This window comes from Schistosoma haematobium, chromosome ZW (genome assembly GCF_000699445.3).
Source record: "Schistosoma haematobium chromosome ZW, whole genome shotgun sequence".
Taxonomy (NCBI): domain Eukaryota; kingdom Metazoa; phylum Platyhelminthes; class Trematoda; order Strigeidida; family Schistosomatidae; genus Schistosoma; species Schistosoma haematobium.
Genome location: NC_067195.1, coordinates 23,845,008 through 24,074,645, shown reverse-complemented (window position 1 = coordinate 24,074,645; position 229,638 = coordinate 23,845,008). Strand labels below are relative to the sequence as shown.

At 32.7% G+C, this 229,638-nt stretch overlaps 5 protein-coding genes across 9 annotated transcripts; 2 read left to right on the top strand and 3 right to left on the bottom strand.

The window, feature by feature from the left end:
- Window positions 1–46,693: 46,693 nt before the first annotated feature.
- On the bottom strand, window positions 46,694–63,217 carry MS3_00003074 (uncharacterized protein). The gene is made up of 5 exons (XM_035731950.2): window positions 62,945–63,217; window positions 62,828–62,909; window positions 62,554–62,789; window positions 52,598–53,710; window positions 46,694–49,472 (listed from the first exon to the last, which is right to left on the bottom strand). Exons 3-5 carry the CDS (start codon window positions 62,650–62,652, stop codon window positions 47,865–47,867), a joined length of 2,820 nt encoding a protein of 939 aa, XP_035589516.2. The 5' UTR covers window positions 62,653–62,789; window positions 62,828–62,909; window positions 62,945–63,217; the 3' UTR covers window positions 46,694–47,864.
- Window positions 63,218–69,397: 6,180 nt separating this feature from the next.
- Window positions 69,398–86,937, top strand: MS3_00003073 (uncharacterized protein). 2 transcript variants are annotated; one of them, XM_012942099.3, is made up of 9 exons: window positions 69,398–69,531; window positions 69,897–70,022; window positions 70,644–70,766; window positions 72,074–72,194; window positions 77,001–77,288; window positions 78,040–78,137; window positions 79,316–79,669; window positions 84,772–85,111; window positions 86,527–86,937. In XM_012942099.3, exons 2-9 carry the CDS (start codon window positions 69,928–69,930, stop codon window positions 86,734–86,736), a joined length of 1,629 nt encoding a protein of 542 aa, XP_012797553.1. In that variant the 5' UTR covers window positions 69,398–69,531; window positions 69,897–69,927; the 3' UTR covers window positions 86,737–86,937. The 2 variants fall into 2 exon arrangements, with proteins under 2 accessions (XP_012797553.1, XP_051070774.1); XM_051210755.1 differs by lacking the exon at window positions 86,527–86,937 and having other exon boundaries at window positions 69,398–70,022; window positions 72,074–78,137; window positions 84,772–84,881; window positions 84,931–85,111.
- On the bottom strand, window positions 79,680–94,405 carry DNAJB4 (DnaJ sub B member 4). The gene is made up of 4 exons (XM_012942100.2): window positions 93,696–94,405; window positions 93,411–93,659; window positions 86,318–91,100; window positions 79,680–83,158 (listed from the first exon to the last, which is right to left on the bottom strand). The coding sequence occupies exons 1-3, from the start codon at window positions 93,852–93,854 to the stop codon at window positions 90,501–90,503; spliced, it is 1,008 nt and encodes a 335-aa protein (XP_012797554.1). The 5' UTR covers window positions 93,855–94,405; the 3' UTR covers window positions 79,680–83,158; window positions 86,318–90,500.
- Window positions 94,406–104,942: 10,537 nt separating this feature from the next.
- On the top strand, window positions 104,943–198,151 carry ASNSD1_1 (Asparagine synthetase domain-containing protein 1; the record flags this gene model as incomplete). 3 transcript variants are annotated; one of them, XM_035731949.2, is made up of 12 exons in its annotated part: window positions 104,943–105,078; window positions 107,445–107,834; window positions 107,874–108,038; window positions 108,677–109,101; window positions 111,090–111,170; window positions 113,247–113,367; window positions 124,991–125,025; window positions 133,866–134,013; window positions 137,036–137,103; window positions 166,243–166,326; window positions 184,695–184,785; window positions 196,387–196,590. In XM_035731949.2, the coding sequence occupies exons 1-12, from the start codon at window positions 105,031–105,033 to the stop codon at window positions 196,588–196,590; spliced, it is 1,860 nt and encodes a 619-aa protein (XP_035589515.2). In that variant the 5' UTR covers window positions 104,943–105,030. The 3 variants fall into 3 exon arrangements, with proteins under 3 accessions (XP_035589515.2, XP_051070771.1, XP_051070772.1); XM_051210752.1 differs by lacking the exon at window positions 104,943–105,078 and having other exon boundaries at window positions 107,035–107,834; window positions 107,874–111,170; window positions 196,387–198,151; XM_051210753.1 differs by lacking the exons at window positions 104,943–105,078; window positions 108,677–109,101; window positions 124,991–125,025; ... (3 more) ...; window positions 184,695–184,785; window positions 196,387–196,590 and having other exon boundaries at window positions 107,035–107,834; window positions 113,247–113,807.
- Window positions 125,843–156,912, bottom strand: MS3_00003071 (uncharacterized protein; the record flags this gene model as incomplete). 2 transcript variants are annotated; one of them, XM_012942102.3, is made up of 4 exons in its annotated part: window positions 125,843–125,877; window positions 130,654–131,449; window positions 140,857–142,880; window positions 156,520–156,626. In XM_012942102.3, 2 exons carry the CDS (start codon window positions 156,624–156,626, stop codon window positions 141,077–141,079), a joined length of 1,911 nt encoding a protein of 636 aa, XP_012797556.2. In that variant the 3' UTR covers window positions 125,843–125,877; window positions 130,654–131,449; window positions 140,857–141,076. The 2 variants fall into 2 exon arrangements, with proteins under 2 accessions (XP_012797556.2, XP_051070773.1); XM_051210754.1 differs by lacking the exon at window positions 125,843–125,877 and having other exon boundaries at window positions 130,035–131,449; window positions 140,857–140,945; window positions 142,439–142,880; window positions 156,520–156,912.
- Window positions 198,152–229,638: the final 31,487 nt, after the last annotated feature.

The window sequence follows — 229,638 nt, the reverse complement described above, 5'->3', positions numbered from 1 at the left end:
AGAAAGGAATCACAAGAAGACAGCAATTAACAACAGCCGAACACGATCAGAGGAAGTCAAGACACAAGCTGAGTACACAGGAGCAAACAAGCAAGTTAAGAGGAGTATTAGAGCCGACAAGAAGAAATACGTGGAAGAACTAGCAACGACGGCAGAAAAAGCTTCAAGCGAAGGAAATATGATACAGCGAAGAAACTAGCAGGAAGATATAGTAAACCAGAGAGAGCGATCAAGGACAAAGAAGGCAAGACAATCATTGATACTCAAGGAGAGAGAAACAGATGGGTAGAATACATCGAGGAACTGTTAATTAGGCAAGCCCCATTGAATCTGTCGGACATCGAAGCAGAATCCACAGACTTCTCTATAGATCTCACTCCACCAACGACGGAAGAAATCAGGATGGTCATCAGACAAATCAAGAGAGGGCAAGCAGCAGGACCTGACAGTACGGCACCTGAAGCACTGAAGTCACGCGTAGGAGAAACTGCAAACATGCTCCACGTTCTATTCAGGAAGTGTCGGATGAAGGATAAGGGCCACTGACAGACTGGAAAGAGGAACATCTCATCAAGACACGAAAGAAAGGAGATCTGAGCAAATGTGACAACTACAGAGGCACCACACTACTGCCAGTACCCGGAAAAGTTTTTAACACAGTGTTACTAAACCGGATGAAAGACTCAGTGGACGCCCAACTTCGGGATCAACAGACTGGATTCCGTAAGGATCGGTCGTGCAAAGACCAAATTGCGACGATACGGATCATCGTCGAACAATCAGTTCAGTGGAACTCGTCACTATAAATCAACTTCATTGACTATGAGGAGGTTCTTAGCAGTATAGATGAGAGGTCCTTATGGAGACTTCATCGACATTATTGTATACCAGAGGAGATTGTCAACATCATCCAGAATTCATACGACGGACTAAACTGCAAAGTCGTGAATGGAGAACAGCTGACAGATGCATTCCAAGTAAGAACCGTAGTCAGACAAGGCTGTCTACTCTCTCCCTTCCTCTTTTTTCTGCTGGTCGATTAGATTATGAAGACCTCAACATCTGAGGGAAAGCACAGAATACAGTAGACAGCTCAAAACCAATTAGACGATTTGGACTTCGCACGTGGCTTATTCCTCCTATCCTATTTAGTGGCCCGTGTATCTGACTCCCTCTTAGATTGTATGGATGTTTGTTATCGCCTTTTCTCTTATATCATCGTCGACTTAAATCGCGTCATCCAATAACGGAATTAAATAAGTCGAATAACGAGAATTGACTTGAGAATACATATCTTTCGTACATGAAGCGAATGAAACATAGCAAAGCAAAAATGACACGTATGGAAGATGGCTGGGAAGCCAACTCCATTTCAAGCCGGGCATTACTCAATATTTATAGGCAGACAAAATAAACTACAGACATGTGATGAGTCATGGGACATGAAGTGTACACACATATACGCTCATATGAAAACAGTCAAGGCTAATAAGCGAATAATTAACAAGGTCAAAACATGACTCAAGTAGAATGAATAGAATGGAATGTCCGGAAACTAGAATAAGATATATTATGGGCTAAAACTAATGACTAACACTACACTCATACACAAGAACAAATGCAGATGAAGACAAATAGTGTAGCAGCAGCCTCTGCCTCAGTAGGCCTCAACATACACAAAGGAAAAAGCAAGATACTTAAATGCAACACTGAGAACACCAACCAAATCACACTTGATGGCGAAACTCTGGAAGATGTGGAAACACATACTGGGCAGCATCATCGATGAACGAGAAGGATTCGATGCATAAATAAAGGTAGGGATTGGCAAATCAGAGGCAGCATTCCTACAGTTGAATAACATATGTAACCCAAAACAACTGTCAACCAATATGAAAGTCAGAATCTTCAATACGAACGTCAAGACGGTTCTGCTGTACGGAGTTGAAACTGCAACCATCATCAAAAAGCTGCAAGCATTTATAAATAGTTGTCTACGCAAGATACTCAACATCCATTGGCCGGATACCATGGGAGAGAACAAACCAACTTCCAGCTGAAGAGGAAATTAGAAAAATACGATGGGAATGGATAGGACATACATTAGGTAAATCATCAAATTGCATCACGAGGCAAGCCCTGACTTGGAATCCTGAAGGGAGGCGGAAAAGAGGAAGGCCAAAGAACACATTTCGTCGAGAAATAAAAGCAGATATGGAAAGGATGAATAACAACTGGAAGGAGCTGGAAAGGATTGCCCAGGACAGAGTTGGATGGAGAGTGCTGGTGGGCGACCTATGCTCCCCCACGAGGAGTAAAAGGTGTAGGTAATTTCTAGGGTCAGTCTTATCCAACTCCTTATTTTATGAGAGGGCAGGATCACCGCAGATGTTGATTGTGTTAGGGAGGCATCAAGATGCCGTTGTAGGGCCAGTGAAATGTCACTGAGCCCTAGCCAAATCATCCGGCAGTTGGAACACTGAATGTCGAACAGATCATCGCTCCCTGCCAAGGTCAAGTACAACCAACGCGCATCAGTTAGTCGTATACCATGGACTGGCCCATGCGGCAGTGGTCTCACTTTCGCTTGTATCTACTTTAACTAATATATTTCTGTAATAACGTCCACTGTGTTGTACAGTCTTCAAAGCATCTATGGTACCTTGGTACGTCAATGGGGTAGTCCACGTAAGGTGCTGACTATGAGGTGTGACTTCGACATTAGCTAGTTTGTCACATAATTCACGTCTAACTCGAGTAGGCCTCCAATCATTTCGACATAGATCATCTACGTTGATGATTTACACTGTCGTACTTGGATCTTAGGTCGCCATTTTCATGTTTTTCCAACCGACCTCCCTGTCATGGTGGAGCATAAAAGAGCAGATTTTCCAGCTTATATAATTTGACTGAGTCATCACGATTGATAAACCCGATTATCACGTCAAATTAGCAACTACGGTTGTGATAAAAGTTAGATACAAAAATCTGGAAATTTATTTCATAGACCTTTGAACAGATTAACTTTTTACTGTAAGTTGAGGATGTTAATGTAAAAGAAAATATTTAAACCATTTAATATTAGCATAATTGTTGAACTAAAAATATATTCACTCATACTATCAGTTGATATACTATTGTGTTCAGTAAATATGTGAACTAAGCCATCAAATTTCCAGTGAAACATGAGAAAACAGATTTTATCAAACTAATCAAACGTTTCATTAGGAATTGTAAAGACTGCAAACTCAGGACCATCGTCAACCTTCTATATTGATAAAATATCGAGTATATGCATACTTCAGTGTCTTCAAATTATAATTAACTAACAAGAAGATGGTTAGTGAACTGGATTTCGGGAAATCGTGCATGCGTATAGTCCTAGCATAGTATATTGGGTTCAAAATCTTCAAGAGGCGATCAATTGGAGTTTGATTTTTGTGGACTTTTGTGTGTGTTTTGAACGATGAAGTCGGTGGTCGTACGTGTATATTTTAGAAAGGATAAGAATGATGTATCGTAGGTTTCATATGGCGTTCACAGCTTTTTACATTTATCAGACAAATCACCTTCATCAATGTTACTTTCTTAATGATAATTTGTACTTTGAAATAAATAACTGTAACTGTTTCACCGTTTCTTATCTTCTGTTGATGAACTGAGTGAAGCTAACTATAGTTATTTCTTTTTACACAAATGTTTAATTTTATAAAATCCTTCCACTTTCAAAGAAATATGTTCTTAATATTTTTTCAGTTAGTTTAATATAACTGTTTATTATAGTTCAAGCCCATACTAAAATTTAATGCAACATAAAATTATTATTATCAGCTTTATTCAATATTATATTTTTGGTACTATATAGATTTCTCAGCGTAAAGTATTTCAACAAGTTTCCGTTTCTTTCTTCTTGGTCGGTCCTGGCGATAAATATTGAGTGATCGCCAGTTAGATGTTAGCAGTTCACTAAATGAACATCTGAATATTGTGCATTCTTTCCGTTGTATATTGCCAGCAACCACATTGTCTCTTATTGAGTTTTTTGTAACTTTGACAACGAAAGGTTGTACACTTTTCCGAAACGCAGCAGAATAGGTTATGCGATTAATAAACATAGTGATATATTAAAACAAACAAAAATAGATAACTTGTTGAAATATCTAGATGGCAGGAACAGGTAGCCCAGATGATCAAGCAGGCCGCCCTTGCCAAATCTCACATCTTTCTTCGTCAAGACTTATTTATTCAAGTTACTATTACGATAGACAGTGAAAGTTATATGAGCATTGGATATTGATTATTGTCTGGTAAGTATTGCTAACTATTCAGTCATACTACTTATAGAATATATTAGTGTGGTTTTTTTTACTGAAATTTTATATTTGTAAACCATATTTTTTCCCCCATATAACTAACGTGGATGCGCAAGTCCGAGTTCAAATGAATTATTTCATTGGTAACCTGAAAAAGCCATCGACCTCCAAGTATTTCTGTTTCAAACGACTATCTTTTTACTTTAATTATCTTGTATTTCCGAAGGCATGTTATTTACTTAAAACAACTAGTTTGCTTACGAGTTTCTATCAAAAATACCAAATATGATAATGATAATTGGTTTCGAACAAAAATTCCCTCTGTTTTCCTAATTGATGTTGGTATCTTAATATAAACCGTTGCTTTTTAATGTATTATGCAAACACTCCCACCGGTTATCTATTTCGCATTCAGCTATTTTGACTGAATCTGTTGGGCTACATTGTTTTCAGTGATATTTTAGTTAGGTGTATACGATTATTTACTTGAATTCGATAAAATTCTTCAGTAACGTTAGTCTCATCTAAATTTTAACTTTCCTTAAAGGACCATATAAACCTATACCAGTTTGTTTACTACCATTGGAGAAATACTTTGATTGTCGGAGTTGTCTTATATCATAAAATAGGGAATAGAGGAAATAGAGAGTAACCTATCCCCTTCTATTAATAACGTTAGCTAAACATTCGAATAATCGTACTTTATGTATCCTAGCTTCTTTCTATTTTGATCATTTTGAATTTTATGAATTCAAGCAAAAACAATCTTTTGTGAGTAGTTTTACCCAGTCTCTCTAAGTGTCGAACTGTAAGCCTTAGCACTGGGTTCAAAATGGAACAGAATAATTTAATGAAATCATAAGATCTTTACGACTTTATTGGAAATATGTCAGATATTACTCATCTTAATTTAGGCTCTTCTGTTTCGTTACTATCAAAAAAGATTCCGATCGGAATTATTATATGGGGGGATACCTGTTTTTTATATTTATCAACATTAGTCAATTTCTGTATATTACATATTCTTATATATTGTTTCTCCTTACGTGGGATATTGGAAACTCTTAGTGGGGATAGCCGTGTGTCTCTAAACTATATAGTGAATGGAGTTGTTAGTAAACACTTTTAACTTTGAGAAATACTAGGAAGTGTCATTTTACAAAATAGAAACAATCCTCTTTATTCCCAACATTATACTGTTTGCTGTCTGGCAAAATAAGATAAAAATCCATTCGAATCTATCCACGTAGAGAAAGTACGAAAATCCTACATTGCCTTGTTCAGCAAAAATACTATGGAACGAAAAAATTCTAGGAAAACAACTGACTAACAAATTCCTAAGTCTAGAAATTTAATGTAAAGAGCATAAAATAAAAGTCACTTCGTGGTTAAAATTACCTCTCTAGCGTTGGCACAACCTAGAGCGGTTGTGGTGGTATGCATTTTGTATTTGAATAGCATGAGGTGATACTCACACACTAATTCTTCGATGGTAGGTTCCAAGGGTTGATGACTCGATGTGAAAACCTCTATACCACGGGTATTTTATTCATTCATTGCTTTCGAACTCGCCTGTTATTTCCTCTGAGTTATCCTGATCTAGTAGGGAGGAATAGAGGGTATGTCGAGTTCAAAATCATTTTCAAGTATTTCATATATCAAAATCAGATCATCTCTTGGTCTAAGGTAAAATAGGTTGGATGGGTTTAACTTCATAAATCACCCTATTTGTTGTAAACTACGGAATTCCACAAGTATACAGGTACCTGTCCTCTACATTTTTGGATATCCCTGACAATTAGCAAGCAGTTGGTTCAGAGTGTGCGAACGTTTTATGTTATTATTCATAGGAGATTGATGATGCGAAACCCTAAAGAAGGATACTTCCCGAACTTCTAGTATGAGGCTGCCTAGTTAATATGGTCGGAAATAGCACACACCTTTAAACAGTACAAAATCCCTCCGTAATCAACTTATAGGATAAAATCATGTTATAAGGAGCATACAGTAGATAGCGTCATAATAAATGATTCCATGAGTGGTTTTTATTACAGTGTAGTTGCTTAACGTGACTATCTGGTTGAAAAGTATATCCATTATAAATTCAGTTCTTCCCTAACAGATTAGATAATGAGCGTTTTCAGGAATATGTATAAGCAGTTAGTATGATCCCATCGACTTGGACTCATTAAAAATTGCCATCTTACTCTGTAACGAAGTATCATTGCCACTTGGTCAAAGTTTATCAAGCACTTCCTACTGAGGGAAACAACATTTTTGTGATTACCGAAGTGTTTTTGTATTGTCCTAATTTGTTGTTTAATTACCTTATTTCCAACTTCGTTACAGCTATTTACTTCGAATACTGTTAGTCAGGGAGTTTAGTTACTTAAATAATTTATAAGTAGTGTAATCATTCCTCAATAAATAGTTCATTGTTTTCACCGCAACCCGGTTTTGTGAAAATTCAGTCACTAAAGTCGTTGGTTTAAATAATACTGAAAGCTTTGCAATTTACAAGTCAGATTTGTTATTGAATACCGAAAAACTACATAAAACGATAATTCCACAATACTTATTGCTAAATAACTTATATACGATGAGGAGAAATTATATATGGAATCGGTATCATGCTTTCATTGTCTCTCCATAAAAACGACTAATTTCCATTTTTTTAATGGAAACTAGGTGAATAAAAATTGGCTGGAAATAAGTTTCTGAGTGTAAGAAGGTTAAATTTTCTGAGTACTGTGAAATTCAACAGGTTACTGAAGGTTCTTAATATCCCATCCTTTTGTGTACTAACCTGTACGTCTAACTGTTTCAGTTATTCAGAGTAATAAAATAAAAAAAGGAAATAATGAAACAACTTTTTATTGTATTAAACCTGCTGACGTAATTAAACTTGTCAGGTTTTTCCATACTGTCTTCTACAAAACTGAGAACAAAAATTTAGCAAAACGTAATAGGAGACACAAATGATCGATTTTATATAAATTGATAGTAATCAGAAATTTTAAAGCTTATTTATATCAGTGATTGGAACGGTTTTTGAGATTAGTTCTGCTTGAGGACCACCGTATTTATGAGTCTGTAACAAAGTTGTTTTGTTCTTGTTAAGAGCACATTCATCAGTGCACAACTTATCGTTTTAGTATAGATCAATCAACCACAAATCTCCCAACGCTTGAATGTATCATTCGATTATCTAACAGTTGTCTAGTTTTTTTTCTGAATTCATGTAGTTGAAGATGTGATATCGTTTCAAGTTGAGCATTATCATTAAATTTATTGACTTTCCTTGAAATATTCTTTCTATGTGAAATAACTCTGAACAGATATGGTCGTCAGTAACTTAAAAAAAATTGATTACAACCGCATATCATTAAAATTTTTAAAAAAATATTTCAGCTATAATACAAACTATATTAAATGAAATAAGAGAAATAGTTTTGTTTACTGACTACACCTTAATTTTCCTGTGAACTGTACAGTGAATAAATCTGGGTTTTTATCTACCAAATAAATGTAATTTCCATTTAATCTTAAGTGTGATTTAGTCGTTAGCTATTAAAACTGAAATTCATGTCTATCAGCACTACAGTAATGAATTATACTTTTAAATATTTATATTACAATATTACGGGAGGTAAAATGATTCGGGCAGATTTTTAAACGTGCCCTAGTATTAAATTACGGAAAGCAAAAAATTACTATATCTGGGACCTATTTTTAGCTAACACGGATTATTGAAAATTGAATAAAGCTGAGTATAGTTTAAGTATTTTTGTCTTACTGGTCATATTGCGCAGGCCGTTTGACGAGATTAAACAGGTTTATTTTCTATGGAGAATCAATCAGTGGGGAATTTATCCAAATTTACAAAGTGAAACCAACTAGAGAACTGTTGAAACCACTGTACAATTACTTTCATCAGGTATGAATCTTATTAACAGTATTTACCACGTTTAGCTCGGAGGTTCTTAGTATGACATTCATTATTGTCTGTCTTGAATTCTTATTTAGCTAAAGCATTGTTTAAATATCGATAGAAGTAATTTTTCAAGAAAATATCTAAAACTTTTACAAGAAGCCTTTTATTGTATTAAGGTTAACATATTTTTAGCGTTGCAAATATTTACAAACTGCTGCAGTTAAAAAAGATTAAAGTTATTTTTTTTCCCATTAGAAGTAGATGGCATATACTATACTGTCAATCCTTAAGGCTATTCAATACGTCTAAATTTTATTGTAATTGATGGAAAATGAATATCATGTATTGTTATCAGATTCATGTGTTACATAACTCAGGATCACAACCAGAGATGTTACCACGGACATATTAGCTTACCGTTAACTTCCTATAGTAATAAAATGTCTACATTAAATGAATTTTTTAGTAAATTAATTAATAGATATTTAATAATATAGGTATGCTAAATTCGGTAACTGATATATAAGATCACTTATTATTGTTAAAGGTATTAAGCAAAATGGATTTCAACATATTTTGAATTGCAAACGAGCTATTAGTCAAAGAGATTACTATGAGGTGTAATTCTAAAGCGATTAATCAGTTATGAGACATAATTTTAACAACAGTCCGCATCCATTATGCGTTCTATCTTGAGAGAAATAAGTTAGAATGTCATGGGTCTTGAATATTTCACCAGTTTAAGTGTTTATATCGAAGGGATGAAATCGTGTGTCTGTAATATGCTTTGTATGAACTTCCAGTGCTTCCAGATTTTCAATGGTATTCTCACTTAGATCCGTTCATGATTTTATTGTAATTCAACAATTTCCACAGCCTCATATTTGACAAATTACATATCTGTTGAACAATTTGATAAGTATACGGATTTAGTACCTTAGTGGTTAATGTTTTGGTGTTTAAAAGAATATGTATTTTGCTGAAGTCTCAGTAAGTAAATTAACACTGGGATCAGCTTCTTGTCAGTAAAAATTATTGACTATTGAACTCATTGAATGCTTCTTTATTTAAAGTATAAAATCAAATGATGAAAATATTTCAATTTTTTTTGTAACTATTGCTTCTCTATAATGACTAAACGTTAAATTATTCGTACACTAGTTTTTATTGTAAATTAGGAATAATCTAATGAATTTTTAAAATTGTAGATATACTAGGCATCTATATTTTGCAACCTGAAAATCTCCAATAGTGGATGATTTTGCTTTTGTTAAGGATAAAGCATACGATTCTTAGGATTTTTGATTGAATGTAATGATGTGATACAGTTTTAGTGAAATGCATTTTTGAGTGTAATACAACCTATTTGTTTTATCATAGGTGATACCTCAAAATTCTTCGGTGGTAGCTTAATATCGCGAAATCTAACAAAAAACTGTGTGGTTGTGAGATGGTGGAGAAGATTTGTAGCTCAGGTGGATGATTTTGGTAGAGTTTTGTTCTCTGAGCTGGATGGTTTAGTCGTGGAGCTTTCATCATTCTTCTAAACATCATCAACACAAACTTCAGATAGACTGTATTTTTTTCTTGAGATTGCTATGAATAGTTTGGTGAAATTAATAATTAATTCACAAAACCCAAATTATTAACTCTGAATAAACATTGACAAATGGATATAAGAAAACAGATGAGCAAAGTAATATGCCCATATGTAAAAAAATCTTAATACAAACAAGCACAACTAAATCTTAGTAAAAAAGTTAACTGACTGCAGGTTGTGATCAACATAGTTCAATCACAAGCTTGGAAAAACTAAAACTCAACTATCTATCTTGATTACAATCAGTCACATTATGTTTTTTTTTTAATTTTTAATCAGAGTGTTATATTCCCATCTGATTTCTTGATTTTCTAACTAAAATATCCTACTTTTGTATTAGAAATAATTAAGAAACATGGTGATATGTTTTTACGACGGTAATTTCATCAGGGTTTTTTTCAATTTTATTAGACGTACGTTTTCATTTAACATTCATTATCTTAAATAAGAAAATGAAGAAACCTGAAATTTTCATATGTGAAACTGTTGTAAAATCAACTGTATCATTAAAAAATAGGTAGATCTACATACTTTACATGTTTTCAATCATTAAAATTAAATGTCAGTTTACTTATTGTAAACTCTTTTCATTTCTTGTTATCCATGCATTGATTTCAATTGGTTGATTCCTCATTATCAATTACTTTTTTGGATGCCTTATTGTGGTCAAGTGAATTTATCAGGTATTGGCCCAAAAAAGAATCTAAAACGTGTTCATTTATACTGAAGACTGATCAACTGAATGAATCTGGTATTCACTAGATTGATTATGCTTTAGAATAACTAAGAAATTCTTATATTTGATGAAATAGAACTATCTAATCTATTATTAACTGAAACCAAAGACGTAAATAATAAGCTGACTATTGTACAACATGACATTCAATATGGTGATTATCACATCATTTGGAAATATGTTGCTAAAAAATTCTGTTTGAGGAGACTTTTTTTTATTAAGTATTAGACTTTCATTTCAATGATGAACTATGATGTATTGGTTTACGTTGTATAATATTTAAATTTAGATACTAAAAGATCTTGATCTGTTTCTCGTGTAATTGTCGTTTTCGAGTTATTATTAATGAATGTTTTCTCGATTTCCGGATATAAACACAGATTTAACGTTGTTTTTTTTTTAAATTCTGTTTAATGGAGAATAGTGAAACAAGATAAGGCAATTTTCGATGAATATTGATTTCTTTCATATTAATAATATTGATGTAGCGGTGTATATTGGTTTCTGAATGAAGTGGTTATGTCTGAAGTGACTAAGCAGTGAATTTTAACAACGCATTAGAAGACATTCTATGGAGGAATTCAGATTTACAATGAAGATCGATTGAAAATTTTCATTCTTATTTTGTAACTCTTCAAAATTATCAGCGAGAAAATTTTACAAACTCTGGGTAATTGTTATTTCTACGTTAATAGTTCATAATATTGACCTTGGTAATCAGCTATAACATAAACTGAATATTTAACCTGTTACTGATTGGAATATTTGTAAGTAAGGGGTATAGGAATAAACACACCATATTCTGTGTCACATCTACGGTAAGATGTAAATAGAGCTATTTGATCGTTGACTTACAGACAATACTTAGAATACACTAACAGTAAATAAGAACTTTCGTCTAAATTTGAACGAATAATTTCACAATATTTGGGCGCCGAGTTAATGTGAGTCATTAAAGAGGAAGAATGTATATGTAAAATCTCAGCAAAAGAATTTGAAGTAAATCTGGTCCAGGCTTTTTCAAGGAAAATATAATCAAACAACAAAATTATCGAATACACTAACTGTACACTCAAGAAATTTGATGACAAATAATTGTGTTTTCTATATTTCAATAACTGGCTGTTTCATAAAATTCAACTCATCTATATATCTTCACTTTTACGTTATTGCATATAATTATATATAAGACATATTTTTCTAGTTGAATTCATGAGTCAATTAAACCTAGCCCAGCATGGAAAACCTGGAAGCCCTGGACGGTCGTTTCGTTCTATTGTGGAACGCCTCAGCAGTGAGCATCCACGGTCCCACCTCGCGAGATCCGGACCCAGAACCCATTGGTCTCACGCGCTAGCGCTTAACCTCTAGACTCCAAGGCCGGCACTCAACGTGTTAATGTCTAACTTCTGTAGTAAAAGAAGGTTTTATTTATGACATTGTCTACTTGGTAAAATGATTATTTAATAATCACAATCAAGGGTAATAATGTAGACCCCTTAATATTAAACACAAAAGAATGAAATAATAAATCTTGGCGTACCGCCATTTAAATAAATACACACAACCACAGAAGCAGGCAACTGAGTTTTATGCATGTTCAAGAAATTTTATATAACCTGGTTACTGACATGCAAGAAGTAAATAATTATTTTATATAAAATATCTATCAACCATTCATTAATTTATAAAAATTCTCTGTCACTTATTTCAGATAATAAACAACATGATGTTAACTCAAAGTATAGAATAATTGAAGCAAACATTTTATTGTATATATTGCAACAAAAATAACCGACATTAATGTCATAATTATAATTACCACCTTGTTAATTATAATAGTTTAATCTTAATTCTATAAATTAAGTAGACATATAAACGATAAACAATCTAGTTTTGCTAATCCAATCATTCATATACATATCCATTGTAATTTCTATATGATAATCTTCATACACTGAGGTTAAGTCAAGTCTTTTGTTGTTTTTCTTAAAGTCTGCTACTGATATTTGATTTAAATAACCCAGCATGAAATATGTATCCATAGCTAATTACTACCTTGAAATGGTTGGTCTAATTATTTTAGTCTAGTTAGCCATCACAAACACATTGATATTCAGTAGTCTAAAATAACTGTAAATCAAACTGTGATCAATCTAACGACAATGTTTCGATCTTTCATCAATTAAGTATTTTAATGAAATAGATTAAATGATTACATAATTTATGAACAGGAATCAAACTGTATATTGAAATTTAATGCATATAAATATAGGAATGGATACTGGTATCGTCTTCCCCTGAAGCAATGAAAATTCAGCAATATTCAATTTGTTAATCAAAGTCACTTATTAACATTTCAATGTTTGTCTAACTTAGGTGGATTTACGATCTCAGTAACACTCAACAGTCATTATAAACCTCTTATATTGATTATTATCAAATCATCAATACGAACGTTGTATTTACTTATCGTATATTCAGATCAGTTTATTGATACTAAATTTTTATGAAAGGTAGACTAAGTTAAAGTCATCATATTCTTCTTTTGCTGAATCTATTCACATAGCATTAAATTAGTTGATATACGATGCAATCAAACATTTGTTGAGAATAGATATGTTGCCTGTTTTCCAACGTATTTTGTTTATCCTTGCGTTATGTTAGAATAGTGTTATATAAAGTCTTTAAAATCGGAGAGGGGTTTTGTGGATATTGTAGCAATTCAATTGACCCATGTCTTTAAAATCGTTTTTGAGCTCATCACAAATTATCAAAATATATGAGACCGAAAAAAAATGTAAAATTTATTTTCTATTAGACTTTAGTGGATATCTAATAATGCGATTCACTTTCAGTCGTTTATATAATCTATGTATACACAATTGAATAACATATATCAAGTAAAGTTCAACATAATCTTATTCTAAGAATATTGCATAGATTTAAATGGCGACATAAAATGTGTAGTATATTCTCAAATTACCATTAAAATTAGAATTCTAGTCAAAATTTATGAAGAGTTCATTTGTCCGATGCATAGATAGTTAAGGGAAATGTCTACTTTCGATTAAAAAAATAAAGAAATCATTCAATTTTTTGGTGAATAAAATGAGTTATTTCATTTATATATATTCACTGCATACTAGAATGTTAGTACAAGTTACTTACCATTTTATAAATCTAAAATGGATGCGCGCTGTTAAGGCGTTTCATACTAAGACGAAACAGCCATCCAGTGCTTCCAGGTTTTCATAGTGGTCTATTTTTAACTGAATCACGAATTCAACTATTGAATTATTAAAATATTTACTTACATTTCTACAACTCAATAATGTGAAATTCCTATGATGATCTATATTAGATTTTAGTGAATCATATCAGTCATTAATATATCTATAATGACAATTAATGTTTATTTGTAAAGTAATTACATTACAGATCTTTTATTTTGGAAACATCTGACGTACTAAACAATTGGTTGTCTACTTGAATTGAAGTCATCTGAAAAAAATCAGTTAAAAATTATAAAATTCTTTAGTCGTAGTTTACGTATTGCAATAGTGAGGTTAATAAAAGTGAAATTTCCCAAAGTAATGGAAATATTTTCAGATTGACACAATGCTTTACAGCCATACCATATAAGCTCTTTAACGACTGATTTTTGATATACGTAGGTAGGTGTTACTCTGAACTGATCAGATTGCAACTGTTGTCACATTTATAAATATGCGTGATGAGTGTATTCGGAGACGGAATATTTTCGGGCAACTATTTTTAATGATATACATTCACAGCAAAAGTCCATTGGTATTCCCTGCGGAAGCTACCCAACCGTTGAACAACTGAGTCCATTGCCGTTTTGAAGACATGAGTTATCGAATGATCAAAATTAAAGATCAAGTTACACAATTTGTCCTGAAGTGAATAAGCTGAAGATTGAAAACAACAAAGGTTATGAGGAATTGTTTTACGTAAGGAATATTTAATTTTCAGTTGACAGACATTAACAGACCTAATTATTTCCGTCTAACCATTTTTGGATAATACGAAAAAACCATTTCAATACTAATCTTACGACGTGTTCCCAATATGCTTTTCAGAGTAGACGAGAATAAACGTCTTCATCTCCGTTTATCAGGTTATAGAAGTTTGACTGTTTTTAGGACCATTCAGATAGTTGTCCAACCGTTGAATCTCAATATTATTCATTCCTATGTGTTCGTGCCCAAATACACTGGTACTTTGATAAACATAATACATTGCAATTCATTTTACGATTTTCCGATTGCATTTTTGGTGTGTCTCTCATATTCATCAATCATGAGTGATTATGACATACAACAACCAAGTTTATTTCTAAACAGTGAATTAATTACCCGTTAGACCGATCGGTCATAATTTGAATAGATAATATATAAGTGCTTAAGATGACCATAGATATTGCAGATGAGGAAAAAATAAAGTATTGAGATTGTGCCATGGATGTAGGTTGATAAAGAGGAACAGCTTTTCAGAGTTGTTTGACATTCAGTGTTTAGACAACATAAGGACTATGTTCAAAAACCCAAAAACATGAAGACTTTTATTAATGCTGCAATGTCGTCTATGGAAATTCAACGTTTTATTATAAGACTAAGGCATTTATCGTTAGAACAGTTTTGTGTGAAAATTGCAATTTACACTCACGATAATGTATAAGTTATTTCAGTTGAATTTCAAGACTGATTTTCAGGTTTTTTTAAGATTCAGTCCCAAGCATGAAAATGCCATTTTCATCCAACAGATAGTACTTTGATAGATCAGGTCATAAGCGAATTCATCTACCTTCTAGTGTCTAATCTAAAACAATCTATTGAATTGTTATTTAAATTTGATAGTTTAAACTAATTCTATTTATTTCTCATTTACTTTTTTATCAGTAGTCGAATAATATGGACACTTAATGCACGCAACTGCTTATCGTAATCAGAGAACATTATTGTTTATAAATTATTTAGAAGGAACATATAAAAAAAAGAACAGATAAATAACTGAGAAATTAAAATGAAACTATGACCTAGTTGTTCATTGAAATGGTTATTTATTTCTTCAGGTCTAAGTGTTATTATCTCACTTGTATTCATATATATATATATATATATATATATATATATATATAATAATTCGAATAGTAGACTGAAATATTTTCCTGCTGGCATTTCTTTCTTTGTGTGAATAATTTCATCCTTTACATGTGCATAAATGTAAATAAGTAAAACTGTATAAAGTTAGTTGTTTAACTGTATATGTTTCTGATTTCAAGCAGCAACAACAACAACAAAAAACAGAAACGAAATTCAGAAAGGCAACGAAAAATATACTCGAGAAAAAAATTGAGAAGGAAATTTAAAAAAAAAAATATTACTACTAATAATGATAATATTTGTAATAATAAAGAGTTTTAATTTTTAAATTGGGCGTTAACACATAAAGAGTTAATATTCATTGCATAAATAAACATTTTCAATTAAAAAGACAACAAATGATTGAGTGACTAAATAATCACCATCTTACCCTTCATTAATAACAAAAAATAAATAAATAAACCGTTGAAGTAAAAAGTAAATAGATACATATGTGCATGGAAAAAAAGGGGTAATCATCAGAAAATAGTTACATGTTTAATACAAAGAAAAATTGAATTAAAAACATAAAAGAATAGAGTGATTCATTTGGGATTTATTAAAAGCTATCTTTTTTTAAAAAAAAGAAACTAGTAAACATTTAGACAGTTTGTTTATGATTTTGAACTCTTTGTTCAATCGACTGATTTGTTTCATGTTCATCAATTGTTTATGTAGTCTACAGTAACGATGAATGGTGAAATTCTATCATATGGTTCTATGTCAGAATGTATATTAGAGATTCAATATGAGAATAAATCTCTGGAAGATGTTTAAACCTAGTCATGGAATGAAAAATAATTCATCTTAAATGTTTTGCGTTCAGTCAGTTTACCATATTGTTCATGTTCAACGCTGCTAATCACTATTCGTTCTTGAACCAAATTATTCAAGGAAGCTGGTTTATTTTCTGATAAAGAAAAGGGTTACTTTAATTAGATAGTTTTAACCGATCATCTTTAGTAACAATGATGTGTGGGACTAAAGAGATTCTGGATAAATCAAAACTAATTTGTTACAGAAGTTTTTTTCTAAATTGATCAATCTTTCAAAAACTAGAGAACGGAATACATGTTGTTAAGTGATACTTCTTCGAGAGTTAGAGCTGTCCATGTTTGATGAACTGTTAAGTAGTGAAAAAACTTACTTGTTTGATAAAGTTGCACCTACATGCATAAAAATGATCTCATCAGTTATTCTAAGAAATAAATATGACATTAGATAGTAAGACGATGTGTTATATCTTTTATTCGATAAACAAGATAACAGTTTGTAACTAATTAGTGATTAACATTCTACAACAAATTCAATAATATTAAAATATACCGGAAGGTATGTTTTTTTAGAAAACTTTTAGTATGCCGGGAAATGAATTATTTCAACGTTAGAAATATTATACAGTTACTATATCATAGCATCGGGCAATATTTTTAATGAAATGGCGTTTGCTCTTTGAGCTGTACATATAAACTGACGAGAACTCACCACCACAAAGCCAAAGGGTTATGATAAACAGGAAAGACAGACGAAGAATGAACAATAACAGATAGCGAATGGCTATCATCGAGCGTTTATGACGTCATAAAAATGAATGTCGACAAATTTGAAAAGAAAATAATTTTATCAGGTTATTGTTCGAAGGTGATCAAATTACAAAGAAAGTCAATCACTAACTGAGGGCAGCTATAAAAAGTGGATTTGTACAGGATAACTGGTTACAATATACACAATATGACCCTCAACAATGCAAATAAATGTTAATAATTATTTACCCCATATTACTTCCATGTACATGTACTCGACAAAATATGGATACTGAAAGACAGAAAAGCATCCATCTTTACACATTGTTGGGCTTATTCATAAGAACTAAATTCTTCATCAATCGACAGTTTCATTTTTTAGGCTTCATTTTTATTTCAAAAAGCTTGTTCTTTACTGATAAGCGATTCAATTCGAAAATTTTCAATTATTTAAAACTGACATTAGAAAGCAACGAAATACAGTGAATTCGTCGTGTCCTACAAAAATTATTCTTCTTAATTTATATAAATTTATGAAAGGAACTTAATACATGAACGGTGAATATTAATTTTTACATGTTTACTAAAAATAGACGTAACTTTTCTGATTTTTTTAGATTCCAATTCTTAGCGTAAACTTCACCGTACTGAACTATTTGGGTATCATATCAAAAAAACAAATGATAGTAAAACAATTGAAAGAATGAGATTGTACAACTTTAATATTTCTAAAGATCATTTAAATAAATTTTATAAGTCTTCCGCTCAAATAGTTAGAGCATTGGACTAAAATATGAGCATATTATTAGATATTAGACAAAATGATTAACATTCTTAACCTTCTTACAAAAGAATAGAAATTATCTGTATTGTTTAAACTGTTTACTCCATTCTATTTTCCAGGATAATTTGGTTTCTATCAGTCTGTAAAAATTCAACTTCGTATTAGTTAAAAGACATCTAACGGAATGGATTACACATATCATCCATTAGTTTGCAGTTTGATCGAGCTTAATACTGAAATGTGCTATAAACAGTAGTAGATGTCTATTTACCAGACCATACAGTAGGATAAATTTGCCAGCAATCAATAATTTCAACTAGTTATTATTGGAAACTAAATTGAATTTTCAAATGTGAACTATCCTATTCCAACTAGGTCGTCTGAAAGGGATCTCATTCTTAATAGCATTTTTAGCCTTTGTGCAAGATTGTACATAGGTAATTTCAAAGATTTAAAAACTATAATAAAACAGATTGCTAGTTCAATATGGTTTTGAATGATTCTTTAAATATCTTCGATTCGTAGTGAAAAATACCGTTCATATAATCATGAAATAATCTTCGTAAAGACTACTTGTTCAAATCATAATGACAATTGTCAAATGAATCTTTACATATCCTGTTCAATAACAGTATCAACAATAACCTCATTGGCGAAATATAACAAGATATTTCCTTAATATAAAATGTTAAGCTTAATTATTGTATCCCATAAACAATATAACATCCAATAATTACTTGTGCTTCAGTATCCATACATATAAACAATAAATTGTATGTGGATTATTTACTCACTTATTTTCTTATGGTTTCGTTTGTTTTTCTTAAAAACATATCACTGTCCCTATCTTTCTTCATCTCTCTCCCTCTCACTTTCAGTTTCCGGTAGAGTTTTATCCCCATCATAAACGTTTTTAAAACAAACAACAACACAAAAATACGGAATAGATAAATGAAATAATGGAGTAGCATAGGCTTAAGAAATGAATAAGATTTGAGCAAAGAAATTTAACTAGATAATAAAAAAAAACAAAAGAAATTATGACAAATCTTGTATATTTTTAAAGTTTTACTTATACCATACTATTAGTCAATAACTATACACTTAAATAGACTTGTATACGCAGAAAAACTTAGTCATCGGAAATCAAAATATTACCAATTTTTAAATTATAGATACATAGTTGTAAGGACATTGATGTGTTTGGAGGATTTCTGTCAGGTATTTCAGTTTCAGCTAGTTATTGATTTTTAGATAAACTTAAACAGTATAGTAAGGAAGTAATGAGATATAAATTTTTCCCAAAGGAAATGTAAAATATTTTGTGGGTATAAGAGTACGCCTATTGATGAGAATTATTAAAAAAAATTGGAGAATCTATCTTGCATAGTTTTGTTTATTGATCTTCTGATAGTGGTTAGTTGTGAAGTTCAGAATGATTGTCTTGAATTCATCGCCGTCCAATAACCTAGTACTGAAAATCCAATGCGACTAGAAATTATTACCTATCTTTAGGAACATCAGTAATTTATCTACAAGATTAGGGTATCATGATGTTAACCACTTAATTTCAGGCTTCTTGTTGCATTACTTGAAGGTCTCGAACTACATCTCATGCGTGGTTATTACTACTTCGTGGCTTCAAATTTACGAAGATATTTACTAAATAACTTTATTGATGTATAAACATTTTAAAATCTGTATAAAAACATTTTGTTGTGTTTTTGGATAAGAATTAAATATTGAGATAACAATAAAAGTTTTCAATATTATCTCATTACTTGATTAATACAGCAAAATTTTCATGGATACAGAATTCTATTAACTTGAAAATTATGCTAATTTTTCCGACATAGTATGTTAATATTAGTTATATTGCAATGCGTATATACGGTGATCTACTAATGTAAAGGAATTATAACTAATTTGAACTGATAGGACCATGAGTTTATACACTTGGCATCATTTTCAACAATACTTTCATGTACAGAGAAACACTAGGCAACTCATTTTACAAGAAAGAAAAAATTAATAACACTTTGTTTAATGTTTTCTTAATCAGTATATTCATTACATACAATTCTTTTTCGCTTTTCCTATAAAACTTAGCGACTAATAAACATATTTACTGCTGTTTGTAGGCTTAATAACTACTACATATCATTTCAAAATGTGTTTGAAAAAAAATATCTCTATGAATTTGAGGCAGTATAACAATTTATATTGCATACATTACATTTGCCCAAATAGATCACTAAGTAGTTGTTTGTACAACTTAGGGATATCATATCTAAATATTATGTGGGTGATTTAATTCCTAGTATTGTAAGGAGTTTAATCCTCCTTGTGATTGAGCACACAATTTAATAATGATCGCCAACTAGCACAAAGCTCGACCTAAAGATTTCAACTGTTAACCTTAAACTCCTCAGTTTATTATCAGAACTGGAGATGTATGTATCGTTAATTTCTAAAAACTGCATATTTATAGCTTATTTAGTTGGTCAAAAATTTAAAAAAAATATATATTTTAACTCAAAATATCGATGGTTCTAGGACTGATTTTAAGTAATTAGTTAACATTGCTTCGAAGTTTTAAGTGTAGTCACATCATCCGATCCATAAGCAGGACTATAAAATTATTATATGGGTGGCCACTAGATTCACTTCATTTTTGATTCAAGTTTTATTTACGCGAAATGTTTGAATATTACCATTATTGTATTAGTTAGTTATGACGTGTCATTCAGTTCTTATATAATATATTTGTGATTAATTTCGAGGTAAGTTTTGAACGTTCCAGTGAGAATTTAGAAATATTTAAAAGGATATAAGTATAATTTGTGAAATCGGATTATTGTTGTATTATATCACTAATCTATCTAATCTATAAATTCAGGCTATGTCAACTGATTCAGTAATCACAATGTAAAACACTAAAATCCTGAGAACGTTATTGGTTCGAACAACTAAATGGAGTCAACTGAGGATAAAACGGTTTTCCATTACCTTCCAGTTTATCATAGATCATTATTTAAAGTTAATTCATGACAGTATTTACCTCAGAAATTTTTTCACTACCATTTATACCGGAAGGGGTTTTGTGGAGATTGTAGTAATTTCAGTAATTGAGGTCATAAGTCAATTGAAGCTAGACCAACATGGAAAATCTGGGAGCACTGGATGATCGCTTCCTCCCATTGTGGGACTCCTCAGCAGTGCGCATCCACGACCTTGCCTCGCGAGATTCGAACCCGGGACCTATCAGTCTCGCACGCGAAGATTTAACCACGAGACCACAGAGCCTGCATCCAGTTTCGTGGATTAGTTGAAGTTAGACATTACCAGCAATGGATGCCAGCTCAGCAGACTAGTGGTTAAGTGTTTACGTGCGAGACTGATAGGTCCTGGGTTCGAATCTCACGAGGTAAGGTCATGGATGCGCACTCTTGAGGAGTCCCACAATGGGACGAAACGGCCGTCCAGTGCTCCCAGGCTTCCTATGTTGATCTAGCTTCAATTGACTCATGATCTCAACTACTGAAATTACTATTTATACAACAATTACCTTACAACTCTGTGTACCTTGAATACAGATCACATTTTATCTCGAATTTTTCTATTGAATCTTTTAAACACTATTTTCAAACCTTATAAACCATTAAATAAATTAGAATTTCCCATTGAAACATACATTTTTAAGACAAAAAGATAATTTGTTAATAAACTAATGACATCAAATTGTACATAAATAATATATGGGTAAAATATGCAAATGTACAATCTTTATATTTAGACAATATGATATGATATATATATATGCATAAGTATTTTTAGGTATATTATGCAAATTACATATATCCTATATCATGTTCAATGGAATCTATTAATAGAAATTCCTTTCGGTCATGATTAATATTGTTTTTATTTTCCTCAGTCATTTGACTATTAAATAATTCTGTGTATATTATTACGATGAATATGAACATTCATATTTACTTAGATATAAAATATAATGTAAGAATTATATGTGTTATATAGATTAGGAATGCTTGAAATAATAATAATATTAAAACTTGGTCCATGTAACCTTTATCATACGTACAATATTTATTACATAATCATTAGTCATTCACTTTCATTTTTAGTTATTACAGTATGTTACCTATGTTATCCACAATTTTACACACTAACATTATGTATGTTTAAAGGTGTAGCATAGTATTTGATGATATGAATGAAAACGTTATATTATATAGCGCTCATTTTATTAAATCTTCTACTCATTAACATCATAATCACCATCGTCATCTTTATTCTTATCTGAAATTTTGTATACAAATGCAAATTATTTGCCCTATTTTTAAACTGTTAATTAAAACAATAATTCTGTAATAAATTATTTCTGGCAAACAATTGATAAATACAAGAGTTATACTCGAAATGTTATGATATACAGACAAGGGAATATACTTAAACAATTGGAAAAATATCTAAAATATGAAGATAAACATGTTACTATGATTTAGAAATAACCAATAAAATACAATTTTAATGTAAACAAATATTAGGATGAATAGACTCTTAGTGTTTGTTCGCCATGTATTGAAATGTAAAGATAAGAATAAAACGTCAGTCAGTAGTTTCTGAGTTTTAAAAGTTGGAGTTCATAGTAAATCTAAAGATATCAGTAAAGAATGGTCAGAAAAGTGATGATAATCACAACAACAATAATAATCTCATTTTATTTTGTTTGGATCGTGCCATTGATGTTTAGGACGGCAATTGATGAATCTCTTATTAGCATATGTGCATCATGTGCGGACTGCCTTAATATTTCCTTAGTAATACTCTATTTACTTAACATTATGTTTATAAAAACACCTAAAATATGTATCAAAATTTATACAAAATTGAATACAATTTTTATGAGACAAGAAATCTATACAATACAGAATGAGTATTAGATTCAGGAGAATAGGATCTTGGTTGGGTCATCCCTAATAACCAGTTCGTTGCATACTGTATGTGCTAGATACAGTATGATGAAGGCTTTTTTCACTTTTGTTTGCGTTCACAGATTCGAATGTATCTGTGTCCTGTCCTGAAGGAAGATATACGAGAAAGACAACGTGAATATAATTGATGGTTTTTATCTGCTTAAATAACGCTTGCCGGTCTGTAAGGTTTCAAGTATTCACCAATAACCATATTTATGATGATATCAGAAGATTTACGTACACTTTAATATTTACCTTCAGCACTCTCAACAACACTTTATTATCTCTCAAAAATCCCGGATAAGAATAATGGAGAACAGTATAAAACATAGGATAATATATAAGAATTTGTAAGTCGTATAAGTGGCAAGTAATATAAAGAAACATGTGGCCTCTGTATAACAAGTCAGATGAAATATTTTTTCCAATATTAAACAAAACATGGGAAGAGAAAGAGATATCATAAGAAAATTATACATCAAGAAACGTGAAATTTGACATGTCATAGTACAGAGTGTCCATTAGTTCAAGTCATATTATTGCAGTAGTATTTAAGTGTTTCTCACTTATTGAGCAAAAACTAAAAGTTTGGTATACAGACGGAGCCAAGTTTAGACAATTGAAAATAGACCATCGTTCGGTGAGCTTCAAAGTAATTAGAAAAGTGAAAAATTAATATACATACATAAACAGGGTGCGTATACTTAACAAGTGTTTCTTTGTACAAGATAGCAAATCATGTAATACGATTTCTAGTATATTTCAAATTCAATTCCATTTATTCATTGTATACTACAGAGACAATCTATTTCAATGAATGAATCACATGAATTTCGGAACAAAATTCACTCTTGTGAAACTGTTCCTACTTTTATCTGAAAAGGGTTTTTATGGATATTATAGTAATTTAATAGTTGATTTCATGAGTCATTTAAAGCTAGACCACCATGGAAAATCTGAAAACACTCGATAGCCGTTTCATTACAGTATGGAACTCCTCAGCAGTGCCCATCCATGAAACTGCTCGCGAGATTCCAACCCATAACCTTCGATTTCCCACACGAGCACTTAACCTCTAAACCAATGAACCGGCATCCAACGGTGTTAATGTCTAAATTTATTTAAATAATGAATATTGTCTATAAACAAACAAACAAACAAAAAAATGAATTTGAGTTTTATTGTACAATGTCAATGTAAATCTAATCATTCATCTTTTCACATTTTTTGTCGCTTATAAACATGATCTGATCTTGTTCAATCTTTTTGTCTTTTTTTTTTAAACTGAATTAAAAAATGTCATTCGAATTGGATTCTATTAGTAATCATGTATACATATTCTATTTCTTATTGTTACATATACAAAATTGATTATAGTTTAATTTTTGCATAGATGTTTATTCCAGTTAAATTGAGTTAATTTTCTTATCTGAAAACTATAGTTGATTTTAATAAACTTTTTTCTTCGTTTTACGGAAGAAAAAAAAACGAGAAAAAAACACCATATCAGTTTTCTATTTATTAGTTGTTCTTTCTTTTTTGGAAAACAAAAAAGAAAAAAATTATGAAAAAAAGAACTTTTTTTAATCATACACAAATGAAGTTTAGAAACAAAATAATTTACAGATAAATTTTATATGAAAACAATGAATAGATATATGAATAAATTAACATAGAATTTAATCATAGAAATTATAAAGAAATTTCAATGTATGTATAAGTTGTATATACTATAATATCGTGATAGGGGTTGTGGAGATTATTAAATTTTTGATTGAGATCATAAGCCAATTGATGTTAGACCACCGTTGGAAACCTAGACGGCAGTTTCGTTCTATTATGGGACTTCTCTCTGGCAGTGCGCATCCACGATCCCGCCTCGTGGGATTCGAACCCAGGGTGTTCAGTCTCGCGCGCGAACTCTTAACCTACTGGATCACTGAGCTGTCCAGTGCTTCCAGGTTTCCAAAGGTGGTCTAACATCAGTTGGTTCATGATCTCAATCAATATACTATAATAGTTAGAAAATTGTATAGTTTCATTGTGGATTGAAGGAAATGCAATTCGTTCAACCTCTCATCCTTCCTTGGACCTAATTCCCTTTATTAGCATGGTTCGGGTTTTTTTCTTCACTTTTATTTGATTATTATTGATTTTTTTAAATTGTTGTCTTTTTCAATTTTAAACAGTAATCAGTTATTATTATTGATTAACAATTTTTGGTGATTATTATTCAGTTTTTATTATTATGACCATTCTGTTTGTTATTTTTCTTCATATCCGTCAACTGGACAATTATCTGACCTTTATATACTTTTCTTAACCCTTGATTATTACGTAACCTCATCAATTTATGATGCAATCTTTTCTATCCATCTATAGACAATATATTTTCCATATAACTATAAATACGAATGTACTGTTTAAGTAAATAATTTCGTCGAAAACAACATTTTCTTCTAGGATTTCTCTTTTCGAAAGCTCCAATATTTAATTCATCATAATATATAATATAAAAGTTAAAGAAACTAACTAATTTCAATTATGAACTCTTATCATTACTGTTGATATAAACAAATAACTTCAAACTTAGTGATGTAACAATGAAATGAATATTAAATACATTTTTATAGGCTTATAAATTCAGTTAATTTGTTCACATTTTTAAAATAAGTAAATATTTTAAATTCAGTAAAGTGAATGAACATAAAGGAAGATTTTATCAAATGACTCGAAAAACTTATCATTATGAAATAACAACATTCAGATTCACTTGATGTTGTTTCACTTGTATCTTCCCATTGTTGTTTAGGACTGCAATTGATCAGTCTCTTATTGGCATATGTGCATCCTGTTAGGATTGCCTCGATATAGCCTTAAGTCACAAGCTTTTTAAGCAAAGATGGATCATTTAGCTTTGTAATCATATTTAATTGACTTGATCAATATAATTTAATTAGTAATATTATAAAATAAATGGATTATTCTCCAGAAATTGACATTATCTTGGATATAGTTATTGACTGTTATATTGTTTGTAAACAAAATCTCCTTTTATTAAACTTATCATAATTAAACGTATTAAAAACAATAAACTATCTTTTTGGTGATTGATTTGAACACTACTGATTAAATGCTTACAGCTGATAAGCTGAAGTAAGCGTACTTACTTCAGGAGATATCTATAAGTTACTTTATTCTTGCATTGAAGTAATATTCAAGTGATATTTGTTTCTAAGTTAGAAATTCTCTTTAAATATTAATACAAAATCTCTGATCTTATTCTACTGTTATGTATAATAAATTTTCCTGTAGAATAAAAATTGTTTCAGAACAATAATGAACATGTTATAAAAGGAAAAAAAGCCTATTTAAAAATAATTTTAATTACTCTTTAAAAGAATTCATGAACATTGGGTGTGGTTCAAGCATCAAAAGGATAAAACAACAGTGGATTCACTTCAGCGAAATATTATTGCATAAGTTATTTACACTTAAGATAAGAGTGACTTTTTTATGCATCTCCACCTAAAGCCGATTATAACGGACAATTTTCTTTATCTGAATAATGTTGGTTTAGTGAAGATAAAATTTTTAAAAATTTAGAAACTAATTTTTGTACGTAAGTTTATGTGCTTAATTTTGCTCACCTCGAAGTTACCCAGATACATATATTCAAATTGATTGACTTCAAGATGGAAGGAAAATGATGGCTTTTTTTTTGGAAATTTTCTGAATTCTTAGATTTACAAATTACATGATTACATGGAGGTTCTAAAGAATTAGATGTAAGCTATAATGAACAGCCAGAACAAATACAGTCGTCTTGTTTTCTATGGTTTTCACTTTTTATTCACGTAATGTCAGTCAGTAGTAAACGATTACTTCCCACTATCAGTTGTTAAGAGAGCAGGATTACTGGTGTTTCTTCTGGATTAATAAATATCCATATCAAATAATCTTCTTTAACGCTTGCACAAAGAAAAGATTAAATTCACAAGTTAATACCTTTAATTGGTGAAGATATAGATCTTCACAAACTATCTAACTTAATAATAAATATTTATTCATAAGTGACTGGTTTCCTGGACAATGTCCAACATTCTAATGGAGAGCTATAACCTTTGGAATTCAACTATGGAAATGAGACATATAATACAGATGGTGTTTTGGAATGGCCATAGTACGACAAAAGTTCGTTGCCGTTGAAAATCTAAGCAGTGATTCACTGATCTAAACATATAGACTTTATTGTGAGATCTGAAAATCTAGAGTTAGATCTCTAACCGCTTCGTGAGTACTCATTTTTAAGGAGTATTAAATGGAAACTCAGCAGCTGATTTGGTTTCTTATTGAGACCACGGACTGATCCGAGTTAGACAACCATTAAAAGTCTGGAAGCACTGGGCAGTTATTTGATCTTATTATGATATTCCTCAGTAGTATTCATTTACGACCCTGTATCCACGGGTCGAACCCAGGACTTCCATTTTTAGCGTGAACTCCAAAATATTGAACCTGTACCCGATGGCGTACATATCTAACTTCAAATAATTCTAACTTAGATCATTCTGCGATCTCAATAAAATTCAACAATCTCCACAACCCCTATACTAATAATCACCGTGTGCTCACTAATGGCTAGGTACGAGGGGAAATCTAATAATGATTATCATAGCTCTTTAACCGATTCACTTTTTTTATTGATTTATCATTTAATGACGAAAACAAACTTCAAATTTAACGATTTCCACAAAGTTGCTCACATTATATCCAACAACAGCGTTGATATACAGTCAAAAATTAACTTGATTATGCTTTTATATTTTTTGTAACAGAAATTTGCCGACTTCTGTAAAATCAGTTATTTTTTAAAGAGAGAATCCTGAGATGATAAAGTACGCAGATATAGATTGCCCTGAAAAAACTTTGTGTGTTTACTTTTTAATAATAAATATATATCTCAAGAACACTTTTTTACTGCAACTGAAAGGTAAAAACGCAGTTGAGTGAAATACTACTCTGTTAATTTCAAAACAATCTAGCTAAAAGTAAATATGTTTCTATTAACGAAAGCTGTTAGTTGATTAGTAATTAATAAAGTAATAGTGTGTGACTGCGCTAGCTGAAGCCTGTTTAAGATTTTACACAATTATTTGTTAAGCTAAATAACTAGACGTTTTATCACAAAATACTGATTTCTATCTGGCAAAGATTACTGATCAAGGACTCTGAGACAGACGTGTTATATTAATCACCACCCTATACCATTGTTTACATGGAACTTTTCAAGTTTCTGTGCATCATCTGAATTCAGTTTTATATCTATCGTTTTCGAATTTATATCTTTTCGAAAAACGCTATCATTTTGTTGGTTAAAGATGCCGTCGATTTTGAGTGGTAGCAATACAAAACATAATCTTGTTCCCCTATTCTAGTTTCCTATATCATTTCCAACTAAACTTGATTGATTACGGTATATAAAAACATTATTAATAATATTACCAATGTGAATTTGGGCTGTTCAAAGCCTATATGAGGTATTGAGATATAACAAATTCATGATGTTCTCCAAATCTTGTTTTTCCTGTTTTAATTTAGTTTATCAAAGGATCAAGGTATGTGAAATTTTCGAAATGATCTTCCGGATTCCTACGTGTTAATCTTCGAAAAAATTATTTATCAATATGGGGGATTTCGGAGATTGCTGAGTACTGTTGGTATCACGATTGATCCAAGTTGAATAACCGTTGAAAACCAGGAAGCACTGAACAAGTGTCTCGTCGCACACTGGGACTCCCCAGGAATATGCACTGACGACGCCAGTAGGAATAGAACTCTGGACAATCACTTCATTTTGCATATCGTTCTCATCGTAGATTAAACTTGAGTATCCAGACCATTGGATTTAAGAGTCAGTGATCTGGCAATTTATGTTCACTTCTAGACTAGGTGGGTCTGTGTTTGATCCCATGTTGTTGAGTATGTGTATCACTGAGAACATTAAAACTGGAATTGATGGTCTGTTGATTTGAATTTAAACTCTTCAAATAGCTGATTCATATTTCTACTGATCAATGTACACATTTTCGTGCTTATATTGTACTGAAATTGTTGTGGAATATTAAATAAAGTTACTTTGTGTAAACATTACATATATTTTTCTTTTATTCTACAATTTTCGATAAACTCATATTGGATGTTGGTTATTCTATCAGTCGCTGAAAACAGAAACCACTCATTTAATACCTATGAACCTTTTTACCAACGAATAAACATATTTCATTGACTTATTCTAAGTCATATAAAAGTATTTTCATGAATTTCATTAATTATAACAACCACCTTCTGACAAAATATGATCTTGCTTCTTTGTTCTGAACCATAACCTTAAATTAACTTCGTCATCAAGCTTCTATCTGAGCATTATATACAACTACAAAAACCTTCATTCTTTTAAGTAGACTGATTCAGTTAGTTGCTACAATAAACAGCTGCTACTTATTTTACAAAATATCTAACTAAACATTTTCCCTATTTGTTTATTTTTAGAGAAAATGGAACGTAAAATGTTTGGAAATAACTAAAACTGAATTACTTAAAATAAATATATTCTTCCATAAACTGGTTAAACATTTAATAAAAATGAGACAGTTGAGTCATTCAAATATAAATAAATAATGAACAATATTGATGAGTTTAGTCCTTTAATAGTGAGTAGTAGAAACAAATGAAGAGAGAGAGAAAGAGGGAGCTTGGCAAAAACGGACAAAAAGCCAGTCTAATTGATTAACTATGATCAACAGTTGTTGAACTATATTGATGAGTTTCAATTAGGAAATGATGAGTATTTAACCAACAAATTTAAATGATAAATTATCAAAAGCTAAGGAGAATTTCTATTTTTCATGCCATGGTTGTATAATTCAAGTCCCATAAACAGTTATTAGTTTTCCAAATGGGGTTAATTTCACTAAACTGTTTTATTGGATAGTGATAATTTGATGATACTCAATAAATATAAACCTAATTGTTTCTATGTTGGAATTAAAACAGCTTTATTGTTTCGTATGATTATCCAATGTTTACTAAAACCGTAAGAAAGTAATGTAACATTAAGTATGTTAAATTTACATTACCTTAGATACATTTGCTGCCAATAACAAAAGATACTGTTTAAGATTTCAATGAATTCAAAATTATTGTCTAATTGTTATTCATTACCGATAACCTACAGAGTTTAACTGGTTTTATCATTTTGTATTAAATCTGTTTGAAACCAATTAAATGCCTGAAGTAGATGTTCTAATAACTAACATTTGGTCTTTCAATTAATGTCTTTATTGTCCCATGTTATAATTTTTAAAAAAATATTATTCAAGGAACCCTATTCTCATTAACTGAAATGATTATGTCAAAACTGTATACAGTTGCGAGGAAATTTCCTTCATGGATACGTATCATTAAACTGACCATTGAAAACTATGGGACACAGAACAATGATATCGTTCTAGCCTAGGACTGGTTTTCATTGTACATGTTTGCATACGACTAATTATGATAGAATAATTTGGACACTTTCATCCAGATATTCAAGCAGAACGATAACTATTTTAATCACTCATGTTCAATGTAAGCTGGTCGTTACACTGTAAATTACATTATTTGTCTAACTGTTCAGCTATCTATTTGTTTGGGAGTAGCTTTTGCTAAAATCACATTGAAATGAGTACCAACTTAGATCTATAAAATATTGGATAAACCTTTCTTTTAGTAGAACCTTTAACACTATTATTAACTAATTAGATGATATCTTCACAAGGATTTCTTAGATAATTCTGATGACATTGGTGATAAACGATTATTTATGATAAGTACTTATTAATGTTGTTCTCTAATTACTTACTACTGGGATAATAAATCACTCTTTCGCATTCGTCAGTCCTTGACCTGTTATTGTTTCATCAAGAAAATGATATCTAAGCTATTGTTATGAAATAATATAAATCCAGCCGTTCCTTAGATTCCCTTCAACTTAATACGACCTGTTATCAATAGCACTCATTATTAAAATCAAGTTTACATAATTTGTATCATAATATCAGTCTTTATTAGTGAGGATTAGTGAAAAGGCAATGATGATGGGTCATTTTATAAATAAAAGTATATTGACCTTTCAATTTTGACGTGCGTGGGTAAGCATAGAGATGAAAATATTGGCCCTAGCCGGTTTCGGCCTTCAACATTTGCTTTGTAAATTGCTAAACATGATTAGATATATAATGAAACATGAATATGACCTCTTTTTAATGCCTCAGAGGGTGAGTTATTTGATATAAGAAAACTAGTATATTAGTACTATACTGCTACAGTTCTGGGTTTTTGTTTTATTCAGATTTACAAAAAGAGAAAATGTATGATGTATTCATTTGGACTAACTTTAAAATTTACTTAATTCAGTGAATCTATATAACTTTATTGTTGATAGTATAAATTAGAAGATCAAGTATGATTCTAAATTAAAAAGCTACATCTCTTGAATACTTCTATATTTCGAAAACCTGAGTAATTTGAAAACCGATTTCAAAGCTGATTGTTTTAATCCTGAGGTTGTCTGTAAACTATGATTTGAAATAAATATCTTCATTTATGACATTTACACCATAATCTCCCAATCCAGATGAATATATTATTTATTCTCTTCATAACTCCATGAGATAAACAGTTAGACTTATTTCAACTGGCCAGACTGACTTCATTATACGGTCTATTTATTTCCATTGAAACATTTAAAAAGTAGAATGTCTGAGAATCACACTACGTCTATAATGATCTAACAATCTAGCTTTCTCTAACTTTATCAAAGCTTCGAATGACGTCACTTTATTTGTAAATAAACTCTCTCCTTATGTTATAAGTCAATAAACGATTTAATTCAATCAAAACTATACAATAAACATTAATTATGCAGTTGTTGAAATAAAAAATTTGTTCACTCAGTTTAATTTCCATATATTATGACAGACCACATGTAAATGGTCCTTAATAAATCATGTGATTTCCTCTAACTCTGTTAACCTACCAAGTAAACACAGTAAGGCCACAGAAAAAACAAAACCTCTTTATTTTCTTTTGGTTCTCTGTTTGTCTCCACACAACAATAACACATAATTAATAAACAAAATTACCAAATAAAATCAACCGGTTTACAATTTTAAGTCATACTACTCATAAAAAAAACGTGATGACTCATAGAAATTTTCCAAGTTTTCCTCTTGCTTTTTCAACCCACTGTTGTTTTCTTCCCTATTCTTACTGTCCAATATAATGCCATATATAGTACAATAGAACGAGAACCCATTTTTAAGTAGAGTAGCGAGGGATAGAGAGGAGTGGACGAAAATAATGCTCTTTAATGTTACTTTTTAATCTTAATGAAAAGGCAGTAAGATTCTAGTGGTGACCCATTTTCTACTCATGTTGAATTTTTGTTTTTTTTATTAAAAAATATATTCTATTATGTATCTATTTGTTTATTTATTATGATTTTTCATTAAGTCTATCATCAATATGGTGCGTGTATGTTTTTGAAAATAATTTGGGTAAAAAGAGAATTTGGGCGTGTCATTCATGTATGAATCGTCTATGCTGCTGCCCATCTAATTCATTTATTCTTTTATTCACTCATTTATTCATGTATTCATTAACCAGTTATTTAACTATTTCTAATAGTTATGCACTAGTTATCTATATGCTTACACTTTGAATACGTATATTAGAAAATTCTCCTCGTTGAATTTCATTTGTATTTGGAGGCTAATGCAAGTTTACATAAATATAAATTCCATGTAAACATAATTCTGTTGAAATGTTTTCTAGTAGACAAATATGTTTTGATAAAATTTATTTAACCTCATATTCCATTTGAGCACATAAGTTTTCTAAAGGGAAACATTCAAAATTAAAATTATTAAAAACAAAAACCTTATCTATAAATCATGGTGTTTTCGTATATACATGCATATAACATAAGCTTTAGCCACAAAACTTTTGCCAGACTCAAAACTGTTAATAGCGGGGAGAAGTGTACGGCTTCATATAAATAAATAGATAACGTTGGTAATATCAGCGTTTGGATCCGGTGACTTTAAAAAAATGTCATGTTCGCTGTGAGGTTAGAAGGTCGTGACTTCATACCAGTAAAATATCAATAGCGTGCACCTTCGAGGTAAACTAAGCTATTGCAATACAAATGTTCAGTGATATTTAGTTCGCAATAGTTCTGTAGTTAATCCCAGACTGTGGTGAAAACGTTTTAAAGTTTAATAAATCTACACAAACCACCTCTTTTTATATATATGCTCAACTATTTTCTTACCAGTCAAACAATCACGTTTATCCAGTCTATTAAAAAGTTTGGAAAAAAATAAGGTAACATGAGACAGAGTTGATAATCCCGTGAATGTTTTAATTATCTATAAATCAGTTTTCATTAAATATTGGTATTAACTACACTCGTATGAGTAACATAAATCAGCGGTCAAGTATAATGGAAATAACTAGGCCACCTACTCAGTATATTATCTAATAAATTCGCATTCTATTGTTTAAAGAAAACTAGACAAAACTGAATGGAATACAATATTCATCAAGCAAAATGTATGAGTTGCTTCACTTAATTTTGTGTTCATCAAGTCTATCGAATAAAAATAGTAAGGTAATAAACATTTTAACTTCTCATACTTATTAGCAGCAATCTTAAATGACAATGAGTTTACATGAATTAAAATAAATTCTCTGCTTGGTGATCGTCGATTTTCTCAACTAGAACTTTAATAACCAATGATAGATGGTGGTTAGCAGTGGAATCGAGGACGCATGTTTCGTCCTATTTGAGGTTCGTCAGCTGGATGTACTTGCATCTCCGCTTGTAATACTTGTAACCTAAGGCAATATCGAAGCATGGAGTAAATCTTATTTGCTTACGCCAGTTACTCCCAATGGAGCATAGACCGCCGATCAGCAATCTCCAACACACTCTGTTCTGGATCTTCCTTTCTAGTTCTATCCAATTCTTCATTCTTCTCATATCTGTCTCCATTTCTCGACGTAATGTGTTCTTTGGTCTTCCTCTTCTCCTTAGCCCTTCAGGATACCAAGTGAGCACTTACCTTGTGATGCAGTTGGTTGCTTTTCTCAATGTGTATCCTATCCACTTCCCGTGCTTCTTCCTGATTTCTTCCCACTCTGATATCTGGTTTGTTCTCTCCCACAATGGAGTAAATCTAACAAAATATAAGTGTTAAAATATAGTATAAATGAAAATAGTTTTTCTTATAGACTAACATCAACTGAATAATCGTTGTTAGCCATATAGTATTAAACAGACTCTTAATCTTGAATTGTATGAAATCTCAACAACTACTTATGGAAAATACGTATGAAATATTAATAATGCTTGTAAAACCACCTTGATAAAACTGGCCATCTTTCAGCAGCTACACCATTATCTACCTTTTTACGCATAATAAACTTACAATAATCTTTTGATTATCTTGATAAATACACTGTGATGAAAAATTAGGATTGCTTTGAGCTTTATCAACACTACAGTGGATGATTTCAGTGTCTAATAAAAACTTCTAACAAAAAACTATCGTGGATTGGTTGAATTTATACATTAAAACCGTTGGATACCGGCTCAGTGGTCTAATGGCTAAGCGCTCGCGTGCGTGACTGATAGGTCCTGGGTTCGAATCTCACGAGGCGTGGCCGTGGATGCGCACTGCTGAGGAGTCCCATATTTTGACGAAACGGCCGTCCAGTGCTTCCAGGTTTTCCATGATGGTCTAGCTTCAATTGACTCATGATTTCAACTATTGAAATGACTAAAATCTCCACAAAACTCCTTCTGATAAAAAACTTATAAATTTTTCCGAACTACTGACTTTTACAGTGAGATCGATATTAGTATGTAAGTTTTTAAGCTTTTTGTTTCAAAGAATAAGTGATTTTTCCATGATTACTTATATCATTTATGTGTTCATGTCTGTATGACAAGAACACTTAGATATGCATGCCAAAATACCATTCAAGTGTAATTTAAAGGTCTATAAAATTATGTCTTTAATAGTTTATTAGTGTCGTCAAAATGATGACCTGTTCACTTAAGCACAATGAATTATATAAACCACTTGTATAAAAAAAATTATACATTTCTGGGTTGTTTTTCTCATCAAAAATATATTAAATAATTACAGAATAACTTTTGACAGGCTACTTTTACTGTACAAGAGGAAAATGATTAAACATTCCTTTATCAAGTTTAATTATACTTGTCCGTATACGCATACACACAGTTACTATATTCACTGTTGATTAGATTGTATTTGTTTTGAAGAAATAAGCTCATATACAATTCAACATATATAAATATATACATTTACTCATACTGAGGACTGCTAGTGTATGTTTATATATAATTACATACAGAATATAATGTTATGTTATCCTGGTTAAAATATGTGGAAAAAACGAATCAGTGGATGGCTTATTGAAGTTTGAATTTAATATTAGAAAGTGAATAATAATGTAATTGGTTTTGGAAGTGTATGCAAAATTTTGTTGTCAAAATAGTCAAACATTTAATAAAGATGTATTCATCAGAAGATTGTGTAGTATACAGATTATTTAACTGAGTAAGCACATAGAAATCATTATTGGTTAAATCTCATGGGTGATTGATGAAATTATAGTCAAACAACAACTAGCTGGTTATACCATTTTAATTCTGGGTGTCAGTCGTCACTCATTAGAATAAATGCCATGAATTTACTTGTTTCACCAAAATATTTCAGCTAAACAACTTTTAGAATGCCATTCTCACCTCTATTAAGGGTAATAGTCTTAATGTTTCATACACATAGTTCCCTTTATTATCTTAAAGAGAGCAAGAACGAAGATTGGTGCAGAATAATATGAGTTCATTTTATTTCGTTAAGTTCTCATCAACTGCTTACAACCTATAGTATTTAAAATCAACGCTATTGCAGATATTGACATACTTATGCATAAGAGGGTGATTAAAGATGAATATATGTATCATGATGTAGCGAAGATCTTAATAGAGTTAATGTCATAAAAAATTTGCAGAACATGTTCTTTAACACAACAGAAGGCCGATAGGTATCCCTTTCATGTTGCCACCAACCGTGTATACAAATTTATATGTATCTGCCAAAGTAGTTTCATTAGTAGAACAGAAAGAAGGGCATACGTCAGATTCAAAGAGCATGTTCCGGAAAGTTTAAGGTCATATGGATTAAAAGCATTCATCAGTGCCATCTCAAGACATTTCCTTGACACAGGACATGGAGTCGATACACTGAAGTCCTTCAATGTGATTAACAAACAATCAAACTCTTATCTTTAAAAATTTGCGGAAGCTATAGCAATCAAACGTCTAAAACCAGTTCTATGTACCCAAAAAGAGGCAGTAATAAATCCTTCTGTACCCTTATAATATTACACCCCTTTTATTTATTACATCACTCATTATTTCAACTCCTTCTAAAGTTTAGTCAAATCATTGTCATTTTGTTTCAATTCATAACTGACTGATTTCAGTTCATATCTTTATTACCATTAATCTATTTTCAGTTGCTTCATTACATGATCATCAAATGTTTATTAACTCCATGAGTTATAATCACTATTTCAATGTTCTGGAACTTTCCCTCCAAACTTTATTTATTCGAAACAAAATTTTTTATGATCTTATTAATTCTGTTGAAATCTTCGCTACATCGAGATACACATATTCATCTTTAATCGGCCTCGTATGTATAAGTATGTCAGTATTTGTAATAACTAATTTTAAAAATAGTATAGGTTGTAAGCAGTTGATGAGAACCTAACGAAATAAAATGAATTTTCAGATGTTTTTGATTAAGAATTCATTCACAAATAACCACATCTTATTATACTATACTTTGATTTGCAGAAATGATTGATACTGATACTTATTTATACATTCTATATCACATTCCCTTGTGTATTCTTAATCATACAGCTGAAAAGAGGATTATGCTTTCTGTGAATATTTCTTACTGTTTCTTGTTGTTTGATTATATGGTTTTCCGAAGTCTTTTAACCTTACATAGGTTTCACCATAAAATGACATCAGCTGGAAAACCTTTGAGAACTAGGAGGATACCTACAGTTCTTTTGTTACAATATCAGGTTCATCACCAGTATATTCTGACTTGACCCCATACATAGGCATATGAGTCTCTCAGGCCTCGTAAACACGACGATACCCTAAGACTATTAAACAGTCATTTCATTTGCATCTTCAAATCTATCCAAGACTTGATCTAGCTTGGTCTTCATCTTATATCATCGATGAATTAGTATCTCATTCCCAGCTTGGTTGAATCCAGTGGATATGTCTTGCTAGTGTTCAGTTTTGCTCTGGAAACAAGGGCTTTCCTGAACCTATTATATCATAATAACATACTGTTACAGTCACAGTTTTTACTGATTAGTTTCCCGTGTATTGCCTGACTATCTGTTAGACTAAGATTTGTACACACCAACTGACCAATTATCGGTATCCTCTTTCATTTCTTATTTTTAATCCTGAACGAATAATAACGGTAGCTGAATGAGTGCATATACGTAATTAGATGTACAAGGTATATACAGTAGATATTATCACAAGTATCAAAAGAGCAGAGTAGTGCTATAATTGTTCTTAGTTTATTTACTTATGAAAAATGAATTAATTTCATTTCAAGGCAAACTATAGTTGTTTATTACGCCTAAAATTAATAATGTAATACGTTCCAATTACAAAAGTTGAATAAGACCAATAGTGAAACAAGATTAAGAAATCTCTCTAATTCCAATTTAAATTAAAATCCAGATCGATCAGACGATTGATTTTGAAATGGTTGATAACCTATTTTGCATATTATTCCACAATAAACACATATCTTGTACGTTATTGTAAATCAGTAGTTTGTCACATGATTAGGTTTTCTTCTAATATTAAGTAGTAAAACAACAGTATTCACTTAAAAACGCCGTGTATGTTTCTTTCTAGTTTCACAGTAGTCATAAAACCATAACAGTGAATAAGAACAAAACACATTAAAAAGTCCATCTAACTTTGGCGTTTCAGTTGACGGTTTCCGTAACAAAGTGGTTATAAGTTGATCGAAATTCAACAGTTAAACTGAGTAGTGAACTGCGATTTGTTTTTCCAAATAAGTAGATATAATTCTAAAATCTGATGTGGTTGTCAATAAATATGTCTAATGGATAATCTTGATTTGATAAGCTGAAGAACAACCTACGGTCATTTATATTGCAAGTGAAATATAATCATTTCTATCAATATTTTGTATTTAATAGTACTATTGTTCAATATAAAACGAAACAGTTTTCTGACCACTTGTTTTCTCATATTTGTTCAGTGTGAGAATTTGCATCAATACGACTTGGGTTTTGTGAATAATTATCATTCAGACAGATCATCACTGTCAGTTCAAGAAACTGACCGCATGATCCCCAGACAAATAATCTTTCCATCCGTCAAAATGATATCGAGTAGCATGAAAAATTGTGTAACTAATGTAAAGTTACAGTTGACCTTATCAAATCAAATGAAAGGTCATTGGTTAGAGTCCTCCTCAAAGCAATACTATTATTTCAAATTTAGTCATCAGTGCTATATCAAAAATGAGATTACATCTAGCTGGCTCCTACGTGAGGACAAACAATACGTGTAAATAGAGTAACCGTATAAATTAGACTTGGTCAATAGTTTTAGATATAAGGAGACTTCAGCTAAACCTGATGGGAAAATTTTATTTAGAACAGAAACTATTGTATTACCATTTAGTTTGTCTGATTACTACTTTTCCTTGTACATTACTCACGACAAAAATATTGTTATTGGACTCCAGTTTCATGAACCAATATTTTTATCAGTAAGAAACTGTAACACTTGATGAGTTACTTTTAAATACAAATTATAAGTAGCACTACTGAATGATGTGAGATGGAACTTCCGAAGAAATTTCACAGTTTTTCTCACAAGAATCGCACAACTATAAATTTCATTGAAATTGAAACCAGAATTCTAAACGTCCCGTAATCAGTATATGAAACTTATTGGTTGGGTTGGAATTCGGCGACTGATCTTTTCAATTTCAGTCAATTGGTGATAAATTGTGACCCATTATAAATCCCGACCTTATAATACTTAAGTTCGCATGATACTTTAGTTATATTGAATTCACGGGTTAGCTCAATGATTCTTCTGAGTTTAATCCAAAGCAACGATTGTATCACTGTTCATCACCAAATAGTTAAAGAATAAAATAAGAAATGTTACTATGGTTGTTAAATATTGTTAGTGGCAAAATTTATACCATCTGAAAATATGGCCGGCAAAAATTCATTTCCGCTAAACTGTAAAATTCAACAAACTCCATATACCTCTATACTAATGAGTATCAAGTGACTAGTCTTCAGAGGTAATTCTTGGATTTTGGGCAAAAAGCCATGACCAGTGGAGTTCAACCATTTCTGGTGTGATGTAGTTACTCCCCATTGAAATCGGAGGACAATTACACAATACCATGAATTGATTTTAATTAGACAATGAAAATCGCTGGACGCCAGTTCGGTGGTTTAAAGGTTAATCGCTCGTCAATAGACCTGAGTGTTCCAAGTTCGCTCCCCAGTGCAGTCGTGAGTCAACACTTCTCAGGAGTCCCATACTAAAGTAAAACAGCTGTCCAGGGCTTCCTGGTTATTAATGGTTGTCTAACTGAGGTAAACTAATGATGTAAACTTTAAAACCCAACAGTCTTCATAAACCCCATATACTACAATCAATTCAGGGTTTATTGTTTTATGTTCTAAAACCAGGTAATTAAAAACCACCCAGCAATGACATCAAAAAACCCTATAATGAAATATTCTCGGTTAAATATATAATTCTTACTAACAAATACATCCTAAGTTCATTGTAAACCATAAATGTTAGTTTTTTTTGCAACTATTTATACTAGTTAAACCCATATTAGATGACAAATATAGAATCACTAGGTAAAGGGGATCTAAATTATTTAATTCACCTTGAGAAGAAAATGATGTTCGTACATATTTATGTGCATGTCTGACAATTAGAACATAGATCACCAAGGTAACTGTCACTTTTCTTCTTTCAATAGAGTAAATTATCCTCTTCCACAAACATATTTTATATATGATCTGTTTATATTTCTTGAAATCAAAATTTCTCATTTTAAAAAATGAAATTATAAAATAACACTAAATCAAGTAATCACTTAACATTAAAAGTAAACAGCTGAATGTTTATGTCCATGTTTGTTGTTCTATTCAAAATACCATTTTCTTCCATTAATAACGTTATGATTGTTATTTGTAATTAGATAATTTTCTTACAGGGAAACTCTATCAACTTCACAGTTTGCTAGTGAAATCATCTGTGAAGAAAATTAGGTATATATGATGAATTATTCTTTAGTGTTAAGAGGTTGTCATTCTAAACTAGAAAAAATATATAAAAACAGAGTTTCATATAGTTATATGGTAAACAGAGGCACTGAAATGTCTCCAAATATTTCTGTTTTGATGGCAAACAGTAATGACTCATTGTTCTGTTTGCTTCACAGAAGGTAGGTTTTTATTAGTAAAAACAACTGTCTCTCTATGAACATGATATAGACAAGAAAGTTTCGTTCATCTGAAATCGTCGAACATAACCTCACTTAGAATCATATCTAAGATCTTCAGGTTCCGCAGTAAGTACTTTATCTTCATATCACTGAAACGAAGTTCGGTGGTGCGCGCTTTTTATCTTTAGCTGATTCTTAATACAGTACAATGATTGTTTAGTACAGCCGATGAGTAACTAACACACTTCCAACACAGTATGTACTAATATCTGCCTTCACAACCCCATTATTATGCCTACCTTTTTACATTATGAATTCTGTGTCTAAAATAAATATATTAAAAAGTTTTTACTTTACAAATGTCAAAACAGTTCTACTGTATGGGGCAGAAACTTGAAGAACTACGAAAGCAATCATCCAGAAGACACAAGTGTTTATTAACAGTTGTCTACGCAAAATACTTCGGATCCGTTGACCGGACACTGTCAGCAACAACCTACTGTGGGAGAGAACAAACCAGATATCAGAGTGGGAAGAAATCAGGAAGAAGCACGGGAAGTGGATAGGATACACATTGAGAAAAGCAACCAACTGCATCACAAGGTAAGTGCTCACTTGATATCCTGAAGGGCTAAGGAGAAGAGGAAGACCAAAGAACACATTACGTCGAGAAATGGAGACAGATATGAGAAGAATGAAGAATTGGATAGAACTAGAAAGGAAGATCCAGAACAGAGTGTGTTGGAGATTGCTGATCGGCGGTCTATGCTCCATTGGAAGTAACAGGAGTAAGTTAGTCAGTAAACATAACAATCAGATCGCTAATAATAGATGTCTTCCCAAAACAAAAGTTTCGATTTATATCTACCAGTGAATAGAAGGATGAATATAAACTAAAAACTAATCATATTAGTTTGAAATTTAACTTTATTTATAAAAACCCGATTTGGACAACCGATTATCAGTAATGGGTTCCACATTAAAGCACAAACTATCTTATATCCTCTTAAATTATCACGAAATCCCTACAAAAATATCTCTCATTTCATTTTGTCGCATTTCCAACGACAATAAAAAATCACTTGTTTCTACTAATACATTTAATATCAATATTGCACTAAATATCGCCTAGACATTGTTTATCCTTTGTTAGTATCAAATTATTGCTTTCTGATCACCAAATAAACTGCAGATCTATATCAAGAGAGAACACTCATGTATTACCTGCCTCACCAGTGGAATAACTAGCTGAAATCAACTGTTATCATTCGAGTATGAACTTAGATTTTATCCGTAATCACTTTACTAAAAACATAAAAATGCTGAATTATTTTATATGTTTAAGTTCAGATGATGATTTGTATATTCTAGATTATTAGAATCATTAAGAAAATAACGAATGTTTATCGCTTTGTCCACCTATTAATTAATGTTTTTATATACTCTTCGTTTAAATAATTAATATTGCCATCGTTAAGATCTCATATCTGACATTTAGCATTAAATTTTCAACAAAAACATCAAATGTTATGATGGAATAAACCATATTTTACTAAAGCAACTTCTGTCGAAGGGGAATGGGATATCTATATAAATAAGCTGTTGCGAAAACTGGTGAGAATAAACTCTACTCTCGCTTGCAATCATGACCTTGCACCTGGCAACCAACAAAAACGAAATGGGAATTATTATTTTCACTATCGTAATCTCTGATGGAGGATTTGTTTCGTTTTCTGTCTTTTTTTACTGACATGAATGAAAAATTTAAAGTTTTCCACAATGAAAATACCACTTTATCATGCTAAGGAAGTGTCAAGTGTAACACACTCAGTCATGATGGAATAAAAATTATAATAGCAAAAGTCATACCTCCTATCAATTTTATAATGAAAATTATTTCAAAATATCTACAATTGAGTGACTAAATAAAAGAAAATATAATCGTAATTACTGACTACGATAGATTAAGATAATTTTAAAATGTGAATTTTATCTCCAGCCCGCGAAAACTCACTGAACTGATATGCAATAGATTCATACAAAAATTAATTAAGGATACAAATAACATCAGAACAACTGTTAAATTTTCGATAAAAATAATTACTTTAAATTAGTTGTATACAGAAATGAAGTATACATCAATTTGATCAACAGAGTGAAATATATTTTGAATACTTTAAAAAACCTGATAAGTGTTTGGTTCGTCTTTAATGTATAAAGAATATTTTATTATAACCCTCATGAATGACGTTCGTTCAAATAGATTAACTGCATTTTGTCAGTTGTGCTTTTTAACCAGAAATAAAACGTTCTATCTTCTTGATATTTTAGTGTATATATGTTAAAAATTCAGCGAAGTTCGCTTCAATTATTTCAGCTATACACAAACAGTGTGACTGATTATGTTATTCTTCTATTAGTAAATGAATCAAATAATTTTTTATCGTATTACAGATATATGGCCGAAAAAACAACTCAAATACTGACAAATGTTCATGTGAAATCTAATGAGGTTTCAGTTTACAGAGAAAGTTTCTTAGCTTCATAGGTTTATGAAAATTTCTATTAGGGGAATATTGTTGTAGAGTTATTAATATTATTATATATACTTAATTCAACCTTGATTGTTTAACTAGTTTGAATTGCTAAAGCTTAACCACTCTACACCATCAATATATTATGATTTACAAATAGTTTGAGATTTCGATTTTCGCAGAGAAAACACTCAACAGATTATCAAAGTGGGTCATTACAGATCTTTTAATCAAGTTTCTACAGCAGTGAATTCTCGACACTCAGAAGTTTACAGTAATTTCTAACCAATGAAATTTATGGAACAAGTAGTTCCGAAAAAGAAGTCTTTTTAATTACAGCATATTACATACTAAAATCGGTCTTGAATTGAATCTATATCGCATTGTAGAAGTCTTTGTTGTTTTTAGTATAAAATCAGAATTGTATTTATAAAATTAATGTGTTAGATTCCCTACGTGAATGTTATCTAATACTCGTTATTACGATTTTTGATTAGCATGTCTTACCTTAAATAATAAGAAAAAATATCTCGCAAGAACATGAGTTAATAAATTATCTAGTGAAAAACGTTAAATCTCTAGTAATTTTATAACTAATAACAGAATTATATCACAGATAGTCACTTTGTTATTCGCATATACCAGAATGAGTAATTAAATGTAAGCACTCAAATTACATTATAAGTTCAGTCTGTTACTGAGATTCAACATAGTATGAAATATATATCTCAGGTAAAGGATTTATTCTATATTCATCTTACTTAAATGAGTCGTAAGCCTGATATTGCTGTTTTCGGAAAATCTATTCTTTGTGTACTACCACCTTTTGAGAGCATAACTAATAGATGATCAAGATGCATGCAAATTTATACAGCTGTATACACAAGGCTAAATAAAAATGTTAGACAGTACGCATGAATTACTTAACTCTTTTTACGTTCGACAAACAATTAGCGGAATATGAGTGATTGTGGCAAATAATACTTCAGAATCAATATCTGTACATGTATATACTTGTCTGACTATTGCTTTGTGGTATTATCATTAGCACGCTTTTCCTACAATAAAATACTATATACTTAAGAACTTATAATAATCTGGGTTATCCACATACTGAACCACTAAGAACTTGTGCTTTATCCAACCACACAGAGTGATCTTGCGTAGAATTATTGACTCAACACATGATTGGTCAGTATGCCGATCTTTAAATTGATCTCTAAGTTATAAACCACATTACGATGGAAATAGGCTTGCTGTCATTTGGATAACCCTCAGTCAATTAACGTTATCTTAGTATTTATTCAGAATTATGAGGTAAATATCACGTGGTTAACTGGTAACATATCTGTTCATATTTTCTATCTTAATTTGAAATTTTCTCAAAAGCCCAATAAGACCAATGTTTTTAATCAGCTGTATCTTTCTCCTTTTTTACTAAGCTATTTCGTAGAAAATATAAGTTTTTGAAAAATAATGTATTGGTCCTTGAGGTTTTGTTCATAGTTGTACAAACAGGTATCTTTATAGAAAATACTTTAAGACAAGGAGTTTTAAAGAATGGACACACATATACCCTAAGATAGCTTGAATGGTTGTTCTATTCTTGGATTCTCTGCATCCCCCCCTTTCTACAGTCAATCATATCTTGGCTTTATTAAACTTCATGGGCGTTGACTAGTAAGCTAAACATTGCAAATATGACCTTAATGACGTATATGAGCAAGCACACAAAATGAGGCCGCGTGACTAAATTATTTCATAGGATACCCTTATAGAAAATTCCATTTTACGAATACCAGCGACAAAAAATATTTATTTCATATTCCTTTACCTGCCCTGTAATGAAAAGTTTTTCTGATCATATACTTCGTTGTTGTGTACCTGGTTCTAATAAGGAAGTAATATAAAATTAACTAAAATTGATATTTATCACATGTCTTGGTTGTAAAACTCTCACGACTAATGGGAAATAAGATTATTACATAACTTAAGTTATTTTAAATAAATCCCTTACAATTGTTTTTCCTCGCATAATTTTTACAAATAGTCGTATCACAAATTTTCGTAAAATAAGGATTCGTTCAGTAAACTGATATCAGATATCTATCTTGTTAAAAACAGTTGACTGTTTGTATACGGATATGAAAGACTGACTACTTCAAGATTCCTTTGTTCGTTAAACGATAAAGTCTTTACAGCTATTGCTTTGTAAAGAACAAGCATTAGTTGAAAGTCAATTTGCATAGCACTAAGCATAATCAAATATATACATATTGCAATATATTTTGACCAAAATTCTTAGTACTCTGAATTCGCATTGCTTAATGAACACCATAGATAAGCCTTATTCCATTGGGACAATCTCTTTAAAGATTTTCTTCTTATACGATGAAGTTGACCACAAAACCTTGACTTTAGTACGCTTTTCCAATGAAACATGTCATTTCGACTAATTTCTTCATCTATACTGGAAACTTACTGAGTCGTTTTTATGCATAACAGCATAAAAATAACCTCCTGTTAGTGAAAAACAGGTGATGAGATGTTTTCAGAATTGTACAACTTCTTGCCATTTCCATCTTAATCTTCATTGTTTCAACCATGGCCAATTAGTTTGCTTTGAATTTTTTGAAATAGATCTCAGTATAATGTTTTGGCCTAAGGTTTACTTCTTGACAGAATAATTTCTAAATATTTTTGTTGAACAGCCTATTTTGAAGTTCATTATAAATTAAGTAATAGTAAACCCCTGTCTATGGAACTTCGTTAAAATGAAGCCTTTTTAAAACGGTGAAAGTATAACGTATGGAATGTAATCAATCACAAATTGCTTCTTAAGAACATGACCACTTTTCCGTATACATAATGCTCATTTGCAAATTGTGCCATTTTTAAAACGATTCCAGTTTTAATATATCTTAGTGTATCTTAATAATGGCTAATAAATAATAAGATTACAGAGCCAATGTTTCCTGATGTTTTATCAGTCGGAACATTTCTAATGCCATAAAATATCTGGCAGAAACCTTAAAGAACGTCAGCAACTTTTTATCAAATATTAGAATCAAATTACTGATTTCGGTATTCGGCAATCCTAGCATTGATTGTTTCCCAATAGTACTTAAAGAGAGTGAATCTTCTGTTCAAAATTTTTTCGCAAGTTTGTTAGTCACTAGAGAGAAATATTCACTGAGTACATTAATTAGAATTGATGTGCATACAGATTTTTATAAACTCACACTAAATAAGTCCGCAAGCTGTGATATTAGAAAGGAATACAGGGATAATCACCAAATATTGTAACCGTAGTCTGGACAGATATTAGTCGGAATAATTAGATGAAATGTACGTAACACCATAACACAGTAGAATTTGATTTCGAAATATGAAACAATTAATATTTATTATTAATATACTAATTATGCATAAACAAAGCATATATATAACACTCGTATAATAAAAACATTAATTAGAGATAAACTGAAATCAAAATGATATGTGTTGCAATTTTTATAAGGCAAAAATATGTAGTAAAAAAGGAATGATAAACGGAAGATATGTTTATGTATGGGTAGTATAGTTTCTTTTGTTTTATGATAGCTTTCAGTCTCTAATGAAGTGCTTCTTAGGTCTCACAGAAAAACAGTAAATCATTTATCACTGATAAAGCTAATATTTTTTTATTATTTTGCTGATTTCGTATTCATTCACATTTAATATCTCTGTTTAACTAAGATGTTTATATGATATGAAGAGTGGAAGTCAGAACAAAGCTCATATTTGAGGTATGAAAAGTCATGAAAATTCATGTAATGGACAATTTCAACACATTACAGAATATATATCATATATTTTGATATGTTTAAAAACTATCAGTATTTTATAAGCAATCACTGAAATCTTTACTAGTTTATTGTAAAATGTAAATAGCAAAAAGTCCCATTCACTTAACACGTTGATGAAACATAACAGTGGTACATGTATCAGATATTTTTCTTGTAGAGGTATACTGACTGTAAACGAATTTGACATTTTTGTGAATGGTAAGGTTTTACAAGAGGAAGACAATAAATTCCTAACTATATTAAACAAAAATCAACTGCCATAATAATAAATAAAAAACAAAACAAATTATAAGCAATAAAGTTACACGGACATATATACTATAGATGAATAAAAAAAGTTACATTTGTAGGCTAAAATTATAACAACATAGTTTTAACAGAAGCACCGTTCCCTATGAGAGTTTAAATCCATAGAAGTTTATCATACAATAGTTTTAATGATATTTTTCACATCCAGGTTAAAAATTAACGTTGTTCATTAAGTAAGCAGTAACAATAAATATACTAAATTGGAATAGAGTAAAAAGCATTCGAAAAAACTGAATTTATAAGAACTAGTTGAGTAATATGAATATACAAGAGAACAGTCAACTGTTGAAAGAACAGTACATATACTTACATAATTTTTTTATGTAACTTTTCCAAGTTATTTGTTTACATTTTATGGAAGAATGTGACAAACTCAGTCTTTTCTTCAATATTTAATCTCCCATTCATTCATTACACATTCTATCTACATTTTCGGTAAAATTTTCTTCAAACATATGAACGGATGATTCAGATAAAAACATCGTTAAACCTTTGGACGCACTAAATGTTTGCGTGTTGTTTAACCAATACGAATCATTTGTAATAAATTCTTGCATTGTATCATTTTCAGCTGCCAAATTTTCAGGCCATTGAGGTTGTTTCTGCTGATGGGCTTTATTGCATAGCAGACTGTCAGGTATATTACTGCGATTATCAGTAGTATTGCTAATCAGAGAATTATTCCATTCTTGTGATGGCAAATCAGAGGGATCAAGAAAATTGTCATTATTAAAGCTAGCTGTTAAATTAAAGTCAATATCCAATGGAATATGTTCATTATTTTCAACTAATTCATTTAATGAATCGAAATCTAGATCAACGGAGTCCAAACCAAGGTCTTCTAAGATGGAATTATTACTGTTGTTATTATCATCAGTTGAAGAGCGATTACTTGATGGATCAGTCGTTTGTTTAGAAATATTTATAAATAGATCCTGTTCATTTTTTTCTGCCTTAAATAAAAAGGAGGATGTGGTCAGGGAACATGAAGGTGGTAAAGTTGATGAAGTTGGTGATGATAAAGATATAGGTGACGAACGTAGTGTTGAATTTGAATGAATGCCTGATTCAAAACTTTCATTGCTAAATAAATTGAAAGACTCATCATTATGTTTATTGTCACTAAATAAACAGTCCAGATCACTATGATTGTCATCTGACAAGAATACTGACGCCCAAATAGGCAACTTTGATTTATCAGTCGTTGATGGTGTATTCATTATATTATTATCAGTTGTTTTAGATAAGAAGTAGGTTTTCTCAATAGAATCATTCATAACAAATTCCGATTCTACTGTTGACTGTGATGTTCTTAGACCATCACTATTATTATTATTATTATTATCATTATCATCATCACTATTATTATTATTATGTGGTGAACACTGATTTTCATAGGTATTATATGATGAAGAATGAAAGTTATCTGTTGAGCTACAATACAAATTAATATTATTCGAATGACAACGAAAGACTGGAACAGAAGAATTCGATAAAGATTCAGATAAAATGACAGTTTCTTCGTTATTGGTGGTAATGAAGTTAGAATTGTATTGGCACTGCGAATCGTTTACTGGTTGACAATATGTATTGTAATTGGGTAAACAATAATCCTTGTATAAATCACAAGACGATAAAGTATTACTCTTAACTAGTTCTGTCTTTCTCAACTCTGTATTTATGTAATCAGATGTCGTGTCTGCTAGACGGTTTTCAACTTTGTTTAGCGGTGGCCAATTATTATGGGAAGTTATGCTGTCATTTATGCAATTAATATCATCATTATCACTGTCTATAAAATTTAATAATGGACTTAGTCCATTTTTTTGTAAGTGATCACTACGATCCCATTGTGCCACTTTATCCTTATCATATTTTCTTTCCTTTCGTCTATTAGTAGTTTCTAATGTATTCCTATCGTTCCACTCATTTTCTTGTTTGCTATTTTCCAAGTCATTCATTGTGATTGGATGTGGACGAGGGAGTGACCAACGGGAATACCTTTGCCGTGGCTAACGAACAAAATTGATGTCAAAAAGAGGAGTTTTGTATCAACGAAAACCTGACACGTTTACATAAACAAACAAATATTTAAGAAATCATGAAACAAATATCAATGAAAAATATGTTTTAACAGTATATGATATTAACTATTACTTCATAATTTAGTTGCTTTTATATAAAAATCCTGTTTATAGGGGTTTACATCTTCCGTTTATTGCTGCTAAAGGTTGTAATTGGTCATTCTATGTTGGCATGTGTTCATATTGAGTGTATTATCTCAGTACCACCATTTAATCATGTTTTTTGGTTACCTGAAAATGTAAACTCTTACATATGAATTTCATACTTATTGTACAAGCTAGTATCTACGGGAGCTCAGGAACTGACTGGATGATACGTCGGCGTTTGAAGCAAAAGGTTGTGGTTTCGAATCCCACTGTGAATATCAACACTAAGATCCAGGTGCACTCAGTTGAAGAGTCCCACATGGGACGAAACACATATCCTGGACTCTGCTACCAGGCACTAGTGACATTTGTTAAGGGAATTACGTAGTCTCTGTTGTCGAGTTAACGAAATCAACAACACTATTTGAAGAAAAGTCTTATATCTCTAGTCGCTTGCAGTTATCTTCACCAATAGCAGTATACTTGAATGAGATATTATTTTTTGCCAAAGTATACTCAAAATCAAAAACTAGGTGATTTAACTATTTTGACAACATGGATTTTCCCGTTTTTAAATTTAAGGTAGTTCTAGATTTACAAAAATACTCAAGTATGACTATTGGTGCGGCTTACAGCAACTGTCGTCATCAAGTTTCCAAATATAGATTGAGAAATAAAAAAGTAGAATAATGGTAACACTCACGACAATTTTATGGTTTATAAACTGCCGACCAATATAAGATTGCTTTCGGGAATAAGCAAAAAGGAGAATGCAGATAAATTACAATAAAAAGGTAACTATTTTCATCCCATATGGAGAATAACGTCTCAGCCCCTATGCTTTATATATCAGTCAATATGCTCGAGATATAATCTCACTTTACGTTTCGTCTTATTTGGTACCCGTCAGCTGGATGTACCTGCATCTCAGAGTTGATGTTCAATCTGGAACTCGAACCCAGTACCGTTCACTTCAAACGCCATCGCGTTGTCCACTTAGCTACTGAGCCCTGATAGCCACGTGTGAATTAAGGCAATATCAGGGCAATACTCACAGGATGCACATATGCCAATAAGAGACTGACCAATTACAGTCCTAAACATCAATGGGTAGATTCAAGTAAACAATGACAAGTGAATTTAGAATCTCACCTTGTTAATCATACGTCCTACTTTTAAATAAGGAATCAAAGTATAACAAACTTATGAACAGCTTATGATGTACATATGAATTCCATGATTATATGTTAAGCTTTCGAATCAAGTGGTTACTAGGGATTTGGCTTCACAACACTAACTTGTTTAGCTTCTAACTCAAAAATTTAGCGCTTTGAAAACTTTATGAAGTGATGAAATAAGTAACACTATCTTCTAGTTCTAGAAAGTGAACTCACTATCAGGTTGTTCTAAAAATATCTACTTAACTCTTGGGTTGAATTACATTGTCAGTTTCGGACCTTTTTTATTGAAAAGTGACCGTTTCTCGAGATTATGTCTAAACACGCACTAGTGCTTTTGGTTATAATGAATCTTTCAGAACAGCAGATTTCGACAGAAATAACCTAGGTTTATTTTTATATTCACTGACAAGAATCAGCATTTGATAATAGTGTTAATGTTTTAATAAAAATGTGACTTTTTTGGGTTACGTGACTACATTAGTAAAGTGCTTGGTTAAAGTCTTTCAGATTTCTGCGTAATCTAGAATGAGATCACTGTCTACGCAGTTATCAATTCTAAATTCTTTGGTCATACTGCTTACTTCATATAGTCAATATCTGTCTGTTTACTATGTATGGCCTACCATACAAGCAATTCATTTATAAAGGAATAAATTGCGGACGAGTCGTATGAATAAAATGGACTTTATTCGGAATCAGATACAAAAACCGGAAAAATGTATGATATTTTACTATGGTTTTATTTTAGCCAGAATATTTTTCTTTTAAACAGGAAGAAATAACCGCCATAAGTTTACAACTTAATGGGAATAAATCAAATTATAAAAGATTCTCGAATAATAAATATATATATCCTCGAATAACCTTGAAATTGTCATATATTTGGTAGGAGTAACCAATTAGTTTTTCACAGCATACATCTATGATTGACTCTGTGATACAAACATTTAGGTAGATGGGCTCGATATTCTCCCCTCTGTTTATTCAGAAGGGAACAAAAATTACGAAAGGTTAGGTTGGGTGACTTTTTTATGCGTTCTTTTATTCATATAACCTTAAAAGTTTAGTGTGTCTGTTCAACTAACTAACACTACTGAGGTAAGAAATGAATTGGTTAATGTTTTTTTTCGAACTGTGTCATGGCTAGGTACGAATTATCGGTTAACTTTAGTAAATGCTCGAAATTCAATTGGTTAGTGAATTCTAACAAGAAAGACTAAAAAAACCACGCTTCATGAAACTGCTTAATTTTTTTATTTGAATTTCTATCATGCAAGGGGACATAATCCATCAACTAACAAATTTAATAAACTGTAATAAAAGAATAAGAAGTTCGTTGGGGAATAATTGCTAATATGCATAATGGTAATATCTGTCGTTGAATAAGAGCTTCGAAAGGTGTTAGATGTGCAGTGAAACTGATTTTTAACGAATATTTCATAATGTATTCTAGACAGTAAAACAAAACACTAAAATAATTAAGGAATAACACCGAAAACAGTCGGCCTAAACTAAGGGATGTTAGCTGGCTGTGAAGCATTATATCCTGTAGAGCAATATAGAGATTATAAGGATTTGTGTAATCATTTATGTAGTTATTTTCTTCAATGAGTCATAAAGAAACATCGAATAAATTGTTATTATATAATAATTGAAACTGACAAGAGTAAATTAATTTCTTATTACCACTGTCTTTTAGTATAACTAAGGAAAATTTGAATAAAACTTGAAGTTTCCATGTGTACAGTAAGACGTGGAATTTTTACATATACAGCAAGTACTTACCGGTAGCACTCGAGTAGGGAGTGCTTTCATTTCGTTTGATCCACACTGTTTGATAGTTTGTCTCGATTTTGATCTTTTAAAGCGTTCAGTAATAGAACTACGATTGTTGATTCGAGACTTATCCAGGCTAGCTTTGGATCGTGGTTTACAAGATGAATGATAATCTGACTGCTGATCCAACAAGTCAATATTATTATTGCGTAGTAGGGACTGACGTTTATAACTAAATGGATTCAGATTAGAATTATTATTCACTCGGGTTTTTCTGGCACATTCTGAGTGAAGATTTGGCGTGGTATGATTTGGATCATATACATTTAATTTGGGATGTATATTGAGTGATTTATTTATTGTATTTGTTGTTGAATGGGGATTTTCAGCCAAAGACTGAGAAATCTCATTGTCAGAAAAACCATCATCTGACTCAAATATAGCATTTTGTGCAATACTTTCTTGTAAGTGATTTTTAAACAGAGGACTTTTACGTCGATGACATGGTATTGCTTGTGTTAAATATGACTGTGATATATTAGCAGATAAAGAAAGAGGTGGTAAAGTTGATGAGTTGTTCAATTCAGAATGTATACTACGGTTCATAAAAAATGTATGAACTCCGTTTGGATATGTTGTATGTCCTGGTGTTATTGGAATCCTAGCAGACTGTAAATTCGCAGGTGAGCCAACAGAAGCGAATGACAATGGAGATGATGACAAGGAAGAGTTAGAAGATGGTGACAAAGCTGCAATTTGATGAGTTTTAGCTGGGTCATTTGAAGATTCAGAAATACAAATGTTTGCATTGAATGGTGAATTTGTAGTAGCATGATTGCCAATCGAAACAGACGGTGGAGATAGCATTAAATTTCTTGGCAATAGTGCTTGCTGACACTGATTTTGCTGTTGCATTTTACGTTGTTGTAGTAACATGGACCTTGGGATTGGAGGTGGAGGTCCTGGAGGAGGTGCAACCCGTCGACATTTGGCTAAATTAGCTTCAAGCCAATCAATATGTCTTGGATTCACTCTCCAAAAACCACCCTTCCCTCTTTCACCCTTATCACGAGGAACCTTCTCAAAACATTTGTTGAGTGAAAGGTTGTGACGCACAGAGTTCTTTGAAAGTTAAAATAAATATATGCGGTGTTTTTAATTAATATTCGTATCAAATTATAGCCATTAAATTCAATGGAAACGTATTCACTTTTATTTCATAAATATATTCTGAACTCTGACATTATTTTGATAGATGTTGTTAATCTTTTCCGTACTCTTTGCTGTAGCAATAACTACTGGACTAGTAAAGATTTCCTGTTACATTCACCTCATAATTTTTTATTTTTATTTTATCAGCAATCAAAACTATTTGGATGAAAACATTCTGACTAGTTTTCTGTATTGCTGGGAGACGTTATTCATTCATTCAAACTAGTTAGGTATGGAGTTTTATGAGATAGAGAACATATTACATATAGTCAGTCAGTCAGTAACAACGTAGAACTTCGTACGTGCGTACATCAGTTGCCATACCACATTAGCACACAGATGCAATTGTCTATTCAAATCCCGTAGTGGTAGAGGTAGTAAGAGTATAAGCAGTAATCGGAATGATTAGGGTTTGAAGATGCTCCAAGAATATTACTCACCGACCACAAAAGTTTGACTCATTAAATGGATAAAGGGAATTTTGTTACAAAGACAAAAGGACTGAAGACTGATAACAGTATAGGTAAGTCCCTACAAACTAGTGTACAAAACGCATTAGAACTAAATGTCTTAAATGCTTGGTACATGTTAATGTTGATATCCTTATAAATTTTCATTAAACATCGTCAAAGTGGCCGATACCATAAACTTTTCTGGTATCGCTTCAATTCTGAATAAAACAGGTAAACACACAGCCTTCTTTAATAATGAAAGTTCACAACAATGAATGAATTGAGTGTATATTATATTACGCACTAGATGCTCAGAAATTTAAGTAACGTTTAAAATCATCATCTGATCTACCTGATCTGGAAGTCTAAAGTGTTGTTTGTTTGAAATCATATCCAATAAGTAATTATGTACCAGTGCCACCAGATCACTGTTTCTTATATTAAAATAAGTAAGAAGGAAATAGTTTTGTGCCACACCCTACTTCAAAAACTAACGAGTTGAAGCCCATCGATCTCATTCTTACAATTCATTAATTAGTTTAAGTTAAAAGGGGATATTCTCTTACCAACTGATTACATCGAAATTATAGTCTTCTAACTTGTTAACCCGCATTATAGTCAGTGTCATAAAAGTATTTCAACCTGAAAAATGTTATAATTATCATCAAACTTATTAAGAGCAGAATGTAACCCATAGTCGGTTTATTAAATGTATGTGTGCAATATAATCCAAATAAATCTTGAAAGCCCTTATCACAGTTAGAATGTAAACTTCATTTTAAAATTATTTTGATGAAGCAAAAAATCTGTACCAAAAATAGGTGCGAAAACCAGAATCCTAACAGATCGATAAATACTGTCAAGTAATTAACTACTTCGAGAAAAATGCGGGTTTTTATACGAGATACCATATTTATGTAAAACAATAATGTTAATAATTGTTCAGTATTTATTTTATTTCGTCCGACAGATATGTAATCAACACTTTATTGATAGACTGTATACTGCTTTAGAATAAATAGACGGACCAGATTTTGTCTGGATTAGTCAAACTTATCGATTTTTGATTATTTGTAATTGTCTCTCTGTATTTTTCACTGACGATGAAATTTCATCACTCCCTTGAATTCTAGAGAATTAGTTATTTCTTTCTTGGAAATATGTCACCAAGTGATGAAGGATTATGCGTCGTAGATCAATAAAAAAGTCTTAATCTTAAACCTTTTGGGTTTTTTTGGAGTTCCAACTGAACGCCAATTCAGTGTAAGGTTCCGTTATGCATAGAAATATTAAGATGGCTACATTTATTGAGATAACAAAATTATATAAAAAGGGCATGGAGGGCTTTCATTTTTTTGGGCGAATCAATTTGCTTAAAATCTTGCCAACTACTCATAATTTGAAGTGAAATGTTAGGTTATTTTATGAGTGACAGTACGGCATGCACTGCCATATAATAACCACTGTTATTTACTTATTTTAAATCTTAGTAAATAATATTAGCCTACCAAATTTTACACTAATCCCTAAATGTTGTTCGAAAGTCTCAAGTACATATATTCTGTCATGTAGTTCCGGTTTTTCTTGAATATCAAACGTAACCATTGTAAGCAACCTCTTGATTTACTAATATTTCTCAGTTATATGATAAAACTATAACATTGTAAACACTAAATGTTTTATCACAAATTATCTATTTGTGTAGTGTTGCAATCCGTAAAATCAGAAGTTTTAAAAATAAGCTCAAGGTGATAGTTATTATGGTCATTTGTTTCAATTATTAGTTGCTACCTGTCTGGAAAATATTTTAAGTTTGAAAACAACCGAAATTTGCTGTTACAACAAAACATTTCACGCATAGCTAATTGCCATCACTTCTAAAACTCTTCAAAGTATGTGTAATTAATGCATAACCTTTTGAAAATTACAGGGTAACCAATGTATCCACACGAAATTTCATTTTAAACCAAGAGAAACAGTGTAAGAGATAATAACACAGAGAATTCGTAATTGAAATTAATTCCTAAATAATTTAACTGAATATAAAAAATAACAATAATACACCAAAAAATAGAGATACACAAAGAATTAACACTAGTTGTTGCTCTAGGAACAAATAAATTTGGCTAAATCCAATCTATTAAAGTGACCCAGACAACAGACCAAATGTGATTGTTTAGAATTCAAAAAAAGCTCAGCAGGAATTACATGACAGAGAAGTAGAATTTTTATATGAATAATTTAATTTTCCATATGAGTTGAAGCTTTGAAGTTTTAACTAGATTTCATTATTTTTTAATTCGATAACAGATGCATCAGTTAGACAAAGCTAAGTATTAATTATCTACATTCATTGCAATGGTGAAAATAGTATCGAGCAAAACTGATAACCAAAAGTTACCAGTGAGCTATATTACTAAATGATTTCTACAAAATTATTAAATATTCCACAATGTCAAAATGAAACATCTTTTATGATAAGATTATTACCGGTTTAAATAATAATAGTCTAGATATATGAGGATACTTATGGAATTTTCTTTTTTTTGAAATCCCACATACAGTACGAACATACATAAATGGTGCTGTACAAGAAAGTCTGAAAAGTTTTGACCGAATTTTCAAAATGTAATTGATATAAATAAGGAATAAGTAGGGACTAAATTACACCTGTAGTGATCAAAGAACTCAAGCGGGGGAGACCAGTCTATTTTTCAATGCAAAATTACAGAACATCTTTGTAAAACATGAAAACCTATACACTAAATACATCGTTTGCACATCTTCCATCACTTACAAACTTCATCGTTCCTTCATTACTGTTGTTATTAGAATTACTCTCTATTTACATTTCTGCTCACTTCAATTGAATCTTTTCAATCTTCTACTGGTGTGCATTTCACTTCCGACTGATGCAACGTACTACTTATATCTGTCAACATAAGTAGCAAACGCCACACACCTACATCTAATTCTGGTCTCCATCAGATTGCAAGCTGTGTCCGCTTGAAACTGTCCGGAAGACAAGTATTTGAAAAAAGGACATAATAATACTTGAGAACTAACGTCATACATTCATCTCAAAATCACTAGGTATAAATCATAACACAGATTGTCAAGCAATGATCTTTGCATTTTATGGAAATATCTAATAATTGTGTAAAACCACTTCGACTAAATTCACGGAATCATCAAACAATGTCTAAAATGACCTATTTTATATTCTAACATAATTTTTTGATACTAGCTAACATATAACTATCGGAATACGGTAACTATTATCTTAAGGAGATATCAAATTTACAAGATCAAATATCCATATGTATACATATATGTATGCTTTTTCATTTATTGAGTAAATGCAGTATGAAACTAGATAAATAATAACCCTTACTAAATGAACACTATATCCTTAAACTCAACAAACCTAAAAAGCATAACTTACCATGTAAAATTTGAATTGTGATCGATTTCAGTGTTAAGAAAGTGTGACACTTTTTGAAGGTATGATTTTTTCAGTCATTTTATGTATAAATTATTATAAAATAACTGTAATTTGTATCTGTTAGGAACTAATAAGAACAAAGAAACATAAGTGAAATAGTTCAGTCTACTTTTTATCATAGAACACGTGTGGAACAAGATAGAGTTTGTGACCGTTGATACTGAGATCCAATAGTCAATTATATGTATACAGTCATCAGGCTAAATAATATCATATAAAAGTATGTGGTAATAAAGCTATCTACCTGAACGGTGGAATAATCATAATTTAGTTTCCAATCATAATGAAAGCAGAAAATCTGTCTACAAATTGCTCACAAGCATAGAATAGCCAGTTATAAATTATGACGTTTTCTGGATGCTTTTGGTAATTAAATGAAATAAGATACAAATTTCTTGTTTAGTACCACGAAAACAAAGATACACTTATAAATAAAAAAGATCTGAATTATCAGTATGGAGATTTGTGGAGATTCTAGTATTTTCATAGTTGAATTCACGAGTCGACCACCAGCGAAAACACTACGATCTCCACAAATCCTCAAGCTGATAATATTCATGTGCTCACTAGTGACTAGCTTTGAGATGAATCATCTGGAGTTCTAGTGAGAAGCCGTAACCAGTGGAGTTCAATCCGTGTTGGGTGTAAGACATTTATCCACCTCAGATAACGGATGATGGGTTGCTCAAGACCACGAATCTATTGAAGTTAGACGTTGACGCCGTTAGATACCGGCTTGTTGGTCGGGAAGTTAAGCGTTTGAGCGTGAGACCGAAAGTCCTGGGTTCGAGTCCCACGTTCTGGATCGTGGATGCACACTGCCAAGAAGTCTCGTACTAGAACGAAATGGCTGTTCAGTGCTTCCAGGTTTTCAGTGGTGGTCTAGCTTAGATCGACTCGAAAATTTGACCGAGAAAATCTGGACAGAGTTTGACTAATATGTTGATAATATTTAAATATTTATTAGGAAGCAGGGGCTTTTTAATCCTTGTATAGCCAATTACTCCTTAGCTATGACATTACTATAGATAAAATCTGAAACTTTATGCATTCTCAAGGGTTAAGTTGACCTTTCAACCACCAAGATGTACTCAATTAGCTGGCATTTCAATGCTTTCTAAAATAAAGATTACTTAATAATGATAACAATAATCCACTTGATGAAACGTAGAAAGGTAAGTGAATGGAGTATAAGTTTCCAGATTACAATTCTAGCTCAGTTCGATTTGTTTTCAGAGTATAATATTATTGCGTTAAAACTACTAAATAAGATCTACGAATTTTAAAAAGGAATCATTAAAAATTGTGATAAATAACTGTCTAAATTTTGTGATTGATCGATTCATATATCGATGCACATTTTAGCACGCAAAAATAAATTGTTAGCTGTGAATTTAAATGTTTATATCTTCAGTAACCAATATTTGTTAGAAAAACAACGCAGCCACAAAACCCTGTCGTAATTTGCATGAATTAAGTATTCCACCACTCTTGAGAAGTATATTATTAACAAACATAAAGTAAAAGTTTGAGACAGAAACCTATTAAAATGTGAAACTTTTTAACATAATGGTGTTCTTAAGGGTGGAATTAAACAAGTACCAGAAGGCGATAAATGCTTCAAAATAAAAACACTGTTCTTAAACGACTATAAATTATTGGTCACATTTTCCCACTATTATTTAAACAAACCAACACTCATGAGAACAGTGCTAATCTACTCCAATATTCACTTATCACTACCATCAGTGACAGCATTAGATTTTCTGTTCGTGATCTCCTGATACACGTTAATCAAATTTTACGATTTGAGATCGTGAATGTTAAACATTGATACACATATCAAAGATCTTTAAGGGTTTTTTAAAAAGAAATCGCTCAATTTTTTAGTTAGCTGATAAAATTTGTTATATGTGATGTATAACTTGAAGTATAATGAAGATAAGTTGAAGCTCACCGTTCTTCTGTTAATACTAGCAGAAAATCTATATAAGATATGTAGGAAACTTAGCTTTGAAACCCATATGAATTCCTTGACACTAATATTTAGATGATTAAAATTCTGTCAGATATCATCTAAATAGAAATAAAGTGCAAACTTTAGATTCTCTTTCTGTGCATTCGGTTGATCGTTGAGCTGAACATACCAAAGTAGGATGCAAATTAAAAAGGGCTTAATAGAAAAAAGCACAAGAAATTTCTCATTAATGAACCACAATGATTTGCTTTTTGAAGCCAAGTCCATAGTCTTTGAAAGGTTGATTTATTACCTGAGTTACGTTCAAGATACAACATCAATAGCCCTGAAAATTTGTTCCTTCTAGAGGTCAATAGTCACATTTAAAACGGAAAAAATACTTACAAACGTTTGTTCTGTGTTTTTTTCGAGTCATCTGTAACATTTGGACAATAAAAATGCACCGGTTAATCAGATCAATAAGCGACATCAAAGGGATGGGAGAAGAAATTTAGTCTCATGATACTCAAAAATACAGAAATTGTTGTATAGAAAATTTAGTTGACTAATTACTCCAGTTGCCTTAAAAATAAGAACGAAAAGACTTAAGATTAACAGATTAGGTTCTGGTTTTACTAGTTCTTATGAGATTGCTAACATTATCATTTTAATAACACTAAACCATTCACTTCTAAGTGATATGGTCGTTTATTTTATCTGTCTTGCCCCTTTAACCAAAATATTTGGGCATTGAAGCAAATAGTCCGATCCACATATTACCACAGAAGTACTTTTTACTGTGTATACATTTTAAACCTTTAGTAAGGTAATAGAAAACCTGAAAAGTAGTTTAATGAAAAATCATCATGCCATCGAATATTTTTTATGTCAAGGAAAGTTTGTCGAGGAAAATCTTGAACTGCGAAATACGTTATTGATTAAGAAAGGGCTTATATAAATTTTTGGATGGGTCATTTAGTTAACTTTGGGAGATGTCGAAATCAGAACGTAAGGGTAACAGAAAAATTGACTTATTATGGGATACTCAGTAGCCTTTTACCTTTTGCTTACGAAATACACCTAAACCAACTATCGTTATTTTTTCAGGAACCCTGGAAATGATTTTGACAACTCACGTCCATTTTCGAAAATTAGGTAAACAGATCGTCAATATCAAAAACCTTCAAACATGTGTAAAGTTTTCACCTACCTTTCGTTTCCTAGGGCTTTTTTCCTAAATCATGTTTTTACAACAACCACTTATTATTCCGGAGGATAATTATAATTTTTGATTGTTTACCTAACAAAAAGTAAGTATATGGATGTTTTTTTATAGCTTGTTTGGTATTTTTCATCAAAGTCATTAAAGTATTGTTGTATCGTTTTATACTGGATTTTCACAGCACTTTAAGTTTCTTACCCCTCTCCCTACATTCATTACACTTTGAAATAAGCATGGGTATATATGAACATACGTCATTTTCAGAACTGGGCCAGAAAAAAATTAAGAATAAATTTCGTGTGCTTCACCAAAGCATGAGGTTTATATATTCTGGTAAGAAAGATTTTGAAAACAACGAAGCTCTATAAGTTAGCCAAAATTTAGTCCTAAATCTTTAAATGCAAGTGGATTGTTACAAATTTGAATGTTCAGCAGTTCTAACAAAAAGTACCCATGCATGTCCATTCTGGCCTACCTTTAACGGCTGGAATGATTCAAATAAACGTTTTTCAAAATTTAATACGACTTTCTGTCACGTGAATTGAGTATTCAAACTACATTACTATATACAACGTTGACGTCTTGCCTCTAATTTGGAGTAGAAGCATTAAAATAACAAATTGCAAAGGTAAACGTTCCACAAAGGTGTAAATAGGGATGAACTTTTCGCTGATGTGATTGCTAAAAAGAATTATAGATCAGTTCATGTCTGCGTACTTTCACACATCCCCTTTTCCATGTTGTAAAGAAACGTAAATAAAATGTTACTAAAGCTATTTTCAAAGAACCCTCTACATTCCAGGTGATACTGATATCCTCAACAAGTTTGCTCAGTTTTTGCTGGTTTACCACTAAAAAAATAATAACCAACTCATACATAAGTAAAAATAAATAGTTCGCGTCCAACCTAAGTTAGACTTTCAGTTATTGAAGCCTAAATGTTTAAAATACAACTCAGTAAGATTTAGTTACTGGAGGACAGTGTACTATTAATAGACGCAACACACTATCCATGAGATTATTAAAGCACTTAAAACAGTTATTTTCGATATTTTTGTATAAGCGTTCATTTATCAGTCAAATATACTTTTATACTACCCGTGACACTTTAAATTGGATCCCAATTAGAATACGAAACAAATACAACAAGAGAAATATTCTGTCCAAAAATTATTAGTTTCAAATCTTTTACTGAAGCATCATATCATTCGTATTTAATTCTATTTTTTATAATGAATCAGAAGACAGAACCTCATGAGACAACCTAAGTGAACAGTTGACTGCACATGTAATTTCCTTAACAGTGTAAAATAAAATAATTCCGACTAGTTTTTTAATGTACCATAATCAATGAGGTTCTATAAATTAATCCTACCCAAAAATCTATCAAATCAGAACCTTCATTTTGACTTTATGTATAAAATGACGAACTCGCTAGTTACTGTTGTTCTTAATTGTTTAGTAGAATGAAATTTGTATGAAAACAAATCATGAAGAGTAACCATACTCCACAATAATAATAAATACTCTATATCAAAAAAGCCAAATTGCAGGTACTGGTAATAATTACAGCATTTTGGGTTAGAATATGTATATGCAGTCCGAAATACTCCTTACCTGCCAGCTAGAATCTGTGTGGCGATAATATGCAAAGTTATTCATTATCCAACCATATATATCTGATAATGTGACTTTTGGTTTACCAAGTTCGCGCATTGCCAAGCAAATAAGTGTGGCATAAGAAAAAGGCGGCTTGCCAGTCCATTTCGTCCGATATTCTAGTCGTACTTGAGGATCTAACAAGCTACCTGTGATGGGTTGATTTCCGCTGCAGGAATATCTATTGTAATTATCTGTTAAACATAGAATTTGACTTTCATAAAAAACATACCATAGAGAGATAAACACACGTTAAATTCTTTTCCCTCAAAATGAGCAGTGGCTTCCGGATTCATTGAAACTGGATTAGCATCCTGACAAAGAAACTCAAATGAGAAAAAATTCTTACATATAACCAAGTTAAACTAGTTAAAGAGTCATCTGTTTGGTCAGAATTCGACAGTTTCTGCATCCAGTTTTTTCTCAGTTTTTCGGCTAATAACTTGAGGTTTTTACCATACAAGTCAAATGACTGAGGATGAATGTTTAATGACATGAATAACAATTCGTTGAGAAATGACAGACGTGAGAAAAGTATATCTGAGTCACAAAAAACAGAATCTCCGAAAAGTCTTCGACTAGTTGGAATATAAGTGTGATGACGCGTTCCAGGTCCTTGCTGGCTATAACGTTTATAAAGGTGGCGCGAAAGGTTAGAAAGCCTTCATATAAGGCGCTATTTCGAAGTTGCATCGACTATACTCTTAGTGATTTGAAATATTAAAACAAATGAATGAAATACTTACTCATAAAAATATGTTGCCGGACGAATTCACAAAATAAGTTAAGAAAAATGTCAATCATAGAACTCGTAACTTAAATCGTAGGATAAAGTTATCTTTCACGAATTTGTGTATAGAATGGACAAGTTAATATCACGTAACGGAACGATATTTCGGTATTTCAGTTGGAATTTACTCGAATGTAGAGTTTAGCAGACTATGACAGGAAAACGAGAAATCGGAAAACGTGTGAAATATTACATTCGCGACAGTCTAAATCACTTTTACAGTCTACACCATTCTTCTCAAGAAATGTTCTTTGTAATGTTAGTTCAGCCGGAGTGTACCGACTATTAACGTTTACTTGTCTTTTTAGGCGCTCAGTTTACCGTCTTTTATTGGCCCATTTAGGTTGGATCCTCTCTCGCTGCTTGTCTTTCGAGTTCCGTCGTGTAGATAACTTGGAACAATCAGCAGTTGTTCGCAAGAAACATATAATTATGTTTATTTGTACCGATTTTACTTGTGTTAATTAAATTGACTTCAGTTGTGCTTTTTTTGATTGCGAATTATAGTACATGTTCAGAACTAAAATATATATTGCCTTTTGAACAGTCTGGACGTGAGTTACGATGTTTCGATATTACCAAGATGTTTTCGGCTACACATTAACAACCAGGAGCGTGTCATATTTTTGAGACGAATATATGTTTTTAGTATAGCATTAATTCGGTTGAAGGTCCATTCAGTAAGTTAAGTCTTTTAAGCATAGCTTTAACCACTCTCCTGATTGTTTTTTGGTTGTGTCTACGCTACCTACTCAAAAGAAAAAAGCTCAACATCTACATTTCATATGGAATGAGATTTAAAGTAGCAAAGGAGACATAAACTTGATAGATCAGCGATTTATCGTTGTCTGATCGTTTGAAAATTAAAGAGACAGAAAATGATGGAACCAAATTGTCTGTTTATTGATTTCCTGAAAAGCATGGTGACGAATTTCCTCTAAACATAAAATGAAGCCAGTATAACTGTCTTTGGGTCGATTATACTATTGTCTGAAGGTCGTTTGACGCAGGTGGACATACGCATCTTGATGCACAACATTAATTCTTTCCAAATGCGTGGTTATTTTGGTCCTGAACAATATAATAATAAGGTATTCTAGAATAACAATGTTATGTGAGGCATGCCAATTTACAGGTAAGGAAGCACTAAGCTTCGAAACGTCTGAAGTAGTGAGACTGACAGGACTCACAAATGTGAACAAGGAAGAGCAGCAGTGATCACTTGAAATAAAATCCCCTTGAATACTATTGATAACATATATCATGAAAAGTAAATGTGTGGAATAGTTGGCTGCCCAATCAAATGCATGCGTAAAACCAGGATTTAGCGTCATGACCACTTGATCTCACATTCATCCGTCAAGAGGGTGACGTTGAGAAATTGAATATACTCCAGCGCTGTGCAGGGGTACCCATACCTTATCAGTTCTTGGTTCAAATATTGCAGAATATAACGTTTGGTAAGCGAGTGAAAAAGAAATTATGCACACTGTTTATACTAGAAAGTTACGAGAATCCTTATTAGGAAAGGGTTTAAGGGGTATCCTCAAAATATTTCTAGTGAATCATTAAACTATCTGTACTCTTTTGAATTTACACTAACCAAAATCTCTCCCCTATTTTCCAATGATAGGATTTTTACTCTTCCTCTGAAGGAAAACAATCTAGCCGGTACTTATGTCTCTTGAAACTGACGAGACAAATAATTATTTCGGAAATCCAGACAGAACTGCGATTTAGATGTCATTAAGCTCAGAAGAAAGTGTAGAGTAAAGTATGTTATGATACTCAATGAATCCCTACAAGGTTTATTCTCTAATATCGACCGAGGTGGATGTGACAAACAGGTATTTTATGTAGACGATGCTATACCATAGGAAGTAAGAAAAGTTAGAACCGTGGTGGACTAAAAGGAAAATTACCACAGTGATAGAAAGTGAACGAAGAGGAATTCATATTGCTTTATTATTATATGTTTCTTTCGAACAACTGCTGATTGTTCCAAGTTATCTACACGACGGAACTCGAAAGACAAGCAGCGAGAGAGGATCCAACCTAAATGGGCCAATAAAAGACGGTAAACTGAGCGCCTAAAAAGACAAGTAAACGTTAATAGTCGGTACACTCCGGCTGAACTAACATTACAAAGAACATTTCTTGAGAAGAATGGTGTAGACTGTAAAAGTGATTTAGACTGTCGCGAATGTAATATTTCACACGTTTTCCGATTTCTCGTTTTCCTGTCATAACCAATTCGTGAAAGATAAATTTATCCCACGATTTATGAATCTAATGATTGATTTAGACTTCAAGTGAACTACTTCACCAGGGTTGTTATAAGTATGTTGGTCTTGGTTTTGGACCGTCAGTAACTTCAGAAATGCTTCAGGTGTTGTTTGTATGTCTATGTTCAATTTCTATTAATAGAAAAACTTTGTACCTACCTCTCAACTCACACCTGAAACGGAAAACAGGGAGAAGAATCGCACGGAAATACCAGTTTTTCAACACTTAATGCCAGGCTCATTCGCATTCACAACACATTCTGTACATCACTTCCATGGATCCCAAAGCATTCATAAATATGAAGATGCCTTTCTGAAAGGGAAGGGTGCTAATTACATTCCCTAGTTCTTCCACTAGTTATTAGTGTCAAAGTGCCAACCAAGCAATAGCATAATGTACACACCTGAAATTCAAATGTTGGAAACTCATGCTCTCCAAAACACATATAAGTACAAATGCAAGCACACTATACATACACCCGAAATACGTGGATCTAATTAACTCCTGACTCTCGGATAATATACTTAAGTATATATGCTACGCTCTGTGTTTTCTGCCACAAGATATATTGGACCTCTACCGACCTGTTCTTCCCCCCAGATTTTCTTAGGGAAAGAATGGTATTGTTGCTGCTAACTTCCTATCTGTCCTGCGGTTTGTTCGGTTGTATCTGCGATGTATTCGACAAGTTTCTGCTTAACAGTTCCAATGCTCTTCCCAACTTGTTTTTTACCATAGCATATTCAGCATGTGACTTTGCTTTTTATACTTTTGCCCAGGTTTCTGTTGTCCGTCATCTTGTTTTTACTTTTCGCAATTTCTAAGGGACTTCATAGAGATCCATCCTTTATTCTTGTGCTTCTTTAAGCAAGACGGCTTCGACATTTTGGGTTTTTCGCATCTTTAATTGCCTTCCAGTTTTGCCTTGGAATTTTTTCTTCCTCTCCTAGTAAATCCTGTTGGTATTGAAGTTTGCTTCCAAGAGCTCTATTGAGGTTACTGAGCTTGTTAACACTAGATTATCAAAGTAGGTGATCTCTGTGGATGATTGTGGCATACTGGAGTTGAACGGGAATGATGTAATTTCTAGCTTATTTTGAAGCTGCACCTTTGGGTTAATACCTAAGTTAGATTACCCTTTCGTAATGTTTACGTTCCGAGACCACCTTGAGGACTGCGTAAGACAAACATATTGCTGAAGAAATGTACTAGTAAGACAAAAGAAATATAGTAAAACTACTACTGTATGGACTAGTTCATATCACTCAAGTGATCAACCCTTTTTATTCAAGACGTCCGATAGATTTTCCAATGACCAGTGACCCATAGTTTAACTCAGAAATGAGTAAGTCTGATGAGTAATTCGGCTGACTCAGTGACGTTCTGATGGCCCTACAACACGTGGAAGGAAGGCTGTGCTAAACTTTTGTAGTACTACTTGCCCACCTGACTGTTGTTTCTTTGGCTTCATTTTTATCCTGGACACTAGATAGCGATCTGGAGTTACATCAGTTCCTCGCTTAGCGATTACTTCTCTCATAGACTTTCTAAATATTTCGTCCACTTATGTGTGATTGGGTTGCTATTAGCTTCACTCGTCCCAAGAAGTGATAGGTTGCGTTTTCTTACTCCACCGTCTATCTGAAGGACCATTTTCGTCCGTCATATTTCTCGAATACTTCATGTTCGTGTGTGACTTGTAATATTTATTGTCAGAGGTGATTTCATCCTCATGAGCTTCGAATAATTTTGGCTCTCACTATGTGGTGTGATAACTCTTCTATATGAACTTGAACTTTTAGGGTAGAGTTCAAATGAATACAAGAATTTTTCCTGACTAGAATTTTTCCACTGAGGTAGGAAGAGACATACCTCCAATTGATTCTATAACAGGAATTACTCCAAACTAAACAGACAAAAAAATACTCGTTACTAACGGCTCCGATGTACTCAGATGACTTGACAACGTGGAGTTAATCCACAGCCCAACCGGCCAACATGGGGCGGTGAAGAAGTCAGGTTACGGGTTCTCGCTCATATGCTACATGTTACTTATCGGCAACTGACGGTATTTTTTCCGTCACACACCAATTTTCGTAATATTTGTGCTTGTTACACAGCTTTGATTTCAGTTAATAAATAGTTTGACGCAGTTGTTTCTCACTACCTGGATGAATGTTTGGTCAGCCTAACGTGATTGTTTATAACAATACAGACTGAAGTTAGTGAAATTCATCATTAATCCATTCAAAGATAGACCGTGGTCAGTTTTTCTAGGCAAAAGACCTTCGATATAGGCTCTTCCAATCACTGTGAAGCAGAATTCACCAAGTGTTGGTTTGTTCACCCACTAATTGGGAACATGAGCTGGGCTGACCGTCATGAGACAGGTTAGTTTTACCTTAATAATGAGTACATCAATGAAGTACAGTCTGTCCGTTGCTACGGTAATCCTGTTTAGTATGAGAGGAACCGCAGGTTCAGATAATTGGTATATCTACCTGGTCGAAAGGTCAATAGCGCGAAGCTACCATCTGAGGGATCAAGACCGAACACCTCTAAGTCTGAATGCCGTCCATATTTGCAAAGGTGCACATATCCGGAAAGCTCAGAGAAAATATGAAATGCAGTTAGCACAATCTGCAATCAAGCAGCCTAAGAGACTATTCTCGTACATAAATTAAAGAACAAGGATTAAGGATTGGATTCTCAACCCAATAAAGTAAGAGAGTGAATATGAAATGATAAAGGATATTGGGGTGATGTGAGTCATGACCTTAAGATCATGGCCCACTGCCTGGAGGTTGCAGCTACGGGGTTTGGAATCATATGAGCTATAAGATGAACATTCACCAAGTTAGATACTACAATGTTCACTACAGTATACACAACCTTAATGAGAACTAAGCTTGAAAACTGCGTTCGAGCTACAAGCCCCTGTTTAAAATGTGACTTGGATAACCTGGTAAAAATATAGAGGTCAGCTACCCATGCAATTCCAGAACTCAGATGTTTACCATAATAAGATCTCTTTACCCTGTCCTATCGCAGATTGGGAGGTGATCTGATTTTGATGTGTAGAATACTAAGAAATAACTTTGGATCTAAAATATCTTCCCTTTTTCCTCTCACTAAATCGCGACATCTGAGAGGACACAGCAGGCGAGTAGAAAAACCAAGAACAAACTAAATACCAGTGGCATACAGGCTTTTAACACCGAGTCATCAATTCTTGGAATCTGTTACCCGGAGAAGTAGTGCCGCACCTTCAATTGACTCATTCAATTGAAGACTAGACAATCACAGAAGCATGCTAGAAAAGGAATATTATAGGTCTTAGGCCTTCTGTACTTACTGCATAAATCGAACCCGAAAAATGGGCTCTAAGACCTTCCACATTTGATTCACTTTTCTAATGACGATGGTGATGAAGATGGCATTTGTTTATAGAATGTAAGTTGGAGCAACTCTGCGTTAAACACTTTTGAACATTATATAAGTTGCTTGTATACAACTATAGACAACACAGTCTATTATAAGTACCTGAAGTTTGTGCTGATGATGTCGTTCAGAAGAACGATGAAAGCTCCACGACCATTCAGCTCAGAGAACAAAACTTCATCAAAACCAACACTTTTAACTGAACTGACATATCATAAAACAAAGAAAGCTAAATTAGTGTTTTGGGATTTTACTGCGGCAAAAGACTACCTAATTATGAGAGCACTTAATATTCGTGCAACCCAACGGACACCCAACAAACCCACAGCAATTAAAATGGCCGCAACAGACTAACCTATTCAAGGTCGTCGTAACGAAACGGAGGGCGACTTTGAGTGAACCTGAGTTTTGCCGTCCCGGTTAGCATAGATGATTCAATCGTGCGACAGAATCCATGGCTTGATCAACCTCATTGGTTCGTTTATAGTCTCGCCAACAAAACCTTCAGGCCATTCTTCATGTATCTCGAGTTCAACAGTTCCCACTGTCCCAATTTTAGGGAAATGGAACCAAAACCCCTAAATTTCCCCAGAATCTCATTACATTTTGGGGAAATCGGCTTACATTTATTAATAAAACCACAAACCTTTTCACGATTTTGGAGAAATTTTGCGTTTTTCTCCAAAATTTCCCCTGAGTTTGGGGGTTTTCTCCTAAATTTCCCCTCATTTTTGCGCTTTTTCCCTAAATTTCCCCTTAATTTTGCGTTTTCCCTCCTTATTAGATACAGTATCAACAAAGTCTACACTCTTTGAATGTCTGTCAATCTATGGGATGATTCTGATTCAGAGGACAACCTGCCAGCTGAATGGGAACAAACTAGTCAGGGTAATTTCATTACGTACTACAAGTAAGTTGATTTACTTGGCGGATTCACCAAATATTTTGAAATAATTATTTCGAAGTCTTAAGACTTCCCGAAAGGCAATTGATTTGTGTCTTATAAAATGATATAGTAGTACTGTTATTACGATAAATGATTGGTATGTAAGGGGTTATTCACTATTCTACGATAAGAGCTAAAATGCTTACCATCGGAGTTAATCAAATTCAACTTTGTTATAAAATCTAAGTGTTGTTTCTCGTGTAGTGTATTTATGTAAAAACTTGCAGGGTCACTAAACTATCACTGGACAGCAATCAAACTAAATGTATCCCTCTCTACGTTAGAAAGTTGGTCACCGGCCTCTGAATTATTTTTACGAATCTTGTCTGTAAGCTAAATAAGTTTTAAAACTAAGCGAAAATATGAAGCGTAAAATGGTCGTTTCCTGTGGTTCTCTTAAATCTATCTACAATGAGTATGTTAACAAGAATACACTATTGGAAACAACTAATCGAGGTTAGGTTTACTTACTGAGGTTCATTATCGAAAGTTAAGCCATACACCAAGTATCAATACCTTACATATTTCATCATATTTAAAAAAAGCCAATGTAAACATTTAATCTAATTTGTTTATTTTGTGCAGCCGCTTGACTGGACTTTCGCAAAGGCCTCATCCAATTTCAGGCCATATTAAGCAATTACCACATGTGTTGCCCAAAGGTTGGTCTTCCTGCTCCGACAAATCTGGGAGAACAATTTATTTAAAGTAGGAATCTTTGCAGATGTTTTTTGAAGAGTAACCAACTTTTATTTGTAGCCAGACCAATTTTTCTTTATTTAGTAACTCGGATTTAAGTTTTATAAAACTAGTTGACCTAATTAATATATATGGGAAGAGTTGCATCCAGTATGATATAAAATGGTAGCTCCTTAGTTTCTTATACCTCTAAAGATGTGAACTGGAATAAGAACGAGCTTTATTGGTCTCGGTTGAATGTGTTAATTGTATATACCATTTTCTGTCTTTCGGTTTTCAAAATTTGTCCAGTTCTGTCTCTATTAGTTTTTATCTCATACTAACGCCTGAAACAAAATAATCGGCCGACAGTTTCTTTGTATGTAGGCATCTCTGATTGCAATGCTCTTATTTTTTTGACTAGCAGTTCTTTATAAAGCTGATTAAATAATCATTAGTCTTGGATACTAAGCGAAAGTAATTGTTTTCCGATCTCTATAGGTATTGGACAATACACCGAGAATAAAGCAAGGAAATGCAATAAATTTATTATAGTCTTCAAACATTGTCGTTTTTGTTTTTAGATGGGGATTTGTAGCTCATGAGGATGATTTTGGGTTACTATGCTTTCTTGTTCTATGTGGTTAAGTCGTGAAGTTCTAATCGTCTTTCTAGACAATGTAATCAGTACTGCTTCAGATGGAAGCGAGCCACTGAGATTTCTCCACAAGTGACTAACAACGTGTTTCGTTAAAATAGACTTTTCTCAACACTTGTCTCCACCTTTATTTTGATTGTCTTTTCAGTTAACATAATTCTTGACCTAGTGTCTGTTCATTATTTTTCCCATTTGATTGATAAACTGAATTCACTCCAACATATCTGTTGATTGGTAATTGGATTATGTCCTATGCTACGGAAGATTCTGTGGTCGTGATTTAACCGACCAGGATTCCAGAGCAGAGATACTTTGTGGCGTTCGACAGCTAGTTGCTGTTTATGGAGATGAAGATGAAAAAGCGGACCTCAGCCTAATCCTCTACTTCCCTTGTTTAGATACCTGTTGGCTACGTCGAATTAGTCAGGCAGTAAATATGTCTGGCTGGTCTAATTCTCCCTATGGACACATATCATTTTTGGCTTGTTTGATCTTTTTCAAACCATATATATATATATATATATATATATATATATATATATATATATATATATATATATATATATACTAATAATCGATAAGCTCACATAATCTAAGCATGAATTTCTTTTCACAAACTAAGTCATTACAATTAACGTACTATCCTTTTTGTCAACTCTTTTTTTTTTCTTTGAAAAAGTTTAGAAACTGGCTGTTCAACTTATTCCGATCCTCGACTTGCTGCTGCTCTTTTGACCCACTCTACAAAATCAATTAGAAGTACTCAATTTAAATTTGACAAATTTTCAAGTGTAAATGATGTAAGTTGGTTCTGTGAACAAGGTATGTAAACTCAGAGTGTAGACTCAGTCATAGTCATAAGGTAGAGCATGACATAAATTTGCGTTGGCTCAAGTTGCCATTTTACAATACCATAACGAGACAAGATTAAGATCATGAATAGAAAGGAGTCTAAACAATTGTATTAATAATAATTATAAGGACTAAACATTACAAATGTTATTCTAGAATGCTGAATGAAGAGCTATGGATGAAGAAATACTGGAACTCAAGATGTAGGGGAAGAATAAGAGTAAATGCATCTGCGCCACTGTGATCGATTCTGATTCATTCCACCTAGAAAACTTTAACCACGTAGTCTGTATTTACCAACATGGTTTAGAGCAACTGTGAAATCATAGGCTGACATCTCGTTTTAGGTTTGACGGTCCCTAGCTTTCATCTAACCTACACTTATACCAGCAAACATCTCATTTTGAAGTGGTCCATCATCACTCATACATAATACCTGTCAGTCAATGAAGAGTTACTATGCTGTCAACCGATTTGTCATTACCTAAAACCCTATGCCAAACCTCAGCATCACTTACTCGGTCGTTCCACTGTATGTGAACATTGCTTCAAAGAAAGCCATAATCAAAGACTTACGGCTTACACATATCTCAATTAGATCGTCTTCAGGCTTTACTCTAATATACATGAATATTTATACGAAAATTTTAAACCAATCAAGGCTTATTCAAGACTTATTCTATTTCATTGTGATTATTGACCCATATTGCCTTGATTGGTTTAAAATTTTCGTATAAATATTCATGTATATTAGAGTAAAGCCTGATGACGATCTAATTGAAAACAATTGTTCGCTTGTATGTGTTGTTCTAATTTTCACAATGGGAATCTTTAATGTTACACATATCTCTCATAAATAATGTTTCACATCTATATAGTAATACAAAGCGAAATGCTGCTCAATCTACGCTTTTCTTAACTTGGAGACAAGTACTTTATTTATTTGAACACAAACACTGGTACAAGGGGCATCAAGTACATATGCGCCACACAGTGAGGCCAGTAGTAGTTATTATGATTTTTATGAGGGCTGTGATACTTCCCAGGTGTCCAAACCGAAACAAATGGTTTTCTTAAGGAAACACACTTGGAGCCTTTGATCTGGAGGTCTAATACAAAAGGCAGCGGGGCAACGTCAGGAGATGCAGTCCCATGGTAGCCGGTGACCAACGATATGTTCATACGCCATTTGTTTCCTCAGGATCACGGAGCCCATATACGCCATCGGTTTGGAATCAGGGTTTTCCAACTCTCCTAGGTGGACTCTCCGTGTCCACCAACCCGGTTAAAGCACCAGACATTCGCTTTTCATCTTCTCAATTTCGTAAACAACACTCCCGTCACGAGGACGCAGTGAGCAGGACTTCCCTGGTAGTGGCTGTATACGTGTGGTTACGTGAAAGTATTTCGAGGAGTAGCAGACTTTCCCCACTCTCGGTCGTACCAGTGCGTCTGGGAGCATTTTACCTACGTCACAAGTAACACATATTAACATGGGCTTTCTGAATCCGTGCTGAGGTTTCGTCAGATACCAACCCTCTTGGGCTGATGAGACTCCCAAGGTAAGTGAAGTGGTCAACACACCTAACTACTTCACTGCCTTTGTTAGTTTGGGCGTTGATGTAGACCAGTCTTAAGGCAACATCGTAAACTTGCTTGCTTTGTTGTTCGAGGTGATCAGATGAATCTGAATTTGACCAGCATTTTTACGAAACAGAACCACCAGGTGTTTATTCCAAGTCGATAAACGAATCTCATCGTAGACCAAGTGAAAGGTTCGGTGAAGAAAGTGTTACTTGCGGGAGCACGTGTATGACAAAACTAAACGAGAATCGAGACAGTCGACATCCCCAACGGATACCACTTGATATTATCAATTCTGATAACAATTCGCCACAAGCTCCGACCATACCAATGGTGTTTGAATAGAGAGTCTTTGGTGCTCCTTTTAGTGCCAAGCATTGTCACCAAACCGCTCGGTCAGCGGAGTTGTGTGGTGTCTTAAGGTCAAGGATTACCACTAGAGAAGTGTAGTGCCAGTTGCCATGTCAACATAGCTTATCCTAGCTTCATTCACCTTCTCCACCGCGCATCAATCCATTTCATTTCTCTCCCTCCTCTTCGCTTCGTCTGATTGTGTACGAAATAACCGTATTCAAACCTCATTCTCGTATTTGACTCATTTAATTGCTTTATTCACTGACGCGATTTAAGTCTATGATTATATACGAGGGTCGGCGACATGTATATTTCAATTGCAATCATTCATACGATCATAACAGGATCCGATTGGTGTCAGATTAAGGGCCACTAAAAATTCTTAGTGGACTCAAACAGGACTGGATAAAGCGGTTTTCATTATTTAGGACAGCATTATTTTCGACTAAGTTTGTTGTGTCATGAAACAATGATGTTGGTTTGATAACCCCAGCTGAGTGTATATGGAAGAAGTTGAATGGAGTGAGGAAACGTTTAGTGTGGTTGGTATTATTTAGATATTTCTTCACTAACCAGTTGGTACACTTCTCATTAACAGATGTCGTCCTAAAACTTGTCGACTAATGGAATCGAATGCTGTTTCAAGTTTATGTAGTATGACTATGATTGGACGTCGGTAAGTATGTCTATGGTCGATACATTCACATTCAGGTTTGGAGCCGGCCTAGTTTTCTCAGGTTTGCTATTCCATAGCAGCAGCCTTTAACGAATATAGAGGCTTGTATCTAATTTCTCTATCAATCTAGCCGCTAAAATTTAACCACGACCTAGAAAGATCTACAGGGTTAATCTATAAAGTCCCACTTCTCCCCCCTCGTCTTAGATTAGCTGTAGCTTTTTCAAATTCAGTTATAAAGGGACTTATCTCAAACTCTCATTCTGGTTGTTTTGGAGTAGTAGGCAGCTGTAGTATAGTTGAATTGCTTTTTTGAAATGCCTCGCCATTCGTTTGAACTGAAAGTCGTGGTCTTCTCTTTTTCAAAGGTAGTTTCACTTGCACTTAACTTCTCAATACGTGTTTCTTTAGTAAGTCTGGAAAGTTGCCTAGTATTACCTGACACTACAGCCGTTTACATCTCTTCTGCTTAACTTTCCCACCACTACTCACGGTCATTGGGTAAACCCTTTTATGTTTACGTTTGAGTTTTGGTTGCTCTTCATTGTTCTTCAGGTCTGAAGGGATGGGTTTCCGAGTATTTATCTACTCAGTAGATGCAAATAAAACCCACTGGTCTTTCTTAACCTTTTGATTTGAATTGGTGGCGGATATCACTGCTTTTTTATAGCTGTTTACATATCATGACAAACTTCAGGATGAAGTTCAACTACTTGCTTTATTAATCCCTCTAAGAATTGGTACGTAAGGGATCTTCCTGTTATGAATTTTGTGTCCAGTAAAATGCGTAGAACATAGTCTGAGTCGAATCATATGCTCGAGAAGGGGTAACGGTCTTCCATCGAGCTTCTGGCAATGTCTGGTGACGATTTGGTCTAATTATGATCATGTTTGTATTGATGTTAGGGGTTGCTAAGTTAAATGGTGTCCTTTTCAGTGCTTAAAGTTTGTACGTTATAGGAATAACATGTTCGAAATTCATTGGGAAATACGGTCGCCGTTGTTTGACTTAGCCTATCACTTGAGTGTTAAAATAACCTGCTACGAGCGCCTGAAAGTCAGAACGCTTTCTGTAAACCTTATCTTTTGCTCTTCCCGAGATAAAGATTGATAAAGCAAACAAAAGAAATACTAGTTAATAAAGAAGAGGACTGGTTCTATGATAGATGATCTAGATTTATGTTTGAGTGTAAGTGGGGTTGTCACTTCCCGGTCCCCCACATAGTGGAAGGCTACTTCTTCGTGAGGTACTTGAAAAGGAAACTGAATTAGGGGTGGTCTTGACGACCTAGGAGCTTGGTTGCAATACCCAAGGGAGAACTGTTCAAAATGTACGGCGCGAAAACATCGAATTTTTGGGCATCAACTCCGTCTCCGTACTCTATCGAAATTTTTAAATAAACTGTCTCATTAATAGTCTAGTAGAATGACTGACTCTTCATTTATTTTTTCTTAGAATGACCTGACCGATCAAAAGTAACGTTTCCCCCCTGAGGTATCAGGACCGAAGAGAGATACCAAAGATCTTGTCCATATTTTTGACACTACCTACATATATTAAATAAGAACCAGTATTGTTGTAGTTAACTACGTAGTTCTAACTAAAAGTGACGAGTTATTGTAATGTTGGTTGGATTAATATAAGAATGAATATGATTTCAAGTCGACCAAACTAAACCAAGATACTAGACTGCAAACGCATAGTTCGGTCTATACCGCTTTGAAGAAGTGAAAAGCAATTATTAAAAATTATTGATAACTATCTAGAATTGATGGAATGGTGATTTGGCGTTCAACTAAGCGACTTTTGACCACGTTGTTGTCTGTCCTAGTCCTGCTGTAGCTACTTCAGTGTGGATACCCGGATGCTATCAATAGCAATCGCACAGAAATTGGTTCGAATTCAAGTACATAGACCTTTACTTGGCAAATTGGTTTCATGTGTTAATAAATTCACACTACAGTGACGTAATACTTGGTGTGAAATTGTACGAGAAAATAATAATTCTCACTCTATAACTTATACTTTAGGATTCGTTATCCAAATATAATAACAGTGAGTTTAGTATGAATATTTTTAAAAAATATTAATCGTTTTGTTTTCATGATAATTTGAGAATATTTTCTTCTGTTGTTGTAGATTTTATTAAATAAAGATCTCCGTGGGTTTTACGTTGTTGTAACAAATTCAGGCTGTGGTCTTGGTTTATCAATCGCAGTTCATCTCGTCCAGTATGGAGCTACTGTTATATGCGCTTGTACTAAATGTCCAGAAAATGCTATTGCTGTATTTGACAAAACAAAGGCATATTATGAAGGCAGTATCACTGTAGACTTAACTTTGAAGTCAGTTAATAAAGAATCAGGTCAACTGTATTGGATACCGTATAATCCTTTGGAATTACATAGCATCGTACAATCCGTTCGTGTGAGTTGTCAAATGGTCATTTATTCGATGAAAAATCTTCAGTCTTTCAAATATTCCGTATAGAGAAGGTCTAAGATGATAGACTTGTGTAGATAACAAAATGGTGAAGTAGTTATGACCATTTACGACACTAGCTACCAATGAAATTTCCTATCTTCGAGCTACAGGGGTGGCTTGTTTATAGAATACAGACACACTAAAATGAAACCTTTAGATGTAACATTTCTATACAGATTTTCTGGATATCCTTTACATCAATATTTTGATACTTTCTCATAATATTCATCTTTTAAATTCTGAAGTTAAGTTAAATTATTAGTTGTTTTTATGAAGATTTTTTACAATTTAAAAGTAACTTTTATGAATAATCGACATCAGTTAATAAAGAAATAAAAGTCATTGATCACTAAAAAGCCAGTTTGTTCTTTTGTCTGAATTCACGAGTCATTTCCTGAAGTTCTATGTAGAATTCATGAGCTATACGGTTAACTAAATTGAATTTAAAGTGGTAATTCATATTGTGTTGCAAACTAACCGACATGAAAACTATTCATTCAAAACTCATAGGGTCACATGTTCTTCGTAAGATCTAATGGTGTTGAATTCGAACATATATGGACTCATGGTGGCACACCACTCAGACAAAACAGCAGTTCATTTTTTACAGCAAATATTTGTTCATGGTAAAAATTACTCTCAGACTAAACTATATTTCACTTTTTTCAGTGAGATATTTTTCTTTAAACTGTAGATATTACAGTCATTGAACTGGCCTGTTCATGCGTGTATCATAACTGATGATTTGCTTCCTCCTTTCGCTGGATGGAATTTCTTTCAATCTTTTACAAGGTAACTGTTATTGTTGTTGTTAGTCTAAGTTTTATTGTGGTCCATATACTAGGTTTTCCGAACCATAGGATTTTCAATGTAAAACTATGTATCCGTAGCTCATATTAACGATATAATTTCAGCAAACATTTATAACACTATCATTTCCTCGTAGTTCACTGATGCACATTTCGGCAGTTTTTTCATGTTCTATATTATCGCTGAATAACTGACTGAAATATACTTAAACGTAATACAGAATCTGTACAGTAAAGATTAGCAGTAGCATTCATTTTTGTAGTTCGAAGAGACTGGTGTATATTATAATGGGTTAGTAGTCAGTTCTTTAAATTGCAGTAGTCTTGGTAATACACTTAATTAATTGCTAAAAATGTATTTTCATCGCTGATCTATGCTATACTAAAAGCTTTTTGCAGAAGAGATTTCAAATAAAATCTATTATTACAAAAAAATTTCATAAATACTTTACTGTATAGCCTGCCCCCAAATGCCCTGGTACGACCGAGAGTGGGGGAAGTCCGCTACTCCTCGAAATACTTTCACGTAACCACACGTATACAGCCACTACCAGGGAAGTCCTGCTCACTGCATCCTCGTGACGGGAGTGTTGTTTACGAAATTGAGAAGATGAAAAGCGAATGTCTGGTGCTTTAACCGGGTTGGTGGACACGGAGAGTCCACCTAGGAGAGTTGGAAAACCCTGATTCCAAACCGATGGCGTATATGGGCTCCGTGATCCTGAGGAAACAAATGGCGTATGAACATATCGTTGGTCACCGGCTACCATGGGACTGCATCTCCTGACGTTGCCCCGCTGCCTTTTGTATTAGACCTCCAGATCAAAGGCTCCAAGTGTGTTTCCTTAAGAAAACCATTTGTTTCGGTTTGGACACCTGGGAAGTATCACAGCCCTCATAAAAATCATAATAACTACTACTGGCCTCACTGTGTGGCGCATATGTACTTGATGCCCCTTGTACCAGTGTTTATGTGTCCAAATAAATAAATAAAAACTGTATAGCCTGGTAAGTAGTTATCGTTTCCTTTATTTTTTGAATAATCATTAGTTATTATGTCTAGTGAAGAAGGTTTATTTAGGTGGTTTTCATTTTAATCACACGGTTTTTAAAATAAACTTGCCTAATTCCTACTTCATTTTGTATTTACTTTGATTGTAGGATAGTGTCTTGTTTGCGTGAAATGATTCCGTCTAAAGTTTCATCCTGGTTTCAATCTATTTTTAAGTTTGTAACAAACTATGAAATACAAGTATTCAATTGGTTTGGGAAAAAGATAATTCCTGCATGGATTCCTGCTTATTCATGTGAGTGTTCTTCTAAACGTTTTCCGTATTTAACTTCTGACGGATTTGAAGTATCAATGCAATGCAATTATTTAGCTCCTGCCTTGTTTTTGGAACGATTGTTAAAAGCAAGATTTGATTCTTTACCTTCTCTTTCAACTACTTCGTCAGACAAAACATTTGACAGCTCAACTTTGCGTGTGGTGATAGTTTCATCAGAGATTCACAAGTAAGCTTCACTGTGAAATAGTTTATAGATGTTTAATAACAAATAACGCTCGAGTTATTGGTGAAAAGTTACAATAGAATAAGCTAACAATTGTTTACAGTAGCCTAGTTTTATATTTATATATCAGTGATCGTCCGTTACTGAACAGAAACCATGAAGACAATTACGAAATGCCACATTCATCAATAAAAGTTAAATCTTTTTGTATTTGTGGCTTACGTTATTTACATGATACCTGAGGTAGCATTCTTAGGTCTGGTCCTTCGAATTGGCAATAGTCTTTATTTCTTCACTCACGCAACAGCTCGTTTGTAATGAAAAATCTATCTTGTCTTAAAGAATTCAGATGGCCGACTGGTCTAACTTTTAATGCCGCTAACTAATATGGAGTCTAAAACCTTGTGTGCTATTCAAAATGTCCAACTTCAACAACCGTACATCGATGCAGATTGGACAACTGGTACGTTTGGCTATGTCTTGGGAAAGCCCTGAGATTGGTGTTCACTTTATGTTAGAGACCCGTACTCAGGACTCTAGCGAAGTACTTCAAATTTACTTCCCATCTGTCTATGCAAAAAGCTTATTTCACGTACGTTTATCCGGGGACCCTACGGCATCTCCATTTAGTGTGGCTGGTGTTGACGCTACATTAAGCTTCAGAAAAATGACGGAACTTATCCATCGGATCCCTGCTAAAATTCACTTTTGTACTGTTGGATTAACAAATTTTACCAAAAGGAGAAGAAACTTGTGTGAAAAACGATGTCTTTCCACAATTTTCGCCTACGCCTCGACTGATTGCATCCAGGAAGCAGTCAAGAATAATTTGTACTACCAGTTGAATGGTCTCAAGAAAGTATGTTCTGCAGATAAGGTAGTACTAGCAGGGTATCTGAATCCACAGATCGGGCGTCTGAGCACAGATAGAAGTCTCTTGAGTGGCCAATGGAAACACGTTGGTTTCACGTCAGATAACAGTTACTGTCTTCTAAAGCTTTGTGCAGACTAATAAATTTCTGGTCAACACCAACTTTCTGTACAGTCGTCGCCGACTTACTAGTTGGCGTCCTCCGTCTGCTTCTTAAGCCTAGATTAAGACCGATTACATCGCGGCCAGCTACCGCTGACATTATTTTTCACAAGACTGTGGTTTATTGTTGGAAAAACTATCTAGACTCTAATTATGTTTTGATTTATGCCTAGTTAGGTTTTTGTGGCCCTCGAACTTCCCATCCTAAACGGGTTGATGTAAGCGAATCATCTGTGGCCTCTGCTGCAACCAAAGGTCAAACTGAGCCTAGAATCAAGGCAAGCCGCTAGTCCATCAAAAAATATACATGAGCATTGGCTTCGCTTACATAACACCATGGAAATGGCGGGTTACATTTCTTATGACTTTTCTAAACGTCTTGTTTATAAGCACTGCGTTTACACAGGCTCGTTGGTTTACTCCGGCTAACTGTGCGTTCGACGATAAACGTAGATTCTTACTTAAGGAAATTGTGCAAAGTTTGTGAGAAACTTGGTGAGTGGATCGTGCTGACGGGTTAAAAGCAGCAGCTGGAACTGGTAACTATTGAAAGCACCATGAACTCGTACGAACCGCTGGCAGCAGGTAGTCTTGTGCGAGTGAAACAATATGTAAAGTTGATGGAACACCGATCAGTAACATACCGCAATGTCTTAGATGGTGAACGGAGTTCTCCAAAAAACAATATTGCTGGCATTGCATTTAGTGATAGCCAGGACGGTCCGTGCCAATGTGGGTCATGTTTGGTTCCATTGTGGTGTCAGTTTGGCTGTAAAATGTTGGGTTTTCAACGCTTTAGTAACAGCGATTTTGCTCCAGTTGTGTGAAACCTGGTCTCTATTCGATCATTATTGTCTTGAAGGATCACTTGCATCCACTGGCAACACTATGTTAGTGATGTTAAGATTCAGCAGTGACTAATTCAGTCACTGTCACCAACTTGAAACACTGGCCATGGTTACTTGTAGATTTTTTAGGATCGTCATCCCAACAGTTCCCACTTCGTGCAATTATTTCCAGGTGAGAAAAGAGGTTAGATGGTTAGATCATGACATGGAACTGTGATATGAAAGTTGTACAAGACTGGCACCTTTCATTTTAACACATCTCCTCCGTTGTGGTCCTAGAGATAGTGCAACTCCGGTTTTAAACGTTATCAGATATAATTCAGAATGCGAATCAATGGTGGCGATTCTGCTTTGGATTCCTTTTACATTCTTTATAAAAGTAAGAAAAACTACCTTACTTAAATGAATTCTTTCTAGTTGTTTTTTTGTCTGAACTGTTTTCCATGTCATACTACTACGGTCCACTTTTTATTTTTGATTATACTCAGCCTCCTTCCTCTTCTATTTCTTTAAAATTTCATTTCCTTATTTGTGTAGCATATACTTATTATGGTGCGCATTTGCATCAGTATTTATATGTTCTAAATAAATAATTGGAGTTTCTATTAGAAACTACTGTACGTAAATATATTTATTTTATGAACTAATATAATTTAATTTGCACGCTTATAATACTTCTGAGAACTGGCCTACATGTTGTGATAATTAGTTTCTTAGGCTTAACTAAGTGACCAGACACATGTGTCGTAACCGGGCTCGTATGATCGGGCCTTCTATCATGAAATTAGTTGTATTATTATTTAAGCTAGATCGGTTGTATAGGTCGGATGACCTTTCATTGACTAATGACTCAGTAACCTTCTTTTGAACAATAACTCAATGACAGTAAGATAACTACCGAGATCAGTACTTAACTCCTATTGTTCCAGGGTGCAGCTTCCCCCGCTCTTCTGTCCGATAAACAGAATGGAACGAAAGTACGACAGACAGATAAACTTGTTGTACAGTTTAGTTTGTAACTCAAAATTCGTGCGACTATACATACTAGTTGCTTGAATGCATAGCAGCATAAAAAGGAAAATACAATGTACGCAGGGCTACACCATAAGTGAAATAGATCTAATTAATAATTCTGTAGTAAACTCACAGTAACCTAAGGAAGGCACAACACAGTACAGTGGATTATGAACCCAACAAAAACGTAAAAGCATGAGAATATAAGAAAACAATGATTCAAGTGTCTAATACTTATCTGATAGAAAATATGCACTAATTCTCCATGTGTGTGTTCCCCTAAGACAACCATTTGTTTCGGTTTGGGCACCCGGGAAGTATTTCAGCCTTTATACAAATCGAATGATTTATGTGGTGCATATCTTTTTGGTGCTTCCTTGTACCAATGTTTGTGTTTAAATTTAAAAATAATTAGAACATAGGATGACATTAGGTCATAAATTGTTCCTAAATATCGAAAAGGAGATTATATGATGAAGTTAATGGATAATGAAGGAATAGTAAAATGAAAATAGTTTTTAGATGAAGGCTTGTTGTTCTTGTGACGAACATTAACAAAAAGCAATTGATTTCCGTAATAAAATTTGATCAATTAATCTGAAAAAGAGAAGTAATAGCAATTGATTATTGAGCACAGAAAATAAAAATAAGGTTGTGATTCACGGTACAATGAAAGCAAAAGTGGTGTTTAACTTTAAACTGGAGAAGTATGAACGTTTTTAGTTTGTATTCCCTTCGAGACACTTCTTTTGATTATGACTGACTTTGAAAAGTGTATCTGGTTGGGTAACGTGAATAGAGTTCACGAGGTGTTCTGTATATTATCTATTGATTGAACTTGAGTAGTGCTAGAAGGTGCGCTTCGAAAGATCTCGCTAGTATCTGATTATGTGTCTTAAGAGCACCTGTCGTGTACTTTGGGACCACTGAGTGAAGATTGGCAAGGTTAGGTATGCAGTACTAGGTAAATACGGGAAATCGATTGGTTTTGTAGTGAATCTTCACCAGCTGAGGTGGTTAGGACTTGTGTTATATATGCCCAACCACCTCCTACCTTGATAGGTATGTTGTCTGGTGTAGGAATAGGTTGCAAGAAAGCTAGGGGCGGCCATATCAAAACAGTACTGGTCTATTAGGTCAGCGACAAATGTGATGAACCGTGTTGGCAAGTGTTAACTACCTGCTTGGGGTCTACGTGATCATTGCTACTAGTGACTAGGTACTCTAAATAATATGACTCAAAAATTAATTCTATTTGCAATGGTTCGTCTTATTCCGTTGTTGATATTTGTGACTGGAATTCGATCATTTTTAGTCATCCTATGCGGATTGCCTTGATATAGCCATTACGACGCACGTTATTAAAGAATAGATGGAATGTGAATAGCGGTGGAATCCAGGACGCTTGTTTTGCCCTATTTGGGACTCATCAGTTTGGTGTACCCGGATCCCAGGTTTGATATTATATCCGTTGCATAAGTGACTGTCTGGACTCGGTAGCTTAGTGGATAACGCAATGGCGTTTGAAGCAAGCGGTACTAGATTCAAGTTTCGGAGTGAACATCAAATATGGGTTGCACGTACACTTAACTGACGAGTCCCAAATCAGACAGGATAAGCGTCCTGGATTCCGCTGCTAATCACATCCCGTATATTCTATGGCTCAAAATCGTTTGCATTCTTTCTTTAGATCCTGAGTTTATAAATTCACCATAATTCTATATTTCAATTATTTGTATTTTATTTCGGGTCGTATCTCCGGTGCATAATGTTTTCTATTACTACTAATACTGTTACTACCTCTACTACTCTGTGATTTGCCCTAACAGCTTCATACTACAGTACTAATGGTTTATGGCAACGCCGACCGATGTACCTGTATACGAGGTTGTATGTTGGGTTTGACTGACTGACTATTACCATTCTTTCGATTTTCCAAAGCATCAAGGTCACCCATAATCCCAAAAAATACCTACCCTTGTACATAATTTCGCGTTCGGAGTGCAGGTTCTCCTATGCTTCCCGATTTCTATTTTGGTATCAAGATTAAGAGACTTCTAGGGACTAGGGAGTCGGCGTCTAAACGTCCAGATACAATGTTTATCAGCCATTGCACATTTAATTATGTCTTAGTATCCATAACCTTGTTTGCCAGTCTGAACTCTATCATTTGACGTTTAATATTTTATTCAAATGAATTTATTTTTTAGAGAGAGTAATTTACAACACTGTATTAAGAAACTGAATATAACAAAGATGTTTCAGACAACCCCAACATTATTGCATGACAGTATGAGACAATATGCGAATTCCAAATTATGTATGTTATTATTTATTCGTGAATATCACCATCTTCTTCGTCGCTTTAGTGAAACAAGCACAACTTCATCCACTATACCTACAATATTTACTTGTACTGGATGTGATCCATTTAGTGTGTATTGCAGCAAACAGTTTTTAATGAATCTTTATCACTGGTCTATCAAAAATCCATTTCTTTTAGTACTACAAATAGTATACCTTTTATCAAGACCATTTGGTATGTCTTTGGTAAGTTGGAAACTTTTCATCTTCTAATTACTGTTTACTATTTAAGTAGTTAGCAGGAATAAATGCACATGTTAATTCACATGATTAATTAATATTATAAATTCTGTTCATGTTCATAGTTTAACATTTCCATTAATCTGTTTAAGTTGAATGACTGCAGTTTATGATACATCAAACGCATCGTCCATACATATGAGTGTTACGTACAAAATAATTCAGCTAGTAAAATTACCTACAACCCAGATTAAATCCTTGTACTTTACCCCATGTACGTACAGTTGAATTTTTTGTTAGCCCTCATTATAGACGATATGTGCAAAAATAAACACTTGGACTTCAAGGGACAGAAAATAATTATGTAGTTTTACGGACCCTAATTTGGGTTTCTTTGTCTATTTTAAAATGTCAAAATATTGAATTGGAAATCCCTGTAGCAGATATCAACTTGATTCTGTGATAAAAAAATTGACAAACAGTGAAAATCACCGAAGGGTTATTTCTAGGGGATAAAATATCTATGGGATAATTCTGCGAGCCCAACCTTCCAATTTGATATCTGAACAAATGTGTTTTTCAAATCGAGTAGGGACACTACATACATAACAAGCCAATGTCATGTTATAGATGAGACCTCTAAGTCAGGATAGAAAATTTACTACACACTCAACTATCAATGTACAATCTGATTCTTGATGTCCGAGCAACAAAAATAATTAAATAGGAAAAAACTGCTCAAGAAGCTTCGATTTCCGTATGTTTGTGTTTGAGAACCAAAGCGTTTCTCCAAAATGTCCAGAAGGGCCCTGAAAACTCTGGAAAATTTTTTATCCCATCAACGCTGGGTAGGAGTTTCTCAGAATAATCTAAAGTGGAAATTCACGTGTCACACTTCTTATCGGATGATTACCTATTCTGCTACTATGTTCAATGTAGTTCCGGAAGCTCAGGGCCATCTGAAATACCCTCAATTTTCTATATAAACAAGTTAACCTTGAAGTAAAACTTTTTTCACACTGCACGCCGTTTCTCTCGTGTTCACGTTGCTTATATTTAACCTGGGGTTTATAAGGAGAGCTTAGGAAACCGATTTAAGCGTTTGGTCGGAAATGTTAGTTTGAATAAGCAACACCGCTAGTGTGTATTTATGTATATACATAATCATTTAGCATAAATGAGGGCATAGACTTTGGCAAATAAATGGCTTACCTATTGTATATCATCGATGCTATAAATCGACTGACCATAACATTGACATGTGTATTTCCCTACATCTTATCCAGTTTTTTCGTTCTGCCACCATTTATTGTAATAATTGTATAGCATAAACAAAAAGCCCTGTAAAACCAGGAGTGCAAAAAAATATAACTAAAAAATATTTTGTTCTTTCGTCTTATCTTTGCGTATACTTTCGTTAGGATCAAGTGATTGCTAATCCTGTACTTTGTACTGTTCACAGAGTTGCAACTTTGCAACAATCGATAACTGCTCATTCTAAACTGATCCCATATTTTGATAAATGTCAACCTTCCACTACTTTATTAGATGATCTACCACTTTTTGAATTGGATTTTTTATCTAAAACTATATTTACCGATACCATGAGTATTTTTTGTAAATATGAATAATAAGAATGTAAATACGTAAAATCAAGACGACAACTTTTTTCTCTTTCATGTTCACGTTCTTCAATGTACCTTAACAACTTACGTTTGAAAGTCATTTGATTTTTGTTGTCGAATTCATCTTTCATTCCTTAAATTAAAACATGCATTGGTTAGTTTATCGTATGTATTGATCTTGAATTTATTCAAAGTTTTTAAAAACAACCTTTATTACTATAAACAGTGAGTGTTTGGGATAGTGATAAACTCAAGATACTACCGATTTATGGTGTATATGCACAAAAATGCCTAGAAAAATTGATGTTATGCAAAATGACAAGTAATTTGACCAATCAAACAAATGTTCATTTAATGTAACCAACGGGTATAAGTCATCGCGAAGTTGGTTTTAATCACCAGTAGTAGCATTTGACTCAATATTCAAAAGATATCAACCTAACCACAAGAAATTTGTTCCAAGTTCCCGTAAAATGACACAAAACGCCTCCCCAGTTCGCCTTAGCACTGGTTTTACAGCCGTTATCGTCTACCAATTAAAAATTGCATTCTAGTTCTACAAGTCAGCGCTTTCTACTTTTGAAGGGTTAAGGTCGTTTTCTTATATAGTGCTCTCTCATATCCAGTATCCTCATTCAATTATCCGTAAATTTGCGGTTATAGTTTACTGTTAAAATGGTGATTTCAAATTTGTCAGAGTTACAAAATCTAATTTACATTTGGCAAACTAAAACCGTCATTTTACTGGTGCATCGTTAGTGCTCAGTAACAACGTACCTAGCAGAATACTAATATTGCGTTGCGGCTATCACCCTAGTATTTATTCATGCTTGAAATCAGACGATATTAATACTACAGTGATAGAATTGAACGATTTTACGGAGTCCTAATTATTTCGAAGATTATTTTCGCAAAGGATATAAGTCCCTAGACTTTTGGAAAGCATCGAACACTGGACAGTCGTTCTTTGGTACTGCTCGACAAGTCACTCTTACTTTATGTGTATTCAAACCGATGACATTCGAATGTAGTGGAAACAGTGTTAGCATTAAATCGCCCATGATCGATGTCGACTTCTTAAATGTCTACAGCTAAATTTATTAAGTTAACTGGTATATTTCTCGACCACATAGGTACGATATTTTGATCGAAACGAAATAGTGAGTAAGCAAAACAAACCATTTTGTTGGTTTTCCTAAAATCAACCATTTATTCCAAATATTTAGCAGAAACCTTAGCTTCCCTATCGGTTGAATTTCTTAGTGACTAACTTAGCTGTTTTGTTTTCTATGATATTCCAGGAGTTACTGTTCTTTTTTTATTACTTTCATACTCCATCCAGTATTTTTTGAGTGAATAGAAAATCAAATATTAGGTTGTACTATTCTCAATTTTATAGATGAGGGATTTTGTTGAAGGATCTTTTCTTAGCCGTATGTTCGGACTAAAGTGACGTAAACGAGATTGTTGCGTACATATATAGTTGGTACCTCTTGGTTTAGAGTCCCCTAACTTGTATCTACTAACCATAAAAACCTTCACTAAATTCTTAAATTTCAGTGAGTCACTAATTTTATTTGAAGTTATGGTCTCAGGAATCGCATTTTCTGCGTATTTTATACTATCTTGGTCTATAGATTCAGATCCTAGAATCAAGATATTTAGTCTACAGACGGCTTCTGATTGTTATGAAATATTGTTGTCCTTGATAATTGCGTTGTACGTTATTGTGCGCTTTATTCTGATTACTAAGCAATATCTTCGTGGTTTTATTTCATACTCAAATAATATCCCATTCGTGACTGGTAAAGCATATTTGAACAGATCTAGAGATTGCTGGTGCGTACATTAGGTTCACTACAATAACAGCTACTATTTATCACAGTTGGTGTCACGATGGAGGACACTAATTCAAGAGGGAAAGTATTTTAGGATTAAATGGAACTAATTTTGGTTCCGAAAACGTACAACTTGCCATAAATACCTACGCTCAAGTGTTCGAAATCTCCATAACGGTACATTCGAATAAAACCAATAATCGAGGTGCGTGTTATTTGTTAAAAAGCCAAATTTAATAATGGCCTTGCAGAGCTTGTCACAGTATTAAAAGTAGGCTTTCAACTTGTTCGATCAGTTCATATCGAAATAAATCGTTTTAGAAAAACAAATGGCACAAATATACTCAATTTTACTGAATCAACGAGGAAGTTCTCAGTATCACGCTCTGTTTTCTCTATTAAAGAAGTGGCCATTAATTAGTTAAACTGGGTTACCGTATAATACTACAATCGTGTAACGTTAATGCCGGCTAAATTCCGTACTTATATTTGGGAAATGTTGTTTCGAAATTATTACAGCTCTAAGAACCCAGTATTTCAGTCACAATAGATGGTTGTGGTCAGATAAACGAATTTGTTACCGTTAAGATAATTTTGATCAGGAGTTAAAAATACTTCTACAGGTAACTGACCGAACAAATAAATGTAGATAATCTAAAAACGCCTTCCCAGCATTTTGTAGCTGAAAATGTAACCGACTTATTGTGTTGCAATCTACAACTACTAAACACATCTCTTTACAGTGTGATTCAACCTGAAATTCTGCTTTTGTTAATCTCGACGAAATCTTACATATCCTATCGGTTGTTCGGTCAGTGATTCTTGTCAATTAGGAACCAAACAAATATGACTTACAAGCTACCTAACACTTGTGATCGTGGAATTAGTAACACTTTTTCATTCGTTATCATTTTGCAATAATCTCGTGATTATCGTTAGCCAGCTTATTGTGTACCCGATCTTCACAGAACAAAAGTGATTCACCTTACCAGTTGAGTATGTCTAAATACCTCGTTATTAGTGAATCGCGTACATAAGGACTAATAAGATCTTGAGCATAAATATAGCTGACAGATTATAGACTACTCTTCCGTACAGTTTTTATCATTTACAGTTACTATCCGACTGTTTTCTATACTGTTTACTGATCATAAAGCCAGCACAACTTTTGATGCCATGTAGAATTTCGATGCTTTCTTGTTTATTTTGACCGGTCTAGTTGTAACAAGAGTGATCCTGCTATATGAGTGAGATCCATCTCAAAATCTGGGATTCAGAATTCGAGTTGAATCATAGATAGCAGCAGTATGTTAATGGTTTATACAACGCAAACTGAGCAGTGTAGGTCATTAGACCCTGCGTTTAGATAACTGACTAGCCACTCGGGGTAAAAGACCAAAAAACGTAAGAGCAAAAGCGATTTGCCTGAAGAGTTGAGAAAATGGCTATTTATTACGCTTGGAAACCGTCGCATATGGTGTAAGTTGTTTCTCTAGTAAACAAATGATGGCACTGCAAGTATACAGACAATTGGTGTCCTTATATGTGGTACAGGTCTTGCATGGGGAAACCAAAGTATTTTATTGCTACCAGAGACATAAATCTCTACCAATTGCTGCCAGCAAACGTCACAATGTAGCTGGAGAGTCTGTGGGGATATAAACACAAAACAATAAAACGTCGGTCTGAACCTTCGGGAAACTATTGTGTAGATTTACTTTCGAATACATGGTTCACGGATGCCTGTGAAATCCGACGTTCCAGTTAAAAATGTTCACCACCAGTCTTTATTCGATCTTACTTCACGTACAGGGAAGGCAAGATGGATTAGTAACTTTAGGAAAACTGATATATACATACTATGGCAGAAAAAAATTACAGCTTCTAAAATCAAGTTTTAGTTCACATCTTTTCAATAATTAACTTGCATGGTTAGTTGGGTAATATTGATGCTAACTGAGATTTCTGCGAATTTGATAGGTAATCTGGAAAAACGACCTGAAATTCAACTATCATATCGCCAAGGCGACTAGGTTCCTTCAAAAAGGGAAGACCTTGATGTGGAATACGTCTGGTTGTCCCAGGTTTGATAATTTCAGTGAGTTGGATGTTTATTTGTCCTTCATCGATTGTTGGTATTGAGATAGTACCCCCACAAAGAGCTTGTTTTAGGCTAATTTTAGCCACATAACGTACATCGCTACCTTCACGCTTGAAATGTTTGTGTGTTCGATCTTTAACAACGAAAACAACGTCGGCAGGAACATTGCCTTTAATACTCTCATCACCCTCCCGAGGGAACGTGATTTTTGTACCAGCTTTCCAACCTTTTTTAACTTCGATTTCAACCGTCTTTTCTTCCTGACGAGTGGTTTGTCTGTCTGGATTCAAACGAGCTCTCGTAATACGAATTTTCTTAGTCGTTCCATGAAGAACGTCTTGAAGCGAAACTGACAAGTCATGATAGATTGGAGGATCCTGTTGAGGTTTTCGACCACCTGTCGTGCTGACATTTCTAGTTTCAAAGAAACCCTAATGAAAAGACGTACGTAAAAAATGAAGCAATAGAATTTACAAGTCACTTAAAAATGTATGAGGACTTATAGATACGAGAAAGATGTTACCACTCCACGAGTCAAGGTTTTTCGGTCTGAGATCCAACCACTGGGTCGCGACTGTACGAGACTGTCAGGTTATTTGGTGAACAACTACCTGCACCGTGTCAACCACACCAAACATTCCCTCAGTTCACTCAACTTCGATACACACGCAGCTTAGGTTATCTAACCAACATCATTGTTTCATGACACAATTCACCATACTACATTCTAGTATTTCAGCAAAAATCCAAGTTGGAAATAGAATGCTGTCCCAAATAATGACAATCACTTTATCTAGTTCTGTTTGAGTCCACTAAGGATTCTCTCTAGCGGTAATCCTTGACCTTAAGACACCACACAACTCCGCTGACCGAGCGGTTTGGTGACAATGCTTGGCACTAAAAGGAGCACCAAAGACTCTCTATTCAAACACCATTGGTATGGTCGGAGCTTGTGGCGAATTGTCATCAGAATTGATAATATCAAGTGGTATCCGTTGGGGATGTCGACTGTCTCGATTCTCGTTTAGTTTTGTCATACACGTGCTCCCGCAAGTAACACTTTCTTCACCGAACCTTTCACTTGGTCTACGATGAGATTCGTTTATCGACTTGGAATAAACACCTGGTGGTTCTGTTTTGTAAAAATGCTGGTCAAATTCAGATTCATCTGATCACCTCGAACAACAAAGCAAGCAAGTTTACGATGTTGCCTTAAGACTGGTCTACATCAACGCCCAAACTAACAAAGGCAGTGAAGTAGTTAGGTGTGTTGAATACTTCGCTGACTTTAGAAGCTCGAGTGGTACTCGCGACCAGTGGCTGGAAACTTTTGGTGATCTGATTTAAGATCTGTGGTGTCTTAGATACATTTAGTCTTTGTCTTCCAGTCGATTTGAAAGTCTAATATGCCTTAAAACATACGTTTGCACTCCATATTTTAAAACCCCATTCTGAATATTTAGTTGTCATTATTATTGCTACAACGTTTTGACTTTTGTCAATCAACCTGCGTTAGTTTATGCATCCGGGCAGTATCACAGCCCTCACACAAATCAAATGAGATTTATGTGGAGCATATGTATCTGGTGCCTCCTTGTACCACCATCTATGTGTTCAAATAAATGAATAAAATAATAATTTTTGTCAATCAAGCTGGTAATCTCATTTTACTGTGCTAACATGGTTAGGCAACATAGGCCGACGCACATTTTCGCCAGATTATGCTGGTGACGCCTTAGTAGAGAATTGTTGTCGGCTTGAAAACAAGGAACAAAGCTTAGTAGTCACCCACTAAACCACTAGAGATTACTTATCGTTAGTTTATAACAAACGTGACAAGTCACTATCACTACTTTGGACAGTATGTCCAAAGATAAATCTCAGATCGATCGTTTCGAATAGTGCATACGAAGAGAGCGTCCATTATAACACTTTTGAGCTTATTTTGTCCCAAAGCATGTTTTGATTGTAATGAGGTTGTTGGTCGCATAAGTAATAACATATGAGCTTCAAATCATCGACCATAACGATAAAAACGCTTACCAAAAAGTATACCGTCAATGTGATTAGCATTGGTTAGAAATTTCATAGATTCCAGGTCTTATTTTTATATGCCAGATAATCTTGTGGATTCTTTAGTCACTTGTGCATAATCAACAGATCTTTAAATGCAATCATTCAACACAAAACTAGGGCAAATCCTGACAAATCACAATGTCAATGATTATACAAACAATTCCTTATCGTGCTAAATATCCTACATTGGTAGCATATAGATTAAACACCTCGATGGTTCATAAAAAACCGCAAGCCTTATGTATGAACGCTTTGAAACAAACAAATTGAAACTCAAATAATAGAACAAAATTAAATCCAATGTGACTGGATGGATCGTTCAGTTTTCCCAACTTTACTTAGCTGTCCAGTGAACAATGCAGACTGTTAATTATTCCCTAACTTAAATATTATACTACGGATTATGGCAACAAAATCTAGTCTTGTAACTTCGTTAATGGACAGCGAGCACAGTCTAAAGTTACTTAAAGGGTGTCTACTTTTCGTAGACAAAAGCTCGAACTGGCCTGAAAAGTATGTATTTCTATCTGTAACCCTGAGATGCTTGTTTCATTATCAATCTGAGAAATGAAAGGTTATAAAAATCATGGACTCAACATAAGTTTATACAATATAAACTAACGAAAATAAACGACAATATGTAGCTGAATGTAAGTGCAACTTACTCCAAAAGGTGTGCTACCAAAGAAATCATCGACGTTCATAGGCTCTCCTACGGTACTACGCCTACCTCCTGATGTGAAAAACCCCGAGAAAGGGTCATCCGTGCCGAAGAACATCCTAAATGTTTCTCGTGGGTCACCATGGAAAGTATAAGTGTAGCCTTGTCCACCTTCGCTCGAAGTGGGTCCACCCTTAAGTCCCTCCTCACCATATTTGTCATATATTTCCTTCTTCTTAGGATCGGATAAAACCTAATACGAGAAACTCATTGGGAAAAAAACACTTACGTCGTACGCTTCCGCAATCTCTTTGAACTTCTCCTCTGCGTTTGGAGACTTGTTCTTATCCGGATGATATTTAAGCGCTTGCTTTCTATAAGCTTTCTTTATTTCATCGTCATTTGCACCTTTAGATATACCAAGAATCTTGTAATAGTCCTTCCCCATCGTTGATGATTAGCGAAGTTTCTAAATTCCCAGTGACCTACGTAAAAGTAAGTATAAACAATTCGACCTCCGAACACTGAATGACAGATTAATTTATTTCCTTTGAGTCACTTATCCATAAATATCGATGAGCTTTCAATGAAGTCCACTAATCTCTTTTAATCTCTGTCTACTCAGAAGTTTATTTACTTGCATAGTTATGATTGACGCCCAACAAATCCTATCGTATACTCCGTTTATTTGGAGCAAAACTAATGACAACTTTTGTTCAGGAAACATTTTTGGCTCATTTCGTCTTTGTAGAACAGTGGTATTAAACTACATCCTTACATGAAGGAATACAAATATTCCCTTATTTAAAATATCATCAGGCGCAGCTAATTTGAGCGGTAAGTAAACCGCAAAAATAAATAGTTCTGTAAGTCGTTGACATCGGTGATGACCTCACCAGTTTTACTAGATGCAATGTCGCTGAGGGTACCTGGCCATGTATACGTACCAGATTGACATTGGTTACGCAGTTCCATTCATCCCTCGCAACAACAAGTCTCGTCAGATCAAACACTGATCGCCACAATGACTACCTACCAAATATATTTTCAAGCTCCTTCATTTCTGCCACTTTGTTTGATTGAGTTTGGAATCCTTCGGTTATAAGGGCGTTTTGGAGACAAGTGTTTTCAATCCTTGAATATCAGTGACATCTTCAAACGCTTAATGCTCCAGTGGAAAATTTCCTAACTTTGCATTTCTATGGGAAAATTAGCTGGTGTTAGCGACTCGGTCGTTTTTCTCCTACTTTTAGCCAGTGTTGTTCCGAATTATCATCTCAAGACTGAATGACTGAACAACAACCCAGTTCCAAATTATCCGGTATCTGAATTTGATAACCAGAGGCGTTAACATGGGCGTTGTGAATTTACATATTTTGAGTATAATCCCATTTGTCTCAGGACAGTAGAGTTCCTGAAACCAGATGCTTTTGTATTTTCAGCCATACATATGATTACCGGTACTCAAGAACATAAGATTAGACTGAAAAGGGATGAACTGAAGACAAGAATCAGCAAATGAATAAGGCGGAGAGGAAATTAAATGAAAATATGAAAGCTAATAAATAACTGAAGATAATGTGAGCCAAAACACGGTAGAGTAGGTTAATACTGTGAAACTAGGATTTACTGCAAGACTTGGTGGGAATAAAAACTTCATGATCCGAATGTGTGTATATATGTTCAACTGCAGTTACATGAAAAAACGATGGTCAATATTTAAATATTTAGTAGCCCAATATCCTTCTTAAACTTCCAGTTGGGAGATGTGTGGTTGTAGAATTGTGGACTGGTTCAATATTAGCACATTTATCCTTGCTACTATAATAATTGACCGAATCACAAGACTGCAGACTTGTCATAATGCAACTACCTGATCCATACGATCTTACATAGTAGTTCCATTATTCTTTACATTGACACTCCCGATCGTAACCATCAGAAATATGATATCCTGAACTTCTAGAAAACATATTTAGGTCGAAGATAGAGCAATGTATTTGATGCAAAAAGGCAAGAGGTTATATAGAGTGACCATGCTTACATAGCTCAGTCATGTCACTTCGATTAATTATCCCCACGTACATTATTACTGAACTTCTGTCTGAGATAAATTTTACATTTGAATTCTCACAGTTATCTTATATCCAGCTTTGAGGATCGTGTGGTTAGAGCCGTTAACACCACAGGGTCAAATGGACTGGGAGAGCACCTGGGCATTGGGGACTTGTGGTGTGAAAGGGTGAGATCATCTAAACGTTAGTTATTTGAGGATTACTAGATGTAGGCCCTCTGATGGGCGTCATACAAAATTACTTTATTGGGGTGACCTGGATGATACTGTATTTATCGCGTATATTGGAATGATTTTATCTGCTGTTGTCTTTATTCTACTAGAGTTTTAGTTGTTCGCTGACGTCGATCTTCATAAGGTTTGTCCATTGATCCTGTTACTCACCTTATTTCACATTTCTGAACGTGTTTCAAGAGATTCGTATGTACTCAAGGAAAACGGGAAAAACTCTGTGGGTTTTATATGCGCTTTTATGCATGCATAAATGTGCGTAGACAAAAATTCCGTTTATACATTTTTTGTTCTAAATCTGTTCTTTTCGCAGTAGCAATATGGACCTCCTTGTGGAGAATGTAATACGATGTAGTTAACTAAGTGAGACAGCCAAATTAGAACTACTGAACGAGTAGTGACATAAGCGTATGTTTATTTAATAATTTCAGCAAGTTCATTCACTGATAAAACAGTACTGTCAAAATGTCAATTACAACTGTCCACACAACAGTAATAAAAATAAAAGTCTTCATATGGTTGTTGGATATTCTCGCTGACTCTGGATTTCAATCGAAAACTGCAGTTCCCACACGACACAACCGTAAACGAGGTCACAATATGGTATGGCAGAAATGTTTACACCAGTGAACAAAGCAAATGGTCCAACAGCCCATCTCCTTTGGTAGTCCCTCTTCTCAACCTAAATATAACTGTTTCCTTGAGCCTCTTCCTTCACATACATGACCGGAAATAAAACTATTCAAGTATTTTGTACATTTTATACATAAATTTATCTTCACTTTGTGTCGGTGCCATCATCAACTTGTAGTGTCCTGATTTATCCGAGATTACAAGAACCTGACTGGTCAATCCAGAGGTTACACAAACCAGTCATTCTGAATTCCAAAAATTATAAGTTTCATGGTACCTAATATATCTGTCTGCTTTAACAACGGTCGTTAAGGACTTCTTTTGGTAATACCCAACTCTTCGCTTATACTGAAGAGTTAGATTGCTCCGATAAGCAATCGGTTTATCGGCCCCACTGGATATTTCTACGTGGAGAGCATTTTTTCCGCATTCACGGTGTAGATCGCCAACGTAGATGATCTAAGACTGCGGAAAATTTTTAGTTCAAACTCACCGTAAATTTCTAGCATTCGTATCCTCTGTTTGGCCATGGAACTCAACAATTGGGAATTAGGCAGGCAGTGGTAAAAAGAAGTAAAACATTCTAGTGGATAGTGGTTAAGCAGAATGATGGATTTATAGTCGACAGTCAACCTTGTCTCGCTTATACCAGTGGATAAGTTACAAACAGATGTGCGTTCGTGTTGCCTTGTGGCTATACTCACGAGTGGTTTATATTTTAACAGACATATTACACAGGAGCATTTACATGCTGGTAATGCTTGTTAAAGAACCACGATAGCCGATTATAAACGTAGTTGATTAGTTAGATCTATCGATTGGACTAATTATTTAGGTTTAAATGCTAATCAACATTGACATGAAGCAACGAAAGTTCACAGTAATAGATTGACATAGGCGATGATAAAAATGAAAAAGAATAAGTATAGAATGCAATAATAAAGATCATAGTGATAGGTTGCGATACTCGAAGTCTTGCTCACCAGTGTAGATCACCAACGTAGACGATCTATGTCGAAAATGATTGCAGGCCTACTCGAGTTAGACGTGAATGGTGTGACAAACTAGCTAACATCGAAGTCACACCTCATGGTCAGCACCTTACGTGGACTACCCCATTGACGTATCAAGGTACCATAGATGCTTTGAAGACTGTACAACACAGTGGACGTTATTACAGAAATATATTAGTTAGGGTAGATACAAGCGAAAGTAAGACCACTGCCGCATGGGCCTGTCCATGGCATATGATTAACTAATGCGCGTTGCTTGTACATGACCTTGGCAGGGAGCGATGATCTGTTCGACATTCAGTGATCCAACTGCCGGATGATTTGGCTAGGGCTCGGTGACATTTCACTGGCCCTACAATACTCCCCACCAGATTCAACGGCCGTTTGAATCGGTACCAAACATGTTGTGAGCAGTTGCGCGCCGGAGAGTGCCAAACGAATATTATAAATCCTCCAGGTATTGCTTATCTGTAAAAGAAATGGAAAGGAGGCGGCAGAAACTGGTCGGGAAACAGTGAGTCATAATATGTTAGTAGGACGTTGCTTAAACATAAATTGATTAACCATAGAAATAATGAAAAGAACAAAACGTTTTATTGTTCTATCAATTCGCGCTGAAATATATAGCCTTGACAAGTAATTCAGTTCCTCCGATGACGAACGTTAAGTCTGCCGCAAGAGTAGTGATGCTAAAGCGATAGTAGGATAAATGTATTATCAATCGATGTCCATGTTTGTACAGTCATTAATTTAGATTTGTAAGTCGGACAGTGTCGTTGACAGCTATTAATTAGTGTTCAATTCTAGTTATATCTATATCTAACAGACTAACCGTAAATACAGAAGTATAACCGTGAAGAGTGGTCGTGATTTCGTTGTGCGAATCTATTGACCAACTTGTAGTCAGAGTTTGAAAAGTCGATGACTGCTGTTACAGTCAGTAAGGTTCGAAGGCTACAAATCGACAACAAACGTGGCACGATGCAGTCTCTAAAAGATGATTAACGGTGAGTTCTGCGTGTTTGTTCGGTAAGTGAACATAAAAATATCGAAAAGAACATAAGAAACCAAGAGTGTCACTCTGGACTCATGTCAATGATACCCGTGAAAAACGCTGTCAGTGTTGGGATAGAGGCGACAATATCGTTTTCAGTTTGCAGGAGATTTGCTCGACTGCATAAACTGATGATTCGCGCGAATGATATTGTCGTCAGACCACTTACTGAACTGGACAAGTTTTAAATCGTCGAGTAGTTGAACGGCCGATTGATGTACCGAAATCCTCTGTTAGATAACAGCCACGAGGAAACAATACTTCATAAAATAAAGTACGACGCCGAAGTAGAATAACTACAATAGTTCGGATGTGTTACAATGTCAAGTCTAAATAACATCGTTCTTACGTATACTGACAGTTGCGCTGAACGTTCGTTTAGGTATTATTAGCGTAACAGTTGGATGTATGAATAAAAACATATACGAAAACTATGGTTGGGTTCGTGGAGAATTTTCGAGGACGTTTAGATATTTTCCATATTTTCATAATCGAATGATTTCAAACCCAGCCAAACCAAGAATCAGGGACAAAGGAGTTTGTCAGTAAAAAGATCACCGGTATGAAGTGTATCATTGGTTGCTATGAGGTAGAGAACCATTGGGCATGATGCAACAATATACTCAAGGACATCGTTTGACAGCCGACTCTGAATAAATATCATAAAGGCTGTTCAATTAATGAACAGTTGTGATGTTCTGTTTAGACTTCAGTGCAGTGCATCTAAGGCATGTTTAAGATAGTCAAGTGAATGGATTCTGTTAGAGCTGAACAGGATCAGTAGTTTCAATATGACTACTTGAACGAACCGAATCCTGATTAAATCTGCAGTTTCAAACAAGTTATCAACAATCTAGAACTGTGTGACTATGAAAGGAAAATTATGTCTACTTAGTTTTCAACATATTGCCATTTGTTCTCTGTTTTATTCGAATTAAGGATAGTGATAGTTATGTATTCTGCTTGTCAGATAGTGCACTTAACATGAGAATTCGCCAGCCACGAGAAGCATGCTGATACTGGATAGACAGAAAGACAGTAGACACTTGTGGATATGTTACTCTCAGGGTTTATTCTCATGTGGTATATAATCAGTTATCTCAATAATTTTGACCCTTCAAAACTTTGATCCACATTCCATTTTCCGTTCTATTATGTAGCATGCGCAGCAATAGCGCTTCCACCAGTACTTACAATATAACTACAAGGACGATTAGAAGAGGTGAAGGTCTAAATTCAGTGGTTAATAGTAGTTCAAAAATTTCCGTTCCTAGCAATAGGGTTCTAAGAAAGCTCAAAATGACACCAGTTAAATAACTTCATAGTAATATGTACTAGATGGATCACTAAACTCAGACACCAAAACTGAATCTCAAACCAAATAATTTGAACCACACTCTTTCCCGGGTTTCCTTTTCTGATAAGACTAATTAACACAAAAGGAGAAAATGGCGTACTAACTTGCAGTTTGTCCTGATTACTGGGTAGAAACAACACAAAAACAACCATTGTACAGCATGTTAGTTAGCGTTACAGATTTTGATCACAAGTTCTGCGGTAGCCGGGTTCGCTTCCGCCATGATGCCTTAGTACTCAAGCAGCACCATGGTTATGGTAAGCCACACCCGTTCGTGGTTCTGGTACGTTATCTGACAGTGTAGAAAAAATACACTAACGAATCTACAGAAGGAGAAACCCTAGACTCCACTGGAAGCAATCGTAACAACCCCCAAATGTGTATCGAGATCGTCGAACACAGGCTCAAATAAACACGCGACTATGGGTGCAACAACTCATAGACCAATGAAATTATCGTATGTTGCTAATACCTTTAAATCTGTTTACAATGAGGAGCAGAAAGTGGGCAGTGAGAAGGGAAGTGGGGAAAACAAAGCTCTCAAAACTCTAAAAATTGAAGACGAGGAACCTCCCTCACTATATTTAGTGTCCCGATGTCGGAGAGCAATTTATTAGAAAGTTTGTCAGCCATTTACAATGGCTGACATACAATGTTGGGGAAGGACTTTACTTTAGTCAGGCTTTGCCGCTTGTATAAGGGCCAAAACGTAGCAAAGGACAAGCTCTCTTAACTGGGGGCAACTTTGGATTTAGCACACGCTACAGAGGTTATCTCAGAGAACACTGTGTGAAGAACCCTCTCAGATCCAAGTTGGATACAAAAACAGCTGTAAATTCACCAGATAACCAATAACTAACCAACAAAGTAATTCACGGAGTTCTTGAGCTGGTAAATTATATTCGAACCGGATCTCACTAACGCAGTATACAATTCAGACATCGGCTATCACGTGGCGTAGGCCTTCGCACCATTACGACGATTAGTGCGTCAGGGCAACCTCGTCCGTCGTATTCCATGATCATTAAATCTTCGCGTCCGAAGGCTGTAAACTTCAGAAGTCGAGAGAACTTAACGGCGGTCATTCAGGCCTAGCGTATTTATAGTATTCTAATTATAGTATGAATTAGGAATTCCAGGATTAACGCAATTGAATTAAGAAGACACAGGCACCAACGAATGTATTATATTTAGAATTCGAAATCAAACATTCAACCAGTACAAAGGTATCATTAGTCCATTCAAACACCACATCCGCCACAGCTTAAATAGAAGTATAAGTGTTTGTAATCGGTTGTACGTCTTCTTGTTAAGTTCATCCTGAGTCTGTCCGACATTGTATAAGATAAAAGCTTTGTAGTATCTAGAAAGTGCTCATTAGTATTGGAATTAACAAACGAAATCGGAACAGACTCACCTAGAATTGTATACAATCAGCATATCGGTTTTGTACTGAAATCATTAATATCTAGAATATGAACCATAGATTTTTCAACCCTATCCTCCCCCACGAAATAATGTTGGATCTTTATATCCCCAAGTTATGAATAATGTGGCTTCATTTAAAACATATTTCTCACATTGTTTAGAGTAAACATTAGAACTGTTTTTGTGATAAGGGTAAACAGCAGTTGATATGAAATCATCCGAAATGTAATCAAACTCGAGGTCACTTAGTACTCGTGCTTCGCATTGAGCAGGCTTTTCACAAGGATCAAATGCATTATGAGGATAGGTAATATATGATATGACATCAGGATTTGATTCCTCTGAAATATTCTCATGAAATTCATTAGGACTGTCATTGCAGAGCGTAGGATCGTTAGAAAAATCAGCATCTATCCAAACCACATCAGGTTTCCGATCATGATTAGGTTCATTTAACATATTTTCCTCAATATTGCAAGTAATTTCATTAGAAATATGTGAATCATTAGGAAAAGTCATACCTGGTACAATAGCATGAGAATTCTGATAAATCGGTTGATTAGGAACTGTTGTCTCACAAGAATTCTGGATTTCATCTAACTCTGAACTGCCATATGACTCTGCACTGTTTTTTGAAATCGTTGATAAAGATAAATGATCATTAGAAACATCCGAATTATTGAAATTTAAATTACAAGATTTAGTACAGCTTGAAGCAAAATGGACATTAGCTTTGCATACTGACTGAATGTGTCCTACCTTACCACATTTAAAACATTTAGCATTACGAAATACACATGAATTGCGAGCATGAAACTTTCCACATGATAAACATTTACCAAACTTCATCTCACCTTTGTGATTTGCTTTGTAATTCGTCGTTGAAACACCTTTCATATTTACACGAGAATAGGAATCACTGTTAAATGAACGCAAGTTTGATTGACCCTGAGATTGTAGTTCATCACGACGACTAAGCAAAGTATTAGAAATCTTCATCGACTGGATATCAAGTTCATTGACTGCTTCGTAGTTAATACACGCAGTTCTAGCATCTTGAAAGGAACAGTTTGGCATTTTTAACAGCTCTCTTTCCAAACTCGGTATGTTAATTCCTGCAATTAATCGATCTCTCAGTTGCACATGAAGTTGATCACCGAAATTACACTTGGCAGCTTGTTTCTGTAATTCAAGGATGAATTCCCGAGCCTTTTGGTCATTTTGACGAATCATCTTATGAAACTTCGCCCTTTCACAGCATTCAAAACTGGTGCATTTTACATGACTTAATAATAGCACTTTAAGAGTTGCATAAGGGAGTGAGATAGGTTTTTCTGGATATGCTAAAGTTTTTAATAAGCTGTACGCTTCTCTCCTAATGAATATGAGGAAGTGTGCCACAATATTAACATCCTCATCATCTTCTTTGGTCATGCTCCAAATTTCGAACCTTTCCAAATAATCCTCAATAGCTTCAGGAGTTGAATGAATATCCAACTTTTCCATTGCAGGTTCCATCACGACGCCAATATAGTATTCTAATTATAGTATGAATTAGGAATTCCAGGATTAACGCAATTGAATTAAGAAGACACAGGCACCAACGAATGTATTATATTTAGAATTCGAAATCAAACATTCAACCAGTACAAAGGTATCATTAGACCATTCAAACACCACAATATTCCTGATAAGACCCCTCCAATCGCATCAGATGTCGTGGCGGCCGACCTTGGTTGGTAATGCAACAGCAGAGTAGCCCCATGGAGCATATCTTTGGGTCAGTAGATTTTATTCAGCAACTCACGGTACAGAACGCAAAGACCACTGTCCCTCTAGTGAAACGCGATATACAGACAAAAATCTCACACACTTTAAATAACAGTCTGCTTAAGACCCAGAAGACAGACGCTGCGGTAGTGGAGCATCATATGATGAGATAAATTATCAAGTGACCTTATAGCAACGTAAGAAGACTAAGGAGTAAATTAGGATCAATCCGAATTGTATGCTTTCAGTCAGATATGTGTTGTGAACGGGGAAATAAGAAGCCCAGACAACTACGAAAGCTATTTTCTTGGGACGTTATTTCATTTCATTCAAACCTTGTAAAACACTTATATTTATTTTTGTCCCTATTTTATTCTACATAACATGAGCTTTCGTTCTATGCAACATTCACTGCCATACCTTTTTTGTTCCGAAAATATTGTAATTTAAACATAATATTTTGCATCTTATTTTCTACCCTAATTCCCAGTTTCGGGCATAATTGTATTTTTCCAAATTATCGTACGTTGTGGTCAGGATATTCACTTATTTATTCATGTACATTTTTTCACTAATCCGAATTCAGAGAATTCAGTGTCCTAACTGTCTTGTCTTCTCTCACTTGCGTGCTTGCCAACTAATCAGGTTTTAGAATAGTTCTCTCTCTACCCCATCTCGAACTCACGCGTACTAAACTCAAGGTTAACCCGCTCAGCCTATCGCGCCAAGGTCATAATCTAGACTAGACAGATCAAGCTCAAGTCATGACGAAGTATCGACGGGGTAAAAGCGATTCAAGGTCATAACAATATGACTATCAAATTCTTAGCTGAAATGTGGCTTTCGTCATATCAGACACGAAGTGGAAAGGAGAAATACATTAACAGACACATTAAGTTTTAACAACACACAGTACCGAATTAGCTGAGGTGACAGAACCTTGCTGCCTCAATGAGAGCAGGACGGATTACATGATTGGAGGAATATACTGACTCCCAAAGGTTCTAACACCGCAAAAGGTGAGACAATACTGGGTATATTAAAGCTGTCACACCTGGTATCTGACCAAATAATACTAACCAAAGATTTCCATACTCCATGCCCGAAACTTAGAAAACAGGATACACCTCTACAGGGTGGTCTCATAAGCAGCTTACCACAGCCATTAAAAGTTCAGGAATGACTGAACATGTGGGTGGCGCCATGACATGAGGCAGAGATGGAAAATCCCCACGAGCATATTATCAGAACACCAACATCACTTTCCTCAATGCAACCCCCGAAAAATTGAATATCAAAAAGAAAATACTCAATTACGACCTCGATTGTTTCCACTTAAAGTTACCCTCCTTTTAAATGCCTTCTCAGCTGAAGTGACCACAACCCCATTAGTGGGCAGCTTCAAGAAGAGACTTGACAAACACTTACTTACCCTTAAATTACCATCACCCTATTGAACCACTTTTACCTGTGTCTTCCAATTTTTTACCTATTAGCAACTAATAGACTTATTTATCATTCTTGAAACAGTCTTCTCTTAGAACTGAAATAATCACTTTATTACTTTCACATTGTAGTCAAGCAACCTCTAACCTGGTGACGTGATGACTATTGGTACTCAGAAACTTCACTATTCTGAGAAAATCGTACTCGACCACACCACGGGATATTCAGATACACAAATAACTATCGAACTGACTAGAATTAGTGCAATCGAGTAACAAAACCGCCACCTATTTAAACCTCATCAAATATCTGGAGCCGTACCGAAACGACGAGAAGCAAGAGCCAAGAACTCAATCGGTTTATGCTAGCCCGTGGCGAAGACACTGAAGATACAATCTACTATTACTCTAGCTAATCCCTTAAGAAAATCATACAAAATCTCCAATGGAGATAGAAAAGTTGCGAATTTTCAGAAACCTGCAAAGATGGTTCAAGAAGTTTCTTGTTGGTCACTGATAAAAAAGTCGAAAGTTTAAAATAATATTTAGTTACGTCAGAGATGAATAATTTTGCTATGACCTTCAGGTCACTGAGAAGCAATATTTAGAAATTTGGCTCATGCTGAGTTTCGGTCTTTTCGTTTCCCACTGTTCAGAAAATTCTGAGGTATTTAAAAGTTAGCAAGTGGATCGAAATATTTTGAAAAGTTTACTCCATGTATATGTGAGGAGGAATTAGTACTTAGTAGCATTTTCATCAAGTAAAATTACGAATATTCATTAATGCTTTCAGTGTAAATTTTTCGGGGAAAGTTAACAATGTTGTTTAGCTGTCACTCATATGTAACTGTTGTTGAAAACTGTTCATGCAAAAAATGTTGATAAATTTTCCTCAAATAAACCACTATTTTGACTTGTCGAGTGCTCCAATAATATGGTTGCTCTGAGGTACTTAAGTCGAATTTCCTAAGTATATGGGTGGTAGTGAACTAGTCCATTAAGTTTTGCGAAAAGCTGGCTATTTAATGGGTTAATATTTGGGGAAGGTAAATAATTTAACGTTAACGCTGAAGAGGAGTATATAGTTTGATATTAATTTCGCGTAGTATACAAATTGCATTTATTTCTCAGGTTTCTATTTGCTTTGGTTTAAATACGTTTAAGCAATTGCTAAAGGATTACTTAGCCAAAAACAGATTTGATTCCGATCTTGCTTTTCATTGGGAGGAGTTCTGGCTCCTTCGAATGCTCATACATACATTTAATTGTCATTATTCTATTTTCTCTCGCGTTCTTCCTATGTTAGCCATCCTACTAAGGCTCACTAAAATCATATTACACTTGAAAAGTTTTTTAGTTACGTTTCTGCAGCTTGTCTCAGTAATCCGATCTCACTCAACTACCTTCAAACATTTTGACTTCTAAATACCTATCTAATTCGCTATCAGACTGTGTAGTTAAACTACTCATTAAGCTCCATTGAGTGTCTTGACTGTTCTACAACGTCAAGGTGCGACTGTTGACTTATAGTAACTTGTCAGAAAAACATTAGATCACACCAAAGATGACCTAAATTGGCATAAACATCTCTGGAATTCGGTATACGTAAATTGATCTCATCACCCAAGTCACCACCGGCACTTAGCCACTCGTATGCACACATTTCTCACCTGCTTCAAAATGGTCATTATTAAGAGAGTACAATCGTTTAATCGGTCCTACTTAACCCTGCTGCTTGAATAAAGCAATGGAGAGAGGTAGATGTATGCTCTCACTCTCCCTGAAGTATTTGTATATAGGATTTTCGAGATGTTAATAAACTTCTCAGGGACACCTCTTGAATAGACGATTCTGAGGTACATGTCTGTCCAACAGAATAAAGGCGGTCCTGATGTCAAGAAATGCAACGGTTGTTGGCCTGGAATAAGTATGGTGAGGCCCTAATATTCGGTGAGGGTGAAAATATGATCAATACATATACGTTCAGAACGAGAACCAACCTGCTCTTCGCGAGTCAACCTTTCCTAAGCGAAGTGTGGCGGAAGCCATAAATTTGGACGCAGTCTGAAGTAGAATTATCCCTCGATAGTTAATACATGGGTGACGCAAACTTTTCTAAAGATAGAGACAGCTATTGGCTCATTCCAGGGTGTCGGATCACTTTAATTCTTAAACCTTTGCAAACAACTCAGCCAGTTTAATATCCAGAAGGTCACCATCATTCTTTATTTATTTATGTGAACACAAATATTGGTACATATGCGCCACACAAGCCACTTAATTTGTGTGTGGGCCTTAGTACTGCCTAGGTGCCCAGACCGAGACAGGTGGTTTTACTAGGGGGCCACACCCAGAACCCTCGACCTAAAGGTATGATCCACAAAGCAGTGGAGCAACGTCAGATGCAGTCCCATGGTAGCCGGTGACCAGCAATTGGTTCGTACTCCATTTGTTCCCTCAGGATCCTGTAGCCTATGTTCACTATCGGTTTGAAATCAGGGTTTTTTTTAACTCCCTTAGGTGGATCCTCCATATTCATCAAACCGGTCAAAGCGCCGGACATTCGCTTTTCATCCTCTCAGTTTCGTATACAACACTCCCGTGAGTACGATTTCTCTGGCAGTGGTTGTATGCACGTGACCATGTGAGGGCATTTCGAGAGGGAGAGCAAACTCTCCCCACTGTTGGCCGTACCAGGGCATTAGGAGGCTCCGCCATCCTCAATATTACCCTTATTTTGTGAGGTGTTTTTGGTCCCTTATTATGATTGTATTTGTGTTTAAATAAATAAATATGTTAGCAGTAGATGAACATAAATCGGTAAGTAGTCTAGTCTTGTGTAAAATAGCTTGAGCTTACTTATCTTTTGGCCACGATTTTCAAAAGGTTGTTTGAAGGCACAAGTAGCTTTGGAAGTTATTAGTCCAATTTTTTTTTCGCATGAACGTATCCTTTTCTCATTTAATCAGGTTACAAATACACTTATTTGATGTCTACATCTTATCGTTACACTTCTCTGTCAAATTTATACAGGTCAGAGATCTGAATGCAGTCGAACTTCAAGATGTTTTAAACACTAATATTTCTTCAACGTTTTATCACACTATCGAAACAAGCTATTGGAAAGCTGCACGACTTTCCAGGGGATGGATTTCAATATTTAGTTCATTTTTTGCATTTAATGATCCATTTGCAAAAAATGCACATCAATTTCTAATTCAATCTAATACAGGATGCAACATCCTTTTCTGCTCCGGCCAAATACGCTCATCAAGCGATATAACTCTTGCAAAACACTTTGACTCTGAGAATATTAGTATTGGTCAGGTTCTACTAGATGCATTTTCTAAGGAAAAGAACGTAAATGCTGTTGTTAATTTAATCAATTCTTTGATTGGTTCTTTTGTACTTATATTTGTTAGCGTAAGTTATAATCAATACTTACCACTTAAAAACGTTTAGGTTGAATCACACAGGGTTTATTTCACTCGAGATCCATTCGGTCGTCATTCTCTTGTTGCCAGAAAGTTTTCAGGACTACCTAGTGAATTATTTTGTATCGATTCAGTTTCAAGTATTGTTATTCCAAGCCAGTCTTCTTTTCCGGAAATTAGTTTGGATTCCCTTGTAAGCTAATTTATTTATGTAACTGCTCAACAGTGGACTTTGCTACTTTAATGTTCTGTTTTCACTATTATCATATCTTCAATGTTTGTATTCATTTTTGAGTTTATTATTTTCCGTCCAATTTCCTAAAATAATAGATACTTTAAGTCTAAATCTCCAAATGTTCATCCAGCTTATTAACTGAAAGCGTAGTAGAAAACCTCACATATTTTTGTTTAAAAGTTCCCTAAGTTGCCTTAGAGCATTTAAATGAATGTGTGGAAAAAGTGATGACATAATTGTAAACGAAGCCAGCTTAGAAATGTTACAAACTGGCAGGTAGAATCGATGTTCTCACATCCTAATCAGTCCGGATTCATTTTTTATGAACTTCGCAAGACGATCTTCTTTTTTTGGATCGCCATAAGCTGAATAAATAGGCTTGCTTCTGATTTAGTTGATCAGCAATTACATATATTAGTCAACAGCTTTATTTCATTGTCCTTCAATGGATGAAATCTGCATTTAAGTATCTATGTGTATTCAGATACCAGATTGTTTTCTACCCTTTCTTTTTTGTCATGTGGTTATTTTTTTATTTTGCGATAAAATGATAACTAATTCATACTTTTCAATCAGTTGAAATAATTTTTATTTAGGAAAAAGATGCAAAGGATTGGTTTGAAATACCTGCTTGTGGAATATTTGTATCGAAAATCGTCTGTGACAATGGGAATGTTTTTCTCTCAGATATTAATCTATATCCTTGGTCTGAACAACATTTACTTCTGTGCCCTTCAAATATCCCATTTAAAGTTAATAGAGTTTTGAATGTAAATCAAACTCATTGTAATAGCCTTTCTACAAATATGTGTATACCCACAACTTTAAAAGAAGTACAACAAAAGTTTTTGGATTTATTATCTGCTGTTATACACGATTCAGTTAACTTTGACTTGCTATATGATACAAATTACTCTTTCAATGTATCTGATGTATTAGACGATAATCGGTCAGGTTCTTTATTCGGTTTACTGTTTAGTGGCGGTCTAGACTCATCTGTTATCGCAGCATTACTTGACAGGTCTGTCAGTTACACATCACTTTTTCATGTGGTATGTTTTTTCTCCCTAAATGGGAATTCATTTTCAAATTTGAAAAATTGCTAGTATTTGTTGCCACGACAATCCTTATAGTTTACATAAAGTGAAATAATTAAGAACTATTAGTGTAAAAAATTAAATAACGAAACAGCTACATCATATAAGAACCTGAAACTGTTAGTGTTACTCCACTCAATCATTTCTAATTCAATTGGCGCAGCAGGATATTGTTTACATTTTCGCTCACAAATCCGTCGACATTGAGTGAATTTCACAAGGTTTTAGGTTGTAAACATATTAAGCAAACTTATATTCAACCTCTTCAACTATCGAATTAAAGGCTTGAACCCTGCTTTACTGAATTCGGATTCGTTAACTGGATAGTATCACTATTCCTCATATAATAGTGTGACCCAGAGCTAATTATAGAAACTTATACTTGGTTATTAAATCTGTAGATAATTTGTGTGTGCAAAGTCATTGTGATTCATAAATTTTGAGAGTAAACGAGATGCCACTGATTAATAAAGATATTACTGGGTTGTATAAGTATTATCCCAAGTTTTGTTGTTAATTTTTCATTTTAATGAAAGTGATATGAAGACAAACCAGCGTAACGAATTTTTCTTTTGACGATCTCATCTACTGAAGCCTTACGATAATATTTTTGGCGATCTAATAAATATATTAATCTATTGGAAAATAGATTATCTTATTTTGTGCGAAACTTGACCTACCACAAAAATGGTTCAAAGGTCAAAGTACAAGAGTAGAATTTAAAAAAATTACGGGTCAGGAAGAAATGTGTGATGGTTGTTCACTTGACAAGTGTGAGAAAGAAATAAAGTGCGTGGTGATAATAGCGGCTGAATAGTGGTTACAAAAATTTGCGAGAACTATGAGAACTAACTAATTTGTAAAACGAAACAAGAGAAAAAGATGGAATAGATGCTAGGGGTGTAGTAAAATAAGAGATTACACTTGATTGTTTTGGACAGAGATTTTGTAAAGCCTCTAGGTTGGGCACATTTTTAGTTCGTACTCCCTTAGAGCTTATTCACTTGACTATGTAAATAATTTTGAAATGTAATTCTAGTGGGACGTGATCAGAATTTGTTAAGTGATGAGAGATATAGTCATACAGTTTCAGGAAATGATGTCGTCAGGAAGAAGTTTCCTTCACTGAATTATCTTTATCTCAGATTTTTAATTTTACTACTGATTTACTTGTTTAATGATGCTGAGTTCTTACAAAACGTAACATCCTAAAATCATCTTAATTTACTAGTATTTGGACTCTTGATTGTTTTGGAAATGTAGCCTTCTCAACGTATCATTAGTGTAACGAAATCTTAATTAAATATACTAATACTAGCAGGCTATGCTGTGGTGTTAATTCTAACGCAAACAGTTGAAAATACACTTTATCTTACTATGAAGTAAGATACGGTAACTTGAACCTATATACACATGTCTTAAGCTCTACGTTGTATATTACTGACTAACTGAAGATACAGACTTCGAATTCTGGAAATGCTTGTGGTTATATTCCCGATATGCTCCTTCTGAATTTAAACTGTAAATCGTGTACAGGCTACCTATAGCTACCCATTTAGACTATTAGTTCTCTTCTTTCATTTCTTTACTGCACTGATACAGATATTGAGTAAACTCAGATCTTTGATAATGGAAAGACACACCATTTACTCGTCAATTAATTTCAGTGATCATTTTGCAAAGCCTTACGTTCGATGAAATCAGACTAACTTTCACAAACACGTAAGTGTTTTATCTGTACCACGGGCTTATTAATTTGTGCTATCGAATTTAGCAACTTGTTGTTAGTCATTGTAGATAATTGTTTGGGCATCTGAAACTTTTTATGATTAATTATTTGGTTATCATGTTTCAGCGTATTAGGTTATTTTCTGCAAACAAGTGTACTCTGCATGTTGTTATTCCCCTGTAGATTTGTTCCTGATGACCAGTCCATCGATCTGATTAATGTCGCTTTCCAAAGGAGATGTACTGGTGTTTCTGTTAACAATAGGTCAGTTAATTTTCATGATGCATTCTTTCCAGTTTCATCTTCCCGACTTTGTTCAATTAGTTAGAGATGGTTTGCATCGCCAATCCATATCGCTTCATCAAAGGTTAATAAATCAATTTTGCGTAATCTTCAAGCAGTATGCTTTTACACTTAACTTGGTATCAGGCTGACATTTTGCCTTAAGCTAGTTAATATATATAAACTCTGCTTTGGTGTGCTGTTGTGTCGAGATGGTCTTCTGGCAATCGAAAGGAGATAATATCATTGTCACAATGTGCCGATGAATATGCTGTGGCATTACATTGCTAAGATATTTTTAAGAATAGTCAGCATCTCCGTTATTAATTCCTTGTGGCTATGTAAGTGAAGAATGTGAGAGCTGTACAACCCCTTTTATGTGTCTCTGTGAAGTCCCATATTTTAGAATCAAGTTATGAGAATCATTTGTATCCTTCAATTTTGATCCTGATGGTTTAATTCTGATATTCTGGAAAGGATTTTACAAGAACTGCATCTTAGTAATGTTAGTCTGTTGTCAAGAGGAAGACCGTTGACGTTGTGTGTGTGTGTGTGTGTATTAAACCTCTTTACAGTGAAATAATTTATGCACTGGCCAAATCGAAACTAGTCATTTGGTGATCCATATATTATAACGACTTTTCACCATCGAAGTGTGATGAATGTCTGCTAGACCAGGAGGCTTCTGTTCTATCATTTGCTTTTATTGATGAATCTTCGCTAATAGCCCAGATGTTTGTTTATCTGGGCAGTTGTGTGGTTCGTGATTGTAATGGGATGATAACGTGTGTTTAGGCAATCGTTGGCGATCTAGAAAGTATCATGATCTAGAAGAAAGGGATTCAGTAACTTGGTCAAATTTTACACATATCGTTACTGTGGCTTTTATACCACACATCACCAGTCGTTTCTGGAATTGACTGGAAAGAGTGAGGGTGGTCAGTTTAGAATATGGTGCTGTGAAACAGACAGTAACTGTGTTGGGTTAACAACGGTTGGCTAGTCGTAACTCCATTAATGGGGTCCTAGATATATAACCTAGTTGTTTAATATGTTATCATACATAGCTTAAAATAAAAGACAATGAAGATCCTCTCCCAGTTTTTGTTAGGTTTTTCTTAAGTAAGAAGATGATGTACCAAATAAATAAAACATATCTTAACTGCATTCCTGTTTGAATTTCATCCTTCAAAATTTTTCATTATTTTTCTTATTATCATTTAACTACTACCAGATCAACAGACTGTCACGAAACGAGTTTCACTTGTTGGCATTATAAACAACTGACATTAATGGGTTTTTTAATTAGTTCAGTCCATACAATGTAGTATGGAACGAAAGTTCCTATACCAAATCAAGACAGGATCATTGAAGGTATATTCTTGTAAGTACTTACAAACTTAAAAGTCTACTAAGAACTAGGTACGATAGTATACAAATCTGTGCGGAATTTAATGTATCTTAGTTGTACTTCGCATTGACTTTGTTCAGTGTGATATTTTTGTTCTTGTTATCAGTATATCATTTCGTTCCATTTGACGGATTCCTCTAAGCCTAACTGTACTAAGCTGTCTTCTGTGTTCAGAATAAATCAATGGGTATAACACATGATAAAATGTGTTTCACCTTTTTGTAACAAATATTTAGCATTTGAGTTATTTAAAACATTGTCAAATAAGCTAGTTCCTATAGGTCTAATATTTGGGACACATCATTCGTTTTCTTAAGATTCTGAAATAACTATTCTTCATTTATCTAGGAAGGAAGGCTTCCAGCGCCTAAATAAACACTGTGGATAATCATTTTCGTTTTAATAACCGATATTTAAGTGGTTTCATATAAGAATTCAGAGTGAATTTTTGAAAAGCAAAGTAGAAAAATGTCTTTCCTTTGAAAACAGCAGTTCAACAGAACTTCGTGGTTTGCAGTTACTATTCGGATGATGTAGTTTTGTGGTCCAATTTGTTTCCTCAACTAATAAGTAGTTTTCATATACGTACGTTGTAAAGCTTTTAGCTTCCACTTCAGTCTCATTTTTTCACCTTTCTTTATCATCAGTGATTGCTTGGACAAAGACTGTCTAATTTCCGCCGAGGAGGCCCCTGACAGACAAACTGCCCTGAAAAGTTATGAAGAGTTGTGCAAATTATCTGCCCGACGTAAATGGAATTTGATAAAAGTAAGTCTGTGTAACCATGTTTGGCCAATTGATTGTGAGACGTCATCTTCTTGTCTGTAATTTTCGTTTTTATCTTATACTACTCGCTATTGGTAAGTAGCTCGAGTATTTTTAGTTATTTCTGTCTTTCGTACAAGAACCACGGCTGACAGGCAGTTGGGACGACCTTCGTATCGCGTTTGTGGATTCTTCTATTTTGAATTTAGGATCCATCCGCTCCTGTTTATAGTGGAAATCTTCCTTATCTGTTCACTGCTATCTACATTTTAATCTACAGTAGTCTTATCTGACTTACGGATTCTCGAAAAGAGTGGACAATTCGTTTTTGATTGAATGTTCACGCCTTACTGAAGATGCTTCTGTTTTATAGCCTATAGGTCAATTTTATATCTTATGACATCCTTTTATGTATAAATAATATTTGGATATCGAGAACTCCCGTTTATAAGTTGTTATTATAGACCATTATTGAAGGAAAATATGATTCTTCGGATGTTGAGGCCTTGATCAAATAATTTTTATTTTATTTTTACATATCGTGAGCAATTATTTTAACTCTAAAAGTTCTTACTAATTCAAAAGTTAGAGACTGATAACTATTTTTAAAGTATTTACTGGGTTTTTATTTGTTTCCATCAATAAAGATCACTCAACATTCAGCATAGCATGTAAGTAATATTGCTGTGCATAGTTAATTGATCAGTTAAAAAAATGTATTTAGTGTATACAATTTAACAGTTGTCACTGTTTACCCTGTTCTCCTCTCTTGATATTACCTGTACAAAGTTAAACATTAAACGTCATTCCGTATGTTGAATTTTATTTAAAACTATACCGAATTAGAGACGACAAGATTCTCTAGTGTACAAACATTAAATGTGGTTCATAATTGAAATCATCTCTGAGTGTTTCTTCCTATACTACTTGAATAAATATATATAACTGAGACGTAATAAGTTTCTTAATTGTTTTTTCTCTTCAATTGTGATTATTTCACTCTTTCTGATCATTTATACGCACCTACATTTTTTTTCACTCTTTTGTAATATTGTTGTTGTTACATTTCATGTTCACATTGTATGAAATTCATGTTTTCATTATATAATAATCATAATCTGGTATATATAAGAATCGATATACGTGTGATAACGTGTTACAATAGTTTTATCTGCTTTTCGATTAATAATAATGGCAAGAACTGGAAATTTGGTTCAGTAGTATTTACTTTCGAGCTTTAACATGCAACTAAATGAGGTATAGCAAATTAAAAGTAATATAAGAAAGCCTTTTCGTAATATGATAATAACAAAGTTAAAAATTAGTCCATTTATGTTGTGCTTATCGAATTTAAATGTTTTGGCATGAATTCTTTTACCACTGGTTCCTGATATCTCATGAACAACAAATAAAATATCTTTCAACTCTCATACTTTTTAGACAACTGATTTAAAATGTTATACGTTGATATTACACTTTGGTTTGAACGCTTTAGAGAGCATGATGAATGAATGTTTAAAGACTATATACTTATATGCAACCTCTTATATATATGACTACCATTGAAGTAACTACTTTATGAATTTGGTGTTCATCTTGTTGTGCTAATGATGTATGGCAACTTGGACCGATGAATATATGTGCCTGGTTCTACGTTGTAACTGACTGACTGATCCCTGTTAGGTCCCGATAAACATAATGAATGGTAACTTCGGGATCCTTTTATGGACCAATCCCAAACGTATATTTTTATCGTATAATTGTTAAATAACTAGACTATTCATATTCATATTCCTCTTATTATAAACTTTATTTTGACCTATGAACCATTATTATACGTTTTACCATTCTTGAATTATGCCCTGTCTGTTAGACACTGCCTCCCACATTCAGAGCCACATTTGGCCAAATTTTGTACAAATGTTATTTTCTATTTTATGCTACGTTGTGGTCTGTTTGATTGGTATATAAACTCAGTATGTTTGGAATATAAGGATTCATATTGTAGAGGCTGAGACTGGTGTTCTGGACTTAACTGGCTGGGCTAGGCGAAAGGCAGGACCAATCAGGACTCAAGGCTGCTCGCGCGTCTTTTACGCGTCCTTGGTCCGATCGATAATTCTATGCTTCTGATTGGCGGCTTTGGGCTATAACAACCCCACTCCATACATACGAAATTGTTTTAATGTTTTCACTAATGAATTAATTTTCTTATTACTGATATTTCGCCAGCATTATATACTACCAGTATCCCATCAAAATAATCATTTTTAAGAAGACAAAAAAAAACACTAACTGGTGCAAAAGCTGGATTATAATTTTGACGTTATGACAAAGTTTCTAAAAATATTTTGGTTTGATCTTGTGGTATACGTGATTAATTGTCCAACTTTAGATGTAAATGTTGCACGGTAGTTTCCTCTGTGTTAAACAGTCTTTATGACTTGTTGATGAATGATTTTCCTGTTTTCTGTGTAAATAGAACTATTTGTTAGTTTATGGGTGTTTATTTGTTCAGATCTTATTTTCTCACTGGATATGGATTTGATTTTCAATTCTTTATCACTTGATACGCATGATAAGGAGCAGGTTTTACCTGACTCTCTGAGTTGTTTTGCTCACTGTTCTTTTTATAACTTGCCGCAAAATGCCCTGATACTTTCGAGAGTGTGGAGAGTATGCTTTCCCTCTTGAAATGCTCTCATATGGCCATGGGTTCATAGCCTCTACCAAAAAATTATACTCTTTGCCTTCATTCAGTGGCATGTTGTTTATGAAATTGAGAGAACGAAAAGCCAACGTTCAGTGCTTGGAATGGTTTGGTGGGTACGAGAACCCCACCTAGGAAAATTATACATCTTTGATTCCAAAATAATGATATGCATAGACTCTAGGATTTCGAGAGGATAAGTGGGATATGAACCTATTTATGGTCGTCAGCTGCCATGGGACACCGTTTATTAACGTTCATGCACCACTTAGTGGATTAGAAATTTAGGTCAAAGGCTGGCTAGTTGCCACCTAAGCAAACTATCTTTGGTTTGAACGCCCGGTTCGTATCCCAATTTACATGTGGCGCATATTACTTTTGATGCTTAGTCATCTCAGTTTATGAAAAGAACGGAAACACTCTTGTGATAACCAAAAAGAGTTTGATACAATGTCCAAAGTACTAACACTAATAATCACCTGATGCACAACTAGGACTCTTAAACAACAAACCTTAGAAAATTAGGACGGCTTCAGACGCAAAAGTGCATGTACTGTCGAAATATTCACCATTTGTCAGTTTTCGGGACTCAGACATACCTACTGACGTCCAACCATAATAGTATTTCTCAACCTTTAGGCAACATTCGTCTTAGTTTTTCAACATGTTGTATGGCAGTAGCTGTGTACCAAAACACTATTCGAAAATTGTGAAGCTCCTCTAATCTAACACTATTGGTCAAATCAGAACTTATGGTGAACTGTCATCTAAATTATCATCTTCAAGTTGTATTTGTCAAGATTGCTCACTCTCTGTCTTTTTGTTTAATTTCATTATCTTCCTAAAAACCACTCTTCTTTCACCTACCTTTTCATGGGTTGAACTCATTCCAGAAGTTTCACTTACTGACTTAGAATAATCTGGTGACGTTGTTCGGTTTTGGTGAAAAAGCTAACAGAATGTAGAATCTTCCGATTGCTTTGAACAATAATGCAAGCATGCTTGGGTCGCGCCCCCGTTCAAATGTAAATGTTGCTTCTGAACTAATCCGTTTCAGTGTTTGGACTAATAATAGGGAGTGAGTCAGTTGAATGCACTGAATTTTTCACTCATTATGGAAGTCCCATCAGCCCTGGAGGGTTTGTGTCTGACTAAAAATTAGTTGACTTTTGTCAGCTCAGAAATAATGACGCAGATACATTCATTCATTATCTCCTCTTAGGCCTTGGGTTCTAAAATTAACTTACACTTTTTGTTCTACATACCTTTTCTTTCTTATTGAATCTTTGTTTACTGTTCTCAAGTTTTTTTACTACCATTGATATTGTTACATCTACTATTCTGGGATTTGTATTGACGATTTCATCTTATTATGCTCATATGGCGTAGCAAATTTAACTAATCCACAAACGTTCCAGGTTCTATGTTGCTTATGACGGACCCACCTAAATTGTAATTTAGTATTCATATGAATGTGAGTGAAAGCTTAGTATTCGACAGACATAAAGGGTTTTGATTTTCGCATAATATTGTACCAATCAGCAAATGTTTTAGTTGAATTAATTAGTACTTAATATAAATCTGCCTATTAATTTAATCATATAAGAACAATTTGACCAATTCATTGTATCTTAAACCAGTTCTTTTGGATTCGGATAAATTTTTACAGAAATTAAACTGTTTCACCTTGATAAGTAGCTTCTAATTCGTTCTGTACATGAAAAGACCCTTTTTCATCATCTCTAAGACCATAATTCCGGCATTTTTATCTATATGTAATAGCATACTGTATACTTTTATAAGTTAGTTTTCTTACTTCCCCTTCCAAAGACTTATTATCTTTGTAATATTCCTGTGTTTATTAGTAGACTTCGTTTGTGTAATTACAAATTAAGACAGGTAACATTCGTTGGTTTTTCATTTATAGTTCGCACTCCAACTATTTGTAAAACTGTTTCAATATATATTCTGTCATTTCGAAAATATTTTAAAGTCATTCTCTTTTTGTAGATACTTTTAGTCATTTTTTGCTCACTCGATTGTCGTCCATAAAATCATTAGTTAAAAGTCACTACCACCTCCCTTGAATCGATAAGTCGAGTTGTCCCATCGGCAACTTACAACTCACATTATTGTGTCGAACTACTGAAGTGCATTGATTGATTGGGTTAGCGATAAGCATACCATATAAATGCGTGTGTGTGAGTGAGTTTATATCATACAGAATACTGATAATTAATATGCAAAATGGGTTTTTGTGTGTATTATACTATTTTTAAGACATTCTGTTTGTTTTATGCTACAACGCTAATTTGAAATATGATATAGTTATTGTTTCGTGCATGGATGGATTGATGAGTTTCAATTAAGGATATTACCACATTACAACCTAGAATCTATTATTAACTGCTTTTCGTCCAGAGTGAATCAAGTTGATATTATTATTATTGCTAAATCTTTACCATTATTAATTTTGTAAACAATATGCTATGAAATTAATGAGTAGATTGCTGGTCGTTCCATAATACTGATAATTATTCACGAAACCAAATTATTGACACTAGACCAACAGATAATACGAATGACCAGTAAACATTGTTCTGTATCAAAATAACACATGCATATTCCAAATCTTGATAGTAAACATGAATAAATCCTGTGTAAAACATAAGTGATTATAGGCTACGGGTATCTTATATCAATCACTCGTCAATGAAATTAAGAACTGTTTCATAAACTCAAATTTTGCCTCATTTCCAGACTAAATATTTCATCTTTGTGCACGTTTCAAATAAAAGCCATCATTACTAAGTTTTGTCATGTAGTTTGACGATATGAGATTCGCTCCAAAGTCACTATGTTTCACAAATTCCACCGCTACCCATGATGTATAAAGCCACAGGTTTCGGGCTATTAGTTATTAGATGACTTTCAGCAAAAATATCTTTCCATCTGTTTGGATAGAATTAATGTATAATCATACTGAATAAGAAAAAAATGATGTAAATAGAGTCGAATTTCCATTTAATTGTTTTTATTTTTGAAAAGCGTAAGATAATTGAATTTCGAAAGATTTCATAGGCTTCAGGTTCCAATTTCAGGTAATTGTTAATTTGAATATGTTTTCACTTATAGTTAGCTATTTTCCCGTCTGTTTTATTCAAATTAAGTTATGTTATACGAAACTTGCGGTTCATGTTATCAACACCAACCAGGGTAATTTACTAATGTCTATCACTGGTGTACTTTTACTGAAGAAAATTACGGTTATCAGACACAACATACACGTAAACCTGACTCCTATCAATGTGCCCTAAAATTGATTTTGTCTGTGTAGTTGTGGGTTCAATAGTTGGCAAACCTACTTCGTCTTTTAAAGTCATTTAATATCCATAACCCTTACAATAGAATGTCTGGCTCGTAGCTGAGTACTCAAACTTGTTCTGAATTACTAGGTTTCATCTTTATCCATCCTTAAACGTTGCTTATATTAGTCTATTACTCTGAATGGGAGTTATTCGGATGTGCACATGGGGAGGTCAAACCAAGACAACATCATTCCATTTAGACATTAATTGTTGAACTGAGAGATATAGGTAAATGAAGACTACTTGTTTGGGGTTTTTGTGATTATCATAATCAGTGGTTAAAGACCGAGTGATATGACTCAAAATTATCCTAAATGGAGCAGGTGCATTCACTCTTTGTCTTTATTTAAACTAATTTCTTGAATCACTTTGTATTTTTTATCCCATTAATCTGTATTTCCTATTAAAAAGAGTATCTTTGACACCCATTTTTTCCTTTGTTATTAATACTACTAGTATCTTTACTACTGTAGGGTTTTCGTCCTGACAATTTCATCTCGCTGTGCTAATAAAGTTTGATAATTTACACCAATGTGTTCATATCTCAGGTCCTACGTTGAGTATAACTGCATGAACATGTTATTATTTATATCCATACGCATTCATAAAGAAATGAAATTGCTCCACTAGTATGTTCATCCTTTTGCTCTTTCAGTTAGCTATGTAAAGCGAATCTTTCTAGATATATTCGATCGGTAAAGTGTTTGAACCCAGTTATTCTTTGACTAGCCGATATGAGGAGAAATTCGCATTCAGTGCAATTTGTTTTTATGAAATTTGTCGTATTGTATATCAGTGATCACGATAAAAAGACAAAGTGTTAGCATGCTAGTCATCAATAAGATTCGGTTCGATGGACGTATAACAGTTTACTTAGAGGCATTCACTAATACAAATCATCTATTGTTACTTAATTCATTTCAAATTAAATTATTGAGCGATTGGATGATAAATAACTCATTTATTCTTTTCATGATATTTCCTATCATTCGCTGCTTTACCGAAATTGTCTATCAAATAAAATCAGTGTTAATGTTGAGCTGTTAAGACTGTACTAAGCAGCATGTAGAAACAGTCTGCAAAATTCTACAGATCATTTACCTCTTAGTTCGTTTAATCTGTCGTAGTTTATCTCTGCTCATATGAGCACATATTTTTCTTGTGTATTATCTCTTAGAATTAGTTGGTTCTAACTCATATAATCCATTTTTTTCTTCCTTTGTTTGAATAAATCCCTAACGTTATTCCTAGGAATTGGACTCAGAATTTCTTCATAATGTACATCACTGCATTACATTTTGGAATTGAAAAACTTAAGGTTTCTTTTTTATGTAATTAAAATTTTTCTTAATTCATTTAAATCTATTCAGTGATTAGTCTGTCAACAACTGTGGATTTCGATTTCCAGAATAGTTTACTTTTGTTGTATGATTTGTGAAACTAGATTGTTGGTTAATCACATTTGTGTAAAAACATTATTCATTAGTTTTAATTTCGTTTTGAGTTTGAAGGATGTGTTGAATGTTTGTTAATTTTTGGACGTTCAAGGGTTGTACAATCATTGTCAATTAATATCACACTTTCATGTTATAACAACTTACAAGCTACTGACTACTTATGATCTCTTGCCAGTTTATTAGACCCTATAAATGATCTTTGCTTAGTTTGTAATTTATTCTTATGTTCGGCATAAATATTTTTCGCTGTTTTTTCTACTTTGTTTTCTTTTTAATGATTGTTGTTTATACTTATTTACGTAACAAATGAAGAAGTATACAAACAACTAAGGGAAAAACACAATGTTCATAGTGTTATTATTGCCTTTTGATATCACAGAAGGATATTTAGTGTATTTAATTAAGTTTTCGTTATTCAATCGTGTTTTCGTCCCTATGATTGTTGTCATTGTTGCTATTATTCTGTTAATGGCTTTCGTTGATGTTCTTTTCTTATATGTTCGACTTGTGTGGTTGTTTATTTATTTATCGTTTTTTTATTATATTAATTTATCTATTCTAATTAACTGGTAATTTACCACTTATATATTGGAAATTATGAATATTTTCTCTTATTATTCATATTATACAAAACTCGGCTTAAAATTATATCAGAAGGGTTTTTGTGGAGATTTTAGAAATTTCGCTGATTGAAATCATGAGTCAATTGAAGCTAGACCACCATGGAAAACCTGGAAGCACTGGACGGCCGTTTCGTCCTAGTATGGGACACCTCAGCAGTGCGCATCCACGATCCATGGTGGTTTAGTTCCAATTGACTCATGATTTCAATCAGTGAAGTTTTTAAAATTATATATTAAATTGTCAAAATAACGGTTTCCTAATTCTTTAGTTACTGTTTCAGTTTTTGAATCAATAAATTGGGTTTTAATACTATCCGTAACAGATCATGGTTTGATTTGATTGTAATAACACATTATTCTGTTGTTAGCAGATACACCTTTAAATCCTAGTTATTGATTGATACTGATATCATAAATAAATTCCATTTTGATAGATTTAATATTTAGATTAAATATGTGCTGAATTGAATTTTGTTTATTACTCTGCTTAGCTTTCAGTGATACAATAATCATCAATTGAAGTTTCAATGAAGCTGATGAATAATCTCGTCAAAAGGTTTCATTACCAAGGTTTGACTTATAATTTTGAGTAAATTCAGCATTGGGTAGATTGTTACAAATAAAATAATATATTTGTAATATCCCAATGAGTAGAAAAATTAGATTTCGTGACTCAGTGTGAACCACTTCTTCAGAGAATAAATAACCAATCGAAATAGGACAAACAAAAAGAACAAAAGCATGTAATTAACATCTTACAATTTAATAATTTTCCTATGAAGATTATTAGAAGTGTATTAAAACGAGACGTTTCACTGGTGAATAATAACTTGAATAAAATAACATGGATAGGTATTACAGTTTTAACATACCTATCCATGTTATTTCATTCAAGTTATTATTTACCAGTGAAACGTCTCGTTTTAATACACTTCTAATAATCTTCATAGGAAAATTATTAAATTGTAAGATGTTAATTACATGCTTTTGTTCTTTTTGTTTGTCCTATTTCGATTGGTTATTTATTCTCTGAAGAAGTGGTTCACACTGAGTCACGAAATCTAATTTTTCTACTCATTGGGATATTACAAATACATTATTTTGTTTATAATCTGATTGAAAGTTTCATTGCCAATAGACTCAGTTCACAGTTTATCCTTTCTTGAACTTGAGCTATTTTTAATCTGAGTTGGTAAATCGTATCTGAAAGTGCATATTGCATTTTTACTTTCTTTTTTTACCTGTTATCATTATGATTTTACATTCCCTAGACAAGTGTATGTCGAAAGATATCTTAAAATAATTTTTATTTTGCTATTGATAATTCTTTTAGAATCAAAACTGATTTTGTTTCATTGCTTTGTCCAAATGTATATTGTACGTTATTAGAAAAGTTGCTTTATCATCCTTTTACGTTTATGTGTTTTTTAAGAATTCATTGCCGAATTTATGGTGTTTTTTTCAATCCACTGTAGTTAACCGATTTTTGTCAGTCAAGGAGTATAATTAGTTTTCTCTTATTGAATGTGTCCCAGAGATATAATTTAATGAAGTTCTTATGAGTTTTATTTTCTTCCACATTTAGTCTGTGGTAGAATTTGACCTTTACATCTATCTGTTCAGTTTTAAATAGAATTGTAATGTATTCATAAACCATAGTACCATTCATTTATTAAAATTTTTGTTGTTCCCTATTTAGTAACATTTAATTAATTGAAAACCCAACATGATTCTTACGAACATCTTTAGACTCTTGTTTAGTGATTAGATAAAAAGTAGCTGCACTTGAAAATGTTGAATTTTTCACTTACTAATAAACCTATCCTTAACCGGTCGTGGATTCGCATTTACATTACTTCTCAAAATGATTTCAAACAAATGTTCAGTGTTCCTTGATATTCAATAATTGCTCAACTGGGATAAATTAATTCTAAATACATTATTCACATTGAACAAATATCTAAAATTCACTTAACTAAATAATGGAATACATGTTTGTTTACTAGAGATAAAAAACCTAGATATTGTTTAATGGATTGTGTTTATTTTCAAATATTGTATATATTTCAAAGATAATTTCAAAATGATACAGTTTTCTAGTGAATAAAGTGTTATCATCATCATTATCATAATTTAGGAGAGATATTCTTTACTAGATCTACTCTTTTTCATATTTTATAATCTACTTACAAAGATATAATTTTTGATCTGAATAATACATGGTAGAGGATGTCCAATTTTCAGAATTTACTTATTTTTGTGATAACAAATAATAATCATAATACATTAATGGCTTGTTTTTACTTTCCAAGATTTCATATTGTATAATTTAATCTCATTTTCTGTAAATGTCTCTGCAGTTATTTTTCTTTTCACTTTCTTCACTATATCATACACTATTTGTCTTCGTGCATTTCATACTGATTTATAAGTTTTATTCATGATGTGAATGGACTTGGATTAATCTACTTAGAAAAATGTTATATTTTATTTTATTTTTCATAGTCAGTTTGTTACAAAGTATCATTTAAAAATAGACTACTAATGAGCTAATGTTTGTAGTCTGTCTACGCTAATATATTGTTAGACGAATAATGTGCTGAATATCTTTGGTTCTTGAATAAACTGCCGACATGCTACAAATATTTGTAGATTGTTATTTGATTAGTAGCTACATGAGTTACTTATTAAAATTCTTTTTTTCTCTCTGAATTATTTCAACTGTTGGAGGTGAAACAGTTCGCTGTGGCAGATTTTCCGTCTTTCAGCTAATTATTATATAGTATTGTAAGAGTTTTTTGTTTTTTGGGTGTATAACTTTCATCTTTTATTATCACTGTGTTTTTCTGATACTGTTTATGGGAATCTCAGTGTTGATAATGACACCGTTGAGACAAGTTGACGTTACATCATTCAACAGTTGTTTTTCATTGTTAGTTATTCTCCCGTAACAATACTTATCCTCGTTTAGTTTTCGTTTTTTTAAGAATCATCGGAGGATTTGTGTTAGTATCTTACATTCATGTTCTGAATGTCTGAAGATTATTTTGAGCTGGCATTTTCACTTGATCATTCTTTACAATGTACATAATCTAAATTCCACTACATATTTTTTGCGGTATCTGTTTTTACTTGAAGTACACTGTAATCAGTTTTGTTAATAGCACTTAAGTTCTGAAGCCATAGTTGAATCCCAGTTAATTGGTAATGGTTAGTAAATTACTTAGGTCTTATGTTTAGAACCTTATTCATCTACCTGAATTAGATTTAGGGGATAGTATCATTAGATCTTATAAAAATAGTGCGCCTCACAGCTAAGCACACTAACCTGTATATGGTTACTCAATTGTATTATTTATTACTGATGAAACGTTTCGATTGTATAGGTAGTAGGTAATTTAATCTGACCAGTTATTTTTAATATTTATTTTAGGTTATCTCATTGTTATTTTGTTCTTCTATTTTTAGATTAATGTAAATGTCAGTGAGATTTCAGAGGCCAGGTTAGTTCATCAACATTATTTTTACTATTGTAACCATTAGTGTCACTAGTGATATTTGATGTAGCCTTTTTAAAAATTGTTTCCTTTCTGCTACATAATCTTATTGTCCATACATTTTTACTGTTATTATTATCGTTATTATCATTTTAAGTTTCTTTTTGTTGTTGAGCTAATAAAGCTCGTAGTACGTTTTAATTTGGTACATGACGAGAAAATGATGAAACTGCTGATTTGTAGTTTATATTCATGTTTCTATTCATATATGGCTCATTTATTTAATCAGTTATGTATCTATTGCTACTTGATGGTCTCATCACAGAATAGAAGGACTTCAGAATATACCTGCGATCGAACATCTATGATTAACATTTGCTCCTCACTACCAAATAATAGCAGCTGATCGCTGTACTATTTATTTACGGTTTGATAAACTGTCAGGTATTCCGTCAGAAGTATAACAAGTTCAGGTTAGCAAACACCAAACAGCTGTTTTGTATCGTTCTGGAGATTTTCGAGGTGGTCGAATCATCAAGGTTTTCAGAACTCCTCGATTATGTATTGCTTTGTTATAAAATACACGTTAAATCTCAAGACCAATAATATGAGGCATATAACGAATACCCTCGTTCCTCACATTAGTCAAACTATTTTCTATATTTGCCCGTAAAACGCGCCAGTGTTGTGATCAGCACATTTTGTGCTGGATATATGTTGGAAATTTGATTATTTTCTGCGTTTGATAATTTTCGCATAGAGTAGGCTTGCTTTTCGTTTAATCCTATTTTTGCACAAATCAATTTTGGGAATTCCGAACTTCAGTTTATGTGGCCGGGTATTATTACTAACCCTCACCTGAAAAGAAATAGATGAAAACCCAATACATTTATTCTTGGTTAATGATTTCATTGTTAGGTGGACGATAGCTATATTCTAGCAATTTATTTGATGTTTCTTCTACAGTAAAACGGTCACAGAAACAAAAGCTATATCGAGTTGTGCATATTAATTTCTACTTCTTTTTTAAATTCTCCCTTTAGTGTGTCTTTACTCCGTAAATTTACCTTAACTTTATCGACTCTGATACTTAAGTCTTAAATAAATATTTTTTCATAAAAGCTTACATTTATCTGACGTTTCTGCTAAACAATTTCTTAATATTGTATGATATATATGCTACATGGAGCTTTTATATATATTGTTACTTATATGTAACTTTTATTGTAAACCTGTTAATAGTTCCTTTGACTGGCAGTTATTTGATAAACATAACCTTTTTATTATAGTCTGATTCTATTATTGTTTTCCCTTTTTCTCCCTAACTTTAAAGCTGTAATCTAGGTGTGGATAGTGTGCATAACTTATTCTTCATACTCTTGTAATATAATCAGTATATTACCCAGATGAGAATTGAATTTGTTTACAGATACAGTATTATTATTATTATTATTATTATTATTATTATTATTATTATTATTGTTTACAGTGTATTTCTGTCACATTTTATCATATTCCATTTTGTCTCATTGTTTTGCTGGGTATCAAATCTGATTTTATAGATCATCACTATTGTAATTTTATTTGCAAAAGTTTTACTGAATAGTTCCTACACTGTTATTATTATTTGCGTTACTACTATCTTTGAGTGAAATCTTAAATATTAACTAATTTTTTATTTTAAATCATAAATTTATTCATTTATATTGTTAAATATTCATTGTTCGTCGACTCTATTCGATACTGAGAATTCATTTGCTCTTTTGTTTAACTGATACAATGCTATCATAATTAGATCGGGAACAGGGGAAATCTGGAATTTAATAAAAATTTCGGATGCTTTGAATGGTCGTTTTTATTGAATGATGCTGTCTATAGTATATAATTATGGTGTAAATATGCTCTTGAGTAACGTGAAGTGTTGAACCATGTTTCTCATCTAATTTTGCGAAACGACTGACAATAATGTAATCTTTGGGCTTTCATTTTTTAAATTCTTATTACTTGTATTCTAGCATAAGACACAGTTGATATAAAACTACCTAAGTTATCTGACTTAACATTATCATCTCTACTTTCTATATGATACTCAGAGATGTCAGTTTTTCATAATGTGTAGTAAGAATAATTATTACTTGAATTGGTTTCATCTGTCTTTACTAAATAATACTAATATTGTGGTGTGTGATACTTATATTGACATAAGTAGAATATGATGTTAGTCGTGAACAGAATGTCTGGCAGTAGAGAGACAAGAGGATCGAACAGTAAAGAATGGAAACAGTCTGCAATTTGTATGAAAATGCAAGAACAATGAAGTCTGAGTCATTTTGAGACAATTGATGGACATTTTGCAAATTAAGCATTTACTTTATGATTGTTAGATTTTATTAACAAGCTCTGTAATTTTGATAATAGTAATACTAATATTCTCTTTATTTATTACGATATATTTGATATGAGTAAAAAATTCTTACTTCAAAATGTGTAAAAAATTCCTCCTTTTACGCAGTAAACGGATATTCAATATATATATATATATATATATATATATATATATATATATCCATATATCCATAAATGTTTACAATCAGTCTTGTAACAACTAATATGCTTAATTTATGAGTTATTTAGTGTTTGCTATTCTTTTCTATGAAGGATGGAAGAGAATAAAAATATTCAGAAAGCTATGATGATACTTCTCAGTCGTTAAATTCGCGATAAAGTGAACATTTCATGGAAATGCGTAGGCACAAGCAGCTGACAGATCTAATTAGTTAATTGAAATAAGTGTAAAACGGGAAAATTTATGGTTATAAATTCATTTTTCTAAATACGTCCTAGAAGTTTGAGCAGATAGATGTATAAATTGTCTGTGGCTGAATATTAGATGTTAAGCAAGTTTAATTCATTGAATATCCACCCCTATATTTCATTTCATTCTGATAATACATAGTCTAATACTATTTGAGTATTACTCAGTCAGTCAAGCGTTAGGAAAAGGATCAGTAATACGCATTTATTTCCTGTGATAAAATATAATTATGTAACTTAATTATGCCTCATTATTTGTGCTTTTTTTCGTTGCATTATATTATCAATATGGTTTTTTTTCTTCAGCAGTATTTTCTTAAGAAAATTCTCATCTGTTTCAAACTGTTCGCATTTAATTTACATAAACCTTGTGAAGGCTCTTTACTCGAACACCAATAGTCGAGTCAGAGCATATGAAGAACTGTCATCTGCTTTTGCAACCTCAACAAGTGTCCGTCAAGGCTGTCCACTTTCTCCATTTTTATTTAACTTCATCATAGACCTACTGATGGAAATAACATTCTCGTCTACTGAATTCTCGGGTATTGACCTCCTTCCAGGAGGTCCACTTATCGACCTAGAATACGCAGATGACATAGTCCTGTTTGGTGAAGACGCTGATAAAATGCAGAGTCTTTTGGTAGGACTGAGCAACAATGCCAGAATGTTTGGAATGCGCTTCTCTCCCTCTAAATGCAAGTTGTTGCTTCAGGATTGGTCTGCGTCAACACCTGAACTAAAGATAGGGAGTTGACAACTTCACTTATCTTGGAAGCCTGATCAGCCCTAATGGGTTGGTGTCTGACGAAATCTCAGCACGGATTCGAAAAGCTCGCTTGGATTTTGCTAACTTACGTCACCTGTGGCGAAGGCGAGATATCCGTCTATCAACTAAGGGACGAGTATACTGCGCGGCAGTCCGTTCTGTTTTAATTTACGGCAGCGAAACATGGCCATTAAGAGTAGAAGACACTCGTAAGCTACTAGTATTTGACCACAGATGCCTTAGAAATATTGCTGGAGTCTGCTGAGGTTAGACGCAGGGTATTAGGAAATGATGATAAATCAGTTGATGAGGTTGTGAATCTTCATAGACTGAGATGGTTGGGCCACGTGTTACGTATGCCTGAACACCGATTACCACCACGCGTAATGTTGACTAGTGTTGGGGATGGTTGGAAGAAAGTTAGGGACGGTCAAACCAAAACTTGACATCAGTGCTTGAAGTCACTAACTTCTAGTCTTAACCATGTTGGTAGATGCAGACTACTTGGTTGAGGTCCGCGTGACTATCGTAACCAATGATTGGAGACTCTGGGTGACATTGTTTAGAATCGGTCACAATGGCGTAGGTGTATGCACTCTCTGTCTTCCCTTACACTATGAGGTTAAGATTGCTTTATATCTTTCTTTCTACCAACTAATCCTTTCTCCCTGTACTATATCCTTATATGCAATCTTTCTTTTATATATTACTACCATTGAAGTAACTACTTTATAAATTCGCTATTCATCTTGTTGTGCTAATGAGGTATGGCAACTTGTACCGATGAATATATGTGCCTGGTTCTACGTTGTAGCTGAGTGACTGACTCAATCAACTTCTCACTCCTTTTTTTCTTATCATAAAATCTGAATTGATTCATTACTGAAATTAAAATAGTTCACATTCTTTATGAATTTCATAATTTTGTCTTATTGTTGATACGTTTAATTTTCATGATTGTTATTGTTTATTGATCTAAGCAAATGAACACAAAGGTTCCGTTAATTCGTTCCTTTTAATGACTGTTATTTGATGCTCAATATCTACAGATTCTTGTAAAAAACTAAATAGCCCAGTCGTTTCTTTTATTGAAGGAATCAAACCTAGGTCAATGGGCCTCAACTTCGAACTTTTCCCCGCTTAATTCAGTCGTAGAATCTGAATAGTATCACTAAATTTCCTATATTAACAATAGGATTTAGAACTTTTTGTATACTAATCCTTGTTTTATTTACTTAAGTGGAAAGTTGTATAGTTGTGTTCGTTTTATTTCAGTCGCTTAAAAAAAATTAAAATGAGATTTCTACATAATTATTTAACGACACTTTGGTGATTTTAAAGACTGTTTTCATTTATATATATCAACTGATGATCCAATTAACATGAGGCAGACTTGTAAAAATATAAACTATTTACTTTCAACACAGATGTTTCCGATCTCTTTCAGTAGTTGTGAATGTACATTACTGTGTATTCTCAAACTGGAAATAAACAAATACTCCCATCGCTATTCGATTTTTTATTCTTCTCTAACTGATTTCATACTGTCTTGGAAGTTTTCTTTCTAGCTGAAATAATAATTTTTTCCTCTTGTTTAATTGTTCATTGTAAATCACATAGAAAATACAGAGTATATGTGTTATTTATGCTTATATATCATTATTGACCTTATTCACTTGTCGTTTTGCATTGAGGTGTTAACCTAACAGATTTTGTAGATAATATCAAAGTAATTAAAAAAAACATTCAATTATTTACTACTAAACATTAATGGTTTAAATTTGACTAGGTAGGTTTTATACAATTCTTAACGTTACATTGGTAATGTATGATGCTGAAAGATTAAGTCAGTTTTGAGGAATAATCCGTAATCATGTTATGTGAGGTTAGTTTCATTAGAATATCAGTTGATTGGAATCTTAAGATTACTGCATAGTATATTTCGATTAGATAGCTGTAATAACACTTTTACTACAATGACAAGATATACTGGATTTTATTTTAACTGAGAATCATAAATCGTTTACCAAAGAACCTTTTAAAAACGTACTGACCTTATTCAGTAATAATTTATAATTTTGAGTTGGTTAACAAACTGTCCCATGTTTATTTTATTTTGAGTTAAAGATTGTCTATGTTGCGACACTTCTTTATTTGTCTGTACATAAACCTTTCTTGTTTTAATTCAATATATTTGTTGTTAAAGTTGGTGATCTGTTTCTTTACCATCCAAATATGTAGTCTTATGAATATTTTACGGATATTTCTGCAAACAAATGATAAAAATAGTTTTGCATAGAGCTGCATCATCTATTCGCGAATAATGAAGATAAGAGATAAGTCAACTGTGAAGTTTATTGAGGGTCAACATTTGTGTGTATGTGATTTTCTTCACGGATCAACGTTAGCTGAGGAACCATTAAGAACCAGGGAGCACCGGACAACGGCTTTCAATTAGACATCCAATACTTCGCAGTAGATCGGATCTATAATTTTCAGGACAAAGGGAAGCGCTTAATTGCTAAATAACTTAGTTAATATTCAATAGTTCATATCCCTATTTAGCGGGATTTCCATCTTTTGAATGCATGAAGGTCCTTTTATCGGTCCCTGACTATGTCGTGGGTGGATATTTCAGAAAAATTCAGTGGTTCCTCAGTTTATATCAATGCATGATGTAAATCAACTTCAATCTATGTGAGAATTCTTTTAAGCTAAATGTATGGCTTTCATTAACAACACTAGTATCCTGTGAAAAACTTATATTTATACAACGAAAAATATATATGATTCTCAGTTAACTTCCCTGTTTCATATTTCATCCACGTATCTGCTAGTTGTCAATCTTATCTGTTTCAAAAAAGAAAAAATAACGATTGATACAATTATTCAGAAATGTAGGAAGATATTCGAAAATAATTTTAGTTCATTATGATAAATAATATTGATTCATTCAGTGCTATGCAATCGAACACACGAAGGGGACTGGATGAACTTTTCCCATGTATTTCTTCAATGGTATTTACTTCAAGTCGTATCAGTTTTATTTTCGCATAGGGAATCTGTCATTCAAATATCAATTATTCAAGTGAAAACAATAAAGAAAAACAGGAAATAAACAAATTGAATGCGACTATCCCTTTTAATTTCTTTGTGTTCAACTCTATGGTTGAAAATAATATTCAACTTTACGTATATATATATATATATATATATATATATATATATATATATATATATATATATATATATATTAGAATAAAGACCTGTTTACTTCTTTTTCTCGCCAAACTTAATTAGTAAATTTATCATTTTACATAAAAAAGAAAACTAGAATAGATGAATTGATCATGCCTTTAGTCATTCACTATGCAAGTGAATCCGAACAATCTAGATAAGTTTGCTATTATTTGTGTGTTTGTTTATTCTATTGTTAATTTTGGCAAATTATTTATTTTTAATTTGATATTCTCTCTTATTCTGACTTAGTTAATTATAATTTATTATATTTCTCTCTACATTATTGTGTTCATTTGGTTTTACTGAATTTTCTTAACCATCAGTAATTGCATTCAATAAATTTATTGCTGAGATGTTTATGTTTTTCATTTCTAAATTTGCTTTTCTTTTGAAAATAATTTAGATAATTGACAGTTTCAGTGAAATTTATTTATTAATTGATAAATTAGCTATTTCAGGAAACCTTATTTTTTGGTTTCGATCAAAATGTATAATTTCTATTTTAAATTATTCAAATACATGATATTAAGTATTGAATGTGGTTCTACTCAATTCTTCAACAACGTCTTTGTTTTAAAATTGAGAGATATAGTCATGTCTTAGTAGTAAAATTAGTTGATGAAATTAAGTAGTATATTTTGCTTAATCAACTATTACAATGGCTTTGAATAAATTGAACATTTATGTATTTTATATGAAGAAACATGACCACATTTTTACGTATTATTTTCAATTTCCAAAAGTGTATGTTTTAAGTGAAAAACAATTTTATTTTAAAATATAGTATTTAAACTGCATAGTAAAATATGAATTAGTTTCATAGTGTGTCATTAACTTGATTTCCATTTTAGGTTGTAAAGCTGGATAGATTGAATTTTCTTAACATTTGTAGTTAGTTTAGGTGAATCTCCTAGCCTGTTCACCAGAAGTTTTAACTTTCGAAGTTTGCTTCATTTCACTATAATGGTTGAGTTTTTTCAATGAACATAGAATAGAAATCCTACATGTGATTTGAGAGATACTGCTCAGGATCCTCTGCATAACTTTCAGAATACTCAACAAACCTGTTCTATTCTTGTGTGGACGATCAAATCATAAACTTCACTCAAGGAGGTGGGGAAAAGTGATTCAGTTCTATTGGCATCTTACACACTAGTTGGTTGATTCAAACTCATTTTATCTTTTAGTCAGAAGAGCTGTTGGAGTTCATATTTTTGAAGGTGAATAGTTATATTCCTTTTAATTCCATAAATTTCGTTTACTACTCACTATAGTATGATATTTCCTTACATTAAACCAGTGTTACACCTTATTTTCAGTTTTACACCAATTTTTACTACTCTTCTTGTTCATCTTGTGATATCTTTCACTATACATGCAGAGATAGGTTAGTAAGGTAATAGTATATTTAAACAAACTGTCCTTTATACATAACCCCAGATGACATGAATTGATTAATCGACGTTGTGTTAATGTTATTCTGTTACAAACTCGAATAAAATTTCATGTTTATTTCTCAACTGTATGCACATTTTTTTTTCCTTGAAACGTTGTTATCGTATTTGTTTTCTTCTAATTCTCTTTCCAATTCCTTCGTGGTGTATCTACTTTTTATAGTGAAAACTATCCAATTTTATTTCCAGCATCTATTTTATTTTAAGCGAAAAGGCATGGAACTTAAAATGATTTTTAGATATAAAAGTGTTAACATCTGAATTTTTCGTTGTTGTATTTCATTTCCTTCTACTATTGTGTTGTGTTGTGCTATATTTTTCTTTACATATATTATTTTTTTAATATCTTGATCTATCTGACAGTATTATCATTATATCGAATGTGAAGAAGTGCTAGCATTTTCAGTTTTTTTTATAACACAGAGTAAGTGAAGCATCATTCAAATGTTTAGGGTCTAGTGCTTGAATTTCAGAAACAATACTTACTGAACAGCTGTTCTACTAATATCTTCATATTATTTTAACGGATGATTTAATTTTCTTTAATACATTCTTTCTCCCATTTAATTTAGAGTTAAACATGTATGGCCATTACTGCTTCCAGAACATACAACTGTTTTAGATGATAGTCTAGGTTTAGCTCTTTGGTTTGCAGCCCGTGGAAAAGGTGTTTTACACAGTTCAAGTGAATTCGAAGAGAAATGCACTTCGTCAGCAAAGGTGTGTTTATTTTTTCGAAGATAAAAACGTTAATAATGTTTCAGTACTACAGTTTCTTCCTATCTAAATAATTTAACTAACTATATTGATATTTAAGGATAATTTTATTGAGTCGATTAAAACTTCTTTTTAAATCAAATGAACCTAAAGTTTGCGTGGCTAATTAGTCATTTCGGTTTCGTTTGAGTTTTTTTCTGGAATAATCGTTTACGTCTTTCTCACCTTCATAGCTAAACTCAATCAATCTGTTTACATACAGTTGTAGCTGAGACATCCGATTTACGATGACGTGTTAGGTCTAGGGTTTTTATACTGAACATTGACTTTTAAAAGGATAATAGTAATTTCTGCTCTGGAACCCAGCACTGAAACCTCATGTGTAGTTGAGCTTCCTGTCCAAGTGATCTGCGGTTTTTGAAATCATTTATCTCTATTACTTCGTAAACGCAAACTAGAACGAAACATATTCCCCCTCTTCTGTGGTTTGCTTGGTTATTTATAACTTTATATCGCAAAACCACTATTTTATTGCTTTTATTTATTTGTTTGTTATTATTACCTTAAGAAAGTTCCTATGTCCTGTTGACTCACAAAAATTCACAGCCTTACCGTAAATAAATGTTTTAATGGTTAATTATAAATCAAAACAGTTATCATTCGCTCGATAGTATTTTTTATCTCATTTACATGTACTACTTTTACACTTGTAAACAATTCTGTCATACATATATGTCTTGTAAAGATGGGTTAGTTGGAGCCCTAGGATTTTGGCAGCAAATTTTAGCTTATCTAAAATATTTAGTGAAAAGATGCTAAGATTTGTACAGATTTTTCAATTTCTTATTTTCTTCATCACTATCTGATTTTAACTTTGGTTATGATTTCAATGAATATTTCTACAATCTTTTGTTAGTTGTTTCCTAAATCTTTCTTGCTAATGATAACTACAGTATATTGGTTACAAGTTGACCTATTATCTATGACAAAGTAGTATTGTGCAATATTTACTGTCTTTAATATGGAGTCGATAAAAGCGGTGTTAAGAGTGATTATTTAGGTTTCTTTTGCATTATATTTTTGGTTTATATCTTGTCTTTTTTACTTGGCATATCATATAAGAGCAAATTGTGTGTAAACTAAAATAAAGGTTCTCACATATTTTCCTGCAATTATATTGTACTATGGTCAAAATGTTTAAAATAATGTCCATGTCGTTGCGTGAAATTCAGTTGTCACAAAAAATGAAATTGTTTCAATTGTATACCCAATGGGTTAGTGATGCCGCACTCGATACAAAGTAGGCAGGTTTGCGAGGGAGTTCTTCAGTTAAATTTATAACTATTGTTACCAATCAACTGTTATCATTGTCAGATTATCTGAGAACGAAGAAGTAAGTGGAAATTTTTAGTCTAACATTGTTTACAGTGATCATCTTATCGTGGTAAAACCACATTTATCTGTTTACCATATCACAATATTATTTTATATCTTTGTCATTCATCTTGCTAGTTCAAAGAATCTGTTGTATAGTAGTTTTCATTTTTGTTCAGTAACATTTTATCCTGTACCAGAAATTTCCGACTGGTTCATAATTAAGAAACGTCAATCAAATAATCTAAATTGCAAATGACTTGGATTCATTTCTATCGTAACTACAATAAATTTTAACATTTTATTAATCAATGTTCCTGTATTCCCAGAGTTACTTTTCTCTTAACTGTAGATCTGATCTACATCATCCGTATATTACACTACTGTGTATGAACATCTATATCATAAAAAAGCCTATTCATTATATAACATAAATTATATGAAATTAAAGTTTATTATTTAATTTTCTTAAAAACATATATCCTTAAATTATATCATAGTATTGTAACAATGAATTTTTCGACTCAGTTTCGTTTATATCCCGATAGTTTTCCGTTTTTGTAAAGTCTGAATTTCAAGTTTACTTTTCTATTAAAAATTATAAATTTTTTGTGGCCACACCACTTTTTCTTTTAGTCAAAATCGATTTAATCTAAATTATTTCAATCTAAAATTATTTTGCGATCTTTTGGTAACATGGTGAACGGAGTTACAGTTAATTAGCTTTGTGTTGGCTAGTCTGAATAGAATTTAGTGCACACGCTGTGTTTAATTCTGTCACATATATCGACTTAGCCGTTTGAAGCATGTCTTGTTTGAATGTGACCATTCTGAGTTCATCTTAGTGTTGTTGTGCTTGTCTCTGAGACGTCAGAAAATAAATTGAAGAATTAAAAATTGATTGTATTAAATTATGGATGTTTTTCTTCCAAAAACTATTCAATTATTTTACAGGTGTTATTTTTTAAATGTATTTTGTGAGAACAATTGAAATTCGTAATATTTTCTTTTTAACTTGACACATGAAATCCGAGACTTCAATTGAAGCATTAGCATAAACTTTTTAAGAACCACTGTGGTGCGTGCTACTTATATTGATATAAGTAGTATATTATGCGAGTCAGGAATGTAATGTCTGGCAGCAGAAGATGAGGGAAGATCAAGAAAGCAAGAGCGGGAATAGAATGCAATTTGTATGAAAATGAATGAACAATGAAGTCTGAGGCATTTTGAGACAATTGGTGGACATTTCGCAAATTAACGATTTAATATATAGTTCTCAGATTTTATTGAGATGCTCTCTAATTTTGTGTCAAATACATTCGGTTGTCCCCACCCGTGTTCTGTTCACTACATCACTATCTCAACTTAATTGAATTAATTTCACCACGTTAATTTATGTGTTGCAGGTTTGTTGCTATGTTCCATCCACTTGAGGTTGGTGAAGCCTCAATCGGTAAAACTCACAGGCTTATTTGAATCAAAAATCCACTTTCCGAGGCTCACGAACCCACTGTATTGACGTGGTTTTGTGAGAATCTCGTTGTTAATTAATTTTCTTTACACTTCGATTGATTTTAGGTCCTTATGATGATCACTTTAATCATTCATCGAAATAATTCTGAAGTGTTTTCCTTTGCTTGTTTTTTAGTTTCTGTTCCTCGGTTCTGGTATAGATGAACAATTAGCTGGTTATGCTCGTCATCTAACAACATATAAGTAAGATGCCTTATTTTTTTCCTTTAAAACTTTATGCACTGCATAAAATGTGCTTGATTCGATGGGGTTACTTATTTATTGAAATGGTATTATTAAAGCAATATAACCAATCAAATGATAATTTAAAACGTGTGGAATAATTATATAACCGATTTCCATAATAATGGGGATCTTAGAGATAACTAAAGTGTTGCTATCAATTTGAATTCATCTAGGATCTTTAAAATCCCAACAAAAATAACCCATTTATCGCCCACTGTAATGATTAATTTTAATGTATTTTTATTTCTATTCAAATAAAAAATTACTTTGAGGAAGTACTTGTAAAATGTGTAGTATAATGTGGAATAGTAGGTGTTTAGTGGTGATAGAGTTGTTACACACCATGTTTAGAGATAATAAGTTCAATGAAACAACTAAGTTACTAAAAATTTCTTGTCCATCAACTATTGATTTCACTATGTATTCACTAACTACTTCATTAAACAATTAAAAGCCGTTGTAGGTCAATAGTTGTAGAGGTTGTTGGGTTTCATCGAAATAATGAACCGATCGATAGAATATTATAATTGAAAACTTAGAAGTACTGGACGACCGTTTCGTCCCAGCATGGTCCACGTCATCAGTACTCAACCACAACCCCGCACACAGGACTTGAATCCAAAACATTCCGCTTCTCACGCGAACACCTAACCTTCAGAACACTAAGTGGCATCCAACGGTGTTAATGTCCAACCTCAATCATTTCACGACATTGCGCAATCATTTCCAATTGTTTTTTGTGGGTGACTGCCTTGCACGTGACATGTCTGAACTCTCAACAGAACTCCTGGAATTTCCTCTCAGGATATTATATCGCTAATACATGACTGCGTATCAGAGTGAAAATACATTAAAAGAACAGAAAGGAGAGTGCATGTGCGAATCTCTGAACAAGTTCTAAAAAAAGAGATTAAAAAAACGGAGGATCTCAACATTCAACTGACACTATACGTCTTGTCAACGTTTTAGCATCATTTTAAAAAGTCCACACGTTGAAAAATGCAACCCAACTACATTTTGTTTAAATTTTTACACCGAAAATTCACTGGTGAGCTGTGAACTTTCGGTGTAAATGTTTTTTCCTGTATATTCTTATATACAATCTTTTTTATATATTACTACCATTGAAGCAACTACTTCTATGAATTTAGTGTTAATCTTGTCGTGCTAATGAGGTATGGACGTATACATATATATGCCTTGTCCTATGCTTTAGCTGACTAACTGACTACTGTTTTCATTAGGATGATTGAGGAGCTTTTGTTAGCTCATCTGCCTATTTAATCCTTACGTCATCAAATTCTAAGTACTCTTGTTCCCATCGAGTGAATTATTATCCGCAATCTTCACATAATCTATGTATTCAGTATTCCGCCGCAAGAAAGTTTTCTTGGTTTCGTTTAACATTCTCTGCAAACTTTACTTGGGGAACCTGTGCATGAACAACCCCGTTAAAAAACTTTTGTAAAGTGGTTAGTTAATGGTTAGGTTGTGCGACTTCAAGGTCAGGCCAAAACACCTCTACACCCACTTCATTTTAGGTATCTAAATATTAATATTAGCCCTCACAGAGCGTGGGGCTCATACCCCAGTACATAATAAATAAATTATCATTACTAATATTATAACTATTAATAATAATGACTTTTTTAGTCATAAGCATTTTCGGTCATCAAATTTAATTAGGTATTACTGGCATATTTCACTCCATTGGATGGATTTTACCAATTCCAAGAAGGATTTAAGAAGTTGATAAGAGTTCACACATTACAATAAAATCCATATTGTTTTTCTGCCCTAATTGTTACTCCATTTTTGTTCTCAAATTTATATAGGGAATCTTTCTTAACAGTTTTATAGTATGTTAATATCAACTTACCTGTATATATATATATATATATATATATATATATATATATATATATATAAACTTGATTTAAAAATTATGATTTACGTATTGACCCAATTTACTCTTAATCATCTGGCTATGCATTTGTTTGTAGACCTTTTTTATTTAAGAATGAAGAACTGTCAAATAAATAAATGAATAGTGATAATTGGAAATACTACAGAGAGTAAGGTTATAAAAAGAATATCAAGTTTTCTCATCACCTACAGCATAATTTTGACCTTAAAACACATTTTGAATTTTTGTACATTATCTGTCAGTAGTGTATTACTGAATTTTCTCCAGAGTTGTACAGGGAGTGACTGAACTGAGGTCCGACACTACTAGTTGATGAAGTCATTGACTGTTGAGTTGTGTATAGATGAGAAACTTTTGTGGTTAAAAACTAGCGACAAATTGATTCAGTGATCTTATTTCCTTAAATGTTATGTCTAAAGATAAGCTGCAACGCAGTGGTATAAAGAACGTTTAACATATTCTATTCTCCTTAGCCCATATTTTTTTAATATGAGCCTGTTCAGTGTATTACTTCTTACTCTAGACAACAAGAGGATGGATTCAGTAGATTGGTTCATTGAGCTGTCATCCTCAAATATGTATCAGCATTTAATAAGCCTTACACAAAATGCTACAATTAAATCACAAATAGATAGTGTTATTTTCATTATTATTGGCTTTATATGTCAATATATATATGTTAAAATCATTAGCCGATCAGTTTTAGACCATCATTAAAAATCCAGAAGCACTGGACGGCCCCTTCGTTCTGGTAATGGGACTGCTCAACAGTGTGCGTTCACAACTCCGCACGCGGGACTTGAACCTAGATCCTTTAGTCTCGCACGACCGTTCGACCTCTAGACCACTAGGACGAAACGGCTTTCAAATGCGTGTGAACAACATCTACGCTGTGTTTTCAAGCTTATTATTTATGTATTGTCTCTTGATTTTATGCATGAGTAGTAGTGGTATAAAAATTAAGGCTCTTAAAGAGATTGTATTCAGCAGTATCTAAGATTCTATTACTCTTCTTACGTTTTACTGCTTTTATCTTGATTACATAAATGTTGAATTGTATCAATATGTGGGTTATAAATTTCAGTGCTTCGTTTTCGTGAAGTTTCGATTGTGGTTTTTTTTTTGGACTTTTCAATAAGTTTAAGCTTTTCTTATTAGTTTATAGATATCCTATATTTGTTATTTAGATATAGGATATATTATCCATTTCACTAAGATAACTTTTTAGACATGTCATTTTGCGACCGTAGACTACAAGTTACGATGGACTTCAAAATTATATCCAGAATGTGTGAACTTTCATACAGAAACCAAGCAAACCGTCAGCTAACTTACACACCAGCGATATGACTTGATCTGGTAATAGTCTGTTTTCCAGTCTACTTTGATTTTAATGTAGGTGGGGCTAAGCATACGTTGTATATATCTCAGCCACTACAGTTGGCATACATTTATAGAGTGATCAACGAGTCCACAAATTATATTACTCTTAGTTTTGTATGGAATTTTTAAAGTATTTCACTCCTGGGTTTTCTACGAATCAGACTGTTTCCTTTTTTCCCTTTGGTAATGGATTTTATGCAAACGAACAATATAATTTGAAGTTGTTACAGTAGTACATGAATTTGACCGTGATCGTTCTTATTATGTTTACCAGGTGTTTTCCTAATCTTCAATGAGTTGCACTGACTGAAGCATCTCATAAATGGAGTTATTCTTATCTTCAGTCTTTTTTAAATGAGAGAAAAGAACGTGTTTAAATCCACATGTTTATATTCACTTACCATCTACTTATTCGTCATCCTTGGATACATAAAAGTTAACAGATTCGCTGTTTCTTTGTATATGAAGTGTGGAACGTTCTTTTTTATGTCTGGAAAAAAATTAAGGAATTAAATTTGAATAATTTGGTGTTTTACTCTAACAATCGAATACATTCAGTTATAATCTATTAACTTGTGGTTTTCCTCTAAATTTAAGTCTTTTTAGTGGCAGTAATTCAAACTAGCCTCGATTGCTGTCGACAGTATTATTATTATCATTGTTTGTTAAAATCCCAGTATCAGAGTCAAGTTTATTATTTTTTATTACGACTATTTGGTTTAAATTGTCTTTGTTATTGAGATCAATATCTCCTTCAGCATAACTCACTGATCGAGCATCATTTAGTTGCTTACAACCAATTTTCGGTCTGTCAGTTTTCACTTTTGCTTTCGTATCATAATCTGAATTGGATCTAATGAAATGTGAAGGTCTCAAAAATTTGGAGGATGATGATGATGATAATAATAATGTTGACTTGTGTTTATCAAAGCAAGACGTATTAGTTAATGGTCTTTTTTGTAAATTCTGTTCCTCTATATAATTTTTCATATGTTTTTTATTGTCTGTACGACGTCGGCTAATTTCAAAGCATTTAAAGCATCCTTCAAATCTACTGTATTGTCTACGCATTATTACACGTATCGGTTCATTTAACCATCCATACAACAATGGATTGACACAGGCGGAACCCATTGCAAATAATTTTAATAAAAGATCAATAATTTTTATGTGTCTCCCCGGTATAATATTCATATTTGGTTTCATTAAGTCAATCGATGAATCCATTGTAAAATTTCCATTCATAATAGGTAGTGATTGATTCATTGTATACCATAGAAAGTCTTCACATGTTTTCAAACCAATAGAGTATTTCCATGTTTCATCCTCTTTGTGAGTTGCTTGTTGACTTGAATTGAATAATCGATTAAATTTTAATAAATCATATGTACTTGCTGATGGTAAATCATTTTCAACATTTAATAAAGCTTGTACTTCTAATAATAATGAGTATAAACACCATGGTGTCCAACAGACTGCAAAACAAACAACTGTTATTACTAATAAACTAGTTGTACGCTTTTTACGTTTTTCTGCTTCTTTACTAGCATTTAATTGACAAGGTCGTTGTTTTAATCGTCGATAGATAGCTAAATAAAATCCACCTGATGCACTTAAGGGTAATAGCACTAATATGACAAAAATGGATACAGAATAAGCAAATCGTAACTGTGGACTTGGCCATGATTCTACACAATAATGATATTCATTTAAACCTTCACTATTTACTTGTAATGCAACTGGTATTGAATTCAATGCACTAAATAATATGACAATAATAATCAGACCAAATGCTGCTTTCGGTGTTAATTGTGTTTTTAATGGATAAACAATAAGACGATATCTATCAAATGCAATTAATAAAATAGTTAGGCATGATATATACATTGGTATACCGAAACTACTAAATAATACTCGGCATAAATCTGTACTTGGTTTATGATTCTCTGTCATTTCATAATATAGTTGTATTGGCATACTCACTGAACACAAAAATATATCGGATACAGCTAAGCATAATACAAACAAATTTGTAATATTGTGCGATAATGTTTGTTTTCTAAATTTTATCAAGGCAAATATCAGAATTAAATTGAATGTTGCTCCGCATATTGTTAATAGAGTGTAAATACAAATTAGAAAATTACGCCAACTTGGTATGCGATGCGATGAATGCTCAGTTTTGCCTAGATCTGAAGAGAAATCAAATAATAATGGAGATTGTGATGTTTGATATTTCGGTTGATTTAATTGTAAAGATGTTGTCGGAAAAATATGTGCTTTAGATGTTGGCAATTGATCGGATTTTGAATGAGTTGGTGAATTCGATAAGTTGGCTTTATGATTGATTTCATCAATCCAATTATTTGTGAAAGTTTGATTCATATTTATAGTTGCACTATTCATCATAAGCATTGATGTGCACCTGAAACATTAAAAGAAATATAGATGTTCAGTTTTAACTTAATTTGAGTTCATGTAAATGTTAAACTGATTACAGTGTTGTCTATCCGTTCCCGTTAAATATGATCTACAAATAGAACTCGGTAAGTATATATGTATTTGTGAACTATGTGTGTGAAAGTAGTTTTTAAATGAAGAGAATGCAAAACAATTACCAGTTCATTACAGGAACATTTAGTCAAATAAAGACCCTTTCTTTAAAACAATCTACACAGTCAAAGGGATTGGATCAAAGGGAGGTGGAATCAAAAACTTATGCACTGCTGAGGCACTGGCGATCCACCAACTCATTCCAAGAATAGATTTACTATCCAGTATCTACTAAAAACCATTTTTATCTTTTATATTTTTCAAATGATCACAGAACACACAGCAATTTATTGGTATAGTTAGATTGATACAAAGTGAAGTTAGCAGTCAAAACTTAAGAGTGTGCTATTTGAGAAGATATGGTTCATAAATTATCTTGACCCAAACTTTATCGCGAAGTTTTTATTCGTGTAAAGAATAAAATACAGGCTCAGTGCATGGAGTTGTTTTTTTATATGCAGTTCATGGTAAACAAACATACGCTAAAAATGCTGGTATAAAACTATAAAGTCATATGGAATGTGGAATGATAGATTCCTAAATCCTTGTCATTGAAGGTATTTTGGGCAGTGTGTTTTCTAGTAGTGGTATTTTATAACACTGTAATCTTCAGTGTTGGTTGACAGCTGTTATTAGTGTTTATGTTTGTGGTGAGTTGAGAGACTCAATAATAAGTTCAACTTGTAAAAGATGGTGGACTGAGATTATTAAAGCAACCTTATAATTCATCTAATATAAGGTCAATTTTTATACTTTCTGCCTCCCATTTCACTTCCTTTTCATTATTCAGTATTGAATGAATAGACAAAGCGAAATAAAAATTATGATCTTATATTTATTTATGTTTCATTGTTGTTCAAACACTCATATACTCCACATTCGTTTCTGTTGTTCTCTCACCATCTCTCAATATTTCAAATCATGAATTTTTGCTTGCAAAAAACCAATAAGCGATCAAAAACTTAATTTTTCTTTCAATCGCATAGTAATAACACTCGTCATCGACTATGTTATAGAATATCAAAATGTAAATAAAGTGCCGTATTTTGCTCGTGATAACTCCTTGATTTTTCTCTTTCAAGAAATGTTTCGATATTTCATATTCCTTCTAATTTCCGGTCAATACATTTTCATCAGCTGTACAAGCATGTGCTTTTAAGTTGTTTGGTAATTTAGAAGGATGTATGAGAGGTGAGGATTAGGTTCCTCTTAATTACTAGATTGGATGTTCACCCATTCCACCTTACAAACTTCGTTTCTGGTCATCACGTACCATCATTATCATTCATACAAAAGCTATAACTTGTAGCTGAATTATGATCTAGGCACTAGAGTTACATTATATTCAGCAAAATATGAAGAGTATGAAAACTAGTATAATGTGATCATTCTTAGTTTGCCAAACCTTTTTATTTTGAAACATTTTTTCATGGAACCTGCCTTACTGTTAAATTTGTTACAGCTTTTTTGTTTCACTCTAATGCATCTACATACTTATTGTGGTATTCTGATTCTGGTTATTCAGTAACACGTTTACAGAGATCACTGATTACTGTTAACTAATATGTCTAGTACAGACTTGTATATTTGGCTTTTAGCTGAATTGTAAATGTGAGGTCTAGTAACACTATCTAATTGCCAAAATTAAATAGTTGGACAAGAGTTCGAACCTGTCACTTCGTGTCTCAAAGTCAAGTACCTTATCCACCGAACTACCGCTTGTAAATCACAGTAACCTACCGATGTTCTCCACAGGTTCAATACCACAAAATAGTAGTCAGTTTTGAGTCGAATTACCTAGTCAGAATTAAAGCCTTTTAAAATTTCAAAAGTAATAATACTCTGAAATTGAGGATTTCAAAAGGAGATCAAACTTTAGCTTCCACAAAATGATTGTAGCTCGAATCTCTTTTTTAAAAATTCGACTTGCTATTTGATTCAGATTTCTCATTAAGGCTACTACCGGAAACTAACTTTCAGGATGCAAAATTCAGTGAAACGCCTGTTAGTTAATTATTTCACATAAGCAAACTGTTATGTGAATACCTTGGAGAAATCTCTATCCTACAGACGCGTAGTACATATCCGAAAAAGACAGTATTATAATGTTGATCTTTGGTATTTTCTGTGTTTAGTAACGATGGGACATAAACATATAATGGCCTTATTTTATGCATCGCTGTCAATGATTTTGTAAGTTAAACGTGAATAGATAATACAATAAACTAAGTATTTTAATGAACATAAAGTATGCCGTTTTTGGCTACCAACATTAATTAATGTGAAACAACTTCATTTTTGTTTTCTGAAAATAGGTCTCATGTAAACTATCCAAAAATATTAATTTTTCACGTTATTTATGTGTGTATACGATGTCATTTGAAAAATTCAAGGTATCTTTTCTGGTTTAGTAAAGAGAGGTATATTACATTCCCCTTCTTTTAGGAAACTATATTTAAACCGTAGATAAGATTCAGTTCTTTCCATTACATACTTTGTTATTTGTAATCACTCTACTCCAGTAACACATAACTCTCTGTTTCAGTTTTACATTTTTGATCGGGAATATATCTCTCAAAAATTTAATCCCCCCGAATTTGTTTTCTCTACATACCTCCGAGAATAAAGCATTATTAATAAATTTTTCTTATTGACACATTTTTTTATTTTATTTAAAATGGTTAACAAACGTCAGTATTGATATTAACCGATTATGTCGGTTTAAAATTTTTTTTATTATACTTGAATCATCGTTTCATTAATTATTAGTGACGTTGTCTTTTCTTGTTTTTTTTTTTTGTGTATTTCTTTATTTTCATTCCAATATCACATACACATATGGATTCAACATCTTTTTAATTGTTCCTTTTTTAAGGCCTACTTTGAGTTGGTTTTCTTTTCAAAACAATTCGTTTATTTTATGTGTATTTATTTTTATTTTCAACTAAAAAAATTGCCTGTAGAAATAAATTTACTATCCTTTGTATTAATTGCTTGATAATGATTGTACAATGCAAATAGATTCAGTTAATTTGTCTTATATTTTTACGTAACACATTTGTTAGGTGTATTTTTATTGTCGTCGGCTTTTCATGTACTTATAGTGTGACGATTAGTTATGCTGCTTCGTGTTTCATTCCCGAATCTCATAATACCTACAGATTGATAGTTTTAAATGCCGTAGTTTGAGATCGATTCCCAGTTCAGATGTTTTTTAATGGAAGGCTCTCTTCATCGAAATATTTCTATCTCTTCTTTGGAGAAGAGAAAAACACAAAGAGACAGTACTAGATTCTGCTTATTTTTCATACCTTAACGATACATGCGAATTGATTGGACTGCACGGCATAATTATCCAGTCGTTTATGTTCACTAACAATAAGAAGGTTGATAAACAGCAGTCCTAATTACGAATGTTTTATATTTCCTATATAAGTTGTTTATGTTCACGAAAACAAATGACAATTTTATATCATTCATGTTATTATAAGTTGCAATTAATTTTGTTTTGTTATATGTTATTTTTTGCTTGTTTTTACCTTATTCATAAGTATGTTTATTTACCTTTTCAAGAATGATATATATTATGCATGAAGAAATAAACAGTTATCATTGATGTCATGAAATATATCGTTATATTTATTGGGGATCGTAGAGTGTTGAGTTTTTTTAGTTTACATCATGGACTGATCTTAGCTAGGCAAGTATTTAAAACTAGGAAGAACTGGACAGCTGTTTCGATCTACCATGAGACCACTTAGCAGTACTCATCCACGACCCTACCGAAAATTAAACTCAGGACATTTTTATCTCGCGATGACGCTTAACCTCTAGACCTCTCAGCCGGCATACACTAGTGTTCATATCTAACTTTAATTCATTCACCGTATTCCACTATCTGCAATCGATAACTATTTCTTACCGGGCATGTATTTATAGTAAAGGACTAGGTTTTGATAATACAATAGATCGAAAATACAATTATATAGGTATACCATAAAAGCACAAAGCTGTTATTATTCTCTGTACTATTTGAGCGTATGTACATTATTACTATCTTTTGCTTAATTACTGACTATATGCTTATATTTGAGCTATAAGAACTCAAGGTGTTTTTTGTTCTCACATCTTTTATGATAACAAATACTCATTTATAGTCTAGCTTAACATTTCTCAATGTGTTGTCTTCGAATATTACATTTCCACGATAACGATGATATTTTGTTACGATTTATGTATCTATCTGTCTTATTTATTTGTTTTTTATAGCCCCATTTTTCCCCAGCACCTTTATTTTGTTTGTCTAATTTATATCATGACATTTTTTCTTGTTTATTTGTTTGCTTTGTTTCTTCTTTCTATCTTCTCTGCTTCTCTCTCGCTAGTATTATTTTTCCTAACTAAATATGAATGAAGAAGAAGAACAAAGTACGCATATTAGATGATTTGATATCTTATTTCCGAAAAATAGAAGTTTGTATCTTGTTGATTGTTGTTTTACCTTAATAGTTTTTGAGAAAGGAGCAGAAAAATCCTACCATACACAATAACATTTGTGCTTTAGAAATATGTAAAATTAATAGACTTGTCAAAATGCTTCAACTGCTTTCAGTTTCTAACTACTAGTTCGAGTTAAACAGATTCAAAGTATTATATTAGTTGTGCCTTTTAAAATATATTCGTGAAAAATCTCCAAGACACCGAAGCCATTGTTTCAAGTTGGTGACAATGACTGAATTAGTCACTTTGCCGAATCTTAACATCACTAACATAGTGTTGCCACTGGATGTAAGTGATCCCTCAAGACAATAATGATCGAACAGTGAAAGTTGCTTAACATCTCGTAAAGACCAGGTTTCACACAACTGGAGCAAAATCACTGTCACTAAAGCGTTGAAAACCCAACATTTTACAGCCAAACTAACACCACAATGGAACCAAACATGACCCACATTGGCACGAACCGTTCTGGCTGTCACTAAATGTAGACTGATTTCATTTGTCACACTACAAACCAGATTTACGGACTATTACTAAACATTGTCACAAAGAGTCAGTGTATATGCTACACAGATCCATAATACTATTACCTATTTCCATCAGAACTGCTTCCGAAATGTCATTGATGGAAAAGTTGAAGTAAAGTAGTGCGATTAAACAACTTTACTTAACCTTATTATTGGGATGGAAAAATGAAGAGAGGGGATTATATGCCCTCATTCTGCTTTAAATACTTGTATACAGAGCCTTTAAGATGTTAACAAGCTGTCGAACTAGAACTTTTTTCAGTACACAATCCCAAAATGCAACTCTGTCCAACATATTGAAGGCATATGTGATATTAGGAAATTCAACTTATTTTGTTTGGAAATAATATTTTAATTAAGATATTTAAGTCGTATAACAATTAATTTACTGAAGTCATATATATAAGGACTACTTTTGTAGCATGAAATATCCTCATATTTCTCAAACATTAGTTGTTTTTATCAGAAGGGGTTTGTGGAGATTTTTAGAAATTTTCACAGATTGAAATCATGAGTCAGTTGAAGCTAGTTGTTTTTGTCAAAAATAGTATAAGTACACTACTAGTGTCCTTTCAACGGCTTTCATTCACTTACAAATAGAAAAATAAAACAATAGGAGCATTGATCACACAATTATTTATATATTACTGGTAATATATCCTTAAATTATGTCAGTTCATTAGAGTAAAGCAAGTTTCAATTCCGACATTATAGTTTATGTTTGTTTTAAAAAAAAAACAAGTTATTAAGATGAACAGATTGTCCTGAGTTAAATCTGGACACACACAGGTGCATACTATTTAAGTCTGATTATTAAACTTGACTGCATTGGTCAAGTTATTTGATGAAAATGAGGTTTTTTTCGTTGTATTATGCTAGTTCCATAGAGTAAGTGTTTTAGGTCAATTATGTGAGTCCATTAGTTCCAAAGAATACTTAAATGGCATGTAATGAACACTAAGCATCAATTATTTGCGTTGGAAAAGTAGTATAAAACTGTTAGTTTTTGTATAACATAACTAATGAACCACTGTTTCATTCTATTGTTAAATTCATTTGTTCCAAGTTTAATATTTTTCAAGTGTAATTGCATTTTGGATTTATCCTAAATAGTATAACTTACAATTTATGCAAAATCAGTCCTAGATAATTTAGTACTTTCATCGACGATGAATTGATTATTAACATTAGAAATCATCTTGCTATTCTAAAGAACCGATAAATAAGGATCTATTATACATGTTGGTATTTCTAATGATTGATTGTTCTGATTCAAATAGTTGAATAATTAGAACCTTTTTAAATGAAATTTAGGTATATAAATTGGAAATCTAAACTAGAGGTTAGGGGAAAATGGTTTCAACGTTGTTTTATTAAGTATAATCCATTTCGTACATAATAAACAATATAATAAATAAAGATTGTTGATGATTTACAAACTATGGGCTCATGTATTCCGATTTTAACCAGAAATTATAGTTCAAGGCCTAATGATGCCATCTGGCAGTTTGTGGATAATCCATAAGCTAAACTATTTAAAAGTCTGTTTACCTAATTTTTCTTATTTAGCTTCTAGGTAATCGTTTTTTTAAATCTTGATAATTCTGACCTACGGGATGTTTTTATCAAATTTTACAGGAAATTGTCACGGAAATTTCTCAAAATAATATATTGGACAATTTATTACCTTTCGTGTTGTTAAACTAATTATGTTCGTGTTTTCAGACCATTTTCTCTGATGGTTGTTTCATTTCAGGGTCATTTCTCTATTTTCATTTTATTGTATTCGATAGAATCCTTATTTTTAGGTCTTTTTTGTTCCCTTCATCGAATTGGGTACTGTTTACTGTCCTTTGTTCGACAACTGCTTTCAATGGTTTTTCGCGATCAGTCCATGTCATAAACTATGAAATTCAAGTATCTCTACAACCCTACTACTATTGGTGTATATTGTAGTACTTTTAACGACCTCTAGTTAAATTTTTGATCTATGTAAGACAAAAAAATAGTATGTCGTTACTTATATATGTCGTTTGTAAAAAATTAAATGTTTACATGGTTTTTATTGCTAATTTTTATCAGCCGGTTATCGATTATTAGTAGTCATGTTACAATGTTTATTTCCTAAGCAGATATGTGAATTACGATTGAGCATTATCATCGATATCACTTTATAAGTCAATTTGAAATTAACAAAGTTGATTTTAACTAAATATGAGGCAGTAACTTAAGTTTGGTTTATAAATTCGATTTGTACAGGTTTCTGATTGTCAGGAGTGACACATTCTAAACCATCTCATGATAACCATAAATTTTTAAAAGTTGTAAATGTAGGATAATTAGTTTACATTTTTTTTACCACATCTGTCTTAAGGAAATATTAAATTAAAATTTTCACCATTTTAATTGTTCCTTTTCTTATATTTACCGTGAATAAGAGTTATGTATATTTTATTTATTAAATGTAACATTCATTCACTAATTACAGTCATGCATCAAGTAATTTTTCATGTGAAATTTCATATTATGTAGCTACGAAATATTGTTTTTTTCTTGTATACCATAGCTGTTACTATGACAGTTTGACACATCCCATATTTGTAACGGTAATTAATAATGATAGTGACTAAAGCAGGTGTAATTTGCAATTACAGGGAAAAAGTAGATTAGTGGCAATAATTTTTCGGATAATTAATAGTAAAATGTCATGAAAATTTATTAACATCCTCATGAATAAGCATTATATATCTATTCTGAATTTATCATTTAGATCTCGTTATTTCATTTATACGTGATATTAATTTGTGAAATTGTGAAATAGCCTTGTTGTTGACAGAATGAAACTGATCAATTTAACGAAAAAATAGTTGAGAAAAAAAAAACAAATTGCTTACGGTAATACTGTTAATTAAATTTTTTACTAAGTAATTATCATTATTATTGAGATTCCTCACGATTGTTGTATTCTATGTAATTATTTGCAAGGAAGACGATGTGTTAGGACATAATGAATAGCTTTAAAGATTGGTTCATTAGAATTGTCCAATTGAGATCCGTGCAATTGAACTTCGAGAAGGTAGAGAACTTGTGGTTATGAAACTGATAGTTGTTTAGAAAAACAGTTAGTATTCCGTTAGCTTATAGAAAGACGACTGTCATCTCTATCTGTGAAAAGTGCCGGTGTAACCTATGCTACAAAAATACGTAAATAAATGAACTTTAAATTAAGTCCAACCATTGGCCTCTGTTATTTTTTCACGGATTGTTGTTTTCAACTCGTCGTGATCATCAACAAAAAGGGTAATGTTATTTCACTTTACGGGTTATGTTATCCCCCGAATGCCCTGATACAGCCGAATGTGATGAGGGTTAGCCCCCCACTCGAAACTCTCTCACATGGCAACGTGTAAACAGCCACTGTCAAGAAAGCTTTATTCAGTCCCTGCTCTTGGAGGGGGTGTTTACGAAATCGAGAGGACGAGGAGCGAATGTCCGACGCTTAAACTGGCTCGGTGTATATGAGGGATCCACCTAAAGGAGTTGTAAACCCTGATTCCAAACCAATGGTGCACGTGGGCTACAGGATCCTGAGGAAACAAATGATGTGTGAACCTATTGTTTGCCACCGGCTACCATGACACTGCATCTCCTCACGTCGCTTCACTGCTTTGTGGACTATACTTGTATATCAAAGTTTCAGGGTGTGGTCCACTAATAAAGCTACCTGCTTCGGTTTGGGCACCCGAGAAGTGTCCTAGCTCTTACACAAATCTTTTGGTTTGTGTGGCCCATATATATATTTGGTGCCTCCTTGTACCAATGTTTATGTGTTTAAATAAATAATAAACTTCACCAAACTTCTAACATATATTCAAAATTATCTTTTTGAATTTTACATTTATATATGTCAGTTATTCAAAACATTATTCGATAGAATGTTATTCTGTGAAGATTGTTTGAACGTTTCTTTTTTATGATTTCGGCAGTTACTACCACTATTGCGCAACTTCAACTCACTTTATTTAATCCAAATTATGCTTAAAAGATTATTTTTATTTCCATTATTTAGACCGTATTTTTATAATAGATTTCTACAAGGTCGATATCTCTGTGTTCATATTGATATTTGTTTAACTTTTGTTTAAAACATACCCTATTCTTTGGGTATTCAAATCCATTTTATTTTGCTGCACTACAATGAAGGTGATATTTGCATTAAGGACAATTCATTATCGTTCTATGATGGCTTATATTAGATAGAGTATGCGTGACTTTATAAAAGAACTACTAGTTGTATATATAGGCGATTTGTATCTGTTCAGAAAATATGCACTTATCTGGTTCAAAATTATTTCAGACTATTCTATAGATGTTCATATCCGATAAATTTATTTATTTAGCTTAATCGTAATTTGAAATTGTTTATTAGTTTACTGATACAGTTTTTTGCATCCTAACTTCAATAGTAAAGACGTAAAAGTGTAGAAAAAGGTGTGTTTCTTTTTCAAATATTTTTTTTATTCATAACCTTAATATATTTTCTTAATTCTCCTCAGCAGTTCACTATTTGAAATTAATGTTCATCGTGAACTGAGAATACACAGTGTTATTTAACATAAGGGGATAATAAATGGGTTTTTTTCTTGCTAGGAAAGTCTGTGACTTCGCAACAAGCATCAATCCAGAATTTTCAGGTTACCTAGCCGATTTGGTATTTATAAGCTACTTGGTCGCAATTCATCGTTTTGTGTTATTCAAATTCAGTCAGTTAATGTTACGCCATATATCAATTTTTTTGGTTTCAACAGTTTTGCATTTGATAAGAATCATTCCGAAAATTCTATGGATATATAGATCATTTGATGCTGGCTTAGCGGTTTCAAGGTTAAGCGATAGCCATGACACGTGAAGCTGTTTTGTACTAGGACATCTAGTAAATCTTGGTATTCCATGGTTGTCTAACTTGGGTCAATTGGTTATTTCAATAGAAAATCTTCAAAAATTCTAAGATCAATTTTTTTTCCCAAATTTCTTTCATTGGTGTGTTAACATTCATACGTCGCAAAATGTTGACGATTTACCGATCGATATTTTATTTATTTACCCTTCTTTGCTCCTTTCTGTCTTTCTCCTTTTATTCTCTATCTATTTTACACGACAATTGTGAAAGTTGGTTAAATTTTTTCTACAAATATATAATATTTGAAGAATTTCTGTTTCAAAACAAGTTAGTTTCTATCTTTATTCGATTAATAATGTACCAAAATATTGTTTATTTTTCTCCTTGTTTTATGGTGATAACCTGTTGTTAAATTGGATTGTTGAAGGGAACATGCAAGAGTAGCAGGGAATAACAGATCAAGTGTTTATATTACTTCAATTAAGTGATATACGCAATTAAGTGGATTTAAATATTTATTTTTCATCTCGTTTTTTGTCTCTATTGAACTATTGATTTACCGATTAAATCAATTTAAGTTTTCATAGAAGTTAAATACTAGTTTAATCGTTAAATGAAAAAAGTGATATGTATAAAACAGATCAAACTTTAATGTATCTGAATTTAAGATACACCTTTTGGTATGTGTTTCTGATATTTTCTAACAGCAAAGACTGAAATAAGTGGGACAAGTTTTAAACGAATAGTTATGGTGATTGAGTGACAAGTGCTTTAGTGGCTAAATGATTACTTCATATGTTATTCATCAACAACATTGTACTATTGATTTGTTCTAAGATATCTTGTAAGACCACCTAGTGTTGTCATTTTTTGATTTAATATTTAGTGGTATTTATAGTTCCTCAATATTCTGATTTGATTGTTATATCACGTTATGAGTTTTTCTTCTTTATTACCCCTGATGCCTAATTTCTATGAGTTACCACAAACTAATGATTAAAAAATCGAAGACGAATGATTAAATAAAATTGAATGAGTTACTACCGTCTTCTGTTATTTTTAACATTAATACTCTTTCAAAAACAAAAGTTGAGTGAAGAAAAACTATTCTTTTTAATTATCTATTCATCATGAATTCACGATAGTTGTATGAACTAGTGAGTTTCTTGTCAGGTTTTTAATGTAAATTTTCGATCCTGGCTCAGTAGTCTAAAGTTTAGGCATTTTCACGTTAGACCAAATGTTCTGGGTCCGATTACCGGATATAGGGTCGTCGATGCATACTGTCGTTGACGTCTATACTTGGATGTAACTGTCATCCAGTACTTCAGGTTTTCAATGATGCCCTGGTTTGTGATTTAAAGTATGTTAAATAATAGTCTGAGACTGATAGGTCCTGGGTTCGAATCTCGCGGGGGACGGGATCGTGGACGCGCGCTGCTGAGGAGTCACACTAGGACGAAACGGCCGTCCAGTGCTTCCAGGTTTTCCATGGTGGTCTAGCTTCAAATGACTCATGATTTCAACTATTGAAATTACTAAAATCTCCACAAATCCCCTTCTGAAAATAATAGTCATTTAATAAGTAGGTGATTAAAAGAAGTCGCATATTCGACTTTTACTAAATTCATAACAATTTTTTACCTATATTGAGTATGCGTTATTTTTGTCCGGCCGTATCTTTTAAAATAAACAGACTGAATATACCACCTTCTCTCGTAGAAGGTGTTTTCAATTGTAGTTTCTACTTAGTTGAATTGGTGCAATTCAATGCAATTACATTTGTAAAACCTATAAATATAGTCGAATTGGCATTTAATAGACAATTGCACACTTTACAAGTAACAACCGCTGTGAGATGTTTCTCGAGCTACCATGAGTAGACAAAAATGTTGCTGTTTGATCTTGTTTTTTCTAAGAAAATGTTTTTCGACTGCCTTTTCTGCTTATTATGTTTGTCATTATACACACTATATCTATGAAAAATTACTGTGTACGTGTTCCAAATGATAAATAGTTTTAAACCTAGCTTTTTACTGTCTTTATACTTAATTTTCCATGCTTCACGAATATATATATACTCTTTGAAGTCAGAAAGTTTTTAAAATGAGAAATAGCTTGGTGACCATTTGCGAATCTTAAAACACGTTGGTTATCAATTCCATTAATCGATGTCACTTATGTACAAACTGTAATATTAATGGAAGTTAGCATAATTATAAATAATTGAATAGTAGTTAGTATAATTTACATTTGTATGATTCCAAATAGCTGTTGTCGATTAAATGTAAGATACCTCTTAGTATGTTTTTACTTTTGAAATAATACACATTAACCACTATTTCTCCTACTTGTATCCAACATCTATACACTTTCTATTAAATATCACGAAGCCCACGAATGATTAATTCCTGTCGTAGAAAAAAAGTTGGGTAATCAATTATATTTAGCTAAAATACGATGCCTGGCCGTTTTTTAGTTTATTGTCACCATTGTCAGATCAATTCCTTTATCTGTAATGAAACATATTCGTGGAAGCTTTCTTTTTTATTGTAAACTAATGAAAAAATTTCTGACTTCCCCAAGTTGCACATTGCAGCCATAAGAAAATATTTTCTGTAGTCAGTATAGTTGGCAGAACTTATTATTATCATTAGGTTTTCTTTCAAAAAATTTTTTATGCCATGTATTTTAATGTTTCTTGTCTGTCTTTATTTTCATATCCGGGAAATCAAGTTACTTTATTTCGGAGCTATCATTTTTGTTTCAATGTTTTTTTCTTCTCCCATAAATCTTTACATTATTTTCATAAAGTATTGTTCGAATTTGTTTTCCCATGTAAAAACACTTGGAATTTTATCTTCTGTTTAGTTTTTAATTAACCTAAATTCAAAATGTCCACTTGAAATATAGATGATCATGAAAATACTAATATAGCCTTACAGTGATTGTTTATAAGCCATTACAATACACACACTTGTTACATAATCTACTTTTTATAAGTGCCGTAAGTATCCTGATCATAAAAAAATAAAATTATTTCATATTTAATTTTGCTTATTGTATGCTTTCACCAGTTTATAGGGAACTATTTACTACGATTTATATTTATATTATCCATGTGTAATTCCAAATGTTCTCTCTGATATTTTTGACGATACAGACAAACAAGTTAATAATATAAACATAATCAGACTGTTTGATCAGTGTACAAATTTTTAATAAATTATTTTATATTGTTCTGTGTACCATAAACATTTTTATTGTATCACATAGATAGTGAATATTTTTGATTGCCTGTTACAGTGAAAGAGAAAGTCGATGGGAAACACGGTGATATCAATAGCTAATTAATGGATAATCTAAATAGTGTTTGTTTTAGACTAAGAATTTCGACTAAATATTACATAGATATATTTTTGATGTAACCATTGCTTAAAAAATAAACGTCTTCAGTTCATGTTATATTTTGTCTTATATTAACTATTGATAATCAACTAACATGATTGATTAACCGAACTACGACTTATTACGTAACATGAAAAAAATTCAGACGTGAAAATTAACGAAATATTTCGACTTACAAATTAAGTAATTCTGTATACTTTTGTGACATAGTTAATAAACTGTCATAAGTGTTTCCATTGATTGTTGCTGTTGTCAAAGTTTCTACTGGCAACTGATTGTTCATTATTTAATTTTTTCACTTCTGTATCTTTCTATACTAGTGTTATCGTTTTTTTCCTTGATGAAGGATATGTTCTAATATATCACTAACTATATATGTATATATATAAATATTTTTATACATGTCTCAATTGAATCCCATCTTGGATACTTTATAAGAATGTTTATGTATTAAATGTGGTAAATATGTGTAGTATTCTATTTATCAATATTTCCCGATTTCACTCATGTAATTTTATTTGTTTTTTTTTCATATTTTAAACAGAAAACTGTTATGACTTCCAATTGCTTATTTATTTTCCTATAAATACGTGTGGTGTGTTTAAATACATTTTATTAAAAAAAATTCTTAATTTAGAAAACGGACATGCAGATTATTCCCCTCTTGTCCAACAGAATTTAAGTATTGTGTGCGGTCGTGTAGTTTTGCTTGTATAATTATACACTGACACATGTATTGATCACGTGTAACTCACCATGGTTTTATATGATTCAAAGATGGTAATAATTTTTTCGAGTCGAGAACTCAATATGTTGATTTCTTTTTTTTCTTTTATGGCAATACTTTTTTTTCTCTCAACCATATTCATTCACATCCCTTCTGGGACAGGTATCAACATACACACGCACTGTTACAATTGCTAATAACAGTTATCTAAAATATTTATTTATACAGTTTTCATATACTTCATTCTACATTAATAACTAACATGAGATAAGTGATTTTCGTCGTATAACATACTTGATCTTTTCACAATTCTTTTTTTTTTATCTTCGAGTCTATTTCCTCTCTTATCACTTTTCTTTCAAATCTGTTGATGTTTTTTTCCTGTAGTGCTGTTCTTGTGATGACTTGATAAGGAAAGAAAATGAAATCAACTTGCTTTAAGAAATAATTATTAATGGATTATATATATCTTTGCATATTTCACGGGTTTTTTATGATTTGTTCTTACTAAACATAATGCCTAGTTGCGAAATTCTATCTCATTAGGATTTCCTGTTTATAAATTTTTCGATAAATATTATATCTTATCGCATTATATTCAACTTGATATCTTTAAATCTAAAGTATCTTTCATTATTTCCTTTTTTACTTTGCTCTATAATAATTATTATATATTCTCCGTCATATTTAAATCTGTAGGACGAAAACCTTGACAGAGATTATTTAACAAAATTTTTAATAAAAATATAAGATAATTCAACTGAAAAATCGATTTATTTAAGCTTTAAGCCGGAGTTGTTTTGAATATATGTTAACGATCTATCTATCAACAAGATCCAGTTGAGTTATCATAGGGTTAAATCGGACTGCTGAGAAGTCCCAAATTACAACAACAGTTGATCAGTGATCTCTGGTTTGAAGTTGATTTCTAGTGGACTTCAGTTTATTCATGAATGATCTTTAAATCACAAATAATGTACATTAAATTGTTGTAGTTATTTATGCATAGAAACTGATTACATTTTTGAATATTGGTAATCTATGCAGTTACGCGCGCTATCTTGAAAGTTCGGAGATTTTCTCTTGAGGAGGTCTTGTTTATGCGGATGTGAATAAGTGTGAATAATCAAAGCCTTTTTTTTGTAAAATAGAATATTTTATCTTTATTCTACGGTCTCCTCTTATTCCTAAAATATAAGTTGATTAACAAATTGACGAGTGAGATTCGCATCCTAGATATGTATATAACGAGAAAAGTCCATCAAAATGAATAGTAACACATCACTACGAAAACACTTGAGTAATTGATTGTAACTGTGTATATGAGAGGATTTCTTTGCCGTAGTTTTAACGATATATTTTTCAATCTTATTTGTTCTATCTACATGAGTAAATGATAGTTGTCTTTAAATAAGAACTCATCCACTTTTTGTGTATTATTCCGAACACACTATTGAAAACTAACTAACGTAATGTATATCCATAAATTTATGTATAATTTTCTTCCAAGTGGTGTATTTGATAATTTAGACTGATATAAATATATGCCAGATGGTATTTCACCTATGAATGATTGAAGTAAATTCTAGTTGAAATAGATTCTATTTTAAGGGAGGGCAATGAGAATTTTTTCAATGATTGAATTCCCTTTCAATATTTCAGAAAAGTTTGATCAATGTTCCAATGGTAGAACTAAAAGTTACTTAATTGTAAACCAATATATAAACTCTTGTATTTGAATAGTATATATATACTGTAATTTAAGCATTTCTTTATTTTTTACATAAATTAACTTGTTTTCTTTTCAGGTGTTTATTTCAGCTATTATTGGTGTTATCCATTTAGTCAGATAAATTAATTACTATTGGGTTACTTGTTGCTTCTTTCTTAATTTTTATATGTTTATGTATAGATTCTCTCTCTTCCTGTGTTACTTTAAGGATTCTTTTTTGTTTTTAGACTATCTATCCACTAAAAACTAAATTATATTTCAGTTTAAATTTCAATCGAATAGGTTATTAGGTTTAATAAAAAAATGAATCTACTTTATAAGCTGTCCTATAGCTCAACTGATTTCAGTACATAACACCGGTTGTTAGTTAAGCCTTTCGAAGATACATCATTAACTTCCCTGCCTCACCTTCAGTTTCATTCATAGATATACTTGTGGCAGCATGTATGTAGAAAGGATGAAGGAAAGGAGTTCTACTAGTTTTTCTGAACCTATGTCTAAATGACACTAATGTCTTCGCAAATCCACTCGCGAGTCACTTGGTGGATAGTGGGTAGTATTCAAAAGATTTACGAGATAATAAAAAATATCGTACACCGTTTTGTGGAAGCGATGGCTATCAAACACTTCCGACTTTACTTCTGTTTGCAAGAAGACGACGCGATTAGGCTTTTCTCTACTGTGATAACTATGAGTGTAGTCAAACAATCTCTTTGTAATCCTTTAATCTGTTATAAAATCTTACTGATGCTCACATATTAATTTAATTTGGGTTTTAAGTCTATATTCTTTTCTTAAATTTGATTAATTCAAACTATCTTATCATTCCTCTATACCATATCATTACCATGAATATTATTGTGTAGATGTTGTTTCGTGATCTCTAGTCTCTATTCATTTCTCTCTTCAATGTATGACTAATAATAATCACCTTTATTTCATCTCTCTAATTGTAATTATACTAATCTTTTTAGAGCAGGGTGTTCTACAGTTTATCACTACATCTAATTAGCAAATTAAAAAGTGATTTTTGATGAACAGTTAGAACTGCTTTTACTTATCATACAAATAGTGTATTTTGATTTTCAGTCAGTTTTAAGGCCATGTTGCCATAACCACTTGATATTTAATTTGCTCGCAATCTGTTAAAAATTCAGTCGATCAATATGCATCTCTCTAGTTTCTTTTCTAAATAAGTACTTTTCAGTTCCTTCTTATTTATCTATGAAGTGAGATGTTTTGGCCGATAACCTACATCGATCATAACGAATATGTTTAAATTTGATAAGTTATGAAAAATTACTTGATACTGGTCATTTGTTAAGCCTCTGATTTATTGTGACCTGAATTGCAGTAAATAAGTTTCCATAATGGAGAATAAAGAGAGACATTTTTGGTGTCTTGATAAGTTTTTAGTCTAAAAATCCATGGATGATTTACAAATACTTCTAATATTCAATCATTGAAGTTTATCTCAATGAATATGTTTTCCACTTGAGGAAGAAGTTCTTGAATTGACTCGACAAAGTCACAATGTAGAGTGATAATTTTGCTATTCAGAAATTCGCCTTCCAAATATGTAGGTCACACATCCAGTTACTTCTGTTAAGAGATTTGAGCAGTTCTACTTTTTCAAACAGAAAACAATTTGACTTGAAACAATATTAACGCAAATGTGTACTTGATCATCAATTCGCATTAGTTTCTCCCATTACATCCTGTTTAAAATCACCTCTTCTCCATACTGATCAACTAAATTAATGTCAAACGTTTATTTTGTATTGTGGTGTCGATTACTATGTTAAGCCCACATAACTTTTTCTAGCTTCCGAACAAGCCAGTTTATTCATTCTTTTTGAGTCACATTTTGACCTTGTCAATTATTCGCTTATCAACTTTGACTGTTGTTATATGTGCGTATGTGTGTTCATTTCTTATTCTACTCATTATGTCTGTAACTTATTTTTGTTCGACCATAAATATATGGATTCACGCTTGATTAAATGGAGTTGGCTCACTCGCCTTCTCCACCGCGCGTCATTTCATTTTTCTTTCTTCACTCATTTGTCTGGATCAACGATTGTATGAAATATACGTATCCGAAATTCATTCTCGTATTTGACTTATTTAATTCCGTTATTCACTAACGCAAGTCGATAATCATATACGAGGATTGACGATATACGCATTTCAATAATAATGATTCGTATAATCTACCTGGAGTCAGATACAGGGCCACAAAAGTACGATGCACATTTTGTGAATAGCGTTTTAGGATTTGTTTGAATTCCGTAAAGCGCAAGTGTAAAAAAAAATATGCTAATTTCATTTTTATCATAAAATGTTTTCATGTTATTAATTAGTATTTATACTTTTAATGAGATTTAGAGAATAGCTACTTAATTTTTCTTGTATTTAGTATAATTGTAATTGTTTCAGTGGACGCTTTTTATATCAAATAATTAATTGTAATTTATAGACATCTGATTATAAAATTAATTATGATTAATGTCTGTTACAAATTCGGGACAAATAATCTGATTATAAGGTAGAAACTAAACAGAACACGAGATACTTATTAATACACTCTTTTGTGCATATATTACACTAATCCTTCGCGGTAAATACTGTTTGGCACCAATGAAAATAAAATAGTCATTTAATTGTCTTTTTGGTATATTTTTGATAGAAAAGCTTTTCATGCGCATTAATTATATTATGGTAAATAATAGAAATTGAATATGTGTCTTCACTATTTTTTTCTAATTACCTAAATCAAAAGCATTATTTTATTTTTATTGATAATTTCTGCGTGTCTCTTGTGAACTTTTTGCTGGGATTAGCGTGTACTTACTTTTTAATGTTTGTTGTTTTTCGCTGGAGAAATTGTGGTCTAGTTCAGCAATCTTTTTCAAGACTGATTTTTGTCTGTTTTTAGTGTACTAACTAGTTACAAATCTTTTTGTTTTTAAAGAAAAATTACAAACGACTCTTCTCTGTTCAAGTGTTCTCTTTATTGTACTGCAGTAACCTGATGGCCGATTTAAAAGTTCTTGGTACTAATTTGAAGTGTTTTCGATTCATATTATTTACTGTATTGTTTCAAATGAGATATATAAGGTCAATGGTTTTTTCAAGCTGAAAACTATCTTATTGGTAAATAAAGTTTCTATAAAGACTTTTTCTATCATATTGACCGTGATAAATGAGTGATAGTTATATTTCAAAGCGTGATGGGACGATTATATTTTTTAGATAAATTGTAGAGAACGTTCGTCCAATTGCATAATGTAACTTAAAATTGACCTTCAGAAATTGTGTTAAATATATGCAATCACCGTTGAAAACACTAATGGCGATTAATGGTGCCTTTTAGTTCTACAAAATCACTGAACTGACATAACACTTTCTGTAATCAAAAAGTAAAGTACCCGGTAATTACTGTTCAAAAATATGTATACTCATGCGTTAACGTATTCTTCACAGAAAAAAAGACACAGGATTGAAGAGTATATGAATAGGCTTTTTCATTCATTCAGTCAGTCAGCTGCAATGTAGGACTAGGCACATATATGCATCTGTCCAAGTTGCCACACCTTATTAGCACGACAAGATTATCACTAAATTCATAGAAGTAGTTACTCCAATGGTAGTAATATATAACAGATTGAATAAAAGGATATAATACAGGAAGAAAGAATTAGTTGGTAGAAAGAAACGTATAAAGCAATTTTAATTTCACGGTTTAGGGGAAGACGAAGATTGTATACACCTACACCAGTGTGACCGATTCTGAGCCATGTCACCCAGAGTCTCCAACCATTGGTTTTGATAGTCGCGTGGACCCTAATCAAATAGTCTGCATCTACCGAGATGGCTAAGACTAGAAGTTGGTGACTTCATGGACTGACGTCACGTTTTGGTTTGACCGCCCCTAACTTTCTTTGTAACTGACAAATGCACAGATATTTTGAAGGTGGAGGTTTGCCAACATGTCACATTTTATCTGAAAAGCAAATGACAATACTAATCATTGTCATCATTATAAAAAGTTTGAAATAATGTTCCCTTATTATTGGAATTATTTATTACTATTATCTTCACTATTTTATCTCATTATATATTTTGAATAATTAATAACACTTGATTGTTATTTCAGCTTAAGGAATTAAAGAGTAAATGACAAGAATTTAAGGTGGAGTAGTTTTGAGTTTCTTCTTTGGTTTGATGAACATTTCTGGTTTATTTTTTCCAACTGTTTAGATAGTCGGTGAAACAAAAGTGTAATTTACCTCTTCGTTTATTCTGATGTATAACTACACAAGTTATATATTATTGACTCATTCCCTTTCTAAAAATTTATTTATGTTTATCATTGTCCTGCTCTCTTTCTTTGAAGCATTCTTAGTTGGACATTCATCTTTATCAATCCTCATAATCGTGCAAAAAATGTTTACTGTTAGTTTTGTGAGTGTATAATATTTTTTGTTGACTACAGCTCATCACCGGGAAACGAAATTTTCTCAGTAGTTTCGTACAAGATATTTACACTTTAGTAATTACATATTTTAATTCAGATTTTAAGTAACTTTGAAATGGGATGCCATAATGTTTAGTATAACTAATGATTTGTACACCATGAGAATGTACAGATAACTTTTCATGATACGTATGAAATCATTATCTTTTAAAACAAAAACACTAGCATGAAAAACATACATAACTAACTTGCTTTTTTTAACAACTCAATCAAAATTGTAACTTGTTTACAATTTAAAAAGGAAAAAACAAATCATCTTATTTAATATAAAATCACTATCACAACTTTATTTATCAATCAATCAAGTTAAAAATGGGATTTGAAACAGAGGGAGCAAATGTTAATTATCTATCACATTTAAAATAAATAATAATAATAACTTCAGAATAAATTTTCAATATGACTATATCAGTACACAGTTTGATGGATTACTTATTCAAATTTTCCTTGGTTATTTCAGTCTCATTAGTTCATTTTCTTGTGTGTGTGTGTTTTAGTGGGTAAGTTTGCTATGTGATTATTTTTTTCATCGTTTTTGCAGCTGTCGAAGTGTTTGATAACTGAAGATAGAAGAACTATTAAGTACTTAACCTTGCAGTTGTTTCCATATGATGATCAAAATATTACTTTGATATGGTAAGAAATCCGATGGAATGGTTTTAAGTAACAACGTATTATCTCTTATTATAACAAATAGATTGTAGCTAGCTATGGAATTCAGGACTCGCGTTTTGGGACATTTATGAGCGTATATAAAGGTAATCTACAGAGGATGCACATATAGCAACAAAGACTGGTCAAAATTCGATTCTAAACACCAACATCAGAATAATTTATTATTTTCTATTATTCATTTCTTATTATACAATATTAGTTCGTTTTGTATACACTAATATTCCATTCTTATTTGATACTCATTTTTCTATACTTTATTGACTTTATATAGTACCGTCATATTTAAGATGCTTAACAGCTGTGAAATGACATACGGTTATTATTCATTTTTTATTACATCTAGATAGTCGATCCGACTGCCCCCTTTACGTATATCTAGTTTTGTAGTTCAAGACACAAATCGAAATAATCCAAGGAATTACTGATAATCAGAGAGTCCTAGTTTTCCGTTTCATCCTAATTTCATGTAACATCTACAGGTTCCGCAGGTAACACACTGAACCATAATCCAAGTCAGGTATAACGGTGACCACCATCCACTGTCATTGGTCTGCAACTACTTCATTCTTAAAGTTGAAATGCGGATCATAGTCAGTTGCTAGGATGAAGTTACTTATTTTAAAGTTTGATGACGCTTGACGATGTCAGACAACCTAATGTTGCTTTTTTACCACACTTTTTCATTTTCGGCGGTTTGAAATTCTCATAGAATATTCAGAAACAAAAAATATTTGTTTTCCATAACTTCGTCATCAGACTGTTGTTATGAATCCATAACTATTGTGTTACAAAGGCCAAATTAAGTCATTCCACTGAATTAGACAATATTGTGTGCTAAGAAGTAGTAAACCTTTGCATCTGTTACGTCGTAGATACTTCAGAATTGTGTCATCTGTGCATTAGAAACATTTTCGAAGGTTGTAAGGTGTCAAGTTATAGCCATTATTATAATAAAGTAAATCCTGTAAATAAAATGCATAGTAGGATAATTTTGTCTACTTGATGGATATACTGGTGATAATAACACCGTGTGAATATAATCTTTCATAAGGTAGATGTTATGATTAAGAAATTCACATGGATTGGGAAAGACGAGTGTTTAATATAAAAACGGAGCAGGGGATATATAAACGGAAATCGGGGAGGGGTTGAGGTGATTTACAATGTCCAATTTACATATATCATAATTCAATCCTGGATCAAGGTAATTACAAAGGTTGAACATATTTCTTTTGAATACCTAAGTTAGGTTTTCTAAAGTTGATTCTGATGGCTTCAGTTATGTGAAGTGGTCATATACATACATATTTATATATATTTTTTCATTCAGTTGATCATTTTCTTCATCAATTTACCTTTCAATGGTCTAATTTCAATTGTTGTTGGTATAAAATTAACATTTTAAATTTTCTTTTGTTGAAAATGATCTTCGTTTACGTTGTTAAAAAAATATTGATCTTTCTGTATCGAAGTTAATTTGAGTTAGGGTTTTCTGCTTTTTTATGGATAACAACAAGTTTCTTTAAATGGGGTATTTAATTTTGTTTTCGCAAACTCTATTAATTTAGAGATTTCCAAAGAATAAAACAAGGTCGATCCACTACAGTTATTCTTTTCTCCTTTGATTATTCTCATCAAAGTGAAATTATTCGAAGATTGTTAAACTGCAATCGAGAATTTAAAATATTTTAATAGTCCATTTCTGTGTTCGAAACGCTCAGGTCTTCAAACACACTGTGCCATTTTGAGTTATAGTTTATTTTAGTTAGAAGATTTGTTAAAACGTTTAGTCTGCAGGTATTATGAATGAAGCTAATCAAGTTAGTAGAGAAAATAAACTTAATTTTAGTATATATCAAAACTAAAAAAAGTGATTGAGTTAATGGTAATGGTAGTCGTTAGAATCGGATTTATTGAAAGACACCATCTGTCTCTACAGTGAGATATTTTTTAAAGCACTTTAGATGTGCAAACTGTATTGATGGTTATGAGTTTCATGAGAATAATGGGTCAATTTTTTTCGAGATACTATGAAGTCGAATGAAATATCCAGGTAATCGTCGTAGTCCTTTTAACCCTTTATTCAAACGGTATTGATTGAGAATAATTATGTACCACTTTTTAAAAAGAATTTTGATGTTTTTTGAATTCTGTTAACTATGAAGTAAACTATGTTTATTCACTCATATAAATTTATTTTACTGATCATGCTTTTTTCAAAATAGGAAATTCGGCCCAGAGGCACTACAAAACGAACTTTTAAAGGAAATACTTTTTATATCTAATCGTAACTTAGGAAGAGATGATCGGTAAGTCTGTTTTTATTGTTAGTCGAGTATCTGTTATGTTGTGTTTTCATGTTGTTGGGTTTTTTAGTTCACTGTTATTGTTTGATCGACTGATTAATTTCGAAAGGTACGTGAAACCTACTAAAATCTGGTAAACATTTATGTATTCGTTTGGTTTTTTTAAAGAAAGAACATTCGTTTGTTGATTTGAAAAGTCTTAAGATAAAACGAATGATCTAATTGTCCTCAAATTATTCTACTCGCTTTTATTTTTCATAAATATTGAAGGCTTAAATATCTATATTTTCTTACATAAAGTAAATTCAATCGTCAAGTTTTCAGGGATTATTAATCCTCTTTGTGCAATTTAGCTTTATTAATTAGATTTTATGAAATTGAATCTTTGGGATTTGTTCAAATACTAAATTTGTCTATTAATAGTGTAAAAATTATAGAGATGAAAACATTAACCACTTCACTACTGCACCGGTTTGTGAGGCTTTAAGGTATTGTTTGTTGATGTATGTACGTGAACTGCCGAATACTTCGAGTTGTCACCCTGTGTAACTCAACAGTAGGTTCACAAAAGTGTAAGGATAGATAGATAAGATCAGTCTTTACATTCACTAATACTGGTTACACGAAATAGCTATAGAGTTGTTTTGTTCTTTACAATACCCAACTTTGATTGATCCATATGTCTTACGTAACTTGACAAAAACATTATCCGAATTTTATGTTTTTGTACGATAGATATTATGTTTTAATGTTGGGAATAGTCCGTAATGGCATTATATATGTTTTCATGAAATATTAGCGAGTATTCAAACGGGATATATTGTGTTCTAATAATACTGAACAGCTCATTTTAGCACTAAATATGATACTCTTGTTTTCATGTATCACATTTCAAGGGAAGAATCTAACCGAATATTGTTTAATTTTTGTTGCCATTTGATTATGATCAAATTAGATAAGTTATTGTGAACAACCAGTGGCAAGATCTTTACTAACATTTCTCGCTAATTAGCTCATCTGTAAGCCGAATGTGTCTAACAGGCTAACATCAATTGAAGAGCACCACTCTTCAATCAGCAATAAAAACTGAGTAACATTGCTCTGGTCCCTACTCAATATGCGATTTTGATTTAAAGCAACCATTACATCTACCCGATATCATGTTAGAATAAGTGAGTGCCAAACTTTGTATCTGTTGCAATCATTTATTGGAAAGTGGTAGATGATTGCTCATATCCAACTCTTTTCGTGTATTCTTTGCTTTGTGTGTCTTTATGTGTTAATAATACTAATCTTAGTACATGAGGTTATAAAGGTGTTGATCAGCGGTTTAAATGTTACCATATAAAGTGCTTTTTCAAATCAAATATTTTGTCTTACCTGTTTTACTATATGATTTTAGTTAACATTTTTCACCAAATAATCGTTTCCACATTTGTAATCGTAAAAATTTGGTCAGTAAACAATGTGTGTGTGTGTGAGAGAGAGAGAGAGAGAGAAAGTCAAAGTGAAACAAATATATTATTTCTTCAGAAGTTTTTGACACCCTTTAATTATATTAATTTTTTTTCGTATATACACACCCAAACATAAATATATGTTCGTCTTGTTTTCTGGAAAAAGTGAACATTATGAAATCTAATGTATTGACTAGTATTACGTTTCCTGTCCTCATATAATTTGATTTTGAAGATTCTTTATGATATCGCTTTGAGTTTTATCATAAATTATGCTTTCTATCATACACTATTATTATCTATTAATTTCACGAAAGATAATAATATATTTGTAAAGTCCCAATGAGTAGAAAATTAGATTTCTGGCGTTTCGTAACTTGGTTTAAACCGCTTCATCAGGAAAGTAAAATTAACATCAAATTAAATTCACACAAATTTAAATAGTACAAAGGACACAAAGCATAATATTTTTAGCATAGTAAAAATTAAAATAGGTCTGATCATGTTAATATTGTTGTGACATTTCGGTCACAGTTATTTTTACTGTGTGAGACATGGCTGTTTGTAATTGTGCGTATGTTGGTAGGTATAAGAATTGTGATATTTGTAATATGGAAGTGTTCGGTTAGGAGCATTGATATGTTTTCTAATATTGTGAGATGTGGACAGGACTAATTGTGTAGATATTTTGATAAATAGATCCTTAGGCCTTTCTTTCTGTTAAGCGCAGCGGTGTTTGGGGAAATATGAAAGAGTTCATTCTGTCGCCTTTCTTCATAAGTGGAAAATCTTTTAAGGAGTATTTCGATACTATTAATATCTATTTGATCGTTGTACTGGTATTATCATTTTGATTTGCAGACTTTCTATTAATGCAGGGTTATTTGGAGGTCTTTTTGTGTAGTTCAGACGTTCTTTGGCACAAGTCATAACTTCACAAGAAGACTCTTCAATATAGAATGAATCACAGTCTGCACTTCTCAGTCTGTAGGCACACTTCTGTATCGAAGTATTAGGGATTTCATCGTTTATTTCAAGTTGAGTATTTCGAAGAAGGTTCGTTATTTTGTTGAATAGTTTAATCCTGTGCGATACAAGTATTCATTTGTTGTTCTACTATTGTAATATGAGAGATGTTTAATTGTTTTTGTCTGTACGAATAAACTTCAGTGTTAATCATTATAGTAAGAATAAGACATTTTACTCATAAGGAAAACTCGATTAACGCATTTGGAATAATTGAAATTAGTTCTATTTATTAAATACGGTGAGAAAACCACATATAGAAATGTAACGAGATAGGGGATTAAATGAATTAAATGTTTTTATGAAAGTTTTAATCGCTTTTCCTTTTTCTACCACTAAGAGAATTATGGAAATTCCATTATTTTTCATAAAAACCCACTAAATTCCCTCGATCGATAACTGAATAGAACTTTCCTCAGTGACAGATGTTAACCAGCTTTTTTATTGTCAACTGAATAAATATTTTAGTAGATTCCGATGTTTCAGCTCGATTGGAACTCATCATGAGAATCAATTATATTATGGGTTACAATGTAACATTAGCATCAGCAGGAAACCCTACTAATGGGCTTAAGCCCCATTATATCTCTTAAATTTCACCACTGTCACTTAGACTAGTAATGACAGTAGCATTTAATCTAATCAACAGAATACTATCTACTATGAAACCATGTAAATATGATTCGGACTTTTTATTCGCTGTCTTAACTGTGATTTACATTCCTTTATCCAGTTTTCTTCTTTATCATGCCCATTATCATTATAGTTTCTCTTTAGTTCGATTTCGCTTTTTGATTTCTAATTTCTGATCATGATTCATAGAGAGATGAAATCGAGTTGCGCAGATATCTTTGCCGTTTTGAATATATTGCTCTTTGTTAGACTATGCTCATTTACCTACACCTGTTACCCCTTGTTGAGGAGCATAGGCCGCCCGCCATCATTGTCCATCGAATTATGTCGTAGACAATCCTTCCCAGTCGTTTCCATCTGCTGTTCATCCTTTTGATGTCTGCTTTCAATTCTAGATTATACGTTTTTCCATAAATATCAATCATAAAGTTTACTGAATTCAGTTCAAATTATTTCTATTTGAAATATACACTTTAGTATTTATACAATTCATTCTTATCAACAACGCTGTCGTAAAACGGAATCTTTTATTTTGTATTCAAGTAATCGAAATCTGTCTCATTTTATTTTTGAATGATTCAGTTCCAATACTTGGTTACTCACGTGAGAGTTGATTGAAGGGAATTATAAACCGGTTCTGTTATAATTTTGTATGAGATAAACTTATACTCTATGAATGACGATATTTCTTTAGATTGTAATTTGAACGTTGTATGTAAAAATATAAATTATTATTCAGTATTTTGGTCGTATTGCAATATGTCTGAATAAGAATAGTAGTACAATACAGCAGTCACCTATCACTGACTTCGTTGTATGACATAGATTTTAAATAATTTGTACACTGAATCGTTAGTCTTGATGACTGTAAACTCAGTAGACTTGAGTATCAGATTAACGATAACTAGTCTGTTATCCGTGCCATAAAATTACACCATATCGTTGTATAATGTGAGCTACGCATTTTCTTATTAGTTCACCTTGTTTCTGTTTGTAGTTTCCTTTGGATTTACCATTTAATGAATATATAAATTGATCAAAGGACTTTGCGGTTTAGTTTTTAGATTTTTTTTCTGTCCTACAAAAATGAATATTTTTTCATATTTTAAAAGTCATTCTATGTAGAATCCCAAGGAACTGTATTGAGTTACACTAACATGATTTATACCACAATGATATTGAATTTTTTATTCTTTAAAAATGCACTACAAAAATGCAGTCATCAGGTTAATGTATATTTTGTGTGCTGAATTAGATAGTCTATAATGTACGTATGTGTATGGAGTTTAAAATGTGGTTGACATTAACACATTTTAACTATTTATATTCTATGTAATGAGTTGTGATAAAAACCCAAATGAATTGTATCTGTTTTCATTTAGATAACATTGATGACATAACGAAATACAAGTGTACAGTCGAAGGAAATCGATATACAACATTTACATGTTTAGACTTTTGACTATTACTTGTTTTAAACTGGAAAGAGTAATCATTTTTATAACTTTGATTTTATTTTTTAGGATTTTTTCAAACTGATGATTTCCTTTCAAACAAGTTGACATTTTTCTTCTGTCATAATGGCATATTTCCCTTTTTTCTTGATTTATATTACTAGACTATCGTATAGTGTACGTGGCGATCATACTAAGATTTGTGTGTACTAGATTTCTAAAACATATGAATTTTATTAGATCAGCGCTATCAGTAAAATATTGTACTCATCTTCCATCACTCTTTACACTAAAATGTCCTTGGTTCAACCTCATGAGGAATTGTGGATGTCGTTGCGTGTGAACAGTTTCAAACTTAGGTGTGACAACTATTCAGTGTTGATGGAATTCACAATGTAAATCTTCATTCATGTTACGTGATATTTTCCTGATAGATTCAACTACGTCCCATTAAATTTCGTTATTTGTACTCAGGTATGACACTGATCGACATTACAAGTATGGTTCGCTAAGCTCATTTTGGTAAATCATTCACAACAATGTTATTATATTGTGTATAATGACGTGCGAATTTGATATAGTTAACTACTATGGGAATGATTACCGATTTTATGCATCGATAATTAACAATGGACATAGACATAACCATTTCTATTCGCCTAGGCATTATTAGATGAAGTATTTCTTGTCTTCTCACTTACTGAACTGTGTAATCTTACGAACTTTGCTACTGAAAATAAGAAACTAGTGGGATATTCTAGAGTCAAATTAATATTTTTTTACAAACTGAGCTTAGGTGTACAGCTTAGTCTCACATCTTATTAAAAATGTTCATATGTAGATACTTTTAAAGATTAACTGTGTGTAAAGTCTAATTTTATGTGGTGATCCCAGTTTGCAAGCTTACATAACAAAGGTTTGTGCCAGTGGCATTAACAAGGTTTGACCTAATAATTTCAAATAAATTGAGCATTAGGTAGGTTGTTACTAGTAAAAGTAATATATTTGTAATATCCTAATGAGTAGAAAAATTAAGTTTTTAAATTTTTTTGAGTAACGTCTGAGCTCCAATCCACAATCCAGTGAAAAAACATTAAAAGATGTAGTCCCATGGTAGCCGGCGAACAACAATAGGTTGATACGCCATTTGTTCCCTTAGGATCCCGGAGCCAATGTGCACTATTGGTTTAGAATCAGGGTTTTACAACTCTCTTAGATGGACTTTCCATATCTACTAACCCAATTAGAGCTTTGGACATTCATCCTCTCAATTCCGTAAACAACACCCGTTCTGTGAGAAGTCAGTGAGTAGGATTTCCTTGACAATATCTGTATATGCTTGGTCATGTTGGAGCGTTTGGCGAGAGAGTGTACTCTTACCACCCTTGACCGTATCATATTCCCTGTCGTTTTCTTTATTGCTGTTTACAAATGACTGTAGAATAGTTTTTATCCTAATTCATAATCTGTTACATTTGCTTGAAGCTTCACTAAGTTTATGACAATTCTACTGCAGAAAATTCGAGTTGCGTATCGTGTATTGAAGCGTTTAAATTTATGTTTTGGGATTGATCTACTTAATTGTCTTTGTTTTATAGTAATTTGTGAAATAATGCATACAGTAAGTTTTAAAAGACTAATATTTGAACGAAGAATATTCTTTTCGATAAATTCTCTTCAAGTTCTACAGTTATATATCCAAATTAATAACCCCATAAATGGCCAGGTTTAGGGCAAAGTGTATCGTTTAAAGCATGTGAATTTAGGGTTGTCAAGCAAAATAATATAAAATTGTTGACGCTGATATGACTCATATGAATCAATCATTTATTGGGGGGATTAATAATGAAATTTAACCAATAATAATAATAATAATACAAAGATTTGTGAATAAAGATAATAGACAATTATATTTGACTACGAAAGGTCGTAAGTACATTAGTTAAATTAGGTCATTCAATAGCTGAGACTACTATTGATCAATCGGCCTTGAGGTTGGACAGGGGAGGAGAAACGGCCGTTTTTCGGATTATTAATTTGGATATATAATTATAGGACCTGAAGACAACTTATCAAAAACAATATTCTTCGTTCAAACATTAGCTTTTTAATATGATGAGGATCTTTATACAGTGAATTTTAAAAAAATTCATTTTTTTCTTTAGTTCGTTTGTTGATATTTGAGTAATTATAAAAATCAAAATATTGTTGAGGGACTGAATGGTTCAACTTTAGTTAGTGTGGAATATAATACCAATCTCTGTTCAGTTTTTTTTCAATGTTTAACAGTTTCATCGCCTAATCTAATCGACTTCATAGACCAATGCTTTTATTCACATTTTGAGAAATTCATCCTCAATATCGTCACCAGTAAAACACACTATTATTGTTGAATTACGTAGATTAGTATAGATTTTGTATACTTGAAAGACATTTCCCTTTTTTATTCATATATTAAAAGAAAAAAATAAAACTAACTAATTATACAGTATGATCAGCTGTTAATTTCATTTTATGGTTCAAATAACAAGTTATACCAATAATTTCGTTGTAGTTATCAAATAGGGTAAAACAAATAAACAAACAGGATTATTTGTTGTTGTTTTTTCCAAAGTTAACTATGAATATTTCCCAATCAGTGTGCTAAAAGTAATAGATCTTATTATCGTATGTTTTTGTTAGTTCATTTGTTTATTCCTAATTTTGACAGATATATATTTATATATATAGTGTTTATTTTATAATTCTTTCTACAGAGTATTGAAATCAATTGAACTGTCATTTTTTAAAATAAAATAAAAACATAACTTACTGGTGAGATTATTTATATTCACAACAACCTAACCTATCCACCTACCTACCTATTGTGTTTATATGTAGTTCCATTCATTGACGCACCACTGTGTGTGTATTTTCAAAAAATAACAACTTTTGTGCTGTTGTTTTAAACTTTTGTCATTGACCTGTCATTTGATAATTGGTTTTTTCTCTCCACCTTTTCCCTTATCTTTAATTCACTTTCTTGATTTATTTATTTGTTGGACTTCCAATTATTATTATTATTATTATTATTATTATTATTATTATTATTATTATTATTATTATTATTATTAAAGACTTATGTTATTAGTATTCATTTTATCCTGGTTTTTTTCCTTTTCGTTTTATTAGTAATATTATCACTACCTATTTCGCTTTTATGTTTACGCTCATAGTATGATTTAGAAAAGATTGAACTAAAGTTTGCTTTACTTCAGCCTAATTCATCTTACAGGAATCGGTTTTTATAAAGTAATGTTTGTTTAATGTTACTGTTGATATAGTTTAATAGATGTGATAAATCACTGTTTTACTTGTTTGACTCACTTTATCTTGTATGGTAAACATTGATTGTCAAAAATATTAAATGTGCTTGACAATTTAACCGTTGATTTTGCTTAAGTACAGTTACTGTGATTCATTTTTTTCTACAAATCAGATTTTTTGCGTTGTTTTTGGATGTTGATCTGTGATGTGTAGAAGTAAGATATATAATATTTGCAATATACGTTATGCAATATAATAAAAATGTAAAACAATTCAATAAGATTTTCAGTTATAAATCTATGCACCACTGATCAAACATTCTCCGTATTGGCCTACAATATCCCGCTACTATGGCGATTTCCACTCAACTGTCATCATATTGTGGAAATGATGAACAATAGTTATTTCTCAAAAGGTCTCTTTGATTAGTCTTTGCAAATGAACTCTCCATTCGAGTTCTTAACCTCTTCTAATAGCTCAAAACTGAATCTACGTGGCAGTTTGAACACAAGAGAAAAGGCGCTAAGACTGGTGATAAAAATAAAGCAAAATGATTTAAAAATACGGTCCATTTTAAATGACATATTTCCAGTTAATTTTGTATAGAATAAACTGAGTTATATAATTCAACATCTTACTGTGTGAACACATATTTACCATATCCTACAATTAGGCACCTATACTTCTTAAAACGTGAATACATGTCACATGCCCAAGTGTAAAAGAAATCAGTTTCATATGTCATTCGCATTTTAATTGATTAGGCTATTACTTGCCATATCACTCTTCTATTGAGTTTCAATGTAGCGATGTGACCAGTGTTTGTAATCAATCTAATAAGTGTTTTTCCCATTTCTATGGTTTAGTGATACATAACTTGTTTAGTTTACACTTAGATTGATGTATCTGGTCATGTATGCTTTTGTCATACTTCCCCTTCAATGCAACGTAACATTTCGAAGTGAAAATTTATAATATTAGAAACTCAAATTTCAGTATCTACACAGTAATAATAATCATTCTCTCTAATCTTTAATTTTCTTACATAATCTGTACTGAGAAGTTAAAACTAATAGTGTCATATATTATTTACAGTATACTGAATACAATTGTTGTATGCACTGTATCGAAATTACATGTTCTATCACTGACTTGTATATTTAAATATGACTGAAAAAGTAATATCTCATTTTCATCGCCTAACATTCCGTTTGATAGAAACAAATTATTCTTCAATAAGATGTAAACGGTTGTATAGTTTGTGATTTGTGTTGAAGGTCTCATTGGTATTCGGAAGCCTTTTGACAGTTGGTATTTGTAAAATTATTTATTATTTTATTTTATTTGAACACATAAATATTGGTGCAAGAGAGCGCCAATATATATGCGCCACACAAAACAATGAGAATTCGAAGAGAGAAAAAAAGGTAAGGAGCGTGAAAAAAAGCAGAACAATAACGAAGAGGTTGGTGTAAGGTAGTGTAGTAATAATAATAGTAATAATGAGGGAACGGAATGGTACAATCAGAAGAAATCTCTCAGTTAAGGGAGATACAACCACTTTTTATGAAGAAAGTAAAAGAAGGTTACAGCAGGATCGCCACTGGCTTCTATTCTGAGCCATATCTGATAACGTCTCTAGCCACTGTGTAGCATCATCTCTCGGACCCCAACCAGGGAGTCGTGAAGGACCGACAGAAGCCAGTCCTTTGCAGCTTTCTTTCATACCACGACACCATGTCATGCACTGACCACCTCTCCGCTTCTTCCAACCAGTCCCAGAGTCGGCAAATAATGCACGACGTGGAATTCTCTGGGACGACATTCGTAGAACATGTCCAAGCCACCGAAGTCGGTGTTTTAAGGTGGTGACATCGATTGCATTATCATCTCTGTGCCCGAACACACGATGCCGAACCTCTGCATTACTGACATGATGTTGCCACTGGATGTCAGCAATCCTTCAGAGACGTCGATGATCGAACACAGAGAGTCGTCTAATGTCCTCAACTCAGAGAGGCCAATTTGTAAAATAATACATTCTTATTGCTAAACTATTCAACTTAAAGCTTTATCTACGTTTTTTAACAGTAGTGCTGACCTTCCAGATTACACGTATTAAAAACGATATAAAGTTTATCATGGATTTTGCAGAAAGATTATATATATAAGTACGTCTTTTTAAAGAGGTTGATTAATTTCGACATGTAATTGTTTATAGACTAATCATTTCTGGCTAGTTTTGGGTAAATAAATGAACGGAACTTTTTATTCTTCATCTAGATATTTCTTTTCATGAATTGAAATCAACCAAAAAGCCCGACTGATCAAATAGCTATTTCTTTCTCAATATTTTTGACTAGTCCACTTCCTTAATTAGATGAAGTGTCAAAACGAGAGTATCTCTTTTTGTCGTGTTAGTACTGTGATCCTAGTTAATATTTACTCGTCTATTAGTCCGCATTTTCTGAATTAAAAGGACTCGTGGTTCTACTTCACTAATCGCTTTGAAATTCTGTCGAAATTTGTTACCATTATGAGTTTGTATAACTACACGTCATCACTTTTTTATTGTGGGTTAGACAAAACTGTACTGAATTATGACTTGGTGTTCCACAATAAGCCTATAAGAAGGGCAAAGCTTATTTGCCTCTTTAGAGACTGAAACTAGGACTTTCAGGTCAATATTACCGTAACCGAGATCACTCCGTAATGATTACCATCTACAGACCAAAATAATCTTGGTAATTCGTTTTATTTAAATTATTACATTAATGGAACAACCAAAAAACAAGTAAGTTGCTTTTTGTATCATTGAATGTGTATTCGTTTTCAAACTCCTTCATGTTTATTTACCCAGTACACATTTATTTATGTACTCGGTTTAGCGACACATTGTAAATGTTAGAGTTGTTGATAATATCCAACGCTTTATCCTGTGAGTCAGCTGTATAAATAACAAAAACCATGAAATAAACATCAAGTCACTTTTCTGTCGATTTATGGATTATTGAAAAGTGCAAATCAAATAAATGATGTCATATAGTTTATTAATTTTTGTATCCAGTTGGACTTATCATATGTACCTGTATTTGTACATTTTTATGATTAATGTAAATCATGACTAGTTTTATTTTCAATTCTTTCTAGTTTACATCTTCAGAGTTACTACAATTATGACATCATTCGTATATTATATATATATATATATGCTCAAGGTTTAAAGAAATTTTCATCACCACTGTAAATGATTTTTGGTTCTCAACTCTATTGTAATCTACACATTGAAAAAATATCCCTTTCTTCGTTCAAAGTCTTATTTTATTCTCTTACTTCGCCTTTACCTAATCAACATTACACTACTTACTTACTTACTTACTTACGCCTGTTACTCCTCGTGAAGGAGCATAGGCCGCTCACCAGCATTCTCCATCCAACTCTGTCCTGGGCAATCCTTTCTAGCTCCGTCCAGTTGTAATTCATCGTTTTCATATCTGCTTCTATTATCCGACGCAATGTGTTCTTTGGCCTTCCTCTTTTCCGCTTCCCTTCAGGATTCCAAGTTAGGGCTTGCCTCATGGTGCAGTTTGACGATTTGCGTAATGTATGTCCTATCCATTTCCATCTTCTTTTCCTAATTTCTTCTTCAGCTGGAAGTTGGTTTGTTCTCTCCCACAGAAGACTATTGCTGATGGTATCCGGCCAATGGATGTTGAGTATCTTGCATAGACAGTTATTTATAAATACTTGTACTTTCTTGATTGTGGTTGTTGTAGTTCTCCAAGTTTCAGCTCCATACAGTAGAACTGCCTTGACGTTCGTATTGAAGATCCTCACTTTGATATTGGTTGAAAGTTGTTTTGAGTTCCATATGTTCTTCAATTGTAGGAATGCAGCCCTTGCTTTGCCGATCCTCGCCTTTACGTCTGCATCGGATCCTCCTTGTTCATCGATGATGCTTCCCAGGTATGTGAAGGACTCTACATCTTCCAGAGTTTCGCCATCAAGTGTGATTGGATTACTGTTCTCCGCTTTGAATTTGAGGACCTTAGTTTTCCCTTCGTGTATGCTGAGGCCTACTGATGCAGAGACTGCTGCTACACTGGCTGTCTTCATCTGCATCTGTTCGTGTGTACATTACACTACTACTATTTCTATTGCCGCTACTACTACGTAACAACATCTAAAGCTTTTCATTGACATTAATCATTTTATTTGAGTATTAAAAAAATTTTTTGACGAAAATAACACATCAAATATTTTCCTGTATGTTTACTAGGTGTAGGTAAATATTGATGCGTATATTTTCGGGGTAAACGAATATCTAATTATAATAATTGTTAGACAAATAGAATTTTCTCATGTCCCAAACGATATTTTTTCAGTAACGTTAGGAAAAACGGTAACAAATCTATTATCTTTATTTCTACACTTCCTTTCAAATACTTCGTGTTTTTGATCGAGAGAAACACTTGAAGTTATTAGGACTGCTTTTCTCATGTATCCTCTCTCTCTGTCACTCTAAAAATTCAGATCAACATGTATGTGAATACAAATGGATAAAAATTGTTGAACACTTTTTTTTGTACAACAGCAATATTCATACCGTAAAAGATTCGTTACGCAGTCAGTCAACTACAATGTAGGACCAGGCACATATATGCATCGGTCTAAGTTGCCACAACTCACTAGCACGATACGATGATCACCAAATTCATAGAAGTAGTTACTCCGATTGTGGTAATATATAAAAGAAAGATTTCATATAAGGATATAACACATGAAGAAAGAATTAGTTGGTAGAAAGAAACGTATAAAGCAATTTTAATTTCACGGTTTAGGGGAAGACGAAGATTGTATACACCTACGCCATTGTGACCGATTCTGAGCCATGTCACCCAGAGTCTCCAACCATTGGTTTTGATAGTCGCGTGGACCCTAATCAAATAGTCTGCATCTACCGAGATGGCTAAGACTAGAAGTTGGTGACTTCAAGCACTGATGTCACGTTTTGGTTTGACCGTCCCTAACTTTCTTTCAACCATCCCCAACACTAGTCAGCATTACGTGTGGTGGTAATCGGTGTTCAGGCATACATAACACGTAGCCCAACCATCTCAGTCTATGAAGATTTACAACATCATCAACTGATTCACTATTATTCCATAATACCCGGCGTATAACCTCAGTATTACGTACTCGGTGAAATCAGCAGATACGAGCAATATTTCTAAGACATTTGTAATCAAATACTAGTAGTTTACTAGTATCTTGTACTCTGTATGGTTCCGCATCCGTAAATTAGAACAGAACAAACTGCGTCCACTGAGGCGCAAACAGATGAGTGCTCGTATTTGAATATGATCACAGTCTAAACATGTATTCCAGAACGAGTGACAGTCTTCTTTTGAGCATCTCCCACAATGACTGGTGGCAATATAGTCTATTCGAGTCCATCGTTGGCTATGAATGATCTACCTAGGGGGCTTGGGAAATCCTGATTCCAAACCAACGTTGTACATGGGCTTCAGGATCCTAAGGAAACAAATAGCGTATCAACCTATTGTTAGTCGCTGGCTACCATGGGACTGTATTTCCTTACATTGCTCCTCTGCCTTGTGGATTAGACCTTTATGTTGGACGTCCGGGGTGTGGTTCTTTAGGAAAACCACCTGCTTCGGTTTGGGCACCTGTGAAGTATCCTAGCACTCACACAAATCAAATGATTTATGTGGCGCATATCTATTTGATGTCTTCTTGTACCAATGCTTATGTGTTTAAATAAATAAATAAAATGAAACATCATTGGTTTGGTGCAGTCCGCCTCCATTTTAGACGCTGTCTCTCTTTATGCTTAAAATAAACAATTGTCTGAGCACAATTGCAGCAGACGATCACAATTATTTGTTAGCGGAACAGGAATACCAAAATACCCACTCAAATGTCTTTCTGATTGATTTGAGCTACCTACTTGGGCATTAAAGTCTTCTGCTACAAGTACTATGTCTGCGTGTTTAACTTTCTGAAGTTCAGAAAGCTTTCTCTAAAACTCATTATTCACTTCATCCGGGATGCAGTCAGTGGTAGCGTAGGCAGAAATGACGAAAAGGCAACGATATTGTTTCTATACTTCTGAGTTCTTACGGAGCCATTTAGCCGAAGGGCACATAGGCGACTATCAACAAGGATCCATTCTAAAAGTGCTTCTCCTTTCATATTTAGTGCAATGAGTACACCCTCCAGTCCATAGGAACTTGTCGTCGGGTCGCCAGATAAACGGAGAGTTTCCCGTTTAGGCGGGGTGAGGTCAAGTGAATGATCACACCAGGATCCTGTATGCATGTTTCAGAGACAATAATTTTCGTGTTAGCTCCGTACTTATTGGGACTTTATCTCCGGAGACGGAAATCTGTAGGATAAAGCGAGGTATGCATTTTTAAGGTCGACCTTTTCTAACCTCACCTTTCCTTGTGGGAAGTCAGCATCGCTGTTATGCTGTTTCTGAGACAATTTATTGCTGTCACACCTCTGTACTGTCAGTAGTATGACTTCACTCTCGGACCATGGGTGTGCTGCTTTTACTCTTATCGTCGTTCAATCGATCTGCCTGGCATAGTAGGACCTTGAGGAACGATTGTTCCAGTCAGTATAGGCTGATTAGTTCATCACGATAGGCAAGCACAATCACAACGTCAAAGTAGCAGCAATGGTCGGGCGTCACACAGTCATGAAATAGTTTTCTTTTCTAATAAGTTTAATTTCTTTCCCACTTCTGTTGGGGAAATAACCAAATAAATTATTACCAGACAAAATTATAAACATCAAACAATCTCAAGGGTGTAATAAATAAATTGAAAAATATCACTATTACAAACAGAAATGCATTTTTATTTATGGTAAATTGTTCTGTAATTTTCTTCTAAGTGAAAATTGACTAAAAAATGTGATGTACGATCATCTATTGAGTGCATAATAATATGAAACAGAATACAAAGTAAATACTAAAAGATGGAAAAATTCGTTGAAGGATATGTCATGGTTAACATGATCACCTAAAGCACATTTTGTAATATCTGAACTACCCATTCATCGTACAGTATATCGTATTGTGTATTATCAACTACATCGTGAACACCGCTGCCAAAATCAAGACTAATAGTTGTCGTTTGTTGGTAATAATATGGTTCGTTTGAAGTTCATCAGAATAACACAAATTTTACTACTGTGATATGACTGAATAAGTGTCAGTATGTTCGCCTTGAAGTCAGAGGACCGGTAAATCAATGGTCTTAACATTACCAAATGCATTTTGTGATGATGGCCAACTGTCTAATTAACATTAAATTTTGAAATGACACGGAACAGTGACACGTATAAGGTAGTTAACTTGACAAATTTATGCTTCACATTTTAAAATAATAAAGACTTCAAATCGCTATTTCAAAAGGAATGACAACACCTATTTGATTAAATGTATAGTACGTTCTGTGTACATATATGATGAGATTATATTTTACGTAATACAAAATTGATTATATTGGTATTTCTCTGTGTAACGTATAAGTTATTAACTTTTCACTAACTGAAAGTCAATATAAATATGGTCAAGACTGAGCTTTACAAATATGTTAAGTAGCTCACAATTTTATTTAAAATGTTAAATTATTTGTTCATGGTTCATAGTGTTTTTACTTAATATATTCTACGTTCACAAATTATTGATAGCAATGGTTATGTGATGTCGTGCAATAACTGTGGTCAGATGGTTAGATTGTACCTTGATGTTCAAACAAGAATTTCGATCGATAGTTCATGACGCAAAGGTTTCAGATTTTCTGCAGGTGCTTACTACGATGTGACATTTATTTGTCTACAGTTATATCTTGTGTTGTAATTAATTGATATTTGTGATTGATTTTTCTCTCATCAGTCAACACTACTTCTAATTAAATACTTTCAATGAACCTCTTTATAAATGATTAAAATATGTACAAACTATATAAATTTTTAAAACAGTTATCGCGAAAACACGATCATAATTTTAAGGGGAATCCACTGGTTCCGAAACAGAAATGAAATTGAATTAAACAACTGATAGAAGATCTCGAAACAGTTGATATATATATGTATGTAATATTTATGTACAACAGTCAAATTTGTTATCAATAAGATTTTGAGTCTAGTTATAAAATGTTGGATTTAAACACGGAGTTTCTACCAACATTTCCTCCTCTATTCTCTGGTGTTAATTATGTTTACATCTGAAGTTGGTTCTTGGTGAAAATTATTTTCCATATATAAAAACATTTTTAACAAAACAACTTTATCATAGTTGACTTGTGATGAGATAAACTCAGCTAAAATTCTGTCGATGGATTGTAACTTATGAAATCAGTCAGATCATAAATGATATAGTTATTCATCGATAAGATTAGATGTAATGACCATATTATAATTAAAAGTTGATGGATATTTAAACTGTAGACAATCAGCTTCGAATTTAATGGTACTCATCGTCGTTGCTTGCTATTTAGTTGTCTAAATAGTTCATGTGATAATATTCATGTGTGCTGAAGATTGAAAAATCACATAATCTAATTAGTTTCTTATTTTCAATGGTTAAGATCATGAGTCAGTTGAAGCTAGACCACCATGGAAAACCTGGGAGCACTGGACAGCCGTTTCGTCCTATTGTGGGACTCCTCAGCAGTGCGCATCCACGACCTCGCCCCCTGCGAGATTCTTATTTGTGTTTTTTTAAATGCACTTTATTTACTCACTATTGTTCATAAATCAAAAAACGGTCAAACAATTTTGTAAAAGTGAACATTCGTAATCGATTAGAAATTACTGAATCCATACAAATATAATTAATTTTGTATGATGTTAAATAGAAGATGAATTATAAACTTTCACATTGCATGTTTGTTGATTTGGCCAGATAGTAATAATGATAATAACGAATATTATCTCCAGGTCATTAGATTTTCACAGCACTTCTCTTTCATTTCTATTTCCCTACTAATTTCTATGATAAGTTAATTTAGATTTACTGAACCATATGGTTGATTATGTTTGACTGACTGACTTTAAAATAACCAATGATGTGTTGTCTGATTGAAAGACAATCGTGAAATATACATCGTATAGACTAATAATTAATAATTCGTAAGGATAAATTTATCGTTATCCTATGATTGATATGTCGATGTACATTTGATTTTTTTGTTTGGATTTTTTTCGAGTTATCTGAAGTATGGGATAAATAAACTTTTGCGACGTGATGTAAACCGAGAATGACAATTTCTAGATCATAAATGTATAGGTTATAATTGCTATAAAGCCTGAATCTCTTAATTTCAGTTCCATTAAAAAATAGTAGCAAAACAAATAATCTAAAATAGAATGGAACAATTATTATTACATCCTGAATTTCGAAGTGAATAAACGTATATTTTGTATGGGATTATATGTATGATCATTTGAGAGAATTTTCTTCATTTCATATCAGAAAATCATATTAGATCAAGTTAGCTGGTTTAAAGAACTCTTCAGCAATCCTTTAACATAGTATTATTTAACACATTAAGCAGATTTGCTGATGAATGATTGTAATCTATATACAATTGTTAATACCAGTCATGCATTTTTTCTTTATGTCTGTTAAACAACAGCTAAATTATGACAAAAGCCAGAGCAGCAAGCGTAGCGAATTAAAGTGAATTCATTTATTTCATGGACTCTGGTCAACCATTTTCAACCTAGAAACAATAGCCATAATTATTTTACTTATACATTATATTATTGAAGATTAGTAGAATAAAGATGACAGTTTTCGAAGAATTATTAAGTGGTAAATTGTTTTTAACTGAAATGTTTCCTTTGATGAAAATATCTTTCGGTATTGCTACATGTAGAATATTCTAATAGCGATCATTGCAAATAGTAAACAAGCCATATATTATGCACGTTTTTCTATTTTTAATTCTTTCCCATCTACGTGCACTCGACGTAAGCTTAGTAAATGAAGGGTATATATATATAATTTCGCTATAACTGAACAGCATTTTATGTGAAATAAGCTTAATACACTCAAAACTAGATCTCTTCAGATTAAATCCTTCTGAATTACGTTTTGGATATATACTACGAAAGAAATCACTTGTTGAAAGTACGGAAAGTTGTAGTAGTCAAACTTCTGCAACACAGATTATCTTTTTATCATTTAACTGTCAACCCACTATTTGCATAAATTGATTAGTTTAAATTTTGCAGTAAGAACTACAGTTCTCGTTTACCTGGGACTGACGATTTCTTTGTTCATTCTGCACATAGTAATCGCTAAGTCAAAGGTCGATTTCATCTGCTTAGTTTTATAACCTTACTGGTCATTCACAATTTAGGAGTGTAACTCTTTAATTTTCATTTCAGTGACTTATATTTCATGATACTAAACCAATAATGTTATTTATTGACAATTTCTCTATTTTAATAGAATAATTTCCGCTCATGGACGAATGCCGCGTTTACCTTATCTTGACGAAAGAATTGTGAATTTTTTAGCTAAAATTCCTTTGGAATTTAAAGTAAGTACTTATATAATTGTTCACTCTAAGTGCCTTTTATGGTAAATATCAGCACAGCTGAAAGTAAGAATTAGTTTATCCGTAACATGAGACTGATAAACAGGTTTTAGTTGATTATATGTGAGTAGTTGTTGAACTATATTTTCTAAAATATATTTCGAATAAATCTTTCAATTGACTGTACATTCAGATTAAAACTAGCTATACTGTCTTCATTCTTTGATTTTGTAATCTAATTTAAGGTGGGTTGGGGATGAAATCACTTGGATTGGGTTAGTGACCATAGCCTATATCTACGTCTACTTCCGTTTTGGCACCCGGTCGATACACTAGTCGTGACACCAAGTAAGAGTGCCACCAAAAACTGATTATGCACATCTGTACGTGTTGAATTAGTCGTAATTTACATAGAGGGTTGGTCTTAGTTAGACAATCACCGAGAACCAGGAAACGTTTAACAGCTATTTTGTCTTAGTATAGGGTTGATAAGTACGGATTCGCGACCTTATCAGGGATCTAACCCAGTACCTTAAATCACACAGCGAGCGCTTAACTTCAGGAGTATTGAGTCGGCAAATAGTTTTGATAAAAAGATAAAAAATAAAACGTTATTTTCGAAATCATGATATGGAATGAGATTTATGATATATATAATACCTGGTTTGTTTTAATACCATAGTCCTGTTTGGTGAAGACGCTGACAAAATGCAGTCTTCTGGTAGCACTGAGCAACAATGCCAGGATGTTTGGAATGCGCTTCTCTCCCTCTAAATGCAAGTTGTTGCCTCAGGACTGGTCTGCGTTGACACCTGGACTAAGGATAGGGAGTGAAGTAGTCGAACGCGTTGACAACTTCACTTATCTTGGAAGTCTGATCAGCCCTAATGGGTTGGTATCGGACGAAATCTCAGCACGGATTCGAAAAGCTCGATCGGCTTTTGCCAACTTGCGTCACCTATGGCGAAGGCGAGATATCCGTCTATCAATAAAAGGACGAGTATACTGCGCAGCAGTCCGTTCTGTTTTAATTTACGGCAGCGAAACATGGCCATTAAGAGTAGAAGACACTCGTAAGCTATTAGTATTTGACCACAGATGCCTTAGAAATATTGCTGGCGTCTGCTGGGATCACCGGGTAAGTAATAGCGAGGTTAGACGCAGGGTATTAGGGATTGATGGTAAATCAGTTGATGAGGTTGTGAATCTTCATCGACTGAGATGGTTGGGCCACGTGTTACGTATGCCTGAACACCGATTACCACGACGTGCAATGCTATCCGGTATTGGGAATGGTTGGAAGAAAGTTAGGGGCGGCCAAACCAAAACGTGACATCAGTGCTTGAAGTCACTAACTTCTAGTCTTAGCCATGTTGGTAGATGCAGACTACTTGGTTGAGGTCCGCGTGACTATCGTAACCAATGGTTGGAGACTCTTGGTGACATTGTTTAGAATCGATCACAATGGCGTAGGTGTATACACTCTCTGTCTTCCCTTAAACTAAGAGATTAAAATCGCTTCATATCTTTCTTTCTACGAACCAATTCTTTCTTCTTGTACTATATCTCTTTATGCAATCTTTCTCTTACATATTACTACCTTTGACCTAACCACTGCTATGAATCCGGTGTTCATCTTGTTGTGCTGATGCGGTATGGCAACCTGGACCGATGCACATATGTGCCTGGTCCTACGTTGTAGCTGACTGACTGACTGTTTTAATACTTGGTGTATATTGATTAGCTACATTAACAATATTATTCCGAAAGTGATTTATGTGACCTATATATGTAACAGATTAATTAATTCTATTAGCGAAGTACAAAATTACTATAATCAGTATGAGTTGCATTGTTCAACATTACATGATGCTATCAATTTTTAAAGTTTATTTAAGTGCTTTCTTAATCATGCGCTTGTCTGAAATTGTGTGGCATAAATTAATGAAATGGTTTATTTATAATAGTTAAATCCATAATTCTTGTACATTACATCATTTCCAGATTTTCAATGAATATGTAGTACACTAAATAGATAAATAATGTGTGTTTTACTCTACATACTAACTTATAACTTCCTGAAATAGATTTGATGTTGTAAATTAAAAAAGCTGTCTAATCTAATTAGATTCTATTTATGAATTCAAATAAGTAATCATAATGAATGGTCACAATTGAGGCAAATATGTTTTAAATTATACAGAATCTAAACTTGGAACTGTAAGTGGAATGAATTTGTCAGTGGTAATGGATGTTAAAATGAATGGTAATAAACATTTGGATCGCTTTCTAAATCATATGAAATTAGAGTATTTATTGATGCCACGATGGTTTTTTTTCCAAACGTTTTACATCTAACTACCAACTCATTAGTGGAAATTTTTTCATCCTTCATGCCGTACTGATAATTTATATATGTATTATTTATTTGCTCGGCAGAAATGATATGAGTTGAGAATAATTAGGGAAGAATATTTTTTTATTTTAAATTATAAAAACTTGACATTTGATAAAATGTCCCAGATTTTTTATATACATCGGAATGGGGTTAATACAGAGATTGGTTGTATCAAATGTTATTGAAACTCATCATCGTTTTAGACTCATAACTTCACACACTATCGAATCTCGAACCTTCAGGTTTTACAGAGAATGTAATAGCACTGAGCTTAATTCCTATGCTTCAAACTTTGGATTTGTCTTATTACACGGGGGTAATTTGAGGTTAACAATGATAGATGTCATTCGATCCCATCAGGGGTTGCACCCATGACCTTCAGATCACCTCTATGTAGTCTCATACTGGAGTGAAACAATTCTCTGGTTCATCGTAATTTTTGTCCATGGTATGGTCGACTTATGCTCTCAATAACTTCTGTTATCGTTGATTAAACTGTTTATAATTAATTTAGCCCACTTGGAAAATGAAAAACATTTATCTGCAATATATGATCTTGAGCATTGAATTTTATCCTTCATTATTATTATTATTATTATCATTATTATTATTATTATTATTATTATTATTATTATTATTATTATTATTATTATTGATATGTATCGTTTCGTCGTAAGTATGCACATACAAGGTTTAGTTGGATTAAGTGGGTGGTAATGTAATTATATAAATGCATATATAACTCATCGCGAATTCCATGGGACAAATTAGTTTGTTCATTTGCTGTTTTCCTGTTTATTAATTTATTTACATTTTTCTCGTTACAACGGAAAAACTTTTTATTTATTTATGTGAAATTCCATTATATTATCAACGACATTAATGATGACAACATCCTGAAAATTTGTGAAATAATGTTTATTTTGTGTTAAATATAATTTTGTTAACTTATTTATGTGTTTTGGAATTTATTTTGTTTGTTTTCATGTGTTGTAAATGTGATTTATTCACTATTGGCTTGTGGTAATCTATTAATTTGTCAAAATGTTATTTTGTGCGTGTGTACTTCTTTTTTGGTGTCTCTTCGATTTTACCGTTGAGATGAACAACTAGTAATAAATAATTGGAAATGCTTGTGTTCAATTGGACAACTAACTCTAACGTTTTTGTGTTTGTTAGTAAATAACAGGATTTGTGAAATTACAATTTTCTCGTCACAACTAAATTTGAGTTACACAGTATCGTAATTAGAATTAGTATTGCTTTATTAATCATAACCTACTGAACCTTCTAATTCATGCTTGGTTACATTTTTAATGATAGACTTCTCATTCAAATCCTTAGTATATGTTGAAAGGTACTAGCCACCTATTCAAATCATTCCTTAAATGGAAATAATCGAGAACGTCAGAGTCATAAAATCAACCGGTTATGTCACAAAAAAGCTTGCCCTCACATAAAGAACGGTGGACAAATGAGGTTATTATTATTACCAGTGTCTGCTGACATGTTTTCACGTATATTTTACAGTTAAATGGAGATATAACTAATGACGTTCTACACAAGAGAGTACCCAAGGATATAAACATAATGTTTGCTTCAGTGTATTTATTGTTTGGCGTGGATCTTCATTGGTTGTCATATTGGGAGGCTCACTAGACAACTTTACTAAAAAAAATCATGGAATCGACTTCTTGTAAAGACGTGAAAGATGGTTATTTTTCAGGTCTTACCACTTAAACTAAAATGTAATCAAATCGAACAATGAAATATTGAACAACATCTGTTTCTTAGAAACGGATTTTCATAGTACGTTTGTCGGAACTGATTATTATACAAAAATACATATAATTACGAAGGTTTTATATTGAGAATTATGCATTAATGCATTTAGTGCCTAATGATATAGCTCAACTTTTTTTTCATACAGATTTCATGAGATTTTCTGGTTTTAGAATTATTAAGAACCTCTTCTATTTGTGTTGCATGTCTAGATAATCTGGGTATTTTACAAACTGGATTTGAATCATTGTTTAGTTCCGAATTCTCTACTTGTTTTTGCCGTTACTATTTAGAAAATAACCTGTCTATTCCCTAACTAAAAATCATGTCTTTATTTTAAAATCGATACAATTAATTACGATCTCGAATACTACGAGAATGTGTCATTGAAATTCAGAGTCTAATTAACTGAATGGGTTTTTCTGTAATTAATCTGTAAGGTTTATTCTGGGTCAAACAAACTGGTTATTCTAAAATCTAATCAAAGAGACATGGTTTAATATAATTGCTAGATGTAAATTGATTAAATGGCTTATTTATGAAGATCTGATTATTAACGAATAGTTTTTTTTCCCTTAACTCCATCTAATCCAATATTTTATGAAAGATTTATTGGGAAAAGTCAAGAAAAATTAACCCAAGGAAATTGAATATACGCATACAAATGTTCAGAAAAATTTGCAAAATACAACAAACGTTACGCGTACTCAAAGTACAAATGATCAGTAAAAATAAACAATGTATTTGATTAAGAGGGCAAAAGTTCGGATGTACAAAACAAGAATAATAATATAACCAATTAGTAAGTGGTTTTCTGTAGAATTCCCATCCTATGCACTTTTATACCAACTATTATATAAAGAATAAACTTTGCAGTTGGAAGTTCATAATCATTCAATTTGCTTAAATTTCTAAACTCAGTATCAACTTTAAGTGATCCACATATTATTTTACAAACTGGAGTATCACCGCACTCATTTGCTCATAGTTATTAGTTTATATTGCTGGTTTATTTTAAGCAGATAACGAGAGGTAATGGTACAAACTGAAATTTATCAACAAAGTATTTCTGTAATCATTTTGATAGTCGTTGTTTTATTAGTTGACTATTGAAGATTTAAATGACATCCTGAGACTAATTGAAGCATAGTGCTTACTATATTAGATGACGAACCACGTCATTTCATGTGTTTTTTATCACTAATTAAGTTCTATCTTTGCAGCATTTAGATTAAAGTGACGAAAATGTATTGGAATTGAAACGAGTTTATTAACTCATTTGTAATGGTTGTATTAGATCTCGTTGATGTTAAAAACTGCAATCGATCAGTTTATTTTGGAGTACGTATATCATGTGCAGATTGCTTCCATATGGCTTCTAAATCGCAAGCATTTTTAAACAGAATTAGTGGTAGTGGTTAGCAATGAAATGCAGGTCGCGTCCTTTGTTCTGTTTAAGATTCCTTAGCTGAACGTACCTCTATCACTGTGTTGATGTTCACATCGGAACTCGAACCTACTATTTTTCCCTTCAAACTCAAAATGCGTTATCTACTTAGCTACTATGTCGTAACACATGTTCTAAATTCTACTGATAACCTCTTTTCAAGTCTCTTTAAAAATGTTTATAGTTTTTAACTTTATTAATTCTAAATATATAGTTTCGTTTTTAAAATAAATGAATGTAATAATTCTATTATTGTATATTTTTAAAACTTTCGTTCAATCTTCATTCTTCTCGCCTCCCTCTTAAAATTGACACAAACCAACTATAGATATATTCAGAAATACATGAAACTATTTTTCACACATTTCATTGGATTTGTTTCGTTCTACATCTGTTCTAATCTGGTTGCCATCAATGCACATGTTTACAGCCCGTCATAACAAGTAAAGCACCACCAAATGCCCTGGTACGACCGAGAGTTGGGAGAGTCTACTCTTCCTCTTGAAATGCTCTCACATGGCCACGCGTATATAGCCTCTGCTAGGGAATTCCTACTCACTGCCTTCTCGTGTCGTGGGTGTTGTTTACGAAATTGAGAGGACGAGAAGGGAGTGTCCGCCGCTTTAACTGGGTTAGTGGACATGGAGAGTCCACCTATGGGGGTTGAAAAAACCTGGTTCTAAACCAATGGTGCACATGGGCTCCAGTATCCTAAAGGAACAAATGGCGTATGCGCCTATTGTTGATCACTGGCTATCATGGCAGTGAAACATGGCCGGTAAGAGTAGAGGATATTCGTAGGTTACTAGTATTCGATCATAGGTGTCTTCGAAACATTGCTCGTATATCCTGGGACCATCGAGTAAGTAACACAGTTGTTAGGAAACGGGTACTAGGTAAGGATGGCAAATCGATTGATGACGTAGTGAAACTTCATCAGTTGAGATGGCTGGGGCACGTGTTACGTATGCCCAACGACCGACTGCCTCGACGTGCGATGTTCAGTGGTATAGGAGTAGGTTGGAAGAAAGCTAGGTGCGGACAGACCAAAACATGGCACAAGTTCATGAAATCACTGACAAGTGGACTGAGTCATGTTGGTAGGTGTAAACTACCTGGTTGGGGACCACGAGATGAAAGCAACCGATGGTTAGAGACCCTGAATGACATGGCTCAAAATCGTTTGCAATGGCGCAGGTGCATCCACTCTCTGTGTTTTCCCAAATTCTAATCTTCTGAATTCTTCATGTCCCTTTTTTCCTCTTTCCAAATTTATTTCACTGGATTATACTCTTTAAATAACATCTCCAAACCCTAATGTTTCCGATTACTGCTTATACTCTTGCTACCTCTACCACTACGGGATTTGAATCGACCACTGCATCTCTGTGCTAATGTGGTGTGGCAACTCGAACTGATGTACGTACGTACGAAGTTCTACGTTGTTACTGACTGACTGACTTAGACTTGTAGGTCAAAGGTTCAGGATGTGACCTCCTAAGAAAACCACCTGTTTCGGTTTGGGCACCCGGGCAGTATCACAGCCCTCACACATATCAAATGAGATTTGTGTGGCGCATATGTATTTGGTGCCGCCTTGTACCAATATCTATGTATTAAGATAAATAAATAAATAAAGTTCGCTCTAATATGCGGAATGTTTGGCAACATATCTATATCCTTATACGTTATAATCCTAAATATTTCATCATTTAGAAAAGAAGTAATCGATTGTTAGATGTATAAAAAGTTTTATAAATCGTATGGTTATTTATTTGTATACCTTTCAATAAACGATTTTAAAGGTTTGACCAGTTTAGTTTACTTGGGCTTGTGAATCCAGGAACGTTGATACGTTATAGGGCTCTTTTCTACCACAATATTCACATGCAACATGGCTTAGCAAACGATAATTCAGTAAATCCGATATAAATTCTCAATATTTTCAACGTCTATGTATAACCGTACTAACTACGTGGGTTTCGTTACCATGGTTCTAACATGATCACTTTTCCCCATATCACATTTACAAGATTCGTTTCCAATCCTATAAATATTCGTATTATGTGACTTTCCTCATTACAGTTTTTTTAGGACAGTGTTCTCCCAAATTGCTTTCCCATGATACACTACATAAACGTTTTACTGTTTTTTTATTAACTGAGATCAAATAATGGATTTTCTAATCAAAACTCCATGTGTTGGATTTCTCGTATAGAAACATATTTGAATATGCAGGCTTTCTGTATTATTTCCAGCTTTTTCTACATAGAAAAAGATCTATGACTCAATGTTTTAATTTATTTTAAAGTTTTTGTTGATAAGACAATAATTAAGAACTGTATAATTCACTACCTGAATAAGCAAATACATGACAATCGTTCAGTACTTTTCAAGTCGGTGGGAAAGAGAACTGCGATTAAGTTTTTTTAAAAATCCATTTTTGAATATTTTACGCTAAGAAATAAGGGATTTAGCGAGGAAAAAAAATTTTTTTGTTGTATCATAAAATTTTGTTTAGATATTTCTCATGATTGGTTCAATCACTAAGTATATTTTCAAATCTCTCCTAGATCGATAATTTCATTTTAATTAACTGAGCTCTACTCATTTTATTACCTATTGCAGCTACCGTTCAGTAATCATGTAGTCATTTATTTCTTCCAGCTCTCTGGCCTTTATTTTATTATCATTATCATAAACTATTCTATCATATAAGATATGTATATATATTTGTAATATTTTCTACTCAATATCTGAAATTTATTTACATAGCTCATGTACAGGGCTGATATTTGTTAAAACAAGTTTCCAGTTAAACTCATTTGTGTATTTTGTAAAAAAAAATTATTTTGTACACATACTGATGATAATCAAATGAATTTATGTTATTCTGTTCAAATCTTTGTTCTTGCTCTTTTCAAAGGAATCATATGTATGAAAAATGTTTTTTCTTTGTTTGTCTTTTTATTTCGTTTGTAATTATGATTGTACATTACAATATGTATTTCAAAACTAAACAATGAAATCACTATTCATTAAATATTGATGAGTTAGTCAATAAATTTCGAATTATTTATGAAGGAATAAGGATAGTTTATTAAGAAGGTGAATTTAATGGTTATAATATATAAAGAAATTATTTTATCAATAAGTTATCAAGGATATAATCTTACAAATGTATATGCTTAGGGGATCTAAGTGTTTTTTTTCTGACAAATCAATTAATATATGATGTCAAGGGATTGCGCAATAATAACTAGTCACGTATTTGATAAGCTTTGTTAGATGTTCATCACTTGAGATAGAATTATGAAAATCCTAATAAGTATTATATTGAAAAATCTTAGCAGGTCGCATAGAAGAGCTAATCGATTGGTCAATAAATCTCATTATATAAATACAAGACTAAGATATAGAGAAAATGTTGGCTCATTTCGAAAAGAATTATTTGATTAGCTAGATCGACATAATGAATTAGGAGGTTTCAAAAACTTCTACTGGAGACATATAGGTTAGTTTTACTTATATGGAAACTTGTGACTTCTTTTAACCGATAAAAGACACGTTTTGTTCTTCGTTCTCACTGTATTTATTTTAGAATCATTAATATTTACATTTTCAACGTATCCGTCGAGAGTTTTGTATATTATAAGCGAATGCCTGTTCTGCTATCTGTATAAAAATTTTGACACGACTGCTTTAGTCTTGTAATGTTTTTAAGGTATCTTAGTTTTTTCAACTAGATTTCCAGCCTACATATTAATAAAATGTATCATTTCGGTGCACTATCTCCCCTTTAAATTAGTCATGACTATTGATTCCTGTGATGGCATCGTTTTATTTTAATTTCTAGCTTATATTTATTTATCTGCCCATTTGTTGTCCGATTTCGCTTTTTCACAATAATTAGATAGTCTTTTTTTCTAATGCACAGTGTCAATCTAGTCCTGTTAACTTAATTATAATATAGTTGTTGAGCTAAGTGATTGTACATAGTGGTGTACTCTCTGTTAAGTAGTTGATGGTAAGGAACAGTAGGGTCTGAACGAAGGTTTCGTATTAGTTATCGTTCCTCAACAAGGGGTGTCTGGAAGATTGAGTGAACTGCTGCTCTCCGTAAAAGTTGAACCTTGGTCACTCTATTTTGATGTACAGGTACCTCCAGTTTTGGGATTGATCTTTGCTTAACTTAGTTATTTTTGTGGCTCGTGTGCACAGATCGTAATAGCGGAGAGCAGTTGTATTGATCTAGTCTGTGTTGATTGGTTAGCTTGGATTGTCTATTTAGTACCGATGACCTTAGTCTAACCAATGAGGTTATACTAGTGCGATTACCATCGAGAATAATAATTAACGACCATTGGCGCAGAATGCAGTTTCCATCCTTGTTCGACTGATAATAAGGGATATAAATGGTTTTTGAGTTGAATTCTCAAGAGAAACATTGATGATGTTTAAATATGATATTCCTATCTCATGTGACAGCATAGTAACTTTATACTCACTTGCATTCATTGTTTTGAACAATTTGTTAATGATCATGTGTTGTTATGTCATTTATCTTCGTATTTATAAAATTCACCGTATTAGCCTAAAATATTTTTTTGTGTCTATGTTGCATAGAAATACTATTATTGTATATTTATTTTAAGTTTTCTTATAGCGATTTCCCACCACTGAAATATATCGACTGAAGAAGTCCTGAAGATCCAGTACTATTTGTCATATATATATAGTAGTTTCGTACTTTTTTCAAGGAAACGAACCACAAACTTATCATTTGAATTAAATTAAAATAATCAGTTTATTTTATTTCTATACTTTCAATAGCGATTTCTGAGTCTGTTATGCTTCGTAGTTATGTATCTTTTATGCATACTCGTTATAGATGAGTATTGTCAACTCTTCAACGAATCAAAATTTATCATGTTTAAGTATTTATCTTATTTTAAAATACAAAGTTATTGATGTATGACTAGTGTGTTTAGGTTAGACATTTCGAAAAGAACATACGAACAAATGTGATTGGGGGATTAGAAACTTGAAATAAGCAAACTGTAAAACCATTTGTTTGCTGTATGGATTCCTAGGTTTTTGTTTAAAAGTAATCAACATTGTAAGAAAAAGGTATGGAATTATTGTTCATCAAAATTCCTCACTAAGGGATGTGTAAGTTTACGCAGACTTTTGGAGTATGATGAAGTTTTCTTCATTGCAAAGTGCCATGTTGGTCTAAAGTTCAAATTTGTGTACTGATTGGTGATCTGCATAAATATTCTCGGTTAGTTATCCGTGGTCTGATAAGTAATTTGCAGATATATCATATTGAAGATGTTTTCCATATATAAGTTAACTGTTTTTGTTTATTACTGTATGTAAAGGCATGTTATTACGGTTATCCGCACCGAAATGTTAAATGAAATTGATCCCAATGTTACAATATAGTCATTTTTAAATGAACCCTGTTTTGCAATGTTATGTTCTACTGTATTAGGAGTTAGTTGGTAGGAATGAGTGTAGAGGAAAACATGAACCCTAGGTTTTGTGAACTTGTCAAAAGCTCTTACCTGTGATCTCGAAAGAAATGGATTTCTCCTTGTAATTCAAGTAAACATAACAGTGCTTCAGTTGGATATTTTACCACCGAGTCAATCGACCTGACCTAACCCCTCGTATGACTGATGTTCCTTCTACTGAACGTGTTCAACTACGTGATAATAAGAAAGGTCCGCAACAATATCTAGTCATTAGGATTCGTGGTTACACAACAAACCATATCAGTAAAACACCATAGGAACAAAGAAGTAGACAACATGAGAATTATAGCTTAGTTACCAATGAGTGAGAACATTGAAGACATCTGAATTCTAAACAAAATATTGACATTAATATCCAATTGCCTCCAAGTGATTATTTAATTATGCAACTAAAATCAAATAGTTCAATAAACTTTATATGGTTTTTATTTTATTAGATAAATCCAGATCTGCCTAAAGGTCAAGGAGAGAAATTTTTGTTACGTCAAGTTGCTTCAATGTTGAATTTGAATTATGCATCTAAACAACCGAAACGTGCAATGCAATTCGGCAGTCGGGTGGCTAAAGCTGAAGGATCTAAACGTTTGATTGGATCAGCTGACCAAATAAAGTTCGCATATCAGTCTGAATCACATAAGTAGTTATTACCATCTAATAAACTTTGTATTATGCAATAGTACAACTATCCTTATTTTATTACCCTGATACATAAATACATTACTTTTTAAAAATAAAAATACAACAATTGAAAAAGTTCGATTATTTTCGTATTTCTGGAAATAAAATCAGCGATTATCTATTGATAATTTGTTTATTTAATCACATAAACATTGGTACAAGGAAACACCAAATATATATGCACCACACTTCGTCATTCGATCTGTATGAAGACTGGAATACTGCGCGGGTGCCCAAAACGAAACAGGTGGTTTTCTTAGGGAGCCACATCCTGAGCCTTTGACCTACAAGTCTAACCCACAAGTCAGTGGAGAAACGTCAGGAGACACAGTCCCATGATAACCAGTGATCAACAATAGGTTCATACGCCATTTGTTCCTTCAGGATCCTGAAGCCGATGTACACCATTGGTTTAGAATCAGAGTTTTGCAACTGCTATGTTCACCAACCCGGTTAGAGCTCCGGACATTCGTTTTTCGTCCTCTCAATTTCGTAAACAACATCTCCACAACGAGGAGACAGTGAATAGGACTTACTTGGCAATGGCTGTATTGATAATATGGTTATTTTTATGCCAAGTAAAGTGTCAATTAATATTTTGACCATTTCCTTTTCTGTTTACAACAGGATTTTAATTTTTAAACTGTTATCATGAATTAATATTGTTTAAGGTAGGTTCAATTCGCCCAAAGATAATTGAAAAATAGTAATTGACGGTCGTGTTTACCTTTTCGATCTGTACAACTGAAATCACAATATTTTCTTAATCAGACTTTAAATCATTGTCTATGCAAATGATAACTGACTTCGAAATTTTTTCATCTTAATTTTCCACTTCAATCAAGCCAGTTGTATTAGGTTATTACATACCTTCATTATTGTACTTCGTTCCTGATATTCAGTTACTGATTTCCAAGTATTAATTTTGGGGCGAAGTTATAAGATGCTTAATTTTCAAACCATTGTTCTAATTGGTTTTCGCTTCATTTTAAAGTGAGCATACATTTTAGGAGAAAAATGCTTCAGATCCACTGTTACATTGAAAGAGGAGCACATTAATTTTAAGCCCAATTTTACCATCAGTCTCTATGCTTCACAGCATCCTTTTTTGTGAACTTATTTCTTCACTTGTCCACAAGTTATCTTGGTACCTGTGCGGTTACGCCGCAGGATCGTATTGTACTGTTCATATGGTAATGTAAAAACCTTAAAGGTATCTGGTTCTTCTGAAAATCAATGCAAAGTTACCCTCCTCTAGGCGATATTTATTTACAATTGTGTGTGACTGTTTTTCACGTTCATTTCCCCACTGTTATCGTAAACTGACTTATGCTACAGATTAATAGAAGATTGGGAATGCAACTCGATAATCAATTGATGATTTGGTTATTATGAAACAAGTTATAACTGGTTATTAACAAAAAAAAATACAATTCATAAAACACAATATCAATTTAATGCTCCCTACTATTAGGGATATTGGTTTAGTGCGAATTTTATCTTTAAATTACCTTGTTTCCTACAAACCGCTATATATATATATATATATATATATATATATATATATATATATATATATATACAGTTACCCTGTCCCATCATTCGACGATTTGTAGTCCTTAACAATAACAAGTGTTTCATCCATTCCTATAGTTTTATTTTCGACGTACTAAGTTACTTACTACTAAAAATTTTTATCCTTGTTTAGTTAACAGGAATTCTCCTTTCAGAGTTTCAGACAATATTTAGTTATTTTTATGAAATACTTTTGATACACATAAATTCCTGTTTATCTGTTTTTGTCTCCTCCACCCTGTTCTTTTTATTTATTTTCTCCCTCAAAGAAAAATATAATGTAAATGTAACTTATAAATAAGTATCATTATTTTCTCATGTTTTGTTTCAAATTTTCATTGAGATTATGGAAAAACAGAAATGAACATACCATTACTCTCTGTTCACTAGAAAACAATTAGGATACATTGTATATAAAGTAACAAAATAAACAGTGGACAGGGTATTATATCTTTTTCATATTCATTAAGTTTTAATGTGCGTGTAGAACTATGGATACTTTATTCTATCAGAACAAAGATGATGCTCATATTGTTACCTCATTTTATGTATAATAACATTTCATCAGATACAAAATGATTTTAGTTTTCAAGGCTGTAGGTATAGCCTAGCCCAATAGGTTATGTTTACCCATTATTATTATTATTATTTTCTTACCATTGTTATGATTTTTGATTCATCAGGGATTTTTTATGTTACAAACATTATTTGTAAGTTTATTACTAGATCGTTTTTTGTTTGTGTTTTCATGTAAGGACGAAATGTGAATCATTTTATTTTCTTTCTGTTATCTCTATTGTTATTCTGTTTGTTTCACTAGTAATTCTATTGCTACCATTAATATTAGTTACTCTCATAATAATTATTATATACAGAATTATGATTGGTACTTAATAAAACATGAATTATTGGTTTACATCACTTTCGTGACCTACAAGTCAGTTTATCTAACAGCTATCAAACGTACCCATACTGATGATTGGGATTTAAATTCATTTCAGTTAATTTACATTGTGTTCTTAATTGTTAACGACAACGACTACTATGTATTTATTATTTATTCTCGACGACAGTATTTGATCATTCATGTCCCTAACAACGTATAAAGAGTCCATAAAAATGATACCACAATTTGTTAGGCGGCACAGTTGTGCTGATTTATTTGGTTTCAAGAAACTTTGTTTGAATGAAATTTCTTGTTTGCAAACTAGAAAATATGCTTCTATAACAGCAAAGATATGAAATACAACAGAATATATGGATTAATTTATGTTAAAGCGAGGGTATTTTCATGTTTACTGTTAAGAAGTCTGCTGTCATCATTAATATATAATTCTTTGCAATAATGACAAGGATCATACTAATTAGCCAATAAATATCATAAAGTCTAATCCCTAGTTCTTGTCGAATTCTATCGACTAGGTTGTACTGTAACTGGTGGTCTTAATAGACTGTCACTCTTGAATTGGATAACCTAGTTCTGGATTATCTTATTGTAGTGCTGCCTGATTCCGGTCCGATTTCCTGAAGAATCATCAATTACTTCATATTTTCTAACAGTTCGTAATGACGAGCTGGTTTTTTACAGATTTCCTCGGATAAATTATTAAAGCGACATTATTAATATCGATGGATAGAATGGAATACTGCCATTGAATAATCCTATTTTATGTATTTTACAAATGACATACCTCGTTACTTCCTCTTAATTCATTTTATTGTATTCTATCTTCCTTCCGTTTTGCTATATTTCTTTCTGTTCTCTCTGTAGTTTGTCGCTATATTTGTCATTATTATTATAACTAACAGTGAGAATGTTACTGCTAACAATATTTTTGGCTATTTTTACAACCCATAGGGAATAAATTGATATTTTATTTCTGTATATACCATCAGCTCATAAATTATACGCTGGCTTAGAATGAGACATAAGGGATTTTCTTAGAAAATACTCAGTGGTTTTCAAAATCATTAAAAATGTAACTGTTGCCTGGTTTCATTATTTATTTATTTGAACACATAAACATTGATACGAGGGTGCACTAAATAGATGTGTCCCACACAATAACAATGAGGTTGCGAGGAGATAAAGAATGTAAAGTGCGTATAATAAAAGAAAAAAACAACGAACATAAATTAGTGTGTGAGAGCGAAATAATATTAATAATGGGAGAAACAGTTCAGTTAGCAAGAATATAACCAGAAAGAATTCTTTCAATTAAGGAAGTTACGTTCATTTTTTATGAATAAAGTTACAGCAGGATCACCACTGGCTTCTATTCCGAGCCATATCCGATAATGTCTCTAGCCACTGTGTTGCACCATCTCTAGGACTCCAATCAGGGAGTCGTGATGGACCAACACAAGCCAATCCTGTACAGCTTTCCTTCATATCACGACACCAGGTCATACACTAACCGCCTCTCCACTTTTTACAACCGTTCCCAGCGTCGGAAAGTAATGCGCGTTCAGTGGCCCGAGATCTGACTCCAGTTATATCGTACGATGATTGATTATTATTGAAATATTCACGACAGCTATCTTAGTATATAATCATCGACTTAAATCGCGTTGTTGAGTAACAGAATTAAATAAGTCAAATACGAGAATGGATGTTTGAATACTTACATGTTGTACACTCATTTATCTGGGCCACCAAATGCCCTGGTACGATCGAGAGTGGTGAGAACCCGCTCTCCCTCTCCAAATGCTCTCACATGGCCACGTGTATACAGCCACTGCCAAGTAAGTCCTATTCACTGTCTCCTCGTTGTGGAGATGTTGTTTACGAAATTGAGAGGACGAAAAACGAATGTCCGGAGCTCTAACCGGGTTGGTGAACATAGCAGTTGCAAAACTCTGATTCTAAACCAATGGTGTACATCGGCTTCAGGATCCTGAAGGAACAAATGGCGTATGAACCTATTGTTGATCACTGGTTATCATGGGACTGTGTCTCCTGACGTTTCTCCACTGACTTGTGGGTTAGACTTGTAGGTCAAAGGCTCAGGATGTGGCTCCCTAAGAAAACCACCTGTTTCGTTTTGGGCACCCGCGCAGTATTCCAGCCTTCATACAGATCGAATGACGAAGTGTGGTGCATATATATTTGGTGTTTCCTTGTACCAATGTTTATGTGTTTAAATAAATATAAATTTATCTGGACAGATAATCAGAAGGACGACGGGAAGCTAAATGCCGCGCGATGGAGAAGGCAAGTGAGCCAACTCGATTCAATCAAGCGTTAATCGATATTTATAATCACACAAAAATAAGCTACAGACATGTGATGAGTAGGATAAGATGTACACTCACATACGCTTATATAACAACGGTCAGCGTTGATAAGTGAATAATTAACAAGGTCAAAATGGGATTTGATAAGACTCAATAAATTGGCTTGTCCAGAAGCTAGAATAAGGTATATGGGGTTCACATAGTAACCGACACTACACACGGCGTGGAATTCTCTGGGACGACATTTGTATGACTTGTCCAAGCCACCGAAGTCGATGTTTCAAGTTAGTGACACTGATTGAATTGCCTCTGTGCCAGAACACACGACGCCGAACCTCCGCATTACTAACATAGTGTTGGTAATGGTTATCAGCAGTCTTTGGGAGATAATGATGATCAGCCACAGAGAGTCGTCTAACATCCTCAACTCGGAGATGCCAGTTTTCACGAGCATAGAGTAAAATTGCTCTCATTCACGCGTTGCAGCTCTGACCTTTTACAGCCAGACTAGCTTTACGAAGGCGCCAAAGATGGCCATGATTGGAACAAGCTGCTTTGATTTTCATTATACGTAAGTTGATCCCACTGCTCACGCCACCACCTGCATCTGTGCAGACATCCAGTACATAAACTGCTCAACTACTATCCGCTCATTACTCAGTGTTAGTGCACGGTCCAGCTAATCTTATAAAAGTACTTTGCACTGCAATGGTGCAAAGCGCATACTATACCTACGGACACTAAGTGCGGATTACATGGCTTGTATGTCATCTCACAGTAAGACAATATCATCCGCATACTCTAAGTCGAAAGGTCTTTCTCCAGGAAACAGATTGGTCAACCCTACCTAACTCCGCTGCTTGAAAAGAACAATGGAGAGAGGTAGTTGTATATCCTGACTCTGCCTGAGCTGTTTGTATACAGGGCTTTCAAGGTATTAATAAACTTCTCAGGCACACCCTTCTTCAATAGACAATCTCAGAGAACAGTACTGTCCAACGAATCAAACGCGGCCCTAATGTCAAGAAACACAATGAATTTTTGGCCTGTAATAATTATGACGGTGTTCTAACATTCGGCTAAGATATGATCAATACATCCTCGACCAGAGCGAAAACCAGCCTGCTCCTCGCGGGTCAATCTTTCTCGGGTATTGAACAATCTATCAACTATCACGGAAGCCAATAGATTAGACGCAATCGGAAGTAAACTTATCCTTCGGTAGTTATTGAATATATGACGTGAACTCTTTCTAATGTTAGGGACAACTATCGACTCATTCCACAATGTCGCAACATTTTCCCATTGCCATACCTTTGCAAACAACTCAGTCAGTTCCTGTACCAGAAAGTCACCACCATCTTTAAAAGGTTCAGAGGTTAGTCACCAGGCCAGTTGAATTGTTCTTCTAAAAACTCTTCCCATCGCCCAAGACTTCGATAGATGTTATTGATTGGCATCCCGTCATCTTCACGGATTGTTTCACTCACACCAGACATCTTACTGCCTGTAGCATGGGTGGGTTGAAAGAGATTCTGGCAGTTGTCAGATGCAATTGCTACTTCCAACTCACCGGTCTAACCCACAAGTCAGTGGAGAAACGTCAGGAGACACAGCCCCATGATAACCAGTGATCAACAATAGGTTCATACGCCATTTGTTCCTTCAGGATCCTGAAGCCGATGTACACCATTGGTTTAGAATCAGAGTTTTGCAACTGCTATGTTCACCAACCCGGTTAGAGCTCCGGACATTCGTTTTTCGTCCTCTCAATTTCGTAAACAACATCTCCACAACGAGGAGACAGTGAATAGGACTTACTTGGCAGTGGCTGTATACACGTGGCCATGTGAGAGCATTTGGAGAGGGAGAGCGGGTTCTCACCACTCTCGATCGTACCAGGGCATTTTATTTTACCAATCTTTGGACATAGCTGCTTACTTTTAGACTACAGATGAGTGTGAAATAGCTAGCTGATATTAAGGTAAAGGACTTAGAATTGCTATGAAACGATACGCGCAAATTTTATTTGAATTAGTTCACCATCATGTACAATTTGTTTCGATTTTACTTTTGTGAACTAAACTTGTTGGTGTTTTTTAACATAGTTTGTTTCATCTCTTATGAGTGCGTCTACTTATTTATAAGACATTAATCTATTTCAATGTTCAGTAGTGAAAATACTGATCAACTCTTTGGTGATGCCCACTTACAGTAATATGTACGTAGAATTACTCCAATTTTTAAAAATTATTCTGTTTTGGTGCCTGTAACTAAAGCATTTCTAGTCAGACTCATTAATTACAATTCTCTATTCAATGTGGTATAAACTGAGATATTAAACGAAGGTGGCTTTTCGTTAATGGATGAAGAAATCACTATTGTCGTCTGGTTTGAATCCTACTTCTAAATTATACTCTTTTATCTCTGTATTCATTGTTGAAAGTATCCATGTTTATTTAAAACCATTTTTTCTGTTATTTAGTACTCTTCAATTTTCTTCGACAGAGTTTATTTATTTCATCTCTAAAATTTTTTTTCTTTACATACTTCTCAAGTAAAGCTTTATTATCTGTCCGATGTAATGCTTCGCAGTATTTATTGTGTATTTACCGAATTTTTCTTATCATAGTGTACCGGGAAATAGGTGACACTGGAAGTTTTGATGTATAGATTGCTTTCTAATTGTTGAACTGAGCAACCAGTTCTATTTATAGTTTAGTTTACCTTGACACTAAAACAACTCACAATCTAGTTTCGTTATTGAAATTGTGTAGTCACTAACAATCAATTTGTTAGAATTGAAATATTTAGTTGATCTTTATTAAGCAACATTGTTGTCTGTTTTCCGATGACAAGTTTTTGAGGACGTTTTATATATTTGTTTCTAGAGTGGTAGTTGAAGTAAGTATGATATCAGGAGTGCAAGAAACGCTACATCACCGGTTACCAGTAATTAAAGTGGTATGGTCTAAATGTAACTGACAATTGTTCTGTATTGGATTTACTCTTCCTTAAAATTGTTTTTTAACCTGATTTCAGGATATCTAAACCTTCCTATAATGTGACGTTCCTAAGTGGTTACCAATATAATTCTAAAGTTGATTTCAAGTACTATATATATATTAATATCACTCTACGTTGATAACTTCCGGTGCTTTCTTTCATTCCGTTTAAATTAATCTCATCAACTTAAGTTTTCGTGGCTCTTATCAATTTACGATAACATTGATTTAAAACATTCAATCTTTGACGATATTCAGCTTAATGGTTTCTCTGATCTAATATAACTTTTATTAAATGACAATAGTCAGTGAAATTTTGTATACTTAATAAAAGATTATAATCAACTGAATTGTCATGCAAATATTCTACACTGAACTATGATGGTAACTTGATAAAAATCACTTTGAAACAATTATCATTTCATGACTGCAAAGCTTTAAATGTTGTTAAACTCTGGAGTTGAATAGAAGTAGATTCGAAGTTAATTATTAGTTTAAAGGTAGGAAATCATTCTAAATACAAAATTATACGGATAATTGAAATGATTGTTGAAAATACATGAAATAAATGATAAAGACTATAATTATGTACGGACTACAGTTACGTAGATAGTTTAGATTCGAATTACTTCAGTTACAACGAAAATATGACTCATAACCTTTGTACTCTTAATTAAGAGTTAACTATTCACAGTATTATTCCTAAATTCGTATGTGACTATGAGGACATATACATACAGACAGATTTTTTATTGATGTTCATTTCGAAAACAATAACAGATTGAAAAAGTCGAATTTATCATTTCTGAAATATTCTTGAGATAATTCTATAAAATCTTGTTAAGATAGAAGTTACTTTGTTGTGCTTTAATAACTACGACAATTCAACACGATCTCGAATGAAAGATCACCACATAAAAAAGAAAATGTTCAGTTATCTCATTAAATGTTAACTTGTTAATTTTTTTTGATATAGCTCACTAACAGTTTACCTCAAATATATGATTCACACTGAATCAACTTTTAATCAACCGATATCATTCAAACTATCAGAGTACTTCCATTTCATTTGTTTATATTGGAACTAAGAAATTAAATCGTTTTTAGTTTTGTTAGTCTAAAGTTTTGACTAGCAAGTTGCAACTTCAAGGAATATCACTTAAATATTCCTTTTAAAGTATGTAGAAAATTTACACATTCGCTACAATTACTTGTAAATGAGTATGTGATTTCTTAATTACGTTTGATAGTTATACATCCATTGATTTGGGAAAGAATAAGATCATAGAGATATTGAATAGTATTTTTTTTATGGAGAATGTAGTTATAATTAACTACAGAGAAAATACAGAACAGTACTTGTCATTCTGCCGAAAGTTAAGTAAAATCAAATTCCGTTTCTGTTGACCGTGTCAAAATTCCGTTCTGAATAAGTAGTTTATTTTAGAAAATGTTTATCTGATTTACTGTCATTGTAATATCGGTGATTTCGACGCTCATCAAGACAACTAACATAAGTAAAGTTATTATAACAAATGGGTTTAATGGGAGATTATTTAAGTGTTCCTATTTTTTTTTTACAAAATATCCGACTGTTTAATATGTATAGTAGAACTTTTCAGTCATGTTGAGTTAATCTAAAATAATAGACAGTCCTTTCTTGCGATTGGATGTTTTATTTGTATAACTTTCATTATTTTACTTGATAACAGTTCTTAATTAAATAAGTGCTGATGATTTTAAAAATGAAAGTAACACAGAATAGCTTCGGAAGTGTTCTACTGGAGACAAAAAACATACTTGTACCCATAAAAGGAGTCTCAGTAAGTCTCAGTTATATTTTGCGTAAGAGCGTGAAGTCCGTCATACTTGTAAAGATTTCATGCAAAATTTCGGATAGTTTCTTGTGACATAAGTTATTGTTTGATGCTTGTTTAGTTAGAGTAAGAACATGAATGACACCTGAAAATACGTTTAAATATACCAGGGGCTGATATGCATTGACAAAGACATTACTTGAACAAGACATCTGAAGGATCTGCATTGTTTTTCTTTGCTTCCAATCACAAATTAATGTTACTTATCAACTTACGTAACTGTTATATATAATTTACTTGGTAAAATATTACGAAAGATGCAATTTATTGATTATGTTGATGTTTTTAACATTTCGCAATCTCGCAAACACCTTTGGCAAGCTTTATCCAGGATACACGTTAAATAATTAATGATATAAACAACTGAAAAAAGAATAAAAGTGAGTTTATTATACACGTTTGTATAATAGCAGATGCGGGACTGACATTTCCATTCCTAATTCATTTTATTGCTTTTAATATTAACCTGAGGCTAATTCTTTATTCTTATAAATGCACCTGACCATTATTTTGAACATCTGTTTTCTTGCTATACTAGTATGTTTTTTAAATACGAAGAGTTTGGTTACTTTTATCAATTCTTTCACTAATTAATTTTTTTCTATTAGCTCTTTAAACTTTCTACAAGATTATTTACTTTTATGCTTCGTTCGCTTTTATTTAATTTTCATCATAAATGCTTGTTAACTGAATTCATTATTATTTCCCAGCAATAATGATCCGTTGGTTATCTCATGTGTGAAACCACTTATCCATGCATCGAATAAGTCTTCTCCCCTAATGAAATACGTTTTTCTCACTGATTTACTTTCTCATCTCATGTGACATTGTTAGATTACGCAAGACAATATATGTTTTCAAATGCAGTTGATAGCTTCCAACACATCTTAGAAAAATCAATTATATGCTTGTCATCCGTTTCAATTGAAGCACAATAAGGTGTTTATAAGGTTCAAGAACATCAATACAGATGGCTAGAGCACTGTCAAGAACTCTTGAGTAGACCAACCCCACCGAACCCACCCCGGACATCGAAGCAGCACACACAGGCATTCCTATTAATGTCAGTCCATCGGAGATAGAAGAAATCAGCATGGGTATCAGACAAATGAAAAGCGAAAAAGCGGCAAGACTTGACAATAAACCAGCTGAAATACTAGAGCCAGACATAGAAGCAATAGCGAACATGCTCCACGTTTTATTCAGGAGGATTCGGGAGGAAGAACAAGAACCTCTGACAGATTGTAAAGAAGGATATCTCATGAAGATACCAAAGGGGGAGATGTGAGCAAGTGTGAAAACTATAGAGGCATCGCACCACTCTCAATACCTGGGGATGTTTTCAACAGTGTTGGTTAATCTGACGAAAGATTGAGTGGACGCTCAGCTTCGAGATCAACAGTTTGGATTCCGTGAGGATCGGTCGTGTAGAGAGTAAGTCGCGACACTACGTATTATCGTCGAACAATAAATTGAATGGAACTCGTCACTATATATGAAGTTGTTTGACTATGAGATGTGTGACAGTGTGGAAAGGAGAACCTTATGGAACGTTCCTTGACACTATGGAGTAACTGTGAAGATCGTCAGCATCATCCGGAATTCATTCGACAGACTACAGTGTGATGTTGTGCATGTAGGACAGCTGTGAGACACATTGCAAGTGAAAACTGGAGTCCGATAAGACTGCATATTCTCGTTCTTTCTCTTATTTTCTGGTGATTAATTGGATTATCAAGATTTCCACACATTGGATTGAGAATTGTAAGCAGACATGGAAAGAATGAGTAGCAAGTGGAAATAAATGGAAATGATTTCCGAGAACAGAGTTGCTTTGAGAATGCTGATGGGCGGTATGTGCTCCTTCACGAGGGGTAAGTGGCGCAAATTCGACAATTGACTAAGTACTTGTAGATTCATAATCGATGGGATTTAGTGACACTATTCACAAAGTGTTAAAACATTCTATACGAATCTTCAATATGAAATAGAATCCGAGGCTAAGATTATTTGTTTGATCATGCGTAAGAGAAATGTAAGTTGTATTATATATATTCTAAAATATCTCAGTTTTCTACTGGATTGATGAAGGATAGAAAAATAAATACTAAATTTTCAGGTCAATCTTTTAAAGGATTTAAAGTGTTTCTGCCTAATATGATACGTAGAATCGAGAGAAATATTAATTTATTTTTTACAGTGTTAAATGAACTTGAATAAAGGTTAAATAAAATTATGTTCAGATAACCTTTTCATAAAATATTGGCTTTTCCCCATTGCCATTTACTTACTACAAATTTGATACTTGGAATGATAAACAGTGAAATTAAATAATTACTTTTTATGAATTATCTGTTAGAAAGCTAATATAAAATAAATTTCTACAACTGGTGTAATTAAATAAATTTATGAATGGTAACTAATTTAAAACTATAAGGAAATAAATTTAATTGACTTTATGCAATAGGGTCGACCCATTTAATCGGATTTTTCTATTGGGAAATGATGTTATGATACCAGATGTCTATAAACTATTCTTTTTTTATAGTACATTCCTGTTATTAAATTATCTTTTATTTTACATAACATCTACTCCATTATGATCGTCAATATTATTAATTATTTATATTCCCCCACATCGAATTTTCCTTAGTTTTTAGGCTAAATCGTCATGCTTAGTTTGGTAGATTGTGAGGTTTTTCAGTATTAATGGAGTTCTCTTCTTCAGCCCATCTTCATAAGAATATTGATATTGAAATCTTTACTTTAAAAAACTCATATCCTGAGGACGGATCATCTACAATCCAAACTGCTGTTTCTTTACTATCATGTGAAGAGAAGATGAATATAATCAGGTGATTTACTAACGATTGAGACATTTAAGTGTTCTTGTGAACTAAACAAAAAATGAATGTTATTTTGTTTAATCTAAATGATTAAAAATAGTCATTACCGATTCTAAGTAAATCATTTTGTCCCTTTTTTAAATTTTTATCTCATTTATTTTATTGCAACAGGACTTTATTTGCTTGCTTGAAATTACTACATGACCCGATCTACTTTTTATGTGTTTCCAAATTGATAGATTGTGTTGCTTGTTCTATATTGTTTTTATCGTACACATAAATATAAGGAAGTATACATTTGTATACGAACTCATTAATAAACAGGCAGAAACACAAACATACATAAAAACTATTTCATTTCGCTCTATTCTGTTAATTTCTGCTTATTTATTACAATATACAGAGAAAATTGAAGAAATTTGAGATTTTGTTCTACATAGGTGAATTTAATTAATAAACTCATCTTTTATTCCACTACTTCTATTTAAGCAATTTTATTTCATTTCTCATTTTGTTTTTTTTTTCTCCAGTTTACGTTATTTGTTTTTTGCTTCTTTGTTGATTATTAGGCCAGAAATAATAGATAAATAAATAAATAAATAACTCTTCCTGAACTCTTAGAAATCATATTTAGAAGATTGGACCATTTTCCTTTCTATACCTGTTCATTATATTGTCCCTATTGATAATTTAAAGGGATATATAGAGTAAGTTGAATAAATAAAAATTAGGGATTATTGATTACAATTAATAATCTGACACTAAAGATTATGATGCAAACGACTAAATATGAATTTAATCAGTCGTTCGAGATAATCTGACTAGTTCAGTTTCCGTCAGGTTAAATTATGTTTTATTTTTTGGTTGTATGTACGTTAAATGTTCTTTAAAATGCGATATTATTATTATTATTATTATTATTATAAAGTTGGACAAACAAAATATTTTGTAAGCACATTCACTAGTACTAATAACTACGGTTTTACAACTTGGGAATTACATCAAATAGAGTTAATTATTTAAGTTACAGATATTTTGAAAATGTTATCGATCATAATAAATAACAGATAGTAAATAGCCAGAAAATAGAAATGTTAATGGGGGCTACGTTTGTGTTAGAAGTACAGTTTTTGAAATATGAAATGCTGCAAGCTTAATATTGACAAATACATATGAAAATCCCAATGAACTTACTTTAAAGCCCAATAAAAGTACTGAGTTACATTATCGATTCAAAATATACGGAGAGTAAAAGCATTATTGAATTATCACTCTGCTTGTCTTCGTGAATATGATTACACTAAATAAACATTGTGTAATAACCATTGTCAGATTGTCTTATTTTTTATACTGAACAGATCCTACTATTTCATTTATTCATAGAGTCAAATATAAAACAAACAATCCAATTTATTTACAGAGTAAAATGATGGGTTCCATCATCCTATTTCACGGTTTCTCATCAGCTGCATACAACCTAGAACTACAATTATTAATATGATTTTTAACAAATGTTTAGAATAATTTAGATTGTGAAGTTTAGATAAATGTTCAAAACGTAACCTGAATAATAATAATAATAATAATAATAATAATAATAATAATAATAGAGATACAACGTGTATGGATCAACTTAGTTAAGATCGGTGTGTATTTAAATGTGGTGAAATTATTATTCAGAGGTTATGTAAAGAAAATGAGGCTAATAAATGTGTAGTCGTTCGACATGCACAAATCCAACATCACATTAAGATTTATAGTGCTTATGGTGAACTCAGCATATCATATGTTGGCTTGGCGGTGAACCAAATTATTAGAAGCAATTCATAGTAACATTGGCGGCCAATTAATTTTAAAAGACGCATTTCAGTTTTCCAAGGAAATGAATATATCAGATAAATTCGTGGTATCTTTTGATGTGTGTTCATTATCTGCGAGTATACCGTTAGAAGAAACTAATAACATTATTTACGAACAATGTGAATGAGTTCCTTTGCCTCAAAATGAGTTGAGAAAATTATTTCACTTCCAATACTGTAATCAAACCGATGGAGTGGCCATGAGATCACCACTACGGTCTATCTTGGCTGATATCTTCATGGCTAATCTAGAACAAACGAAACTAAAACACAAAATCAGGACACAACATACTATCGCAGATATGTTGATGATACGTTCATTATCTGTGATAATATAGACCACACTTCTCCGTTACTTAGTTACTTCAATAAATCTCATCCCAACATAACGTTTACAATGGAATATGAAAGAAATAGCTAATTCAATGTTTTAGGTCTTAGTGTAAGACAGAAAAGCGATTGAAGTCTTGAGAAAAGTATAAATAAGAAAGAAACATGAACAAGACATTAAGTGAACTTTAACAGCTTTTGCCCTATCAGTTACAAAAGCTGTCTAGTAAAAACGCTCCTCAATAGATCTAGGATGTTTGATGAACGGCATAATAAATGAGGAATTAACTATTCTGGAAGAGTATCTCAGAAAAATGGATACCCGAGGAATTGTATAACGAAATATAGCAAAGAATATCTCAAGGATGATAAAAACCAACTGTTTTAAAAAAATTTTCATCCGCTTTCCATTCAAAAGATATGAGATTTCAGTTAGAATCGATAGGAGAGTAAAGGTGGCACTGAAACAAGCTTCCTTGTTGCTCGATTGATTTCGCCATACAACACCAAGTGTTCATTGTACAATTCAAAGGCAGATCAATACCTTTGCGATTTCACATCCAGTTGGATTTATGAATTTACATCTACCGATGGCAGAAAGTAGAAATAAAAGACAGTAAAGAGCCTCCATAAAATTTTCTTCATACATTCCTAAAAACCTATGGCTGAAAGGGAGTAAAAGTCTTTACAATTGCGATTGCTAGACGCATTTTGGATAGTGGACAGAAAGTAAATGTAAGTAATGCATTCAAAATAATTAACATGTAAAAGCATCAATCTTAATCCGTGGTAGAGACAATCGCTATAAAACGTCTCTGACCTGACCTATGTATACAAATGAAAGGGGGGTTAGCCTTTCTCTGCCATGGTGATGAGGCATTCATCCGATAACCCTTATTAATTTTAACTTTTAATCTTGTTTTCTACTCTGTCCCCAACCCTTAATCATTGTGCTTATTTTGTCTTCTGATATTCATCTTCTGCGTAATGTTCACATAATTGTTGGTTACACAATCACTTATTAGTCTCATTTTCCTTACATAACCTCTGAATAATAATTTCACCACATTTAAATACACACCGATCTTAACTAAGTTGATCCATACACGTTGTATCTCTATTATTATTATTATTATTATTATTATTATTATTATTATTATTATTCAGGTTACGTTTTGAACATTTATCTAAACTTCACAATCTAAATTATTCTAAACATTTGTTAAAAATCATATTAATAATTGTAGTTCTAGGTTGTATGCAGCTGATGAGAAACCGTGAAATAGGATGATGGAACCCATCATTTTACTCTGTATAGCTTGTTGTTGTTCTTGCTCTATTTGAGCTTATCATAGGATCAGGTTGTATGAAAACCCTCTTATTTTAAGGGTGATAAAATTCGGATTCAGGACGTGGTGTTAATTTTCTTTAATCATCTTTCATGAATATTATTATTTTCTACATAATTCTAGAAACGCGTATTTAAATAACTTTTTTTTACAGTTCACACATTTTGTCTTTGCTTCATTTTCTGATATTCCGACTGTCTGCGGATAGGGTGTATTGGATATCTGATTGTTAAATGTCGAAAATTATTTAAAACCCTTAAGGCTTCCAGATCTTTCACAATCTACTAGGAGTAACGTAATTATAGCGAATCCATTGATGATGGCTGAACTTAGTTAATATGAGACGCTTTATGTATGAATCTGTTAACCTATTCAACTGGATTATTGAAGTACACTTAGTTTTTTCTGTTGTACTATGACTATGACAAAGAAGACTTCGCAGAACATTATCTCTTAAATTACGTTAACAAAACTCAAGACAATTGAAATTATTTCCTTCGTTGCATACGTTTTAGTTAGAATGTACATTCTTATGGTAAATACACTTCGTTTTATAATTTTCCTGCGAACTAATAGAAAAGAACACACCCATTTCTCAACTCTTCGGTGACAGTATCTATGGTATTTGTACAATTTTACGAATGAGCTAACGTTTACAATTGTTTTTGGGCGAAAACAAATAATCTCAGTAAACGAAGTAGGGTGTAATTAGACATCCCGCTGAATTTATTGACAAACAAATGAAGAACAACATTACGATCGTTCAATTATTTTGTTATGTACTATGATTGGGTGTCTTTTGAATAACAACGCATACACATACTAGGATTCTTGATCTATGTTGTAACTAATTTATGCTTTGATAAATTCACTTAATTGAAAGCTACTTTTAGTCTTAGCTACTCCTGTAGCTCTTCTAGGGTTATTGCCGGTCTCAAGCCCGGATAAAGGAGAAGGGTTGGGCATGGGGTCAGCAACTCCATATAGTACAAATCAACCTTGCTAAAACAACAAAACTGCACTTAAACCTTGCTAAAAAGCACTAGCCAAAATAAACAAATTAAACTATTTAAACGCTGTCTTCCGGATTCAAGGATCTTCATTCAGAAGAATCATGACGACTCATGAAAGCCGAGATTCTTCGGAAGGCATTCGGCCGTGAAGTTGTGCATGTAGGACAGCTGTAAGATACATTGCAAGTGAAAACTGGAGTCCAATAAAACTGCATACTCTCGTTCTTTCTCTTTTTTCTGGTGATTAATTGGATTATCAGGATTTCCACACATTGGATTGAGAATTGTAAGCAGACATGAAGAAAAGAATAGCAAGTGGAAATAATTGGAAATGATTCCCGAGAACAGAGTTGCTTTGAGAATACTGTTGAGCAGTCGATGCTCCTTCACGAGGGCAACATGTGTTAGTAAGTAATTCTTAGTTTTGTAATATCAAGACTGAATTGTATGATACAGACCATGGCCTAAAGTCACAAATGATCATGAAGTGAGTATGACATGCACAAAATGGCATTCGATCATTTGGACAAATTTCACATTTAATTACTCAAGTCAATACCACGAACCATATTTAATATCTGTTTAGGGCAGAATTATTCGACAATTTCTCAGACAGAACCAATGTGTAAGCTAGAACATGCTTCAAAAGTGAGCGATGTGGCTTTCGATTATGTCCTCTTCAATTATATAGTGGACAGACATTTCAACAGCATGATGATTTGTGCACCCGTCATAAATAAAATGCCATAATGAAGAGCGATAATTCAGCATTCAGTGTATTTCAAAACAAAAAGGCAAAAATCATGGAATAACTTACAATATTAAAGGAAGTTTATGAATTCGTAATGTCTAAATGTAAAGTAGTTGCAGAAGACATGAGTAAAATGAGGTAAATTTGTGGTTTGTGAAATCACTCATTAATTCTATTCTTGTCATAGGAGGAACGAGGGTGTTGTATAAGTGTTAGATGGTTGGAGATAGTCGACAAGAAAACTTGCACCTGTGATTTCTTGCTATCTAACACCCGTTATCCAAGTTGGCGTGTAATCCTGAGGGGATTAGTGCCCCCTAGTGGATTCGATCCCATGTCACCCAGCTTCTCAATCTGTGATGTTATCACTTCGCTATTCAGACTGCAGCCAGGATTCACCAACGGACACCAATTTCCCAAAGACTTAAACTAGTGGTGACATTGCAGCTTGATCGATAGGATTCGGCTAGCACTAAAAGGGATAAGACAAGCACGACACTGAGTACTACTCAATGATCAATCATTTATACTGCATTTTTCTTTTTTAATATCAACAATTGTTGTATCAAATCCATTTAGGTTTCGTTATATGTGAAATAGCAACCTGAATATTTTTGTCAAAAGATAAAAGAATACTATAGGTGACCGGAAATACTTCAACATTCACAGTGAACACTCATACCAGCTAGCATAACTTTCATTAAAGACTCATGAACTATAAAACTGCTTCTTTGGTGGCTTACAATTATCACTTTATAGAATTTATTCATCGAAGTTATTCCCAGAACTTTGAGTTTCAACTGCTAAGCAAGTTTAAGTTTAACCTTATTTGTTATGTTCTTTTCATCCTAATTATGTGAACAAGAGACATATTTGTTCGTATTTTCTCACAACATCTGTTACGTCAAGAGAATTATGGAAACAGATTTACAACTGATTACAGATTTTCTTTTTGTTACACACATTCTTTACTAACTCCAACGTTCTATAGATTGCGCATATAATCTAAAATAGATTTCTTAGCTTGATAGAAGACCGAAAAAAAAAGTTGAATTTATTCCCCTTTGATCTTCGGTTATTTTTTTAACACTTCGTAGTATAGTTTTTAAATGAAAATTTCGCTGAGTGTTGATGAAAATATATCCGAAAACCTCCTATATAATTTGTAATTAAAATCTTACATTCCTTTGAGGAATTCAATAAATTTTTGCCTGTTTGGTCTTTTATAATTTTTATACTTCATTGAGTAAAGCAATTTATCTTACAAATATTAAATTAGATAAATTAATGAAAAAGTTAACTTTATTTGAAGAAAGTGACGGATAAGACAAGTATAATTTAGTTAACTTCATTAACTATTTATTACATGCAAGTAGAAATGAATTGAATACAAACGAATTAGATAAAATAAATTATGAAAATTACTAAAATGGATTTGCTGTTATTTCATAATCACTTAGTAGATAGAAATCGGAATTCAAACTGCTTGCATTGAATGTAGAAACAAATGGTTTCTTTTAGTACAATTCTTACTAACTATCGAATGTAAATTATGAAGCGTCGTCCTATCCTGCACTAAAAAACGCATCGATAGAATCGATCCAGCACTGAAGATGAAAAAACAGATGTTGTTTGCTGTCTAGTTACCGAATAGTGATATCAACTCAGTATAACAATAGGTCAGGTATAGTTTGAACAGCTCAGTAATAACGTGCCGAAGCATGGAATCAGATAATGCGAGTCATAATTTTCGAGTGAAGAACATATCTAAGAAAATTATTGAACGCCGATCTGCATGATATCCAGAGTTCAGGCATTTGATAGAGCGAAAATCGTTTCCAGAGCATTATAATAAATTAATAGGCAGTTTTAGTGTCATTGAATTTCTATAGGCCGTTAATCGATAAAAATTGACTACCAGTCCACTCGATGAAATATTAAGGTTTCTTTGGCTTCACTTCTCAAAATTAATCTAGTCATATACTTGAAGATAATGCTAATAACCCAACTGCTCATACGAGCACAATGTCAAATCGGAATCTTTATTTACCCAACTAATCACAAACATGCATTTATATCATGCTCCTTTCTTCCAGATGACATTAGTGAGCTGTAATTCCTATCAAATTTGAATAGCTTCTTGATCTTTGTGTGTTTTAGGGGGGATTGTGCAATCTGGAAATAGTTTTTATTAAAGTGTTATCAGCTGGAAAACTTGAAAAATGAGAAAATTTTAAAAGTATGACAGGTTTAGAAGTGACAAATGCAGAACCTCTCACTGGATTTAGTGAAGAACCTGAAGATCTGGAAAAAGCACGGTGATTTAATGTTTCCGAGTTAGAATTCAGTTAAAACATAAGTTAATCTAGATTAACTGCAACCATAATCTATTCCCATTAACAGATAACTGTTTTCAACCCTCCTTGAATGACCTTCATTATTCAAGATTGTCCACCAGATATTCAATAAACCAGTTTTAAGCTAGCTACTATTGAGCAACACTGAGATATTCGAAATTAGGAAGAAATACGTGACTGATTCATCCTGCTTAATGATTCTCCAGTTGATTCTTGGCGCGAATCATCTTGACCATTCAGAAATTTTTAGTTTTTGAACAGATTACTGTTTACATACTTTAATAGAGAACACTGTTGAAAGCTGTTCAGCTATCGATCATTAACCGAAGCTAATTGATTTGTTAATCTTCGTCGTTAAATGACGTACTACTTACTGAATAGTGAATACATAAGTAATAATACTTTGTATTAAGTCACATCTGACTTTCTCATACTTCACAAATAATTAAATAGCGAATTAAATCAAAACAGAGATAAATAATTCGTCATTTCAATCCACAATTTTACTTTTCTTTATGTACTGTGTGCATCATTAAAAATTATTCATTGTTGTATAGGTTGGATTGGGCTTTAGCAAATAACCTCAATATGTCACGCAATGAATACGTTCAAAACATAATCTCTTTCTTTTACCCATGCAACAGTTAATCAAATTTGAAATATCATTTCCGTAAATCAATAATTATATGCAGTATACATTGACTATATAGTTAATTTGTAAGTTGAAATAAAAAGAATAGATCAAGTCAGAAGATGAATGAAACAATTTAGTGTAATTTGTGATCACTATTTCAACTGATCTATTAGATGAGATTATATTTTACCCCCCCCCCAAATGAATAAATATGTCTTATGAAAATTTTATTTATTATTTAAATAAAATTTACTTCATAAGCAAAGATGGATAGTGGCTAGCAGTGGAATCCAGGACGCGCGTTTCGTCCTATTTGGGACTAGTCAGCTGGATGTACCTGCATCTCAGAGTTGATGTTCACTCTGGGACTCGAACTCAGTACCGTTCGCTTCAAACGCCATCGCGTTATCCACTTACCTACTGAGTCCTGATAGCCACTTGCTTGTGCAATCAGGTGAAGTTTAATTCACTTGGTATTGTTTTACTTGAATCTTCCCATTGATGTTAAGGCAATATCGAGGCAATACGCACAGTATGCACATATGCCAATAGGAGACTGATCAATTTCAGTCCTAAACATCAATGGGAAGATTCAAGTAAAACAATACCAAGTGAATTAAAATTTGCTTCAGTTTATAAATTGGGTAGATGTTTTTAATGAAACTTTTCAGTCTTACAGAAACTACAGTTAAATATACTTCATTTCATTATGAATTTTTAGAAACATTTTATTCAATACAAATTTAATACATTAGTATGAAGTCATATTGTAAAAAGCGAATAGATTTTGAGCATTTTAACTGTTCCGGTTTAATATAAGGATAATAGATGTTGATTTCAATGCTATGCTAGATGCCAAGTAACTAGATAGATTGACGACTAATATTGAACAACACTTTCTCGATGAAACATTTATTCGAGTAACAATAATGCAGATGAGGTTTCACGCGAAAATTTTCTTGTGTCATAAAAATATAACAAACCGAGCAAATAACACAGTACGATTAGTATTGTACAAGACAAAATAACCACTTGTAATAAGTGTCAATGATATTAAGGTGACATAGCCCACAGTTACAGTCTTTATTGTGGCAACCTTAACTAAGTCAACTACAACATTTATTAAGCTGCAAATAGCTTATTGTGTGGAAGATTGTCAGTGGTAATAAGTAAATTAGTAATTCGTTTTAAAAATATTTTTCTAAGTTTACTAAACATAAAAAGCATAAATGTACAACAGTATTTTCAATTAAATCTTTAGGCTTAACGGTAACATACAGTTATATTGGAAACATTAAACTAATGTTGAATTTTTTTTAAAGCATTAAACGTTTTATTAACTACATCACTGTATACATATCGCACAACCAGAAATAAGGATTAAAAGTTGTTAATTTGTTGATATGCACATTGGCAATAATTTATACTGAAAGTATAATAACTTAAACGAAAATCTCATTATTTAAATGACTTCGAAACCTACTGAAATAATAATCACTGCAAATCATCCGGAATCAGGGGATGAAACATTTAAATTATCAAAGTCTCAATATGGAGAAGTAAACACGAGATGTGTAGAATCCCACTAAATCAATCCGTGTGCTGACTTTTTTGGACCTCTTTCAAACCTTGAAAAAGTATGGACATTAATTAGTTGGTTATAGTGCTATCTAAACTATGTGACATAGCTGCCCCCACATGAGTAATCTATCAGCAAATACACGTTTACATAGCAAAATTAAGTACACTGTACTTTTTTTGAACCATAATTAGCCATAAGTCAAAAAATGACTGTGAAAACTTGGTTGCATAAAACGACTTTTATACAGTTCTGGATAATTCATTTCATCGAATCGACTGGACGTTTCTTCTTTTCATTAGTACTTTGAGAACAGAGGCTTGTTAATAACTAGGATCATCTTTGATTTTCTCTCCTATGTATGCATTTATTTCTTCAAAAGGTTTTGAGGTATTAATACTTTAATTCCGTGAATGGACTTGAATTACTTTTGCGTACAATTATTTGAGAACATTGATTATGTCTGTTTGTAAAACATTCCATTAAGACTTGTATGTAATTTTTTGGTACTGAGCTAATAAACTGCAACGTGCATAAGCTCTTTTTGTACACAATTCTACTGATCGATTTAATTTATCAAAGCCAAAAGGAAGTGATTAATTCTGTCATTCTTCGCACAAGTGTTGGTGTATACATTATTCGCATTCGTGTTGCTAATGCCTATTAAGACTCATGATACAAATAAATAATATATCTGTTCATCATGAAACCATATTTGTTACGGAGAACAGTACTGCTCAAGTATTTATTACTATTCTGATTAATATTTAGTATTAAAGTGGATAAATAGAATTCAATAAATTAGACCTCATATTTTAAAAGAGTTCGAATCCTAAAAAAATAGTATTATTGATTGCACCCAAAGTTGCAGGTCTGATGATCGTTTAATTTTTCGAATGGCACGAATGTCAGAAAAACAAGACTTGATAAACATCAACCATACATACTATGCATTTTGATAAATTTCAGTTTTTAGGATCCCCAGAGTTAGTACGTCTAACTTTAGAATGTATTTTCATTTACTATACAAACAGTATAATTGAACTTAAGAAACATATATCTTGAATCTGACATTGTATAAGATTTTATGACATAATTGACTGTTTAGTTTTACATAATTTATAATTCATAATGATCGATTTTAAAGTAAATTGTATTTTTTCACAGTTGACATTAAACACCCAAAACGATGTTACAGAAACCTTTTGGTAAAAGACAATGTGAATGAAACATCATTTAGAACACTAATTAGTTTAAAAAAACTGATTTGCGGAGCGATGAATTAAATTCATTTCACGAGTCAAACAAAACAAGAGTTCACCCTCGTCACACAAAGTAATAACGTCCTGGATTCAGAGGCTAAGTGAACAATGCCTTGTACGTTTGGAGCAGTGACACCTGGGTTCGAGTCCCCGTGTGAATATCAGAACTGGGATCGAATTGTATTTAGAAAAGAAAAAGAACAGGAACTCTTGATTACACTGGTAGCCGCTATCAAAACTCTCCTGAAACATTTTTGAGACACTTCTGATGAGCAACATGCCTCATTTTGGTTTTATAGCCAAGGGAAATCTAACATGGATATACTTACTTACATACGCCTGTTCCCGCTCGTGGAGGAGCATAGGCCGCTCACCAGAACTCTCCATCTAACCCTGTTCTGAGTAAAACATAGATATACATTGGTAATAATTCCGGTTTTTATTTCCTTTTATCTACACAAAACAAAAGAGATTTCTAATCGTAACAACACGATACACATATCTATAACTCGTCAAAATACCAGCTAAGAAATAGTATCAAAATTTTTACAGATATGTTGGTTAGATGCTTATCGAGCTATTCACGATCCTACAAATTTTTATTTCTCTCTGCTCCTCTTGCTTGATAGTCTTTGGTAAAACTGTTAGTAGTTACCTAATACAGTGGATGCGCACTTCTGAGGAGTCCCGCAATAGGACGAAACGGCCGTCCAGTGCTTCCAGGTTTCTAAAGGTGGTGGTCTAACATCAGTCGGTTCATGATCTCAATCAAAATAAAGTATTAATTGATTTAATTGGAATAATTATTATTGGTCCTAGAAAATATCAAATTTACTTAAAGGTGGCCAGAGGATGATGATCTTGGAGTGGATGCTTGTCTGATTAGTGTGGTATATATTTTGGACATGAACCAATCAAAAATATGTGTTAAGAGAATAGATCAAGAGTAAATAGTAAACTAAAACTTCTTGGCTGTTGATAGCATTATAAAAGATAAAAGGAATTTCAAAAGATTGACAGTAATGACATTTAGTAATTAATCTCTGTCAATTAAGAACAATATAATAAATAAAATTAAGTGTTTCGGATAACTAGACTGATAGGAAAAAATACACCCTAACTTTGTTGGGAAAGGTGTGAAAAACCTTTGAATATATATATATATATATATATATATATATATATATATATATATATTCTTAGTTTTCTTCATCTATTGCGGATGTGTGGTTCAGTGTGATTTTCTTCCAAAGACAGTATCGTTTAAACAGCTGTTAGGACTATAAAGGTTATGAGGCCGACCACACCATTCCAAAATTTTCTACCCATAAATCCAATAAAAAGTAATTAACTATCTTTAAAATATCTCATAAATTTACCTTTAGGGGTCACTGTTCTTAGATTAGGAACAGACAGTTTATCTTCATTTATTCCCAATTCACACTATTACAAGTATAATTTAACTAATGAAACTGTTTAACCAAGCACTTGTATAAAATTTATCAGCTTCTACTGGGAATAAATTTAGCATATAATTAGACAAATTTAGATAGTCTGGAGTAAACGAAACTATAACAATAATTTCTCTGAGTTATCATGTTTATTTCAACTCCTCCATTCTATTAAATTCCTGTTCATAAAACGTTTCTAAGTGGGTAATTCAGATAAGAATAGCTTGACTTAGCGTGATTAAAACAAAATAGGATAAACTAGGGTTACTGAAATTTAAAAAAGGCTAAGTTGATTTTAAATGTTTCTTTTATTTTCCTAATAAAGCTAAATCAATAAAATACAAGTAAACCTAGAAGTTTGAGACCCATTATTGCCGCATATTGACTCCTTTCAAATTAATAGCAGAAGATATCATCAACCTCATATTATATACCTTTTTTAAGCAAAGTACAAAATGATTTTGATCGTTTTTTAGTAACAGTTACTTAATTTTGAAAAAGGATATAAGCATTCATATACATTTCACGGGTTCGAAGATACTATTGTGTTAAAATGTGAGTCGTTCAATAATGAGTAGTAAGTGAGTATCAAGATAGCCGTCTGATCGTGGTATTTTTTCACAACAGAAACACAAAGTCAATTTTCATAACGATTTGATAAAATCTAGGAGGCATTAAATAGCCATTTCAACCTAGCTTGGCTCACTCACAAATCTATATGAGGTCAACTTAGACTATTCGGATTGTGTGAATAAAATAATTGTCCAACGCTTTGTGCTTTTCAATGATTATCCTTGATAAAAAGTACCTTCTTTTTTCAAAGAAAATACATCCCAACAAATCAAATAAATAAGGAACATTTACAATTTTTCATTATTTTGTTCTCGAATTTTTTCACTGATACTGTAGACATTTTCATTTGAAACAAGCACTTACTAAAAATGTTAAATCCTTCAACAAAATTATTGATAAAAAAGATTAACAAGCATTATCAAGATCTCATATATTTTCGACTAAGTATTCCAGATGGAATCAACATGTGGTGCTTAAGTGATTTCAAAATTTGACACCTACTGGTCTAACAGATCTTTTCTAAGATAACCAGTTATTAAAAGACAACACCAAAAATGGCTTCTACAGTTATTTCTCAATAAACTATTAGTTTTTCAATTTACAATACTAGTTCTTAAAGATGAAGATTTTGGGTAAATTGCTAGACGAGCTAGAAAAAATACCAGCATGGTTCATTAACGAATATCCATAATGTGATGAAGAATCTGTTTTTTCATTCTTAAAAGTGAATTTTTGGCGAGACTATAATTTATTGACGAACCAATCAGATTTAAGATATCAGGTCTTGGATTTTGGTTAAATGGTTAAATACCATTTTGGCATTATAGCTGATGTCAGTTCGTGATGAAAACCTTAAATCTATTTCCTAACTATAACGTTCAACCGCAAATTTCTCACACTAATCTATAACCTTCATTTAACCCCAGTAAGTAAGTAGACTTTCTAAGGACATTTTAGCTTTGCTCAAAGGTCGTCCATAAATCATAGTTTCACCGAATTTTCTTCTCAGTGTTTAACCTAAGTTAAAAGTTACATATCTATGTCAACTTTCATGTTTCTTTTGGCATATTTTATTTTTCATGTTTCTCCTTTTATTGAGACATTTCTTTGTATGTTGACAGAATGTAAAGTAGAAAATAGTAGTGATAATGTTACAGTGTAGTAAAATAGAAAAACGAAATCGAAACGCAACCATTGTAATTATCACTTTAGTTTTTGCAGATTCTGTTCATTATAATTTCTACTTATTTTAGCTGTTCTCTGTAACAAAAGAAAAATTTGCTTATTTTCTGAATTTTTTCTTACTTTCTGTTTGTTTGTTTTTCATGTTAAATCAATAGTGATAGATTTTGTTTGGTTTATTAATTGCATTTGTTAGAGAAAGAAACAGTATAATGATGAAATTTTTGAAGATAACTTTTTTTTAATGAGAATCAGCTAACATTGATCAGTTGCTTCTATTCAATGTATGATGAGTGAATGGGATGTTATATTCATTTTGTGTTTGATGGAATCTATAACAGTTCGACTGTTCGCTAGTTTATAGATAGAAGGTATATACAAATTATTTGGACAAGGATATATACTAAGTGTATTGTCTAAGTAGCATATTTCAATCTCTGTTGTTTAATGTATCGATATTTTCAATCTATGTTTTAGATACTGGACCTTTTAAAAATCTAGCAAATTTACATAGAAACCAATGGTTTTTAGAGTCAACTATCTTAGAAATTTGATAATAATTCATTAGAGATCCTATATAAAAACAAGGTATATCACAGTGTATGGTTGAAACATAGATCTCGACTTAGTGGTAACATAGAGGCCTAGTAATCCAAGGTTTTATCTCATATCAGATATTAGGTGCTAATTCCTGAATTGTAGAACAGAACGAAGAAACTGTTTAATGTACTTTAATGTTCAGTAGATCCGAACACTATATCGGGTTTGAGAATAATTTACTTAAATTTTATTTCCAGTTTATTGGTTATCTAGGTATTTTAATTTAATCGATTTTCGATATTAATATCTTTGAGGATTATAAAGTAAGAATACTTTTAATTTATTGTGACAAACTTTTCCAGCAACATGTCTTGTAATCGCTTGCTTTTTGTACCGATATTTGCTTTCAAATTCAAAGACTGCCTTCACCCTGAAGTTACATTTTAATGCTTGCGAATGTTCAATAGGATGAATGCACTCAATAAATTTACTACGTTAAACAATTGTGGTATGTAGTTATAGCTATGATTATGTATCGATCAGTATCCAGTCCATATGATTAACACAGGTAGAAAACATACTACTACATAACTTCCTCTAAAATGTTGAAAGAATGACAAATAAATAGAATAATACTTTAAATAAATCTCTAAGTTATGTACAAAAAGTTAAAGACGATCAAATATCATCAACAGCTATTTCAAACTATTTTTATATTTCTACCACAAGCATCATTTATTTATTGAAGAAAGTAATACCCGACGATCTGGTATGCATTTTATCCACTGTATCAAAACCCTATAACTTAAAAAGTGATTTGACAAATATATATGTTAGTAGTTTTTGATTTTCTAGTAATATTACAGATCTTTCTATATCTGGTAACCAATTCATTAATTACGGTAATCCATTGGGCATTTAAGACTGTAGTTTCACATCACAAACTGATTTTGATTGGATAGCGATTTAGAACTAGAAAGGACTGAATAACCGTTTCAGTTTAGTATTTGACTATTCAAGAGCGTGCATCCGTAACACATCAACATAGATTGAATAAAGGACCTATTAGTCTGGTGGCGAACATTTAATCCTTAAACTACTGAGATGATATCCAATTGTTTACATTTCTAACCTCGGCCGATTCGCTGTGTTGGAATTAATAATGAACCCCTCACACCCAAATCGGTCGAATTCCATTGTTCACGAGTTTTTCCTAGAACCTAGGAGATTACCCCTCAAAGTTGGCCATTAGCATGCTCATGATAATTGTTATTATAGGCTGTTTTAGCTATTGTAATAAAAGTGTTTCTAAATTACCCGTATAAAAGGCTATGTAAATTTTAAATTTCAAGACTATTATGTGACTTTCACTTTTAATCAACAATTTTCCATTAAAAGCTGTTAAGTATCTATTCAATTGGTAAAGTTTAATATTAATTACTAGTTTAAAAACAGACTGACTTTTCAGTAATTAGAACAGAAACCACTTCACAAAGAATTGATGTAAACACAATTATAGTTTTCCGAATTTTAATTTGCCTGGAAATTCAAATAACGGGTAACTGTAATTAATGCAAAGATAGGGAGATGGTTACTTACAGGACGGGACAAGTTTAAGATGTATATTTCGAAAATCTTTTATTTATAGAGTAAAATTTTATTTTATTAATAATTAAACTAAATATTGTGTATTCTGAGTGGGATAAATCGTCATCGTCGTCAATTAATACTGTAAAAATTTGAACCACTGTTTTGTGATCCTATTTTTATGGAGGACAATGTGTGCGCTTAGATAAACATATACAATTATAATTATATGTTAGAAACAGTGTTACTAAATCACATCTAAATAAAGTTGTTATGAATGGTTCTGCGGAAATTCAAAATGAGGAGAATGTGGAAAATACCTGAAACTAATACCATTCACTTATTGCCGCAGACTTTTATTAGGTTTTCAATTCAAATAATAATGCTCTCTAATGCTCTTTTCGTTCATTTGAGATGCTCCTAATCTTGTTCACCTTCGATCCTGTCTTAAGTAATACTATGCTCCAAGACAATCCGTATTTACCTCCATTCCCTAATATAGTAATTATGTAATTCATCTCTTAGACCATCTTAAAATTAGTGAAATTAATACAATAGTCACTGGATTAGAATATCTAACTCAGAAATGAATTTCGCGAAATTCTAATGGGGATCTGTGACCTACAGACACAGTCATATCGATAATACGACAAAAGTTAACTGATAATATTAGGTAACATTTGAGCTATATCGCAAATTGATAAAAATGTGTACTGAATCAGTGATTTATATATAACTTTCTCTCAGTAATGTCAGAGGTTTCGAGAAATGGTTGATTGTAAGGTGGTCGATGAGCACTTCTGAGTTTGCTCAGACATGTTAAAAACATCTTAATATTCCCTAGTTTTCGATGTTTCTCTACTCTACTTCGGTTTCTGATCAAAACTAACCTCTGGCTATAAGCAAAATTGATGGCAGCTAGCAGTAAAATCCAGGAAGCGCGTTTTATCTTAGGATTCGTCAGCTGGATGTAAATATGCCAATAAGAGACTGATCAATTGCAATCCTAAACATCAATGGGAAGATTCAAACAACTAATACATAAACGAATTAACCTCTGGATGGTCTTTTATTATTCCCGATAATTTATGTTTGAGAGTTCATCTACAGTAGTTTATTGAACCATTTCAAGTTATTTTAAGGAATTTAAATAAAACAAACTGAAAACAAAGTTATAAACAAAATATTTGAGTTAAAATAACAAAAAATAGATACAAACAAATCAACACAAGAGATGAATGATACGTGAAGAAATTTTTGGAGCCATCCGTTTAGTAATAAACTATGTAGTTATTTAATTCTGTTACCAATAATTACTTTTATCATCCTCGTTATTATAATATTGAGTAGATCACTGTTTCTCTGTTGTTTTTATAGTATATTTAAAAGCTCAAGATGATTACTGTTAAATATGGAACACAGGTCTACGTTGTTCAGCATGGAAGTAATTTTCAAATTTAGGTTTAGTAGTCCAAAGAGTTTGTTTGAAATGAAAAATCTATCGATTTTTCAATCCTTGAACTTCGCTGTCACATTTATTGAAGTTTTTATCATATTACGAAATAAGTATTTAACTTTTGTAAACTAGTCAGTATTTAATATCATGTGTACTATGATCAACATTAAAGCTTAAATGAGTCTTATATTATCAAACATATAGGATAATTATGTGAACTAGAAATTCATTTATTGTAAAAGGATGATTGTTGCTTCGCATAAAAGTAATAATTAATGGGCATTGCTAATACGTCAAGAATAGACTAAAAAATATTTCAAAAGAAATGCATTTAGTAAAATGTTAACGAACAATAATAGTTCTAATTTAATAGGTTCAGTAGAATCAGGTGCTAGATTATTCAACTACATAGTCACTGGCAAATAAACATACTTATGAATTGAAATATGACCCAGTAAATGGTTCAATGTCGAACGTGATCAAGAGTCTATTTTTTAGGAACAGGTCATTTGGATAAATAAGAAAAAAGCATATAAGTTTCGTTACAAATATATGACAAGACAAAACAACAGAAGCAAACTTGAATGACTTAATATGCTGATGAAAAGTAATGAATTTGTCGTGAAATATTTTTTTAAAAAACAACTAGAACTAACATGAGTAATAGATTTCCTATAAGAGCATTTTTTGAGACTTAAAATCAGTGATCTAACTGCAATTGTACCCTCAAATCCTAACCTTGATCATTAATCTTGACCTTAAATATTGATTCAAACTCCTTACTCTAACTATCAACCCAAACTCTTAACTAAAAGTCGATTATGAGTTGTCCGACTAAATGGGACAATAAAAACACTGAAAGATAGAGACATGCACCGTCGCTTCTTGATCGTCTTTGTCTATGTGCCCACTGGTTGTAGTTCATGCAAAGCAAGGAAACTTTTCAACCCCCTTAAGAAGCTATATATACAGATATAGTAGTATTGGCGAGTGATTTTTATGCCCAAGTATGTAGTCTAGACCAAGATGGAAGACACCCAAGTAAATTTTACAGTGTCTTGGCCCAGCTACTGACCAGTGCAACTATGCCCAGATAATTATTTATTTCTATCAAGCACCAAATTTAAGCATACAGAAAGACATTGTCTGATGTCATGAATGAAGACTTGAGGAGGGGAATACCAAATTAGTCCATTATGCAAACTCACTTAATGGATTTGTAAAATATGAAAACAATATAGTAAACACACCATTTGCATGTCTTCATTGAACTGTCTCTTACAAACTCTATCGTTCATCCATTCCTGATGTTGATTTGACAGCTTTTGTTTCTCTTTTGTTCCTCATTTTCCCCTTCTGTCAGTAAGAGTTTTACTTCCAATCCCTGATACATACTACTTATATATGTCTGTTTAAATAGCATACATCACGATATGACTACCCCTACAATCGATTCAACAATGGACACAAATAGGCTATATTAAGAACAGCGATCTTTGGAAAAGGCTTGGTAGAAGAATTCCGCCAATTTGAATCATATGTTTATACTCTGATTATGTTGTAGTGCAAGTAAATGTGTCAGCTCCAAGATGAGGTATTTAGATCTTGTATAGCCTTAATTGGAACATTGAATACTCGTCCTCTCTCACAGGTAAATTTAAACCAAAATAATTGGATTAAACATGGATAATGGATATAAATATTAATTGGACATAATTAACTTAATGAATAGCACTCCCAGGCTATACGTTTACGAGTTGGACGAAGCTTTACTATCACAAAATATACACTAGAAGAGACGCATACAGATAAATCCGCATATATGTACAAAAACACGTAAGAGCATATACAAAAAGGTCTGACGACTTAATTATCTGCGGTTTTCTGGAAGCAGAAGAACCCTAGAAAGAAAGATGCTTTAAAGTTCACTTTAATTATGAGGTATACAGGAGTATATTTTAGAAACAAACAGAGAAGCAGTCAGTTCGGTATGAAGGTGATATTCAACTCTAGGTAGTTTGTCATGGTATCCAAGCAGGTGTAGAAACAGAAATGCTATCTATCAGTAACTTGATCTAAAAGGTTAGAAAACACCACAAAATTTCTTCAGCGTCTATTGAGCTGATAGATGCTTAGTGTCAACGGCGTATCGATCAGACATTTACCCTTCATTAGGTTCTGGGACATAGACATACTTTTTGATTGCCTTAAGCAGCAATGTAAGCATGCTTGTGATATGTTTCTTTCTCTTCAAATGCAAAATGTTGCTTGAGGATTCGCCTGCGTCAGTGCCTGAATTACTGATAGGGAGTGAAGTGACTGACCGTACTAACCCGTTCACTGATCTTTGGAGTTTCATCAGTCCTAATGAGCTGGTATGTGATGTGATCTCTGCACGTATTCAGAGAGGTTGATTAGCTTTCCCAGCTTGCTTCACTCCCGGCGTAGGCGAGTAACCCGTCTGACAACCAAAGGACGAGTTAACTAGGCAGCCGTCTCTCCGCTTTACTATATAGTTATGAAGCATAACCATTAAGAATAAAGGATA

Bases quoted from the DNA above. Each gene is read 5' to 3' on its own strand.
- DNAJB4 (XM_012942100.2), bottom strand. From the start codon at position 93,854: ATGGGGAAGGACTATTACAAGATTCTTGGTATATCTAAAGGTGCAAAT. The intron at 93,660-93,695 runs GTAAGTGTTTTT...TTCTCGTATTAG, and splicing joins AGATTGCGGAAGCGTACGAC to GTTTTATCCGATCCTAAGAA. The intron at 91,101-93,410 runs GTAAGTTGCACT...TCTTTTCATTAG, and splicing joins TTGGTAGCACACCTTTTGGA to GGTTTCTTTGAAACTAGAAA.
- MS3_00003073 (XM_012942099.3), top strand. From the start codon at position 69,928: ATGTCTGTCAATCTATGGGATGATTCTGATTCAGAGGACAACCTGCCA. The intron at 70,023-70,643 runs GTAAGTTGATTT...TATTTTGTGCAG, and splicing joins AATTTCATTACGTACTACAA to CCGCTTGACTGGACTTTCGC. The intron at 85,112-86,526 runs GTAAGTTGGAAA...TACTTTCGTTAG, and splicing joins GACCATTTGGTATGTCTTTG to GATCAAGTGATTGCTAATCC.
- MS3_00003074 (XM_035731950.2), bottom strand. From the start codon at position 62,652: ATGCGCGAACTTGGTAAACCAAAAGTCACATTATCAGATATATATGGT. The intron at 53,711-62,553 runs GTAAGGAGTATT...TAACTTTCAAAG, and splicing joins ACACAGATTCTAGCTGGCAG to AACTCTGTGCGTCACAACCT. The intron at 49,473-52,597 runs GTAAGTACTTGC...TTTGTTCGTTAG, and splicing joins TCCCTACTCGAGTGCTACCG to CCACGGCAAAGGTATTCCCG.